At 35.8% G+C, this 288,358-nt stretch overlaps 1 protein-coding gene across 1 annotated transcript; it reads right to left on the reverse strand.

Annotated features, from left to right (window-relative positions):
* Nucleotides 1-39,074: 39,074 nt before the first annotated feature.
* On the reverse strand, nucleotides 39,075-173,603 carry DPH6 (diphthamine biosynthesis 6; the record flags this gene model as incomplete). The annotated part of the gene is made up of 9 exons (XM_084239460.1): nucleotides 39,075-39,128; nucleotides 40,388-40,475; nucleotides 47,683-47,777; nucleotides 61,414-61,475; nucleotides 93,213-93,331; nucleotides 97,276-97,349; nucleotides 165,481-165,674; nucleotides 170,129-170,223; nucleotides 173,581-173,603. 9 exons carry the CDS (start codon nucleotides 173,601-173,603, stop codon nucleotides 39,075-39,077), a joined length of 804 nt encoding a protein of 267 aa, XP_084095586.1.
* Nucleotides 173,604-288,358: the final 114,755 nt, after the last annotated feature.

The raw sequence follows: 288,358 nt of genomic DNA on the forward strand, positions 1-288,358 counted from the left end.
AGATATAAAAGACCTAACGTATCCTTTTAATAAACCTCCCTTAGTGTACACACACGCACACACATGTGTGTATATCCATATATGTATACACATACGTGTATATATTTATACACACATTCATTTATAAATATGTGTATCTTCATGCACATATGCACACATATACATGGGTGTGTATATATATGCATGCATACATGTGCATACAAGTGTGTGTTTGTATACACATGTACATACAAATATGCACACATTTATATGCATATATGTATATATGTGTATGTATACATATACACATACATTTATATACATACACACACATGAATAATGCACCCAGCAATAATAGAATACACATTCTTTACAAGTGTATATGGAATAGTATCAAAATGGATCATGTGTTGGGTCACAAGCAAGTCTCAACAAGTTGCAAGAGACTAAAATCATCTAGAGAAAATTCTTTTCACTTCATTTAATTAAGAGAGAAATCAATAACCAAAAATAATGCATATCTTCACTTTATGTCCTAAACTAAGATTATAGCAAATGATCTAGGAATTGTTTCCACATTTAAAACTGTACTGTAAAGTGAATTTATATTTATCTTCAATTAGTTGCCAAAAATTCTATATAGCATTTATTTTAATTTTTTTACATGAAATAATATAATTGCTTTTCTTAGTTACTTTTGTCTATAAATCAAGTCCCCCGCCCCCCCGCCTTTAAAGATGTCAATACACATAACTGGGATTGCTAAACAATAATGAAAGTTTAAAAGCTTTATGTTGAACAAGGAACCATCTTGTCAACTTATTTCACCTATTTAGTCTGTTGCCATAAAAACAATAAAACTTTAAGCCCGTCTACTAACCTTGATAGATTGACTATATAGTTCAATGCTAGCAAGTGTTCAATGAGAAATACTCTGAACATCTCATTCCTGGGATGAGGAGACTAACACCAATATTATTTCACTTAGACAGACAAGGCAATTTATAGAGAAAAGTACTTCTGGCAACACGATTTCTATACATATTCTGAAAAATAAACCAAATGTAAAGACATACAATAAAATGGAAAACCAATATCCCAAACTAAGGTAATCAAGGTGGAAAAGATCTTATCTCACTGCAGTGGATCAAAGTGATTAAAGGAATGTAAACCTTTATTTCTTGTTTCTCTCTAAACTCTATTGAAGAAGCAATAGAAATATAAATCTAAATATAAACCATTATCAGTGTTGCTAAGCTAGAAGGCTTCTACCAACATAGAAGAATAGTAGAGTATTTCTGGAAGGTATAAAGCAATGATTGAGACCAAATTGCAACTAAGTGAGAATAAATAAACTCAAAGGGGAAAAGAAAGGATATCAAGTGCAACAGATTGTTATACTTTTCACCTCTTTGTCATTTCACATGGGGATATGTGAAAATCAGAACCTTCCAGTTCTTGAAACTGATCTTCAGCATTGTCTTTACTACTCAGTCTGAGTAATTTGTAAAAAATCAATAATCATCTCATTTTCACAGTTGCTTTTTTGAAAAAAAAAAAAGTATTATGTACCTGAACATCATTAAAGATATTAAATAAGTTTGAAGTTTCCATAATTTTCCACATTTATTTTATTTCCCTCAGAGTTACATTGTTTTCCATGTTGAGTTTGAAGCCTCTTTGTGCTTTTGCTGGTTATTATTGAACATTTGGTTTTTGGCTCTCTATTTTTATAAACAAGTGTTCTTGGAGAAAGAAAAGTCTCCTCAATAAGTGGTGTTGGGGAAATTGGACAGTTACATGCAAAAGATGGAACTAGACAACGTTCTCACAAAAAAAAAATTAACTCCAAATCGATTAAAGCCTTAGCTGTAGTACCTGAAACCACAAAATACACAGTAAAAAAAAAGGCAACATTCCAGAACATTGGCCTCAGAGATGTATTTGGGTACTTGACTCCTACAGTGAGGTAAACAACAGCATAAGTAAATCAATGGGACTACATCAAACTAGAAAGTCTCTGCATAGCAAAGAAAGTATCATTAACATGAAAAGACATCTTACTGTATGGAAGAAAATATTTGCATATAATACATCTAACAAAGGACTGATATTCCAGATCTACAAACAAACACAACTCAACCAGAAGATAACAAAAAAACCACAATCTAAACATGGGAAAAGACATACATAGGCATATCTCCAAAGAAGACATACAGTTGCTCAGTAGGCACATGAATAAATAAATGTGCATCATCACTCACCATCAGGGAAATACAAATCAAAAGCACAATGCAAATCAAAAACTCAACCTGTTACAATGGCCCATGTATTAAAAACAAATTAAAAACAACAACAACAAATGTTGGCAAGGATTGGGAGAAAAAGGAACCCTTGTACACTGTTAGTGGGAAAGTAGACTGGTCCAGCCCTTATGAAAAACAGTATGGAGTAAGTAGCTCTCCTGCCCACTTGTGACTATGTAGGTGCCTCTCTTTTTCTTTCTCTTTTTCCTAATAAATCTCTCCTTTTAAAATGTCAAATAAATAAATTCCAAAACAGTATGGAGGTTCCCCAAAATATTAAAAATAGATCTTCCACGTGATCCAGCAATTCACTTCTATGTATCTATTCAAAGAACATAAAAACACTAATACAAAGGGATGTATGCACTCCTGTGTTCATTGCAGCACCATTTACGGTAGCCAAGTCATGGAAGCAACCTAACCGTCTAAGGACAGACGAGTGGATTAAGAAGATGTGATATAGGGCCTCCCCGGTGGCGCAGCAGTTGAGCGCTGGGTTGCGAAGTTGCCCGAAGCCTCCGCTGCTCCGGTTCAATCCCCGGCTGCAACCTGGCCACCGGAGGAGGGTCCCACATGGCGCGCAGACCTCTCCTGCCGCCCGCTGCTCCCCTCAGCAGTGTACTTCGGTCCTTCTGCCTGCTCTGCTCCCCGCTCTGGCTCTGGTGAATTCTCTCACCCTCCCGCGCTTCTGACTGTACCCAGTGCTTGTATAAATAAATAAAAAATAAATAAATCTTTTAAAAAAATTTAAAAAAAGATGTGGTATATATAAAACAATGGAATACTATTAATCTATAAAAAAGATAAAATCTTGTCATTTGTGACAGCATAGAAGGAACAGAAAGTGATTATGTTAAATGAAATAAGCAGAAGGAGAAAGACAAATAACGAATGCTTTTGGAAAATAGAGAAACAAAACGGAGTCAGGCAACAGCAAATAAAAAACAAACCCTAAGAATCTCACTGTAAAACTGAGGCTACCAGAGGGTGAGGACTGTAGAGAAGAGGAGAGAGGGGACACGATGGACTCTGGTGAAGGACTGTTGGTGCTTTGGTGGTAGGTGTGGGGTGGCAGTATATACCTGAGGCGGTGGGAGACTCTAAGTCTGAATCTGTAAACTGAAAGTAGGGAAAGTAGTAATTTTTTTCAGCGAAAAAAATTATAAAACTGACTAACAAACCAAGGGTCTTGTTTACTGATTATTTTTATCTGGAGTGTATTTCAAGTGAATGTTTCCACTTGGCGCTGAGAGTAAAGATGATTACATGATGCTGGCCACACCGTTAGGTTGCATGTCTTTTGTGTGGTGTACTTCCTGCTCTCTGGTGGCCCATAAATCAGGGGAGACCCTAGTCCACCAAAAATCTCCCTTGATCATCTCCATATCATATGTGGATTTCTAAAGTTGTGACTTTATCCTGTATAAAATCATTTCGACTGTTTTGAAAACAGGGCACTGGTGTAATTGTTCTACCACCCTATAATTAACAGGTCAACCAGAAATAGTTGATTTCTCTCAGTTTCCTGCAACCTTTAATCCTGGGCTTATTTATAGATTCCTTTAATTTTTGGAGGCTCTTTTCCCTCTTTTTAGAACCTGGGTTTGCCATCAATCTTATCCTACTGACTTTATATTTTCCAGAAAGTTGGACTTCCGTCGGCATCCCTTCCTGTCTCCTAAAGCTGATATATAGATTTATGATTGTTTTGTATTTCTTTTGTCATTTCAATGGACTTTTGGTGGAGAGAAAAGATAAAAGCTGTCAAAATGTTCAGTTAGTTTTCTTGAATAAGCATGAAAATTTCCTTGTCAATTCATTTGAATTGTCTGATCAATTAAATGAAGGTAATGTTATAGCATTTCCTAATTTACTGAAATGGGAGCTTTCCATTATAATTACAATTATCTGCTCCACTAGTGTTTTAGTAAATTCATCCAGACTCTACTTTTCCAATCTTGCTTTAAAAAAGTGCACCTTTCCTCTTCTTCCACTTCTTCCCTTTTTTTGCATCTTCAGTCATTTTTTCTTTTCATCTTTTTTTAACAAGTATGCAGATACCATTTATTTGGTCCATAAGTTTGGTGAAGCTGTATTTGAGTTTTACAAAATATCAAAAGCAAACAAACAAACAAAAAAAGCAAACAACCTGAAACTATAATAACATACAAAAATTAGCTTCTTCCACAGACACAGCAGGCAAATTTTTCCCTATCCTAAATATTTCCTCACTTTCACCTCCCTCCTATCCTTCATTGCCCTCTCACTAACTCCTTGGTCCAAATACCAATAAACACTGTTATTTTTTTAAAGGAGGAAGTAAAATGATCTCTTATAACTATATACATAATTGCAAACCATTTGCAAATAGAGTAGATTCATTAGAATTATATATAGTTATATATATAATATAACTATATAAATAATATATATAACTATATATATAATTTTAATGAATCTACTGTATTTGCCAATGTTTTGCCATTGGATATATATATGTAATTCTAAAGAGATCCCACATGATTTCTTTGTAGAAAATGGCAAGCTGATCCTAAAATTCACATGGAAACTCAGGGAGCACAGACCAGCCCAAGTAAATCTTTAAACATTTGGAGGACTTTCTTACACCTTGTGATTTTAAAATGTACTATAAAGTAATAGATGTCAAGGCAGTATAGTACTGGCATAAGGATGGACAGATAGGTCAATTGAATAGAAATAATCCAGGAATACTTCTTCACTTTAATGATCAATTGACTTTTGACAGGATGCTACAATCATTCAGTGGGGGAAAGGAAAAATCTTTTCAGCAAATAGTGCTGGGACAACTTGAAATTCGTATGCACTGGAATAAATTTGTACCCATAGTGCATACCATACACCAAAAACTAGCTAAAAATGGATGAAAAACCTTAAATAAAAGAGTGGACACTATAAAATGCTTAGAAGTAATATAGGGAAATATCTAAGTGAATGTAGATTTGACAATGGGTTCTTAGATATGACACCAAAAGCATGAACAACAAAAGAAAAAATAGAAAAACTGAAATTCATCAAAATTAAAAATTTTTTCAATGTCAAAAAATAGTAGAAAATATTTACAAATGCTATATCATATAAAGAACTATCTAGAATATGTAAAAGAACACATAATTTAAAATTAAAATAGGCAAAGGATTTGAATATGCATTTCTTCAAATGAAAAGTTGCTTGACATTATTGGTCATCAGGGAAATGAGATATCATTGCCACATCACACACATTCCAATAACTATTGTTTTTATTTGCTTGTTTCTTTGATTTTGTAAATTGTATTATTTTGTGTGAAGTTACATTGGCTTGCAATACTGTATATGATTTAGGGGGTGTAGATTCACACCTATTCAGATGTATTAAATATTCACTCTTGAGGAAGTCTTCCTTAGAGTTCCATGATCTTACTCTACTGTGGTCCTTATCATGTCCCTTTAACAAAATCTGTCTAAAGGTAGTGGGAGAGTGGGGATTTTCTCACTATGGAATGAAAAGAATACTAATACCAAGGATCGAGAATAGTCATGGAAATTGATCAAAAATGGAAAGAAAGGATTGGAAAACAATGCTGAGATGTTTGTAAGTCAAAGCCTATGTTCTTTCCTTAGTCTTCATTGCAGAAAAGAACAATCCAGGACCTTGACTCCTCCTCTGAAGGTATATGCCCTAGAATCCCATGGTCTTGACCTTCATTCTTTTCCACTCTCTTTGACAATTATTTCTTAGTCAGAGGGGAGTTCATATAGTAGGAGAGATATCTACAATGTGAGAATGTCAATTTTTTTTAAATCTTTGAAATTCAACAGAACTTGGAAGGAAAAAGGAAAGACAGGATGCAACCTGAGAAATCAGAGCTGGAAATAATAAGTGAAAGGTGGAGTTAGGCAAAACAGAAAGAACACTAGGGTTTGAAGAGACTGAAATATGTGTGGGAAATTGTAATCTTAGTGTTAAATACATAGTGGAATGACTGATTTATGTCAGATTCTTGAACAGTAGGTGTGAACACCAGGTGAACACTTCTGATCTCATCTGCCTGAATGGAAAACAGCTTCTCATATCTGAGTCACTGGCAGACAGGGTGGTCGGCTCATGAATGGATGTTACTCACTTTGGCCACTTGGAAAGGGCTTAGGGCAGGGAGAAAATCTGAAGCAAATACCAATTTCCCTAGTTAATGCCACAAACACTGATCATTCCTTATCTCATTTCTGTTAAGTATTGAAATATTCTCTTGCCAGATAATACTTTTCCAAATATTTACTTGCAATGGGACTTGGATTATTTTAAAGGAGAATTGTTTAATTCTTAGAGAATTTTTATCCCCTAGATCATCAAGGACAAAGTCTGTTCGTGTTCTATTTTGAAATGAATTGTATTGTTTTGGAAATCTACCTAAACCATCTTATCATCCAAAAGCTGTATTGTTTTGTCTTTTACATTCTAAATATGGACTATGAACATTTTGTTAAATTACAGTTCATAAAAGTTGACCAAATTTATATGCTTTCTAAAATGTGATGACAGTTACAGCTTCCTCAAATACTTACCTAAACTTGCCCAGAATAATATTATTAATATCTTTTAATTTTACAAATATGACAAATGAGGTATAGCTTTTAAATTGCTATTCAAGTTTATGATACAATGAGGATATGCAAAAATATTATCAAGAATATTATATTTTTAAAAGTTCAAATATCCATAATCCAAATTTTTTTAAAAAGTATTGACAAGTGTAAGTATAGTCTTCTAAACTCAAGAGACCAAGCACTTTGTGAGTCATGGTCAATGATCTGTTGATTATAATGTTAATATCATAACCTATTCTGAGAAATTGGCTGGCAAGGTAAATTCTCACAATTGACTGTCCCAAATCATTTTACATGTGCATAAATAAATAAATGTTTTCTTATGAATTAATTTCTAGGATAAAGATTATATTTATAAGTAGAAATCCCTCAGTTTAAATTTTTTTTAAATGTAGAGACCACTGGTATTTTCAATGAGGTTTTTTTTTAATATTTATTTATTTATGCATACAAGAACTGGGGTTCAGGCCAGAGGTGTGGGGGCGGTGAGAGGATTCACCAGAGACAGAGTGGGGAACAGAAAAGGCGATTGACTGAAATACACCGCTGAGGGGAGTAGCGGGCGAGACAGGAGAGGTCTGCTGCGCCATGTGGGTCACCTCCCTGGCTGGGGATCGAACTCGTGCTGCAGTGGCTGTGGATTGCTTCATAGTGCTGCGTCTTAGCCCCTTGCACCACCAGGGAGGCCCAGCTTAAAATTCTTGGTATTAAAGTGTCATGAACCTAAATAGTTAAGTGGAATAATGGAAAGGATAAACTCCAAAGAATAAAAATGCAGAGAGTATCTTGATGTTTCCACAGTAGCATTTCTTGGTACATTTACCTAGGATAGACTTATTCAGAGAAAGGAGATTGTCTACAGTAACAGATAACCTTCAACTTCTAGGAAGCTGTAGATAACAATGGGCCTTTCAACCCATCTCTTATCCACCACTGTTTGGGGTTGCATGTAAGCAGGACACTTAGTGTTCCCAGCATGGTAGTACATGGACAGTGCTGGGTAGTACGCAGAACATCAGGAGTGGAAGCAACTCAATCCCAAGTATAACTAGTAGACAAGCAAACCAGCCAGATGTTGCTAGCAAATGGAGCAGTATATACCCCTGAGAGTGTAGTTTTGGATTGGGAACCCTAGTTTCTAAAAGTGAAGAGATTTTGCATAATATATGTGCTCCAATTCTCCATCTCTCTTTAGATGTTAGACACTATTTAAATGACAGATTTGATACAAAAAGTTTCTATTACTCTGTACTTCTTGACTAGAAGTTGTGGAGGGTTCTGGCATGGGATCTTCAAATCCTTTACTTTGTTAGTGGCTTCTCTGACTCCTAGGTATGCATGTTGTTGGATGTCATGTATATCAAAAGATTATCAAAAAGGAAGAATACCAAGAGCTCATCTGGGTCAGATCTCTCTTCAGCAGAACTATACTTGAATGTAAAAAAGGAGCAGATTCTTTTTTCCCTGAAATATGCAAATTTGAAAGGCAGAAATCTTTCCAATAGTCAAATGTTTCATAATTTTTGCCTCAAAAAGTTCTTCGTAAATGAGAATTTTTTCTTTTCATTTTAAGACTAAATCTGTAAAATTTGCTTCAGGATTTCCCCTCTAAACTTTTAGACTTTGGTTCATTTTTAATTATTAAGTTGCATGCTAAATTATAACCCTTTAAAATAAATTTAATTCATTTTCTTAGTACTTTAAGAATGTTGACCGCTCAATGAATGTTGAATGGCTGTTTGTTGGCACATGGAGCAAATTGGTTATTATATCTGACTTAATTTTTCATTTTGTAAGAATGAAATAGTGTTAATATAGAAAACAACTTAATCTTCAAATGCAAATTTTTATAAATTAATATTTTACTTTCTAGCTATTTTCTTCCATTCAGAATTTATAAAGTATTCAGTTCCTTTAATCTGCTTTAGTGATGATTAGCTGCTCAGTTGTTTTCTAAGCATTCTGCATCTGTAATTCTCAGTTCTAATGGAAACATCTTTAAAGAGAGATATTTTCCCTTCCTTAGCAATTGAATTTAATGTCAATGATCATTCCAGGATAAAGTTCACCCCAAGAGTTTAACTGACCTTTTCTGTTATATTAGTAATGGTAGGTGTCATTAGATGTAATTCTAGCTTCTTAACTTCTTTATCATATTAAATTCTTTGGTTATCGGTTCCTGGAATATTATTTTATTATTTCTGGAGCTTTGAAAAAATAAGGGGTAACAATATATGAAAACAATCAGCAACATTCAATAAAATGATATTTATCATACTTTTTTAATATTTAAAAATCGGGCCTCCCCTGGTGGTGCAGGCGGTTGAGCGCAGCGCTCTGAAGCTGTCTGCAACCTCTGCAGCGCTGGTTTGATCCCGGCTGGCCAGCGAGGGTCCCACATGGCGCGGCAGACCTCTCCTGTCGTGCCTGCTGCTCCCCTCAGCAGTGTATTTCGTCAGTCTGCCTGTTCTGTTCTCCACTCTGTCTCTGGTGAATCCTCTCACCCTCTGGTAGATCTGGCCTGTACCCTGGTTCTTGTATAAATAAGTAAATAAATCTTTAAAAAATATATTTAAAAATCTGTTATCTAAAGGGACTCTAACTGGAAAGGATCCAAATCTCATCTCTTATGTTAAGAACATTATAAGCAATTTCAGAGGCCAAAAATAAGACCAGGAAGCTAAACTTTTGGTGGTGATCATAATGTAGTATATACAGATATGGAAATATAATGTCCATCTGAAACCTATGTTATAAATCAATGTTACTTTTTTTTTATAATTTGACAAGAGATCTATTTTACATATCTTAAAGTTAAGGTCAATTTGTTTTGACTGACTTGGATAGTAATTTCTTTCCTTTGTCTGGCTATTGTTCACTCAGGAATAAGATCTTAAAATCATTGAGTGTACTCACTGGGAGTGTTAATTCTGAAATAATAACCAGTTATTTGTTTTTTCTATAAGGTAATATCTTAAAATATAATCACATTTAATATTATTTACATGAAGTTTATTTTAAAAAAAGAAAGCCTTGGTGAGTTGCAATTAATTGGTTTCATAAAATTTTTCATGAAGTTTAAAGTCATGCTTCTTTTTTATGAAAGGCCATTAGAGCCCATTAGTACAGAAGTCAGTAAACAAAGCCAACAAATCAATGTCACCTTGCTACCATTTTCATACCACCCACAAGCTAAGAATAATTTTGCAAGTTAACATGTACAACCATAGCTTTGAACCTTCATTAAGTGAAATGTTATGCCAAAAGAAAAAAAGAGAGACAACCTTGTTCTTCTCATTTAGTAGATGTAATTTTTAATGTTCACAATTGCTAGTATTTTATTTTGAATTTTTCTAATATAACTTTTTTATTTTGTTAGATTTTCTATATTTTGTTATATTCTATATAATAACTTCAATTTGCCAGCAAAGTCTAAAATATTTACTATGTGGTCCTTTACAGAAATAATTTTGCCAACCCTTGCACTATTCCATCACCAAATGCTACAATCATACTAATCCATTATTGAGAATATATACAATATTTATGGAATATATTTTGTGTGAAGTCTCATCAAGATATCATTAATAATTTTCTTAGCAGAGTTATCATTTTTCTAAACTTATGCATGTATCTTTTCTCCTGCAGCTACTCTTAAGTCTAAAGGATCAGAATTGAAAGCTATCATTTTGGTCTGTCTCTATCGGAAGAACATGAAAGATTTCTCAGCTATTAACACAGTACATGTGACCACGTTCAAGCTCTGCTTGCCTGCTAGGTATGTAACTAGTACTGTCATGTGAAGGGAAAGTTTGCCTGAATGCCTTATACCAGGCATTTTTTTGGTTATCTCTTTTAATCTTTATTCCAGTTTCATGATCCGATACCTCTGGGTCTGAAACCGCTCTTAATCATGCTCTTTACCATTAGTATAGGGTTGTGTCATTTTTATTGTTTATGTGGTTTTCAGGTTTTCTTATATGGACTATTATCACAGCTTTATTTTATTTCCCTCTTATTTACCGGTTCTTACTATTTCTTAACAACCAGTGTCAGAAATCCATAAATTAGACACACATTTATGGTAAGACTTGAGAAGTAAAGGGATTCTGGGATATAATGATAGGAAAATTAATAGAATGTAGCATTGGCAGTGAGGTGAAAAAGGAATCTTTATGAAATGAGTGCGCTCTTCCTTCTTACTCCCTCAACTCACCTCTATGCCTCCAGACTGTGGTCACTTTCATAGGGTATAATTTGACTTTGTTTTCCTTATGCTCACAATAAATAGTTTCAGACAAAATCTTAAACAAGTGAACACTAGATGTTTTGCTGATGTTTTGCCTACATAAGTCTACGAAAATTCACTAATATTTAATTATCTTTTCCAATAATTAAAAAAAAACCTCAAATAGATAAAAGAAAAATGGTTTTGATTGGATAATAGTATCTTCTATTATATAGCAGTTTGAGCAAAGGAAGTTTTCTTAAAATTGATATTCATTTCATTTTGATGCAGAGCAGAGCACGCAATACGGGCTTCATGACTGAGATAGGAAAAAAAAATGTTTCTTAAAATGAGCCTTAGAAAGCGTTAACCTTAAAAGAGAAGAAACAAATTGTTCATCAAAACACATCATTAAACGTGTGAAAAGAGAAGCTACAGTATAGAAAACAGTTCTGCACTCACATGATCAGAGAACTGCACATAAAATGCAATAAGATACAATTGTGTAGTCACCAGGATGGAAAATACTAAAAAGACTGACAATGTAAAGTATTGGTGAAGCTATGCAGGAAATCTACTTTTTGATGATAGAAGTGAAAGTTGTTATAACCATTTTAGAAAGCTCAGCAAGTCTATTCAATAAAAAGGCACTATGTTTGAATCAAAGATCTGTACAAGATGTCGATAGCAGGATTATTTGTAATAGATATAAAATATCCAAATGTTCATTATGGAATGGATAAATAAGTTGTAGCATATCTACACAATGGGATTTTTTCTTCAGAAAAAAACCAAAAAGTTCCAACTTTCATGTGACATCAATGAATTTCATAACTACAATGTGGAGTGAAATGAAGTGAAAGAAGCCAGACACGACAGAATACATAAAAATAAATACCAAGCATTTGCATCTATATAGAGTTCAAAAACAAGCAGAACAAATTATCTCCAGTATTAATTGTGAGAGCGAGGGTGACCTTCAGGAAGGAAGGAGGGAGTGGTGACTGGGAAAGGCACAAAGTTGAGTGAAAAGACTTCAGCAAGTGCTCCTTGTATTTCTTGATGTGGGTGGCAGTTACTCTGGTGTGATCACTTTGTGAAAATGCAATAGTATGCGTATTTGATTTGTGCTCTTTTCTGTGTGTTTATACTTCAATGAGAAGGTAAGAAAAAAAGAAGCTGTATGGGTTGTTTCCAAAGCTTAGCTATTGTAAATAGTGCTGCTGTAACATAGGGGCGCAGGTGTTCTTTGGAATTGATGTTTCTGTGTCCTTTGGGTAAATACCTAGGAGTGGAATTGCTGGATCATATGGAAGCTCTATGTTTAGTAGGCCCAGAAATCTCTACACAGCTCTCCATAGTGGTTGGACCAGTTTGCACTCCCACCAGCAATGCAGGAGAGTTCCTTTTTCTCCACACCCTCGCCAACATTTGTTGTTGCTAGTTTTTTTAATATGTGCCATTCTCACTGGTGTAAGATGGTATCTCATGGTAGTTTTGATTTGCATTTCCCTGATTACAAGTGATGTTGAACATTTTTTCATATGCCTGTTGGCCATTTGTATTTCCTCTTTGGAGAAGTTTCTTTTTTAGCTCTTCTGCCCGCTTTTGACTGGATTATTTTTTTTTGTTTTTGTTGAGTCTCATAAGCTCTTTGTAGATTGTTGTGATCAGTCCTTTATCATTAGTGTTGTGTGCAAAAATTTTCTCCCAGTCTGTATAGATAACTGGATCAAGAAGATGTGGTACATATACACCATGGAATATTACTCAGCATTCAAAAAAGATAAACACATGCCATTTGCAGCAACACGGATGGAGCTGGAAGGGATCATGCTCAGTGAAATAATCCAGAAAGAAAAAGAAAAATACCAGATGGTCTCACTCATAGCAGGAATCTAGAAAACTTAAATAAGGGACCAGGGAAAAAGAATAACTATAAGAAAGTAAATATCAAAATCAACCAATAACTATGAACCAGAGACACTCTATGGGGGGTGGGGGGCAGGGAAAGGAGGGCTTGGGTTCAAAATAAGGGGGTTGTAATTGTATGGGGAATATAAAAATAAAATTTAAATAAAAAATAAAAAAAAAGCAGCTGTATGGGTTTCCTAGTAGAGGTCCTCCTAATGTCATTTTTATTCATCCAGAGGTGACTGGAGAGACACTTTTCTTCTCACTTTGTGATTTGCACTGACAGCACCATATTCTAGTAAGTTTTGGTCATGTCATACTTGTATTATTTAACATCTCTCTTCCTGCCCTTTCTACATCTCTTCCTGCCTTTACTACATTTTTCTCTTTCCTTGGGGTGGCAGAATATAACCCTGATAGTATCCAAGACCAGTTTGGGTGGAATTTTAATCTGAATAGTTATATATCTTTTTTAAATGAAGGATAATTTTCTTATTATCTTTTAATTTTTCTTTTTTTAGTTTCAAAAGTGATCTCTCTTCTACCACCTATTTCTATTTTATTTCAAAGGAGAACATCCCAGATTTTCCCCATATCACTCCATTTTTCTGTCATATTTTAAAAACTGGAAAATATCCTTGACTGGTAGGAAATTATCTGGTTATCATTTCTTATGTTTTGAACTGTTATATGACTGGACAACATGTTAAGTTTAGGTTATATATACTTGATTGCAGGAATTAAAAAAAATTCTGAATGAGTTTATCAGAGTCTCTGGAAACACCTGGAATTTCCCTGAATTAAAAAAATATAGCTCAAATATTATGATATTTAAACATAGTGAAAGTAAGGAAAAGTAATGAAGACCATGGATGAGTCAGAGATGAATATAAAACTTCTTCTCAAATCTTATATAATGTGGACATAGAGCAATCAGTTAGATTTTTCAAAAGTTAAGGTCAAGATCTGAATATGACATTTATAAACATTCTTCTTAAGGGTGATGCCACTAAGCTCTAACATGCTTTAGATGTGTCATTTTCCTATGAATGCCTTTGAATCATCTTCCTTATAGAGAATTTTGGTAAGTCTAACTCGAAATATTTTTGGGTCTATTTCAATGAACATATTTGTGGAACAATAGCCAAGAAAATGTACCATTTGAGGAGGGAAGGAGAAATATTTTCTTTCCTTTTTTTCCTGGGGATATTTTTGTTTATGGAATGAACATAGGATGTCCTAAAACTTCCGAGTCTGAACAGTAGAGGTGACTCTGCCAGCATCACTTTGTTCCTAGTCAGAAGCTTTCCGAAATCCTGCAGTTGCCAGCTGACCTCCTTAGTACCTGCCACATTTAAACACTTTAACAAAAGCCTATTGTTCATTTTAAATAGTATCATTAAATTTTTGTGTGTTGTTCACCCAAGGTGAATTTATTTATATGTAAGGATTAAAGCTATTCCACCATTTCTGAGCTTTAGCAATGCTGAGAAATTATTTTCAGTCACTAATTAAAAATTACATGCAGCACCAGAATCCATCCAGCATTTGCTTCGTCACTGAGAAGCCATTGCTGTTGTAATTTTTCTGCACATAAAATGTCTTCACTTTTGGGTCTCCCCTGGTGGCACACAGTTCCTCGGCCCCCGGTGAGGGTCCCACAAAAAAAAAAAAATTCTTCACTCTTAAAAATCTCATAGCTAAATAGCTTGGGGAAAGTACTTATATATTATATAATATATAAAAGTACCTACATTATAAATGATCCTTCAGTAACTTGTGGAAACTTAGCCTAGTTAACTTCTAAGGCCCTCAGTTTCATTATCTGTAAAATAGGGATGACAATAGTGTCTAGCTCATAGGGCTGTTGTGAGGCTAAATGGGTTAATACAATGAATGGCACATAGTATATATTAAGTAAAATTTAGCTAATTCTTCACTCTTTTTAGGGAGGAGACAACAGAGAATATCTAAAGATGCAAATATTTTTTAAAGTTATAAACCCTATACCAAAAGACCCATAAAAAGAAATTGCTAACTGTAGGAGTAAGAGGATTGGGAGGGAAAGATAGGCCTCTTGATTTTTCTTAAGCCCAGCAAAAATATGAGGAAGAATACAATAAAAATAAGTGCATAATCTAATTAAACATGAAACTGCTCCTTCCTCTAACTATGTCTAATTTTGTTACTTCTGCTTCCCTGTGCTTTCTAATAATCCCCTTTATGACTTCAAACATTTCATACATCCTATCTCTCAAAAACTGACCATAACGCACACAATCATATGAAACTGAGGGATCTATAAATCCCCCAAAACAGAAACAAAGAGCAGCAAATGCAACACAGTTAGTGTACTTTTTCATCTTTTTGTGATTTTTGCATTGGGTTATGGAAAATTTCCTCTATTTGACTCTCCAACTATTTAAGTTGGTGTTGAAATCATTTCTTTCTACAATTCATCCCAATAATGAGATTTTGCTTTATTTAAGCTTATAATAGACTTACTTTTATAGCAATCCTTTTGGTTGTTAGCTGTTATCTCCCCTAATTTTACAGATACCAATTATAATAATAAGCTTTCTTTTGTGGTTTTTTTTTATATTAACTCAGATTCCCAAAAAAATTAAATTACTTTTGTATGTTTAATACAGTGCTTATCTTCTCTGCCTGTACTGATTTTCTTCAAATTTTTGGTGATTCTTGGTTATCAGTTTATGTTCATGGATAAGCATCTAGATTCCTGATTAATGCTAGCTGTAATACATGGCCTCAGTGCAAGTGACAATTTTTTCCCTTCTGACTCTGGGAATAGGCTCTGATTGCATGTGCTCTGCCCAGCCTCCAGGCTATTCCCTGTATGTCACTGATCTTTTGGATGTGATCTATCACTCTTTCTCTTGTGTTGCTACCCCTCAATCACATCTCTGGCACCAAGTACCTAATGGAGAACGTCTCCATCAGAATTAATTCCAAATTCTTGCAACTTTGGCCTGGGTTTAGATGGCAAGATTTGGCTGTTTTGAGAGCCAGGTTCTGTTGGAATTGTTCTACTATCTGTATAAATAACTGAGCCAGACAGCAGAGACTATCTTTCCCAGTCTACCACTGTCTCTAATTTCCTCTTACAAATGCTATGCTAAATGCCTTTTATACTATTCAACTTCCCAGATAAATTAAATAAGCAGCTACAGAATTCCATAATATGAAGTAAACACTGTGTTCATGAATTAGAAATTTCAGTATTGCAGGAACTTAATTTTCTTCTAATTAGTTTATATATTTAACCTCTTCCTGATATAAATGTTATTATTATTTTTGGTTGCAGTTGATGCACTAACTTTATTTTATTTTTTAAAAACTTGCCATGGCTTTTATTTATTATTATTATTATTATTTTATGTATTTTTTACATCATTCTTTTTTTTTTTACAATGTATGCTTCCTCATCTCAGTTATAGTCCCCGCGAAATTCCCACCGCCAATTCACCTGTGTACCATCACCATAGTCCCTTGTGCTCTTTCCACTCCTGTTTTGATCCTACTCCCTTCTCTACCCCCTGAAGAATGTCTCTAGTTTATAGTTGCTTGTTGATTTTGATTTTCACTTTATTATAATAAATTATCCCCCCCATCCCTTATTTGGATCCTCTACATTCCTCCTGCAAGTGAGACCATCTGGTATTTTTCTCTTTCTTTCTGGTTTATTTCACTGAGCATGATCTCTTCCAGCTCCATCTATTTTGCTGCAAATGCCATGAGTTTATCTTTTTTGTTTGCTGAGTAATACTCCATTGTGTATATGTAATATGTAATACTCCATTGTGTATATTGATCCAGTCATCTATTTTTGGGCATTTGGGTTGTTTCCATAGCTTACTCATTGTAAATAGGATGCACTGCCCTTAAAATTCTCGTATAAATGCAAAGGCCTAAGAACCAAATTACTTTTGAAGAAAGCTGGAAGATTTATTCCATTGGATATCAAGAAACACTTAAAAGCTACTGTAATTCAGATAGTGTGATACTAGAGCAAAGACATATCGGCCAACAGAACAGAACAAAAGAATTTGGAAACAGAGACACAATTCTATAAATAATTAGTTTATGAGAAAGGTAATTCTATTGAGTATTGGAGAAAGAAGTCATTTCAATCAGTTGTGATGGTTCAATTGTACACACTTGTGGAAAACAAAATGTCAACCTTACCTTACTCTATACACAATAATTAATCTGGGGGGTGAGAGGGAGACTGTATATCTAAATAGAAGTTAACATTTCTTCATGGCCCCACTCTTGTAAATATTATCTAAATAGGACATAGAAAGCATTAACCATAAAGGAATAAATGATACATTGCAATCCACGAAATTGACAAACTCCATTTTGGACAGTGAAAAGGCAAGCTTTGGAATGGGAGAGGGTATTTCAAACAGACATATTTGAGATTTGAGATTCTCAAAGAAAGAATAGCCCTCCCCCCAAAAAAAATTAGATAAGAAGAATTTTATAAAAAAGACTATCAAAATAGTCAATACATATGCAAAAAAACCATTCAAGCACATTAGTGATTCGAGATATACAAATTAAGCCCATAATAAGATATCACAACATATCCACTGAAATAGACAAAATTGAAAAGAGCTGTAACACCAAGTGTTGGCAAGGATGTAGAATTAAACAATACCTACTATAGACAAAATATTATTATCTTCTAAGACTTAAAATATATAAACTTACATGTCTCTCATATTTACTATTTTTTGTTTAATTTTTTTATTTTATATAATTTTACAACATTTTTCATTTTTGCACAATGTATACATTTTCATCTTGGTTATATTCCCTATACAATTCCCTCCCCCTTATTTGACCCTAATCCCTCCTTCCCTCCTCCCCCACCATAGTGTGACGCTGGTTTATAGTTGCTTGTTGATTTTGATTTTTACTTTATTATAATTAGTCTTTTTCCTGGTCCCTTGTTTAGGTTTTCTAGACTCCTGCTATGAGTGAGATCATCTGGTATTTTTCTTTTTCTTTCTGGCTTATTTCGCTGATCATGAGCTCTTCCAGCTGCATCCATGTTGTTGCAAATTGCATGTCTTTATCTTTTTTGATTGCTGAGTGATATTCCATTGTATATATGTACCACATCTTCTTGATCCATCTTCTTGTGTAGCCTTCTGCAATATTGAATTTTTTCAGATCTATGGATAAAATATGATTTTGGGGGAGCATTTAATTCAGATACTTATTAGTTTAGACATTTTTTTCCTTATTCTTGAAAACAGGTACTGTGAAAACTGATTCCTATTTGTCAAATGCAAAAAAAAAGAACCACATCCATTAAAGTTAACTGTCCTTTTAAATTATAGATATGGAAATACTAAACTACATACTAAATTACATATATAATTGCTAAGTCATGTTTTACTTTTATTATTTTTAAAATTAGCAAAGTGATTTTATAAGTAAAGAAGTATGTGTTTAATGAGGTATTTCCTAAATATTTATCAAATGGCTTCAGTGTGTCAGAATCTCTACCACTATCTTCCTTTCCTTCCAAAAACCGACATTCTACCTGAGAAAAAGCAAGCTGTAAAATATATATTCCAGGTTAAATAGGGATGAGTTTTAATGAGACATTTATGTCAAGGAAGCAGGTGACAAAGTATTAGAGTAGGTATGTGACATTCATAGTTAGAGTGGCCAAGGAAGACTTCCATGAGAAGGTGACATGCCCCAACGGGCATGGAGATGTTGAGCCATGACAATATGTGGGAGAAGAATGTTTCTGGCAGGTTAAATTGCAAGTGCAAACATCTTATAAAATATCCTATTTCTATGCACATTTCCAATAAAATTTCCTTATAAGGAAGATGCCTTAATCATCCACACCTTATTTTCTGGAATTTAAACTTGCTTTGTACTAAAATTCAAGATGTTGTAAGTTTTTGAAGTTTTAGACCTTGCTTAGCAGTTATAACCTAGTTTCTCTGTAAAAGCTTTATATGATTGAGTTTTTGAAATCACATTTAAATTTATTACCTCCCCACCCAAATCCTCACTAAAATCTCTAGATGAGTTTCTTTAAACAACATTGAGAGTTATTGAACTGAAAGACAAGAGACACACACTCTAATCTCACATTGCAGCTAACTTGCTGTGAGATTTGGCCCTCAAACTTCTTCAGTTTCCTCATTTGTGAAATGAGACAGGTGATTGACCTCGGGCTTTTATGTTCACATTGCTTCAAATGAAGAGAGTATTTTGAAAAACTTTAGAATGAATATACACTGTCTGTTTTGACTCTACTTTGCAAACATCAGGACTTACCACTTTATACCCAGACTCCTTCATTCCTTAGTTATTTCTCTCACCTCTGACCAAGTGAATTTTATTGACCTGTAATGGGGTATAATGGGGTGTAATGGGGTGATGCTGTGACTGTTCCTTATTTATTTTAAACTCGTCTGCCACTTAAAAGACTGCTTCATTAATTTGTTCATCTTCACTGTAACTTGAAACTTCCATACACTGGGGATGAAGTTAGGGAACACATATGTGATAAAAGGTAATGAATTCCTGAGGCTGTCATATCCGTGCACAAACATACTCAGGACAGTTTGCAACTAGCTGCTTTTTATGTAGCTAAGATGTCAGGTGACTGGGAGAATCTTCATGGAATAAAAGTACCATTTTTGCATATTCTACAGAGATTATTTTTTCATGCAAAAAAATTCATCTTACTCCTTTAATGGAAATTCATCACACTGTTGCCAAAAGAGTGCAAGCTCTTTGAGAGCAGGACCTATTCCTTAGATGTCTTTGTATCTTAATGGCACAATAGTACCATACATAATACACATTCAATGAGTGCTTGGGGGTTGATGTGTGTTAATTTTCTGCATTCCTTTTTTGCTGCTGTATTCAAGCCCTCTATGACATCAAACTCAGTCTTATGTCTAGGTCTTAGAAAGCTACTTATTGCCTTTGACAGGAAGCATTTTTCTTATTTCTGCTATCTTTACCTAGTAACTGTAAACATGCAGAATCCAAAAAAAAAAAAACCAAAAACAAAAAACCTAAGTTCAGTGCATTGCTATCTCTTTCTATTTTTTAATCGCTCTCGTATCTATTTTGTATAATTATGGGAATTATCCTTGAGTAAATTGTAAATCCTGTGAGTGCAGAAAATAAGTCTTATTGTTCTCTGTCATAATCCAGCATATGACACAATTCTTGGGACAGAATAAGTACTAAAAAATTGTTGAATAAATATGGAAAGAAGGAACCCTAGGGTATGGTTGGCCAAAAGAAGAGAGGTCAAAAGAAAAAGGTGATTGGAAGAAACAAAGGCTGAGATTTATTTATCAAGAATGAGAAATCAAAGTTGTCTTAAAAATCATCTAAAACTAGTTTTACAAAATGATTGCCAAAAAATTAAATTTAAGACTCCTTAATCACCCAATCCTTAATACTGATATTTTTTCTGTGAATTTTTCCAAATAGGTGGAACAAAATGCCATTAGTCCAAGAAAAGATTACTTCCTTAGGGGTCAGTAAAAGCTTTTCAAAATCTAAATTAATGGTAATTGAGGAACACTTCAGCATGGCTAACTACAATATCAGATGATTACAATGTATGTTAGTTATTATTCATATTCAAAATGTATTGATTTCCAAGATTATAACTTACAAATGCTATCTGGTAATATTTGTTAATCTATAAAATATAGGGAAATAGGATTGTGTAGGATGGGGGAACAGTAATTTTCAAGAATTAATAAAAGACATCTATATTTCCCATAAACTCCATAAACTCTTTATATTCATTAGCAACTGTCTTAATTTTATTATTATTTAAACTCAGTTGTGAAAATTCCTAAATTTAGATTTCTAAATTCTTCTGGCAAAATTTATCTTCTTCAGTTGGTGGGGGGGCGTGAGGGGTTAGTAAATCAACTAACTCAGCAAAGGGAAGGTTAAAAGGACTTCTATAGCTACATTCTCATAGCATGAAAGAGAATGGGCAAAAGCTGGAGTGACCTGCTTGCTGGCATGATCAAGGAAGCTTATACTAGCAGATGATCAGCTCTGTTCTTGCTAAAATTTGGCAAAGAAATACACTATGGTTTCTTCAGATGACAGTGTCATAATTCATTTAGCTCTCCTCTACCTTTTCACAAAAAGGACCAAACCCCACAGGAAATGTGAGCACTGACATTTTCTACCCAGGATCAAAACCTGACTATTTTGCCAGAAATTGAAAACAATATAGCTGAAACAGTAAATACAGTAATGTGTTGAAAGAAATAGGCTGCGGGAATGGCCAGTGACAAAATCCATCATTTATATTTTAACTTCTGATGGATAGAGTGGTAAACACACACACACACACACACACACACACACACACACACACACTCACTCACTTTGGATTGGCAGACTTCCATGCAAATATAATGAAAACCAAGTAAATGCTAATGAATCTCTTTGCATTAATTTACAGATTATACCCTAAGATTTACACTAAACACTACCTTTAATGGCAAGTTTGATTATACATAGCTAGCTGATTTCCAGATAGTTAAAAGCTAGCTTAAGGGACATCTAGAAGGCATGATTTCTTTTCTTTCCCACAAAATGCTAAAGCTTTTTTATCATTCTGTATTCAGTCATGAACTCAGCTGCACAAGCCAAACGTAAAGATTTTATGGGCCAATCTATCACGTGAATTCGTGAACAAGAATACAAGTCTACTCATGCAGACACCAAGGGTGATTTCCATTTTTATGAATGAAAAAGAACCCTGCATAAACATTCTTTATTTAAAGTTTTAAATGAAGAAAAATGCAAAACAAAATGGGAACATTTTGTTTCATATGTCAATATCTTGTAAGAGGGGGGCAAAGTAAAGAATCTGGCTTACAGGATTCCCAGGACAGCAGTATCTCCTTTGCATTAAGTACATAAATGAGATTTATGGCCACTGACCTAATCTTAGATGCCAAAATGTACAGCAGGAACAGCTTTCTGAAAAACTTAATTCAAAATTATGGTGTTAAAAAGCACTTTACGAAGAAGACAACACCCCCAGCATACACATATACACACACGTATACACATGCACCTAAAAGAACTGATGATAGAAAGGAGCCATGGATATTTGCATAAAGCTTTAGAATACATTTAGTCGATAATTCAAATCCACAGGTTTTACTTATTCTCTCTACCACCTTGATGTTTATGAATTTCCACATGCATATCATCAGATAGTCAATTTTCATCACTTAAGGCCATTTAATTCTAGATATTCATAGCTCCAGGCATTGAGCAGGCTTAGGATAAAAAATAAACACATAAATATGATAATTCCTTTACTGAACTTTAATGCGGTTTCCTTACTCACTAAGTACTAACTAAATTAGCACCCTGAAGAGAAGTAAAGCTCTGAACAACTGCATTTACACCACTTATTTCACTGAATGAGAGAAAGAGGGTTGTGATGCCCTTAATTTACTGGTAACCACTTGGAGATTTTCCTAAACACATAGATATTTGATCTTGAAAATAAGACAAAAAAGTAAGTAGTACAGGAAAGCTGTAATTGTTGGGGGAAGAAGATATCCTGAATGAACTCCACAGACTCAGGTTGTATGGACTCTACCCCCACCCCAGGCCAAAGAGACACAAGGCACCAAGAACTACAAATCCCATTAACATCATCACTGAAGGGAGGATTGCTGGCAACTAAGGGTGGAGTTAAGCAGCCAGGTCAAAATGAGAGACATGTGGACTTGAGGGCTGGTTGGATTTTCTCCAGTCTTTAGCGTGCTGCTGGGGTCACAGCTCAGCAGAACTGGTAGGATACATTCACCAATTTATCTCTTTCTCTTTCTCCCTGGTTTATTCCTCTCTTCTTTTCTTCTTTTTTTAAATAAGCTCTTTAATAACCTTTTTTGTGTGTGTGCCTGCAGTTGAGTCTAATTATAAGTCCTTATTAAGCATGTGAGTAAGGGCCCCCACTCAGGCCAATCCATTTCACATTGGGTTGCCCTGTAACATAATGATAGCTGTCAAACCAACACTTTCCTAATATTGTCCCATAAAGCAGAATTCCTGGAAAAAATAACATCCTGCACAATAAAATATCAAGTTAAAGAAACACATTCCTTCCTTTATATAGTTAGAATAGGTAATTATATAAAGAACAAATGTTTCCAACTTATTTCAAATAATTTGCTTTTAAATATAGATTTGAGGGCCTCTCCGGTGGCGCAGCGGTTGAGCGCTGGGTTGCGAAGCTGCCTGCGGCCTCTGCGACGCCGGTTCGATCCCCAGCTGCTCCCTGGCCACAGGAGGAGGGTCCCACATGGCGCCAGACCTCTCCTGCCGCCCGCTGCTCCCCTCAGCAGTGTACCTCGGTCCTTCTGCCTGCTCTGCTCCCCGCTCTGGCTCTGGTGAATTCTCTCACCCTCCCGCGCTTCTGAATGTACCCAGTGCATGTATAAACAAAACAAATAAATAAATAAAGCATGCCTCTATAAAAAAAAAAATATAGATTTGAAGTACTAAAATACACATTCCAAGTTTACCTAAATATATCATCTCCCTGATATAGCTAATAAGAACTTTTAAAGAGTATCATTGAAATTTTGAAGTTACAAAAGTACAACATTCAATTCTAACTTTCTGTCTTAGTTTAGGTTGTTCTGAAAGAGAGTCAAAAATAAAAACATGGAAATTAGCGATTCTTTTGGAGGTGAATCTCAGTAAGCAGGGGAGAGACAGACATGGAGAATGGGCCAGGGAAGGAAAAACCAACAATACTACTGAATTGGCTAATGAGCTGGGCAACCAAGAACCAATTCTACTGGGGATTCTCTGAGAAACTCTGTAGAACATGCCTCAGAATTGCTCATCTGAAGGATGTCAGGCTGATGTGTTTCTCACGATATCCTGCCTCCCATTGGTAGGATTGCAGAAGGGACAGAAACTCCCTCCCTGTTCCACGCTTCTCTGGCACAAGGACTGGGGAAGCTCCCTTGTGTCAGAAAAACCCTGAGGCAGAGAGTGGAGAAATGCACAGGCTGAGCTTCTGGTGGAATATTGTTGGTGTGCCCAAATGGATCTGCACGGCTGTTGCTAGGCTCAGACGCGAGAGAACAGCCTGAGAGGAGGGCACCAAAAACCTGTTCACAGATGCCAGGTCACCTGCAAAAGCCATCACTGCATTACTCTGAATTAGGTCACAGGATGAAATTAAAGCAAAACTTTATGTACCTAAAGCTTTTGCATTCATACATTATTATGCCTAAATTAAAAAATATCTGAGAACTATATATAAAAATAATTTGTGTCCTATAACCAATTTTTCTTTCCAGTTAACATTTTTGGTGTGTGTGTGGGTGTGTGTTCAGAAGAAATTAATGATTAAACTTTAAACTTGAATTTGAAGTTTAAAGAAAAAGTGGAGCCAATGATACTCAAGGAAAGAAAGAAAAAGTATCTAGATAGGTATTTTATTACAGCTAATTGAAAGACCATATATCATGGTGGTTAAAATTATTCAGGGTTTTCATCAGAAGCCCATGTTTGAGTTCCTACTCTACGACTTACCAGCTGTGCAAAATGGTGACAATGACAGTACTTAGTAATATATTCAGTAATTGGTACTTTAGCAATAAATTATATAATACATATGAAGCCCTCAGAAAACATCCACTTTGTAATAACTGCTCATTAATATTAGCAATTACTATTATTTTTAATATTCTGCAACAATTTGGAGATAAAAAGTCAGAACAGCAAGTTTGTAATTATGTGTGAATTCATGTACAATTACACTTCAAAGTAATAACGGAGAAAAAGCAACCATAACTGAGTGAAATATAAACTCACGGTTTCATGGAAGGGGAGTCAATGATTTCCAGATGGGAGGTGGGGTTTTATTTGGTCTTCTTCTGTTAGAGCAAAGATGTTATCCTCATTACAGTTCACCTCACATGAGCAGTTACCCATAAACAGCTTGTCTGAGGATGCCAAATGCTAAGAAAAAAGATTAGTGAGCAGAATCAGAAATGATGAATCAGGAAGCTTAAAAAATAGCTGAAGTTGGAGAGCTAAATCCAATTTACATTTACTTAAGATAAAACAAAAAAGAAAAGCAAGAAGGTATCCATTAAGAGAAAATGCAGTATCTGGAAATGACATGTTGGTATTGGTGACACAGTTTAGTCAATGACCAATGTAGAATAATAGAAGTCCTACTGTAGCCACACAAATGCTGGTGTATGGCAATCACACAAAGGAACAAAAGCATTATACTTCAAAAAGCATGAAGTTAGGTTGTGAATTGTGCAAAGAAAAGCAGACATTTTTATACAGCTATTATAGGTAAAAGAGACAAAGTAAAAACATCAAGTAAAAAAATTTTAAATGTGAAAATTCCAGTAGGAGTAAAGTTGATCATGCAATGGTATATCAGCATTACAAATCATATTAGCAACATTAAGAGTTCATTTAAAAAATTCATTTATACAATAATTTAATTAAATAATTACATTGTCCAAGGTAAGACCTTTCTCTTAACATAACACAGCAAACTTAACATGAGTGAACAAAACGAAAGCTTTGGCTATGTTACAGATAGACTTCTGGAAAAGGAGGGCACCATTTCCTCATCCCCACTTACATGCAGCCACCTTGCATTACAAGTCCAAGTATATCATGATTTAGACTTCCTGAGTTGGGGAGCTACTGGGAACTAGGGGGACTGAGCAGCCCTGTTTGGCATGTAACAAGGAAGGCAGGTGGGCCTATGCTCTTGCTTTTGAGGTGTGGTTTATGTACTGGTACAGCTGGGGAGGAAACTTGGAGGAGATGAGTGGAAGAGACATGTAGAAATACTTGGAAGAGACACATGCGTAAGAGAAAGGTGCGGAGGCTGTGCTTGGCAGAGACAATGGCAGCCATTATTTTGATTTGTACTGTGATTTTGAATATTCTCTCTCTTCTTCGGTCCCAGCAATTTTGGGACCTGCTTGGCCCCTTATCTGTGGTAACTTACACATGTTACTTTGGGTCAACTCTATTTGATTGGGCATTTGCTCACAAGGGGATGGGTAATTTGGGGGGTTTCATTGGGAAACTACTGATAGGAATAGCCTTTCTTCTCTTCTTTATCTTTGCACACCAATTATATTAAAGAACTATTTGTGCTTCCTTTGCTTTTGTGCAGTGGATGGCTAGACTCCTAGTGGAGCATGCACCCCTTAATAGTTGAGGGTCCATGGGTACCCCCGGGTTATGTGCTAATAGTCATAACTGTAAAAAAATTAAATTTACAAGCAATCTGGTTTAAATTTGTTATTGCGTATTGTTATAATGGATTTAAATAATGACCACCAAATAGCAATATATGTCCATTTTTTAACTCTTCAAATATTAGTGGTTTGGTGGTGGACATAATAAAGGTAATATATATCTGAAGGTGTGTGAACCTATATGTCTAAATTATATGCCATGTTGTAAACCAATCTTACCATAAAAAAGTTATAATTAAAAATAAAACCAAAAAGGAGAATGATAATAAACCCAAAGTCCTCTAACATTTGGATTTAAAAGTAGAATTGAAAAGAATACTTATTTGAGTTTTTATGGTTGCAACTTCAAAAGAAATATTTTTAAAAGATTGAAACTATATTAAGTTGACTTAAAGAATACCTTTCATCAATTACTTCCAACAGACTACTGAATGTCTAATAAAGTTTGGATTAAAGTAGGTAGACTCACAATCTATATCTTGATGGTAAATTTGCATAATACAATAGAAAATAAAGTATATTTTCTTCCCAGCTTTTCAAAGTGGTTTCCTACACTGGATTTTCATATCAAAACGTGTTCTTATTATATAGGTTTTCATGATATGAATCTGAGAAAATAAAGTTGAATGTGTTTCTTATAAAACTAACCAACATATTTTAGAGCAGTAAAAGATGATTTATTCATGTTCATCAGTTCTGTTTTTCCCAATAATATTAAAAGAGGTTCAGCAATTCATGGGTTACCTGATTTCCTTCCTTCAGATAGCCAGGAAACCCTGGCTCAGTTTGGTATTTCTGGCACCCAGTTTAACCATTTTTCATTTACACTTTCATGTATTTGTCCTCATCATAATGATGTTGAAGTAAATCCCACATAGCATAGCATTTCATCTGTATAATTTTAGTAAGTGGAGATAGACAGCTCTTTTTTTTCTGTTTAAGTATAACTACCGTACAATCACACCTAAAAAAGAATTCCTTAATATCATCAACTATCCTTTTAAATATTTACATCAAAATACAACTAAATCTGATGAGCATGAATCAATCATCTTTGTTCTAAAATATGTTGCTAAGTTCTGCAAGGAAACTATTTAACTTTATATCCTCAGATTATATTGTGAAAATCCATATAATAAAATGTAAGGTATTTTAGCAGATAATACAATGACCAAAGCAAAATACATTCCTAATCCATATATGGGCCTTACTTTTGAAAACACACTTGGTAATTAATTGTATATTGTTTTCATAGGAGTTATTATCAGGTGAAGTTCTTAAGTATCCAATATTATTTCATTTAAAATTTCCATTAAGCAATACTGACTTTAAGATTGACTTTAAGATTCAGTATTCACCAATGAGTAATCTTCCATTGTATTCACTTTTTTTGGTGAATAATCACCCTGTATTTAAAACTTTTAATATTTATATATGTTCACAAGCTAAAAATAGATGTTATTTCTATATCTATTGCACAAAAGTCCATGATGTCTTTTTGCTTATATTGCCTCCTCATTTTCTATTATATACTGCCCATGTTCCACTATCTACTTTATTTATGGTAGCAATAAATAAGTAGAGCCTTAGACTACTGTAAAAGATGACTTTTAAATCAATCATTCATCCTGTGGCAAATTTAAAGAGTTGGCTAATTTGCTTCAATGTAATTCAACAAATATTTATTGAATGCCTACTAAATGCTAGGCTCTCTGATGTTATATGTACTATGATGTCAGCAGTCAAGAGAAAAATGATCTCCCCTCTCATCAAGCTTATAATTTAGTCTAATAGGAAAACTGTAAAAATAAGCCAAAACAATCCCAAGCAATCTACTTCTAGATTAGGAAACATGACTTCTAAAACAACATCTAACAACATTTGTCTCACATGGAAAATATGATCCTACTAAGACAAAGAATGAGGCAAGGTAGAAGGAGAACACATATAGGAGAACACATAATTAACATTAATGGAATGAATCTCATTAGCCTAGATTTTTTTTCTGTGTAAGGCATTCATTACTTTTCATGTTAAATAAAACTTGCTTGTTTTAAAGACAGGTTAAACAACATGTAATTAAATCTGAAGTTATCAATTAAGATAAGTTTGAAACATCAAGTCTATGTTTTATTATGTCTTTCCTTTTTAGAAGTTTATGATAACCAGTGATGATAAAGAGAAGCCAGACTGGAAAGTAAAGGATTAGAAGGACATATACTAAGTTCAAAGAGGAAATGTAAACAACCAATCCCAAATCCATTTATAAATGTTCTTTATCTTAAAAACAATATTTGTTCCAAACTGAAAGCCCTGTTATATGCAAGAGAACTGAACCTTAGCTCATAATTAGGCATGGGTCAAAAGTCTAAACTGGAAATTTGAAATATACATAAATACCTGACTTCAATAAAGAAAGTCTCTGGTTAAGTGAAAGCTGGTTGTTTGCAAGTTCTCAGGAGACTCAATTACTATGCCCATTTTTTAAGGAAACATAATTCAGGAGAGGCTTACAAGGAAGTTAAGAAAAATTCTAGGTTCCCAGAGGATTTTATATTCTATTATTAAATGTTCATTTATTTAGGCAATAAATGATAGATGTCAAACTGAATCAACAAAAAGAAGCAGTTAAAGAGTCTATAATAGAATACAATGCATACTATTTCCCTACCTGTTAACGATGGTCTAAATTATAAAAATAGGGCCTCCCTGGTGACGACGCAAGGGGTTAAGCACTGCACTATGAAGCAACCCGTAGCCTCTGCAGCACGAGTTCAATCCTTGGTCACCCAGCGAGATACCCACATGGTGTGGCAGACCTCTCCTGTCTAACCTGCTGCTCCCCTGAGCAGTGTTTTAGACATCTGCCTATTCTGCTCCCTGCTCTGTCTCTGGTGAATTCTTTCACTCTCCCACGCCTCTGGCCTGTACCCCAGCTCTTGTATAAATAAATAAATCTTTTTTTAAAAAAGAAATGAACAATGATGTAAAATATATATAAGTAAAAAAAAAATGAAGAATATTATTTTAAAGTGATTTTAATCCTTTGCCATTAGTAAATTTTGAGAAAAAAGATCCATTTTAAGAGGAAAATGTTTTTTGTATTATTGATTTTGGCTAAAATTCACTGTGAAAATATTACTCAAGTAATAATTAAATTTTTTTATCACTGTAGTGGATAATTTTTAATTAATAAATATTGTTAAAGATTAATACTGTCTAATAATAGCAGTATTATTAAATATTGGATAATTTTAGATATTTGATACTGCCTGCTCTTTTTGGTATTGTATTAGTTATTAATTTTTCTTGAGACATTTTTCCTATTTTGTCTGTAACTACTTTACAGTTTTCAAAGACTTAAATTCCTTATTCCACTTTTATATCTTGAAAAGAACAAATATAATAACAAAACCATTACACTGAGAAAAATGAACATTATTCTGTTCTCTGACAAAATTCTATATTTCAACTGATAGAAAAATCCCTCCCCCCATCTTTAACATGTAAATATACATTCTATGCTTATATCATAAACCATTTGCATATTTTGAAAAGATCTTTGCCTAATTTAGCACAAATAAGAGAAAGCTAGAAATCTTAACAAATAATTTTCTATGTTTCTTGTTTTTTTCAGATATATAAATTTTATATGTCTACAATCATACTATAGGCACAGTTGTGCCTTTTATAATTTAAAGACTTGTAATAGGCAATTATATTCTTTCAGTTGATGTATAATATCCCATTTTGTTGATTGCTATTGGAAAGATAAGGGTGTCCATATTTAAAATGCTTAGCAAATGTCTGGTATAAGAGAAGTTCTACATGAGTATTTACTTTCATGATCATATCATTGTTACCATTACTATTATGCCTGTAATAATAATTAGGGGACTGGATAAAATGAAACTTGAAAGTATAAAATGAGATGAAAATATTCAAATTGAATTGATGTATAGAAATTCAACTAAAAAGAAACCAGAAATAATACAAGTTTTGTAAGCTAGTTCTGTATAATGAATTCATTGGGAAAAAAACAGCTTTCTGAGGAACCTCCAGGCAGCTTTCCCTAGTGGTTGGACCAGTTTGCACTCCTACCAGCAGTAGGAGAGTTCCTTTTTCACTGCATCCTCGCCAACATTTGTTGTTGCTTGTTTTTTTTGATATGTGCCATTCTTGCTGGTGTAAGGTGGTATGTCAGTGTGGTTTTGATTTGCATTTCCCTGATGATAAGGAATGTTGAACATTTTTTCTTATGCCTGTTGGTCATTTGCATTTCCTCTTTGGAGAAACATCTTTTAAGTTCTTCTGCCCATTTCTTGACTGGATTGCTTATTTTGTTTTTGTTGAGTCCAGTCCCAATCAGTGGGGTATCTCTCCCTTTTGGTTAATGACTCTTGCTGTACAGAAGCTTTTCAGTTTGATGTAATCCCAGGTGTTTATCTTTGCCTTCACTATCACTGCTTTGGGTGATGAGTCTTTAAAGATGTTTCTGAGATGTATGTCTTATAGTGTTTTACCTATATTTTCTTCCATATATGTTATGGTTTCAGGTCTTATGTCTAGTTCTTGTATCCATTTTGAGTTGATTTTTGTGCATGGTGAGAGGTAGTGGTCTAGTTTCATTTTCTTGCATGTGGAGGTCCAGTTTTCCAGCACCATTTATTGAACTAAAAATAAAGCTACCATATGACCCAGCAATTCCACTCCTGGAGATCTACTCAAAGGACACAAAAACATTGATTCAAAAAAACACCTGTACCCCTATGTTTATTGCAGCACTATTTACAATTGGCAAAACCTGGAAACAACCCAAATGCCCCAAAATAGATGACTGGATCAAGAAGATGTGGGGTGTGTATATATATATATATATATATATATATATATATATATATATATAAAATTCAGCAATCAAAAAAGATAAACTCATGCTATTCACAGCAATGTGGACGGAGCTAGAAGGAAGTATGCTCAGTGAAATAAGCCAGAAGGAAAAAGAAAAATATCGGATGGTTTTACTTATAACAGGAATATTGGGGAACCAAATAAGACATCAGTGTAAAAAAAATAATAACAGTACAAAACACAACCAATCAAAAACAGGCAATTATAAGTCAGAGACATCCTGCAGGGGAGTGGAAGGAGAGGGATCAGAGGGAGGAAGGGAGGAGCACAGGGGACTGAGGTGATGGTGCACGGGTGCACTGGGGAAGGAAACTATGGAGACTACACCTGAGGGGGTGGGGGGAAGCAAATATTGTTTAAGGGATTGGGTTCAGAATGGGGGGATTGCAATTTTATGGGGAATATAAAAATAAAATTTATTAATTAAAAAAAATAAATTAATTAAAAATCAGCTTTCTTTATGCAAGCATTAACTTGTTAGAAAACATATTGGAAGATAACTATGATTAATGCTAATATTTATTGAAAATGTCCTAAGTGGCAGACACTATTGTAAATATCTTAAATTTACTGTATTTAATTTAATTCATTTGATCTATAAAATCACCCTCTGAGGTATATGCTATCATATTACATAAAATCTAGGGAAACATCTACTGTACGACACAATATAATTAAATGCTAAAATATGGAAAGTGTGTATCTTTGAAACAGTAAAATACAGTATTACCATTACTCCTTTATAGAAGAAACTGAGACAAGAGAGGTTAGAAAATTTGCTCAAGAAAACGCAATATGAAGTAGCCTGGTTCACTATCTAACTTTTTAAAATATACATAAAAATATTTTTGTAAATTAACCTTGTATCCAGCAAACTTGCCAAACCCAATATTAATTATAAGAATATGTCTGTAGTTTTATTTTAGTTTTCTACCATACAATCATATTCTTCAACAAATGATAATTTTGTATTTTATTAGCAACATATTCATTTATTTTTCTTGCCCTCCCCACTGGCTAAGTAGAAGTGGAGATTTCTATTTCTTTACCTTGGCATCTTTAGCTTGTCCTTAAAATTACATGGAAAGATTTCATCATTTCACACTGAAGTATAATGCTTGCTACATCTATTGCAGATAATTACGTTTGTGTCTTATTTCTGTTAATGTGGTGAAGTTATTGACTAGTTTTTATTTATTTTTTACTTATTTTTAAAAAATATTTATTTATTTATACAAGCACTGGCTACAGTCAGAAGTGCGGGAGGGTGAGAGAATTCACCAGAGCCGGAGCAGGGAGCAGAACAGGCAGACTGACGAAGTACACTGCTGAGGGGAGCAGCGGGCGGCAGGAGAGGTCTACGGGCCATGTGGGACCCTCGCTGGTGCCCGGGGATCGAACCAGTGCTGCAGAGGCTGCAGGCAGCTTGGCAACCCAGCGCTCAACTGCTGTGCCACTGGGGAGGCCCATCATTGACTAGTTTTTAAGATGTTTAAGCAGCCTTGCATGCTTGGAATAACCCAACTTGATCGTGCTGTATTATTTATTTTATATACCACTGAATTTAGTTTGATAAATTTTGTGAAGGGTTTTTAAATTTTTAATCAAATTTTATTGATTCACAGTTCACAAAACTGTTTAGTTTGGGAATTTCAACTTCACATCTCAACATGTGCACATGCTGTAATTGCTTCTCCAATAAAGCTCACATTGAAAAAAAAAAAAAAAGCTCACATTGTCACTACACTGTTACATTAACCTCTTTGTGTCCTCTTCCCTTCTTATGTCTTCTGATAAGCTCCATAGAGTAATTTTTGCTGTGTTTTGCTGTTTGTTTTCTTTGGTTATTTATATTCCACAATCGAATGAAATCAATCTGGTAATTGTCTTTCATTTTTTGACATATTTAACTTAGCATATCACCTCAAGATCCTTTAAATTGCCATAAGAGGCACTTTTTGTCTTGTTTAATAGCTGACTAGTATTCCATTGAGTGTATATACCATACTTCTTTATCCATTAATCTATTGATATTTAGGTTAATACATATCTTGGCTGTTGTGAATAATGCTGTTATGTCACTGGGGTGCGTAAATCTTTCTGTATTAGTGTTTTTATATTTTATATTGGATAAATACCTAAGAGTGATAATGCTGGAGAATTGGCTGTGCCAATTTACATAGACTTTCAGTTGTCATTTTAATGCAGTATAAGCTCATGTTGATTTTCAATGATACAGGCCTGAAACTTATATAATGTTACAATGCAGTGTTACTTTAACAAAAATAAACACTTTTTTTCAAGTTTACTAGTATAGAGTGGTTGACAATATCTTTTTTTAAACATCTTTTTTTTGCAAATGAAATTGTTTTCTGGATTTCTTACTCTTTGTTTGCATATAGTGACATTTGATTTTTGAAAACTGATTTTATATTCTGACACTTGAATACATTGATTTAATTAGTTTTCCAGTAGACTGCAAATAATGATAGTTTTACTTATACTTTCCAATTTTGATTCCTCTTATATCTTTCTCTTGCCTCATTGCTGTAGCTGGGACATCCAATACTTGTTTTAATACTAGTGGTAAAAGTAGACATCCTTGTTTTTTTTTTTTTTTTTTATAGAGGCATGCTTTATTTATTTGTTTGTTCATTCGTTTTTGTTTATACATGCACTGGGTACAGTCAGAAGCGCGGGAGGGTGAGAGAATTCACCAGAGCCAGAGCGGGGAGCAGAGCAGGCAGAAGGACCGAAGTTCACTGCTGAGGGGAGCAGCGGGTGGCAAGAGAGGTCTGCGCGCCATGTGGGACCCTCCTCTGGTGGCCGGGGAGCAGCCGGGGATCGAACCGGCGCCGCAGAGGCTGCGGGCAGCTTCGCAACCCAGCGCTCAACCGCTGTGCCACCGGGGAGGCCCTAGACATCCTTGTTTTGAACTATATCTTAGAGGAAAAGCTTTCAGTCTTTCAACACTGAGCATGATGTTGATTGTGGGTTTGTCATACATGACCTTCATTATGTTGAGAAATGCACCATCTATCCCCATTTTTTGAGGACTTATCAGAAAATGGGTGTTGCATCTTTTAAATGCTATCTCTCTCCATCTGTTGATATCATCACATGAGCTTTCTCTTTCTCTTTTGTTTGCTTTTTTTTTTTTTTTAAGATTTATTTATTTATACAAGCACTGGGTACAGTCAGAAGCGGGGGAGGGTGAGAGGATTCACCAGACCCAGAGCAGGGAACAGAACAGGCAGACTGACGAAGTACACTGCTGTGGGGAGCATCGTGCGCTGCAGGAGAGGTCTGCGCGCAATGTGGGACCCTCACCCGGCGGCTGAGGATCGAACCGGTGCTGTAGAGGCTGCAGGCAGCTTTGCGGCCCAGCGCTCGACCACTGCACCACCAGGGAGGCCCTCTCCTTCTCTTTGTTGATGTGAATTACAGTAACTGCTTTTCCCATATTGCTCCGTCACTGTGACCTGGTAATAAATCCCACTTGGACGCATAGTTGAATTGACTTGCTAAGATTTTGTTGCAGGTTTTGCATTTAAGTTCACCAGGGAAATTGGTCTGTAGTCTTTTTTCTTTTTGTGATCTCCTTGTCAAGTTTTTGTATCAGTGATGTTAACCTCACAAAATATGTTTATTTGGAAGCTTTCTCTCTGTATATATATATTCCTCAGTTTTGTCTGCTTAGACTTTATTGGAGGATTATATTATAGGGTCAAATAGATTTCAACCCAGATGGAATCAGTTGCATTCTATAGAAAGTTTAAATGGCCCTAATATGCTCTAACTAGAATACAAAAATGTTGTAGAGTAACTTGAAATATTTATTTACCACCACAACCCCACTTCAGTTAATTTTCTTAGTAAATATTTTTCTTAGTAAAATATTTTTATTTTTTAATTTTTTTTGAAGATTTATTTATTTATGCATACAAGCTGGGGTACAGGCCAGAGAGGCAGGGGTGAGAAGATCCACCAGAGACAGAGTGGGATGCAGAACAGACAGACTGACTGAAATACACTGCTGAGGGGAGCAGCGGGCGAGACAGGAGAGGTCTGCTGCACCATGTGGATTTCTCCCTGGCCAGCCAGGGATTGAACTCGCGCTGCAGAGGCTGCAGATTACTTCATAGCGTGGTGCTTAACCCCTTGCACCACTAGGTAGGCCCATTAGTAAAATATTTTTTAATTTAAAAATATGCACTCACTGTTAGAAATTACTTATTAGAGTTAATTTCTATATAATATAAGGAATTATGCTTCTTTGTGTTCTCACCTTCATTCCTAGTCTGGTTATTATATAGCCACCTCTTACAACTCTAATTCAAATATAAATACATAAACTCCCTGCCTCTACCACAATTTTTAGAAAAGGCGGATCATATCTTACATATCACTTTTCACCTTGAAGTCAACAATATTTTTATTGTTTAATATATTATTGAAATCAACAATATATTGTAGCCATAAATTCAGTTCAGGTTAGCCAAACTGAACTGTCACTATAATCATGATGGGAATAATGATTACCTGTTGTAACATCAATTTAAAGTTTAAATTACAATTGCACTGTAATTTTCTATATAGTGAAGTCCATGTAGGTCTAACAGTTTTTTAAATAGAATAGGTGTTGATAAAATATTCAACTGGATTAAAGAGAAAAATAAAAACAAAGAGATGATAATTGTTATAAAATTTATCAATATATTTGATATTTCTAAAATACAGAAAATAAAACAGCCAAGAAAGCATTATGAGAATATGGTGTCTTTGAGAGTTACAACTTTTAAGAATGTGAGCTATTTATTATATTTATAGTATATAAAATATATAATTGTCCCATGAGATTATTTTGACAATAAACAAAATTAAGTACTAAGTGATATAGGAGGGTACATTAGTTAAATTGTGGCTAAATTTCCATGAACCTTGATTCTTTGTAAATGCAATGGGCTTTGCCCAAAATTCATATGAAATATTATTTCCTGTAAAGCTGTTTGAAGAATCTAAAACAACAACATAAGGAAGAAGAGCTTCTGAATAGTTAAAAGAAAAAGTCTTGATTCTTCTGTTAAAAGTTATGCATTTTAATATCATCTTTTGGCTGATTTATGTAAAGCTTTGTGTTATTCATTTTCTCAAGCGTGTCACTGTAGTGATATATGGTACATTTTAGCATCAAGTTTGCCATAAGCAATAAAGTCAGGGCCCCAAAGAAATTTTAATATATTTTCCCCATTTTTAACTGGGAGCTTTCCACTATTCAGTTATTTTGTTTGGGATACCATATTTGTTGATATAATTTTTATATCCACATTAATAATTTAAGTTTGAAATGTAAAATTTAAATAGAGTAATTATTCAATAGAAAAGTTTAAGGGTCATTATATATAAATTGAAAGTCTTAATGCTGACTTAAAATTTACACTAACATCCTCTTTAAGGTTTTATTTTACATTCTAGTTTGCTTGGAGCATTTTTCTCCAACAACAAGGTAAGAGAAAAATAAACAAGCAGGTGCCTTTCATTAAATGGTATGCAACTTGAAATGGAAGCATATGTCTATAAAATTCTGCAAGAAGAAAAAATAAAGTATGAAAATAACACATTCAGTTAAATTAAAAGTTCTTATTGCTCAAATAATAGCTGTTACAGATGGTATAAAAATAAAAAAGGAACACTCCTCAAGAAATTTATATTCCTAGTAAAAATAAAGTTTTTAAACATTTATAACATAAAGCCAATTATTTGTTACAACAAAAGACACAAATTGTTAAAGCCATCATTTGATGTGGTATAGGTATGAGTATTTGAGTTTAATACTATATCATGGGCAGGATGTAAACAGTTAAAGAAAGAGAAGAAGAAACAAAGAAAGATAAGAGAGTAAGCAAAGGCCAGAGAGGAAAGAAGCAGAAATCATAGCAATTAGTCACACTTCTCAGAAGCTCTTCCTCCTTATGTTGTTGTTTTAGATTCTTCAAACAGCTTTACAGGAAATAATATTTCATATTAATTTTGGGCAAAGCCCATTGCATTTACAAGCAGAAGTCACAGCAGGGACTAGCCAATAGCTCTATATTAGTGGAGCAAAAGATATACGGATGGGAGTCCTGGTAACATGAACATAAAAGGATGTAACAGCAACCTGTAAAATGACCTTGCATTCATCGCTACACATTTTGTTTATTTAGAAAATAATTAGCACTATTATGAGTTTTTCTGCAGAGAAATAAAAACTACAAAGGAAAATCAAAATGGCAGTGGACTAGAAAATGGAACAATGAAAACAAGGCATCTACTTAAAGTTTTATCTTGCCCAAGAGGTTGGGAAAGACACACTTTAACTAGAAAGATGGGAATGGAGATGGAATGGCTTAAGGGACATAGGAAAACTAGCATATAGAGGATTAGATAACCAATTCCATGTTCATGGTAAATGTAAGAGAAAATGGGGCTATTCTGTGCCTGTTACCAGGGGCAAACAGTTGTGTTTGATTACAAAATGAGATGGAAAGTACAATTGGAGAGAAAAATAAGTTTACAGTGTTTACATAATGAGTTTTATACATATTAGTAGTCAGATCTATAAGCTAGTCAGAAGTAACTTTCTAGACTTAAGGAGAATGAGTAAATATTAATGGAAATTCCAGAAAGGGAGTGAATTGAGAAGCACCTGCATAATGAAAAGTAAATTTGTGGAAAAAGACAAAATTTCAATAAAATGAAAATATTGAAATATGAAGGAGCCATAAAAAGAACTTGAGACAAATGTTTAAGGTAAGACAGAATAGCTACTTAGGTGATAGAAGAAATCTTGAAATTGAGTAGAAGAAAAAAAGTAGAATAGCACAGTGACATAAATGACTGTAAGGGAAATTTTCAGGGAGATGGTGGCCAATATTATCAAGGAAAGGGATTAAGGATTGTGAAGACTGGGAAAAGACCGATAGCAGTTCAACAAAGTAATTTCGTATGTATGAGACATGGATTGAATAGAAACTGTAGGGAGTTAGGGTACAGTTACAGATTTTCAGAGTGGTATGCAAGGTTCTACATTCTAGATCCCACTATTATTTGGGATGAAGTGTAATTGTGATAAAACGTGAAACAATGTCTAAAATCTGCCCTCTAGCATTTATTTGTCTTTCGTTTGGCAATCACACTTTGTTTTCCCTCTAGAGAATCTCCTTCTCTACCAACTAGGTGGACTCAGAAGTAAAGCTGGTGACTTGGGCAAAGCTTTACCCCATCACTGAGATGTACTGGGATTTCTGGGAGAGGATCTTTCACCATTTCCTTTTGAATTCATAATAGATTGTCACCTCAAAGCATGTAATTTCAAAGAAAGTCATAAGGGAGGAAAGATTTAACATGTTAATTATGGCTATAAAGATAAAAATATGTCTAGCAAAACTGGCTAAATAAAATGAATGCTTTTTTAGCCTTATTTTCAAATGTCTTTGCATCATAATGTTGGCAAAGATAATAGGAGAGGCAGAGGAGGGAAAGAAACATTACAGAAATGAGGGCAAGAGATGAAGTAAGAGAGTATATACACTTAAAGTTCATGGATATGATGTGTCAGCCAAAGTCAAAGAAAGAATAGTCTTGAGAAAATTGGCAATATGAATGAACATGGAATTCACACTTCCCCAATTAATCAATTTACTTCTTATGAAGTAAGGTACATATTTCTAAGAAATAAATAAATGTATTAGAAAAACAGTGGATGGATATAGAGATTGAGAAATCTCTATGTTCAAAATTCTTTTCAAGAATTATGAATATAATTGGATGGTCTGTAGTTGTCAGGTACTGAGGACACCTAAAAAAAAAAAATTAGGAAAATTAACATATTTATTCAGTTTCATTGAATATCCCACCCTACAAAAATAACACTCCTTTCCACAACAGGGCACTAGACTCTGAAGACCAGTGAAATATCAAAACAACAAGTGAATGATGAGATATTTAGGGACACTGTACATGTAACAGTCTACAAGTCTCAGCAAGAATTCAAGGGTTTTGATTTTTTTATATCTGCATATGGTAGTAAAAATAGGAGAGACCTAAAATTTAAGGGGTTCCTTTCAGTGTGTCTCCAGGGTGTTTGGATAGTATAACATCTTTTTTTATGGGTTATCAGCTTTTTAATAAAAGGTCACCAATAGTTATTTTCCTAATCATTTCAATGACCTATTCTCAATCTTCTCTATCCTATTTTTTTCTGGAAAAATGACACCATTTATTCTGTACTATTGGGAACTCTTTTCCTGAGATTTCTGGGGCTACCATTCTTTCCCTACATATAAAGCAAACATACCAAGGACCATATTTTTTTAATAAAAAGGTCTTTAAACAATTCCAAAAAAAATCATTAAACTGTTTGTTGTATCTTGATGATAGATATATTTAAAATAACTACCACATTTTTGCCTCTTTTTCATCCTTCCCTTGTACTTCTTGTCCCCCAGTTATTTTTGAAAAAGTCTTTATTTCTCCTTTTCTTCTCTTAAACTTTGTGTAATGAAGATCCAATTCATCCTCAAATATTTATGCACAAAAATCTAATTCTTATTTTCCTAGATGATTTAATTGTTGGTTATATACTTTCTTATTGTCCCATTATTTAATGTATTAAATACAGTTCAATGTAACCATTGAACTATAACCTCTTCAGAAATGTAACATCTTTCATGTATAATATAGAGCTCTTTTTAAAAACATTTATTTTTATTAATTTATGCATACAAGAACTGGGGTGTAATCTAGAGGTGTGGGTGTGTGTGTGTGAGAGGATTCACCAAAGACAGAGTGGGGAGCAGAACAGGCAGACTGACTGAAATACACTGCTGAGGGGAGCAGCGGGTGAGACAGGAGAGGTCTGCTCCACCGTGTGGGTCATCTGCCTGGCTGGGAATCGAACTCATGCAGCAGTGGCTGGAGACAGCTTGATAGTGCTGAGATTTAACTCCTGTACCAGGGAGGCTGCCTATAGAACTCTTAAAACTACAAACATTTACAAAATTCTTAGCTATTAACTTAACTATTAATTCTTAGCTATTAACCTTGAAATTTACTTGCCTTGTCTTCCAAATGCAAATCTAAAAAGCGTAGGTAAGCCACAGGTGCAAATGCATCAGGTGAATGTATGACAACTTCTGATGAATCCCTGAAATACAAAAATGCATAATATTTATCTATTACAAAGTTGTGGAAAATCACTTCTGCTAGAGAAGTGACTGAAAATTCTCATTTTTTACTTATTTCCACTGGTACACAATATTTGGTGATTAACATCTAATTTTAATAATCCAAAATTTAACTGGGAAAAGGATCAAGAATACTAAACCTTCAAGAAAAAGCAAAGAAGTTTTTCATCTTTTGAGCATTTGCTCAAAGCTCTGATATTCTGAGATTTAAAATTCCTATTCAATTCCATTTTCACAAACTTGCTTGGCATGGGCTAACCATTAAACAATAGTGCTTTATCTGCATTATTCTTTTAATTTTCAAGAGGTAATTCATTCAGTGTTTCATGCAAAAATCTCAATTATCCTTCACAAAAGCAGTACTGGTGATAGTTTTAAGCTCTAGATGAACTCTTCACACTGCAATATCATTGCTATTAAAATTGATTGTCTGACATAGTAATTACCACGTTCAGGTAAAATGGTATGAACTGCTTGCTGGCACCATATGGATACATGTAAATTAACTCAATTTTTATCAAAGATACCCTGTAAAGCACATATGAATAACTAAGATTATGTGTGAAGTTCCAATAACTAATTATTTTTTATTGTTATTTATTAAGAAAGCAACAGTATTTCACATTTCAACTGAAAATTTAAAAATAGAAATTCCATATATTGCCTTAGTGCCTTGAGAGCAATTTCCATTGCTTATATTAATACATTATTAGCATTTTAACCATTGTAGCATAAAAAAAATAAACACTTCATTTGATTCTTTGCCACTAATCTAAAATATTTTTTGAATCAATGTTTCTAATGCAAAGTTATTTAGTGGCAATAGAAGAAAATTCAAAGTACTTTGCTTCAAAATGTTTTTATGGGTAAAATCTGTTTATTTTTCCACTTGAAATATCAAAGACACAGAAAATATATTTAATGATAAAAAAAAAATCTACTACCATTCATGAACCTTTAGTATCTGACATGTGTCTTGTTAGTGCTTAGGAAAAATAACATTAAAAAGGGCTTCCATGCCACTAAAATGAAAGCCATTTGTAGGAGAAATAGAATCATTAAAGAGCCAGGATCCTGTTAGAAAAATATAACCCGCCCTCACAGGCTACATCAACCCAAAGATACCTAAAGCTACATTGAGGAGCAGGAGAAAGAGAACAGGAAGAGGAGGACTTCTTGCTTTCTACTCTCTACCCTTTTGGCTTGATCGCCTCATGGTTTATTTGCCCTATTTACTATGGGGGTTCCCTTTCTGGCCATATCTGACTAATCAATTAGATTTAAAATCTAATTCCTGGGCCTCCCCAGTGGCGCAGGTGATTGAGTGCAGCACTGTGAAGCTGTCCGCAGCCTCTGCGGTGCAGGTTCGATCCCGGCCAGCCGGGAGATACCCACATGGACCCACAGACCTCTCCTGTCTCTCCCGCTGCTCCCCTCAGCAATGTATTTGGTCCTTCTGCCTGTTCTGCTCCCTGCTCTGTCTCTGGTGAATTCTCTTGCCCTCCCACTCCTGCCCTGTACCCCAGTTCTTTTATGCATAAATAAATTAAAAAACTTAAAAAAAATCTAATTCTTGTGTATGAATTCACTCTTACATGATATTTCAATCTCTCTGTTCTTGATCCCAGTCTTGCAAAGCGACTGTCTACCTTAGTTAAGCCTATTCTATGCTGCCTGGTTTTGATATCCTTGACAGTAAAGTATATCAAAACTATAATTAACCCAAACCAATTCTATGTCAGTAGAAAGAGTTTTAGGTCCTTCATTCTCATGCTGGTAATCCCCACAGAAACAGAAGGTTGACAGCAAATAGCTCACTTAATTGATGTAATTACTGCATTTTGAATCAAGATTGTTACCTAGATAAAATACATAACAATATAAGCAATAAATGAAAAAGAGTATGATTTTGATGGATTCTATTAAATCCATAACCTCTCATTGACTAACATCATTTCAACCACTTATACAAAGCCAGAGTCAATTGGGAGAGACTAGATCTTAAATGAACAGTTTTAAATTTCAAACAGAATAATGCTACTATTGCTCTTCATTTCTCTTTCATAAACTGTCATCTAAAACTTGACTTTCAAGGATCTCTGGTTTCCATAGGCTTTATACATAGTAATTTTGTATAGGAATGCTGATAATAAAAATGGGAATATGGGATTGTAGCAAATACTGACATTAAAAAAAGCATGTTCATTCACAGAGAGCAGATAATTTATCCCTTTCATGAACACAACATTAGGATTTTACGTCCTCTCATATACACACATATACGTATTTTAAAGTAAGAATTACTAAGATAGTTGTTTCTTTTTTTTTTTTTTTTAAAGATTTATTTATTTATTTATACAAGCACTGGGTATAGTCAGAAGCGCGGGAGGGTGAGAGAATTCACCAGAGCCAGAGCAGGGAGCAGAGCAGGCAGAAGGACCGAAGTACACTGCTGAGGGGAGCAGCGGGCGGCAGGAGAGGTCTGAGCGCCATGTGGGACCCTCCTCCGGTGGCCGGGGAGCAGCCGGGGATCGAACCGGCTCTGCAGAGGCTGCGGGCAGCTTCACAACCCAGCGCTCAACCGCTGCGCCACCGGGGAGGCCCCAAGATAGTTGTTTCTTTACTTGAGTAGTTCCAATTGTCCTTTACTCTTTTTTTTTCTTCCCTATTGAAATGCCTTTGGCTTACATTCTTGTTAGTGTTTCAGGAGTTCGCATGTCCCCTCAGGTCTAAGTCCTTGTCGCCAACACATCATGGAAGCACCCTCAGTCCTCACCATAGTCCATTGTCCTTTACTATTAAAGACGATGCTGCAGTTCCTCAATTATCTTCACAAAGGAACCACCTTTTCTGATCTAAGATTTGTATCTAGAAGTAAGTAGTGAGTATTATACTAAATGACATAAAAAGTGAATTATAAGATGTTTTGGCTAAAAGCTTTTAAAATTACTTCTAGGCAAAGAGTGTTAGACCAGTTTTGTTTTTTGTTTTTTTTTCTTTTCCTAGAGGATTTAAAAAATGTGATTTGGGATTTGGGGCCAAAAAAAAAAAAAAAATACTAACCCTTGATAGCAGACTACAGAACTGAAAAACCAAGGCTGGGAGGATGGAGGTGGAATAAGAATAAAAAGGGAAGGAAGCACAATGGACTAGCATGGTGGACTGTGGATGATTTGGTGGTAGTTGTACTACAGTGGTAATACCTGAAAGGGTTATCCAGATATTACCACAATTTAAGATAAAAATAAAATAAAAAAGAGACATATCTTATTAATGAATGCCTTCCTTAACACAAAAATCCCTCTCTTCTTAGGCAACCATTTAGATACATTCAAGGAAAATGGGTGATTTCTTTAATGTTATTAATTTGAAAAGTTGACCAAAGCAACCTTGATATCTTTGGCCAGAGGCCTCACTGCTTTGTGGATTTGGACCTGTTCTGAGATGTATACAAAGAATCTACAGCAAGAGGATCATTCTTTATTTTCCAGTGGGTTAATCTACCAACAGTCTCTTCAGTGTGGTTCTGCATAAGGAGTGATATAGTGTTTATGCTCATATCAAATATACAAAGAATATATTTTGGGGATTCTAAAGTGTTCATAGTTAAATATCAAGGTACAGGAAGGCCTCCTAGCTCATATTTTTTTCACATCAGCTATAGCTAATATTGTAAAGAATATAAATCACAATTTTAAAGATTAAAAATTCTAAGGGTAATTGATTTAGACTTTGTAACTGCTTTGATTGTACAGTTTGTGCTTTGCTTCTTTTTAATAATAGTTTAGGATTTAAATGTCTCAGTATGTCTATAATCCAAAAGAATACATATACTGAAATAATGTCAAACATTTGAAATAAGCAAATGAAAACTAAAAAAAAAGTATCTCTTAAGAACTTCTAGAATCACTCTAATTTCTCTAAATTATTTCATTGTACAAAAAGGATTCAATATGTGTTTTTTTTAAATTCCTTATTATAAAGTCAGAAGGAAAACGAAAAATACTGGATGGTTTCACTTATAGGAGGAATATAGGGGATCAAGGGAACAAACATAATGACAACAACAAAAACACAACAAAACAAAAACAGACAACTATAAATCAGACATTTTGCAGGGGAGGGGAAAGAAGATGAATCAAAGCCAGGGCAGGAAGAACATAAGGGACTGTGGTGCATGGGTGAATTGGTGGTGGAAAGTTGTGGGGACTACACCTGAGAAAAGAAAGTAAACACTGTAAGAAAAAAAAAAATAAAACAAATGGATTAATAAAAAAATTTTAAAAATTCCTTATAATCAAATAATATTGCAAATAAAAGTGTATTTTGTCTTCTTTTAGAGGTGGTCTTCCCTTTTTTTTAAAAAAAAATGTTTATATCAGTCATTTGAAATGGGATTCCTAAGTTGTAAGCTCAGTAGTGGCAGACCACAATTACAGTAACTATAAAAGGAGAAATTGAGAAATCTGCCCACAATATAAATTCTAAATGATAGAATCCTGCATTTTTAATGGTTAATTGTCAATCAACAGTTGCAGGACCAAAATTTATTTTTTAATTGTATCATATGGAAAATATATTTAAATAAAATAACTTTTATATACATCGTTTTAGAATATGCAATCCTTTAGAATGTGCAATTCACTCACATCATCACCTTTAGTACTTATCAGGTTAGTGACATTTTCCATTTTAAATTGGGAGAAATATTTTTATATTTATATAAAATATATAGTTATATAATATATATGTAATATGTATTTAGTGTATAATATCATTATATAATGTATTTATAATTTATATACTATATTTACAAATTATATAGTAAGTGACATTCTTTTTCCACTAAACCAGCATATCCCAACACATAATCTCTAGTTATTAAACTTTTAAAAGGAACAAACAGAAGTGAAACATGATTCATAGAAAAACCAATAAATGTCACAATTTAAATAAACAGTTATTAGTGCCTGTTGAGTATTCTGAGAGTTCAGATATGAGAACAAGCACTGGAGGCAATGGCTGCTAAAGCCTTAAAAAGGAACGATTTAGCAAAGTGGGGAGAAAGGGGAAGTCAATTTAGAATAAAGGGATCACGTCAGAAAATACAAAGCTAAGGAAGGCATAGCGTATGAAGAATAAAGCAAAGAAAATGTCTGCGCATCAGAAGATTAGTGATTAACAGACAAATGAATAAGAATGAAAAGACAGTGCTTTCTCAGTGTTTCAATGTACACGCCTACATGTTAGTGCTTATGTGTATTTTTGATTTGCCTGTCTGTCTCTCCTGTTAAGGAGGCACTTCTACAGAGCAGGGTAGCAGCTTGAAGTGTTCCACCCACATAATTTGCCTCATTAAATGATTATTCAGTTGAACTGAACAGCTCATTTAGGTACTAGAGACAACTCATACACCTCCCCTGACACCCCTGTCTTTCATAGCATGACTAATTCCCCTCATGCCACTGTCTCAGGTTTAGGTTTCCATATTTACAAAATTATGAAGTGAAAGAGATTCACTTTTCAGGTATAAAATACAATAGACAGACCTTCTGGTTATGCAGTGTGACGTAACACATACCTTATAATTTCAGGTTGTCCCTAAGACATCTGAATGCTCTAGCACCTCAAGATGTCAAGTGAATGATAAAAGTATTAGCCCATGGCATTTTTTCTCTTAGTGTGCTTTTTTCCTTTGAATTTGATTAGTCCCATATTAATAAATAAATATATTGTAAGCCCCCCATTATAATTTTGATATTATTATGCAAATGGTTTTCTTCAATAATAGAACAGTTTTATTTCATAGAAGTAGCACCTCATGCACACTTCATTCATGAATCACTTTGTGATTCTCATAGATAGAAAAAAATATCTCTCATATATAAACTCACTTTTATGACACTTATCTTTACCATCTTGTATCATAATTATGTACAGACATAGCTTCCTTCCACCCTTTGAAGGCATGTTTGCTGGACAACAGTGATGCCCAGCAGAATGCTTTGGACATAATAGGTACTGATAAATATATTTCTTTAAGAGTATTATTTTTTTTTTTACATCTTATTTCCCAATGATTTTATTTTCATTAATTAATTTTAATTCAGGTAATATTTGAATACTGACATCAGGTATTAACACCGTAATGCAACCACCAAATCACCCATAATCCACTATTATAGTCTATTGTGCTTCCTTCCCATTTTATGCCAAATAAATTATTATTATGTTGATGATTATTAACATAATTGAAAAAAGTGCATGAAGAAGAATCAGTATATCATATAAGGTAGTGAAAATATCTTGGCTTTATTTCAGTACATAAATGTACTTTTACAATAGTGTTTCAGTTTTCTTAGAGCACTCCTTCCTTCATTATTATGTACAAAGATGTCATCTCTTAGTGTCGGAAATATTGGAGTTGTCCATTCAATACTGGATCCTAATCTTTCATCAGATGTGGCTTCTGAAATCAAGCATAATTCTGACAATCTTTTCCAAGAAGCATAAGAGCTCAGGGAAAGCAGATAAAGTGCTTTCTCAGCATATGCAAAAAGCAACATAAATTAGAGTATGGATAATAATGTAACAAACTGAAGAAATTTTCTATTTTTCACTACACTAATTTTAACAATTTATGGCAAAGAAATCACACTACTCACCATAAACTGAATTCATTTAAAAACAAAGTTTATATGTAAAAACAACTCCAAATACTTGAAGAGAAATGTTTAGCATTACCATTCTAAGTTGTTAAAGCAAAGAAAAAGGAAAAAGAAGATGGAGTTAATGGAACCCGCAGGCTACTGATGTGGCAGTTTATCAAATGTAGCTGTAATGAAAGATAAATAATACAGGCAATTCACACTTCATGAAAGGATAAAAGTGTCAGTGTGTAGGTACCAGTTTTACTGCAGGCCATAATCAGCAAGTAAACGAAAGTGCAATGTCTAAAAAGTTTATAGCCTTCTATGAAGGCCTCGTCTTGTCAGGTATTGATTTAGGTATTCAGACGACTTCACTGGTATTAAACAAATTGAGTGTTTGTGAACTTAGAGGACATGTTCTATTTCTCCCAACAAAAGTTGCCTCAAGCTTAATGCTAAGTTGTTTCCATCACTTAAATTTAAGGAAAAGGAAGAAAATGCTGAAATGATAACTCACACAATTATTTTCTTCTTAAATAGAGGGCAATCCAAAGTGAATGTCTCATATTCTCCACCTTCTCCACAAACATGGACTCCATATTTCTTGGAAAGCTGAAAATAAGAACAGAAAGAAAAAAAAAGCAAACTTGCTCAGTTAATTTGTCTTATTTTGTCTTAAACATTCATGCAAAAAACTAATTCCAAAAGAGATTGCAAAAGAGATGCTACAGCATCATAATTTTATATTTCTACTTAAAATGTGTAAAAGCCATTTGAAAAAAATGTTGTCATAACATTTTTAATAATCCCAAAACTCTTACAAGAAGTGTAAGTCAAAAACATTTTTGTGTACAAAGAGAAAACTTAAAGATGATTATAAATTTTAGAAATGATAATAGCTTTAGATTCAAAGGGGGGTTAAGGAGGAAAGGTGCTAAATCATTATGCAGTAAATGTGAATATATATACAGCCAAGTTGTACTTCCGCTACTTGTTGACCTACACATGGAAAGGACAAAAAAAAAAAAAAAAAGTTGTGTTCAGAGCATTTCTCAGAGATACAGAAAAAGAAAAAAAAAAAAATCCAAGACCTTTCCTTAGGTTTGTGAACAAGAAGTTACAGACATGGTTATTTGTTTGAGGTTATTATCATTAGTAAAGTTCCAAAGATACTGAGAACCAGTATAATTCCAAAGCTACAGACCAGTCTCAGGAGGGACTAAGTCTAAAAAAGGTTGGATAAATGTAATGTCCAATTAAACTAGAAACTAAAAAACTTCCCCAACCCCCTGTAATTAGATATAAGCCATATTATTTAAATGATCCTAATCCAGGGAGTAAAATAATCTCCTATGTGATTGGTACATGACTAGAACAAGTGCAGGGCAGCACTCTCACTGGCTGCGTCATAAAATCTTCCCGCTTCTGTGTTGAGATTTTATCACTATAATTCCATCTGCTTTATTCTGAATTTCATAGTTTTTCTGCTAATAGTTTCTCCTCGCCCAAAGTCCTCACAACTTAAAGGAAAGTGATTCCATTGATGTTCTCTGTTACTGCCAGTCCAGGGACTGTGGCCTAACTCTTCAGTTTTACCTGCATAGTTAAATATTTATCTGTTTATTTTTGTGGTTGTGTTGGCATTCTGAATCCATTACATTTCCACTCTTGACTATGTACCCTTAGGGAATTAAAATTTGGGTCTGATAGAATTCTATGCTGCCTCCAAGGATCAGCAGTAATGCGAAAGACATTGTAAAGCCAAATAGCAAGAAAAAGTGAGAGAAAGAAAACTAGGTGGTATTTTCTGTAACAGTTCACAAGAACAAAGCAGATAAATCTCCACCACTTTGGGTCATGAAGTAGAGAATCAGCAAGGCATAATAATTATAGTTGGTCCTTACAGAAGCAGATAACAGGAACAGATAACTATATTAAACAAACTGAATTAATACCTGCTTTGTAATAATAATGAGTAAGAATTTCTCCTTTAGAAACATCTCTGGCTGCACAATGGAGAGTGGGCTGTAAAGGTTTAGGTCAAAAAGCAGAGAGCACCTAGGAACTGTTGGAGGAATCTGGGCAGGAGGTAAAGGAGCATTGAGGAAGGAGAGGACATATGTTTTGAAAGACTTCTAGGACATTAAAATAGTTGACTAGTTAGATGAAAGAGTAAGGGAGGTTAAAAAATTTTAAGGAAAATTTCCAGGTTTCTGCTTTGGGAAACTGGATGATTGATGGTTCTGTTTATTACTATCTCAGCATAAGGAGCAGTTTGCTGGCAGTTAGGCATCCAAGTTACTGAATTTTCCTGTGCTTCTTTCCCCCCTTCTGACCCTAAATTATAAATATCCTTCATGGTTTCCTCTATAATATGTTCTTCTCTATCAATTATTCCCCTCATATACACCATGATTTCAACTCTCACCTTTACTGTTATTCTCCTGCTGCTAATACTAATACTTCAGTACCAGTTAAAGAATATTTTTGTGTACAAAATAAAGAATATTTGCTTTATACCATAAGATTAAGAGATAATATGATTATCTTATTTAATTCTTAAAATAATGATTTAAAAAATCATACGTTCTGAAACAGACTTAAGCATAAATTTAAGATCTCCTATTTTCCAAGTGAGTTATTTTTGTAAAAGTAACTTACACTCTGAGTGAATCATTACCTGTAAAATGTAAATCTTAATAGTAGCAACCTTATAGGTATCTTAGATGATTTTAAACACAGTGCATGAGAAGCAATTATTACATAGGCACTTAGTAAGCGCTTAATAAATGCACAGTTAACTACATGGTAGGGTAGAGCACAGATGCTGGTGAGATACAATGAAAGCAGCAGTGAGAATGGCCTCTATCAAAAAGACCAGAAACAACAATTGAAAAGGAATGCTTGTATACTGTCGACAGGAATGTAGACTGCCCAGGTCTATGGAAAGTAGTGTAGAGGTTTCTCAAAGGACTTAAAATGAATGTGCCAATAGACCCAGCAAACCCACGCCTATTCAAAAAATACAAAAACACCATTTCAAAAGGAAACCTGCATTCCCATGTTTACTGCAGCACTATTTACAATAGCCAAGATATGGAAACAACCCAAATGCCCAAAAATAGATGACTGGATCAAGAAGATGTGGTACGTATATACCATGGATATCACTCAGCAATCAAAAAAGATAAACACATGCAGTTTGCAGCAACATGGATGGTGCTAGAAGGGATCATGCTCAGTGAAATAAGTCAGAAAGAAAAAGAAAAATACCAGATGGTCTCACTGATAGCAGGAACCTAGAAAATCTAAATAAGGGACCAGGAAAAAGACTAATTATAAAAATCAAAATCAACAAGCAACTATAAACCAGTGACACACTACAGTGGGGGTGGGGGGGAAGGGAATAGGATCAAAACAAGGGGGGCGGGAATTGTATGGGGACTATAACCAAGATGAAAATGCATACATTGTGCAAAAATGAAAAATGATGTTAATATATATAAAATAAAATTTAAAAAAGCACATCTTTAGGAAACATATAGTCTTCCTCTAAAATCTCCAGTAACTCCTAAATCATCACCTTAACATTCAAAATCTCTCACTACGTGGTTTTGACCTTTTTCAGTTTGATCTCCTACTCAAAATACAGTCTAGATATTCAGTCAGTCAGAAATCTTTTCTAACGTTAAAACCTAGTAGGGTATCTCTGAAATAACTGAGAATTCTCTTAACAACATTTACTCTTTTTCCTGGTAATTTGTTTTTTTCTTGGAACTCCTATGGTACAAAGTTTTTCCTTTCTTAGAGTACATTTTAATACATCTTGTAATTTATAGCAGTCATAATGTCAAGTCAACTGTGATGAAATTCTCTTTCTCTTTTGCTTTTGTTTAAGTGGTAGGTAGTTGGGATTACAAATTATCTTTTTATCAAACTGAAAAGGAAGACAAAGTGACTAATAAAAAAACAGAGGTATGAAAATATGTTAACTATTAATATCTGGACCTAATTTCTCATTAAGACTTTCCAATTCTATATGAATAGTCCTGGAAAATGCAACCAGATCTTCCTACTCACAATCTTTATATAATATGGTTTCTCTCTTCCATCTAGCAGACAACCTTTACTTAAATGATCTTAAGAAATCAAAGAGAAACTATTGCTGGTAAAGATGGTGGATTGAATCCACGTATTTACACTCATCTCTTCTAAAACCTGTTGGAAGGTATTTCATAAAAAGGCATACATCACAAAGGTGGAGAGCATACAAGAGAAAGTGACAAAATCAACAAGTTTAGCAGAACTAAGAATACTGATTACTAAGCTAACAGTGGAGAATACTGAGGATATTCTCACAGTAGAATAATTCCCTTTTTTACACAGTAGAATAATTCCCTTCCTCTAAAACAACAGGCTAAGGAAGTGACTCCTGGTGGCTCTTGGTGCCACTGGAAGTGAAGGGGGAATGAAAAGAAGGATTGATAGGCAGTATGTTTAACAAACAATTTGATCCTTTGATCCATCCTGCTAGGCTGGCAGCTGCCTCTCCTCTACCCTAGCAGAATACGACATTTATTCTCTGTAGAGGGTGATACAGAAGAACTGTCCTGGGAGAAATGAGACAAACCTGAGGGCAGAGGCAGTATAATAAAAACAGAAGGATTCAGTTCATGTGTGCAGGCAAAAATTTTGAAACTTCTAGCTATTTTCCCTGCTCAGCAACCAGAAAACCAAAACCAGAATAAATTACAGCATGCCTTCACTTAAGACAGAAGACTGGTGTGTAGTTTTCTTTGGAAACTGACCAGCTCAGATTAAATGACTACCTATACTTCTCTATAGCAACTTGAGGTCACAAAGCACCACACATTTAGTGCTTACAATAAAAATTTTAGGCCCCTACTTTTAAATATGAGTAGAATACCAAAGATTACCAGAGACATCTCTAAAATGAAAGAAAACAAGGCAAACTATGGAGAAAACAGACTATGGGAGGACAGAAGGCAACAAACAAAGTACAAAACAAAGATTATGTAATAAGGATACAGTGTTATAACTTAAATTCTCACAGCATGGCAACAGTGAATGAAGAGAGGAAAGTTAGAAATTAAGGGAACATATAAATAATTGGAATTCCATAAAACAAAAACAGAGTGGTAAAAACACTAGTGAAAAAATGCAAGGAAATTTCCCCAAACCAAATTTTCCAACTGAAAATTCTACTTATCCTAGCACAATGGATTAAAAAAAAATACCTAAGACACAACATTTAAACTTGTACAATTCCAGGGACAAAAGAAATACACACTTTCAGAGAGCAGATGAGAAATAAATAAATAAGGTGATATAATAACTGTCAAGATTCAGAATGACTTTGGACTTCCTAACAGCATACCAAGTTACAAAGAAATGAAACACTATCAATATTCAGAAGGATAATTATTCCAAATATAGAATTCTACGATCTGCTGAAGAACCAATCAAATGTGAGTTATTAAGACATCTTGGAGATGCACAATCTCAAAAAATTTATCTCCCATGGGCCCTTTCTTAAGAATATTCTGGCAAATGCGCTTCACAAAAATGAGAATAAAGAAAGAAAAAGAAAGGCACTGGATCCAGAAAACAAGAGCTCCAACACAGAACAAAAGTAAAGGGAACTCTAGGATTATGAGGAGATACTAGAATCACAGGCTCCGAAGGAGGGTTCCATGGTCAGAAGGGAAAGACTTCTTCAGGGTGAGGAAATTGACCAAATAGTTAATATATCTAAATATCTGGATAAAAGATTAGAAAACTAGCAGTAAGCATAAAGGTAAATTAGTGTTAAGTATATTTTGTACTTAAAAAAAAAATTAAGAAAATAATATAATTATTCAATCTAGGGGGAAAAAGCTGTATAGACAAAGGAAGACTTATTCCCAGAGTTTATTACCTAATGCAATTATGCACTGGATTTGCATAGTTATCATAATGTAAATATTGAATACTGATACAACTACAATTGTAATATAGTATGTAATATAGTATGGATATACATATGGAAGGAAGCAAAGGGAAGAGATATAGCAAAATTTGCTTATTTTAGAGTGGGGAGTCAATAAATAGTGCTAAAATGGGGGTAGGGGGATCATTAATTAGTAAGGCAAACATGTCATTTAAAGACATGAACATAAATGTCAAGGTGAGAAATGAGAGGAGGGAGACTCAGAAGGTTGTTTCTGTGCCAAAATCTGAAGAACCGTTTGAGAATATTAACTTTGACAAGTCAATGTTTATCTGAAAATATCTCAAATGTCTGCCTAAAATATTTCAAAAATAGAAATACTCTTAATAAATACATAAAAAGCAGAATTAAAATTCATCTATTTTGAACAATGATAAAATATATCTAAGGGGAAAACATAAAAGCTAAAATAATTTTAGAATTCATTGTTTACTTATCAGATGATAATTATAGGAACCTGAAGAAGTTTAAGAAGCAATGGCTAATATATAACAATAAATTACAAGCCTTAAAGATTTTTTTTTCATCTAGAAACTACATTCCTAAGAATTTATCTAAAGAAAATAATCAGAGATGTACATGGTGATTTATTCGGAAAGATGATCATAACAGTAATAATTTAAAAAAAAAATTGAAAACAATTAAAAACTAACAAATATTTCCAACTTGAGATAACTTGTTAAATTTGTCATGATAGATTTATATGTATAATATGTAGAACATGCTGGTATCTATACACACATTATTTTATATATTTTCAAAATATATTTAGTTATATGGAAAATAAATTGACACAAAGTTAGGTGAAAATAGGACACAAGGTATGTATAGTTGAGTCCAATTTTGTAAATAAATTATGTAAAGGTATTTATCTATAGGAACTGGTATGCACAACAAACCAGGAAATGAACCATTATGGAAAATACCAACATGTGTGTTAGGAGCATGATGGGACTGAGACTATGCTTTTTATTTGTCCCCTATACTTTATTACATTTCAAGATTTTGGCAATAGGCATGGTTTCTTTTTTTTTTTTTATTTGTATTTATATATATTTCTTATACCTCTGTTTTTGATCACAGATATTTATAATTTTTAATGTGTATTTTTTTTTCATTCAACATTTTGCTGTTATATACACAATGAGTGTATTTTCTAACTGCAGAATTGTACTTCATAATATGCACCCGCCACATTTTGACTATCACTTTTTCCAAGAATCAACATCCATATTTCCTCAATAGCCCCAATATCATAAAAATAACCCTACAAAGACTATTCTCATTAATGTTCCCTTAAGGATGGATAGGAGAATTGCTATGTCTAGAAAGATAGAGATTTTAACTTGCATATACTGCAATATAAACCTCCAGAATGGTAGTACCAGTCTATATTCTTAGAAGGTGTCTAAAAACCCCTATTTGTCAACAATTGGCATTATCCAACTTTTTCACTTTGCTAATCTGGTACAAAGTAACATCATTCTGTTGCTTAAGGTGTATTTCTTTCATTACTAAATCAATCCGAGCATCCCTTCACAGGACTGGAGACATTCTCTTCTATATAATGGGTCTTCATAGTCTTTGCCTTTTTTTTTTAGGATTGTTGTCTTATATGTTGATGTAAGCCAGCTATCAAAACGTTGAGAATTTTAAAAATTACTTCAATTATAGTGTACACAGTTTTCTGTGAATTTTGCAAAGCAGGGAAAATTTCAGAAATTTTTTAGGAATGATGAATTTTAGTCATAATGGAAAATATTGCTAACATTAATCGATCACTTAGAAAGTACCAGCTACTGAATTAAGCATCTTATATACCATTCCATTGCTATTATTTCTATTTCATACTTGAAAAAGTCATTAGATTAACATTTCAGATAGGCAATAGTTAGGATTCACACCTAGGCACCTGACTAGTGGTACTTTGCTAATTGTTGTCACAGAATGCTTCTTACTCCAGGCAATCAGAATGAAATATGGAAAGGACTCTTGCCCAAAGGTATTATCTTTTCTCTACCACCATGTCATCAACCTCTCTGGAATTCTCCTAATTAAATATTAATTTTTGCAAGGGAAACCATTATAATATGCAAAAATTCCTTTCATTAAAAAATATTAACTCTTGGATTTAATAATATATTAAAGCATTAAAGTGTTGGCTAAATTGACTTATTACAGTTAACAAATCATATCCACCTGCATTACACAAGGGGTATGCAAGAGGTGGCTCAGGGACTTTGAGGCAGGTGAACAAGGATTGGCTCCTTTACCTAACTCCTTTCCCACACACCACTACAAACTTGAAGATTTTTGCTTTCTCTCCTCTTGGATTTTTAACTATTCATGAGAGTTATGTCAACGAATTGAAAAATGAATATACGGTTGATCTTTTATCTTGCTTAATGAGATTAATAATATTATTCATAAAGATAAGGAGATCTAGGCATTCCTTAAAATCTGATTTGTCTTAGGCAATGATGCAGAAGATAGAGTCTTAGATAATAAGTTAAAAAAAAATACCCCCTAATGCTGAAGGAAGATAGAGTTTGACAGATAACTCATTTCACCTTTATATTAGAATCATTGTGTTTTGGGTTCTTTAGGCAATTAGTGAGTCTCCTTTATGAGGATATGCAAAAATGATAGGAAAAAAGGGGGGCAAAAACCTTGGGCAGTATGAATTAAAATCTGAATCTTTCAGATAAGTGTTATGAATGAGGGGAGAAACAAATTGCTAAATATGTACGCAATTATTAAACACTCACTTTATGGAGAGCTCATATAACCGATTAGACAATGCACAAGTCAGAGAAAAAGACAGACTGCATTGCATAATTTACTCTAACTATCAGGAAAAAGAATTCCTGTTCAAAATGTACAACTATTTGTTAATATTCCCCTTTCCTTTCAATTCATACCACCCTGAGAAACTACTTTGTCAAAACCTGCAAAACTAACTCTTAGGTTCTGTTTTACTATAGATATTTATACTCTTCAAACATTGCTTCTGTCCTTTTACTTTTCTCCTCTTTTCCTGTATATCCTTTCCTTGATGTCTGTTATATTCTTTTTTGTTTTCCAACCTGTTTTCTCTGTGCTTCACTATGGGTATGTAATTCCCCCATTTTCCAGTTTCTTAATTGTCTATACAACTGGGTCAAATCTACTTATAGGAACCACTTGTTACAGTCTTAATGCCAACTACTGTAATTTTAGGTACTAGAATTTTATTTATATTGAATTCAGTATCAGAGTTCTATTTACATAGAATCTATTTTATATAGATTCCAAATCTTCCCTAACATAGTTCATCTTGTTACCCAATGCTATAGTCATTTTAAAATCTAAAAATTTTATTTTATTGATGTCTACTTGGATTGCTTCTATTGTGTCCTTTTCTCTCAGTTTCATTATCAGGCTTCCTAATAGGCTTGGTAGTTTTGATGAACTTCTGAAAATTGTATGTGGAATGTTTTAGAGATAAGCTGTGTGTCTGTTATCTTACTCTAGAGAGAAATAGACATTACGAATAGGATCAGATCACTTTAATTCAGAAGATGGAGAATTATGTGCATAGTGTGTTCCAATTTAGTTAAAAATGGATAAACACATGCATATATATTTACATATGCAAAAATGTTTTTTGAAGAGATACATTAGAACAGAAGAGAGGGCTTACTCTGGGAAAGGAAAAAAAGGAAACCGGATACTTAAGAGTCAGTGGAACATTTTACATTATTTTATAGTGCTTTTTTATGTATTATATATCTGAACTTTATGAAAGCATTATTTAAGACAAAAATAAAATAAAGCATGAGACGTATTATATGTTAGGAGGCAAAGAAGAAAATGGCAGCTCCAGGAGGCAAGAAAACCTCATTGTGTTAAACTCTGAGTTTAGATTTTAAGGATAGACTGGATTTAGGCAAGTGACGGGGATATAAATCATGCAGAGAAGGGGAGCAGAACATGGATGAGGGGAGTTTCGCTCTCGGAAAACAATAAGTACTTGGGAATTGATGAAGAGGATGGATGGAGGAGACTGCTTACCATACCAGCCTCATTTTCCCCAAAGACAGATTGGGTCATGCTAAAGGAGCTTAAGTATTTCTTTTAGGCAATGAGGGAGCGACTTTAAAATTTATAAGGCAAATGTGATATGATTCAATTTACATGTCATATCATGGTGGCAGTACTATGGACAAGGGACTGACAAGGGACAAGGCAGAAGGTAGATTTGAGCTGGAAGATTGCTGCAGTAATCTAGGGGAGGTGCTACTGTGGTGACAATGAGGATAAAAAGGGGCAGGTAATGTGATATCAAGAGGGTATAATTAAAGGAGGTAGGGCCTCATTTATGAACAAAAGAACATATGAAATCATGTATTACAATGCACTATACTAATTGCAATGAGAAACCATTTGAGTACACAGTGTAGCTCTTCCCTGTCAGGAGACATAAATATGGAATAGACATGTCATGAAGGCATTGTTCACTTCTGCATAGTTGAGACTGAGGTGCTGAGGACACCTAAGAGAGGAAGGTGTCTATTTGGCAGTTGAATTTACATGTCTAGGGCGTAGAAAGATGTGGGGAAACAGATTTAAATGGTATAAAAATAAAAGCAGTCATTGAAATCACAGGGTTTCATATCACCAAAGGAGGAAGGTTATGGGTGGAACAACAACATATAAAGGGTGTCCCAAATGTTGGACATCTCAAAAGGAAGTTAAGAAATACTCAGCAAGATGACTGGATCAAGAAGATGTGGTACATATATACCATGGAATATTACTCAGCATTCAAAAAAGATAAACACATGCAATTTGCTGCAACATGGATGGCGCTGGAAGGGATCATGCTCAGCGAAATAAGCCAAAAAGAAAAAGAAAAATACCGGATGGTCTCACTCATAGCAGGAATCTAGAAAACTTAAATAAGGGACCAGGAAAATGAATAACTATAAGAAAGTGAAAATCAAAATCAACAAAAAACTATGAACCAGAGACACTTTTAGGGGGGCGGGGGCGGGAGGGGAGGGATTGGGGTCAGAATGGGGGGCTGCAATTGTATGGGGAATATAACAATAAAATTTATAAAAAAAAAAAAAAAAGAAATACTCAGCAAGGGTTCAGGTGTGAGTGGCATCAAGAAGCCAATGGGTGACAATTTCAAAAAGGCATACACTCTTTCAGAGAGATCTGGAATGGCAGGGTATGAAGGATGTTGCTGGTATTGTGAACTAGAAGATGATATGTTGATCACTATGTTAGAATTATCTAGTGCCTTTTTAATGGTCAGATTCCTGTTCCTTCTGAGCTGAAATTTCTTGGAGTGGGAAAAAGGTATAGGCATTTTAAACAAGGTCCCCAAGTCTGAAAATGACTATAGCAGATTGTAAACTGCTCAAGAATGAGGGTCTTGTTTAATTCATCGTGCATACTTAGTGATCACCATAATATCTGTGAAAGAACAGGTCCTCAATAAATGTCAAATAATTTAAAGATTATAGCAATGAATGCATAGAGAGATGAACAAGCAACTGAAATGAAAGAACCTTGTATCTTTGACAAATTTTGGCAAGATTACTGACACTCACATTCCAGTAGGGTGAAAGGAGGGATGACAGACAATATTCATATAAGGAGGTAAGCAAATAAGGTAATTTGGACTGATCTGCTTTAGTCATGGTAGTCAGGGAGAGCTTCTCTGAGGAGGTAGCATTTGAGCTGTCACTTACATTATGAGAAACCATTAGCCATGTTACATTTTGAAGACAGAACATATCAGGCAGAGGAATGTCATAAGGAAAAACAAGGGTGAATACCGTGGGTTTAGGTATTAAAGAGGCTTATGTGTTTATGGCTCAGTGAGTGACATGACATACAGATTGGTAGAGAACGAGCCTGAAAAGATTGATAGGATGCTGATCATATAGACTTATAGGTTATGCTCTCTAGGAGTCTGGATGTTATTCTAATTGCAATGAGAAACCATTTAAATTTTAAAGAAAGTAGTGATAAGATTTGATTTACACTTTAAAACAAATCACACTGTCATATGTATGAATAATGGATCATAGCAGGGCAATGGTGGAAATAAGCAGACCAGTTAGGGTTGATGTAGTATTCCAGACAAGTGATGATTATGGCCTGGTGGCAAGCAGCAGAGACCACAGCAGAAGTAGTGAGAGGTGTTTGGATTTAGAATATATTCTAGAGATAGAGCAGAGATCACGTTAATGGGCTAGATACAGTAGGTGAGGGGAAGAGGAGTATAAAGAGTTGGGATTTTAGCCTGTAGGCAGTGGGGACTCATTTAAAGTTTAGAAGTGAGTGAGTGACACAATTACAGTAGAATATATTAGAACAATTATCTTGAGGCAGTAATAAGCAAAATGAAATCTTTGGGAAATAAAATGGAAGGTAGAGGCAAATTTGGAGGTGTCAGTAATACTCTAGGCCTGAAGTGACAGGCACCCAAATTAAGGTGATGACAAAGGGAATGGTAAAAAGTGATGGTTATAAAAGCCATAGTCAAGTTTGTAGAGATTTAATTTGTGGTGCCTTTGGGCACCGGAGCTTAGCAGAGAAATCTGGGCTAGAAAGATTTAATAGTCATCAGGATACAGCTAGTAATTAAAGCCCTGTGAGTGATTGAGATCACCCAGAAAAAGTTGGTAGAGTAAAAATGGAGCCTGGACGAGGAACTAGCAAGAAATAAGAGTGACCAGACCAAAAGGAGAAAACTAGGAAAATACAAAGTCATGAATACTAATAGAAACATTTAAAAAAAAATGTTTATCACTGTTAAATAAGGTAAAATGTGTCATTGGGTTTGGAGAAATGAAGTTCAGAGGTGATGGTGGTCAGATTCATTTAGAGACAGAAGAAGCAGCCAGATTTTGGTAAACGAGGCATCTAAGACATGGAGTACTGATAGTAACACTTCTGAATTTTTTGGTTTTGAAGCAAGAAGAGAGAGAAGTGGCTTAAGAAACAACTAGAGTGGAAGGAAGGAACCCTTAGGATGGGAGGGGTGGTGGCATGTTTCAATACTGATGTGAAGGAGGCCATGAAGAGAGAGAGGATAAGGACAATGGAAGGGTTGACTGTGAGGTTTCTAAGATGTGGAAACACTGGTAGATGAGCTATATACAGAGGAGCAAGGATAGGTATGGGCACAGGTAAATTAGTAGAGGTGGTGCTCAACGGTAGAGGGTTTTCAAGCATGATGACTTCTATTTTCTCTGTGAAGGAAGAAACAACTTGTGTACTCAATGTGAGGGGAAAAAAGTGAAGTAATATCAAATTTGAGAAGAAAAGCAACAAAAAGCCCATTATGGAGAATAGGTAGATAATTTCTCTGGAGAAACATAAGACTACCAGACCATATTGAGGAACCTGCTAAATGAAATGATTTCTGCATTTTTGTGCTTAACACCCTATGATAATACCCAGGGTAGTTCATAATCAACATTCTGGCAATCCCAAAGCCTTTCTTGTCTTTTCTGTAAAGAATCTCTACATGGTTGAAACCTGAATTCATAAGTTCAATTTTTTTTAAAGATTTATTTATTTATTTATTTATTTATTTATTTATTTATTTATTTATTTATTTATTTGTTTATTTGTTTATACAAGCACTGGGTACAGTCAGAAGCATGGGAGGGTGAGAGAATTCACCAGAGCCAGAGCTGGGAGCAGAGCAGGCAGAAGGACCGAAGTACACTGCTGAGGGGAGCAGCGGGCGTGGCAGGAGAGATCTGTCACACCATGTGGGACCCTCGTCCGGCAGCCGGGGATCGAACCAGTGCTGCAGACGTTGCGGGCAGCTTCGCAGCCCAGTGCTCAACCGCTGCGCCACCAGGGGAGGCCCACATATGTTCAAATTTTAAAAAGCTTACAAAAAGTTCTTTGCCAAAATCACAATCTCTCTCAATTCTGAAATTCTCCTTCTTTGGCCCCCATGCATTCAATTTCATTATTTATCTACACTGTTTTGGCAGAAGAGAGATTTAGTCTGATGGAAGGAAATAGATATAATGGGCCAAAGAACAAACTGCTGTGAGATGAGACTTACCAGAAGAGCCTGGGCACAAGCACGCCTCCTATATTGACTTAAATACTGTATCTGTCTTTCTATATTAAAATTGACTTCATAATCATATCATAACACTGTTCCCCCCCCCTCCTTTAAATACCTATAATTTGAGAAATAGTATAAATTCTTACCTCTAAGAGATAAGGCTCCATTTGATCCAGGGTTTTTCCAAGGTGCTTATCCGGATCTAAACCTGCCAAGAAAGGTTAAATTTTATAGAGAACTATCAAACTGGAAGTTTAGACACAGTCACCCCCTGCCCCTCACCTAGGAAACCAATACATGTATATTTTAAATTGCTTTGATCTTAAAGTAAAATGTACTATGCTACTATTTATTTTCCTATTTCCCTTGGGTTCTTGAAATACATGTTTCATTCCAGTTCATCTCAATTGCACTGTATCAGGTACCAGATGTATTGTTTCCATTTCTTTTTCCTTTTTGGGAAATTGTAATTAGGATAGAATACAAATATCATTTCAAAGATATGAAATTTAAATCCCTGGTATTTTAATTATTATGAATTTTTTTTACCCAAGGACAACACTGAATTTTTTCTCATTTATTATTTATCTAAACTTCAAGTTTCCTACTTATAGTACAAAAGTAGAAAATAGAAGAGTGGTAGATTGTCAGGCCTACATATTAATAGTAGCATAAGGGCACAAATAATTATATTATCAAATATTAAATATTTCATTTTGATGATCACTTTTGTGACGTTTTCCAAGTAAAGTTAGAGACAACTTTGAATATTCATTATTGTACCAATAGCATGTCATAATCTTTGATACAGATGTTGAACTGATATAACTGAAGTTTTATATAGATGATGGGATATAGGTAGACAAGTTTTGTGGAGTTAAAACAATTAAATCAAAACTTTAAGGAAGATTTTCAAATATTTTCCTGAAACATATCATAGATCATTTCAAAACAGCAAAGACTACTACAAATCTATAAAATATTTAAAATGATGTAACTACATTCTTTTCTGTCAGAGTTAATAATGAAATATTGACATGGGTGACCCTTCATAGTTTGGTAATGGGATCTCAGTCATATTTAGTCAGGGTGGTAGAAGCCGCCATAATTCATGATCTGATGTTTAGACATTTCATACAGGGCAGGCCAATCAGTAACAACATTTCACAAACACAAAACAACGGATGATTTCATTAGACTAAAGGAATAGCAGAAGCTGGGAAGCAAACAAATTTGATGTTATAAATTAATTAGAGGTTATGCTGGTGATTTTGGTGAGTTTCTTCAACATGGGTAATGATTGAGGAGTTCGTATGGTGCTAGTTAAATAGTAGATACAATTTTTTATCCCAAAATGTCTGTTTTAGTAATGAAAATGCTTTTATAGGTTCAATAGTCTAGCTATTCTTCTGAATAGACCTTTTTACTTTATTTTTTTTTTTAAAGATTTATTTATTTATTTATTTATACAAGCACTGGGTACAATGAGAAGCGTGGGAGGGTGAGAGAATTCACCAGAGCCAGAGCAGGGAGCAGAGCAGGCAGATTGACGAAGTACACTGCTGAGGGGAGCAGCGGGCTGCAGGAGAAGTCTGCACACCATGTGGGACCTTCACCCGAGGGCCGGGAATCGAACTGGTGCTGCAGAGGCTGTGGGCAGCTTCGCAACCCAGCGCTCAACTGCTTCGCCACCGGGGAGGCCCTAGACCTTTTTACTTTAAATGAACACTACAGGATACATACTTGTGTCAGGCTAACATGTTCCATTGCACATGATAGTAATAATAACTTGAGTCCTTTCCCTGATGGCTTGCTGGTTACTCTAGCTTTGCTTTTATTTTTCTGTTCATTAGAAACGGATAGTCACTGGGAACCTTGTGATTAGCATCCAGATGACATGCATTTCAGATTGCTTTTGTATTTTCTTGAATAAGGTCCAGAGATCCCTAGCAATTCAACTACTGTCCTTGAGAAATCAATGGCTTGAAACCATCCCGATTTCTGAGATTTCTTCTAAATTGGTTGAGACCATTATACATAAAATGAAATTTGTCAGGAATGTAATGCAGTAGGAAGATTATTCATCTTATTCCAGAATATATTCAGATATGGAACTAGTCTCAAGAAATTCTTTACTGTTTAGAACACTGATGATTCCATAAATATTAAACTCCATGCAAATGAAAACTTTGTAACTTATTTTTATAAATATGATTGAATATTTAATTTTCTTACACTTCCACATATTTTTCACAGGTTTCCTCATTTAGAAACATCTTAGCATTGTATATTATTTATAATGCTATACTTATAATATTTACTAATTTCTTTAAATGGAATAAGACAATTAAAATAATTTTAAAACAACGATCTGGAGAAACAGATCCCATTAACATGAAAAAGTGTTAACTTATCTATAATTATAAAGCTCAAAGATGTTAGTATTTTATTTCATGTATTTTTGTTTTGGTATTTTCTAAGTAGATGGTATGTGTGGAGTCTCTGATATTCAAAAATCCTTCATAATTGAGAACGAAGGTCAGGGTAATATTAGTATCAGTAAAAATATATTTATCTTTGGACTTATATTTACGCTCTAAATGGTTTCTCTAAACCATTTAAATGATGAAGGCAGTGTCTAAGTTAAAATTGAACACAAAGCTGAGACAACAAAAATTACTTCTCAGTTTAATTTACTTGTTTTATCAACAAGCATCCACTTATATTTCTAACCACAACTAAAGAATGATGTGACTATACCAATATATTTGCTCTTAAATAATTCTATTATATAGAATCATTTCAAAGTTTAAGAATATGTATATAACAATACCTCAGTAATTTTTAAATTCCTCTTATACGTTCATTCTAATTTCAATTTTTAAGCAGTAGCCACTTAACTGGTAAATGCAGCAAGTTCAAAAGGCATAATCTTTTTCTTAAATGAAACCAGTATCTAGACCCAATACAATTTCACTATAATTTGAAAATCTTTCTCCTGATCTTTGTAATGTCATGATTCCCATTTTATTTTATATAAACTACATTACTTTTCAATGCTTTGAGGGACTGTGAAAAGCCTATGAGAAAGTCACAATGGCTCATAGGTTTTTTTCTATGCAATCCAACTTTATCTAAAAGCTTCAAATTATCCTAGTCCCTGAGAAAAGACTCTTTTTTTGGATTCATTCAATTTTGGTGTCTCTTTTGTAGAGAAGCTGGGTCACAAATGGACATAAACTGTTTCACTAAAACCCTCACAGTCTGCTCAATTTATCTCTGAGTCAGTCAGCTGTGGAATATGAACTCAGTGTGTCTATTTTCCCCATGGAAACCTTTATAATCATTGAGATGGTTACATGTATTAATGGTGATACAAATATCAAGATCAAGAAATATCAACTTTAATAAAAGATGATTACAATCCATAGGCCCCAGAATGATGTTACATTTACAATACATTTTAACTTAGTTACATAAATAAGTTACCTTAAATTACTAACAAACATTTTCTTCAAAGTGCATGAAAAATCTGCTGTAAATTTTGACATCTAGCCATTCAATCACATCTTATGGACATTCCTTAATGGAAACTGGGTGGATGAATAAACCCACAACAAGACCTAGGCACTGGATAACGCCATGCAGAATTAAGAAATTAATTAGGAGGAAGAACCATAATTTGTAGAGCTGACATCTATTTTACTTTACTTGCATGTATCAATGGGAAGCAATTACAATTCAATTAAAATATTCAATTTTATTACTTTTCTGACTGACCTTGAAGTTAATGCCTGTTTTATTTAATTGCATCATCTATGAATAAATGTTAACCCTACAATGTTATGCCCCATTATTTTCAATGCATTTTTCAACTTCTCAAGTGAATTATATCAGTCAATTTATTATCTACTGCCATGAAAGCAAGTGGAGGTTTATTTCTTCATGACAGGCCAATATATGATATGAGCAAAACATCACAAATTGTTTGATAATGCTATTTTTAACAGAGAGAAATAAAATGAATTGTGTCCTTATCTCAACTTTTGTGGCCTAAACTTTTACTGTAAAATCAGTAAGTGATATTAGAAAAGGTATAATCACTCTGAGAAGCAATTTCTAGTCTGCCTATAATTCTTGATAAATTCAGTGAATACAGGAATGGTGCATCCCATGTATTTTCAAAAGTTAAATCACGTACTTGCAAACACACATACAGCCCTAATCATTTCATTCTGTTTCTACCAGTTCATTGGTCATGAGAACAATTAGGTTTATCTAAAAATAAGTAGGTTTATTTAAAAAGCCTAATGGTTTTGTTAGTACATATGACTTTTTTTTTTGGTGGTTGTTTCCAGACAACCGTTGAACACACTGGCATTTCAGAAATAAAACGATTAAATTTGTGTTAAAAAAAAAATCAGATAGGAGAGACTGATCATGTGATCTCTAAAGTAAAATGGAGTTCACATATCTTGAAAGCTATTTGGGGAAGGATCTTATTTCAACTTCCACATTTCCATTTCTACACAGACCACTAAATGCTCACTTATCTTAGAGGTTGTGTTTAGAACTCATCTCAATATGTAACTTCTTCTGAAATCTCTGAGCTAGTATTTTACTTCAGTGTAAGGAAGATAAAAGAGAATCAGATGCTTTATAGATTCACTTTTAAGATCCTTGGCATGCATGAAATGAATGGACAATAAATTATATTAAGTATAATTATACAGTTAATGATAATCAATACTTGCTGTGATAACCCAAGTGATCCCTTTTTCTATGTTTAAAAGTACTCTACTGTTTTAACACATAAAAATGACTAAAAAGTGAAAAATATGCATATCAAAGAGATTTTTTTTTAAATGAGGGACCTGAAATATTTATTTTAGACATATCTTGTAATCTTTCACATTAGTTTTCAATATGATGAGTTCTGGAAACTAAAAAAATCTTGATATGAGTAAAGAGTATTTGAAGGGGTGAAAGTTGAGGTTAGAAAAGCAGACAAGACTGATCCTATAGGGTTCTGTGTTTCATTTTGAAGATCTTATACTTGAATATACGGTCAAGAGAAGACAGAGAAATACTAAGCAGAGAAATGACATGAAACAATTGGACTATTAGAAATATCACTCTAGCTTCAGTCCCAAACAAAAGTGTAGATAAGAAGGCAAATAAAGAGACTCCTGTTGAGTTGGTGAGAGATGAGGCAACAGACGAGGCAAGATGTATGGAAGGAAGAGGAGAGATTTGAGGGCAACATATAGTAGTAGGTAACATATACAATACTTCCTGATGAACTGGATAAGAGGAATACAGCCAAGAGAAAAAGGTAAGGGTGATTATCAGGATCCTAGCTTTGCTCAAATGAAAAGATGATGGTACTAAACACCATTTATTTAAATATGAAGCAATACAGTTTGAGAAGGAAAATAAAGAATAAATTCAATTTTAGACATGTGCTTGAGGTTCCTGTGAGTCACCGAAGAAGAGATAATTATTTGGCAGCTAGGCTTGGGGTTAATGTCCAGAAGAAACCCTAACATAGAAGTAGAAACCATGAGATAAAATCACTGAAGAAGAATATATAAAGTGAGAAGAGAAAATATAGTAAAGAGTTTTTAGGAATATCAAACTTTAATGGGCACATAGAATCAGAGAGCTGTTCAAAATGAAAATTTCATCTGGTCAATTTTACTTGAAAATCCTTCAATCATAGATGTTTATGTTATCTATGCAAGATGGGCTAGATGGTTATGTTACTGGGCAAAGAGTCCAAAAACAGTAACCAATTTAGAAGTTCTCTCACAAGTTCTGGGTCTGGCCACTACCTGCCACAAATGTAAACAAAAGGATTCTGGTGCATCAAAAGAGAAAACAATTTCTTTTAACTAGCAGGGGAGAGGGAGAGAGGGAGGGTCCACTAACCAGTGGTGGTGTGAGTTGGACTGTGGCTAACTGTGCATGAGTATGCAGAGTATAGCAAGGCCTGCAGCTGTGGAGCTGGGGACTGTGGTGCCCTGGGTAAAGTCTTACCAAGTCTTGCCCCTATTACTGCCACCACAGGGGTGCAAGGTGTGGCAGAGGCCTGCTGCTGCTGAGGAGGCCCTCAACCCCCAGCCTTGGGGACAAAGGTCTATAGCATGCCCAGCCAGAGGAGCAGCTGGACTCTTAGCAATCCCTTTGTAAAAAGCAGTGCTCCCTTATAAAAGCTTTCAAAATGGCCATTCTACTCTGCCTATTTTCTATCAGCCCTGCCACTCAGGACATAGGGGCAGAGTTCAGACCATGGCACTATGCCTAAAAGATTTCACCTTTTTTAAGAGCTGAGTAGTAGTCCATTGAGTGTGTGTGTGTATATATATAACAAGTTGTTTATCCAGTCATTTGGCAAAGGGCATTTAGGTTGATTTCATGTCTTGGCTGTGGTGAATAAAGTTACTAAGAACATAGGAGTGCATGTATCTTTTAGTATTAGTGTTTTCATGTTTTGTGGATAAATACCTAGGAATGGTATTGCTGGATAATATGGTATTTCTATTTTCAGTTTTTAAAGGAATCACCATTCTGTGTTCCACAGAGACATCACCAGTTTACATTGCCAACACATGTTTTTTCCAATCTTTTTTTTTTAAAGATTTATTTATTTATTTTATATAAGACTCAGGGTACAGGCCAGGTGTGCGGGAGGGTGAGAGGATTCGCCAGAGACAAAGCGGGGAACAGAACAGGCAGACTGATGAAATACACTGCTGAGAGGAGCAGAGGGAGAGACAGGAGAGGTCTGCCATGCCATATGGGACCCTTGCCGGCCAGCAGGGATCGAACTGGCATTGCAGAGGCTGCGGGCAGCTTCCCAGCGCGGTGTTCAACCACCTGCGCCACCATTGGAGCCCTTTTTCCAATCTTTTTGATATAGGCTATTATCATGGCTATAACATGATTTTAATTTCCCTAATAATAAGCCGCAAAATTTTTCATGTGCTTACCGGCCAGATCTATATATACTATATAAATGAACCAATACAATAAATAGTATGCATCTGAAGAGAATTCATTTAAAGACAAGCCCCACAAACTTTATAACATATCCTTACTCCAGGCAGTTTAAATATATGCGTTGATTCCTCAGTTAAGATAGGATAGTTTCATTTTCCAATTATAACAAATATGGGACAATGTTGATATTAAGACAGTAAACACAAATATCTGCTTGGGCAGTAGAGTTTTAAAATAGTCTTAATTAAATAGAAAAAGATTCATGGTTATGTTTTCCCAGAAGGAGTTTTTACCTGTTTCATGCTGTCATGAAAATTTCTTCCATTAGTGCAAATTATCTGCCCCTAACCATAAATGTTACTACAGAGGGTTAACTTTTATAACAGCGCAAGCCTTATTTTCTTGTGAATACTGCATCTTTGATTTTTAGAGGAAATTGGAGTTACTGGTTGAGATAATCATAAAAAGATAGGTTTTAGAATGATAATATAGTACATAGTTTTGGGAAGGATATAGATAATAGCTTTCCAAGAACATATATTACATGGACACATATAATAGTTTTAGTATAAACAGAATCTTAATCTATTAAAGATTTCAAAGGATATATACATACCAGAACCAAATAGTAATAGTCCTAATTCATTTTTAGAAAAGACTGTTCAATCTAGATGTGCCAGCAATAAACTGAACAAAATCAGCATTTACTTCCTTTGCTATTGTAATCTGTTCCTCCCCTTTACAGACTGAGCCAAAGGTACTCTATTCAGAGATGGGTGGCTGTGGGATTGGTAGTATTTGCATTTGAATCTTAAAAAAGATATCACATTAATTCAGAAATTGATTTCTAGTTGACATTATTGCCTTGTGTTATGTTTTTACTCCTCCATATGTAGTATGGTAATAATTATAGTTTTTACAAAGTCTAAGTAAAAATTGTTTTGTTGAGCTTTTCCAGTATATATATTTAGTTATTAATATAGCCAAAGTGAAACCACCCAATACCTGTCTTTTATTTCTTTTATTATTATATGTGTGCATGTAATATATATTTCTTGGAAAGGTCCATCCATTTTATTTCCCAAAAGGCACAATCTCCTCTTTTTTAAATAGCTGTGTGGTATTCCATTGTGTATCTAGTCCACAATTTCCTTATCCAGTTGTCTTTGTTGGGTACTTAGGTTGGTGTCAAGACTTGGCAATTGTGGACAGTGTTGCTATGAACATAGGAGTACATAAGTTTACATATTAGTAATTTCAATTCTTTGAGTAAATACCTAGCAGAGGTATTTACAAGCACGATAAGGAATTTCCATTTTTATTTTTTAAAGGTGTCTCCATATTGTTTTCCATGGAGGCTGGAACAGATTGCATTCTCACCAACAGTGGATAGGGTTCCTTTTTTCTCCACATCCCTGCCAACATTTGTTGTTTCTATTCTTTTTGCTGTGGGCCATTCTCACAAGTGTGAGGTGGTATCTCTTTGTGGCTTTTTTTTTTCAAAGCTTTATTTATTTATGCATACAAGAACTGGGGTATAGGCCGGAGGTGTGTGGGGGGTGAAAGGAGTCACCAGAGAGAGAATGGGGAACAGAACAGGCAGACTAACTGAAGTACACTGCTAAGGAGAGCAGTGGGCAAGACTGGAGAGGTCTGCTGCGCCATGTGTGGGTTTGCTCCCTGGCCCGTGATCAAACCCAGGTTGTAGAGGTGATAGCAGTGAGACTTATCCTCTAGGCCACAAGGCCACTTGTATGTCTTCTTTAGCAAAGTATCTATTTAGGTCTTCTGCTCATTTTTAATTTGGTTGTCTGTTTTTATTGTTGTTCGGTTGTATAAATACTTTATATATTTTGGAACTTAGTCCCTTGTCAAATGTATGATGCGCAAATATCTTCTACCATTCTGTTGTTGCATTTTTGTTTTTGTGATGGTTTCATTTGAGGTTTAAAAGCTTTCTAATGTGATATAGGCCCACTCAGAATTTTATATTTAAACCTTGATTTTTTTCACTTATTTAAAATGTTAGGTAATTTATAACACATTTGGAAAATGTTAAAAGTCTCAACTTTTGATATTTTAATACCTGAGTTAAAAGTTTAAAAATTATGTGCTAAAAAAGTACTTTGCATAAAGATAAAACTATGTTTCCAATAGCAATTAACTATACTTGAATGCACATTAAGTAACCTTTTTAAACAAAATAATTATTTGAACAAAGTTCATGTGTAAAAAAATGTTATGCTAACCATAGAATATGAAAGAATAATGCAAATTGCTTTTAACCTTTACTGTTCAGCATTCTTTTCTAGGAAGGCTATGAATGATTTTAATTATGTCCATTATTACCCAAATGAATGACAGAAGAATACAATGTGTAGAAGCAATAATTAATATGCCTTATCTAGTCTTATTTGGGCAGTTATAAAAGAGGAAGCAGATTAGTGTAACATACAGGAATTACCACAGGTGAGCCTGCGTAGGAGTGGAACTCAGCAATTGGGAAGACTTCACAATTAAAGCTCTATTTTAATCAGTATGGGCATCCTATGTTAACCCAAAGGGTGAGACTTTTAAAAGTATATGTGAATAATCTGAAGAAAAAAAAAAATAGCAGCCCTCCAAGAGGCAAGTAAAGAGTTTAAGATCCAGGCTGCTCAGAGACAGATAAGGACACTGGCTATGAGAGATATATGCACTGGGCCATTATTTGAAAGGTCAAAAGAGAAATCTATGAATAGTTTATAGGAAAAAAAAAAGGAAACAATTCCATATAGACATTTATTAACATGTTGAAAGGATGTAGAACTCATGTTAACACTTGAGATTATTTTCTGAATTAAATAACACAAATATGTTGTCAGGGAAAGTAAGAATCTGAAAAATAAAAAGACAAAGTAACAGTAAGGCTAAAGAGCCACCATGAGTGGTTGGACTAACTGCGTAGTTTCTACCATCATTAGGACTTGTAATAAGGACAGCAAGTAAGAGGATGAGTAGCAGCAGAGAAGTTTAATTCAGTTTTATTTGGTATTGACCTTAGCTGTACAGAGTAGTGAGGAAACGACTATTCCAAGGGCACTTTCTGAGAAAATCAGTGGGGTGGTAGCAGAGAGCAGTCTCCTAGGAGGAAATAAAAGAGCAACCTGAGAAATTCCACAGCAATAAATCACCGTGACCAGATGGTATTCAACTGAGAGTTTCTGAAGGAAATAAAGTGTGAAATGACTGAGCTACAGATGAGGACATGCAATGTATCTGGAAAACCAGCAACTGTTTTCAAATACTGCAGTTTTGCTAATATGGTAGCTTTTCTGTAGGAAAGAAAAACAATCAAATTAAGATTAATAGAATCGCAGACCAGTGGTTCACTAGGTGATAATGGAGAAACTGATAGAGTCTAATTAAGAATAGCTTCCTTCAACCACAGGATAAGGTTAACCTGTTAAGGTCAAATCACCCACTGAGTCTATAAAGAGAACACTGTTTCTCTCCATCCTATTAAACTTATCTGGAAATGTCAATAAAATACTAGATAGAAGTAAACCAGTAAATGTAATTTATTTGGGAATTACATGAAGCTTTTAACAAGGTCACATGAGACTATTGGGGAAAATAAATAAGCACAGTCTTTGGGAGGAGAGGCCACAAGAGAAACTTCTGTCATTAATTGTAAAACTTGCTAAGTAATGAAAACAAAGTTTCAGGGACAATTTCTCCTTTCTTCCCTAGCACTGAGTTACCTCTTCCATGAGTAGAAATCACCTTAAAATTTAAAAAGGCAAAGGAATTTACCATAGACAAGATGCAGGGAAGAAAGATGTGCTCCCAAATGGGAGCAATCACAAGATAAGTCCGTAGCAAAGTTTTTTACTCATGAAGTGGAATCTGAAAACCATAATCAGTTTAAGTTTCTCATCACTGTGCTCCATGTAAGCAACAGATTTTAATGACAAGTAATGAAGTGATGATACTGATTTTTATGTATTTAAATGAGGGCTGTCACTTTCAAATTGGTCACCTTTGTATATTATATGCTTATTCTAGTAGCACACATCTACCCTTAAACTATTTCTGAAGTTCTCTCTATAGCATTTATTCAGAGCTAGTGGCATATCCTTCTGAATCCATCCAATGGTGGCAAACCTTCATTCTTCAAAAGTGGAGCCATAGGAAAGAATGGAATTTCCTCTCCAAAGCCACTCAGCCTTTTCTACAAATTCTGATTACTACTTCTGTCTCAGCAAGATGGGGCAGTATTATATGGGAAAGAGCAAGGGCCATGCAGTAGAGCCTTTAAGAAATCCACACAAGGGCCTTGGGCAAACTCTTCTGCTACTATTTGAGAAGTCCAAATGTTAGAAAGTTCTGATTCCAAACCAAGACCTGTCTCTATGTAACTTCATCCTCTGAAGCCACAGAAAGTACCAGTAGTCTTTCAAATATTACTGCTATAAAAATTCCAGTTCACCTTGGCCTAGTAACCTGCCGCCTTTACTTTCAAGACATATATATATATATTTCTGTTCACTGCAGGAAATTGAATTTTTCATGTTAACTCTTTCAATTTTTTATATTAACCCTTTCTGGAGAAATGTTTTATTGTTATTTTTATTGTCAGTGTTTTATCTATGAATACCTTTTGAAATATAATTGTTTATAATTGTTTATCTTGCTTTTGTATTAAATTACTATAGTTGTGAACTTCTTAAATGAAGGTCCATACTGACTCTATTTATGTAATTTCTCAAGTCTCCTTAGCTGCTTCAGTAGCCACAATTAACTAACACACTTAAGTGTAATGTCTAAAACCTAAGATTTTTCTCTCAAGTGCTAGCATTAAACCATATCACCCCCATTGTATATAGTGATGTAGGTTCTAGGGATTAATATTCAGAATTCCTTATATTTACCTTTATTACATTTTACCTGGTCAGATTTAGTCCATAAGGCCAGTCAACATCTTTTGATTGTATAATTCAAAGTATTAGCATTCCAAGCAATGCTTTGTCATTGGCAAATTTAAACAGCATTCCATTCAAGGACTCATTCAAATAATTATTTAAAAGAATAAAAAGAAGGGCCTCCCCTGGTTGCGCAGCGGTTGAGCGCTGAGCTGCGAAGCTGCCTGCAGCCTCTGCAGTGCCGGTTCGATCCCCGGCTGCCGTGAGGGTCCCACATGGCACGCAGACCTCTCTTGCCACTTCCGCTGCCCCCCTCAGCAGTGTACTTCGTCAGTCTGCCTGTTCTGCTCCCTGCTCTGGCTCTGGTGAATTCTCTCACCCTCCCATGCTTCTGACTGTACCCAGTGCTTGTATAAATAAATAAACAAATAAATCTTAAAAAAAAAAAGAATAAAAAGGATAGGATAAAGAAACAAAGATACGATACATCAATGCAGGCCTCCCTACCTGTTGATACTGCCCTATTATCGATTTCACACTAGGTTTATTTAACTATATATAAAGTTTTTAAAAATCTTACATACTTACATACATACTTCCATATGCACAAAATCTGGTGCCTTTACAGAAGACATGTGTCTTTAAAAAGTTGTAAGTAACTTAAATCACACTGCAAATACCAACAGAATTCAATATTGAAAGGATTTCTGTAATGAAAAAGTCACCTCTAATATGAATAATAGCTTGGCAGTACTATTTTATCTTAACTGCATATTGGGATGTAGCATTTATGAGTCAGAAGTGGCAGAATCAGAAAAGTAACTGACAGGGAGTTAGATTCTAGGAGATTATGAATGAAGAGAAAGCTAGTCTGAAAGAAAAAAAAGAAAAAAAGATGAATTTGTTAATGTCAATCTAGGACATGGAACAAAATTAATCGTGTTAATCTGAACTTTTCCAGTGAGAGTAAATAGAATAAAGGGAAGCAAAAAATGGAAGCAGTCTGAAGTCATGCTAATATTGATAAATTAGAGACAGAGATATAATAACTGCAGGCCAGCAGTATTCACTACTCTGGGCTGGAATCTAGTATTTGGGAATACAATCATTAGTGCTTAGTTTATAAAATGCTTATAATCATTTACCTCAAAGATATTTAACTTTTTTTTTTGTGACTTAGTATGTTAAACAACCTTCATACTGAAAAAAAAAAAAATGCAATTATTGAAGCACAGTTGAATGGCCCCAGAGCGCACAGGCTCCATTAAATTTGCCTACAAGTAATTACTCCTGCCTGAGGCAGGTGAGAAATTTTTTATAAAATCTTTCTTATCCAGTAGCCAAAAAATAAAATGAAATAAAATCAGTGATTTTTCCATCTAATTACTATTTAAAACTATTTGTAGTATTTGCTCTCTAAGAACCTATTTAGCTGGGCTTTGTACAATAACAGTTATATTTTTAACTGCTTAATACAATTATTTTCTCCTAGAAATATTTGTGTAAGTCATCATCAATGCCAACTTCTGTACCTATCAAAAAAAAACATTTTAGGGTCATTTAAAAAGTTGTTTAGAAACTGTGTTGCTATGCCAGTTTTCTAAAATGTATTAACTATATCTGATGTGAAGTATCTTTCACAAAGCAAATAAAAATTTAAAGGTATCAAGTACGGCATAGGAAACCAAAAAAAAAATCCCAAAATTTAGATGCTGACTTTTCTGAACCTGTCAAAAAAAGAAAAACACATATTTTAATTCCACTTCCATTGAGAACCACACACTTCAATTGTCTTGCCTATATTTCCATCTGCTGCATGGGAAACTTCCAACAATTTTTAAAAGTGGAGACAAGAAAGGGAAGCATATTAGATTTATGTTGCAGCACAGTTATACAACAAAATCCAAGTTTCTTTTTTGCTAAACAGGAAAATGAAACAACCAATGAAATAAGAGAGAAGATAAGAAGATAAATTGGAAATATAGGTGTAACATAAATTACAGTGTATAAAAAGTTGCTTACAATTACCCCATATCTTTCTAGCAGTAATAATTATGCATGTAACATGGTAAACTTTTTTAAAAAAAACTTTCACACATGCTGTCCTATTTTTGGAGAAAATATTTAGTAGGACAAATGCTAAAAACATTTGTTTTACTGATTAAAAAAAAAGGGGTGTGTGGAAATGGAGGTTTGGGGCTGAGTGAATACTCTAGGTTGCAAGACTAAGAGGTAAAATCAGGCAGTAAAATGACATTTTGACTTTGAATTAAGCACTATTTTTTAAAAAATTGTATTGATTTAACAAGTTCATAAAACTATATATTTTAAGGAGTACAGCCTCACACTTTAATACATGTATGTGTCACTTGTGCACCACCAGCGTTCTAGTGCCAACACACTATCCAATTGCTCCCCTCTACCCTTTCCCTCTGGTTACCACCATACTTTTCAGAGACTGAGTTATTTTTGTTGTGCATTGCCTTTGTTGTCATTGCTGCCACAAGCAAATGAAACCATTCAGCAATTGTCTTTCATTTTTTGAATTATTTTCCTTGCATAATCACCTCAAGTTCCATCCATATTGTCCCAAAAGGCAAGATTTCATCTTTTTTAATAGCGGAGTATTATTCCACTGAGTATATATAGCATAATTTGTTTATCCAGTTATTAGGTGATGGGCATTTAAGTGGATTAACTGTGAATAATGCTGCTATGAACATAGGGGTGCATATATCTTTTAGCGTTAGTGTTTCCATGTTCTTTTGATAAATACCTAGGAGTGATATTTCTAGATAATACAGTATTTCCATTTTTATTTTTTTTTTTATTTTATTTTTTTTATAGAGGCATGCTTTATTTATTTGTTTGCTGGTTTTGTTTTGTTTTTGTTTTTTTTGTTTATACATGCACTGGGTACAGTCAGAAGCGCGGGAGGGTGAGAGAATTCACCAGAGCCAGAGCGGGGAGCAGAGCAGGCAGAAGGACCGAAGTACACTGCTGAGGGGAGCAGCGGGCGGCAGGAGAGGTCTGCACGCCATGTGGGACCCTCCTCTGGTGGCCGGGGAGCAGCCGGGGATCGAACCGGCGCCGCAGAGGCCGCGCGCAGTTTCGCAACCCAGCGCTCAACCGCTGCGCCACCGGGGAGGCCATCCATTTTTATTTTTTAAAGGAATCTCTGAACTGTTTTCCAGAGGTGTCACCAATTTATATCCCCACCAACAGTATATGATGGTTCCTTTTCTCTACTTCTTACCAACAAATGTTTCAAATCTCTTTGATATAGGCCATTCTTACAGATAAAGGTGATATCTCATGGTTTTGATTTGTATTTTCTTTTTTTTTTTAATTTTTAAAAAATATTTATTTATTTATTTATACAAGCACTGGCTACAGTCAGAAGCGCGGGAGGGTGAGAGATTTCAAGAGCCAGAGCAGGGAACAGAACAGGCAGACTGACAAAGAACACTGCTGAGGGGAGCAGTGGGCACGGCAGGAGAGGTCTGCACACCATGTGGGACCCTTGCCAGTGGCCTGGGATCGAATCGGCGCTGCAGAGGCTGCGGGCAGCTTTGCAGCCCAGCGCTCAACTGCTGAGTCACCAGGGAGGCCCTGTATTTTCTTTATATTAAGTGATCTTGAGTATTTTTAAAATGTGCCTATCCTATGGACTATCTGTCTTCTTTGGAGAAGTGTCTATTTGGTCTGTTGTTGTTGTTGTTTTTGTTTTTAAAGATTTATTTATTTATGCATACAAGAGCTGGGGTACAGGCCAGAGATGTGGGGTGGGGGGGCGGTGAGAGGATTCACCAGAGACAGTGGGGAACAGAACAGGCAGATCGACTGAAATACACTGCTGAGGCAAGCAGCGGGCGGGCGAGTCAGGAGAGGTGTGCTGTGCCATGAGGGTAGCTCCCTGGCTGGCCAGGGATCAAATTTGTGCTGCAGAGTCTGAGGATAGCTTCATAGTGCGGTGCTTAACCCATTGTGCCACCAGGGAGGCCCAGTTGTTGTTCGTGAGTTGTAGGAGTTCTTTACATATTTTGGAAATTAACTCCTTATCAGATGTGTGACTTAAAATATCTTCCTTCAGTCAGTAAACTGCCTTTTTGGTTTTTTTTTTCAGTGGTTTCTTTCACTGTACGAAAGTATTTTAGTTTGATGTAGACCCATTTACTTTTGCATTTTTTTTCTTGCTGTTGGAGTTTAGTCCCCTATTTTTTCTTCTATGTATTTTATGTCTTTAGATCTTAAATATATAATTTGTAATTCTTTTCCCCCTAATTGCTAAGACTTAACTATCCTGAACTTCGTAGGGAGAGTGAACATCCTTGTCTTGCTACTATCTGACTTTCAAGTTTTCCCTGTAGAGTATGTTACCTGTTGGTTTGTCATATGTGCTCTTTATTACATTGAAGTATGTCCTTTTATTCCAATTGAGCTTTTATCTTGTATTTCTGTTGTTGTGAATTACATTGATTTTCATATATTGAACCATATATGCAACCTTGGAATGAATCCCACTTGCCCATGATGTATATAATTCTCTTTATGTATTACTGCTAGATTTGATTTGCCAAGATTTTGTCAAGGAATGTTTCATTTATGTTCAACAGAGATACCTACAAATAGTTTTGTTCTGTGCTGTCCCTATATGGTTTTGGAATCTGAGTGATGCTGATCTCACGAAATGTGGTTGGGAATGTTTTCCCTTCTTGGAGTTTGAGGGCAGCTAGTAGATTTCATTTCAAAATTTGGAAGAATTCATTAATGAAAATAACTGGTTTTGGGTTTTTTCCTTAGGAAAAGTTTTTTGTTTTTTTTTTTTTAAAGATTTATTTATTTATTTATACAAGCACTGGGTACAGTCAAAAGCGCGGGAGGGTGAGAGAATTCACTAGAGCCAGAGCGGGGCACAGAACAGGCGGATTGACAAAATACACTGCTGACGGGAGCAGCAGGCGGCAGGAGAAGTCTATGTGCCATGTGGGACCCTCGCTGGTGGCCAGGAATAGAACCGGTGCTGCAGAGGCTGTGGGCAGCTTCGCAGCCCAGCGCTCAACTGCTATGCCACCAGGGGAGGTCCTCCTTAGGAAAAGTTTTCATTACTGTTTTGATTTCTATAATTGTGATTTACCTGTTAAAGCTATCTACTTCATCCCAATATAGTTTTTATCTTTTCAAAAGATCAGCCCTTGGTTTTACTGATCTCATATCATCTTTTTGGTTTCTATTTCATTTATTTGTTTTAATTTTTATTATTTTCTTCCTTCTACTCACTTCTGGTTTTGTTTGTTCTTCTTTTTCTAGTTCTTTCAGATGTAAGGTGAGATTGTTTATTCATTTTTTTTTTTTTTTGTAATTTTTGTGGGCCTATATTGCTGAGAACTCCCCTCTTAATACCACTTTCCTTGTATTTCATCAGCTCTGGTAGCTTGTCTCTTCATTTCGTTGGTCTCCAGATAGTTTAAAATTTTTATTTACAGTGTCCTCTATCTCTTATTACCTCTCTCAATTGACTATTTTATCATATATAAATGTAGCTGTTCCTGATTAGTTTTGATTGCCATGTGCAATCAAACTGCAAGTCAATGCTTGTCTTTTTTGGTGAGTTTCTTATAAACAAGAGGGTTGGACTTTGTTTTGAAATTCATTCAGCCCAGGGCCTCCCCTGGTGGCGCAGACGGTTGAGTGCCATGCTGTGAAGCTGTCTGCAGTCTCTGCAGTGCTGGTTCAATCCCTGTCGGCCTACGAGGGTCCCACATGGCACAACAGACCTCTCCTGTCTCACCCGCTGCTCCCCTCAGCAGTGTATTTCATCAGTCTGCCTGTTCTGTTTCCTGCTCTGTCTCTGGTGAATCCTCTCACCCTCCCGGGAATATGGCCTGTACCCCATTCTTGTATAAATAAATAAACAAATCTTAAAAAAAAAAGAAATTCATTCAGCCCATTTACGTTTATGGTGACCATTGAGAAATAAGTGCTCAGTGCCACTTTGTTATGTTTTTGCTTTGTTTTACTTTTTTTATATTTTTGAGGACTTCCTGTTATGTTTATTTAAGTTCAATTTCCATTGTCTTATGTGTTACTTTTATTATTCTTTGTTTGAGAGTTTTACTGAGATTAGTATGTGATAGACTATTTGTGGGACATTCTGGTCTTTGAGGAGTTTTTGGTGGGGTTATATTGTTACTTTCCTCCACCTCCTCCTCCACAGTAAGTGATTTCATTGTCTGTTGCCTAGATATATATTGTTTTGTCGCTTTACAATAACCTCTTTAGAATTTCTTCCATGTGTCACTTAGTGTTGATAAATTCTTTCAGTTTTTGCTTTTCAGTGAAGCTCCTTACTCTTCCTTCTATCTTGACTGTTAATCTTGCTGGGTAAAGGTTTCTGTGTTTGAAATTTCCACAGAAAGCTATTATAAACAATAAATGAATATAGCAAAGTGTCAGGGTACAAAATCAACATACAGAAATCTGTAGACTTTTTATATACAATGAACAAGAAGCAAAAGAAATTAAAAAAACAACTCCAAGTATAATTGCTCCAAAAAAATAACTACATACCTCAGAATCAATCTAACAAAGGAGGTAAAAGATCTATATAATGAGAACTCAAGGGCCTCCCTGGAGGCACAAGGGGTTAAGCACTGCACTATGAAGCAATCGCAGCCTCTGCAACATGAGTTCGATCCCCGGCCAGCCAGGGAGCAATCCACATGACGCAGTAGACCTCTTCTGTCTCACCCGCTGTTCCCCTCAGCAGTGTATTTCAGTCAGTCTGCCTGTTCTGTTCCCCACTCTGTCTCTGGTGAGTCCTTTCACCCGCTGCATCTCTGGCCTGTACCCCAACTCTGGTATGCATACATAAATAATCTTAAATAAATATGAGAACTCAAGATGTTAGTAAAGCACTTAGCAACAAAGGAGATGAAGATGCTCATGGATGAGATATAATCATAATGATTATAATATAATCAAATTATAATCAGAATGACTATTCTGCCTAAAATAACATACAAACCTAACATAATCCCCATCAAAATGCCAAGAAATATTTTTCAAAGAAGCTTAACACAAATTATTGAAATTTATATGGAACCACGAAAGACCCTGAATTCTAAAAGCAATCCTAAGAAAAAAAGAAGAAAAATGAAGGCATCCTCTTACCTGACTGTAAACTTTACTTTATAGCAACAGTATTAAAAATAATATGGTATCGGTACAAAAACAGGTAGATGGTTCAATGAAACAGAATCAAAAGCCCAGAAATAAATCTGTATACATACCAGTACTGAATCTATGATAAAGCATCCATGACCATAAAATTGGGAAAAGATAGTATCTTTAATAAGTAGGGCTGGGAAAATTGGGAAACCACACATAAAAGAATTACGCTGGATTACTCATTAACACCATACACATACACACATACTATACACACACATGCTCTTCATGGTGTGTGTATGTGTAGATATATATATATAAAATACTTTATGCTATATATATAGCACATATATGTATATATACAATCAATATATTTGCATATATTGAAACATATTTACAACCTTGGAATGAATCCTATTTGGTCATGATATATAATTCTCTCTATGTATTACTGTTGTATTTGATCTGCCAAAATTTTGTCAAAGAATTTTGCATCTGTGTTCAACAGAGATAGCCAATCCAAAAAGTATATATACCATGAATTATTATATGGGCACAAGAAAGGCTGAAATACAGCCATTTTCAACAAAATAGAGGGAAGGTCAAAGTCAGAATAATAAAAACAACTATTGGACATTGACATTGCAGACCATTTGATAATGTAAAATACTTTCAAAAGTTGTGGGCATTAATAAACATCCTGATGGCTCTGAGATTAAGGGGGGTAGGAAAAAGGACAAGGGAACATAGGGAGGGTAACAGTAGAAAAAGACAATAACCATATATGTAATAAAGGCAAAAACTTTAGGAACCTGATAGCACAACTGACAAAGAAAATAAAGGCTATGTAAAATATGTGAATCAAAGAAGGGATTTAGATTTCCCAGCCCCCAATGTTGCTTGGAGGAAAACATCACAGGCTTTTAAATCTTTGTTCAGTGAATTTATTATTTAAATAATAATTTTTTAAAAAGATAGTAAGCATTTATTGATGTTCAGCAAAACCAGTCAGAGAGTGAAATAGCATTGGCCCTGCACCAGTTAGGAGGGGAAATAGTAATAAAATAATTGAATATATTCAGTCCAGGAGTGATAACTCACAGGCAAAGAATGCAGCAATCAAAAAAAAATGAGTTATGAGCAGAAAGGGAAGCAATGGCTATAATTAATCTTATAATTATTACTGGAAAGCAAATTAAGTATATTCAATAATTTATGTCATAAAGAGAACAAAGGTGTCAATAAAACACTAAATTTTTAATGGTTACTGATGAATAACTATAATTCTAAAACCTTTACAAAAAAATTCCATCTTTATTATTAGGAGGGATTGAAAAGACATTATTACATTTTTATTATTAATATTGAAATAATGATATACTAAAGAATGCTCTTCAAAAGATTATAGCAAATTACTAGTAATATATATCCAGCTCCAAATAACAGAAAACAATAAATATTTTATGTAATGAAAAAAAATAAAGTGAAAAGTAAATTATTATGAAAAACTGGCAACATAAAATAGATAAAATAAGAAAGTCAAGAAGTAACATTGATTAACAAGTAAAAATAGTGAGCTAAGATTTTTTTAGATAAAGAGTATATAATAATAAAATCCAATGTTTTGCTAATTATAAAACAAAGAATTGAAATAATCCTGAGTATGTTACCTGACTAAACTATGATTGATATAGAAATCAATTACATAAAAATACATAGAAAATACTGATGTTTGGAAACTAAGCAATGCATGAAATTAAGGAATGCTTTTCTAAGTAATCTATGGGTTAAAGAAAAATATAATGTGAAAACTAGAAAGTATTTTGAATTAACTGGTAATATATATATAATATATTACTATATAGCTATATAATATATATAGCTATAACTGCAATTAGGTGGAAAATTACACCATAAATATATATGCTAGAAAGGAAGGGTGAAATTTAACACATATTTGTACATCAAAAACTTAGAAAAGATGAACACCAAAGTATAAGCAAAGAAGGAAGTATAACCAAAATAAGGAATAATAAAATAGCAGAGATATTAATGAAAAATTTTGATGTAGCAGAAGAGAAAATCAAAAGACTAATAAAATCAATAAACTACAACACGAGTGATAAATGCAAGGAAAAAAGCAAATTATCAGCAAGAAAGAAAAAAGATGACATCACTACCAATCCTACAGATGATGAAAAGATAATAAGAAGACATTAGGAATTACTTTATACCTATAATTTTCAAAACTTGGAAGAAATAGAAATTTAGACGAAACTAAAATGTACTAAGATGACATAAGAAATATGTAATAGTATCTGAGTAGTCGTATTGTAACAAAACAATTACCCAGAAAAGAAATCTCCATGTCCAGATGCTTTAAGCATAAATATTTTGAAACACTGAAGAATCAATACCAATCTACAGAAAAATTTTCAGATATAGAAAAAAAAAGCACTTTAAAGATTATAAGATTTAAACCTAATTATCCACAACTATCATAACTAGGAAAAAAAATTATAGGTCAATCCCTCTTATTAGTCATTTGCAAAATTCCTAGCAAACTGAATGAAGCTCTATAAAGATATAAAGGTGTAATATAGGTTTGTGGGGCTTTGGACTGGAGTAGGAGGGGAAGGTTCGGGGGAAATGCAGAAAGACTGTAAATGATTACACATTTCCTTAGGGGAAGCAAAAGTGTTTTAAAATTCTACTGTGGTGATGATTACAATGAGACTACACTAAAAACATTGAGGTACACACTTTAATTGGGTGAATTACATGGTATGTTCATTGTATCGCCATACAATTGCTAAAAAATAGTGCAGTAAAATGCTCAGAAAAAACAGATACAGAATTCTTAAGAATGGAAGGGGAGATTGGGGAAGCACATGTAAAAACCTCACTGTCTTCCACAGTCATATCAGTGGTCATCATGTTAGCATTGCTTCTCTGAGGCTGTTTCATTTACTATTAATTTAATTATCTGCATTTATTAATATCCTGAATGGTAACCCAAGCTTCCTAGAGCAGAACAGATTATTATTACTTACATACAGTAAGTAGATAATACCATTTCATTCTTCTCTATCCCACATTTTTTTCCAGAAGCACGGTAATGAGAATGAGATGTAATGTTTGAAGTAATTATGTCTATCATAGGTAAGCTGTACCCACCAAAATAAATATACATGTATTAGGGAAAACAGAGATTTGTTTCCCTTCCCCGTTTGAAAGTTTCCTGGAAAAAGGAAAGAAAAGATCTTCATACTTAGGAATGAACAAAAAAGCCTTTCTGGGTATGGATGATAAATCCAGTGTCTATAGCTTTATAACCCAGGAGATTATTTCCAAGATCCCTCCAAGGTTCATTCTTTTGAAACATAAACATACCTCCAGAGAAATAAATCCCCTTAGAGTTGTATCTAGTTAGTTGTATATTAAATTCTAATGTTTGTCTTTTAGCCTAGCGCCAAGTTTCTGTAAAATCTGCTTAGAAAGCTCCACTGTGCATTAACATAAATATGTGTTTTTTTCTACATTCCCAGTGGATATGTAACAAGGTATACAATAAATGAAAAATTGAAGTAAACCAAAAGATTAGATTGTCAAATTAGACAGACTCAAATAGATCTGAGCCCTTATCCATTATCAGTCTTCGCTGATAATTTAAAGAATGGAAGTAATCAGTCAGCACAGTATATCAGGGGGAGGTCCAGGACCATCAGAATATTTCTCCAGGTCCTTCCTTGTCACACTGGATATACTCTACCCCGGTTAGAATGGGAAATCAGAGTTACAGTACCATTCTCCATTGCTTTCCAATAAGAACAACTTTTCTCATGCACATCTACATTCATTGTGATTGAGATAGTGACCTGAGACTAATGTTCAATAAATTCTGAATTCCCTCTGGTTTGAGGACATACCTACATCCCAGATATCCCAGTTTAAGTTTTTACAATCATTAGCTTACAGCTGTCATTATGCACCATACTTTCTTCAAGGCAACACAGTGCTGTTCCTTTATCTGTCCAATCCCAATAATTATACAATTATACCAAAGATAAAGACCCTTCTTTCTGTAGTACCTTGGCCATTAGAAAACAAATATAAAGGCCACACTGTTCAATAATATCCTATCATACTTTGTGTAAGTGTTCCCATAAGTGGGTGTCCTCAGCTTGGCCTCTGGCACTCTTGGTCACTGGGGTAAGAACAGAAAACCTCTCCCTGCACTGTTGACTGATATGACGTTCCATTAAAGTAAATACTCTATTAGTTCAGTCATTTAAAGCTTTGTTGTCCCTCCAGGGCCATTTTCTAGATTCAGTCAGTCTCCTGGAAGAGAGCTCCCTCTAGTGTCTCCATTTGGACTAGCAAGTTCTTTTTATCGTGCTTTCTTGAACATTATTTTGGCCTAATGTAGCACAAGACCAGAAAGAAAATCCCTATACAATATCTACACAGCAGTAGTAACTGTCACAACATGGGATATTATCATGGCACATAAGTGATATTTGCACATTTAGGAAAATGATTTGCACACAAAAATAATGTATTTCCCCATGAGATTGTCAATTAGTGTATCAAATAGTTTTGCCTGGGTATCATAGATTTTCCATAAACACACTTTGCATAACTTCAGAAAGGAGTTATCAGTAATACTGACTCATTAGAGCTCTCCCAAATCCATCTCCCTCAAGGGTGATGTTCTAATTTCCTTAAGTGAATTCCATTTACATTCAAATATCCTGTATGAATGTAACTACGACAGGCAGTGGAAATATGCTTAGGTATATGTCTTAGCAACATATTGTTTTGATCAGTGCTCAGAAAGGGTGCAAAAGTTCTACCATTCAGAATCATCTACTTATATAAATTAATTTGTAATAGTCAAGCCATCAGAAAAAATGATCAGATAGATAACTATAACCTATAAACCAATGATTAAATGGTAACTGTAGTAAACTACTCCTACAATGAGTCATCAAGAGGCATGCTGTCATTTGGTTGCTCCAAATTATCCACATGAAACCTTTAAGCAGAGCTCATACACAGACCCAGAGTTTTATTTTAACACTTGTTAAATCACCATCATATCTGAGGGGGGCCCTTAAGAGTATTATTTTTTAACTCAGAAGTACTGGCATGGAGGTCGTATGATTGCCCCTCCATAGAATTGTAATCTACTTGTAAGTGCCTTTCCGTGTCCTATGATTCCTTCCATTCCCATTTATTACCTATCTTGACCCAAACCTTCCCCTCTATGATTGGTGCTTCTGGCTCAGTGGTATTATAAACCCACAGAGCCAGCAAATCCAGCAGCCTTGTTAACACTTCTCCTTGAACTCATTCCCAGGTATATAATACAGAGTTTAACAGATGAAGAGTCAGGACATATGGCGCTGTGTTTTTACACAGGCCATAAATTGCCTACATGGGTGAAGCTAAGACATATTCCTAAGAGTCTTTAAGAATATGTATGCACTGTCACATTTAGCACTATTAATAATGTATTTTGTGTATTGATAACATTTTCCTTTGGTATAAGTAACTTTAAATTCAGGCCTGGCAAAACAAAAAAATAATTTTGTAAAATGTAAAGATACACAGTTGTATACTTTTATTCTCTCCCATTACCTGATTCCTACATTCAGATCCTAGAATCTTACCGGTCTCATCTTGACATTAGCTCCTTTCATAGTCAGTGTTTGTACAAAATCATTTAATTGCTTAAGCTAACCTTTATACCTTTCTTTGTACCAGTCACTAAATTAACTAGTATAGCAATTGCCCAGTCCAATTTTCAAAGATACCACTGCTCTGAGAGCGTTAACAAAGGTATCATGTCCATGAAATATATTTCTTGTCCATGTGTGTGTTTGTAACAGTGAGATGTATACGTGGTCAGAATATATTGAAGTGCACCATGGGAGAAGGGATTGACTATTTTCAGTCTTTAATTGTACTTTCTAATTTTGCTTCCTTAACCAGTTAAAGAGAGCTTAGAATAGGCCCAGTGCTAGTGAACACTGATTTGTTGTCCTTTGTGACTTCTGGTAGTGGTCCAATATAATTCACTGGTTGACTAACTACCAATTATTGTCTTTGGGGAATTTTATCTACTGCCATATTTGTTTTCATTTAAAAAATTAACTTTATAATACAATAAAATTTACAATACAGTACAATACATGTTGTATGTATAATCTTTTAAGTTCCAATAAATGCACAGAGGCATGGAACCACTATCACAATGATCTAAAACATTTTCACTACCCCAAAAGTTCATGAGAAAAGTTGCTGCCTTGTATTCAGTCCTTCTCCCAATACCCAGTAGTTGGCAACCAGTGATCTAACTTCTTTCTCTATAATTTTCTATTAAAAATGTCATATAAATGGAAACATAATATGGGATTTTACTTGTATCCCATAAACTCTTATATGTTACAGTTCTATCCTCACTCAAATATTTTCTTCTTTGTGTATTGAGTTATTTTGAAGTGTGTGATTTATTTTAAAAATATGGGGGCTTTTCCAGATATATGTTATTGATTTCCAATTTCAGACCTTGATGATCTGAGAACATACTCTGATTGACTTCACTATGATTACATATACTGAGATTTTTCTTATGATCTATCATATGGTTGATCTTGGCGAATGGTCTATGTGCCCTTAGAAAGACTATGTGGTTTTGATAATGAGTGAAGTGTTTCATAAGTGGTTGCTAGTGTTGTTCAAATTTCTATATACCTAATGAATTTTTGTGCACTTGGTTTAGCTTTAGCGAAAAGAAATTTGAAAGCTCCATGTGTAATTGTGGATTTCTCTACTTCTCTGATCAGTTTCATGTTCTGTATCTTTTTTCTACCACCACCATCCATTATACCCTTTAAACCCTGACCTTTGTCCTCTTCTCTTTTAACATCAAAAGCCCCACTTCATTTATTAGTGTCCAATAGTTTTTATAAGTATTTTGCTTTGTCAAATGTAAACATCCAGTATATGTCTCTGTCATTCTTACTTGCTTTACACACATAATTCCCTTGAACACCTTACATTTTGATGTAGATGACAGCATTTCATTTTTCCTTATGGCTGAACAACATTTCATCTTGTGGATAAAGTACATCTTAATCCAGTCTTCTATCAATGGGCATTTAGGTTGTTTTCATGCCCTAGCTATTGTAAACAATGCTACAGTAAACACTATAGAACATATAATATTTTTAGTTGATGGTTTCATGTTCTTCAGATAGATGCCCCCAAATGGGATTGCTGGGCCATATGATAATTCTATTTTTAATGATTTCAGATAAATTCAGATAACTTTCCAAAATGGCTACACCAGATTATATTCTCAGCAACATAATAAGGGTTCCATGTTCTCTGCACTTTTTTTTTTATTATTATCATTTTTTTAAAAAGATTTATTTATTTATTTATACAAGCACTGGGTACAGTCAGAAGTGCAGGAGGGTGAGAGAATTCACCAGAGCCAGAGCAGGGAGCAGAACAGGCAGAAGGACCGAAGTACACTGCTGAGGGGAGCAGCGGGCGGCAGGAGAGGTCTGCGCACCGTGTGGGACCCTCCTCCGGTGGCCAGAGAGCAGCTGGGGATTGAACCAGCACTGCAGAGGCTGCGGGCAGCTTCGCAGCCCAGCGCTCAACCACTGCGCCACCGGGGAGGTCCTCTCTGCACTTCTGGAGCACATGTTGGAGGTCTTTTTAAAATAGGTGCCGTTCTTATACCTGAAATGAGGCTCGGACACTGGTGTCAGTAAGGAGAGACAGGTAGGAACTAGGGCAGTAGGGCACCAAGTCCACCTCGAGTGGGTATCAAGATATAAAGCTTCCTGAGTCATGTGATGAGGGATCCACAATGATCTTCTCCCTTAGGCCAACTCTTAGTCAAAATGTCTCCAGCAGTCTCAAGCCAGCCTCAAACTCTAGGCTGAGATTGAGCAACACCTGTAGCACTAGGTGCAAACTAGTTGATACTAAATCAGGTTCCAACTGTTCTGGATTGGCCACGAATCACCAGAAATCACCACTGCCAGAAATCACCACTCTGAACCCTTCCACAGTGCTCCAGTGGTGTGCCCTCTCTTCTGCACACTGACACTGTATACTTCCTTCTGCAGTATTTTTGCTTTTGTTTTCTAAGGGTACTGCTAACAATAGCTAAGTCCTTTTTATCATTTTCTATCCTGTCTTTATTCTTGCCAAAAAGTGGGCTTGAAAAAGCTTTCATTGATGATGTCAATTTGCAGTAACAAAAAATGATTGTCCAGACTCCTACAAACCAGAGACCTTACATAGCATCACACTTCATTAATAATTACAAGGATACAGTCAAAGGATCAGGTGAAGCAGGGAGAGGATCAGGGCCATCAGTGCAGCATGTCTGGTGCTTTCTGGCCACTTTGATGTGCTCGGCTGTAAGATCTCTGACACATGTAGTTTGATTCACTTACATAGAAGAAAGCTACCTCAGTCAAAAATATCTCTACTTCATATTCAGATAGTTACATACCTTACAAGATGTGTTCCATAGAGCCATGCCCTCAAATTCAAATATTCCAGATTTGTTTATGAAACTAAGCATAGGAGTCAAGAACATCCTGCTAAAAGCAGTTTTTTTTTTTTTTTTAAGATTTATTAGTTTTTTTTTTTTTTATGCAAGAACTGGGGTGTAGTCAGAGGTGCGGGAGGGTGAGAGAATTCACCAGAGACAGAGCGGGGAGCAGAACAGGCAGACGGACTGAAGACACTGCTGAGGGGAGCAGCGGGCGAGGCAGGAGAGGTCTGCTGTGCCATGTGGGTTCTCCCTGGCTGGCTGGGAATTGAACCCGTGCTGCAGAGGCTGCAGACAGCTTTACAGCACGGTGCTCAACTTGCTGCACCATTGGGGGGAGGCCCTAAAAGCCATTTTTAAAGATAAGGTTTCTTCCCCACTAGAAAATACCAATGGATTTTTGTTTCATTTGTTTATTTTTGACAACAAGTTTGGAATATGTTTATAAGGAGAGTATACAGATTCTTCTTTCTTTCCGAGATGTTTATCCCAGTTATTGCAAAGAATGGGTTAGAGACCTGTACTTGGTCTTTTTATTCTCATTAATTATGGGATTTTCTATTAAATAATATCTATATCTTTGAGAATCAAGATTTTTCATTGTGGAAGAAAGGAAGCACAGATGGAACACAGAATTATTATACTTCTTCTGTAGTTCTGAATTTGATTTAAATATCATGAACTCATAAGACATTAGATATATTCACACACACACACAAGTACATATCATTTTCTACCAAAAGAAAACTGGGTTTCTTGAAGAATTGGGAACCTCTAGATAGAAGGCAGAAAACAAACAAGTGGACCCAAATATTTATAATCATGTTAATTTAGAAAATATCTACATGTCATCAATGATAGAATGGATAATTCAGTTGGTATATTCCTATAATAGGACACTACACTATAAATGAGAAATAAATAAACTGCTTCATTCAATAATGTGGATGAATCTCATAAACATTATGTTGAGCCAAGAAAACAGACATAATAGTAAAATACTGTATGAGTCATAATTACAAAATTCAAAACCAGGAAAAAACTATCTATAGTTTTAAGTGTCAGAGAGCTATTATCTTTGGGAGGACAAGTGTTGATTAGGAGGACTATTAACAATGCTCTATATCTAAACTTGGGTGTAGATTACATTAAGTACGCTCACTTTGTGGAAATCCATCAAGTTGTACACTAAGAATTTGTGCACTTTTGTATGTTTATGTTATACTTCTATAAAAGGTTACTGAAAAACAAATCAAACAAGTCAATCTTGAATAAAAAATGCCAGTCACAATCAATTAATACACAAATACTATTCATGTAATATTTACAATACCACAAAACAAGCAGAATTTCTACACACACAAACATACTCAAACAAAGATGATCAACAAAGATGATTAGTTAACACTCCCATCAGTATCTTTGGGAAAGAGCTGGTTGGCAGTAAAGGACAGGATAGAAAAGCATGGAATCTTTTTTTTTAACCTATGAAAACAATACTGTATGGCAAGGATATCATCATGTAATAATTATATAATCAAAAAATAAATATTTCTAAAAGGCAGGACTGTCCTTAAAACTAATGTGCAAATGGTTCTTTTTGTAAGTCTAATAACCAGAAACTTCTTTAGACACTAAGCTGCTAATGTGAAAGTCGCATGCATTCACAGATGCCTGTAAGACATCAAGGTCACTAACACAATTATTAGAAATATATTTCTAAATAAACAATTTTGCCATCAAGTTTGTAACATGTTTATAAGGAGACTATAATGGTCAGAAGATCTGAATAGACATTTTCCAAAGAGGTCAACAGTTACATGAAAAAATGCTCAACATACTAATCATCAGGGAAATATAAATAAAAACCACAATGAGATATCACTTCATACCTGTTATAATAGCTATTCTCAAAAAGACAAGAAATAACAAGCATTGGTGATGAGGTAAAGAAAAAGGATCCCTGGTTCAATGTGCTGGGAGGTAAACTGGTGCAGTCACTATGCAAAACAAAATATTAAAAACCAGCAAATGAACCAGCAAATCCACTTCTGGGTATTTATCCAAAGAAAACCTAAACACTAATTTGAAGATACATGCAGCCCCTGTGTCCATTGCAGCATTATTTATAATAGCCAAAACTTAGGAAACAATCTAAGTGTGGATGAAAGGATAAAGGAAATGGATACACTATACACACAGATATGCATATATATGAAACACAATACTATTCAGTCATAAAAAGAATAAAATCTTGCCGCTAGTGACAATATGGATAGATCTTGAGGGCTTTATACTATGTGAAATAAGTCAGAGAGAGAGAGAGAAAGACAAATACTGTATAATCACCATTATACATGGAATCTAAAACACAAGCAAACTCATAGTTACACAGAACAGATTAGTGGGTGCCACATGCAGGGGTGGGGGATTGGTGAAAGAGGTTGAGAAAGTCAAAAGAAATAAACTTCAAGTTATAAAATAACATGATGTACAGCACAGCGATTACAATTAATAATATTGTGGTGTATATTTGAAAGTTGCTGAGAGAGCAGTCTTAAAAGTGCTCACCATAAGAAAAACCTATTTTATGTGTATAGCTGTAAACTAGACTTATTTTGGTGATCATTTCACAATATATTTATCAAATTATTGTGTTGTAGACCTAAAACTATTATGTTATATGTTAATTATACCTCAATAAAAACAAAGTTATTTCCATGTAGAACCAGCTCTTTCCTAAGGTCATCCCATAATCTAATTGGCCATTAAGCTTTGCTGACTCCCTCTCCCCAAAGAAATATCCTCTTGTACCATTTTTTGCTTGAAACCTTTTCTGAAAATTTTAAATGTGGGGGAGGGAGAGAACTTGGAAACCTCTATCATAACATTTATGCTTCTGTGTCTTTGGAAGCAATGTGCCACTCAACAAACCTTTCTTTAATACTGCTCTTGAGAATAAATTCCATCTTCTTACACTTACAGGTAATCAACAGAAACTGTATTGTAAATGTTAAAATCAGACATATATTTTGTCACTGAGGACTACTTAGCTCAGTTTTCTATGGCTCTAACTTCCTAATGAGGCTGGGTTCTAATTCATTTTGTTCTCTAATAGTAAAGGAGATAGAATATGTACTACTGTTCAGTGAGATGTCATATGAGCTTCATTATAGAATTAAGCAATCTTAGAAAATCAACAGCTCTCTCTTGGAAAAAGTGACAGTATATTCTGTATCTAGATTCATATAGACCACATACAACAAATATATCTATAGTGAGTACTTCAATCATAACAGTTGCTGAGCAATCTTTTCTCAACAAAACAAAACAAACAAACAAAACATCATCCCAAGCTGTAAGGTCAAATGCAAGTTTTCTAAATAAGTCTTTCTACAAAAGAAAATACCTTGACTTATATAAGAAGAGAGCTTAGTGTTTACCAAGGAGAAATATTATAGGATCTTTCTTTTAGTGCTGTTTAAAAATGTGAATTTGTCTGCAAATCCTCCACAGCTTGAGACCTCGTTATTTCAGAGATCAGCAAGGTAAACACTCTCAAATGAGGTACATGATTTAGGCTTTGAGAACCCTGAGGCTCCAGGGCATTTACTGTAATAGGTTCATGAAATAAATATATTGGGCTCAACCCTGTGGTTTCTCAGAAAATGAATATAATTATAAAAATTCAAAATAACAAATTAAATGTGTTCATATGTAATATCCATATTTGAATCAGATTACCACCTGCCTGTTGTGTCTGTGCTAACTGATCAAATGACATTCTCTCAAACACGGTTTTCTTATCATCCCCAACAAAACCCACTACCCTGCTTATTCCTGATACCACAACAAAGCCATCATTCTATTTTAGCATTAGTCAAAATGTTAATAAAATACAAGGAACATGTCACTGGTTATGTAAAGTATAGATTTTAAGAAGCTTCAATAAAAATCAGCCTACATTTCCTGTGTAGTGTGAACCTGAATTGCAAATCCTATAGAGAGAACTTGAATTAAAGGACTACGATACAATACTAACTTTAGAGATATTATACATACTTTTTTTAAAATAAGAGGCTTACTATTAATTACTTTGTTAAATAACCAAAATTCCATTTTAAATTTTTTTCTTCTTCATATACAGTGTTTACTCAATTTATTTCGTCTGACTCCACATTTTTATATTATAAATCATTCTTCCTTTTCTTTTATAATTCCTTCTTAGTGAACTCAGATTATCTGTGTGGTAACACAGAGAACCCTTCAAAGTCTGGCTACATACCCAAAGCTGCTACTTTGATGATGATTGCTTGAATGTTGGATGATATCATTTCATGGAGCAAATCTTCCTGGTTTCTCTGCCAAAGGTAAGCTAAAGGCTGGAGATTAAGCCTTTTACACCTATAAAAGAAAAAGAAAAAAAATCAAATATCTTAATGTTCTAAACTTGGATCCTTAGCAATTACTTTGACTTTGAACATAATGCTTCGCTCAAGGATTTTAGCATTTAAAATACTTCAAAAAACATGTTTTGCATAATGAAATTTATATATACAACATAAACATATTTAATTTCCATGGGCTATGCATAAACAGATAAAAATGAAATTTCCAAGCAGATTACAAATATTAATTTTAGTAAGACTCTAAGTTTAGAAATTGATGCAAAAAGCTTCCAAATGTTAATGGATGATTATTCTTAGTTTTAGAACTTCTTTAGGTATCAAAATTGTGAAGCACATGCAAAATAGGCAAACAAATTTATCTTGACAAAATAATCATGTTTTGAGTAAATTTATAATATCTATGGTTTTATGAACTATCTTATCAACTACCTTCAAAATATTTTTTAAGAATTTGAGTGAAAATAAGAAGAACAAAAAATATAATATATTGAGCATCTAATATGTGTGGGCCCTGTATAACATATTTTACGCTATCGTGCAGGATAAAGAATATAAGGGACCAGGAAAATGAATAACTATAAGAAAGTGAAAATCAAAATCAACAAAAAACTATGAACCAGAGACACTTTTAGGGGGGCGGGGGCGGGAGGGGAGGGATTGGGGTCAGAATGGGGGGGCTGCAATTGTATGGGGAATATAACAATAAAATTTATAAAAAAAAATAAAAAAAAAAAGAATATGGGTTTGCAAAGTGTCAGACAAACCTTTTAGCTGACTATATATCTGTGATGTGGTCGGGGGGAGATGTGGTGGGAGAGCACAAACAACTATGGTGATAGAGTATGGGTGCTTGGAAGAACTACAGTGACCATACCCAATGGGGGAAATCATATGCTCTCCCAAAATTACTAATGATATAAGAAAAAGGTACTTCATTTAAAAATAAATTTAGGGGGGCCTCCTCAGTGGCGCAGCGGCTGAGCGCTGGGTTGCGAAGCTGCCCGCAGCCTCTGCAGCACCAGTGCAATCCCTGGGCGCCGGGTGAGGGTCCCACATGGTGCGCAGACCTCTCTTGCCACCCGCTGCTCCCCTCAGCAATGTACTTCATCAGTCTGCCTGCTCTACTCTCCCCTCTGGCTCTGGTGAATTCTCTCACCCTCCCACGCTTCTGACTGTACCCAGTGCTTGTATAAATAAATAAATGAATCTTAAAAAATAAATAAATAAATTTAGGGCCTCTCTGGTTGCGCAAGGGATTAAGACGCAGCCTATGAAACTATCCGCAGACTCTGCAGCATGAGTTCCATTCCCGGCCAGGGAGATTACCCACATGGTGCTCCCCTCAGCAGTGTATTTCAATCAATCTGCATGTTCTGTTCTCTACTCTGTCTCTGGTGAATCCTCTCCCCCTGCCCCACCCAAACCTCTGGCCTATACCGCAGTTCTTGTATGCATAAATAAAAAAATAAAATTAAAATAAGTTTATTTAGAAAAAAGAATATGGGTTTGGAAGTCAAGACAAATCTGAGTTTCAAACCTACTTCTGTACTCACTACTTAGTGGACTTCAAGGTTTTTAGTTTCCTAAGGATAAAAACATTCTTTCAATATTTCTTTCACATGATTAAAAGTGTAGAAAGTAAAGTTATTCATTATTTTCTTTTTACTTTACATTCTAGATCCAATCTTTGCACAATAATGAATCATTTCTTACTAATAACATCTCAGTCTGAGTCTCCATTATCTTGCATGTCAATGTCCTCCTCACTTCTTCCCCCGCTTCCATTCTTACCTTTTAAAATGAGTTCTCAGTACGCTTGTTAGTGTGCTTCCTTCAAAGCATAAAACAGGCCATGGGATTCCTCTGCTCAAAACCCTCCCCATCACTCTTGGTAAAAGTCCTTGCAGTAGACCTACTCGGATCTGGTCCTGGTTAGTTTCAAACCTCAACTCTATTTTCTTCTCACTCCAACCTGCCCCTCTCTCCCCAGCTATACCGCTGACATTCTTCACTTGCTCATGCCTTTGCTTAGTGGCACTTTCTCAGGGAAGACTATAATGGATTTATTAATTAAGAGTAAAGTATATAAAGAATGTAGAATAATGCTTGGAGAAAACAGGTGTTTGAAATAAAAATATAGTTCCAAAATGCATCATTCCTAGTGCATGTGGTTTGTGCAGTTGACTACTCCAATCCACACTGATCTCTTCTCTCAGAAAATTCCAGTATTTATTAAATGTATCATATGCTTAGTCATTTGCTTATACACAGTTTTAAAATATCACTGTTTTCTTCATTACATATACCCTGACTTTCAAAGACATCAAACTGGGCCTTCCTGGGGGTGCAGGCGGTTGAGTGCAGCATTGTGAAGCTGTCTGCAGCCTCTGCAGTGCCAGTTCAATCCCGGCCGGCCAGGGAGCTACCCACATGCACGGCCGACCTGTCCTGTCTCGCCCACTGCTTCCCTCAGCGGTGTAGTTCAGTCAGTCTGCCTGTTCTGCTCCCCACTCTGTCTCTGGCGAATCCTCTCACCCTCCCGCACATCTGGCCTGTACCCCAATTCTTGTATGCATAAATAAAATAAATATTTTAAAAAAACAAAGACATCAAACCTTCCTTTCATATACTTTTCCTTTGTAAAATGTCCCAGAGCATCTAAAGCAAAGATGAGGAAGTTAGTAAGAACAAAAATAATAAAACTGAAACAACCCATGTAATACAAGCAATACAGTTCTTGCTGTCATCTCATCAATATTTAATATTTAATAATCCACCTTTTCTACTCATTTTTAGTTAAAGCTTTTTTTTTTTTTTTAACTGATAAAAAGCATGACTCCTTCCTGTCCTTACTACAAAATTCTTAGCTATGAGGAGGCCTCCTTATCAGGAGCACATTTCTATTTGGTTTTCAAACTTTCATAAATATGTCAGATCTACAATATCACTATCATGTGGGTTTAAACTTATTCAAAAATACAAATTTGTAAACTAAATAATTATCAGAGAATATTATCTAAAACTTGATAAGCATAATATTATTTTTAACACATGGTTGAAGTGGTAAGCAATCTCACTCCGCCTGCTGATCAGTTCATCTCAAATGCAGGCAGACAGAATGTAAGGAAAATTTTTTCAAAATACACACATTTGACCTCCTCCACTTCCATGTCTACATTCCATACTCTAGAGATTCCCACAGACCCTCAAATATGAGATTAAAAGGATGGAAAGTAACTGAAAATATTTTTGATTTAAAAAAAAAATTTGTCGGGCCTCCCCGGTGGCGCAGCGGTTGAGTGCTGGGTTGCGAAGCTGCCCGCAGCCTATGCAGTGCCGGTTCGATCCCTGGGCACGGGGTGAGCATCCCACATGGTGCGCAGACCTCTCCTGCCGCCCGCTGCTCCCCTCAGCAGTACTTCGTCGGTCTACCTGCTCTGCTCTCCCCTCTGGCTCTGGTGAATTCTTTCACCCTCCTGCGCTTCTGATTATTCCCAGTGCCTGTATATTTAAATAAATAAATCTTTGAAAAAAAAATTGTCAACCTAATGTTACTACAATTAGAAGAATAAAAAAATAAAAACTTGTTTCAATTTTTGATCATAATTTTTCCTAATGGTAGGTAGTGTTTTTTATACGTGAAGTTAGGACAGGAAAAAAGCAAAAGAGTGATTTTTGTTACTTGGCAAATGCATATATTTTAGTTTCACTGAACATATAGAGTGACATATCTATCCTTTAGATAAAATTTTATATTTTTTTCTTTATTCACAGTCTTAAAATGTGTATATTTTTTAATTACTATTGAGGTGACATTGGTTTGCAACCCTGTAAGGATTTACAGGTATAAGGCCACACTCATCAGGTGTATGTCACCACACCCACCCACCACCAGATACACACACTTTAAAAATATAGGACACATTAATGTTCTCTTACACATTTTCTACTCGAACACGCTGATAGTCAGAAAGTATAGCTCCTACTGATACCCCCTCAATGTCTTCTTTTTCCTGAAAATAAAAAAAAAATACAAGTTTAAAAATAACATGTGGCTCTGTATAATGCTTAGAAAGTTATAAATGACCTATGTCTTATCTGAAAGCTACCTTGCAGCAACTTATTGAGATGCAATCCATATTCAGAAAAAAAAAAACATACATTTAAGTAATCTCCTCAGTTATGGGGAAATAATTATTCTTTTTACTGAAAATCCACATAACTAGAGACCATTTTACATGGAGAAGGCAAAACTTAGGAAAGACTTCCAAAATGATTTATCACAACATATTTTTAAAGACTCACTGGTGTTTAATGGAAATTTTTGAGACATTTCTATTTAAGGGTATTTCCCCAGATTGACTTTGAAAAAAATTAAGAAATGGCATAAGTAGACAAGGGAACACAATGCCTTTTATCTATTTGTATTTTAGAAAAAAAGATGATTGACATAGGAGAATCCAGGAAGTAGAGATGGTAGAGACGTTGCCTGGATAATAGTTTGTAGCACAATGGATAAAAAATTCTATGATGGGGAGAAAGAAATGAATTATGATCAACAGAACTACAACTGAGAAACTCGGCAGTATACTCAGCAGAGTCCCACAGGGATGAGGACTAGTCTATCCAGCATATTCACTAATGAGCAGGAGGAGAATGTAAATTCAAGTATGATCAAGTTCACACATGATACAAAGCTAGGATAGATTAAAAAGAAAAGAAATAAAGACCAATCAAATACATGGATGGATAATGACAACTTAGGGATTTGGGAGGACAGATCTAAGATGAGATTTAATATAAAGAAGTATAAGGTAATATACTTAGGGATGAAAAATACACAATACGGGTATAAACTAGGAAACTTTTATCTAGAAACTAGATATGAAAAAAGTGACTGGGGGGTAATTACTGATAACAAACTGAATAGGAAGTCTCTGAATAAACATAAAAGAAAATCCATCCTAGCATACGGAGTACAGAAGAAACTATTTCAGAGAGATGACTTCATTATTAATACTCTGGTCTTTCCAAACTTGGAAACCTACAAAGAAAAACAAGTGTCACATAATAACAAATGCAATATTTTGAGACATAATGCAATAACCCAGTATGCCCTAAAAGGATGTCATAATAAATAAACAATAATACGTAACAGGAATCTCTCATGTCTTTGGAGATAATGCCGATTTAAAATTTCCCCTGCAAAATGACAGACAAATATCTACCCAAATCTCCCCAAAATAAAATAATTTTATTGGATAAGGTTTCCAGGAAAAGAGCTATTTCCTTTTTCAGCAACTTTGTGAGAGCATTTGCTTATATCCTTTCTTTAACCTTCCTAGCCATTTTCTTTTCATGAAAGATACTGTAATCATTAGAAAAAGTCAAGGCATAATGTTCCTCATTAAATGCAAATATGGTATAGATCACAGCATAGTGAAGTGTTATTAGAAGATCAAAATTTCAGGTATATTCCTAGACCACATAGTTGTTTATCTGAATTTCTGCCATAAGAAAATAAAGAGCACTGAATATTGTGTGTAGATGAAGGAAATAAAGACAAGAGCCTTGATGTTTTTCTTTCTAAACTAAGTCCAACCAGTATTAAAATAATAATTGGCGTTTACTACCAGTTTAAAATGTGCTAATGTTATATATTATTATTTGCTCAGGACCACCCTAAAATAATGCTTATTTAATTCTTCCTAGTTTACATGCATTCTCTGAAAGTCCCTTCTACTTCCATTCCTGTTATTATTTCCTTGATAATACCGAACTAATCAGCTCTGGAATTACATAGCTTATCTGAATTCTGACTACTTGTCAGCACTACGCCTAAGTATAAATCATTAGTTGTATTGATTAGCAATGATGGTTAGTGCTCCATTGAAAATCTAGCATCGCTCCTAGCTTTGTGATTTTAAAGAAGTTATGTAATTTCTCTGTGTCTAGTCTTCTTATCTACAAAGTGAGGATAACATTACTTTCTGTTTTCAAAAGGGTTAATGTGAAGATTGAGTAAAATGATCCAGATAAACAACAGTATTCCAGCACCTAGTAAACACTTAAAAAATGTTTTCTTCTGTCATAATCCCCTCTATTACTACTACTACTACTACTTCTGTAAGTACTTGTCTTACTATTAATAATATTACTAGTGATTACCACCACCACTATCCTAGATAAAGGCCTAATTCTTTCATTTGACAGATAACAGCCTTTCATTTCTGGCATCTAACCTTTTATTCATTATCACTTTCAACAATAGCCTGTTAACTAACCTGTGACTGTTAATTTTATGCACCTCCTTGACTGGGCTAAGGGATGCCAAGAGAATTGGTAAAATATAATGTCTATGATGATGTTTCTGGAAGGACACTTACACTGATGACAGCTCTCATCAGTGCAGGTGGCCATCATCCAATCTGCTGAGGGCTTTCTCAGATACCAGAATGACCTCTATCATTAATTAGTGAATTGACATTCTGGCTTATATGTTAGGCTTAAGTCAATTTGGTTGGTATTAGTCTATGCTAGAAAGGCTGATAACTTCTTGTTATTTTGTCAAAATCAAGCATCCAGCCTGTGTGTTATACTCAGTGCTCACCAAAGGAAATTTTTTTTAAAGATTTATTTATTTATTTATGTATTCATTCATTCATTCATTCATTTATTTATTTATACAAGCACTGGGTACAGTCAGAGCCGGAGCGGGGAACAGAACGGGCAGACTTAGGGGAGCAGCGGGCGAAGCAGGAGAGGTCTGCGCACCATGTGGGACCTTCACAGGTGGCCGGGGATTGAACCAGCACTGCAGAGCTGCAGGCAGCTTTGCAGCCCAGTGCTCAACCGCTGCGCCACCGGGGAGGCCCTCACCAAAGGAATATTAACAAGCTTCACCAAAGGAATATTAACAAGCTTTACTCTTCCAGTGACAATGCTAAAGCTCATGCCACTGTTATTTTATTATTTAATATTAAAACATACAACCAAATATATTTTATATGTACATGCTATGTACTGGTTTAATACATGAGATTATCTTTACCATTGGAAGGTTCAGACACCAAAACTAAGTAATAAAGAAAGTGACATAAAAGTGAAAACCTGGGTAAAGTTTTACAGAGGAGATAACTTTAGGGCCTGTGCATCAAGGACATACTTGATTTTGTTTGAAAGAAAAGAAAGGTAGGGGGGAACAATTCAGACAAGAGTGAATATGAGACAAGGCAACAAAATAAAGAAAACAAAATAAATGCTTAGCATAGGAGGAAACGGTCAGCAGAAAATTATCCACCACTTAATCCAAGATTCAAATGTAATATCTTTATTCAAGTATTTCATAATATTATCGAAGGCCATGCAACCCTAAACAAACAAATAAACAAATAAGATCTGTTGACTCAATATTCCCTTGTCTCCATATAGAGAGAAGCTGGCTCACAAAGTCAACAAAATAAATTGAAAACAAACTATCCTTTTTTACAAATGAAAACGAGGTTTACTTATTCTAAAGATGAGAAGATATGCAGCTTGCATTTATCGGGGATATTATTTTCTTTGAAAAATACCTCAGTTACCAGTATTATTCTGTTAATGAGTTCCTGCCTGTTGAGAAAAAAATGATGTGTTGAATTTAAAGTGTTTTTCATCTGAAAGGCATTCTAACATTTTTAATATGAACCATTCATTAAAGAAGCACACTTGCATTATAGCTCTGAGTGGCGATATTTGGACTTCTGGCAACATGACATTATTAAATAAGAAACATTTGTGAATGCCAATGATGTTCTAGAGCCTGGATAACTAAACAAGAAATTTATATGGCTAGTATAGCACTACATGCTTTTTCTTGAAACTTTTAATCCTTCACTTTAGTGAATTATACAAGGCCAGGTTAATAAAAACCACCAGAATAATGAACACTATTTTATTGAAATAATTCTGAAAGTTGACAGAATTTCCAAGTGATATATTCAGGCATTTGACTAAAAATTTTGTTAGACTTGTTATAAAGGCTTTTCTCCCCCTTAACATCATCAGTATAAAACATTTCTAAAATGCAGAACAATCACCATCTGGAGTTCCTCCATTAAACAGTGAGCTCATGACAGAGTATTCGGTCACTAATTTGCAGCATTATTATCTCCCTTTGTGAGCTTTCTCAATTAAATAGAGAAAAAGTTGTTAAAGCAGAAAATTAAATGACAACAAAATTGCAAAAAATCATAATCGTTTGTCATTTATTTTCCATTTGAAACTAACAATGCTTTAATTTACTTTTGAGTCTCCATCTTAGTTACAACAGTGCAAAAGTCATCCTAGACCAAATTCAACTTACATATGAAACTGAACAGAAATCTAGCACTAGTTTGCTTTTATCCTTCAGTTTCCCAAGAAAGTTCTTCTTGCTAAAAAGATAAGGGAACATTACGAGGCCTGTGAAACTGTCATAACAACAACATTAACAAAATAATAATCCTTGTTAGGAGAATAAAGCAATAATCAACAAGTATTCACTTCTAAGCAAACTGGGAGCAAGGGTTTAGTCTGTTCAGAGACTACTTTTGGAAGTCATTTTCTAGCTTTAGGGAAACTTCCTTTGATTAGAGATAACTTTCTTAAATGCAACTTTTATAAATGAGGTACTTGTTATTTTTAAAATTACTTTTTGAAAGTAATTTTTAAATTATTTCAGCTTTATTGATATGTTATTGCCAAAACTGTAAAAGTGTAAGATTTAAAATGTACAAAACAATGATTTGATATATGTATACATTATGAAAGGATTCTTACTATCAAGTTAATTAACACATTCATCACCACACAAAATTACCTTGCTTTTTGGTTTTGGGTGAGAGCATTGAAATCTTTCAAATCAAATTTCTAGAACTAATGCAGTATTAACAACTATATTCAACCATGTTATACATTAGGCTCTAAGACCTAATATATTTTATAACTGAAAGTCCATATCTGCCCAACCTCTCCCTATTTCTCACATTCCCTGACCTTTGGCAAACACCTCCATACTATTTTCCATAATGATTTTATCAGTTTACATTCTGATTAATGGTGTATAAGTATTCCTTTTTATTCTTTGCGCATGTGGGTAACTAGTTTTTCCAACACCATTTATTGAAGAGACTTTCTATCCCCATTGTATATTCTTGCTTTATGTCAGAAATTAATTTACCATGTGTATATGGGCTTATTTCTAGATTCTCTATTGTGTCCGACTAATCTATGTGTATGTTTTTATGCCAATACCATACCAATTTGATTTTGATTACGAGTGCTTTATAATATAGTTGGAAATCAGGAAGTATGATGTCTTCAACTTTGTTCTTGCTCAAGATTGTTTTGGTTCTCCATGGTCTTTTGTGGGTCCATGCAAATTACAGAATTGGTTTTCAAATTTCTATGAAAAATGTCATGGAAATTTTGAGAAGATTGCATTGAATCTGTAAACTGCTTTGGGTGGCATGGACATTTTAACAATATTAATTCTCCTAATTGATGAGCACAAAATATTAAGTGCATTAATGTTATTGTGCAGCTGCATTTATATTTGGGAAAGATTATGTAGGAGTAATCTTGTGAAAAATATAAAGTTAGAAGAAGGATGACTATTTTGAAAACCCTAGACAAATTTAGTAAGCAATGATGAAGGCCTGAAGCTAAGGCAGAGGTTATGATAATGATAAGATTTATGATATAAAGAAGGAGTGGCATGTATCTGAGAAAGGAGTCCAGAATGCTCTCAGGTGTTGGCTTGGTCATTTGTGAAGAAAAATGGCATTTATTTTATAAGGAATACACAGATTTTGAAGGAATGTCCAAGTCCTGAAGAAATATGATGGTATTTTGGATAGTGGCTATTCAGTGAGAGTTGCCCTTAAGTGATAGCTGGGTCTGGAGTTCAAAAAGGCAGATATAATAGGGTCATATAAATGTGTACATTGGTGGTAGCTGAAGCCATGAGAAGAGCTGAAATCAAATAAAAGGAAGTATAAATTGAAAGATGAGGGTAAATAATAAATCCATGAGGAATTGTAACATTCATAAAGTGGGCAGAGAAATACTCTTGAAAGAAGAGTAATGACAGAGAGACAAACAAAATTTGGAGAGATGGAGATTACAGAAGTCAAGGTAAAAAAGATTTTAAAAAGAAGCCTAAAGTGTCAGGTACCTCAAAGGGGGGCTCTCATCTGCATTTATTTTCATAACTCCTTTACACAACTGTACAACATTTAGGCTGAACACGTTAATTTTCTATTTGTGTCTTTTTTCTTACTTTTTTTTGTTTGTTTGTTTTACTATTTGCAATTTTCTGTCAATCCCCTGGCTCCAACTTCCAGCAGGTCTCCAACCTCCTACTCATTTCCCATTTTTAACAACCCATGAAGCCACTACCAATCTCTCCCTTTTTTAAAACCTTTATACCTCTTACTCTCTATACTTGTTGAGGCATCTTAAATATGTTGATATGTTAAATATATATGTGTGTGTGTATATATATATGTGTATATATATTATTTGTATATATATATTATATATATGTGTAATATATATATGTGTGTATATATATTATTTTTTCTAAGTCAATTAGAGTATGTTAGCATCCACACAGCACCCAATAGTGTCTTATAGTCAATCAAAAGGTATGTAAGAATTCCATCATTGCATCATGGCTTTGGATCCTACAATAATAAATGCAAAGGCATGGCTAGCTAATTTTTATTTAGCAAAATTAAAGTTATACTTTGTAAAATTGGGACTTTGATGACTATCTCAATCAAAATCCAACTAGAAAAACAAACCACTGTGAGAATTTAAGGTAATTGATAATAAAGGTGACTGAATTAAGAAATCAAATAGGGAGAGTAAGGTAACTTGGGGACCAGCAGTATTAGAGAGCAATTACTTCATATGCTGAAAGGATAAAGGAGGAGTTTTCCAGATCCCAGGAGCCAAGTACCCTGGTGTAAGATGGAACCTTAGTGAGTTTGTCCAATTGGAGCTTATTGATAGGTGAGCAGTCACAGCAGAGGCTACCCAGGAATAGAAAAAAGGAAAGTAAGAGTCTCTTCTAACCTTCCGTCATTCCTGTGGTTCCCACTGTTCAAATCCAAGGGAAAGCCAGCATGGGGGCATGGGAATCTAAGCATGCTAATCCCCTTGGGATGCCTTTGATGGAAGCAGCAAAGAACAGATATTAAAGCAGAGAGGCCCTGAACCTGTATATTGACCTTAAAAGTATGTAATCATGTCATAAAAAAAAAAAAACCAAAAAACCCTACTTTCCAAAGTAAAATCTCTAAAAATCAGCAAGAGACTAAATCCCAATGTACTTTTTTTCATTCATTAAATTATTCAACAGATATGTGAGTTCCCATATGTTCTGCACTCCAGATAGAGCAATACATAGGTAGACATTGTTCTTATCTTCATGGAGTTTACTGTCTAGCAACGGCCTTCTAGAATACGTCAATCTTAATAAATAAGAATAGCAATGTAGCTTAAAATACAATGGGTTCCAACATCTTCACTTAAGGATTAAGAATTGAGGGTTATGAGCACTATTTGAAAATTTCTTTCCCTTTGTTTCTCTCTCTCTTTTTTTTTTTTATAGAGGCATGTTTTATTTATTTATTTATTTGTTTGTTTTGTTTATACATGCACTGGGTACAGTCAGAAGCGCGGGAGGGTGAGAGAATTCACCAGAGCCAGAGCGGGGAGCAGAACAGGCAGAAGGACCTAAGTACACTGCTGAGGGGAGCAGCGGGCGGCAGGAGAGGTCTGCGCACCATGTGGGACCCTCCTCTGGTGGCCGGGGAGCAGCCGGGGATCGAACCGGCGCCGCAGAGGCCGCGGGCAGCTTCGCAACCCAGCGCTCAACCGCTGCGCCACCGGGGAGGCCCTCCCTTTGTTTCTCTTAAGTACTAATCTGGAAATTGATAGAAGCAACTTCACTGACAATACCCAAAAGGAAACATAAGTAGAGCAGTCTTTAAGATGCTCAGTTTCAATGATAGAATATTTAATTAGAGGTCAGATGTAGCATGAGAATCCATGTTTATAAATGCTAATTTAAAACAGTATGTAGATTATGCAACAACTAGGAGCTATCTCATGTTTTACATGAAGTTTAGTTATAATCCTTGAAAAGTCATGGAGTAGCCTTTAAAGATGAAGCACATACTATGATTATCATAAGTTCAACCAAAAAATTAGAGACATAATTATAAGACAAAGGGACTCAGGTCTTCCAACATTCAATTATATATTCCTTTCATTAGGGAAATGAAAATAAAAAGTCTCAATCAGAAATAACATAATCACTGTGTTAGGAAAAACCCAGTTCCTCCTGTGTTTCTCCTTTGCTCTCATAGTAATACCACATTTATAACACTTTGACTACAGACATATGGATGTTTTACCCATACCAAGCAATTCTGTAACACCAGTTAAGTGCTTATAATTTAACTCAATTATGACACTATCTACAGGGAGATAGAATCAGATACCCTAGGCTAAGGGCTCAGTTCCACAAGACTGCCCTGAACTTCAGATGCCAGTTGCAAGTAGTAGGTTCCCTGGTTACCCACAACTACACCCAACTTGGCTACAAATAGGAGGTATCCTTGAACATTCTGAATTTTGAACCAGGTGACTGTATTGCCTACTCAAAAGATAAGTAAAAGTAATAGCAATACCAACAACAAAATCCTCTAAATCTTTGCCCTTAGCAAATTTGGCAGGAAACTGATTTCTAAACCAAGTTATTTTCCTCCCTCTCTCTACGAGAAAGAAAAATTCAAGGGAAAAATTCCAATTAGCCCTGATCTACATATTATTGCCTGGAGTGCTGTTACAACAACCATAGAGTCACTAGCTTTAAAACTCAAGCAGAATGTTGCCACATAAACATACGGAATTGCACAAAAGAGAAGCAAATACTGAGGACCAGTTACATTCTTAAATCTTCTTTGCCCTTGATAAACAAAACAAAACAAAACAAAACAAAAACAACACAACCATAACATCAAAGTTTCAGAGACTGTACTTTTCAGAATTTTTTTAAGGTTAACCTGCCAATGGCCTGCATGTTAGGCTAATTAAGTGAAAACACAGATCTATTTGCCAGTGTTTCCTGGTAAGCCATCTTTTAGTTAATTCATTTCAGCATCCCTGAGGAAAAATAATGCTGACCATCATTCATACAGAATGTTCCATACAATCCATATTGAACTCTGTGAAGAGTTAAAATAATTACAATTTTTAAAATATATGTAGTGCTTTTCAATAAGCCAAACACACCTAATTAATGGATATCAGCTCCATGACTGTGCTGAAAAGCAGTAAATGCAGGAAATGTCTTCTTTTAGATCTCTGGTAACAAGAACTGGGGCAGAAACGCCCAGGCCTGTAAAGGGAGCTGTTAGAAGGCTGTCCCACGTGCGCATGCTCTCTGCAGACTCTCACTCTTAGGAGAAGGGAAAAAAACCTGAAACTGCTACCACCCTCCCTAACTTGATCTCTTCTTCAGGCACCACCTCTACATCTGGATAATGAAACATTAGTCTGGCAAACATAGTAAAGCATGTCTAATCTAAACATAGCTATCCCACTTTAGCTGTCAAACAATAAATATCACACAGAATAGAGGTAGTATGGAGAGTAAAGTCAAACAAAACATGGAGATGGTTCAACTGCACGAGACCAACTGCTGTGATTTTCCAGGTTTAGGACCACGTAGCCAAAGGGCAGATCTAGAAATAATCTCAAATATCAGAAATGGTTTCAGAAATTATAGACATCAATGTTTATTTAGTTTCTCTAACTTGTCTCTGCAGTGGAAGTATCTTCAGAAATCATGAAAATGGAGAACCTGATTGGAGTCAGTATTCTAGACTTGCTAGGTCTTTCCAGAACAAGCACCGACTAAGATGACATCCGTTTACAATTAATGACAATGCAGTACTCTTATGGGCACCTTAAGTTGAATTATACATTTTTTTTTTTTTTGCATTTTTGCAAGCCTTTGGTCAATTACAGAAACCAAACTTTTGTGAATGCAGTTGCTAAAGAAACAGGAAATTTTAAGCTTGCTTTAAAGCATGTTATACTTTGCCAGAGCTGTATTATGCTAACCTTTTAATATCACTAATTTCTGGATATAAAACACCAAAAAACCCTGAAATTAAAGTAAAAAAAAGATTAAAAAGATATTCAAGGATAGTCATAAACCCCCCCCTCAAAAAAGGAGGGGGAGGATATTAAAAATACATAAACCACAATTTCTGTCCTTAAGAAACTTACATGTAAATGGAAAAAAGATATATGAATAGAAAATTAATACTACAAAACAATAAATGAAAAGAACAAAGTACATTGCTAGTGAAGAAAATATGCAAAATGGCTGTAAGTGGCTACAAATAGTACAGAAGAAATGATATGGGGCAAGCGAAGGCTTACTTAATTTTTAATTAAAAACTTTAAAAATATAGAGGCATTTTAAATGATAAAAAACAGTAAGTGCTCCATAAAAGTAAGAAATATTACTAATTGATTAAGTTCTTAGAGTAGAAATAGCATATTGGCAGCTATATATTTTTGATAATCACTGTGGATCTTTAGCCAAGGTGCTTAACTTCTGTGGACCTCAGTTCCTTCACTGGTAAATAAGAGGTTTAGATTCTTCGCTTGTCTACTATTCTGATACTGAGCTTTGAGACTAATAAATATGTTGCGTATAAAGTTAGAGTAATGGCATAACAGATGACTCAGTCTCACTGTTTTAAGTCAAATAAATGAAACACAGCCTTACTTTTTCTAAAACAGGTCATCCAAGAAATTAGTATAAATAAACACCAAGGATGATCTTTAATTCTGAAATACTAGAAAACTAGAACATTATTATTTAAACAATTAAAAATTCTTAATTTTTAAAAAAGCCCACACAGAAGCATCAAGATTCTCGTTTTTTCATTTGATGGTTTCATTGTATTGCTACTATACTATATTCAATATATAGAAGAAAAAAAGTAAATTATACCAAAACTCTGTAATTAACAAGTTTTCAAGAGTTAAACCATGGGATTACTTAGAGGTGAAACTTCTTTAAAACAAGGGTATATGACTAATTAGGTACAGAAGAGACTAATATTAGAATGAGTTCTACTTTCCAGTAATAATATGTGTTTGAGAGAAATCCCAGTGCATTTATTTATTTAGAACATTCATTAAATATGAAGTTGTTGAACACTAAGGGTTAAGAAAAATGATCTATGTGCAGATTTCCAGTAATAATTTTTTTCATTTTATAACATTTTATTTCCATGGACATCACTAAACTTTTCTGTTCTAAAAAAGTACATAATGTGAGATTTCAAAAGCTACACCAAACAAAAGCATATATATTGTGAATTGTTGCAAAAGAGACACTTAGAGGTGGCACAATACTTTATTATATCTACAAAGATAAGACTTCTTAATTATAGGTTTTATTTTTCATACAAGCTAAAATGATTATATTATTTTGCTTTTTATTATACCCTATGCATGTCATTAATGAAAGTGAGAAAAAACCCTAGGGATTTTCTGCTAGATTAAAATGTACAATTATACAATAACTGTATATCAGACTATAACATTTATTTTCTGCATTACATAAAAGTTTAAATAAATCCTTTTTCTGATTTTTTTGTTTTGTTAAGGGATCTTAGGGGGCAGGTTTTCTCTTAAATATTAACAAGGAGATACGTGCATTGTTATGCAGCATGAAATATTTTTCCAAGTAAAGAATGAATCATATTATGAAGTGTTAAGGACTTTACAACAAACAAAGGTACTGCAAAAGCCCCATAGCATCAGCTTCCTCCATCAGCTCGGCACATTCATTCATTAGTGTGGTGCCATCACACACATGGCTAGGAGTGATGCATTGGCTCCTGGTAGACATATTACTTTTACAGGTCAGACCGGTGTAATATTTTATAAACTTAATTTCATTCATTTAAAAATTTCATATCCTTGTCACAGACTAAAATGAGTTTTTCTGAACATTCACAGTAGTTTCATTTTCTGTCTCCAAACTGTTTTTCTGGCCAACTAACCAAATGTTTAAATGGGTGTGACTACATGGGTTTTCTTCACTTTCACATTTTCACTTCTTATCTAGCCATCTTAGGGTTCAGCAAAAAGAAAATTAGTGATAATGCTTTCGATTTAATTAGTATATTACATGCCCTGTAATTATTAGCGGGAAATGTTATATTAATGAATGTAAAAGTTAGCAGTAAATTACCTTGTAGCTATTATCAATTTCCCAAGCTACTGCTCCTTAAGATAACCCTCTCCCTATGGTCCTTCCGGTAATTTTTCTTTGCCTGATAAACATGATGATTAAATAGCACACAGAGCAAACCTTTGATACTTTTTAAATTAAATCCATGCCCAGCCTAAGGGCTGTGTCTGATTTCAACTAAATGTGTCAGTTAATCAGATAAAAAAATTATCAGTAACTCAAAGAAACAGCAGCCTTAGGCTTCATCAGTGCCAGGGAAGGCTGAACAAAATAAGACATTCAGACAATATCACATTATGTGTAAAGGTTGCTGATAAGCCTATAACTAAACAGAACTGCTCACCACTGTAACAACTTCTGTCTGGAAAGAAATGTTATATTCAACATTCAAACTACATAAAAATTTAAAGAATGAAATACAATTTAAAGACAAGATTAGAAGATTTTTTTCCTCCATAAAAACACATGTATATAAAAGAAACTCTCATAAAGGTAGTAATGCTGTAGATTAGGGAAAAGGAATTCTGAAAACTAGATTCTCCAAGAAATTCTATCGAAAAAGAGCTTATTATCACCAATGCTACTTCCAGGATACTGCAAGTGAAGTATATACCATACTAAGTAAACCAAATATTTAATGATTTTTTTAGGGGAATGGTTTATATAATCCAAGACTATTTTTAACAATTTTACCTAGTGTTTAACATATTCAATTTCATCCTTTTTTTTGTAATCTGTAGTAGTTTAAAACCATAGCAACATCCTACATTAATTAAGGAAGAAAATAATTTTTAACCTATAACAATGGACACCACAGTCAATGAAATAATACCAATTATTACCAGGAGCCTGATTATTTTAATAAGAGGATTTAAAAGTTCCTACAATTATTAAATAGAGCAAACCCTTAAACTTTCAGAGCATATTATGATTTTTCAAAGCATTTTCAGATTACTAATTAAGATTGCTTTAACTATAGAAAAAAGGCTATCTCATAAACTGATATATCAGTAACAACCGCAAAAAAGGAAACTAAATCTGAAAAGAATAGAAAATTATCTTTGAAATACATAATGGACACTAGCTATGAAAAATCCATTATAAAGCAGAACAGAAGTCCCAAAGCCTCTGACAATGAAAATTTCAAATTAATACCCTATCATCTTTATTCTTCTTTTCTACTGTGATCAGATAATGTATTCAACTGTGACAAGATTCTCATTCCTCTTTATCAACTGCAACTTTTCAGTAAGTAGACCTATGACAGGAAGAGAATCAGGCCAATATAAGCCACTAAGTAGCAGAGACTCATGTAAATTAAAGTTATGGAACAGAATTTCAAAATTACTACCCACATAAGGAGATAGGATCATCATATCTTAAAGTTCTGATTTTCAATACACTGGAAAGCTTTTTAATACAGACCCTCTGAAATCTATTTTAGCCAAGAACTATCTGCAATGGGAAGGAAGTGGTTCTGCTTTCTTTACTGCTACAAGCGCAATGTATACCTTGAGGAAATGTACTGACCTTAAGTGTCCATCAAGGACTAACACTGCTTAAAACTAGGGTAACACTTTTCCAAGACTTCTACACTTTTCAGAGTTCACCAAAGAGCAGCTGAAAAATTATCTTAGGGTTACAAGATGAAATTCAAGCTGGTTACTAAGATGTGACTTAATTTAGCTGCTTCTAGCAATCCCCAAGGTTTTCTGGTCTCCTTTCATACTACAGGATTTCTTCATGCATCCTCCCTATGACCTCTGCATGTCTAACATTGATGGCCACAAATCTGTCCCTCTGAACAGCAAAACTTCAAATTTTGCAAGAGTGTTAACAGCTTGTTTAAATAAAAAGCATAATGATACATAAGCATCAAAAATTATACAGCCTAAGGAGGGCAAACAAAAAAATTCTAATTTAAAAAACTTCGAAAGCTTTAGTTGGGACTCTATAAGATTAATCTATCCTGTAGAGGGCTTCCCCAGTGGCGCAGCGGTTGAGCGCTGGGTTGTGAAGCTGCCCGCAGCCTCTGCGGAGCCGGTTCGATCCCTGGCTGCTCCCTGGCCACCGGAGGAGGGTCCCACATGGCTCACAGACCTCTCCTGCTGCTCTGCTCCCTGCTCTGGCTCTGGTGAATTCTCTCACCCTCCCGTGCTTCTGACTGTACCCAGTGCTTGTATAAATAAATAAAAATAAATCTTAAAAAAAAAGTCTTAAAAAAAATCTATCCTGTAGAATTAGCTGAAAGGAAAAGAATAATAATAAGATACTTATTAAAATATATATTAATAGAATCCATTCAAATTGTTATATTTTCAAATGTATTTTCGTGAAGCATGAAAAAGTTACTGAAATTTTAGTATGTTATGACTAGTCTAATTATACTAAACATTGAAAAAAGGGTTAAAGTAAATCTTGAATAATTTTCTGATTTTGTAGTAGTAATTCAATTTTGTCCCTGGGTTCAATTCAGGTCACAAGAAATATATGCATTCCTGTATTCACTGCAGCACTATTTACAATAGTCAAGCTATGGAAATAACCTAAATACCCAAGTATAGATAAGTATGTTAGGAAGATGTGACATTTATCGATATATACACAATAGATATTAGTCAGTTATAAAAAAAAAAAAGATGAACTTTTGCCATTTGTGACAGCATGGACTGAACTGGAGGGGATTATCGAAGTGAAATAAGTCAGAAGGAGAAAGACAAATACCAGATGGATGGTTTCACTTACATATGAAATACAGACAAACAAAACAAAGGGGTCAGACAAAACTAAACCAGTAACAAGCCCTAGAAATATGACTAGATTTGAGGTTACCAAAAGGGGAGAGGAAGTGGGAGAATGCAAAAAGGGGAGGGAGCACATGGATTATGGTGGAGGGCCATGGGTACCCCAATGGTGGCTGTAGTGTGGTAATGTACACATGCAGGGGCAGATTTCATACCTCTAAAATATACAGTGTTGTAAACCAAAGCGACCTCAATAAAAAAATACAATAAAATAATTTCATTTTATTTTTCATTTTATTTTTATTTTGAAGGGTTTTATTGACTTCATAGATTAATTTGAATAACATAAGCATATTAACATAGCAATTTTTGCAATCCATGAACATGAATTATCTTTCCATTTGTGTCTTTGTCTTTTTTTAAATTTATTTATATATTTTTTACATCATTGTTCATTTTTTAAAAAAGATTTATTTATTTATTTATACAAGCACTGGGTACAGTCAGAAGCGTAGGAGGGTGAGAGGATTCACCAGAGCCAGAGCGGGGAACAGAACAGGCAGACTGACGAAATACACTGCTGAGGGGAGCAGCGGGTGGCAGGAGAGGTCTGCGCGCCACGTGGGACCCTTGCCGGTGGCCGGGGATGGAACCAGCGCTGCAGAGGCTGTGGGCAGCTTTGCAGCCCAACGCCCAACCACTGTGCCACCGGGGAGGCCCTCATTGTTCATTTTTAAACAATGTTTGCTTCCCCCGCCCCAAATTTCTGTAATGGAACATGATTGGTAGTTACCATACTGGACAGCACGGTTTTAGAATCAAGCATCAACTTACAGGAAATTGGAGAGAACAAAGGAACACACTTTTTTTCAGTCTGTGGGAAACGCTACTGGACAAGTTACCTAGTTTATTCAACAAAAAAATTAAAGGAGAGAGAAATATATCTATATCTTAATATATATGCCTGTATATATCTACACATATGTATATACTAAAAGCTACTAAAAGACATATCAATCCATTATAATGCATAACTTAATTGGATTCTGATTTAAACTGAACAATTGTAAAAAAATAAAGCAAGACATGAAACAACTGCCAATATGAACATTGGATATATAATGAATTAAGAAATTACTATGAATTGTTTTAATGTGTTATAATAGTATTTCCATTATATTTACATATATCTTAAAGACATGCTGAAATATATACAAATGGTATTTTGATGTTTGGTATTTTTCTCAAAATAATGGAGGGAGGGAAGTAAGTGGGCACATAAATGAAACAAGATGGATTATGGGTTAACTGTTGAAGCTCTCTAAGAGGCACATGGGGGTCATTATATTATTTTATCTTCTTTATAAACCTTTAAAATTTTTTAAAAGGGAAATTATATGATATGTTTTTTTAAAAAGAAAATAAGGTAGAACTTTCAGTAAGTAGAATAGATTTACTGTTAGAAAGTCCTATGTCCCCAAAAGCAGTGATAAATCTGGATTAAAAAAAGTATCATGGGGATGTGTGAAATAATCATTGGTATATACCAAATTATGAAGTGGTTATATATGAAAAACTAGTGAACTTTGGAGTCATTTTTGTGGCATTTTTACCTAAGGTGGCTCCAATACCAAGGCAGAGCAAACTGTTAAAAGTAGCATTTTAATGCCTGAGAAAGGAACTGTATTTGGAGAGGGAAAAGGAAAATCCCCACAACTAGAGGCATTGTCAGTAACAACTGTGATTGCCCTGGCAATGAGGTGAGAAGTCTGCAGTTCTGGTTCGGTTAAGCAGCGAACTTCCAGTCTAGCCAGGTGTTTAACAGGGAGACCCAGAAAATGAAACATGGAACAAAATGATAAGCCCTGCACACATACATGCAGGAGATACCAGAGGCTCCCAGGCTGGGTATACTTTCTCAGCTGATGTTAAGACTGAGCAGAGAGGACACAAGATGAAACTCTTACCTGATTACTCAACATTAAATTTATTAGAAAAACTAAATAATCAGGGCAATGATACTGGAGTAGTATAGGCATAAAAATTAAAAAAAAAAAAGAATTGTGGGTCTAGAAAGAAGCCATTACATTTATGCCACAACTGATTTTTTTTTAAAGATTTATTTATTTATTTATACAAGCACTGGGTACAGCCAGAAGCGCGGGGGCGTGAGAGAATTCACCAGAGCCAGAGCGGGGAACAGAACAGTATGCCCAATTGATTTTTGACAAACTCAAGGCAATTCAGTGGAGGAAAGGACAGTTTTCAACAAATGGTACAGAGACAACTGGATGCCATATGCAAAATGATTAATCTGAGCCCTTGCCTCACACTATACTAAAAAGAAAAAGAAAAAGAAAAAAATACATTACATCACAAATTAAAGGCTATACTATAAAATAGAAACAAAGGCAAAAATCTGAATGGTTTTAGTTTAAAATCAACACCAAAAGCAGAAATTCATAAAGGAAAAAAATAGACAAATTGTACTTCCTTCAATTTAAATTTTCATGTTTCAGAAAAGATCATTAAGAAGATGGGAAGATAAACCAAGGCCTGAGAAAAACAAGTTTGCAAATCATATAAAATCATATAACATATCTGATAAAAGACTTGTATACGGAATATATGCAGAATATTACCAATAAATAATAAGAATACCAGCAGCTTAACTAAAAAGTGAGCAAAGGATTTCAACAAATATTCTACCACAGAAGATATATATGAATAGCTAATAAGCACATGAAAAGATGTTTAACATATTTAGTCATTAGGGGAATGCAAATCAAAACCACAATGGAATTCCAATACACACTCATTTCAATGTGTACAATGAAAAAAATCAAATACCTTTTATTGAAGTAACACTCGTTTACATCACTGTATGATTTAGATATAGGATCACACCTCTTCAGATGTATATTACCTCATCACACCCTCACCAAGGCTAAACTTAATCCTTCATATAGTCTGTTGTGCCTGCTTTGCTCTACGCCTTCCCCATCCCCAATAACCTCTATTTTATAGTCAGTTCTCTTGGGGGTTGACAGATAATATGTCTTGTGAGCATGCAGATGGAAATTTGAAATGGTGCAGGTTTGAAAACAAGCTTGACAGTTTCTTATAAAGTTAAATATAAATTGACCATATGACTGACAATTCCATTCTTGGTGTCTACACAGGAGAAACAGAAACATGTTCACACCACTTACATGTGAGAATTCATAAAAGCATTACATAAACTAGTTAACAATTGGAAACAATTAAAATTTCCATTAATTGGTAAAAGGATAAGCAAATGTGATACATCAATATAATGGAATACTACTCAACAAGAAAAAAGAATGAAAGACCAATACATGTACACCATGGATGAACTTAAAAAACATTATGCTAAAGAAAGAAACCATATTCAAAAGACTACATATGTATGATTTCACTGATGTGAAATGTTCACAAGAGGCAGATCTGTATTTACAGAAGGTAGCTATAAGGTCACCTGCATTGAGGTATAGGAACAAAATCTGACAGTAAATGACACAGGGGAAGAACTATTGACTGGGGTAGAACTACTGAATTGTGGTGATGACTGCACAATTCTATAAATTTACTGAAATCATTGACTTGTATACTTACAATGGTGAATTATATAGCACAATAGATAAAAGCTTTAAAAACAAACTATAAACTGCATGTGTTTATCTTTTTGATTGCTGCGTAATATTCCATTCTGTATATGTACTACATCTTCTTGATCTAGTCATCTATTTTTGGGCATTTGGGTTGTTTCCATAGCTTAGCTATTGTAAATAGTGCTGCTATAAACATAGGGATGCAGGTGCCCTTTGGAATTAATGTTTCTGTGTCATTTGGGTAAATACCTAGGAGTGGAATTGCTGGATCAACACATGCAGTTTGCAGCAACATGGATGGAGCTAGAAGGGATCTTGCTCAGCAAAATAAGTCAGAAAGAAAAAAGAAAAAATATCAGATGGTCTCACTCATAGCAGGAATTTAGAAAACCTAAATAAGGGACCAGGAAAAAGACTAATTAATACAAAGTAAAAATCAAAATCAACAAGCAACTATAAACAAGAGACACACTATGGGGGGTCGAGGGGAGGGAAGGAGAGAGGAAGGACTAGGGTCAAAATAAGGTGGGGGGGTGCAATTGTATGGGGAATATAACCAAAATGAAAATGCATACATTGTGCAAAAATGAAAAATGATGTAAGAATTATATAAAATAAAATATTAATTAAAAACTATAAAAAACAAAAAGAAATAAAGGGCAGGGAAATAAAGATGAATAAAATTGGGTCATATCTTGATAATTTTTAAAGCTGATTATATTAGTTATCTAATGTTATATAAGAAATTACCCTAAAACATGTTGACTTATAACAACACATATTTGTCATTTTATAGATTTTGTGCTTTGGGAATCTACATACAACTTGGTTGGATACCTCTGGAAGAAGATTACAAAAGGATTGCGAACAATAGGAAGCAGAGATCACTGAGGGCCATTTTAGACGCTGCCAACTTCAACAGGTAATGGGTAACTGGGCTAATTCCACTGTCCCTTCTACTTTGTGCATGTTTAGAATTTTTCATAATAAAATGTTAGAAAGAGAAAGAAAATACTATTTACAGAAACTAAATGCAAACAAGCATTTCTTATGTTTAACAGAACTTAGGCGGTCTCTATAAAGTAGCAAAATAATGAACATCTCATTAAATTTTAAAAAAGACAACTTTTTTATAGATGAAGAAGTTAAGCAAGGGTGTAATTGGTATGTCCTTTTATAAGATTTCAATCATAGAATGTCATTCAAATTCTTAAAAATCCAAAAATGAAATAAACAAATAAAAAAAGAAAATTTTAACATTTGTTGATCAGTTACCACATACCATTGTTCTAAACACTTAACATGTACTAATGTAATTTAATTTTTATAACAATAATTTGTGGTAGGTATCATCAGTTTATGTAAATTTAAAGATGAGAAAGCTGAGACACAGGCTAAATAACTTGCTTGAGGTCAAATAACTAGTAAATAGTAGTCAGAAATTCCCATGGAAGGTAAGGAAGGGTATAGAAATTAAATGGCCACAGGGAACACATCAAAGGGTTAAAATTCTCCTAATTCTAATTCAATGCAAATTTTTGATGAAGGAGATTATATTTTTTATGTTACCATGTGTGGTCCTATTAATGTTTAAATCATTACTACAGAAACTGTACGTCAGGGTATGTTGCTATATCAAAATATAAGTGGTCTTACTCTCCTGTGTCAATATCATCACAAGATTGGGTCATTACAAAAGCAAATACATTCTATGGTTCACCCTCTCCTCAAAATATCAGCATGGATTATCTTCAGGTATGAGCAATTTTTAACAGCTAATCTAATTTCTTATGCATAATTATCATAAATATGGTAGCCAGTTGTTCTTTTCAAATATCCAGTGTTCTGCCAAGTCACGTGTCTTCATCAATTTCTGAGCAGTAAGACTTCCTTTTCCCATGCTTCACTTTTTTGTCAAGGTCATGTCTAATAATAACTTTTTTGGGGGTAGAATACTTCTGACTTTATGAGGTAGTTTCCTATGCCTTATTTAACCCTTCTACAATGAGTCTATGATGAATTTGATAGTGTATCACAGTGTTGCTATATTAGAGTGTAAGTGATAAGTGGTAAATTCAAAACTTGATGCCAGGCTCCTTCTTACCAATACTATCATTGTGCAAATGGGTTCTGGAGTTTAGAAAACTACAAATCACTAACTAACTCACATAATTAAGTACCAGTTTTGAAGAGGAAAAAAACTAATAAATTGTCCATTACATATAATAGAGTTCTATGAGGCTGTAATGATGAAAGGAAAGTATAACCAGGAAAACAGAATTAAAAAAAATCTGGTTGAAGGTCATAGACACTGTAATTTTGTATTAATGAGATAAATTTTACTGAATTCCCAAAAATATAAGATCTATACTGCTACTTGAATGCAGAAAATATATACGTGATTGTATTTATGGCATCCTTACCCACCTACTGTCTATGTGGTAACCACACATATTTTTTAAAAGATGGCACCTATTTTTAAAAAGATTAGGCCCTATGGCAATAACTGGTTGAAGAGTGGGTATTCCAAGCTGGGCAACAGTATATTTCTCAGAAATTTGAAATTAGAACTAAAAGATTTCAGTGTCACTTTAAGACAGACTCTTGAAATGAGAATTATAACTTTGGAGACTTATGAGCAATTATGTTTTCTACCATATGATCTGGGGATCTGAGAAAACTAGTTTACTCAGAGAAAATAGAGTGGATGAGCAAAGACAAGCAGAAATGAGAAATATGTTTTGAAAATGCTCCAATCCCAGGCCTTAGTTTCATGAGATTCTCTTCTGTCAGTAAAACATTTTTTTGAGCTTAAGCTAACTTAACTTCTGTAACTTGTAACCAGAGATCCCATTAAAACATTAAAATATGTATATTAATAAATATTAATGAGAATTACAACTAAAACATATTCAATAAACTCTTGCAGGAAAAAAAGCCATCCTGAATTTAAATTTCTCTAAATAGTCATCAGAAAAAATCTACTCAAAGAAAATATCTGGAAAGATATCCTCAACATATTAAATGTGAGAAATAAAACATAATCCTGAAGGATACAATAGTGTACATAAGATTCCTTTTTCTACATTATAAAAGATTATAAAAGATTAAATATGAAACATTACATTTTCTACATTATAAAAGATTAAATATGAAAACCATTTTTTTTTCTGGTGCAATATATGAAAACAGTTAAATGTTTTGCTTTGGGAGGATGAAAAACAAATTCTGTATCTTCATGTACAGATCTGTTTGTCTAATACACATTTTTTATAGAACATCAATATGATTTATTTGGCATAAGGGATTGTAAGAGGTAAATATTTTTTGGAATTAAAATATCTAATAATGATTACTTTAAAAATAGCAAAAATAAGTAAATTACTTTTGGCAAACAATTAGATAAAACTATTGAAAATGCATAAGCCCAGAAGAAATGCCCTTCATGCAGGAGGGGCACCCAAATTTAAAGAAACTACACATGGCTAACAGAAGATTGCATAGTGATCTTTATTTGAAATAAGTCTATTCTAGACTCTCTAGTCCTTTATCATTGTACTCTAATTTAACTTAGGTAACATGCAGTTCACTTAATAGTAAACTCAGAAAATCTGTGTAGCTCTACCTTAGTCCTCTTCGAAACAAAAACCAAACCAAAAAAAAAAAAAAGACAAAAAAGAAGACAACCTGAATTGTCAGTTATTGAGAGAAGTTTATAGAAACAAATAAATGTGGGAAATAGTTAACAAATTAACCATGTTCCATCAATGTAAAGAGAATACTTTCAGCCTACTTGAACAAAAAGGAAAAGTTATGAATTATTGTATGCGTGTGACCAGATAGAAGCACATCACGATAGCAATCTGTTGTGTCAACATTTCATTTTCTTTAGGTACAGTATTATATAAAAGACTATTTCCTCATAATAATTCTTATGTATCTCTTCATTTATGCTATTTTATTTAGAATTTCTCTTTTCTGAGATAGCCTCCTGGGACATGCATCTCATTTTCATGAGGGTCCCCGAGAGACGTGAGCATACAGTATTTACTTCAGTACAATGTCAACAACATATTGCAGAACATTTCATCTAAAATAATAATAGAAAATGTTGAGCCATCTTTCCATTTGGAAAAATATATCTGGAAGAATGTGATGCCTGACGAAATCCACATTGCTTAAACACACTGTGCCATCTCAGCTTGCTTTGGGAATTTAAAGATATAGATCTGTCTTCATTCTTCTATGCAGATAAAGGCTGTGCAACACTAAGGGAGAGGGAGTTAAAGGATATCTACATACAGTGTGCCTGGCAGAGAGTAAACAGAGCACCATAATGACCAAAACTGAAATTACTGAATTCAGATTTATTGATAAAGAAAAAAGTTTTAACAATGTAAAAATTTCTAGGGCCTCTCTGGAGGCGCAGGGGTAAAAGTCTCAGTGCTATCAAGCTATTGGCAGCCACTGTGACCTGACTTCAATCCCCAGCCAGGGAGCTGACCCTCATGGCGTAGCAGACCTCTCCTGTCTCTGCTCCCCACTCTGTCTCTGGTGAATCCTATCACCCCCTGCACCTCTGGCCTACACCCCAGTTCTTATATGTATAAATAAATAAAATAAATCTTTAAAAAAAGTAAAAATTTCTACAAAGTAGACTGCTACTAAAACTAATGTTTAAACCAAGTTCTTTCAACTTCTTCCATAACTGCTTTCTCTGTGGCATTGTAAATTTATCACCAGGTTAGCTATAGTCAACACCAAACATGAGTTCCAAGAGAAAGCTAATTAATGTAACTATTATACAATTTTGGCTTTTCATTTACAAATGAGAATCTCTGCCAGCTAATAAATGAAAGCTATTCATCACATGGATGCTAGGAGGTAATCTATAAATTTTTTCTTCTTTATCTGAAATAATAATCTTACAGGAATGAGATTTCCTAAGGTCCAGAAACATTTTTCTCTCATGAAGGATTATTACCACTCTCCAGCAGTAACTGAGATTTTCAACTTTGAGAGCAATGCTTACAATTAGAGTTGTTATGTAAGTATATGTGCTCTACAAAGGATTTTTACATGTATTATTTTAATCTGCACTGTAACTTTATGAGGTATGTCCTTTATTTTATTTTACAAATAAGAAAACTGAGTACAGAATATACAATTACTTGGTGCCATATGGCATGAGGACCTGAGCCTTGGCAGGGTGGCCCCCGAGTCTGAATTTATAACAACTATGCTAAAACATCTATTGTTTTGATTTATTACTCACAAGACAGAGCTTACAAACATAAATCCAAATCTGTAAACCACTTTGATCTGATTTTTAGTGTTCTCTTTAACATTAGAAAAATATATATTGTTCTATTTGCTGCCAGAAGACAACCACTAACTTTAAGCTCTTGAACTGAAAGTAGTGGATTCATGCTAATCCAGCAACATGCTCTCATCTACAATCAAAAGGAAACATATTTGATATGCTCTCCTTGATTAGAAATTGTATCTATAGTCACAAACAAAACTAAAAAGCTTCCTGATAGCCACAAATATCGAGTGTGTGTGTGCTGTGTGAACTATATATCCAAATGTCAATGCACAAAGAAAATATCTTTCACAAATCTTTTTCAGATGATGGTTAGATTCCCATGTAAACCTACTGAATAAATTATATACCCGCAAATATGCTCATAATGAAGAGTAGATAAATTTAAATGGAATAAAATAACAAAAAGAATTGAATTTAAAACAATAGAGTTTTTATCTGATAAACATAATGCTTAAAGAAAAACAGGTTTAATGGGAGAATGAAGATGAAGTAGAATGGGGCATTCTGGGATAGCTGACGGTTCATTACAACATTTTCATGGATCTAAAAGGTTAGCTTCAGCCATTCTAGAATTTTAGCGATTAAATAATTCAACATGGTATTATTCATATGGCAATTGAGGACATGAGTCTTCATTATATCTAATTTCACTTCAGGACAGCTTTCTTGATATCAAGAACATGTGCAGTCACTTGGTGAAGGAAGGGGTGTGTTGACACAATGGTTAGACTAAATGGTTTATAAATGATAGGAGGATGAGGAACTATGAGAGCATAAGAACAGGGGCAAAATATGAAGTCATAATGTGGAAAAATCCTGTATTTTGTGGAGGAGTATTTTAATGACATTATTGTTGCTCTTGTAGTATCTTTTGGGTGTGGGATTAAATTGTATTATGAGTCATCTATTTTAAGGTTCTACTTTAAAATTAGAGATTTCTATCCCAGCATAACATAATGTAGCTTTCCAGTGAAAGCTCTGAAACTATCTATCTGGGTTCAAATCATTATTTTCATTAGTTGTGTGGCCTGTGGCAAGCTGCTTATTCTACCATTATGACTATTCCTTGTCATCCACCTATTTCTGAATGACCCAAAGTTTGACATAATTTTTAAGAAATTTCCAGATTGCTCCAAATGATAATTGAGTCAATGCAGTTTAATCTTTTGTATATAGTCATTATCTTGAGTATCAAACTCCAAAATACTGGAATATCAAACTCTAAAATACCAATGCTAATAAACTAGATTTCCATTATTAATATTCCCATTCAACTGAAAATAAACTGGATAACAACTCTGGAAACTTATTTGGCAAAAACTAAAGTAATAAAAATTGTATTTAATACTCAAAAGTTGAATATTATAAATACCCAGATCTTTAGAAGTACTAGGTGGCTGAAGTTTACCTTTTCAATTAAACTTCATACTTCAAACTCATTTTCTCAGTTTCTTCTAAATTGTTCCTTTCAAATTTCAAAGAAACTAAGAGACACCACAAAGCTTCAACTGCTAATGAATAAGAAATTTCTCTTTCCATTATTTTCCACATCAAACTTATCCATCAATAAATTCTAACCATTTTTCTTCATTATGGCAATAATTAAGAAATTAAATGAAATTAATTTCTTAATTAATGAAATTCTATAAATTAAAATTCTATAAATTAAAATTAAATATAAATATAAAATTAAATTCTATAAATTCTAAATTAATGAAATTCTATAAACTGTCACCTTTAGATCAGGAATAAAACTGTTATTCACAAATGACACACTATTGTGTATAAGGAAAATCCAAAACAATTAACAGAAACACTATCAGAGTTATTAATAAGCTAATTTAGTTAAGACACTATATATGAAATCAATAGTTAAATTTAAAATAGACTTTCTATATCAGCAACAGATTACCTGAAACCATACTACGAATCTGACTATGAAGCCCTAAATTCTAATACATCTGAATGTGACTTAATTTGGAGATAGGGTCTTTAAGAGTATAGTTAAGGGAAGATGTAGTTACAAGTGTGGCTGTAAGTTAGTATGACTGGTGTCTGATAAAAAGAGATTAGGATACATACATGAGTATAAACACAGAGGAAAGACCATGCAAAGACAGGGAGAAAAGATCATCTACAAGCCAAGAAGTTAGGCTTCAGAATGAAACCAACTCTACTGACACCTTGATACTGGATTTCTAGCCTCCAGAACTGTGAGGAAATAAATTTCTACTGTTTAAGACACTAATTCTGTGGTACTTTGTTATGGCAACCTAGCAAAATAATACACATTGACACTAGAATCAAAAAAACATTTAAACATAAGTCTAATGAAATATGTGCATGACTTCTACACACATTATTGAGAGGAACTGAAGACGAATAAATAGATGGAGGAATGTACTACATGCATACATTAAATTTAGACTCAATATTGTATGATGTTAGTTTTCCTCAAATTATAGATTTAGGATAATTACAATCAATATCCCAGTCAATATTATTTTTGTAGAAATTGGCACCTTGATTGTACAATACCTGCAAACTGCCATGGCTCTCTTAGAGAATAAATTTGGGGAAATTATACTACAAGACTTATTATAAAGTGGAAATAATTTAAAAAAAAAGTGTTTCAATGCCACAAGAAACAAATGAACTAGTGGAAAAATATAGACTTCAAGAAAAAGATTCACACATATATGGTCACTTGATTTATGACATAGATGACACTGAGATAGCAAGGTCTTTTCAATATATAATACTGGGACAAATGGATATTAACTTTGGGGAAAAATTAATCTTTATCTCTAGTTCACGCCTTACACAAATCAACTTCAAGTGAATTATCAACTTCAAGTGAATATCTTGAAGTGAATATGCAAGGAAACAACACCTTTTAAAGGATAGTGTAGAGAAATAGCTTCATGATTTTGTGGTAGGGAAAAGTTCCTCAAGGCATAAAACTGCCATATCAAATCATAAAGGGAAAAGGTATAAGTTGAACTATTCTTTCAATCAAAAAAAAAAACCAGAAGATATTTATCCACAACAGAATAAAAGATATTTGCAATACATCTGACAAAGAACTTATATCAAAAATATAAAGAACTCCTCAATCAACATGAGAATCAAACAGAAAACTGGGCAACAGACTTAATTAGGTATTGGATTGAAATCCCAAAAGTAAATCCACAATACTTTTAATTCATGATACAGGAGCAAAGACCACACAATGGAAAAAGGGGAGTCTTTAACAAAAGGTCCTGAGAACACTGGACAAACTATATTAAAAAATGAAGTTGGGTCGCTCCCTAACTCCATGCACAAAAACAAATTCAAGATGAATTAAAGACTTAGATAAAACCTGCAATAATAAAATATATAGAAGAAAGCATTGGCAATCTATTTCATATCTATTTTTTTGAGACAAGACCCCTAAATAAAAGCTATATATATATATATATATATATATATATATATATATAAACAATTTGGATTACTTCAACTCTAAAAACATTTACACAGCAAAAGAAAATAATAAGATGATAAAAGAGACATCCTACTGAATAGCAGAAAATATTCACACATTATACAACTGACAGGGGAAGGGATCAAGATACACACACAAAATTATTTCAAGGCAGCAGTAATGAACAGACAATCCACCACACAGAATACACAGAAGAACAATAAATAAATGGAAAAAATGTTCATCATTATTTTTAGTAAAGAAGATGCAGGTCAAAATCACAGTGAGGTATCATCTCACACCTGTGAGAATGGCACATATTAAAGGCACTGCTAATAACAAGTGCTGGAGAGGTTGTAGTGAAAGAGGAACCCTATTACATTGTTAGAAGGCAATCTGGTATAGTCATTTGGGAGAGTAATCTTGATTTACCTTAGAAAACTGAAAAGGGAAATACCATATGAATGAGCAAGCTCACTTTTGGAAATCTACTTAAAAAATTATATGCTCTACAATGTTTATTGCAGTATTATTTAGACAACTATGACAAACAACCTAAGTACCCACTGATAGAGGACTGGATTAAAAGGATGTTGTATGCCTACATGATGGAATGTTAATCAGCTAAAAGGAGAGATGAACAGTTTCCATTTAGAATAAAATGAGACTGAAGGAATTATATGTGGTAAAGCAAGTCAGAATGACAAAAACAAATATTAGATGTTTACATAGTAGATGTTCCAACAAAGCAAAATACTTCTAAAAACTGGCAGACACTAAGAAACAAAGTGGGGTTTCTAGGTTGGGGGTGGGAAGAAGTTATTACCATAATAAAATTACATGACTTTGAGGACAGAGGAATTGAGGGCATAGGAGGGCAATGCAACAACCTGGAATACCTACGTGAACTTAATCACACAAAAAAACAACAAAAAACAATCAAAACCAAAAATCTTTGGAGCTTTAAACTATTCATTCAGTGCACCTCCAAAATTTTACGTAAACTTTTAAAAGCTGAAGTGCATATACATCTAGAAAGTCTATCAAAGCGCACAGCTTAATAAATACTTACAAATGAGACATCCTTTTGTAACTGCCCTCCAGGTCTATCTGCTTTTCCAGCCTATTCACACATCACTCAACTTTCATTCTGGGTACTGGAGTCTCTCTCATAATATTTTCTCAACAGGCTGATGTCCTACCTATTTAGGGCCTTTGCCCACACCCACCTCTGGGAGAAAAGCATTCTTCCTTCGCAGCGTTTACTTAGATACTGTCCTAGTAGGGAAAACTTACACTCAAGTCTCACTTAAAGAAAGCCTTTCTGGTCATTGACCAGTTTAAATTCCTTCCCATAGCACTTATATAGCTATAATTTTATGGTTTGCATATTTCATTATTGTCCATGGATTCTAAAATAACTAATTATGTGATTAAATAGTAATTAACACAGACATTAATTACTAGATTCTAAGCATATTCTCACATTATACTCTTAGCAATGAACACAGGGCCTATCATACAATAAGCACTCAATTAATATTTGTTAAATAAATAAATGAAAGAGATATGAAATATAATAAAATAATATCATGGAATCAAATCATAATTATTAGTGATCTTCCCTTTATAATGCAATTTTATTTTTGCTGTTGTTCAAGAATGAATTTCCAATTATTTATACATTTGGAAAACATAACTAATACCCACACACAAAGTTACCTAGAAGGGTTAACTGACTCCATTCTCTAAAATGTTTTACTTTTTTTCATACAGTAAGTTTCCTTGACCGGATGGAACTCCTGAGTTTTTTATAATCATATCCATTGTGAGAAGTTGAGAGAGTACAGCATTAAAACATGGCCAATTAATTCATTACTAATAAAGATATAATAAAAAAATATTTTAAAACCCTTTTAAAATCAGTCCATAGTGAGAGGGTAGGAGGGAATTGATAGACAGGAGAATACTAATCCTATCATTGTATATAAATTTCAGTCAACCCTCAATAAAATGGAGGACCATGAATGACAAAAATCACAGTTAAGAGTTGTAAAAACCAAGGCACAAAACTGATTGAATTCAAACTTATTTAGTTAGCATTATTCAGTATCATTCCAAAACCATATGCTAAAGGTACAAGGTATTTTTCAAAAGCAATTACTATCCCACTTACTTTAGCAAATAGTGTAAAAATAAAGAGAACAATGGATACCACATGGATTGAAGATAACAATCAAAAGATCAAAAAGATTGTCATTTGCTATAACGGTTTATTTTTCTTGAGTGTTATGTAACTGTTTTTTGTTTCGCTATTAGAAAGAAGTCTATTAACATAACTTCATCATTCTGCAAAACAACCTCTTCACTTCCTATGGGCTGAGCAGACACAAGTCTATTAAGCCCAGCATCATGCACAATCACATTTAATTGTTAGCATCTTCTGTCACTGAATTTAGAGATGTTCCTCAGTTTAGACATTAAAAAACAAAACAAAAAACATGCCTTTGCCACTACCTCAAACATCTTTCTAACCATGCTCTTGAATTTTGCAAGCTTTCAAAGAGGCTTGTCCAAAATAAATCTAGAGTGGGTAAAGTATTCAAAAACAAAAACAAAAATTCTCAGTCTTAGGTCCCTCATTTTTTAACAGCAAAGTCATGAGTTTCCGTAGGTACTAATTTTTCTCTCTCCTTTCATTTACCCCTTCCTCCCTACGCTCTCAAAAATGAAGTCACAGCTTGGGAGAGAATTAAAGAATCGTCTTATTCCTTAGCTCCCAACAGATTTTTGCACATGTTGTCAAAGCATAAGGTTAATGCTATCCAGGAATCTTCTACTCATTCCATTTACTTCATCTCATATCTCCCCACTGCCCAGAAAGTACAGTTGAGAAATGGCTCCCAGCAGGAAGTACATGCTTTGCTGTCAATGGGAATGGGCCATTCCACTGCGGGAGTAGACATAATATGGTCCTTAATGATTCCCATATAATTCCAAGCAATAGACACTTTCTGGCACGTTGTAATTTTTTTCACAATGCCAAGTCTAGCATTACAATTTACCACTGACTAATGCAGTCTAAGTTATTCCATGTTTGTTATATTCCTTTTTAGTCTCTATTCATAGTTGTTTTTACATACATGTTGTCAAATTATATGCGTAATTTTGTAACTTATTATAAAATATGAACTTCATGTATTAATATATAGGCTTTAGCACTTACTTTAAGGTTGCTCCAAATATCCTATTTAATGAAATAATTTAGCCATTTCCAAAACATTGCACCTCTTAGAGGAACAAGTTACAGTAGTTTTGTTGTTTTCCCAAAGAGCCACTCTGTATTTTCCTAAATTCATCTCTTCTCAATTTTAGAATACCAAATATAGAATGAGCCTGTTAATCCTTCCTTTCCAATTCTGTTTGTTCTTGACAAAGTTTCACTTGAGACACCATGACTAGAACCAAATGAAATAGTCTCAGGACAGGAGTTTCAGAGCCTATAAAAATGCAAGCTCCTGCTTTCCTCTCCTTCCCTTCTCTCCTCCTCACACCCCTGCCAAGTTCTTTTTCTGATGATTATGAGGCTTAATTTAACTTTTTTGGTTACAAATTCATATTAGGCTGATGTTTGTAGCTCTTCTGATCCAACCCACCAAATTTTGAGCCAAGTGCAAATTGTACGAATGGCACAGAATACAGAAATATTTCTGTCTCCTATCTCACCCTTCTGAAAATCTAGTAAAAGGCCTATGTGTGCAACAGGAATTTTTCCACTTTGTGTTTATTGGGGGAGAGGGAAGATACAGAGGTAACTGTTGAGAGAAACAGTCCTTGGGCCTCCCTGGTGGCACAGGCGGTTGAGTGCAGTGCTGTGAAGCTGTCCGCAGCCTCTGCAGTGCCGGTTCGATCCTGGCCCACCATGGAGATAGCCACGTGGCGTGGCAGACCTCTCCCATCTTGCCTGCTGCTCCCCTCAGCAGTGTATTTCATCAGTCTGCCTGTTCTGTTCCCCACTCTGTCTCTGGTGAACCCTCTCACCCTCCCATGAGTCTGGCCTGTACCCCGGTTCTTGTATAAATAAATAAATGACTCTTTAAGAAAAATAAAATAAAAATAAAAAAAAATAAAGAGAGAGAGATAGTCCTTGGTTATTACCACAGGAATAGAGTCCCCGTGCCCCTAAAGTCAACAGCACAGTTGTCATAGCCAAGATACCTGGCATTCCAATAAGCAAACTTGTTTAAGTAATAAGAGGAATACGAGTTACAGCAACAAAGGGCACAGGTTCATTAGTCCATCACTTTCTGGCCACTGTATTTGGCAGGTTTGCCTCTTGGGCACAAAAGCAGATCTAGCATGGTGGTGAGCTTCCCACTGAACTCAGGAAATACTTTGCGAATAGCTGCGGCAGTGTCAACAGAAGCAGGAATGAGATTCCTGGCAATAACATACCTGTGACAATCAGCTTGCTACAGTGACTGTTCAGTCTTCTGAATCTGAAGATTGGGATTCTGAAAGTTCACAAACTGTAATGATGTGACTTGTTTTCCATAGTGCAAACAGGCTAAGAAGTTGACGGGAAAAGATGAAGCCAATAATTTTAAGAAAGGTGTCATATGTCTCGAGGTTCATTCTGATCAAAGCTATGAGGGACATTTTGGTCCTATCCTTTATGTAAGTCCTCCATTTTTCCAGAACAGTGAATATATCAGTATCATAATCACTCTACATGATGCTGATGGATCTTACCAGGGGAGACAGGGATGGGTTCTATTGATCAGAAGCTTGCTACCTAGGGGGCCTCCCTGGTGGCGCAAGGGATTAAGATACAACCTGTGAAGCTGTCTGCAGCCACTGCAGCACGAGTTCACGATCCCTGGCCTGGGAAACAACCACATGGCACAGCAGACCTCTCCTGTCTCGCCTCTGCTCCCCTCGCAGTGTATTTCAGTCGATCTGCCTGTTCTGTTCCCCACTGTGTCTCTGGTGAATCCTCTCACCCCCCGCACCTCTGGCCTGTACCCTAGCTCTTTTATGCATGAATCAATAAATCTTTAAAAAAAAAAAAAACGCTTCCTACCCTCACTTTTGAACCTTGTATTTTCCCTGAGTCAAACCATATTGCTACAGTCAATGAACTTGTTATTGGTGGTTATTGTCTCCACCATGCAAACTGATTTCATCATCTTAAAAGAACTGTATATGACTGACATCAGTTTAATTTCATATTCACTACCTTTTCTCAGAACTGCATCTATTATCAATGCAGTCTGGTATCTAGGAGAATGACAGTATTAGGGCTAATTTTAGGAACAAGCCTGTATTGACTCAGGGGTCCCCATCATGATTTAAATACTAACTGTATATATGATTCTACAAGTGGTTTTGGTTATTTTACTACAAAGATTATTCCCACTCCTTTACTCACTATCATGTATTTATTCATTGAACAAATAACTAGGTGCAAGGCACCATGCGCCTCAAACTTGGTAACTTCCTACATTTTGTTCCTATTAAGAACAAACTATATATCAGCAGATTTTAAGAAGTACTTTTCTCATTTTTAACATTAAATAAAAAGGGCTTAGTTGACTAAATACTATATGAATTTCTCCAATCAGAAGACTTTTCACTTATTTTTTCCCTCTTTTTCCTGTCTTACTGCCGATTCTCTTTTAAACATTCAATTAGTTCTTCAAATTCCTGACAGGGGTCAATTTATAGACAAGTGTAACTTTTCCTAATACTTTTCATCATGATTCACATAAAAGATGAAAAGCATAGAAAAAGTAGTTATATATTACAACTTTTCTTGAATTTTCTGGTGAAAAGTAAAGTCGTGCATTTGGCTACATATGAAGAAAAAATTTTAGGAATCACTGAGTTGATTTGAGTACTAGAAAGTTAAGTCAAATTGTTTATTTCCTGTGTTTTTTCAATAAATAAATAGAATAAATATGTTCCTTAAAAGCTAACAGTCTAATAATTCTGATTTTTTTCTCTTAAGAAACTTCAGAAATCCTGTCATTTGTGACAACATGGGTGGACCTTGAGGGGCTATGCTAAGTGAAATAAACTAAATACTGCAGGGTTTCCCTCTATTTGTGGAATATATAGAAAAGAGCAAACAAGCAAAATAAAAACAAATCCTCAGACTTTGACAATCGAATGGTCTTTATAGAAGGGAAAGATGTTTGGGTGTGCGGGAGGGAGAGGTAGCTGAATGGTTGGTGGTAGATGATGACAGGACATTTGGTGATGGGTGGGGTGTAATATATACAAGTGTGAGGTGAGAAACTGTACACCTGAAACTTACACAGTTTTTTAAACTGTTATTTTAATAAAAAAAGAAAAAAATCAGAAATTCAAATTATTACATTTATTTATTAGAGAAAAAGTAGAAAGACATTCAGGTTTTAAATCTGTTTGCATAATTTTAAGGTTAACTGTATTTTAAAACAATCTCAGAATTTTTCTATTCAGAGTAAAAAGGACTATTCATTGGGTCAGAGAAGCTCTCAAGCTAGCCCTTAACAATCCAATTTTAGTTTAGCAAGAGAAGTTCAATCCTTATCACTTAGGTGGTAGATGTTCTTGACTTTAATCTCCCATTTGTTAAGTAGTAGCCTAGAATTATGATGCTTTAATTTTCTGAACTGGAAACCAATAAAAACAATGGTATCAAAATGTTCATTTAGAGTATGGGGGTAAGGAACTTCCTTCAAAGTCTATTATGCAAATTGATGCTTAAACAATTACAAACACTAGATTGACAGGACTTTTTGTTTGACTTTATGGACTATTTTCTGGCATGTAATCCTTTCATTACCAATATAGTTAAGTGACCTCATAGAAAATGACTGCATCATCTGGTGTTTGTTGCCCAGAAAATATACTCTTTGATTAGCTGCATTCATCTAAATTCATATTAATGTTGCATTCTCCCCCTGAAATATGGAACATTGTCTTATTGAAATTTTATTTTGTAATTGTCTGCTGTGACTTCTGGAAAACATTACTTATATATTTTGGAAAAAAATATATCTATTACTTAGCTTCCATATAAGTAAATAAGTAATCTGCTTCCTAAAAAGTAGTTTTACTCACCAAACATCACTAATTTTCTTTTCAATTTAACAGGAGTTAAATTTTCAAGACTGTCTCCTCTTCAAATTTCTGATTTCCAACCACACATGGGTTCTGAGCAATTTGGCAATCCTAAGTCCCCTTGTCCTTCCTCCCAAGGGAACATTCCAAATACTTAAAATTCCCCTCAATCCCTTAATTGCTTCCATCATCTCCACCTATTTGAGGTAAGTGGTCTTGCCTCCAAGATCACAGGGAAAAATAGCAGCTGTTGGTTGGATAGTTCTTTATCATCCTGTTTCTCAATTCTAAATATAGCTAATTTCTTCTGTCCAGAGCTAACCCCCCCCCAGCCTCTGTACTTCATTCTATCACCTCCACATCTTCCTGGAACTTATTCAATCATTTATACCTTCAATAACTTCTCTATTGACTGCTTTTTCTTAATGTGTAAACATACTCCAATCTCTCTTCTCTTAAAAACCTTTTTTCTATTTATTAGCCATTTCTTACTCCTAATCAAAAGACTTAATGGGCGGGGTACCCTCAATTCTAATGAATAGCATAATAATAGTGAGCAACAATATATTTAACTCTTTCAACCTTCACAGCAACTCTATGAGATAAACAGTTGTTAGCTCCATTTTTTGAAAGAGGAAACTGAGGCACAGAGAGGTAAAGTTCACCAAGAGTCACATCTCTAAGAAATGACAGGTGGAAAACCAGGTACCAGACCCTGAGTTCTTTCTCACTGCCACACACTACATACTTTGGATGAATGCATTTACTCACATGACTTTGACTGTTAGTTATATGCTGATGATCCCGACCATCAATTGATCTAGTCTTGATTTCTGCCTATTTAGTGTCACACTCTACTATTTTGAGGTATCTTAAATTCAAGATATTTGGAAGACCTAGCCTCTGTCTCTCCTTTCCTTACGCCTCCTCTGTGATTCTACAAAATACCAATCTACTCATCTTGCCTCTTCACTCTGACCTTCAGTGATGCTCTGTCATGGACAGAATGGGATCTCCAAACTCCTCAGCAGGGCACACGAGGCTCCTCACAACCTGCTCCCAAATTACCTTCTCACTCCCTGCCATTACACACACATATCCTCTAATCACACCACACTTTGAGAAGTATGTGCCACACTCTGCCCCATCCCACACTCCACTTAGATTATTCTCTAAATTTAAGGAAGTCATTTTTCATCTTCTCCTCTTGATGGATTATCTGTACCTATCAGTATTTCCCCAACTGCTCATCATGCTCCTACCCCCGGTAAAAACTAATTTCTCTCGATTACTTCTATATTCCCACAACATTTGCTTAAAAAAAAAAAAATCACAATATATATTGTACTGTCATTAGTAATCTAGACTATGAGCTCTTGGAGAGCTGGGACATTCTCTTATTGATATTTGTCTCAGTACCCAGAACAGAGCAATCACTCAGAACACATTTGATGAATGAATAGATGAAGCTCTTCTTTAATATTCAAAATCAATTCCCTGGACATAGGAAGATAAATTAATACATCATAGAATACATCATAATCTTAATTAATCACTGTTTATCTTATAAATGCCTAAAAACTTATTAACATGCTGAGGATATTTTTGTTTAAATAGTAATATAGATAATAAAATACATGAAGACAAAAATAAGAAACATTAGGCCTGTCTCCAAGCCATAAGATTCGATGGTGAAGAGCCATCAATTTATAAATATTACAAAGTATCCCCATGAACCAAACACTGAGGTGTTCATCTCAACATTTTTCCCTGCTGCACTAATTTGTATAAAATATTTTGGCACTGGCATGACAGAGCCATGGCATTTACCAAATGATTTATTAAATTACATTTATAAATCACAAAGGCTCAGCTTATGAACTCAAATAAATATGAGTGTGAAGTGGATTGAAACTGTCTGAGACTTAAGTGTAGGAAACACATTGCTTAGCTTTGTCTGTGAGAGTAAAGGTAAACTACATTAATTAAATCTTTAAGAAAAATTCAAATAGAAAGCAGTGTGATTTCCACTGTTATTTATGGTTGTTTCCTTTGCAGGAATTTCTTCTTAATTCTATTGAGAAAAAAAATGTAAACATTACAAAATAAGGTGATGAGAAGAATGCAAAGCAGCACAGAACAGAGAAATGATAAAATACCCAAGCAGTTTGGTTACTTGAGCTCCAATGTAGTTGATTATATGTGTCTCCTTTTCTTAAAAACCATGAGTACCTCACTGAAATTTCTTTCCTAACTTATATTGAATCCTAATATCAACATTCCTTGAATGCACTTAATAATGTGAGCGATCTTGAGTGAGTCTGATCCTGAAGTTTCTGCCTTGCTTATACACTAAGCTTGGGCTGGTCTGAAGTTCAGAGTTCAAAATAATTCAACTTTTAATACATGTAATGAAAAATTACACCTCACTCAGTCATCAGAAGGTAAAAGCAACATTAATATTGCAGTTGTAGACTAAACAAAAGCAGTCGTCAGTCATTAAAACTATTACTGTTTTTCTAAGCTCAAACAGGAAAAGCATTTTGAAAATAAAGAACTTGTTAAAGAAGCCCTTTAAACTACTGCTGGAACTCAGCATTTTTGTCTTCTATGTGGAACTCTGGCCAAAAATTTAATAGCAATTTTTTCTTAATTTTGTTAGTGTTTTAAAATTATAAATTCTACAGAGAATAACTGATGTTTAGCATCTCAAAGTTCATTATTGAAACCCTAGTATGACAAGCTCAAGACACAAAAGGAAAAATAAAACTTTGGTTAAGGACAACTTATCATGTGCGCTTTACTTTTCTTCCTTTATCACCAAGTTTATATTTTATTTAGGACCCAAGACCTAAAAATAAAATAAATTAATAATGACAAATTAACAATAATTTAATAGTAAGTCACCAAAATACTGGGATAACAACAAATCTCTAGGAATGCTTAAACAAATTCTGGAGCTTGAAAAAGAGTTATACATGCTTTCCTGCATTAACAAAAGGGCAGGTAATAATGATGGCTTGTGTGACAATATTGTCTTTGTTAGTTTAGCCCAACAGAACTAAAGATTTCCTGATTACAACTCTGTAATCTAAGTCAACTGAAAAGATTTCTGGGGAAGGGAACAAAGAGGAGTCTGCTAGCATTAAGTGGAATATATTACTTAAGTTTACTCTTCAGTGTGGGGCGCTGTAAATAAGAGGCTCCAGCTTCTACAGTCCATGCTAGGTCACGACCTGAACTCATGGTACTGCTGTAAAAGAGAAAGTTGTGGTGGAGTCTCAGATCTGCATGCTTCTCTGCTTCACCTTCAGGATCCTGTAATCACATAGGGCCTTACAATGAAGTGTTCACTCTCTACTGTATCTCATTGTCAAGATTTTTAAACAGTTGCTTTTTTATTGTAATGAGCCAATTATGAGCCAGTCACTCAAGCAGTCATTAACAATAGATTTTTTTAATTGCATTTTTAATGAATTTTATTTTGGATAAAAGCCCTTAAAAGTACCTATGGCAAAGGGTAATCATACATTGAATTAACAGCAAAATCTGTTTAATAATGACTTGTCTTTTATTTACTACAACAAAATAAATTCCAGTGAGAACGCTAAAAAATTGACAGTGTGGGGAAAAAAAGATGGGGGGGGCCAGAGAGTTATATTCTATGCTGCTAAAAATATTAAAATGAAAACAAGCTTTTTTGCACTTACTTATCCCCTATTCTTTCCTAATTTTAACAGACAAATTAGCATTATATTATGAACATAGACCTAGCGCTACATTTAGAAAATAATCTTTCATATTTTATCCATAAGTGATTAATAATGCTTAATTATAAAGCAAGCAAAACTGAAAAGAGAAAAAGTGAATTTAGTGTACTCATTTCTAAAGATGAATATACAAGATGTCATTTTTAAAAAAACGTTGTTTACACAAAACACTACAGTGTAAGAATCTTCATTCGCCTCAAAATACTTTCTATGTATGTATGAATGGAAATGTCATTACTGAAGATAAAAAATAATCTTAATGAAAACTTGTATGAGCATAGTTTGTGATCAGCCAGATACAGAAACAATTCTTTTTAAGTTGACCTTGCTGAGGCCTCATAAATCTTAATCATAATTACGAGTGTAGTGTGATTTAATAAATCATTAATTAGAAACTACAACGGATGCACACTGACACAAGAAAAATTCTTTTTGAGAGCTATCCATGTTGTGCTCTGTTGGGTTTTAAAGTTTTTAATCCACTAAAAATCGCTCACTTGTGCAAAGAGAGAAAATATACATGCACATATATATTATATTTGCATATATTATGTATGTATATGTGTGTTTCTGTGTGTGCGTGCCTATAAGCAAAACTATCCTCAGGAAAAGTGTCACTACACACTCTAATTTTGTTAAGGAGAAAAACTTTTTGAATGTTCAAGGTTTTTTAAAAACCTTGTATTTTCTCAAGAACGGGTTGACTGAAAGCACAAGGCGCTGCAGTCTCTGGTTAATTAATCTGCCGGCTGAATGACAACGCGCCTAGGGGCATGGCGCTGGCATCCCACACAGGGTCCCAACGTGCTTTAAGCCTTGGATAGCTACATTCTGCACGCCAAGACTTTGCCCAACAAATAGCAGAGGGGCCTTCAGAGCTTTCCTTCTGTCTGAGACATTCCATTTAATTAATCCCTCTTTATTTTAAAGTTTTAATAAATTTCAAAGGTGAGGCAAAATCACATCCCTCCATTGAAGGCAGTAACTAGTTGCTTTAACACTTCTCACGTACCCAAAAGGTTTCTTTACCGGCGTAAAGAAAATGAAAGCAAAAAAAAAAAAAAAAAAAAAATGTAACACATTCAGAATTTTTCAAACATGCTACTTGAGCTATTACAAAAAAACATATTTGCACTATCCAATGTTTAAGAATTCAATTAAATAAAGCTGGCAATTTCCATTTCACTGGGCTTAAAGATTTTTATGTTAAAAAATATAAATCCTACACCCACCTCAAAACACTTTGAAAATTACTAATACCTAATCTTGAGCATGGTAAGGCTTTTTTTTTTTTAAGCAACAGGATACAAAGGACATTCTCCTAATCCCTTTTACTGCCAGAACAAAACATCTTTCAAATCAAGATAAAATCGCTACATCATGAATGTTAATATCATTCTGAGAAAAATAATACCTTATGACTAGAAAAGACCATCCCTTTAGGGAGAAATGTTGTGTTAAAGTGGATTATTCTTTTAGTAGTGTAATAGAATGGTTTCTACCTAGTCCCAGATGGAAAATCAAAATCTGCATTTAAATGGAAATATTTTAAAACAGATAGGACAAAAGGCTAAAACCATAAGGAATACCTCCTTCCTTACATTTTAAAAATCCAAAATGCTTCATGAAAACTTTTCTGGAAGATTGGACTTTAAGATTTTGTTTCTATCTTTGCTTCATTTTTATGAGGAGCTTGCAATGCAACATAAAATCACAGTTTTGTGATTAACACATATACTGTATGTGCCCGTTATATCAAATTCATAAATAGGATCAAGAAGTTGGGTTGCAAAATTTTTACTACTACAAGAAATTGATTTATGGTTTGGGCTTATATAGAGTTAAGAATGAGTCCTCTCTTATTTTTAACCAGGCTGTTTTATATGTAATTCTTAGAAGGCAATAGCAGTTTGTTGAAATCAAATAAAATCTGAGTTTCCTCCGCATTAACTCCAATCACCACCATGGTTAGAGTAAAAAGAAAACAAAATGTTAGGCAATATTATAACAACTGCTCTTGGCGACCTGAAAGATTATTTTCAGTTCTTCCACACTTGGGGCAATTTTCTTAAGTCCTGAAGGAGCCTGACAGCACTGCACATTTCTTAATGCTTGCATTTACTTTTACATTATAAAACAATAAAACAGCAGGATAATGTTCATGCAGTTTAGCAACTTATAACATTATCACAAATAATTCTACTGTATGATGGCAAAACATAAGCTTTTTAAATGTAGAATGACTAAAAAAAGGGCAATTGATATTCACTGAAAATACACAGACAAATCAGACTGGAAATATAACTTAAATGTTGTAGCCTATTCTAAATAATGTCTGAAAATGCAAAATCTTACTGGATGATATTTTTTGGGTCATAAATTAAAATACAATTAACTTTCAAAAACTGTTGACTGGCCTTCTCACCTGTCTTTACAGTATGTGACTCCTGCCCCCTCAGGAACCAACCACATTAGGTAATTTGAATATTTTCCCTCAACAACGTTGTAAAGCCTAAAGATACAGGAGTTTTGACAATGGTCACATTTGATTACTGGACTACAAATAATGTGCCAACCTGCAGAAATTGACTATATTATCTCCTTTCAAAAGGTAGTCCATCTCTTGATCCCTCTGCTGCAGATTCTAATATGATGCTGTTGCTAGAAGCTGCCTATTTCTGTACAGAAAAATGTGTGGCTCTCTTTATTTAAAAGACATAAAATACATCTTGTTTGTAAACAAAAAGCACATCTTATTTAAAAACTTATTATTAAAGCATCTTATTTAAAGCATAAAAGTTCACTCATGTATACGTATTGGGTGATTTTCTCATTTTCAACAGGTAGTTCATACTAATCCAGTTGTCCATGATTCTCTTAGTGCTAGTCATAGAGATGAGAAAGAATAAACGCAATACTTTCCTTAATCTCATTCACATTTATACCAGAGGCTCCATACCTGCTCCCAATTCATGACCCCTTCGACTCACTTCCAAAACTCTTCAGCAGAAAGTTTTTCAACTATGAATGAGAGATGATATACCATAAAATCCAATCACCAAAAATTAAACCCTGATATATGTCAGCATTAGTCTATACCAAGTATCAAATTAAATTAGGAAATCAATACGTGGGCCCATCACAGAAGATCCAAAGCTCACGTATCTTTTTAATCACCATGCTTTACAAGTGCCTAAATTAGAGAATGACAGAAACATGACAAATTCTGTTTTAAGAGAAAATGTACTTTGTCATCCTTGTCGGTATTAGACACTTATAACTAATGCTAACTTTTAAACTCAAATACTCCTGTTCTAAATAAATGGTGATCTCAGCAGAGAACCGTAGAGTAAAAAATACTTCACTATTAGAGTGTGGCTTCAGACCAGCAGCACTGGCATCACCAACACCTGGGTACATGCTGTCAAATCTCAGGCTCCACCCAGACCAACTGAACAAGAACCAGAATCTTTAATAAGGTCTCCATCTGCATGTTAAAGTTTGAGAAGCTCAGGTCTAAGAACTTTTAAGATTTTCAAATTTCGCCATTTATTCTTCATTAAGAGACAAAACAGTGAAGAACAGAACAGCTTGTACTCATAAAAGCACATAAATATTACAGATGATCATAATTAAAATAATGAAAGAGAAAATGTAAAAAAGACTGAGGCAATTAAATTGTATCTAGAGCCTGCATCTTGGCTTTTAACATTTGAAAATTCACTTCTATGTGTATATGTACATGCAGATTCATTTGAGAGATGAAGAAGGGGAAAAAGCTAAAATGAGAGAGGAAAAAGAATAAAGAATAGAACTGAGAGAGGAAAAAAACAGAAGAGAACTGTGAAAAGTATATATAGTGTGTATATAGAGTTGTGTTTAGAGCTGAAAAGTATAACAAAGTGAGACTCCAACAAGCCTGGGGAAGAGCAGCGATGCCCTTTCGATTAACACTCCCTCTCACACACAAGATCAAGCCAGGATGGTGGGAACCTTTTTAATATCCCTAACAAGAAACTACCAAGAAATAAGCACTTAAAAGCAAAAACATCACAGGAGCCAGTACTTCCCAGTTCATTAAACAATACAAATAAACACAGAATTAGTTCTGACAAAGCAGAGACCAGCAGCAAAGCACAAACTTAGTTGTAATAATCGATGATGTAATATTCTTTTTCCAAATTCTAAATCATTTAATAATAATTATCATAAAACTGTTTTATTCTTACAAATGAACTTATTATTCTAAGTTCATTAACTAAATTCAAAATAGTAGTACAATAGTTTTGTTTTTAGTGACATAATAAAAATAGCTAACATTAATAGTGCAAGTTTGTTATTAAAAAAAGATGTTTTCTGTTTTCTATGGGGTCTTGGTGGACATGAAGTAATGGCTTAAACTTGCAGTAATAATCTGTAGAGCATGAAATGTACCCAAAATATTACATTTGGCATTAAAAAAATATACCCAAGAGATCAATCTACTATGATTAATCCAACATTCTCTCATTTATTTAAAGAGATGAAATTAAAAATTATTTCTAAATAATGCCAAACTTAATAATATCAATGGAAAAATAAACCAGTTGATATCCACGAGAAAAACACAGGGAAGCTAGCTGGAAAACAGAATCTACTAGAAAAACTGAGTTTAATTAACATTACATCTCTAAGTATTTTAAAAAATAACTTATATGTGTCCATTCATATGATACATTGTTAGTATGCACATACTACAATTCAGCCTATTTTGTATGGTCATCTATTGAATGTAAATCAATGGAAACTGACTTCTCACAATAATGGAGGGGAAAAAATTACCCTATGCCTTATATTACATGACTGAGTTGCCCTAACACATATCTCTTTGGTTTTGTTCCAAGAATAAAATGTAGTCAAAGATGGGCAGAATGCTACTCCCAGCTTGTATTCACCAAATGCCAGGAACTGTAAAAATAGAATTCCAAGTTGAGGTTTCAGATACATTAAACAAAGACTTGGAATTTCAAAATATAAATAATGCATGCATAAACAGGTATATTATTTATGGAAATCAACTATGCAATATGTAGCAATGGCCTTAGAAATAATCATATACTTTAATCCATTAATTCTATGTCTTAATAGCTATTATAAGGAATTATTTTTTAAAATGAAGACAATAACTGACGTACCCACAGCAAAGTGCAATTATTTATAGAAAAAATAGATTCAACTTAATTTACGTTATTAGGGAATCACTAAGAAAATTATTACATAGACATATGATGGAATATTAAGTAGGCATTAAATTATGTTCGTAAAGAGGTTTCAATGGAATGGAAAAATGCTCTTGATACTTTCAAGTTAAAAAAAAGCAATGTACAAAGTTAAATACACATATAATTATGCACAAACACAGACATACGTGTGTGTGTATCTATGTCCATGTATTAAATAAATGTAGACAAATGAAAATTATTAAAATATTGAAGCTTGAGTAAGACCTTCATGTTTCTATATTGTGAATTTTCTTTAATTTTAAAACATAATTGAATTAAGTACTTAAGAAAATTAAGTCATAATTTAGATTAAAAAGCTAGGCATTGAGAACAAGGGTGAGGACCCTGTAAGATTACAGGAAACTATTTTACATATATAAAAAGAAAAAATTGACATGTGTCTGCAAGAGGAGAGCTAAAAAGCTAATCTAGAAGAAAGACAGTCTTTTTGTAGACTAATTGAGAGGTAGAAGACAGATACTTAAGAATAAAAACAATAAACATAAAAGAATGCAGAAGAGTGGCCTACTAGAATTTGATTACTAGATAAAAAAAAGCAAAGAGACTATCATCAATGCCAATGTTATTTTTGCTATGCAAAACTATCAACTAGTTGCAATAAATTAAGAAAATAAATAGTAATACTTAATTTTAACATTTATTCCATATGGTTTGAATATAAGGAAACCAGTTAATACCAAAAACTGTAGCAAAACAACATTCACAGATTCTCATTTTTTTCCCCCCACAAAGTTGACAGTTACAAAACTGCTGTTTTCTTTTCTCTTGTCAAAACTGGTAAAAGACATCTTTTTACTGTCCAGATAACAAAAAGTATATGCAACTATGTTTTAATCCACAAATTATGTCTTTTATAAAACAATTATTTTAACTTCTGTGTTGAATGGTAACAGTAAGTTGTAATTTACTATGTTTTTCCTTAATTTTCCTTGATTGTAAATGCTTCATAATTATTTCCATTCAGATTGCTTGGCTGATCAATTGATTACAAGTCAATAAAAACATGGAGTACAGAGTAGGGAACTTTATAGTCACACCATACCCATTTTATGAAAAAGGGAATTGAGTGAATGCAATGATTTTACACACACTGGGAATCAATAATTATCAATTAATCAGAAAGCATCAACGTAAGTTTGGCATTTTATACCTATGTAAAATCTTCACAAACTAGATTACTTTTACCTAATATAAAGCATGAGTAACAATCCCAAAAGAAATTATATGCTCAATAGCATGAAAGAAAAATAAAGCCACCACTCAAAGCTGAAGACAAATTTTCTACACAAGTATAAATTCTCAAGAACTCCATCTGAAGACAAGACCCCTTAATAGTAACCTAAAATTAGTTTATTATATACCTAATCTAGCAGAATTTAGTCTGTAACAGCCCTAAAGAATTTCTGAAATAAATGTGATTATGTTTCCACAAATAAAGAGAAGTTCCTAATTTTCTAACTAATTTAAAATAGGAAGATAAATAGTGTCTCCTAAATGACCTCACAATAGATTGAATTGGAAGTTTGGTTTAATTTTAGTACTAAATCATATTTCACTCGGGCAGACACCTTATAGTAGCATGTGATGAAAGCACTGAAAACCTGTGTTAGTATGTAAGTATCTGCTCTCTCTGGGTTAGGACCAGGAGATGGAAAGTATCACTTCCAAGCACGCACTGAGTAATACTGAGTCTTAAAAGACCACAGGATACTTAGAAGAAACTCAGTAACACTGACCAAATAAGAAAGGTTGATGCCAACTTATGAAACAAACAGGGATGATAAAAGGAATATGGAATGTACTTTAAAGAGCAAAAGATTCATCACAAATATTAATTTGGATAAATACATAGAAGTTAACTTTCTCCTTAAAAACTCAAAGAGCTAAGTCCTTAGGGAGGCACTGCCTTAATCATCTACCTCTCCAGCAATTATACAAAGACCTAGAACAAACTAAGAAGAAAAATAAATGTATGTTAACATTCTAAACCTCAGAGTATGTGTAAACATAATGAGTAAAAGTTATGTAGACTATGACTTCTTATCTTTGCAACTCTTGCATTATTTTATTGAAGTTCAAAGAGAAAAGCATGTAGAATAAAATCTTCTTAAGTTCTTCCTCATGTAGTTTTCTCACATAAACTTTTCAAATTCTTAGTGATGTGTCCATTTCCTGCCTATAAAGCTTTTCTAGTTGTTTTCAGTAGCTATTCACCTGAAAGACCTTTTAGGAAAACTAGGTCTTAGAAAATATTTAATTAGTTACAGCCTATATCCAGCTAAAGCAAACTCCAAAACAGACTAATTGAAATACATAAGCTTTGGCATCATAGTCACCAATTCCAAACTGATAAATGACAAGCTAAGAGGAAAGACAAAGATAAAATAAGAAGTCCCAGAACTTCTAACATACTATACCTGAAGACAGAGAAGGGAATTCTTAACTTCTGTAAGAATGAAATCAACAGGTAAACCATGACAGATAACAATGATCTAGTTAGATAAGTTTGAGCAATGCTCTACTGTTCTAGTGAAAGATAAATGTTATACTTAGTGACTTATAATGTAACAGTTAACATTTATTAAGGCCTCCTTCATTACTATTTTACATGGGTTTTCCCATTAAATGCTCAGGACAACTCTTTGATGTAGGTACAATCATTAGGCCAACTTTATAATCGTGTACAGACCTTAATCAAACCAAGGTCGCATAGCTAGCACGTAGTAAAGCCTAGAACACATACAATTCTGACTCCAGTGTCCCCACTAGCCCTCAGAAGCAGAAAAATCACCAACATTTCTTGTTACATACCATACTGATTTTCCTTAAACATATATGATAATAAAGATAAGAGATTAGTGGACATCATTAAAGTAAAAGATGAAAACATGCAATGTAAGAGGGGTTCTTTAACCCCTTTTAGGTCTCTGGGCACAGACACAAGCAAGCTATTACCCCATGGATATACCCAGAGCTGTCTGCCTCACCTTGAGAATTCCACAGTATATGCACCTCCATCTGCATCTGTACAGCAAAAGCTACTTCATGATCCCACCCAAATCTTGCTTCTAGCTCCAAAGCAGTTTTTAAATAAAGAGTATATTCAAAGATTTTGCCACATTTCTCTCATATAAGACTCATGTAAAAATAAATATGTAATATCTTCACATACTTCACTATCAAGTCATATTAAATAAATCTGAATTAATAAAAAAATAAATTACTAGTTCTTCCCCAAGTTTAATCTGTTTCATTCAGCAGCAGTAATGATCACACTTCATATTCTACCACCTTGAAGAAAGAAGGAATTTTTTTTTTTGGAGACTGCTATAAAATGATCATTGACATTTTAATTAAAAAAAGAAATGTATGTAGAATAAACAGGACATTTCCTTAACAGTCTGCAGTGGCTGCTCCATTGCTTCTTTGTACAGTCTTAGTAAATTATGCAGGCTCTCACTAGACAGAGCAGCTGTATTTCACTGTCTTCAGTAATGTAATCTACATTTATCATTATTTTAATTAAGTGGATTCTTAATTTGGTACTCTCACTGCAAAGAAAAAATACCTTATTCATTTTTTTCTGGTAGACAGCATCTTGTCAGTCTTGTAACCTGGAATTTAATTTTAAACATGTTTCTTACTCCAACTGGCCATTATTTTAAAAAGAACTACCATATTTGGTTTATTAAGAGCTTGTTCACTTTCAATCTATTCATTTAAAACACTGGTGCCTTCTTTATAAGGATAAAAAAGACACTTTTGCAGTTCTCAATTTTAACTCAAGTGATAGACTGAAAACAATATGTGGTTTATTATAATATTAAAATTCAGGATTATTCAAAATCAATATGAAGCACAAATAAGAACTTCACCAAAAACACAATACTGGAAAAATTCAATTTGAAAGTTCTTTGTGTGCTATTATTTTCATCACTGGGTCATTTAAAATGTCTGAATCTTTAGCTAAATCCATCACTGTGGAATACAACAGCTTTTAATAATCTTGAGGACAAGTTCTGAATATTTTTATGTTCCCTTACCATTATTATTTGTAGCTACAATAATTTCGTGACTTTCAAAGAATAAATTGATGAATTACACTCAAAGTGTGCTTGTTTCAGATGATTCCTAGAGAAGCAATTACTGCAGTTATACACTGCACGTTAGATGCGCATATTAATACGTGTGGTATCTCAAATTGTATATCAGTAAAGGAAGGCCTGATGTTCAGAAATTTTCTGTTCAGTACACTTGACTTGAGCATCACAGATATAGAATTAGGAGCTCTGAATGCAAACAAAAGGAGAAATAAGTCTGCACAAAACAAAAGGACTCTTTGTGTGTGTATGTGGTGTGCTTACATGTGTACACATATATACATACATGGCACAGTACCAAGTGGTTTTTAAACTTTGTCCTTTGAAAGGGGGCAGTGGTTATTTAGGCCCCCATCTCCACTTCAAGCAGAAAATCTTCATTTTCACCTATTTCACACATCAGTCTTTATAACTAGGTAGAGAAAGCAAAAGCTATTTACTTAAAAAATATGAGTAAAATCTCCAGACAACTACTAAGATCACAGGTAAATGAAAAAGTATCCTACATGCTCCCAAATACTTAAAAAATTAAAAGACATCCCTTTTTTGAATTTCACCTGTTATAATTTTTCACGTTGCCAAATATTGGTGTATGGATAAATGTTTACTACAGTTGACAAATGTGACCTATCTAAGAAGTGTGGGGATGCACTGTGTAGGGAACTGAAAGTTAATGTTCAGTTCATTTTGTCAGTCCCTACTATCAAGGAAGGTCATGTCAGTTTTCACATTCACATAAATCATCAGAAATAATGAGACAGAATTTTTAAAAAATCTAAAGTACATTATATATGGTATAGATTTATATTCAAATTTCCCCATGTAAAATAAAGTCACTTGTCTTCACAATATGATTTCTGGACTAAAGTTACCACTTGAGCATCTATAATGACTTGACCAATTAATATGCATTATCTGGAATCACTCAGAAAAACCCAAAAAGATAAAACATTTTTATTCCCATTTTGCAGATGAGAAAGCAGCCTCAGAGGCTAAAAAATGTGCTCAGCAGTACATAGTAAATACTTGGAGAAGCAAGGGTTCACACTCTTACAATTAAAACCGTTTCAGAAATAAATGTAGCTCATGGGATTTTCCTCGTCCAATCACAGCGAAATATGATGCCTAATTTTATGTCATCAAATAACTTCACTTAAAATTGTGTCTTGCCATGAAAAATTTAGCTATCAACATATATATTCAAACTGGTAACTAAAAAAAGAAGAGAGATAATCTAAAGTTTAAATCATTGCTACTGCTAACAAATGACAAATAGTTTAGTCATTGTGTAAACTCCCTTGGTTTGAATTTAAATAAAGCTGCATATAAAGCCTGATTTTCCAAACTCAGTAACAGGTTAACAAGGAAAAGTTAAGTTCTAGGCAGGCCACTTAGGCTCTAATTAAATCGAAGAAATGAGTACAAAGGAAGTAAATTATTTAAAAAAAAATACTCCTATTGGAATGCAACTTCAAAAAGATATTTCATGAAGAGACATTACAGCCTGTAAGATTCTTTCTATCTCAAATTACTCTGATGAATGTCTGATAAAACTGGAGATTTACCACTGGGTAACAAGAGGTAGCCAATAATTCTAAATGAAAACTCAGAATGGTCTTTTGTATCCTTTGTTTAAAGTAAAGCCGCTAATGAAAAACAAGAATGTCTACTTAGGAAAAAGAAGTCTCTTGTCTGAGCAAAAATTAAATTTAAATATCCTGCTTCTTACCTGAATATTCCAAATTATCCACACTTAACTATTGTTCACTAAAAGACTATAGAGGGCACTGTTGCATCAGCTTTGAAGCTTTACAATAGACACCTAGAAAAACTGTCTATACTGTGTAATTTCTTTAAAGGGTCACATGCATGCAAATCTACTAAGCCTAATATAAGGGAAAATACCAAAATGTATGTTTTTCTAAAATAGCCTGGACTTCAATGGGGCAAAAAACTTAACAAAAACAACTGTCAAATTGAAAACACTGCCCTGCACACATTTTGCATTTCCCTTTGTAGTGCTTTCACAAGAAAGGTAACTAATCATAGCACCTCCTTATCCCTTGGAAACAGCACCCCATTGCAGAATCCTCTTCACAATCAATGGGAAAATGAATGTGGCACCTCATGCAATCCTTCCATAATTCTATCAACAGAAAGAATGCAGTCTGTTTGCATACTTTTGTCTAAAAGGCCAATTCCATTTGTCCCCTCTTTGGGTAAAATGACAGCTACAGATCAATCACTTTCACATGAAAGTAAACACATTGCAAAAAGAAAAGGGGGGGGGGGTCAAAACTGAAATCCTAACCTTTTTAAAATGTAATTTTATTACATATAAAAACTCAAACTCAAAGCAAAATAGAAATAGCAAGTTTTTCCTTATAGACACACATTTTATGCTATTGTGCAATAATGCTAGGATATAAAATAAGTTACATATAACAATATTCACGAATCTTATAATTACATATGGATAGCATCAATTAAGCTTCCATATATTTTCTCTTCTCTCACATCATTCCTGTTACAATTGTTTGAAATTAAATTTAATTAAGTACAGCAACAAAGGTTTTTTATACATATGTTTGCAATGTATTACAATAAAACTAGTATATAAAATATAAAGCTTCTTGTTACCCTACCACTTAATTTTTTCCACTAGTTTATTAACTAAAAATTTAAAATTTTTGACAATACAAATAAATACAAAAGTAAAAGAGAAATTAAACTATTTCATTTCAGCAATTTAAAGGTAATGTCCTGAATTACAGAAATTCTTAGAAACACTAAAATTAGCTGTAAGAATTATAACATATGATCCAGATAACTAGATATAATATATAAAATGAGAATGGAGAATACTCCATTAGTGGACATCAATGCACACCACCACATCACATGTCAGATTAATCAACATTAATACAGGTACCATCATAGAGCTAAGGCCTCTAATAAAGACTCCCAAATTCCCTAGAAAAACAGTATAAACTCATTTTGTCACTATCAAACTTCCAGATAGATTAGCACCTTCTCTGAAATCAAAGTGCAGAACTGTGAAAGTGTTAAAAATTCTTCAATAATATGTCAACCTACTCATAAATCAAAAAGAGGGGACGGGCATCAGATGGTATGTAGATTTCCTTTTACTACAAAAGCCCCAGTTTAACAAGTTATTTCCAGCCAATAAAAGTCAAAAGTAAAGCATTGTCAAAGTGGCCAGCGCTGATTTTAAGGCTATAACTTATTAACTTAACCAAAATGCTACGTGAGTATCACTCCTTTAAATTATTAATTTATGAGTTTTCTTTAGTTTCCTCCTGAGGCAAGGCAGTTTTGTAGGTATGTTGAATGCATGTAAATAAACAGAAAGCTTTTATAACTGTCTAATAATACACCAAACATAATAAAACAACCCATTTTAATGAACACGGAATGTACAATCCTAAGAACCTAGGAAGTTTACATAAATGAGTTATATAATTTAAAGAAACTGCAACATCCTCCAGGAAGTAAATGTACAAATTCAGAAAAATTAAACACTAGCCTATTGCTTTTCATTGATCTGATAACATGCTTAAGCAGACTCAAAGTGCTGTGTGACTATGAAGAAAATATCACATGCGATTCCAAAGAAACCTAAGAAAAAATGTCATGAACTGTGAGAAAATTTATTCGCAATATTGTTTTTCATCTACATTAGGATCGTTGCCGGAAAAAAAAGGGTAATGTCTTTTTAATATTCAGGATATTTAACTAAATATTTTAGTTTACTATTGTAGAAAGAAACATAGCATATTAAAATCAATTTTAGTTAACTCTAATTTATGCAAAGCTTGATTGTGAGCAATAGCTGCTAAAAGGATGCAGCATTGTTGATTCATATACACGCATTTTACTTAACTACATTGGATAATAGCAGTGCTCCTAAAGGAGTATAAAAAGCAAAGTGATTAGCAGTCATTACTGTTAATTAGTGCTCACATTACATTCCTCGGGATGAATCTCCTCTAAGTTGAATACATGGAAAGTTTATTTTTGAAGGATTGCCAAACCTTGCCTAGGTAAGTATTAGGATAAGCCGTCAACTACCAGTAAGCAGAATAAAAAACAGGGACAGATCAGCAACCAATTAGTATGTCTAAGTTTTTAAACAGGAAAAGGGTTGAGGGGAACGAGTAAAACTGGAAACTCATACTTCACATTCTACAATCTCACTGATAAAAGGAGGAAATGTGTGTTTATCAAACTTGCTGTGAGTGCACAGTTCATTTGGAGTCCTGTAAACAATCGCCTGACTGCCCACTTCCAAATGCATGTGAAAATCTTGGAGATTGAGAGCATCATATTCAGCAAGCAAGGTCACTTCAGTGATGCCCTGGAAATGGGAAATTAGGAAAACGTGGCAATCAGAGGTTGAGGGCTGACCAGAAAAAGCCCTGAGGCTGGCTTACCATCTTTCACCACCAGTCAGGCTGTCTCTGCTTATTCAGTATTAACACAACAGGGCTGCAAGTGAATGAAAAGAACTCCACACACCTAACTGGGACATTGGCTTTCTTGTTTAGAAATGATAGGCATTTGTCACAGAAAAAAAAAAAAAAAAAAAAAAAAGGAAAGAAAGAAAGAAAAAAACCAACTCAAACACAGCTTTCAAGAATCAGCTCTGAAAGAAAAACAGGCTCCTCATGAACCTTCAGAAAAGGACCTAGGGACTGGCGACATCCTGTTGATTATCAGGTTTCCTTTCTTCCTCTACCATTCTGTGCATTTTAAAATGGAGGCCATTCTTCAACAAAGAAGTTTCAACAGTAACACATCCTCGTTAGTGGAAAAATATCAAAAAATTCAAATGCGCAAAAATTATATACTCTTAATACTTTCCATATAGATTTAAAATACAACTTTCAGATATTTTTCTAATACAGAAACATAATTCTATAGATACATTTTACAAAATTGTAATTACACAGAGTATCAGGTAAGAAAATTCCTTCTCTTAATAACATACACACATGTATTTCTGTAACTTCATTTTTGATGCCCTTTAGTATGCCATTATATGGATACACTAATTTGCCAGTCATTTCTAAATATTCCTGTATATCTTAATCATTTTCTTAAATTCTCCAAAATAGAACTGCTCACTTAAATTCTCCAAAGTAGAAGTGGGAGTGATTTTTTATTTGTGCCAAATGACTCCCAGAAAGGCAGAACCAATTTATAAGGCAGCTCGCAGCACATAAGAGTACCTATTCTCCAAACCCAGTACCATTTCTTAATCCATCCAAAGTGATAGGCACATTTCTTGAGTTAATGAAGCTGAATATATTTCACCATTGGAATTTTTTTTATGAAATGCCTGTTCATATCTTTAGCCCATTTCTCAATTTGGAGGTCAACTTTTATACGTCTAAGAAATAGCAATGAAATTTTCATCAAATGCCACATTAGGGCATCATCAAAAATAGATTATTTTAAAGAGGAGATGGCGTTTATACGGACATTCAGTAGGTAACTCTGCATGAGGTTATTTTTACAACATATTGTATTACTGAAGGGAACTTCTCAACCTGCCCAAAAAGAATTTAAAAAACACAACTGGTGTTGCAAACATTATCTCACCAAAGTTACCTTTGCTTTCCATAAATGAAAAATTCCATTATACTTAGTATCATCAACAATGTTTTGGTGGTGTTGTCTTTTTTACTTTTCTTATTCCAGGGAACAATTTGAAAACACAAAAAATTCTGAATTATCTTATAAGTCAAGGAACGAGAATATAATTAGGAATGATAGACAAGTTCCTCATACATTTATCTTGGATCAAGGACTTAATTAAAATGTGTCATTCTTGAGAGAAGTACTAGAGCATAAGGGAAAAAATGAAATCTGTCCCCCTTCCCAAAAACTCAATTCAATTTAGGGACACTCTTACAGAATGGAGAAACCGAAAAAGTAGCCAATATACTAGTTACTAATTCATCTTCAGAAACAATGTTAGAATAGAATAGAATTTCAAGCTGTAGATCATACCTTTTCTCTTTCATATTAACAGTAACTTAAAATTTGCAAAGCTGTTACCTAGAATAGGGCTTCTCAAGCTGTGTGTTAAAGATCACTTTAAAAAAAAAATCTGTAAACCCTTAAAGACTGAAAATTCTGTAAAATAGAATTAAAGTGATTTATCAAAAAATGAAATTTTGAAAATACATGAAATACAAGAGCAGATATTTATTATTATATTCAATTGACCTATAAAAGTATTATAAATCCTTATGTCCAATTTCTATAAATTGCTGACCTTGGACAGATAACAAGTACTTCCTGCACAAGCACCAATCCCTAGATCACAGTTTGGGAAGCAATGATCTAACATTACTCTGAGAGCTCTGAAATGAGATGAGATCAAACACAGACTAATCATTTTGATCCTTGGCTTACTAATCCCATCTCCCTTTATCAAACCAACCACAAGCCTGTCCCTCTGTCTCACTGCTAATTCACACAAGCCTTACTGGTTTATGTATGCACTACATTGTCCTGTTTTATGGGTATATTTACATGAATGAACCCAAATGAAATACTGGGAGGTAGCAGAGCAAAGTGATTAAAAGGTATGCATTCTACCACTTTCTAGCAGAATAACCTTGGGAAAGTTTCTTAACGTTTCTGTGTCTCAGCTTACGTATGTGCAAAATGGGATAATAAGCCAAAGTTGATGTAAGGATAAAGTAGATACATAATATATCTAACTTATAACAGAGGCTAACAGATAGTGCTACATAAACAATATCAATTATAATTACAATAAGACAAAAACTATTGAAAAATATGATAGACTCTAAAATCAATATAAAAAGAAACCAAAATGAATTATGTGATTTACAGTACTCTCCAATAAGTTACAGTAAGACAAAACTATAAAGACTAAGTCCTGAGAGAAAATCTACCTTTGGATCATCATAAAGTTGAACGTATGATATGGTAAAAATCCTCAACACCATACCTAGGGCAAATAGACAATAAAAAATTCTGAGCGCTTCTAAAGAACAAGCACCATTGTGAATACCATAGAGTATCCAAAGTAGAAAAACCCATAGTCCCAGAATTCAACAGATTATACACTAACAAGGAAGAGATACTACATAGGCATATGATTATGTAAAACAAGGCATAATGTAACTACCCAAAAGAGTAATTAAATTCAATAGAACTTCAAAAACAGAAGACTACACTTGAGAAAAATCAGTAACAATGTCTTTTGGATCCTTTCGCTCCTTCTACATAAAATCCAAAGGCCAATAAGGAACCAGGAGGAATACATACAGGTCCCCATGCCTATGGCTTCTTCTCTGGTCCCTATCAATTTTCACCTGGAATTTTAAGACGCTACTTTTGCATTCTCTTTGAGATCTTAATGTTTTTCTTGAGAGATGCATGGCATTCTCATCTCCTTTTAGGTGCTCCAACTAATATGCCTCCTCATTCTTTGAAGCTCCAGAAGACCCTTCTCACCTCACAGGACATAGAACAGTGTTTCAGGTGCAGAGGAAAAGCAATTCCTGACCTGAGTAATTATGAATACCCCCAGGCTAGAAAACTTTGTGAAACTGAGATTAAAACAGTTGTTCTTAAACTTTTGAAGAGCACAGACCACTGTGAGACTATAATAAAAATTTGAACCTCTTCCCAGAAAAATCTACATATCCAAGAAATTTGCACAAAATTTCAGAGTTCAAAATACCCCTCTCCTCTTGATTAAGAAATCTTGTCTTAAAAGTATCACACTCTATTGTGTTAAAGTCCATTAGTCTGATTTTTATTAGCTTTTTAGAATCAAGTTCTGATTATATGACCACACAACCACTACAACTTGGGTGAGGGTTAAGGAATTCACAAAAAATGACTGTGAAATAAGTTAGTAAAGGAGCTCAATCTCGAAAGACTCAAAAGAAGATCTTTGGATTATTTACCCAGTGATGATTCACCCCTACCCACCACTGCTTACCCCCCCAAACATACTTACCACTGTGCAAAATTACTACTTGGAAAGAATCTATAGGAAACTGGCCTTAAATTGACCATAGGCCATTTCAATGGTTCTAGAACTAATTCTATAATAGGTAGCAAAGAATTTGCATAAGGAAGGGAAATACATGTCTGATGAGCAGTTTTTAGTTTTGGCTCTCTGGTTTGACAATGTATTTTTATAGAAATCCTCAGAGATCACCATTAGCTGAATCCTGTCAAGTTAGATAGGCTTAACGTTCTTCATTAAGTTTAATTAACAGCTGCTCATTGAGCACCCACTGTGTGCAAGTAGACAACATAACCACCATGACGCTGTAGATGCTAAGAATAGAGTGGTATAATTCTGCCAGTGCTGAGAGGTAATTGCTCTTATATACAGGAGCTGCCTCTGGACATTCAAAGAGCCATTTTTTAAATCTCTTAATTCTTCATATAGTCTTTCAAGTCTAAATTCTCTAAACTCAGTTCATGTAACTTTCAAATAGAAGTCCTTGCTTGAGGCTTTTTACAAATGAGTTAATAGAAAAGACACTGCTTAGATGTTAAAGATAAGCATAGTTAAATCCTAAAAGAACCTGTCAAAATAATTTTTATGGAAAGAAAGCATTTATTAATAAAGACCTTTATTATATTTGGGCTTACCCCTTTATCTTCTTTTGGAATGACCCATTGTACAGTTTACTATAGGAAATTAGAGAGAAAACATTAATTCCATATGTCTCTTGTAAGGCTGAATTATCTGACTTAGGGAGTCTAAAAGAGACCCAGAAGGACCAAAAATTATAGGCAACAAATGTAGAGGGATAAATCCAATCTAATATATAATATAAATTTGTCCCCATTAAAACCTCCTTCACAGTTTGAACGATTACCATTCTTTTTCTTCTCTGCATTAACTTACTAATAAAGTTAAGAGGAATTACACTCATCTCAATGCCAACTTGCAGCTACAACTTAATATGTTAATGAAGCTTTGTATGCAAGGAAGAAAATTCATTTTATACAGCTTTATTGGATTATTTTGGAAACTAGGGAATGACAGAGAAAGAAGACCTGATAATGACATGAATACAGGGTACAGGGGAAAAAAAAAAAACCTAATTGATATAGCATCTTTCTTTCTAGAAACCTGTAGAGATTTTCATATAAATTCTTATTTATTCCAAAACAGATATGACAATAGGAGAGACATATCCACATTTTACTGATAGAATAACTGAATTTCAAGAGGTACAGTTGAACACAATAGTCTTATAGTCCAAGAGTTGCATGGAGTCCATAAGGGAAAAAAAGAACCAAATATAATTCTTGTCTCTCAGATATTTATAATCTTAAAACAAAATTCACAAGATAAACAAATAAGACAGGAGCTCTGAATATCAAGACAAATTAAGTACTATAAGAGAAATACAATGTAATATGAAGATGCCAGAGAGGAAGCTATTTCGTTCAGTGAGGCCATATCTTGATAGGTCAGGAACTGAAGAGAGGTATTTCTTTTATTTTTTTTAAAGATTTATTTACGCATACGAGAACTTGGGTGTAGGTCAAAGGTGTAGAGGGATGAGAGGATTCACTAGAAACAGAGTAGGGAGCAGAACAGGGGGATCTACTGAAATACCCTGCTGAGGGGAGCAGCAGGTGAGCAAGGAGATGTCTGCTGCACCATGTGGGTAGTTCCCTGGCTAAGGATTGAACTCATGCAGTGGCTGCGGACAGCTTCATAGGTTGCAACTTAACCCCTTGCGCCACCAGGGAGGCCCCAGAGCGAGTTCTCTTGTATACAATTTTTTTTTGTGACAAATCTTTATTTTCCCAATGTTAGCATCTTAAATTACCACATTGCATTTGTCAAAACTAAAATACCAACATTATTAGTAAATACACTCGACTTTATTCAGTCATATCAGTCTTTCCACTCTGGTCTGCCGTTGGTTACAAGGCCTCATGTGGGAGGTACAGTAATTTTATAGCAAAAGGGATAGGAAAAAAAACAGGTTTTCTTTCAATAAGTAACTGGTAGAGAAGTGGATAACCATTTAGAGAATTTTCTCACATATGAAAATTTTAGATGGATTAAATATCTTTTATCCAAAATTTTATTTTTCTATGTAACACAAGTGTTGATCACTTTTACTCCAGCCTTCTAAGATCACCTTTTCCTTAATAGTTTAGGTCTTTATCACATATGATGTATTAACACAGTCATCCTTAGTGTCTTCTAGTTTGTGACAGTTTCTCAGTCTTTTCTTGTTTTCCATAATCTTGACAATTTTGAGGGGCACTGGTCAGACATTTTGCACAATGCCTTTAATTTTTTTTTAATTTTTTAAAAAAGTTTATTTCCCTGGCTGGGGATCGAACTCACACCCAGTGGCAGGTGATAGCTTGATAGAGCCGCATCTTTAACCCCTGCGCCATCAGGGAGGCCCTGACGAGAGGTATTTCTGACTAAAATATAGCACTATGCAGGGAAGTCATGGCCTATGGGGAAGGGGTGGGGAAAGAGTTCTGATAATAATCTAGTTTAAGTGGAGTATAAGTTCCATAAAGGGAAATACTGGGAAAAGACAAAACATAATAGGTCAATAGTAAGCAATGCAAATTTGATGAAGAGACAAATATGACTGGATATATACACTTTAGAAAGATTAATCTGGCAGGAGTTTGCAGGGTAAGTAATAGAGAGTGAGAGACTGAAGAAAAATCTTAAGTGAAATATAAGAGATGAATTAATTATAAACCTAAAGCCAGGTTCAATCCAAAAACCAAAAAGGTAACCATTAAGAGTAGAAACAACCAAAAAATGGAAAAGACAACCTAGAGACTGAGAGAAAATGTTTGTTAACCATAAATCTGATAAATGATTAATATCCAAAAATATAAAGAACTCATACAACATAACAACAACAACAAAAACATAAACAACCAAATTAAAAAATGGACAAAGGAACTAAATAGACATTTTTCCAAAGACATACAAACAGCAACTGATACAGGAAAAGGTGAGCAACAACACTAATCATTGGGGAAATGCAAGTCAAAACCACAGTGAGATAGTACCTCACATACATTAGAATCACTCAACAAAAAGAAAACAGATTAGTGTTGTCAGGGGAGTGGAAAAAAGGGAACCCTTGTGCACTGTTGGTGGGAGTCACTCTGGAAAGCAAAATGGAAATTAAAAAAACAGGATATGCCATAAGATCTAGCAATTCTACTTCTGGATCTATTTCTGAAGAACTAAAATAGCTATCTCAAAGAGATACCTGCACTCCCATGTTCAATGCAGCATTATATACAGTAGTCAAGAGAGGGAAACAATCTAATCCATCAATGATGAATGAATAAAGATTTGGTATAAGTTGTATGTATGCATATAGATGGAATATTTTATACACAATGGAATATTATTCAGTCATGGGAAAGGAAATTCTGCCATTTGTGACAAACTTTGATGAACCTTGAAGGAATTATACTGAATGAAATAAGATAGACAGAGAAAGACTAATACTGCATGATATCACTTACATGTGAAATCCCAAGTCAAACTCAGAGAAACAGAGGTTACCAGGGGCTGGGGAGGGGGAAATGGAGAGATTTTGGTGAAAGGGTAAAAGTTAGTTATAAAATTAACAAAATTACATGATTAACAATTCTGGAACTCTAATGTTCAACATGGTGATTGTAACTAATAATATTGTATTATATGATTGAAAGTTGCTAAAAGAGTTAATCTTAAATGTTTCCACAGCAAAAAGAAATACCCCTAAAAATCAACAAGTAACTATAAACCAGAAACACACTAAGGGGGTGGGGGGGTAGGGGGGTAAAGGGGTGGGGGAGTGGAAGGGGTGGGAATTGTATGGGGAATATAACCAAGATGAAAATGCATACATTGTGCAAAAATGAAAAATGATGTAAAAATATATATAAAATAAAATTTAAAAATAATAAAGAATAAAAAAAGTGAAATAAAGTCTTAAAGGTAAAGCAAAAAAGGCAAAAAAAGAAATACTCATAATTAAGTGAAGAGATGAAAATGTTAGCTAATGCTATGGTGGCAATCATTCTGAAATATATAAATGTATCAAGTCAATGTGTATATAAACTTAGACTATATGTCAATTACATTGAATAAAACTGGAGAAAAGATTTTATATTTTTCCGATTATTGGTAAATAACTTTTCAATGTATTTGCTATGATAATTTGGGATTCAAATTATCCCAACTTGAATGTCAAATGTAATATCATATATTTTGCTTCTTTCTGTGAATCCGTACTAGATGCTTTTAAAGTCAAGAAACAAGAATACTTTAGTTGATGTATACTACATGTAACTCCATGAAGAAAATGTCAAATGTTCAATTAAAAGGACCATCAACACTAACACTTGAGTTAATTCTGACTAAATGAAACCAGATTGATATGAAACATCTTCTGCACCATCTTATACCAGATTAAAGACATGACAAAAATAGAATACTATAAAATCTAGGGTGATGATATTTGTAATGGATAGCAGCTATAATTCATGTAATCAATACTGCCGAGAGAACACCAAACAAATTAGCCTTGGCTAAGGCTAATTTACAAGGTGCCTTTCATAGAGTCCTGGTCAGTTTTTACTTAAATACCAAAATCAAGACTTTTCAAGCCACCTCTTCAATGTTCATACTTCATCTCTTCTACTGTTCTTCCTCCATTCCAGTCCTCAAAACTTTTTAGCTAGTTTAGTAACGCAGTTTTCAATCTGAACTCCTGTCTCCCAAATTCCAGTTCTCTAACCCATTGTTTGCATTTACAATGGTTCATACTGAGTCCCTTGAAGTTCCCCCTCAGTCTTACAATTCTGTTATTTGTCCTGCAAAGTCCCTCAAGGTTGTAGCTTTCAAATTTGTTTAACCACAACCATTTGTTTAACAATAAAAAATTATATATAAAATGCAATAGTCTAGGATACACATGTGTACATATTCACACGCACACTTCACACAGAATAGTAATCACAGTATCCACACACTTTGATGTTTTCTATTTTCTTCTAGTCTATTTCATCTAAAGAAAAAAAATGGTTGAGACCCACTTAAATGAGTTTGGAAAATACCACCTCATGGTACATTTGCCCACAATTTAAAATGCTCAATCTTTCCAGATTTCTTTCCTACTCATACTTAAGCTATGAGCTGTAGCCAAACTGAACCACATAGGATTTCCCTTATGTATTCATGATTTCCTACTTCTGTGACTTTGGCTAAGCTCTACCCTTAGTTTGCAACATTCTCTTGGCCATTCTGTCATCTCCGTTTCTCAAAATCCAAACAACTTTCAAGGAAATCAAATGCAATTTCCCCCACAAGGGTTGTCCTGACTCTTCAATCCAGGGAGCACTGCTCTACCCTGAATCCCTTCACCCCTTTAATGATGCACTCTAATGGCAAATCTACTGTGCATTATTTTCTTGTGTATATGTCTTATTTCCTCAGATTCATGAAGGCAGAGACTTAATGTGTCACACTGCTTTTACTTCACAGCACGGTACAGTACTGGAACATCAGAAGTACTCAATAAATGTTCACCAAATGAAAGGTAAGAAAAGTCTATTAATGATAGGATATAGGTTAAAGTTGATAGGAAAACTCAAGACATCTTTTTAATTTATTCAGTTTTTTTTTTCTCAAATCAGCATGTCACAAAATAAGTCACTGTTAAGTCATCTCTTATCAATAAAATCTCTGGGTACTTATATTTCTTCTTATATTACTTTTTATGTATTTACAATGTAGGCACTATGAGTTTGGTGAATAATAATGTTCCCAATTTAAAAGGGAAAAAAGATATAAAAGATCAGTTTCACATATTGGTGTGTGACCACCAGTAAAGAGTTGCCCCCCCCCCCCCAAATAAGGACAACAACAAAGGAATTGACAAGTAAATCATACTTGTCAATCTTGGCAGTATATCTCATTCATTATTAGAGACTATAATAAAGTCTCTAAATTAATAGACTATAATAAAGATAAGGTAGACTATAGGCATAGAAATGAAAGAGTAGGATAGAAACATATAAACATATAGTGTCTGACACAACACAACTCCAGAAGCAGACATCTACAGAAGGTTTCTTAGAAAAATAAATGGTAACATAGTCAGGGGGGGAAAAAAAAAAAAAGAGCAAAAGTCAACAGCACACAGATACCACAGGTTGAAAAGCACAAAGAAAGATATTTTGAATGACTAGTCAACATACCCAACACAATTTAAAATATATAGCGAAAATGATAAGATAGGAAGAAATCTATAGTTCATAGAAGAAAGGAAGAGAAGAACATAAAAGTAAGTCAATTGGTGACTTTACGACTTTACGGGGAGGCAGAATATATATAGGAGTATGTGCAATATATACACACCATCATTGAAACCCAGTGGAGAAAGTTCAAGGTTGGAGACAGGATGATAGTTATGCCAGAAAGAGAGAATCACGTTTCCTAGGCTTTAGGGGACATCTATAAAAACTCTACATCTGTGATAAGTTTATAAACTGTAAAAACTGGTATGAGCCAACATTTTATTTCCAGACAGACCATCCATCATGTGCTTTCACATGCATACTTGACTTTATCATCTGAACAGACCAGAGAATGCATAGCCTCTAAGCCACACCTGGTAATGCAACTGACACTGGTCTGTTTTAATTCCAACTCTTCCTGTTTGGAGTCCAGAATCAGCATGAGAAAGCTGTTTCTTGTGCCAGGGGACCAGGTTTAATGTCCAAAATCTTGGGAATTAAGAGGGCTTAAGGCAAGCTGTGCAGTGCTGAACAGCCAGGAGCAATCTGTACAAGGCAACATGCCTGTTTAATTAGCACTATGTCTGGGTCTTCCCTGTAAAGCCTAAGGCCATTTTATATGTTCCTCCCATTTCCAGTCCTTTAGATTTGCTTCAGAGCCACCCAGTGATCTAGGATTTCTCCCCAAGATCCAAAGTGAAAGAGAGACACAAAGTAAATTTCTACTAAAATAAACGAAGATTACAGACACCAGAAATAACTTGAAAAAGTGTCCACTCAGCATTTTTATAAAATATTCTGTAGGTGGATATTATTCTTGATCAATTTAATGGATACACTGCCAAATCTCATAGGATACCTTACTCTGAGATGTTTCATGATGATACGCATTTCACTTAAAATTCTAATAGAAAAAAGATAATAAAGTGAAGTTATCAATGGTTCTATTATCATATTTTGTAACAATGCTGTGACTCGCCTGTATTAGATCAGTGATTAAATAAAAAAATTAATTTGCTTAAATTTTGAACTAAATTAATTTGTTCGACAATCCTTTAATAGCCATCCACTTGCAGGGGCTCACAACATAGCAAGAGAGACAGCACATAAGCAATCCTAATGTCCTGAGAACCATTATGTAGGTATAGACAAGCTGACATGGAAGAAAAAAGAAGATAAACTGGAGCTGATTTCATAGAAGGGTATGGCATGAGAAGGGGTTTTTCAAGAGGACAAAGAGAGAAGGGTAGAGAAAGGCACAAGCTAAGATGCAGACATACAAAGCAACCTCCTAGAAACGTAATCAGTTCCTTATAACTTGAACTCAGAAGTTTGTGTGGGAATAACAGGATCTGACTGGTAGGAATGCAAGGACCTCTTCTAAAAGATACTGTGTCGGGCTGATCTGTTCCAACTATGTGTTAATAGTGGGTTATTTAAATATTTATGCGAGTCAGCTGATGACAATTTGGTTGAAAGGCGGGATAAAGCACAGGGCAAGACTGAAGTCAAGTTGGCCGGTTAGGAGACCCTGTCAGTACAGGTGAAAAACGGGCAATGGTGGTAATGAAGCCAAAGGGTTAGATTTCAGAAATCACAGAGGTAATAGCAATAGGTCCTAGAAATCAAATGGCGGTGGTTGTGGTAGAATGGACTGAGAAAAAAGTGGAAATCTAATTAGTAGTGAGACAAACGTTAGACTTTAGTGATGGGGTGAGTGATGATGTTTCTAACTACAAGGGAAATACAAGAAAAGGAGAAATGTGTGCAGAAAGAGAACAAATTTTGAACTTAATAAGTTCGAACTCACACGTTACTGAGTTTACCGTACCTAGAGATCTACTGTGGAGAAATCATGAGCAACTAGAGACACTGGTCCTAAAGAATAAGCTCACTGTGTGGCTTCAGTGCTCAACTATTTTAAAAAGAAAACAAGAAAGGGAAGGGAGGAGGGAAGCGGAAGGGAGAAGGATGGGCAGGGGGAAGACTGGGAGGGACACAAGAGGAGAACCATTTATTTATTTTTTAAAGATTTATTTTTATTTAATTATACAAGCACTGGGTACAGTCTGAAGCGCGGGAGGGTGAGAAAATTCACCAGAGCCAGAGCAGGGAGCAGAGCAGGCAGAAGGACCAAAGTACACTGCTGAGGGGAGCAGCGGGCGGCAGGAGAGGTCTGCACGCCATGTGGGACCCTCCTCCGGTGGCCGGGGAGCAGCCGGGGATCGAACCAGCGCTGCAGAGGCTGTGCCACCAGGGAGGCCCAAGAGGAGAACCATTAGAACGGCTCCCAAGTTTGTGAGCAGTCGTACCTGTTTTTTCTCAGGAGACTTGCTGCTTCTTGCTCCCCTGCCACAGTTCACCCTGCTACCAGTAGCCATCTGGTTTATATGTGGGGGTTCACCCTCCCCACAGTGGGTTGTGCTAGTCCCACAGAATTACAGTATGTGTGAGTCCAGCAATCATGCCTCCATCCCTTGCACTCAGGAGTGGCACTTGATCTCAGTCTGCCCAATCAAAGAAATCTTCTCCCAACAAGGACTGGCTCAAGGATGAGACACATCGGGCCAGCGAATGATGATGAAACATAATTAAATTTTTCTTTGAGCTATTTAAAGCTTCTAGTTAGAAGGTGCTTCTCTGACTGTATTTGCATCAGGAACATCTTCTAAAAACACGGGTCCTCGCTGAGACCAGAATCAACAGAAAGTGGAGACAAGAGATAGAAGTAGGGGAAAAGGACTTTGATTAGATGATTTGTATTCTGTATTAGTTTACCTGAAGCCAAACTTATATTTAGATTATAGTTAATAATTATTCTCCATAGAGACAGACTGTTTATGTTTTCTGTAGTAACTATTACACTGCTTACTTGACTTAAAGAGAAAACACACAGAATTTTTAAATTACCTTATTTTCAGGAAATAATATAGGTTATCTCAGAATGGTGGTTTCCAGAAGTGGGGAGGGGAGGAGGGGGACACTCGGTGGCTGGTAGAGAGTGACTGAACCGTTTATGGTTGTGGGCTAGGAGGGGTGATGTATACAGCTGCTAAAGCGAGAAAACTACACAGTGTTGTAAATGGTTACGACAATAAGAAGGTAACATATTCAGGTCATCTATATGGCAAATTAATCCAGCTGAGAATCAGAAAGTGGCATTATAATATTAAAGACACTGTAAAGGATAAATGAAAGACTAGTGATATGAAAACCAGGTAATTTGCAAATAACTATGGGTGGATGGATGGATGGGTGATAGAGATAAAGACAGAAATACATATCTATCATAACTGAACTTAGGGAATTCAGATCTCACACACACACACACACACACACACACACACAAACACCTACCTGTCATAATTACCTGGTAATCAATGAGCTATAAAGGATAATAATTGCATCTATTGTCATTACTTTTGCAAAAGTTAGGAAACTTATAACTCTGTAAACTCTTTCAATTCCTTCCTGATTATTTTCTACAGTTAGTTAACTCTTTGCAAAAAAGAACATCTCCTACTTAAAAATTAGTTCTCATATTTGGGGGTAGAAAGAGCTTCAAAAACAAAAGATTGAATGTGAAAGTCACACAACTGCAATCTATTATAAATAAAATGTTTAAAATGAAAATGAATCTAAATGCTTTCAATGCTCTATAAATATTCAAAGGATTAAAAAAATGCAGTTTCATCTTTTTTTTTAGAAAGAGTGAAGTCAAACTTAAAGAAGTATAGCCCTTCAAGATTTGTTTGTTCTATAATTACTCAATTATTCATTAGAATCTGTAAGACCTCTATTAGAATCTTTGCATAAATGGATTTAACTATAAAAGCCTCACTATACAATCTCTTCCATAAAGGTAATATATTTCTGATATTTATGTCCTTACAATATCCAATATTAGAATTAGTATTTCCACACAGAAAAAGACAGAACTATTTAGTCCCAGACAACTTCATAACATCTCTTTCAACTATAGTAATTATCATGTATGAACTTCCAAAGCAAAGTTGTCAAGAGTTAACATTAGCAATAATTTATGTCATAACTGACTGTCACTATAAAGATAATGGCAAACCATCCATTTCTATAAAGACAGCATGGATCGAAAGGGAAATTTCTTCTTAATTACTACTAATCTACCCATTTTTAATTAAATTGATTTGTAATTTATTACTTTCCCTTTCCTGGAAGGTTGTTATTATGATAAAGCCTCTCTAAAGTTATCTGTTATCAGTAACTTTCAAGCAACCCAGTTAACTTCTAGTGTGAATTCCACCATTTTGTAATAATGGTTAATGCTAAAAACTCACTCGGTTTCCTTGTACCCTGACGATAGAATTTTAAAAATGAAGGCTTTTCACTCAAAGTAAACTATCAAAATCATACAGTTGTCTGCATGAAGAGAAGACCATTAAAAGTGGGACTCTTTTATGCCTTCCCCTTTTCTTTGATTATCAAACTAGTTGTTCTTAGTAGGTGTCTTCCCCAAGGGAGGAAACTGATTTTCTGTGACGAGTATCTATTTCTTATGCTATCCACAACTAAACAGTAAATTGGAACAAGTCAAAATGTTTCCCTGTAAGTTTCTTTTTTAATAGGTAAATAAATATGAAAACATTCTCACATACCAAGAAATATTTTAATCAAGGACACTGTAGAAAATTTATATATATATGCTTCATACATTTTTGAATCAAAATCCTTCATTGACATCAAGCTATGATCAGCATCAAATTTAAAGTATAGCATTGAAGTAGCTATGACTAGCAAATTTTACCACATAGGCTCAGGATATAAGTTAAGAAAGGCCGAACTTCTCTGAAATAAGATACTGAAATGCAGTATTTCTTGGGAGAGGAAGAGACAAAAATTTTTGTTTCCTTTGTGAAGAAACGTTAACACAACCAGGAAATATTGGCTTCAATTCTCTGTTTCATCAGATACACCTTATATGAATTGACTGTAGCTGAGTAGATAAAATTCATATTTAAGAAAAAAAAATACTGAACTGTATTCAAATAATTGGCTATAATGAGAATGAAAAGGTAATTGCGTAATATAAAGTAATCTACTAATTAACATTTACTGGGATATAGTACTTACTAGATATATAAGCCCCACACTTTCTGTCCTAAATTTTGTCTAGAGAAATTAACAATGAATGCACAATGGCTGTCAAACTCTTATATCCAGTGATGTTAACATTTAATTCATACCTCTTGTAATAGATTTAAGCAAGGCGAAGTCTCTCACTTTCTTTGAATCTATTCAAATTTTATGGTATCAGAAAGGCCCTGGTACCTCCCTGGTGGCGCAGTGGTTGAGCGCTGGGCTGCGAAGCTGCCCGCAAGCCTCTGCAGCACCTGTTCGATCCCCGGCCACCAGCGAGGGTCCCACATGGTGCGCAGACCTCTCCTGCTGCCTGCTGCTCCCCTCAGCAGTGTACTTTGTCAGTCTACCTGCTCTGCTCTCCGCTCTGATTCTGGTGAATTCTCTCATCCTCCCGTGCTTCTGACTGTACCCAGTGCTTGCATAAATAAATAAATAAATCTTTAAAAAAAAAAAAAAAAAAAGGCCTTGGTAGAGCTCCATGTCTACAGTCAGCCCTCACCATCAATCACTATTACCTTGACTCTGCTTTATTCTTCTTCAAATTATCCTCTACCACCAAGTATATTATTATTTATTTACTTGATTACTGTCTCTCTCCTTCCACTAGAAAGTAGTGCCAATAGAACAGGATTTTGTCAGATCTGTTCATTTCCCTATCTACATTGTCTAGAACCATATGCCAAGCCCACTAATGGACATTCAAAATGTATTTGTTAAAAAAAAAAAAAAGATTGAATGTTATTTAGTTCCAATACCCTAAGGAAAAGAAAGCTTTGTTAAATATTATTTGACAATCCTGGGTCCCAAACTATACCCAAATTTAACATAAAGGTACAGTAATAGTAAAATATCCTTTCAAAAAACAGTTGGGCTATTACAAAATAAGCCAGTAATATAACTTACTAAGCTATACACTAAATTCAGTCAATGTAATTGGTCATTCTGCATACCTTAACAAGTTTCAAAAGCTCATAGAGATCTTCCACCTCATCACCTTCACATTTGGTGTACACTTGTCCTGTATCCACGCTGCTTCCTCTTATGGTCCGGCGATAGAGGGGAAGAGCCATTGCTTCTGCATACAGATCAATGGCATGATGACCCACAGTCTGATACATGTAGCTATCCAGTTCATCGGACCCCACTGCAACAATTAAAATGGAAATAATCAGCAAAATAAAGTGAAAAAGGCACTGGACTTGAAAATTCATCTAGTTTTTACGGGTTGCAGAGCAGTCAACACCCAACTTAAAATTTACTATACCTTGCTGCATTTATGAAGTGCAATATAATCTAAGAGTTGTACATTTGTCCATTTGCCATTCAGTTCATATTAGCTCAGTCAACTCTATTGCAAATTACAAATATAATTATATATAAATTTTAAAAACTACGTGCAACAAGCATTTAAAGGGAGCATAATATATCCAATAAATTGTGAAGTTTATTCAATTAAATATTTTATTGCATTAATCTTTTTTCAAATCATTCAAGGTTATTCACAAATTTTCAAAACTACATGCAACAAGCATTAAAAGGGAGCGTAATATATCCAATAAATTGTGAAGAGTTTATTCAGTTAAATATTTTATTGCATTAATCTTTTTTCAAATCATTCAAGGTTATTCACAAAGTCAAGTGGACCCCCATAGAAGAAACCCTTAATTAAATATTGATTTAGTTAATGTGACAAGTATTTGTAAGAAAAAAATTTAGAAGCTCTTGATTTTTATATGTGGTACTTCAATATAACATAGGACATGTGAATTCAATATTGTTAGAGCAGTTACAATCACATAGTGAAACACGGTAAGTTAATTAGTAACACAATCACTTGTCACAAGATTTTGCAAATGTTAAATGGGTAAAATATTCAAAACCTGCCCTGTATCCATGCTGCTTTCTCTTATGGTCTAGCTATAGATTTGTCCGTGATACAAATGAACTTAGAAATACTCTGAAGTGGCTTTTTGAGCTTGTAACTTTACTTTTTGAAAAAAGAGTCACTACACTCACCACAACATTTATTTATAACAGATTTTTAGAAAGGTTACAAAACAATTTGACTTATAGATACCCTAACTATGTATGTATGCACATATGCCAAGTCAGCCCAAGCTTTCCAGTGAATGTGAAAATATCCCATCAAAAGGCATTAAGGAAGATATTGTAAGGACCCCATTAAAAATCAAAACCATCACCATACACCATTACATATTGGCTCACAGATTTCTCAACTCACACATTAGACTGGCTGCCATGTATTCACATTATTGTTATAAACGTGTCTACTCATGGTCCCAAGAGAAAGCAGAGATACCATCAGTCACCTGAAAGCCTTTCAGTCTACCCTTATCTCAAAGTCAAGACTTTAGATCTTTAAATGTATTAGTTTTAAAGGCTATTGATAAACTGAATGCATATGTTTAAGGAACTTGGAACTTCTTAGCAAGAAACATCCTGATATTAACATAATAGTTAAAACATTTTACTGATTTCAAAAACCTAGAAGACAATTTTCCTTTAAGGCTCCATTTAGTCCCAACCACAATATAACATTTATTAATGGAAGTTAGAGAGCAACAATGGTATGAGATCAAATAAAACCAAAAGGCTCCACAGTTGCCTGAAGCACTTCAATTAGCATGCCACAAAAGCTCCTACTACAAATATAAAAAGATGGTTTTGTGAATTTTATGACAAATTCATGATGTCCTAACTAACCACTGACTGAAAACCCTAACCTACTTTGCTGTATACTTCAGTCCTCTCTACAAGTCATTCCGTTTACATGTTGGGGGAGAAGTCAATCAATGAATCATTCAATAATCACCAACTTCCTGCTGACTTTAATCAAGATTAGCTAAACCCTCTCCATCCCCCAACCTGCAGCCATCTCTTCTCTTCTACAGTTACCACAGATTCAGATATTTTCCAGCATTTACTTCACAATGTTCCAATTCCATTTACTATTAAATTTTTTCTCACTAATATTCTAAATAAAGATCTTTATTCCACTGTGAGATATAATTTAAAGACAGACTTGCTTGGCATCTTACCCACCTTGTGAACTATGCCCATATGGAAGATCACACATGAGCAATTCAGTACCAGGGAACTATAATATTTAACACAAAAAAGGTAAAGATAATATAGAAAGTCGAGGGAGGGAAAATATATCACATGTATATTATGTGTTGTAAAACATTTGCTTTTTAAATATCAAGACCTCTCAAAACAGCTTAAAAAACCCATTTGCGTGACTGACCACAGTGAGGAGGGAATTTTTTTTTTCCTTTGATAGGGAACAAAACCGTACAAGGAGATCCTGCTTCTTCTTTGTTCCTATTCACTTTTACTCAGAATTTTCTCTTTATTACTTAAAGTCAGAACAGATCATTTCCCAAACACTTCTCTCCTATGTAAACAATTATTATTCATCACTAGAAACCTGTGTAAATCCTAAAGTGGTGGGTTTACCCCTGACCCTTTACAGGGACTGTACCATGTCTTGTTATAAAATATTTATAATGTCTAACCACCTCACACCTATGACAGCGGCCCAATCCCAAAGACCAGAAACAACAAGTGGTGACGAGGGTGTGGAGAAAAAGGAACCCTCATACACTACTGGTGACTGATCCATTTGTTATGGAAATCAGTATGGAGGTTCCTCAAAATATTAAAAATAAATATACAATGTGATCTAGCAATGTCACTCAGAGGTATTACCTGAAAACAGAAACACTAATTCAAGGATATATGCATGCCTATTTCATTGTAACACTATTTACAATGGTCAAGTTATGGAAACAACCTAAATGCCCATCAACAGAGCAGTGAATTAAGAAGATGTGGTACATATAGACAATGGAATAAAAATATAAACACTTACCATTTGAGACAACTGGAAGGAATAATGCTAAGTGAAATAGGAGAAAGACAAATACTGGATGATTTCATTCATATGTGGAGTATAGAGGGGAGGAACTGACAAACCTAAACCAAAACAAAACTTAGAAATCTGATTATCCAATTGAGGGTATTAGAAGAAGCGGAAGGGAGCTAGAGGAACATGTGAGGGAAGAGGCCCAATGGTCTAGTGTAAATCACTATGGGTGCTTTGATGGTGGTGGTGGGGTGGGGTAGTAACATACACCTGAAGAGATGTGAACCTATTCTAAAGCACATTCAGTATTGTTAACCAATATTACTTCAATAAAGAAAAAAACTTCTAGTATTTTCCACTTCACTTCCATCATAACTTGGGTCTTAACTATAGAAGGATAGCAATTTCAAGTATGTAACTGAAATAACTGCTTGCTATTTCAGGGCTCATTCTAGTTAGTTCACTACATATCTGCCCACCAATAACTTTGAATGATTAATGTTTTCACGTATGTAACACATTTAATTCATCCAAAATAACAGTAGAGCAAAAGCATGGAGGCTAAAAAGATGGGGATGGCAAAGTGATCTTACTGGAAGAGCCATATGGAGAAGCATTGAAGAAGTTTCAAAATTTGACAAGGGTTAAACTCTGCCCATCACATTTTAGCAATTAATATCTAAGGTTATACAGGTATAACTAAGTGTATAAAAATAAAGCTGGTCAATACATTTCTTTTTTTCAAAGTTATAATTGGGAAAAGTTGTAGCTAAGTGTGGTGATAGCATGACACTGATTGTGGTAATCATTTTACAGTATATCCATACATCAAATCACTATGTGTACACCTAAAACTAATAGTGTTAAATATCAACTACATCTCAATTTTTAGAAAAAGGTATTATTGTAGGTTGAATTATGTCCCTCCTAAATTCTTATGTTCAAAAACTTGCATCCAGTACCTCAGGAATGTGACCTTATTTGGAATCAGAGTCAACATAAGTGTAATTGTTAGCATGCGGTCAAATCATCCAATAGGACTAGTGTCATAAAAGGGGGAAATTTGGATATAAACATGGACAATGGGGGGAGATTTCCCAACTGAGGAAACTGTATTTGGGAGAAAACTGAAAAAAGTACCTAAAATGAGGTCTGTGCATTGTTTGAAGATGTTCTTGTTACCACAAATAAAAAGTAAAAATGCATTGTGTTAGGCCTCTAGAGTCTCACACATTTAGCCTATATGTTAAGATGGCTAAACTGGATCCTTCTAATAATAAAATTCATATATATCACTTACCAATATTTGTCTTAATTCCTAAGCTTCTTGAGGCAGGAGACTGTATCTTATTTACCTAGAGATGGCCTGTATATATAGGGAATATGCTGTGTTCTGCTGCCATGGCAGTGCCCTCTGAAGTAGTACGGTTCAAGTCTCAGCTCTCCAAGTTTGTTTTAGCTCTTTTACATTGGACAAACTTATAAAACTCAGAGCTTCAGTATCTCTGTCTAATAAAACTCTTATCTAAGTGTTTTTATGAGGATTAAAGGATATGTAAGTGAAAACACTTAGTATAAAACCTTACAACTAATAGGTGCTAAATAAATATTGGCGCCTTTGTCTTTGCCTACCACGTACAATAGAACATAATTATAAAATTGTAGTTTCAGTTGTTTAGAGAAATTTCCCAATAAAGGTATACACATACCTTGGTTTTCAGCTGGTCTTAAATTTGCTAAAGCAACAATCTGATGCCCGGCAGCAATGCACTGCATCATGTTATAACAGCTGTCTTTTCCACCACTAAAAAATAAAGAGATAAATATTAGAGAAATGACCACTAGTCAACACAGAATCATTAGATATCAAAATACAACTAATGATGTATTCAGAATTTCCGAATATTTGAAGGACTGGTTTATAACTAGAATGCAAAAAAGGAGCCACATATAATTTCCACAGCAAACGCAAACTGAACAAATGAACTAAATGTCTAAGCTTGCTTAATCACAAGGTCTTATGAAATTATAATGGAGACGATTCTAAACAAAATATATTTTTGGTTTGTGATATTGACTCTATTTCATATGCAAAGTGCTTTTTAAAAAATATTAATTTTGGGCCTCCCCGGTGGCGCAGCAGTTGAACACTGGGTTGCGAAAGTGCCCACAGCCTCTGCAGCACCGGTTCAATCCCTGGCTGCCTGGTGAAGGGTCCCACATGGCGCACAGACCTCTCCTGGCACGCAGACCTCTCCTGCCACCCGCTACTTCCCTCAGCAGTGTACTTCGGTCCTTCTGCGTGTTCTCTTCCCTGCTCTGGCTCTGGTGAATCCTCTCACCCTCCCACGCTTCTGACTGTACCCAGTGCTTGTATAAATAAATAAATAAATAAATAAATAAATAAATAAATAAATAAATAAATAAATCTTTAAAAAAAATAAAGAAATAAAAAATATTAATTTTATAGTCCAGCTAAATACTTATTTTATATGCTCCTTAGGTGAAATTCTATGTGAAAAATAGAAAATCTGTTTCATGATAAGAAATCTAACAATTGGTCACCATCACCAATTAAAGGATCAAATTAAAGATTTGAGATCCAATCTAATGATAAAGTTTGATACACTTGTTGGGTTCAAATTCTGTAGATAGAAAGCAAAATAAATTACACTGATAAGTTAAATTTCAGTATTATCAGTACCCCAGCTCTATATGTGATGGCAGGATAAGGCTGAAGCCATGAATGTAATAAACAAATTGAAAGGAAACTAAATTGTTACCAAATATATGTAAGGTACAGGCAAGTACTAAATCAAGGCAGGGGTAGTTCATCTGTAACAAGTTTGAATGGCAACCTCTGCTATTTTAGTTTAATGTTCTATGCCTCCTCACTATACAGTCTCTTCCTTTTATCATTGCCTCTCTTTCTTTTACTTTTTCCTCCTGTTCCCCGCCTTTTCTATCTTCGCTTGAGATCTACAAATGTACTCCCAGGAATGTTTAGATTTATTTGTAGCCCATGAAACAAAAAGATTGATTATTCTAAGAATCAGTCTTTTTTATATTAGTTTCCAATGTTTGTCTGCCTCCACCATGCTGTGATCAAAAACAACTATCATTCCATAACTTCTCAAAAGAGAGACAGCAAAAGGCAAACGGAAGTTACACATCACACTCTCTTTCCGTAGAATGTGATATTCTGCTAAATAAATCTTCAGACTTTCCTTATTAAACCTCACTACCTTATTTCCCCAGGAAAAAAGATCTGACTAATCTTTAGCTATTTAGAGTATTACAGATTATAATATATATATATTTTAAAATATGCTAAGGTTTTAAGTGTTTTAAAATAGTATTTCCCAAATTATTTTGTGTTTCCTACGGGGGTCTAAAAACTATTCTAAGAACAAAAGATTTTCAAGGTCAAATCAGTTTGTAATATACCAAGTACCTTACCACTTAGATTGTCACAAAATACATTACCATGTGTTAAGATGAGAAGTTTTACAGATCAGAAATTCAGTTCCCAGGTCTGTGATACGACATTACTCAAAGTGCTTGGGATTATATGCTTCATTATAAAATTAAAGAATGGCCTACTTAGTCCTCAAGGTATCATTCAACTGTAAAATTCAATGGTTCAGTCTGTGTGTACTAGGAAAATAATTTTCTTTACAGTGTAAAGAGATATAAGGGAGATATATAAGGGCCTTGGTTTCACTAATTTCCAAAAATATGCATATCCCAACTCATTTCAGTCCACACATACAAATAAAAGCTATATTGCAAATAGACTGCATTGAAGCTTAAATTCACATATATGCTAATGTAAATGTATGCAAATGTCTATGATGTGTGTAATACTCACAGTATGTCTAACGTTTACACAGACCTTACAGTGAAGAATTTTCCAACATGGCCTTTTTAAAACATGCCTTTATTGTGTAAGTAATAGATACACATTGCAGAATATTTAGAGTAATGGGGTATACCATTCTCTTTCCCGTCAAGAGAGCTGAACCTTCAGTTGGTGACTAATGGTTAAACTTTTGGCAAACTATGGATGTGAATTCCTCATTTCCTGGACTATTTTTTTAGTCTTTATCTATCTAGATCAAGTGAAGGCCACGGTGTTCAACGCTTAATCACTCTCTTTACAGAAGAAACTCACTGACTAACAACTATTTTCACATCATAGACTAGTCTCTTATAAAACGCATTGAAGTTAAATAAATTGGAGTATTGTAGTCACTGCAGAAGGGATTAGACTGTTACATCCAAAGTCTTTAACATCGCCGGTCACCACGAACTCTCCAGGACACCCAACGATGATTATGAAATCTTCAGCAGGTTCACCAAAGAGAAGTGGTTGTGAAGCGTCAGACACCACAGGGTCAAATTCATCAACTCCTCAAGCAGTCTAAGCGCCCCACTTAGAGTTACTGCGTTCCCTTGTTTCCTTGCCTCAGTTTAGACTGACTTTGCAAAAATTTAAGTTGGCCTGTCGGGGTTTTCATACACCTAAACATGAAGTGCTGCAGCTGTCCAGCTCTTCCGAGCACAAGAGGGGGACGTCCTAAGGTCCCCCTAAAAGCGACCATGCGTGTCCGCGGCAGCAGCGAATGGGTCTGGAACGACACCGGGAAAAGGGCATCCACCCTGCGGGCAGCAGGGCCTCCCCGGAGTGTACGGTTCTCGCCCCGGGGGCAACCCCGAGCCCCCGGGGGATGGGGGGCAGGGCTCTGGGAGCCGGACCCCGAGCTGCCGGCGGGACCCCGAGGAGCACGAGAGCGAGAGGAAGGGGCGGGCGGCGAGGGCGGCGCGCCCGAGCGGCGGCTCCGACTGTTCACAGCTTTCAAGCGCCCGGGCGGGCCGCGCCCGAGAAACCTGTCGGCGCCGGGAGGCGCGTCAGGGTCGCCGCGGGGCCGCGGGCCGAGCCCGGAGCCGGGGGCCGGAGGCGCCGAGCCCGACCCGCCGCGCCGCCGCCTGAGGCTCCGCCTCTTCCTGCGATCGGGAGGAGCCGCCGCGCCCCCGAACCCGGCCGGGCCGCGGCGCCCTCTCCCCCGCGCGGACGGCGGCGGCCGCGGCAGCTCAGGCCCGTCCGCGGGCGGAGACGCGCGGCCGCCGGGAGGGAGCGGACGGCCCGGCGCCGCGTTACCTGATCAGAGCCGCGACCCTCATGTCGGCGCGTGCGCGTGCGCTGGGCGGGGCGGGGCCGCTGTCGCCGCCGCTGTGACGCGCCCGCGCCCGCGCCCGCGTGTCGCCCGCTGCCGGCGCGCACCCTGCGCGCCACCTGAAGCCGCGCCTGCGCCATGTCGGCGCCCGGCCCCCGCGCCCGGCCCTGCCCCGCAAGGCAGGTTGGGGCGCGGCCCGCCCACCTGAGTGAGGCGCTGCAGCCGCCAGAAGACGGGAAGGGCGCGTTTTCAGGTGGCCTCGAGCTTGTTTGCGCAGGAAAGTGTTCAAAGTCACCTCAGAAGAGAGGAAGTTTGCCCCGACTTCCTTAGCCCGCGCTAAGAGACTAACTGCACCGATTAGTGGTGGTTTTTTTTTTAGCTCCATTTTCCTGTGTCCTCGAAACCCAAATGTGACGCGCGCCCCCTGACCTTTGATTTCCCCGTAGCTTCGACCCTGTGTAATACAGGAGCGGCGGGGTCGGGGAAGGCCCATCCCGAAGAGCGCAGCCCGGGAGAGAACAGCCGACCCCGCAGGTCACTCGCCAGGGCGAGCCGGGGCTCCTGTCTGTACCTGGAGCCCCGCTTCCAGGCCCCGGGGTGCAGCCTTGAGCAAAACAGGGGTCAGGAGCTGTTTGTGAGGTTGGGGAGGCAGGCAGTATGAAGCGCTGCAATTATATAATTTGCTAAAAAGTAATCCCTGCTATAAAAAAAAAAAAGAGATTGCGAGGATCGGGAAGGAGTTGGAAGGGAAGGGGTAGAATTAAACAGACGTTAAGGTGGCAGGTGCTGGAGAAGCGAACTGTGCCCACTTAAAGGAGTGGAGTTACCTGTGCATTTGGTCGGGGGTGTATATGAGGCAGAGGGGAAAACGACAGCTGGGGTTCTAGGTGCATCATGTGTTCGTGGAAGAACAGTATTGGACAGTGTGACTAGAGCAAGACAAGCAACACAGTGGGAAATAAAGTGTTAGCGATGGAGGAAGAAGGATCATATATATCGGACCTTGTGGCACGTGAAGAACTTTGTCTTGTACTTGAAATGATTAGCTGTTGCAGAGTTTTGAACAGAAATATGACTTACATTGTGTTCTCTTGAGAATACGCTTCTAGGAGTAATTTGCCGGAGTCCAGGAGAGAAATGATGGGGCCAGGAACCAAGATAATGCTAGTGAATTTAGCGAGAAATGGGAGGATTCCACCTCTATTGTGAAGGTAAGGCCAATAGAATTGCATGATTAGGGCCTCCCCGGTGGCCCAGCGGTTGAGTGCTGGGCTGAGAAGCTGCCCGCAGCCTCTGCAGCTCAGGGCTCGCTTCCTGGCCTCCCGCGAGGGTCCCACATGGCACTCAGACCTCTCCTGACACCCGCTGCTCCCCTCAGCAGTGTACTTTGTTAGTCTGCCTGTTCTGTTCCCTGCTCTGTCTCTGGTGAATCCTCTCATCCTCCCGCGCTTCTGACTGTACCTAGTGCTTGTATAAATAAATAAATAAATAAATAAATAAATTAAATAAATAAATAAATCTTTAAAAAAAATATGATTAGATGTGGGATGTGAGAGAAAGAAAACATCATCCTTTGTGAGTTAGATAATATATGTAAGGAGTTTAGAATTGTAAGCATTCAGTTTTTTAATACTGCAATGTTCTTATTAACCCCACTCTTGTTGGTATAGGTGTGTGGACAGTGCTAGTACATCCAAGTGTCAGCATCTAACATGATGCAATTTTAAAGTTCTGCATTTGTGTGCATTTATCAAATGAATCAAGGTGTTTACAGTCTAGTTGGAAATACATAAAACAAATATTCACAATACTAGAGGGCATATTTTTAAAGTAATGGGTTATGAAATGCATATGGCAAGAGTTCCATGAGTTGAATCTGTATGGTAAATGCTATAATAAACTCAGGGCTTGAAAATGAGTGGAATTGAACAGCAGCAATATGTGGACCTTACAAACAAAGGCAACAAGGCAGGTGAAGGAGTTCAGTATGTGTCACTGCAAAATACACTACTTTGGCATATAGATGATTTTAAGTTAAGGGAACTCTAGAAACAATAGATGCAAGAAGGACACTCTGATCATCCTTTTTATTTCTGACAGCAGGAGATAAAATCTCCATATGAAACATGCCCTCCTTCTACCTGGAGATAAGAAGACAGTCTGATCACCAAAAATAGGAAAGCAGGGAATCAAGGTGAGGAAATTTGTACAAAAAGACCTTACTACAATAATTCTTGTCTTTAGCCTCTCCGTAGTTTAGTGTAGTTTAGTTACTTTTCATAATTGCCTCTCTTTGCAAAAATCTATAAAATTGTGTAGGTTTCACCATTTTTTTTTTTTTAGGTTTCCTCTTTTGAAGGCTTCTGTGTACATGCAAGAAATTTTAATAAAATGTGTATGCTTTTTCCTGTTCATCTGTATTATGTCAGTTTAATTCTCAGGCGTAGCTGAAAACTCTAAGAGTAGAAAAGAATTTTTTCTTCCCTACATGGGAATGTGTGTGTTTAGTAGCAGTGTGGAGGCCAGACTGATGTGTTATAAGGGTGTATTCAAGAAAGGGTAAATTGTGTGGATTGGATGATATCAGATTATCCAGGTCATGGAAAGTCAAAATGAAGAAAATCAGTACCAGATGGGTTACTGTGGCTCTGTTTGCCATCATTTTTCATGAGATACTAGGAAATAACATACTAAATAATTTTGATGAAATACGTTTAAACACCTCTTCAAATCCTCCTCTTCTGGGGAGAGAAATACTGAGATTATCTTCCTAAAACTGTGTCCTTAGGATTTTGATGTTTTTGTTTCTCTTTGTAACTGGTCCCTATGATAAGCTTTACTTTAAGATATCAACAAACAAGTATAGTATGTATATTCACAAGATAATAGGGAAAACTTACTTTTAACTAGTAATAGTCATTTGCTTATAAATGATTTGCCCACGTTTCAAGAAAAGTTGGTTTAGCAAGACCCCTGTAAGCATAGTTTCCTACATAGATAAAGGTAATTGCAGTCCCATCAATGTCAACAAGTTAATAGATTTTATATCAATATAATCTAAAGCAATTCTTGTTATAATATGTTGAAACGACTTGCCATAGATTCACTTTTCAAAGGTATTTTTAACTCACTTCCTGCAGTCTCAAACTGTTACATATAAGTGGCAATGGATTATTTGTGGAGTCAACAAAACAGGTGAACAGAAAATTAGCCTCAAAAAAACCTCTATCCCTTGCCAGTTTACTTAAGGCAAACTATCCCTAGCCAAACACTGTTGCTGGTAATAAAAAGTTGCAAGCTGTCACTGAATTCTGCTTTCCTGGCAGCAAATGTAAATGATGTACTAATTGATTAAGACTTAGATAATCAAATAAAAAAATGCTACAGGTAGTTACTCCTTGGAGACCCTGAGAGGATTTATATCTCAAACCAGTGAGATATAAAGTCATATAAAGTCATGTCATACAGGGAGGATACCTGATGAGAATTTAGGAAAAATGGAATTAAGTAATTATTTGCAGAATAAATTTAAGGGCATCCTGGTGTGAGTGTCTGATCCTATATAATAACAAAGACAGTGTAGGTGGGAGAGGAGGTCTTCTAGAGTTTTATATATAGTAACTAAATATCTCAGCACACCTATGAAGTAGGATACATTGTTATTGCCATTTGCCAATGAGGAAACTGAACACAAACAAGTTTAATGACCTGCCTGTCTTAGTTTGGGCTGCTTTAAAAAATACCATAGACTGGGTAACTTAAACTACAGTCATTTATTTCTTACAGTTCTTTAGTTTCATATAGTTCCAACATCAGAATAATTTTAGTGTGGTCAGATTCTGGTGAGAGCTCTTTTCCTGACTTGCAGACAGACCCCTGGCTGTATCTACTCATGGTGGAGAACTTCTCTTATAAGAGCACTAATCCCATTCATGAAGGTCCAACCTCCTAACCTAATTACTTCCTTAAAGTCCCTCCACCAAATGCCACCACATTTGGGGTATAGGGCTTCAAAACATGATTTTTGAGATGACACAAACCCTCAGGCCGTAGCGCTTCACAAAGTCTTGGTGTTAACAAGTGGAAGAACCAGATTCAACCCAAGTAGTCTAGCTCTAAAGCTTTGTGTGTAAGTATTATAGTCTACCTGCCTCTCACGTAATTAGCTGCTTATTTTAGCTAATGTCATTGGCGGGAAAGATACTGTTACCATTTACTTCCTGAATCTCCGTTTTTTGTGCTTCCAACCTAACAAATCTTTTCTGAAAGACATGAATTTTTATATTACATGAAGTAATATGTTGTTTGAAATCATTGTTAAATAACATAAGACTAAGAGTCATTCTGTTCCTTTTAGGTATGTTTTTTCTTTATTCCATAATGGAGAATAACACATTCAAAAGCTATGAAAGTCAGGCAGGTGACATAAATGAGTGAAATGACCTGATATAAGACTATTTGGAATGGTGAGGACCATGGCAGACTGTTATATTCTTATTACTTGACTCTAGCTGTCCCATGAAAATATATAACTAACATTACCAGATTTTCCAGTCTTTATGAGATGACAGAAGTCTTCATTTTAGTTAACGCCTTGATTTGATGTTGGAAACTAATTTTAAAAATTGCAATTACTGTGCACACTAAATGAAGCATATCTGCTTATCAGAGATGATCTTTACTCAAATAATATCTATTAATTGTTACATATTTGTTTATCAAAATTTTAAATGCTATACCCTTTCCTACAGAAATATTTTGCACTTAAAATGTATAAGAGTATGTACTGCAGTTACTTACATAATGGAAATCACATCAGGACAAGGGCTATGTTTTATCAGTTCTAGAACATACAGTGAGTATTTAATAGATACTGACCAAAAAATTATGTGTAATAAACCTAATTTTTTAAATATTTATTTGTATTTATGCATACAAGAACTGGGGTATAGGCCAGAGGTTCGGGAGGTGGTGAGAGGATTCACCAGAGACAGAATGGGAGCAGATCAGGCAGATCTACTGATATACACTAATGAGGGGAGCAGCAAGCCAGACAGGAGAGGTCTGCTGTGCCATGTGGGTTAGCTCCCTGGCCAAGGATTGAACTCATGCAGCAGTGGCTGGCAATAGCTTCATAGTGCTAAGACTTTAACAACTGCATCACCAGGGAGGCCAATAAGCCTAAATTTTTTCAACAGAACTAGTTGAATTGTGGTGCCTCCACACAGAAAAATACTGTTATATACTTAAAGAAAAACCAAAAGGTCTTTAAGACATATTTTCAAGGAGAAAAAAGAGGCTGCAGAAAATATTTCCATTGTACCAAATGAAATTTTAATATGCATAAAAATGTAAGTAGATATTAAAAGCTCTGGAAAGTTATATGCTAAACCATTACAACGATGCTTCTGACAAGAAAAATACAAGACAGGACTTCTATTTTCAGTATATAAATACCTGTAGTTTTTGACTATTATAGATAAATATGTGTACATTTCTTATATATTTAAAAAAATAAATATTTAGCGCTGTTAATAAATAAATGAAATAACAATGTGATATTATTTCTTTCAGGTTAGCAAAGATTTAAAAAAAACAAAAACTCATTGGCAAGAATATGGGGGAAGGAACAGTTTTATTCTCAGTTACTGCAGAGTAAGTACAACTGTTTCTGAAGGGACTACACATTAAATCCTTAATGTGCATCTATGTAAAATAAGCATTCTCATTCCTAGAATTTACCTTAAGGAAATAGTTAATTGGACAATAATACAAAGACACATACACTAGAATATTCCTTGAGTGTTGTTTACAATACTGAAAAACAGACAACAAGCTAATTATCAATAATTAAGTGATTGGTTAAATGCAGTACCATGGTACATCTTGACAATAAGTGCGCCACTGCACAGCTATACAGTAAAAAGATGCAATTATTTCATAAGGTGATGCAAACCTATATTCACTAGCATATAAATATAGACATGGGATATATTATGATTGCATTAATATACAAAGAATACACCCACATGTGTGAGACAGGGCAGGATTTTGCTTAAGTACTTGCACTCTGGAGTTAGACACTTTCAGCTTGAATATTAGCAAGCTTTGTAATTTTTAAGCTTTGTAATTTGAGACAAATTATTGAAGCATTCTTTTCTTTAGTTTTATTATATATTGTGAGATTAAAAAATGATCTATCACACTTGGTTGTTGTAAGAATCAACTTGTCCACTATAGTGACCTAGTCTATTACTATTTTACATAAAGAGTGGTCTGAAAAAAAATTCATCAACATGTTGATGGTGATATGCTCTGTGTGGTAAAATTGAATATTTTTCTTCTATATACCTTTCTATAGTATGTTAATTTCCAAAATTAACACATATTTTTGTAAAGGGAGTAGATAGTTGGAAGAGCAGACAATTGGTAGAGTGAAAGAAAGGAGATAAGAGAGGTAGGATACCTTACTGATTCTGGCTAGGTCTTCTGGGTAGGCATCAGGCTTTAGGTTGAAGCAATGTGAAAAATCATGGAGAAATTATTAAGAAGAAGAAATTATGCAATTCAACTCATTCTTTTACCAATAGAAAAACACACATTGGAAATGTAACTCCTTCATCAAAACTTTGCTTGATACATCAACACCATAAAGACATACAAGTGCATGCCCACTAGAATAGCTGATGTGATAAAGACTGATAATACTAAGTCATCAAGGGTATGGAGCAGCTAAAACACTCTAGTACATTGTTAATAGGAGTGCAAAAATGGTACAGCCTCTTTGTAAAACAGCTTTACAGTACTTTACAAAGTTAAACATACTTTAATTTATGACCTAGTGATTCCACTGCTAGATATTTACTCCAGAGAAAAAACAAACACATGTCCATGCAAAAGCGTGTATGTAAATGTTCATAACAGCATGATTCACAATAGCTGAGCACAGAAAGCAACCTAAATCTTCATCAGCTGGTAACTGGATAAACAATCCTGGGGCAGATTGACAATACAGACAGCAACATGGGTGAATTTCTGAAACAGCCCAAGTGAAAGACGTCAAAGACAAAAGATGATATTTTGAATTATTTCATTTATATGAAAATCTAGAAATGGCAAAATTACAGATACTAAAAAGGGTAGCATTGTTTCCTGGAGTCAGGGTGAGGTGAGGTCATCAAGGGCAAAAGGACTTGCAGAGACGTTTTAGGGTGAGGCAGCTGTTATACATCTTGATAGTAGTGCTAGCATCACAATGATAAAAGCAGTTACTAAAATTTATCAAATTACACTAAAAATTGGTCAAATTTATTATATGCTATTAATAAATTAACAAAATAACTATTGGTAAGGCTGGCTTGATGGTATCATTCCATTAATTCCCTTCCTCAAAGTGAGTATGTGAGTATATGATATAGATGAGTATAATAAGTACTATAGGAATTAAACTTTGAAGGGGACTAGAATTTCTACCTCATTTGGTAGGGCATCTTTTTTCTTTTCATTCTTTTCCCCAAATAATGAACGTTCTAGAATTTTTTTTTTTTTTAAGATTTATTTATTTATTTATACAAGCACTGGGTACAATCAGAAGCGCGGGAGGGTGAGAGAATTCACCAGAGCTAGAGCGGAGAACAGAACAGGCAGACTGATGAAATACACTGCTGAGGGGAGCAGTGGGCGGCAGGAGAGGTCTGCGCGCCATGTGGAACCTACCTCCAGTGGCCGGGGAGCAGCCGGGGATCGAACCGGCGCTGCAGAACTGGCACTGCAGAGGCTGCGGGCAGCTTCGCAACCCAGCGCTCAACCGCTGCGCCACGGGGGAGGCCCGAAAGTTCTAGAATTTTGATGTCAAAGTTGTTTTACAGTTAAAAGTGGAGGATGGGGAATTGTCTTAAAACTGCACTGTTTTATTAAGCCCATTCTTATTTAAGTTGTGAGTTTATTTCAAGGGCATATTAGCAATTGCAAGGGGGGTGAAAGTCTCCCAAACCCTCTTAAGTGGCACATGTATTTTCAAATCCTGTCTGTTTCAATCAGGCACAGGTCAGTTATAATACCAGAAAGGAAGTTTGCATTACTCACTTATATTATCAACAGAATATTTTGAAGCTTTGCCTTAATGGTATACGTATCTAATTTCTATAGGTAGCTAATTTCTTCATTATTCTGTTTCAGAGAGTGTGATTCTTGAATTTATTCCCAGATTCTGGCTATTATGATTTGACCCTTTTGACAATCTTCATGTATATGGTCAATAATTTAAAATGTAACAGCAATTCAGTTTTTAACCTAAATGTCTTTTTATGGATTTTTTACTATATCAAAGTTGAAAAGTTACTCCATAATTTTCTTAATATTACTGTGTTTGCTTTGGAGTCTGGTACATCTGTACTTGAAATATTAATTTGTAATTTAGAGTCAGGCAAATATGGGTTCTAAAATATTTGTTCTTTCAGTAAGATGTTTTTCCTTCATTGGTAAAATACCAATACCCATAATTACCTCATTATCTCTTCACATGTAAACCCTAAAAAAATTATAGAACAAAGATTTATAGTTAATAAGCCAAAAACAAGATATAATCATTTTTAAATGCTCAGCTACTTTAAAAGAAGGCAGGAGAACAGAGGAGAAAATAAGAAAAAAAATAAGTCAGGATGGTAGATTGCAATCCAACAATATAAATGTTGATTGAATGATTAGTGAGAAAGCAAGCTGCAGTTATTCCCCTGCCTCCAACAAATTCTCTTTAAAATGAAGTTACAGGTTAAAAGTAAAAGGATGAGAAAAAGACATATACTGTGCAAACATTATTCAAAAGAAAGCTGAAATGGCTATATACATATCAGAAAATGTAGATTTTAGAGTAAGGAGTAAAATTAGTCTCTCTCCCTCTTGTAACCTCCAGATCCCTTCCTGTGAGGCAACACATTACCCATTTTTCTGTATCTTTCCAGAATGAGTTTAGGAATATATAAACATATATCACTTTTATTTTTCACCAAGGGGAGCATACTATATTCATGTTGGGTACTTTGTTTTTCCAAATATATCTAGGACATTATTCTGTTTCACTACATATAGATGTATCTCATTCTTTTTAACTACCATATAGTAAAGAATAAAGTTTATTTTAAGGTCTCCTCAAAGATAGCAAGGTCTCAATTTCTAGCTAATGTGGTTAGGTAAAGCCCCTCCAAAATATAATTGGAATGTAACAAATTTAAAGAACATTTCTAGCATGTTCAAAACTAAGGTCAAAGCTTGTAGCTTGACATACACATTCCTATCCCCATTCACCCAAGTTACACTACTACTAATTTACTGTTTCTTGAGGACATCCGCCTCCATCAATTTGGTCTCCAAGGTAATTCTTAACTTTCCCTTCTCTCTTATCCTACCCTAATCAGTGATCAGGTTTCATAGAGTCTAGTCTTGGGTTGTCTCAGTAATTGGAAATGGATGATAAACTTATTTTTGATGTTTGTTGTTATCCATTTAATGTAACAATGTTGGAAATAAGACTAATATTTTTTTTCAATTCCAATTTCTATGCCAGATGTTTTCTCATTAAATTGTAAGATCTTTATAGTTTAAAAGTGAAAATTGATATTCAAAGATACTCAGATTTATCTTTCTAAGTCTGTTCCTATTAATTATGTTCATTGTTCTTATTTAGGAAAATGTTTCTGGTCTGGAGGGATATATAGTGTTGTAAAATTATAGCATTGATTTATGACTCATCTTTCTTTTTTCAAGCTCCAATTATTTTAACAAGTTCTGTTTCATATAATATAATAATAGCCCTATGAAACAAGTTGAAGAAAATGTTTTTTTTTTCAATTTACAAATGAAGAAATAGAAACACTGATGTATCAGGTAATTAGTGTTTGACTGTGACAGAACTGGGACTAGAACTCATAATCTGACTGGAGTCAGGAAACCTAAGTTTCAGATTCATGAAATTGTCTGCTCTACAGTTTTGAAAAAGAAATGACATTCTCATACATTCTGAATTTCTGGAACTGTAATAATAATCCATTAAAAATTTTTCTTTTGATAAGATCATTGGAAAAGAACATTTTGCAAGAAATGTAGAGAACGTATATTCAACCACTGATTCTCTGCCTCAAGAACTTCTCTGTAAAATGTGATGACATCAGGCTCAATGTTAGACCTATTTTTAGTCCTGAAAAATATTATCCAAACATTTAAATGCCCCGGACTCTAAATCACTCATTTGAAACTAGTCAGCTACAGCTTTCAAAATATTGGGAGCATCATAAATATCATGTTCATCTGTCATTTCTTTTTCATCATGGAACATATATAACCTACAGACATTCATAGCAATATTTCATGGCTCTGGTAACAGCTTATGAATAGCCTTCTCTGTCTAGCTATGTATTTTTGAGTAATTAGATTAATTGAAAAGTCCAACAAACTAAATCCTAAATGGTGACTTGAGCAACAGGCAGCATTGAATAAACTAGTTTATTTAAATGGAAAAACCTGTATTTCTCTCAAGTCAAGCAATTTGAAATGACTGGAAAAATTAGCTTATTGAAAGAAAGAGAATTTCAATTTGGAAATTTTTCATTACAATTAGAGTAATAGATTAGCATTTGATAAGAACAACATTTTAATTGTAGTTACTTTGTCTTTGAAGTTGTAGTTCATCAGTAAGACTTCTGTGGTTTTGCTCTTTTTGTAGAACCCAATAGGTTAAAATCTTTATTAGGTTTAGTAATGTGTAATTTGACTTATGTAAATATATAATTATAATGTTGTTTGTTATTTCTCACCTAGGTATCTGAGCATGTGCTCATACATGAAGAATAAGTGATATTTAATAACAAGGTGTGAGGAAGGAGAACATATAGTTTATGTGATTTAATTTATCTAATATAAAAAATTGTAGACATGAACTAGGTAGCATTCCTAGGCAAGCAAAGTTTACTATATAAATATCCATGGAATCAAAATAATGGTAGATATTTGGTGATAAATAATAAGTGATAAATATTTAAAATGATTCATTACATAGTCAGTATTACAATTCTAGAAATATAAAAAAGAGTTCTGTATTTCCTTGCAAGCATTAATTTTAATCCCTTTAATTTTTGTTTATACCTGTATACACATAATGTTAACAGAATTGTTATAGCAAGGGGATGTAATTTCGTGTTTTGACCTGGAAAAGTGCACCTTTTTTACAGATTAAGAAATTCTTTGAAAGATTTTAATGTGTATTAATTTAATTTGATATTTTAAAATAGTAAAAATAATTAGGAAGAATCATTCTTTAAAATGCCCTCAAATATTTTTAAAAATAAAAAATGGAGATATAAAATAATAAAGAATAAATAAATTAGCCTACATGATTTGCTTATAGGATTTTCTTTCTTTGTCTTAATCACTGGCTCTTTCCCTCTGAGGCAAAAGGAAATTTTTATGTCCTTAATTCTGCTATCTTTTGAAATGAGCAATAGTTGTTGTCAAGCAATTGAAATATTTAATGCTATCATTGCAGAATACTAATGTTTGAATAAATGAAAAATTTTGCCTCTATCAGTTAGACCTTGTTAAAAACCCAACACTAATTTTCTATATCATGGAAAAGACTTTTGTTTCCTAACACTCATCAAGGCTTCAAGACTAGTTGATTTCCATCAATTGGCAAGATCCTTTCTGATTGATATGGCCACTTTTTTTCAACTGTTAATCAGATTTTCTATTTTCCCTCTCTTTGATGTTCCCTCTGAGAGACCATCAGTCTCTACTTAATGATCATGTGGTTTGTTTTGGTTAATGAAGTGACAGAAATTACTTCCCAAAAGAACCTCTAAGAACCCCAGGTTCGTTGGTTGTCTTTTCTTCATTGGTTCTCTTGTCCCTCTGACGAGATGGACAGTCATTCAGCCATTATTCTACCACACCCCAGGTTCTGAAACAGAGTGCCCAGCTATTTGGGATACGCTTAACATGACTGAGAAATATACCTTTGTTGTTGCAAACCATTGAGATTTTAAAGGCCACTGAAATTTAGAGGCCATGGGGTTGTTTTAAATACCCAAATCACTTTCTGCATCTGCTTACCATCTCCAATTGTAACAGGGTGGTTCCCAGGAAAAGGGGAGGTTTTGGGGTACCCCTCTCGCTGCCCTGTAACACTGTCAGTGCCTCCCACTGAATCTCACAGGTCAGAAGGTGAGGAAAACTGTTGATATGGTTTAGAGATCAGCCCCTTGGGGTACAGAGCAAGGCATAGAAGGATGGTTGATGGAACAAACAAAGGGACCAACAGATCTCCTAATTTCAGTAGTTCCAGTTCTGGTTTGTTTGATGCATAGGAAGTGCTTAAAAATGTTTGATGAGTAAAAGAATGAATGACATAGAGATTTAAAGAAAGGTAATCTGGATTCTAAATTAACACTGCATTTCTGATTTTTCTCTAGGAAATTATTTTACTTCAAGTTGTCTAGTCACTGACTATTGTTATTAGAGCCTTTAAGCCATTTATATTAAACACAGTAGACCCACCTGCTTTACAATGCTAATCCATTCTATGATGTGAACCCAATAAGACATTGATATTGTGTAATTCATTCTAAGATGCTTTAATTTGAAAATTTTGGCATGTAATTAAGCTTATCTAAGATGAAGACTTATACACTCAAACAAAAATACTGAATTTCATTTTTATTAACATTAAAATGATGAAATTAAAAATAAGTATCTTAAATTGGAAAAGGTTATTTCAGAATAACAGCGTTCTCTAATAAAGTAGGTAGGCAAAAACAAATTTTCATACTGGTTAACTTTTTATAACTATCATTGTACTTTTCTATTATTTCTTGTTTCCATTTAATTGAAATTTTCTTTTTAATATGCTCTTTAGACCCCATGGTTACAATTTAGCACATATTTTTATGTAATTCACTTATAGGAAAGGATAAAGATTAAAAATCAAAAAAAATCATTCTTTACTAAAAATATCCATGGGCCTGTATGACAAAAGGTCACCAAATTGACAAATACACAGTGATTGGCTCATGTACTAACTTTTATTCAAATGCCCCACCCACATGGTCTAGTTGGCATCAGTCATAATATATTAAATCATAAAGTAATTTATATTTTGATAGAAAGGACTCATTGTAAAGAGATTTGATCCTATGAAGAACCCATCCTAAAGCAGGGGTCTACCATACTGCTAAACCACATTTTGAACGCCTGTGATGAACATTGAGATGTAAAGTAGTTGGGGACACAACTGAGAGATCAAGTTGGTATGCAAAAAAATGAGGTGACTCAATTTGAACAAGTTTACTGAGTAGATCATTAAGAGTCATAAACTGTAATTCATAGCTTGTGGTTACAATACAATTACTCAGATTATCACTGGTATTGATATTGAATGGAGTGTCCCCTTGGGCAAGGCATTAGGAGATCATATGATAGTAGTATTTGATCATGATGACAACAATGGTGATTTTTTTGAACAATAGTGATTAAAAGATTGCATGATGAACTATCTCTGTGTTGTAAAGCTTACCAAAACAAAAAGATAAGTTTAGTGCTTAAACTCTTAAGTCAAAGCATAAAAAAGATTATCAGAAAATTTCTATGAAAGTTTTAAGCAAGATTGCCTAGTGTTGGCTCCACAAAAGAATTCACATTTCTTTTGTTCAGGTACCTGTTGGGAAAAAGTCAAACCTAAGATTTGGCATGAGGGCATTGAGGCAGGCATAGATGATATTGAAAACTTAGAACTTCCAAATCTTCTTGAACCTCCTTTAAGAGAGGAAGCAGCTCTCTCTCTCTCTCTCTCTTTGGAAAGCCAATGTTTCATTTCAGAGAAACTTTTCAATTACTTTATTTGTAGCAGTTAATTCTGGAGGGGATATCTTTTCTCTGCAAGATAACCACGCCCCATACTTTACCACCATCTTTACATCTTTATTGCCTCCAGGCCATACTGAGAATTAAATTCTAACATAACCTGAGAGAAAATTGCAAGAACTGATCAGGGATTCAATCATCTCACCAGTTTGTATAATTAAGAATTGGACATTGAATTCTAAAGAAATTTAGTTGCAGTGAGTGAACTGTTAAGATTGAATTAGGCCAGTGGTTCTCAAAGTGCAGTCATTCTATCAGCTAGTGTCAGTATCACTTGAGAACTTGTTAGAAGTACAAATTTCCAAACTCGATCAGAGACCTAATGAATCAGAAATTCTAGGGCATGGGGGCTGGAACAAATCCTCAAGTGGTTCTGGTGTGTGATAAACTTTGAGAAGTATTGGAATATGCGAAAGGGGTGTATGTGACCTCTAATAGCATTTGAGATTTATTATTTTATATAAAACAGTTGGGAGTGGGGCTATCAGTTGACCACTTAATGGAAGCCTGTGCTCCAGAATTGCTTGTGGCCCAATGAGGTTGATATTATAGGACTTCCCTGTCATAATGTAGAAAAGGAAACTTGATGGCTTAGAGAAGTGAGAATATTAGGCCAGATTTCTCTGCTACTGAATATGTAAAGTCCTGATGGGAGGTTAACTGCAACTTAAGTTTTAGGAAAGGACGTGAAGGAAGTGAAATCACTCAATTATAGGATAGAAAATGGGACTTAGTGTTACTTTTGGGTATGGAAAAAAGTTTCATCATATGATGGATGGAAAAAATTAAGTGATGTGAGGCAAACATGGTGAACTGTGCTGGTCATTCTCTATTCCCCCCTCCACGTGTATTAGTTATCTATTACTGTATAACAAATTGCTGCCCAAATCTAGTGGCTGAAAATGACAACCCCTTATTATTTTACAATTTTGGGAGTCAGAAATCAAGACATGGCTTAGCTAGAGTCCCTGGCTCAGGTTCTCTCACTGGACTGAAACCTCATCCAAAGACTTGACCGGTGAAGGATCCATCTCTAGACTAACTCACACGCAATCAACATGATTCAGTTTCTTATGGGTTATTGGGCTGAGTTCCTCAGTTCCCAGCTAGGCTGGAGTATCCTCTCATGCCCTTACCGCAGGAGACCCTGCATAGGGCCGCTCATACATGGCAGCTCATTAGATTGAAGAAGTGAGAACAAGAGGAAACTGCAGATGGAAGTCAGGATGGAACCTTATGGAATTCTAACGCTTTTGTCATATTCTGTTCATCAGAAGGGTACTGTATAAGGGAATGAATACCAGGAGGCAGGGATCATTGGGAATCACCTTAAGACTGCTTCTCCTACCCCCAATTCATTCTCTGTCTTTTTCTGCTCTTGTGTGAGTCTCCACTAGACCACATCATTCAGACTCTTGCCCTTTGGCTTTCTATTGGGTTTTGCCAGTTGGAGACCAGGCAGGGAAATAAACAGGGAAAGAGAAGTAGGGATGCTTCTCCTCTTGCTCCCTCATGGTTCAGCCATGGCTGCACTTTTCTGCCTTATGGCTCAGCTACCCTAGCCCCATTATTGGTATTATGTATGGTAATACCATTTTCTTCACTTCCTTCTTTAGGTCTAGAAGTGGTTTAGGATTCTGACCGTTGTCTGTCCCTGCATACCTCAATGTTCCTTGTCATTCTTCAGTTCCACCCGCACCTCTACACATGGTCTGTTCATAAGATTCTCTGTTTCTCAGCTAGCACCTTGAATGATACACGTCTTATAAGGGAAGAAATTAAATATTATTTTTTGTCTTAGTCCTAGTGCCTAACATAGTGGGCAAGTGATGAAAGTAGATGATTAAGTTAATGGTGATTGGGTGGACCTTGTTTGAATAATATGAAAGAAAACAAAATATTTTTTGAAAGATTTATTTTTATTTATTTATGCATAGAAAAACTGGGGTGTAGGCCAGAGGTACAGGTAAGTGAGAGGATTCACCAGAGACAGAGTAGGGAGCAGAACAGGCAGATCTACTGAAATACACTGCTGAGGGGAGCAGTGGGTGAGACAGGAGAGGTCTGCTGCACCATCCTTAGCTGGGGATTGAGCTCATGCAGCATTGGCTGGTGATAGCTTGATAGTGTTGAGACTTTAACCCCTACACCACCAGGGAGGCCCAAAATATTTTAAACCGTATGAAAATTCTTGGTTGGCACATAAACATTGGGTCTCTTAGGTTTTGCCTGAGACTATAAGGGAGAAATGAATAAATGCTCTCTAAAGAAAAATGAGAATTTTAAAGTAGTTTTTTTTTTTCCCTTTTGCTGGGAAAGGAAGTAAAGAAACTTAACTGAGATGAAGACACCAAGGCTACAGTAGTGTACGTTTTTCACAGTACTACCAAGTTTATGAAGGCAAAATGCATACTGATTTGGCTTACTCTTATATAACCATAATCAAAGGGTGTGGTTCTTTTTATACCATTCCAAAACAATTAAGTTGATTTCAACCATATGTATCATGAAAAGACTTTTACCAATCATTTTTAAATTTATGTTAATAATCAAGGGCAATGAAGTTGGTGTTTGCAAGTATTTAAGAATTAGGGGAAAAAAACACTTCATAACAAACTATACTGTGTTCTGAATATTAATGTACAATAAGTAAAGAACTTTGACCCACAGAAGAAAGACAACTGAAAGGATTTACTGCATTAGATGACTTCATTACAAGATGTAATACTGTGGAAATCTGGCATTTTCACAATTTACTTTGTCAGGGCAGAGTACCACATTCTCTGCGATGCTGGCTTCTGTCCCTTTGCCACTGTAGTAAAAAAAATACTCTACTGTTCTGGGTTATGATTTCCCTGTCAATATAATGCAAATCCTAAAGACCATCTGTTTTCATTTTGTAAAGTGTGTTATAGCAGCCTTGCAAGTAATTTTCAAAAATTGACTTGCTCAGTCTTTTCTCTACCTGCCCTCACCTCAGGAGACATACACTTGAATAGTAAATTCATAGTCTTTATTACTCCCATGGCCCACATGGTTACTTATAGTAGGTAAGTGAATAAGGGAATTTTTGCAAAAACTAGTGTGGAGACTATGAAGAAGAGTAAAATTTACTGCTAGAATTCAGTCTATTTAAAAAAAAATTGTTAGTGGGGAATTTATTTTTTAATGTATTTTTATATAGCCCAATTAGCTAGCTAATTTATGTTTAAAAAAATCTCCAGGAATACCTTTTCTTGTCTTAATTGGCAGTTTTATTGGCACAGCGTTGACAACAGCCCTCATTAATACAACATTCATTGCACTTAAAGAAACCTAAGATGGTGTGTTGCTGGGTGTAAAAATATCTCAAACAACTCTGCACCTTCTTCCCAACCTTTGCAATCAGTAAAATCAAAAAGCTGAGAGAAATTAATAAGGTGACAGAAACCAATAATGTTCAAGAAGAAACTCTGACACTAAAAACTTCAATTCTTAATTAGGTTCTCTCTTCCATTTTAAACACACACATGTGCAGTCCCACATATATCTTAATATCAGCATATTCAATAATATTCACTTGCCCTACCTTACTGATCCCAGAAGAGGCAAAAGGTCTAGGAAACTATTCAGTTAATAGGGAATCAAGAATTCTTTTTAGTTAAAGGTATTTGTAATCAACCTCCCAAGTGGGTAATAAAATATATGACTGAGTGTGGAGTAGGAAAAAGGAAAAGTATCACAAATCCATTTATTTCTCAAAAATCAAAACATAATATTGAGAAATCTGTTACTCACTCACCTGCCAAGTTCTAAGATTAGAAATCTTTGTTTTCACTGCAACAGTTGATGCTACTGAAAACTGCTAAGTCATTTGAGGAACGTACTCCCTGTTCTATTTGAGATATTGCTTCTTCAATAACTTTTTAATTAAAAAGCTTTAAAAATCACCTTAAAGTTAAGTCATAAGGGCTATGCTTTCAGATTTTTGTTCCCATCTCCTGCCTATGTGTGTGTCTTTAAGTCTCAAGATCTATATTGTCCTGCAAGCTGAAGGACAGCTACAATGTCTTAGTTCTTTAATTATATCATGGATTTCTACCACTGTATTAACTTCTAAATTTCATAAGGTTAGACTGTGTATTGACTTCCCTTCGTACTATCAGCTCTCAGTCTTGTTCATAGTTATAAAAGTTAAATCAACCTCCTCCTGTAGTTCCACTTGAATGTGACTTGACCAACTATCAGTTCGCTCGCCACAACCAATTTGCACCATGTCGTTAAGATGTTCTTTCTTGATAATCTTCTTTATGCATAAAATTACCTTGATATATTTATTTCTTTGTTTGGGATAGAGAGAAATCAAACCATTAATAGTATTATAGGCTGAGGTGCTAAAAGGCCAGAGTCTGCTGAAAAGCATTCTCCCTCCTACATGGTATAGTATATGAAACTGTCACCGTTAGGGTCATTCCACTTGGATAAGCTGAAGTGTCCAGGACAATGATATCTGAAAATGTTACAAGGGAAATCATCCAACAACATAATAAATCTTATGTGCTTGGACTAATTCAAAATCTATCTAAACAAAATAAAGCCTTATACTCCTTGCCAGTGGATTTGAGATCATTTTAACATTCCATTTAGTCTTCAAGATCAACTTTCTATTAATTAAGGTGTGCTCTTTAAAACTCCAGAAAAGAAACTAGAGGGAAAAAAGGAGAATCTTCTTTTTCTCCATACAACATCATATATTGCTAAGTTTTAGAGAACATTCCAAACATGAGGGAATGTGTGTAAAAGATCTTAAATGACAGAGCTGTTTTTGTTCACCTTCCCTCCCTTGCTACAAAGAAAAACAAGAACATGGGTGACCTATAAGAACAAGGGAAACAGATTTCCCTCTGTAAGCCTATAAGGGGCCATTGAAAACAGAGTATGAAAAGAAGTTTTAAAAGTTATGAGGAACACATTCAGGGAAGACTTAAATGAAAACAAGCAATTCATGAGTTGGCTAACAACAGATATGGTGTGACTAGGTCTGCTGTCTATCTCGTGCCTCCTTGGAGAGAATGTAAATTGGTGTAGTCATTATGGAAAGTAGTGTGGCGGTTCTGCTAAAGTCAGAAATTACACACTGGTGGGCCTCCCTGGTGGCACAGCAGGTTGGACGCAGCCTCTGCAGCACTGGTTCGATTCCTGGCCAGCCAAGGAGCTACCCACATGGCACGGCAGACTCTCCTGACTTGCCCACTGCTCCCCTCAGCAGTGCTTTCAGTCCGTCTGCCTGTTCTTCTCCCCACTCTGTCTCTCGTGAATTCTCTCACCCTTCTGCACCTCTGGCCTGTACCCCAGCTCTTGTATGCATAAATAAATAAATCTTTAATAAAAAAAAGAAATTACACACTGGTGGCCTTGAGGTTGAGTCCCAGCACTATCACTGCTATGAACTGAGTTCGATCCCTGGCCAGGGAGCTAACCCACACATGGCACAGCAGACCTATCCTCCCTTAAAAATGGGGAAAAATAGAAATTACAAAGATCCTATCTCATAATTTGTTTTTTTGGGGGCTTTGTTGTTGCTATTAGCCTATATAGTCTGTGTAAATATTTAAAGCTGTGGCTGGCCCAAAACAGACACACAATAAATATTTGCCTTGCTCTTAATAGTATATAGATTTTTGCCTACAATACTGGAATTGCCTACAATACCAGAATTAGTGTTTCATTTTCCATTATGCCTTAATAAAGAAAGGTTTTGTATGATTGCTACAATAGTATCCCCCCAGATATCTGGTAGGCCCTAATATCTCAAACTTGTGAACATTACTTTTTATGACAAAAAGATCTCTGCAGATGTGATTAAGTCTCTTGCAATGGTGAGATTTTCCTAAATTACTCAGACTTTAGATGTAATTACAAGTGTCTTTATAAGAAGAAGATAGAGGAAGATTTGCAAACAGAAGGCCATGTGAAGACGAAAGGAAGATGGTCCTTTCCTGACAACTGAAGATGAAGGAAGGAGCCACCAGCCAAAGAACACAAGGATTGCAGCTCTTGAAGCTGAGAAAACTAAGGAAACAGATTCCTCTTTAAAGCCTCTGGAGGGAGATGGGCCTCCCCTGGTGGCTCAGTGGTTGAGCTCTGGGCTGCGAAGCTGCCCGCAGCCTCTGCCGCATCAGTTTGATCCCTGACCACCAGCGATGGTACCACATGGCATGCAGACCTCTCCTGTTTCGACCGCTGCTCTCCTCAGCAGTGTATTTCGTTCAGTCTGCCTGTTCTGTTCCCCGCTCTGGCTCTGGTGAATTCTCTTACACTCCCGTGCTTCTGACTGTACCCAGTGCTTGTATAAATAAATAAATCTTATATATATATAAAAGCCTCTGGAGGGAGCATGGTCCTGTTGACACTTTGATTTTCGTTCAGCAAAACTGATTTTGTACATCTGTCCTCTAGAACTCGAAAAGAATACATTTGTGTTGATGTAAGCCACTAAGTTTGAGGTTAATAGGAAATTAGTATAATGCCTACCATCTTTTCCTTACTTTATTATTGAGCATGTACTGTGCAATGAAATAGGTATGGGAGAGTATGATTATCTGTTTTACACAGTCAGACTGTGGATCTATTTGCTAGTATTTTTTAAACTGAGAGTTTTTCCACCTCCCCACACACTGTATATCCACAATTGTTTGATTTTAACTGTATAGACAGAGCTAAGGGCATTTAAGCAGAGATCCTTTTAGTTTTCTTTCTATTCTTAATTTACCACCTCAAACATTCACTCTTTGATTTACTTACCTTAGGTATGATGGTATTTCTTAGGTGTCCATATTGAATATAGAGATAAAGACCTGCCAAGATAAAGACCTGCCAAGAAGTAGAGGTGTCAGGTAGCAAACACTTGGTGTTGTAGAAAAGTACTGACATTCGAGCCAGGCAAATCCAGGTTTGATTCCTGGGTATATTATGAGCTTTGAGATTTTTAATCATCTTTGGGCTGGTTTCCTCCATGTAGAATTGAATTTATAAAAAGCCCCATAGGTGCTAAAAATTGTCTTATATTTAAAAATAGATAGTAAAGCTCTGAATTTCACATTACTTTCAGTAGTAAGAATTTCAATCCTTACTCCATAGGTTTCTTTATCAAATGCTTCTGAGAATTTAAGTCTCCACTCGCTGCCTGAAAAGGGAACAGCACATGATTCCTCCATGCTGGACTTCAAAATTATCGGCCTCTCCCTTAAAAGACTTCGGCAATTGCTGGTACGAGAAGCCGAGGGCCATCTCTTTTGCCTGCTTCATATCTGAGGGATACTGATTTTGTATGGTGCTTCTTTTTGATATGCCTGGATAGTAGAGTTGACCAAAATAAATATTGTATTTTGTTAGGCCTTTCTGATGCCCACCTTGCAGATCTACACTAAATCTCCACAGAAAGATGGCAAGAATGGGTCATTGAGATGAATGGGCAGGCAGAGAGTGAAAGATGTACCTCCTTCTGTTATGTCTAGTCAGTGCATGTTCCTTAGGAGAGAGCTCGACTTAAAAACAGCATCATGGAGACTTTATGGATGAACTCTTTTGAGTCTTCCACACAAGATTTCTTTTCCCCGAGTGTAATGCCTTAAGGTAAATCCAGAAGGATAGTGGCAAGAAGATTTTAGATAACCCCATAGTTGCATATCCATCAAGCAATAGTAGGGAGATGTCAGCTCTATATAGGAGTGATTCTTTACATCTTATGGATGATATCAAGGATGAACTGTGATCTTCTAGGAACTGTTAATATTTTACAGTGTCACTAAGACACAACATTTGGCCCAAATTAGAAATTTAATCTCAGTCCTTCTCTGCATAGAGTGGACTTAGCCACATTTGTAAATGTTTTCCTTTGAACTACCATATTACAGATACTTTAGAATTTACGTGGTCCTTATAGGCGTGAATACTACAAATTAGTAAACTGTCTTAGAAAACATTTGGTGACCAGGAAAAAAATGGTGTATCCCTCACAAAATTTTCATGAATTTCTCCATTGAATCAAACATCTTGCTTTGGACCAGCCAGATCATTCATTTGGTGATAATATCTCATTTTCCAGCTGCACTTATTAAACTACAGGGCATTAGATTTTATTTCCGTCAGGGAATAATCTCTGTTGCCTACTAATTGATCAGATAGAAACAGTGCCCCTAAAATTTAAGTACTTCTTAACTTTTATGGATGACTCTCTTCCCCTCATTACAATGACTATATGCTGAGTTCCCAAAATGTAATATATAATACAGACAAAGAGGCTTTTGTGGACCTATGAATCCCAGATTAAGAATTTAAGAGAGACGAGAACTTTCAAATATGAAGGAAAATTTTCAGACTACATCTGTGTGACAAAGCAGATTTAGGGGCTAGGCAGGATTTTTGTTCTGCCATGAGATTGCATTGTTCACAGTGAGTTGGATTGTGTGTCTTTGGTATGCCTGGATAGTAGGCAAAATAAATATTCTATAAATAAATATTCTATTTTATTCAGTCTTAGAAAAAGATTTTTAAAAATTCCTACTTACATAGTATATTAGTGTGGTAGGGCTGCCATAAGAAAATAACCATAGACCAGGTGGCTTAAAGAACAGAAAATTTATTTTCTTACAGCTCTGGGAACTGAAAATCTATAGTCAAGGGGCCAGGAGCGTTGGTTTCCTCCAAGGCCTCTATTTTTGGTTTGCAGATGTTTTCTCTCTGTGAGTGTGCACCTCTGTTGTCTCTTCATGGGTCCAAATCTCTCTCCTTAGAAGGATAATGGCAGCTTGGGATAGCACCCACTCAAGGCCTCACTTAGCCTTGGTGACTTCTTTAAAGTTCCTGTGTCCAAGTATGGTTACATTCGCAGGTACTAAGGAGCTGAGCTTTGATATATGAAGTGAGGTAGCAGACACAAGTCAGGTCAGAACACATACTACATGCATTTAATGCCTTTATTTCCCTCTAAAAGTATTATTTCACATGTCCAAATTGTCACAGTTGAATTAGTACTAAGGATCATTACATGGTATAGAAATTGTACCTCATTTTCTTAGGCTAACCTGATGTCAGTAAAGCTGGTGATGACTAATTTGTGGTCCAAAGCAAACAATCATAGACAAAAGACTTTATAAAGTAAGAAATAGTGATAACTGGAGTTTGAAGAGCTTTTATTGATTTTAAAAGTGTAAGTACGTAATATATGGTTTTAAAAATATTTGTATTGGCTTCATTGTCATGCTTGTTTTTTTTTTTAATAACTTGTATGTAGGTTGTTTTTGGCAACCTATGTACAAGGTTGTTAGGACTGCACTAATGATATTTAAATCCTCACTGTGTTACTGATTTTGCTATATTCCAAACATACCAATAATATATTTGCAAATCTGTCAGCTCCGGATAGAAATTGCAAGGAAAAAAGAATTGGTGGATTTTGTTACAACAAACTAAAAGATCAAACGGATATTTGCTTAAAAATAGTACATGTATTGTTAACTTTCACTGTTAAACTAACCTTCTCAAATAAAACATCTTCTAGTTGTATGCATACAGACATTCAAAAGGTAAATACATGGAAGGAAAAATTAAACAGCTGAAGTATGGACACAAATCCAAAACAAATAAAATTAAAATTGGATATTAAAATGGTAAAAACTTAGGCAATAAATCTTAGAATATCAAGGTTATCAGAGGGTCAACTTCCACATTTGTGCAAAAGGTATCAACGAGAGACCAATCTAGTTCTTTCCCTTCACCAAAAAATCTTTTTGTTTTTACAAAGAGGTCATCGGTATTTTGTGAGAATTAGATCTTGGCCCCCTCCTCCATTTTCGAATGTGCAACCAGTTTGGAGCAATATTATAGACATTTAAATTCAGAAAATATTCAAAATATTAACAAAATTTTAACCAAATTTTAACCCTGTGGCACTATGCATCGGATGAACAACAGAAATAATTGCTGTCAGTTTGTGCTTTTTTGACCAATAATTCTCTGTATTTCCTGCGAGTAACTTGAGTGATGCAAATGACCTTATTTTTACAGCATGCTTTTATTAAATAGTTTATTATTTTGGCAGACTAATAAAGATTTTGGTATTTGCTTTTATTTGCAATAATATTACCACCACATAAAAAAGGATTTTATGTTCTTTTTGAGGAACAAGGAGGATAAAAGTGGTGATGGATAGCGCAACTGAGGCATCAGCAATGAGCTGGAAATGAGACACATAAATATGAAAGCAGAGCTAAGAAAATAGAACTGCACCCTTGGCCTTTCTTAAAAGAACATGCACACTTCATGGTTCATTCACACTGTTACAGAAACTCCTTTTGTTTCCAATGAATCAGGGAGAATGCAAGTAAAGCCTGAAATACTATTCTTACTCATAGCTGACTGACTCCTATTTAATTAGACTCATTCCAGGAAAATATTTTCAAGCTTTCTGAGGGTGTTTTGATTTGAGGAAAAAAATAATCAATTGACTGAAAAGTTCGTGGATGGGAGGCTGTAGGGGAATCAAAACAGATTTACTATTTCACCATTATTTAACACACAACACAGAAATGAAAGCTTTCCACGTTGTAGCATCTTTAGAGTCGATTGAGCAATTGTGTAGTATAAGGGTATTTGAGGTAGATTGCTAGGCAATTGAGTATGTCTTTAAGGACAATGATAACATATAGAGCATATATAAACATTGGTCACAGTAGGTGGAGGGTTGGAGGATTACGTTTTATCTCGCCATAATGGTCCATATTTATTCAAAATTTATAATTGTTTCCACACTGTGTGTTTTCTGATTTAATGTCAGCATGCAAATTCTACACGTCAAATATTACATATTTATTACCAGCAGAGTACATTTAGCATTAAGTTTATCTACTTCCAGTAATCACTTATTTCCTCATAGCAGCCTTTAATTGTTAATATGAATGAAAGCAGATTGTGATGAAGAAACCAAAGGGAAGGTAAATCTCTTATGCGGGGCCAGAACCTGAATTGGCATGCAGCAGCTCTTAGCTCAGTAATATTCAAATGTGGAACTATTTTTCTTTGCACATGAAAGTGCAGCCAATAGATGAAAGTAGGAAGAAGTAATATGTTGTGAGCTGAGAAATCCACTACTTCATTATCGACATGATTCAGATCTTACAGAGGGAGAGAGCTCTACCATTTGGACTCTCGTCGCAAAGACTTACAATAGACATGATTCTGACAAGAGGTTGGTGGTAGCAGAACAGACTTAACAATTAATGGTATGCCAAGGCTGAGTTCAGAGAATTGCTTTACCCAATGCCAATCATTCATTCCTGGCAGTAGCACTTCACATCTTTCCTGGGATGCCATCCAACCACAGTGGCATCTAAAATATATCGAGCAGTGTTGTTACAGTTGGAGGTGAAATTGAAATTTGCGCCAAACAGAAGTGACAAATTCACATGGCTGAGTGTTGCCTAGCAATCAGGTCCAAGGGGGACGTGGCAATTCTGCCTTTACCCAGGAGGGTGGGTAAAGGGGGAGAGAAACGTATGCATTAGAGCTTGGGTGGTCTCACAAGGAGAGTCAGGTGTGTGAGAGACTTCATTTCGCTTCCAGGGTGCAAGGAAGAAAGACAGTAGGGCGGTGTAAGGAGAGGAGGGCGGCAGCTGAAGTTGGTAGGATAAGCAGCTTTTAAGACGGAGGGTCTCAGCCACTAACCTGGGGGAGGGGAGAGAAGAAAGATGCCAAGATGCCAGACTTGCTGCAGAAATTGATGGCAATTGGCCATCCTGCTGCCTTTTGACTGCAGGCCTCTGATGCACCTCTGTTCAGCTGACACTTGGCAGCTGGGTGGCCCCAGGGTAAAGTGAGCAAATGGTGGCTTTCTAGTCCCAGAAATCCACCTGGAAACAAAGCTCCCGATGGGCAACCAGACTCGAGATTTGTAGAAGGAATGGAATACTCAAGCTGAAATTCTGCTCTTGCGCCCTCCTTTGCTGTGTCTTTTTGGGGTTTCCCGTGCTGCCTATTTTGTATTGTTCTTCTCACCGTCTTGGGGAATACCTCCAAACTCCCCCGACCCTGTCCTCTGAAGTATGAAATGACTGTCAAATCAATGAGCAACACACAAAGCAGTAAGTGAACATGGATCAAAATATCAAGTCTGGGAAAAGAGACACAGTGCTTGCCCTGTAACATTTGTTCGGGTCACAGCCTGAGGAATTTTACACGAATAGTTTTGTTTCGGGGTTGTCTACCACTTCTTATTTGGAAGAAGTATAAACAGGGACATTCGTAGAGTGGTTTTAACTCTTTGGTGGAGTCTGGCGTGTCTTCACGTGTAATGCTTGGGAAGGTACTGTAGCCTCCACATCACGTGTTCCTTCCTGCTTCGCTTACCTCTGTTGCTGTCGTCCTTTTCCTCTTGAACTGTTGGAGCCTCATTAACCTGCTCAGTCTGGACGTCATGGCCCTGTATGAGGCCCCATGTAGGCTGAGATGGTGTACGTGGGTCACTCCCTGGTGATTTTCCCCATTCCACGTGCCTGGTCTGACTGAATCTCAGGAACTGATGAAGCATCCATCCTCCGCACTTCTCAGCTTCAATTGCATGTCTGTGCTGGTTAGCTGATTTTTATGTAACCTGTTGTTTTCTCAAGGAGTCTTTATGTTCCTAAGGGCAGGACTGTTCCGTTCTGCAATCATCCCAGGCTGGGTAGGCTCACTCTCAGTTCAGGCAGCTTAAAAGAGAACCTTGGAGCCCTTTGGCATTATCCCCACAGGTTTTTAAATAATACACAGGGGAAACAGGCCAGCAGGGAGACAGCACCCCCTGCAAATAAATCTCTATGCGCTTTTCCTCTGGGCTTTCTCTGGAGATGTCTTGTGGTCTCTCCCTCTCATTCTCTATCCTCTTGTAGCCATTCCCTGCCCGCAGCTGTTCAACCAAGTGACACTGTCCTGATAGCCTCAGCCTCCAGGGTCAGGTGGGCCCACCTAAGCATGCTCATGCCATACTCGATGCATCCACCATCAGGCATGCCTGCCCAGGGCCCACGCTCCCAAGCGCCTCCTGCATTCAAGGCCACATGTGATAGCCAGAGGCCAGCAGCATAAAAGCCTGATGAATTCACTTACCCTCCAACTTCTAATTAGGGTCAGATAAGATAAAGGCATGAAAATGCAAAGTGCCACACAACTGGAAGGCATTTTGTTATTTATGTGTTAACATGTAATTTTCTTCCCAATGCATGTTCAGTAAATGTTATTAAATCAATGAATGAATTAGATAAATGGATGAATTTGATAATGACTGATGAATATGTGAAACTACCTATAAACTTAAGAGGTTATATAGATCACAAAATTGGCTAATCATAAGAACTAAATCTATGATGTGCTTGTTTTTTATCATCCTAAGTTCTTTACATAATCATTTAATTCTCACAATATGAAGTAGATGTGATTCTCATTTCAAATGAGATTATCATTTCAGTTGCATAGAAGTTAATCATTTTCTCTAGATTGTTACTAAGAACTGCTTTCTAACTGGACTTCAGAAGTGATCTCCACTAATAGTATTAATTAATTCCACAACTATAAGGACATGCAAAATTTGACTCTGTTCTGTATGAGTTCCGCAAACTGGACAAGCTGAAGCAGAGTGCAGTCAGTACACTCTTTGGTAATCAGAATAATGGTCTTCCCCAAATTACTACACTCCGGTCCCTAGAACCCCTGAACAAGTCAGATTATGTGGCAAAGGGGAATTAAGGTTCTAGGTGGAATAGTGCTTGTTCATCAGCTGACCTTGATCGGAGCAGATTGCTTGGATTATCCAGGTGTAGCCAATGTAATCACAAGGAAAGGGGAAGCAGAAACGCCAGTGTCAGAGGTGGAGTGCGAGAGACTTGACTAGCTGTGAAGGTGGAAGGAGTCTCTAGAAGCTGGAAAAGGTAAGAAAATGAATTCTTCCCTATACCCTGTTATTATCTTGATTTTAACCAAGGGAAACCCATTTCACACGTCTCACTTCCAAAATGTTAGTTTGTGTTGTTGAAGTCATTAAGTTCATGGTAACTTCTTGTAGAAGAAGAAGGAAACTAATACAGCATTCAAATTCCATGATTATAACTTTCAAGTCCTTGCTAACCCAATAAGGGAGTTTAGTGACTTGACTACCAACGGGTGAAAGTTGGAAGTCTTGGCCTGTCTTAGAGTCATAACTAATTTTACCTTCATTTGAATTATGTGCAAGGAAAAGTCTCTTCACATACCATTCAGTGATTCCTGAACACTTTCTTCTTTCTAAAACAAGTGATGTCTATTTTTATTCCATTTAAAACACATTAAGATATTTAAAATGATAAATATAGTCATCAAAAATCATCCATAAAAGAGATACACCAAAGTCCGAGGGTCTGTATTTTAAACTTCCCTGCCTTGTGGCTTTATCCTCCTTAATCTTTTTTTTTTTTTTTAATTTTTCCACCTATCTGTTGTTTAACTCTCAAACAATGATAACTTCAAACCTGATACTTCTCTGACTACAGAACTATAAGAATTCATCCATTATTAAAAGTTTCAATACTTAATATTTTCATTTCCCCAATAATAATAATAGATGAAATCCGCTAGCACTCACTGTGGGCCAGTATTGATAAATACTTTCATACACCATGGCATTTAATTCTCATAAATCTTTGGGAGGTAAGTAACTGTTATTGTTGCTGCTTTTCACGTAAGTAAAATATAGAGAGAGTTAAAACTTGCCCTAAGTCGTTTAGCTCAAAAGTGAACAGCTGGACCAAATGCAGAGACCGGTTCAACTTTAGGTGAGTGATCTTTCTCTTACATTTTTCTGCCTTGTTAATTTTCACCTTGGGAGCAACTGCTGGAGCCCCTGATAGGCAGGAAGTACCTGATATGCACAGTGCTTAAAATATGGAAGGATACATGTTTCATTTTTTTAAGATTTATTTATTTATGCATATGTAGGTGCAGAAATGACACGGAGCAGGTTTTCTGATCCAGCAGACGGACTGGGTAATGGAGGAGAGAGTCCTGGAGCCCTCAGTGGCTTTTCGGGTTTTTATTGGGATTTACCCGGTACACAGCAGGCAGGGGTGCTGGGGGGCCGGGAGGCTGGCAGGCCTCCCAGCCCCCAGCAAGTCTTCACTCTTTCTGGGCTCTCAGGCGTTCTCTCTGCTTCTCTCTCGGCTTCTTCTTGTTCTACTTCTGTCTCGGCTTTCTCTGCTTCTACTGGTGTCCCCGTGATGTCGCCCTTAAAAGCCCAGTCTCAGCCCAGGTGAATCCCATGTACCTATGCCCACACCCCACTCCAGGTGCCCGCCATCAGGCATGCATTCAGGACCGCAGGGTTCCTCATCTATCCTAATGGTGGGAGGGCAGAAAAGCCTGATACTTTTTACCTTACCTGACAGCATACTAGAACTGGGGTACAGGCCAGCGGAGCTGGGGGTTTCACCAGAGACAGAGTGGGGAGCAGAATAGGCAGACTGACTGAGATACACTGCTGAGGGGAGCAGGGGGTGAGACAGGAGAGGTCTGCAGCGCCATGTGGGTAGCTCCCTGGCCGGCCAGGATCGAACTCATGCTGCAGAGGCTGTGGACAGCTTCATAGTGCTGTGCTTAACCCCTTGCGCCACCAGGGAGGCCCAGATAACAGTGTTTTAGACTCTTCTGAGGAGAGTCCTAGGTGGTTGACTGGTTTATGTATGTCCATGGACTAGCCATATTGACAATATGTGTTGAAGAAAACATAAAAAAAAAATAGAAAAAATTGGTTCTACCCACTCCCACTGCCCCTTTTAATACTTCCTCTTAAACTCATCATGATTTGATCAGAGCAGGCCTCAGAGTCAGAGGTAAGGTTGACTAAGGATGAGAAGAGGGAACAGTTGGTGGCAGTTGACTCATGGCTGACAATAATGCAGTGGTGATACTGTGATTTCTCTCCTAGTGGTTAACCAAGCATTGAGGAGAGGGAGTGGCAGCCTAACAACATGAAGTTGAGGGGAGAACTGGTTTGCCTTTGCTAGTAGTCCTTACGGCTTGCCCTGGGACCCAAAGCCAAGCCCACTCCAAGCATGGCAAGGATAGGGATGCTTAGCTGAGTCTGCTAATCGGCAAGAGGGAAGGTGAAGGTAACTGTCTCACTCCATCCACTACTGTGTGTCAGACTGAGGGACGCAGGATCATGTGGCTAATATCAACAAAGGAATAATGAGGAAACAATAGAAAGGAGAATGGAAAGAATAAATATGGGGGAGAAGATAAATCCATGCAGGTATTGTGTCCGCAAAATCCAAGGTTTTCCATGTCAGAAAGAAGACCCTGAGCATGTCAAGGAAGTTTTGTTTTATTTAGTTTATATTTTGAGTACCTTGCACAAGGCTCAGTGTATAGTGAGTGTTCAGTGGTTGTATACCTCAGCTCCTCAGCTTGATCTAGGGATGATAATATTGGGGAATTCATGCATTTACAAGTCAATATTCCTAAGAAGTCAAAGGAAATGATCCATATACAGTAATAAGGCTGCACAGGCTACTTAAAAATATGTGTTTCTTTGCCTTTTACTTGAATTCTACCAGTTCAGTAAGATTAAATAATGGTTACTTCATGATGACATGAAGCTTTGATTAACAGATGTGTAAATGTAATAAAGGGGGAAACCAAATACTGCTTTAAATGAATTTTGTGGATCATTGAGTTTATTGAATTATAAAAACTTAATAGTAAAAAGTGGAAAATCACAATGTGTACTCAAGTGTTTACTGAAACTTAAGTGAATATATTCAAGTCTTGTGTCTGCAAATATCCTCAGTTATAACCTAATGATTCTGTTAAGAAATGAATGAATTATCTATTCTAATTGCTAATTAGTTTATCAGGTCAACTTCTGTGACAGGTGACATGTAGCTGAGAGCAGAGCACAGAAGGGAAGTAACGTTTAATCAAAGGGAAGACTGATATTCCAGTAAGTGCTTTCAAAGATTTTCTAGCAGGAAGTATTAAGGGGTGAGTTTGTTTTGGGCTGGCTGCATGTGTAGGGATAAAAGAGGGTAAGAAAAAGAGGAGAAAAGAAATCAAAGGAAAACGTTACAATAAGCTTTGAGACAAACTCCGCCTAGTCCATAAGTTGTCTATTCCTGGCTCTTTGAGCCAAAACAAAAGTCATCAATTTCTGAGTTTCTTCTGCTTTAAAGGACAGCACTGAACACAATGTGGTCTTGCTCTTTGTCCTTCAGAGGAAATGGGACTTAAGCAGAGGCTGGCACTGGGGTGAGGAGAGTGAGGTGCGTTGTCTGAGGATTTGAAAATATAAGTAGTGATATAAAATAAATCATAATTTTGTCCATAAATAGATTGGCTATCATGCAGTAGTACTGAAAAATTAACCAGAGACAGGAAATAAAGCCAAATTGTAGGAAGGAGCTATCATTATGGCCGGGAATCAAGAGGCCGAGAGCCTGTGTGCCAGGGTCTGCAGGGGCCACCCACCTGACTCACCCTGTATTCCTGGACAGGTTCCAAATTGGATTGATCCTACTAAAGTAGATTTTTTTCCCACTTTCCTCCTAATAACAAATAGAAGAGAGTAATTAAAGCTTTTCTTCTCATGATAGCCCTGAGAGCTCAGCCTAGCTGGCAAATACTGTAGCGCTAGTCAGTGCTGGGTTCATAGAGCCACTTAACAAATGCTGGTTCATTGTATGGTAACGCATAAAAATATTTACCTTGGAGATCTCACTGAATGGTCACTCTATCACTTCCTATCAGTAAGACCTTGAGTTAGGTGCATATTGATTTTATTTTTCTTATCTGTATAATGAGACTGCTAATTTCCACCCTAAAAGGTGAACTGAGCCTTAAACATAATCAAAATAACACAAATGTATCTGATACCTACTAGATACTCAAATGTTGAATACAAATTGGAGAGACAACCATCTGACTGTAGACAGGTGGAGGCCGACACCTGTAGTTAAGGGAAATTGTGTGCTATTTAGAAATTGGGCCCTTCTGGCCTTTGATTTTGTTATCTACAAAACAAAAGCACTGAACAAGTATATTCCGAAGTAAAGGTCTCTATTTTTGAGAAACAAGATGTTGCTGAACCACTGTAATCAAAATGTTTAGGCTCCAAAGCACTGATACAATATTTAAATACAAAAAGAATGATGGAAAATATAGCCAAAATTGAAAACACACCTTTCTGCTTATTGGCTAGATGCTTACATTTTGGATATGTATCAGTTGTTGCCAGTTGGTGACATTATTGGACTGGCAAAAACAAAAAGAAAAGTAGTGAACATTTATTAAGTCAAATTTATTCAGTTTACTAGGAGACTGCATCTTCAGAGATTATTCTTACTACTTCAGTATGGCATTGTCTCTTCATGTTACAAAGGTAGTAAAGGATAGTAAATTGTTTATTCAAAACACCTCACATGAGAATGTGAAAGTTGGCAACTCTCAATTTCCCCATTATTTTATTATTGATGTTCAGGTTCATGAAATTTGAATGTCTAGAAATCATGGACTTAGAGCTCCAAATAATAACTAGTTTTCATTTTTACCATTACCATTGGTGTTATTACTAGCAATTTTGAAAATAAACTTTCAGCTAGCAATATCTGATTGTTGAATAGTACCCAGTTTTTAAAGCCTCACTCACTTTGCTCAGTAGCAAGTACTCCATCCCTCAGGAGGAAAATTTTTAAGAGAAGGGACAAAAGTCTTATTTTTTTCCTGTCCCTGTGGCATGTGCTGAGAGAAGTATTTCCAAGTGTGGAAATGGTACAAGAAGCCACTGATTGCCGGGGAAGGATGGCCCAAATGGGGCTTACAGCAACCTTGGTGAGCAGACTCAGAAAGCTTAGCTGCCCTGACCTAGCTCCAGGCAAGTAGCTCTCAGGCCTGTGTGTGGTGAGGGATACAAAGAAGATAAAACATCAACAGTTTTAATGTCAGAGCAGCTGCTTGAGGTGCCACACTCCCAGCAGAATAGTCACATTTTGAAGGATTTTCATGAGATGAAATGATAGTAGGCATATTAGAAAAGTAGGCATATTAGAAAACTGTAAAAGTTTAAAGTCTATGGTTAGTGATAGATTTTCAGTCTATAGTAAAAGTTGGTTTTTGACCACATTCTGACTAACTTTTGAAGACCTTTCTACTGTGAAGTGGTTAAAAAAAAAACTTACAATGACTGGAGACATTTTTTGACTTGATCATAGAAGTGTTGATTTGCCAAGTGTGAAAAAAATGCCATTAATGCTACTTTTTGATTTCTCAGCTATATATATATATATTTCATATATATGTTTCTTATTTTTATGGTTGCTATGGAATTTGAATTGAAAAAATGTTTATTTGTATATGTCATCCTTTAGTGTTAAGGTAAATTATCTCAGACCTTTTGTTCAGACCTAATGACATGAAGAGAACCTAGGAACTGACTCTTAAAATTTATCATATTAATCTGTTGTTAGAAACAAGGACATGTTTAGAGTTTGGTTTATTCAGACTGTATTAGGCTGCACTGATAGTCCTTGATACTTATCTGAGCGCACATTCATATGTGAAGGCAGTTCCCAAACCACTTCATGCCAATCAGGGAGAGAAATGATTGTAAAAATATGAACTGATTCAACAAGAACAATGATAATGACAGAAATGTATAATCCTAGAGAAAAAAATACTCTCTAACATGATGGTGTGCTCTGTCCTTACTTAGGATTTGATATTTTGCTGCTCGAAAAAGCAACCTACCCTTTGACCTCTTCTTCTGAGTTGCAAATTATTAATTGCTCATGTGAAGATTCTGTTTACATGTTAGATATGACAAAGGAGTTTTACCTCTTTCTAAATTTTATGTGTCATTTGTGACTGGATAACCTATATTGAAGTGACTAAGATTTACATCAGAATACCATGAACTCTGTGGGCAGGGGGAAGAGGAAGGGAAAAAGGTAGTGTCCCCAGGGAAGATAATGAGACAAAATACTTAAATGCCATAAAGCAAAATTTAGTGTTTTTCTCTTTTAAATATATATTTTTAAAGATTTTTTTTTATACTAGAACTAGGGTACAGGCCAGATACGTGGGAGGGTGAGAGAATTCACTGGAGACAAAGCGGGGAACAGAACAGGCAGACTGATGAAATACACTGCTGAGGGGAGCAGCGGGAGAGACAGGAGAGGTCCGCTGCACCATGTGGGATTCTCACTGGCTGGCCAAGATCAAACCTGCGCTGCAGAGGCTGCAGACAGCTTCACAGTGTGGCGCTCAACCGCCTGCGCCACCAGGGAGGCCATGTTTTTCTCTTTTAAACCAAGAAAAACAAACAAACAAACATATATACCTGTAGTTTTTAAAGACACTCTCCCAAGAAAGATGGATCTTCAGTTATATGAATATGAAGAGGGGGGAAAGGTAGCATGTACACCCTAATTTCTCTCCTGCTTTTAGACTTGCTATAAAATTCTTTACAGAAAATATTATGTCTTAATCACACCATCAACAAAATTCACAGTTGGAATTTTTTCCATAATTTTTTAAAAATTAGAACATTGTGATCTAAAGAATATTCATGACTTCATGCTCCTTTAAGCCCACAGGACAGGCATGATTATTTAAGTATGGCTCCCTTGCAAAACCATGCAGGGTAGGGTTTTTACATTGCAACTTTCAGATTGGAAGGTTAAGAGAATGAACAGTTAATTTACCTCTAAATCAATTTATTTTGGAATCAATATGTTGTCTTCTGGGAAAATAGAGGCATATATACTACTCTAACATGCAGGATATGAATGGACCACTCAAAGAACAAGCTATATATTTGTATGTAGGTGTGTGTGTACACACGTTTAATAGTATAATAAAAAATGCATAGGTCTATATTCAAACATAAATGCACATACTGATATTTTGTGCTCGGGCACAATTCTGACACCATTGACACTCTGCATTGGAATAGGACAAGCTAGTGTCACCACACAGCAGAATTAATTAATTCAATGCTTAGTATGCTCATGGAAGCCATACAATTCATTATAAGCATATTGCCAATACAAAGACAAACAAACAGCATGTGTGTCCTATTAGATCTAAATCATAGCAGGGAGCCGAGCTGGTGGAAAATATAGTGCATCCAGCCTTGAGTATTCTGAGTTGTATTCATGAATGACTTACTATATGCCTAGGTTCCATTCTAGTTCCTTATAATTTACACAGCGTTATTAAAAATTGTGCTTCTTCCAAAATCAGCTGTCTCCATAAGAGACTCATGCATTATGGTGCCAGGGGAGCACTCAGGATCAGTCCAAGCACACTGTGTCCATGGGGGAAAAGGCAAAGGAAAAAATCAGTCTTTGCATAAATGAACAAAGAATGATGGTCCCTAAACCTCAGACACCCCTGAAACTCTGCCTACCTATGCCAGAGTCTCATGGCACATCTCAAGAAGTAGGAGACTGACAGCTCAGAATAGATAATTTAAGCTGTCATAAAGTTGGGGAGCCTGATTGGTTAAATCCTTCACAAGTTCCCTCTTCAATACTACCTATAGTGGTACACACATGTATACACGTGCACACACACAAGCGATTCTTGTGCACTCACCCCCCCTTGCCTCCATACTCACTTTTTATTTAGTGTATGAATGGGCAGTCTTCCTCCCACCCCACTATATTATTCAGATAAATGTGAGAGTTAAGGCCAGTGAAAGGGAGAAAAGTAAAAACCGTGAATATCTGAAACCTCTTTGCTAAGAAGACTTTTTAAAAACTTGGTATTGTAGTGTTCATTCAAAGATCCCCTGCTTTTAAACTTCATTATGCCTTTAGTGATATTTTCCACTTAAAAACTATATTTGTGAACCTATATAGGGAGATGATTTGATTTCTATATGATATTAGGCTAACCAACGGGCATTCAGGCAATGCCTCTCCTATTAATGAGTTTATTTCTAAGAAATCAGAATTTTTTTTGACTGAAAACTCGTTAGAAGCTCTAATAATATTTGGATTTTATGTATTTTGTTCACTATTGTATCACTACTGATTAGCCCATAGTAGGCATTCAATATGTATTTGTTGAATGGAGAAATAAATAAAAACTTTGTGACATATCAGAGAACACAGTTCTGAACAGGTCATCTGTTTACCACAGCGGAGGAGATGACTTTAGGTGTGTTTGCTCAGAAATCTGGAGGATAAACTTAAACTTAAGTAAGTTTTGGTGATGGATAAACTGATAACTATCCCGATGTGGTATTTGTGGATGGTCAGAACTCAGTCAAAGGGAGCCTCTTAGGGATGAATGTGACTGTAAAAACAACTGCCTCTGTTATCCTAAAAGATGGGGTGTTGTTTTCAGCAATAGGATATTTGGGAGTAGGTAACACTCGGTGGTTCAGTAATTCCACTGGGAACCTACATTCCTTCCATATTTCTGTTCTGTGAGACAAAAAGGAGTGAAGAGGCAATCTAGAGCGATGGTGACCGTATCAGAAAAGGCAGCTATTCTGTCACTCCCAGCAGAGGTCTGCTTATGTTTCAGAGCTAGACTAGGCCACGTAATCAGAGTGTCATGGAGCTGGGCAAAGTATATTTTTAGCTGGAAAGTTTCTTGCCTCTCCAAAGAAAATACAAAAGACTATCCTAAAGGCAACTAGCTGTATATACCCTGAAGTGAGGAAATTAGTTTAATTTTCAGAACATAGAATCTGAGCAGAGCTCCTTTAGTTTTACCCAGTTAATAAACAAATAGAGTAGTTCTATGGGGCAACAATTTTAATGGATATTTTTTGTTACAATTGAGTTAATTGATACAGTGTAGTTTTCATAAACACCTTAATATGTGACGATTTCTTAGTGGATTTTCATCCTGCATTTCTGGCTTAGAAAAGAGTAAAGCTGTTGCCTTCCTCGTGCCCTGAATTAGGGTCTTCTGTTCAGTGAATCAGTGCCCTTATTTTCCCTTTCAATAATATTTTCCCTAAGATGGAGTATTATAAAGAAATTAGTACCAAAGCTGTGAATGATTTGACCATGTTTTTCTTGGTAATCTTTTTAGGGAGTTTTTTGAAGTTTATGGGATTATTGCAAGAAGTCAATCTCTAATTTCAGAAATTGCTGAAAGAATAGCCATGATGGGTATTTTTGAATAAGGATCATAACTTTAGCTTTGTTATCACCCATGTGTGCAGTTGTCTTTTTAGATATCTTTTTTTTTACTTAAATATTTTGCTCTGGGCCTCCCTGGTGGTGCACGGGTTAAGTTTCAGCACTATCAAGCTCTTCCCAGCCATTGTGGCCTGAGTTCTATATCCAGCCAGGGAGCTATCCCACATGGCACAGCAGACCTCTCCTGTCTAGCCTGCTGCTCCCCTCAGCAGTGTATTTCAGTAGATCCACCTCTTCTGCTCCCCACTCTGTCTCTGGTGAATCCTCTCACCCCTGCACCTCTGGCCTACACCCGTTTTTTTTTTCTTTTTTAAATATTTTTATATAATTCTTATATCATTTTTCATTTTTGCACAATGTATACATTTTCATTTTGGTTATATTCCCCACACGATTGCACCCCCCCCTTATTTTGACCCTAGTCCTTCCTCTCCCCACCCCTTCCCCCTGTAGTGTGTCTCTGATTTATAGTTGCCTGTTGATTTTGATTTTTACTTTGTATTAATTTGTTTTTTTTCCTAGTCCCTTATTTAGGTTTTCTAAATTCCTGCTATGAGTGAGACCATCCGGTATTTTTCTTTTTCTTTCTGACTTATTTTGCTGAGCATGATCCCTTTTAGCTCCATCCATGTTGCTGCAAACTGCATGTGTTTATCTTTTTTGATTGCTGAGTAATATTCCATTGTGTATATGTACCACATCTTCTTGATCCAGTCATCTATTTTTGGGCATTTGGGTTGTTTCCAAAGCTTAGCTATTGTAAACAGTGCTGCTATAAACATAGGTATGCAAGTGCCCTTTTGAATTAATGTTTCTGTGTCCTTTGGGTAAATACCTAGGAGTGGAATTGGTGGATCATATGGAAGCTCTATGTTTAGCAGGTCAAGAAATCTCCACACAGCTCTCCATAGCCGCTGGACCAGTTTGCACTCCCACCAGCAATGCAGGAGAGTTCCTTTATCTCCACACCCTCGCCAACATTTGTTGTGCTAGTTTTTTTAATATGTGCCATTGTCAGTGGTGTAAGATGGTATCTCATGGTAGTTTTGATTTGCATTTCCCTGATGACAAGTGATGTTGAACATTTTTTCATATGCCTGTTGGCCATTTGCATTTCCTCTTCAGAGAAGTTTCTTTTTAGCTCTTCTGCCCATTTTTTGACAGGATTATTTTCTTTGTTGTTGAGTCTCATCAGCTCTTTGTAGATTTTTGTGATCAGTCCTTTATCATTAGTGTTGTGTGCAAAAATGTTCTCCCAGTGGGTGGGGTTTCTCTTTGTTTTGGTTATTGTCTCTTTTGCTGTGCAGAAGCTCTTTAATTTGATGTAGTCCCAGCTGTTTATCTCTGCCTTTACTATCACTGCTTTGGGTGATGTGTCTGTAAAGATGTCTTTGAGGTGCATGTCATGTAGTGTTTCGCCTATATTTCCTTCTATGTATTTTATGGTTTCAGGTCTTATGTCTAGTTCTTTAATCCATTTTGAGTTGGTTTTTGTGCACGGTATGAGGTCACCCCAGTTCTTATATGCATAAATCATCAAAAATTAAATATTTGCATAAATCTTTAAAAATATTTTGCTCATATGGAGGAGTAAAAATGTAATGCTAAGATTATATAGACAAGTAAACAAATAACAAATTATTCAAAAATAGATACATATAGAATCTTGTTTTGATATAAGAAGTGTTGCATAAAAGTAACAGTAATCTTCCTTTTAATACTTGAAATGTGCCACAGGACTTATGATTTCTTTAGCAGACGACCTGTGTAAACAGATGACTTATATGAACATGCAATTCCATGGATTTTTGTTCACAAGAATATAAATAATTTCATAGTAGTCAGGAATTGGGGATGCTCTGTTTTTTAATAAGGTGATGGTTCTTTTCTTAGATTCATTATTTTTTCATTAGAACAAACTTTTTATTAATATTACATAGGGAGGTGTTTGGGAGAAAGGTTTTATGTAAAGTGATAGTTTGTAAATTTAAGAAAACTAGAAAGAGAGGATGAACTATGTCGTTCATGAATAAAACAATATTTTTGCAGGTGTTCATGAATGTTGTATGTGCAACCAAACAGTCTCTATAGGCTTCAAAAAAATTTGTCTTCACCTACAAACCACACAGCCTTATCATGTATTTACTGCTCACTATACTACTTTCTCCTATAATTTTCCTTTTCTGCCTGCAGGCTTAGTACTCTTGGCAAAGCCGAAGCTTATGGGAACTCTTCATTGGCTTCTCATTGAAACAGTATTATTTCTTCATGGGAGCCTGCTTCAAGTAGTATAGTTGACAGATCCCTGAACAACATCCTTGATTTTACAAGAAGGGCTCCGGGGGACCCTTATCCTTAGTAATCTGAGCCAAAACTTTCTTTCTAAAGTTTCAAAGAAATGCACACAGCACTCCCCTTATTCACGATGCTAGAAGACCTTGCCCTTAGAGAGTCAGACCTGTACTCTAGAAAAGTCTACCCAAGAGATATCAGTAGAGGCAGTCTATACAGTTATTTGCTCTAGCACGCTCACTCAGCCTCCTCCTATTGTTGCTATGCAGGTCTCCATCTAAGGCTGTGTGAGCCAGCCTCTCTTCTACACCACGTGACCCCACATTTTCTGACCAAGGCTGGCAGTGGGAAATGAGGATGTGGGATAAATGTAATAGATCTTTTTTACTCATTGTGAAGGGTCAAGGAATATCAGACAGGGATTTTTGGCCCACACATGGAGCACATTGCCCCCAATTGTCCTCAATAAGCCTCTCAGCCTTAGAGAATCTTGTCCCTCAGGAATACCACAAGAACAGCCCCAATTAGCAGAATGTAATTACTTGAGCAGGAATCATGTACTTAATGATGAACCTCTCCTCCCAAATGGCATGAGCTATTGAATAATTTAGAAGGCAAGAAGAATTAATATAAGAGGATCCTCCTTAGAGTTGGGGATACTTGTGCCAGTGCTCATGCATATGCATGCTGTGAGGGAGGGTTAGAACTAGAGAAGTTTAGCTTGCATTAAAGTGGAACAGTTCATACTTTCAACTTATAAAAGATCACTTAAATACATAGAATGGCATCAAGATCTCAGATGGATAAAGGACAAAGGTTATGAAGATGTACCTTATTCTGGAGAAAACCAAACCAGTAAGCAAGGAAAATGTCACCTTCATGAAGATTCTGGTAAATGTAACTTAAAACAACATAAGCCCATTTTATATCAAAATAAGCAAAATTTTAAAAAAATTATGTAATGCTGGTGAGATTTGTGGGGAAGCCAGTATATGTATTTACTACTGGCTGCATTGTATAACTATTGGTAACAAATTTGATGATTTTATTATATCAACAGCCTTGAAAAATGTTTATGACTAGTAATTCTCAGAAATAACAATAAAAATCACAAAAGCTACATGAACTGAGAAGTGTTATATCTCTATAACAGCAAAAATTAGAAACAAATATTTAAAAATAGGGCTATAGTTATAAATTATAAAATAGCAAGTCAATGGAATGTAATTTGTCTTTTACAATGAATATACTAACATATACTACATATACATATACTTATATACAGTTATATACTAACATGTAATACAGAAAACAAAATTATAACATTTAAATTGTGCTATGTATATTACTATAAAATACATAACAATATGTGGACAAACACTAAAAAGAAATTTATGAAAATAATATCAATCTGTTAGGGTGGTGTGTGATTTTTAGGGATTTCTTTTTTATTTCAAAATTTATTTCAATATGATAAAAATAAAAAAATCTATAATGAGTTTGAACATTATCTTGTGAGGGATTGGCACGAGATCGTTATTTGATAACTCTGTATTGTGCTAATCTCCCTGAGATACTACCTCCAGGGCAGTCACTTTAATTACCAGATCATCTTTTAATGCATTCCCAAGTCTTCAGTTTCACATTCAATTCAAAATTCTCCCATTCTCTTTCCTGCTCCAGTTAGATCTATGACTTGCCGTGGACTGCATGCTTGTGCCCCACAATAATCATATATCAAAACCCAACCCCATACTGTAATGGTATTTGGAGGTAGGACCTTTGGGAGGTAATTGGGCATTGATGAGGTTATGAGGGTAGAGTCCTCGTAGTGGAATTAGTGCCCCTATAAGAGGCCAGAGACCTCACCCCACTGTCTTGTTTTACCATGGAAGGACACAATGAGAAGGTGGTCATTGTACCCCAGTAAAAGTGTTCTCACCAGTGCCCAATAATCCTTGTATCATTAATTTGGACTTCCCAGCCTCTAGCATTATGGAAACTATATTTTTTTTAACTTATTGTTTGTTGTTCAAACCACCCAATGGTGTTCTATTATAGCAGCATGAACTGAGATATGACTAACTTCCCTTCTTTCTTTCCTACACTTCTACTGTACTTTTTCGGACATGACTTATCTTCTTATGTAATCCTTCAACAAGATAATTCTCCACTTAATGCTATCTGGCCAACATTGTCCTTTGGTTTGTTGGAGGACCCTAGGAATGCCTCATTCTAAATCTCCTGGAATTGCTAATTCAAGTTGCCTCTGATATTTTCCTTTCAGCTTCAAACCTCACAAATCATCCTCCCTACAGCTCCTTACTGCTGGGGCTCCTTAGGAGGAAATCTTTTGGGGAATGGCTTGACAGCTCAATCCCAGCCAGCCCACTGGGATCTACATAGGAAATCATAGATCATGGTCCACATCTCACAGGGAAATACAAGATGTTTTATAGTCTCTTACATATCATTATCTTCTAGCCCTTTATCCATACTCAGCATCAGACATTCTGTTGCTGTATTAGCCTGGAAATATCCTAATAAATCAGCAATTGTCAACTAGTGGGGGACAGGACTGTTAGAGAATCATGGAGAGTAATTCTGCTGGAGTCTTCCCCTCTACTTTGGCAAGAAATTCATCATCTCTCTTCCTCCATGGAAAAACAATAGCCTTAATTTTCATTTTTATAAACATTGCAATATCCAAGAAAACCATACTTCATTCCCATATCCAGTATTTCTCCTATATTGATTAAGGTGGTGGCCTGAATGGTTATGTTGGAAGAGTATCTTTCTTTAAACCTTATAGGAAAGATGCTGGCTCTAATAACTGACATTTTTTTGGTGTCTGGATAATAGTTCTGACACTCAGCATGTGACATTGTTCAAAAGGAGAATTATCCTGAAATGATAGTTTTTATATAACTAACTTATAGAATCAGGGATAAACAAGACGCTATCTTATATAAAAACAATATCAATACTTGTCCAATAAATAAACAAAATGGTATTTGCAAAAAGATCAGGCCAATAATTCAAAATATTTTAGAAAGCATCCCAAAGCATTCTAACCCCATCAATGAAGATTTTATTTTCAGTTACTGACCTTAGCTTTGTTTGTTGAAAATCTTTTCTCTCTCCAAAATTCTTCTACCTGTGTAAAAATTGTTACTATTAATGGTTGGAGAGGAAAGTTAGAGTGAAGAGAATTGGAGTGTTAGAGCTAAAGGGGAGGTGGTATTTCACAAGCAAACTTACTTACCTTTCATTTTCCCAGAGTTCAGTACCACCTAATGTGTTTGAGTTGTTATTAACTCATAGACAGTTAAAGCCAGATGGCAAAAATCCCGCCTCATCAACAAAAGGCCAGGTACTTTCTAAGACTAGATAATGTGGATATTACTACTTTTTTTTTTTTAAAGATTTATTTATTCATTTATACAAGCACTGGGTACAGTCAGAAACGCGGGAGGGTGAGAGAATTCACCAGAGCCATAGCGGGGAACAGAACAGGCAGACTGATTAAATACACTGCTGAAGGGAGCAGCAGGCACGGCAGGAGAGGTCTGTGTGCCATGGGGGACCCTCGCCAGAGGCCAGGGATCGAACCGGTGCTGCAGAGGCTGTGGGCAGCCTTGTAGCCCAGCACTCAACCACTGGGCCACCAGGGGAGGCCCGATATTACAATTTTGAATAGTAATCACTTTACCATGAATTAGATAGAAAGCAATGGTACAACTTCAAAGAAATAAATTTCCATAGCCAGAATTGGAGATAATAGAGTTGACATGACAGAGAGAGATTTTTTTGTTGTTGCTGTTATGAACTTTCAAAAGTTAGAAAAATTTCAAATGAAACGTTGAGATGCTTTTGAATTTAACTCAATGTTATTCTAATGGGGTATTTATCTAGATTCTAACAAATACTGTCCATTTTTTTCCTTATGGATTTTGCTTGAGATGTGCATTGTAGGTATATTTTTGAATTGATCAATTTGACATAGTAGTTTAAAATACAACATGTCCCTTAAGGCCCAATGCCTTTGAAAAGGGGAAGCTTGAGTTTGAAATAGCTTAAGGCAGAGTTAGAAAGATGGCCTATATTAATATCAGTAAGTTTGTTTTGCTTTTGATCATACACAGACAGAAACTCATGTCTCAGAGGTGAAATTGTTGTGTATTATCAGTATGCCTGTTCATTGTTCTTATATTCTGTGGTGAAAAGCTGCCAATGATTATTTATTTAGAACTATGCATTCAGTTTTACTAGACTATCTTAAAAATAACATATAATTGGATATAATAGACTCAGTAAAATGTAAAAATTACATGCTAGACAACTCTATAGTAGCTGCTGTGGTAAATTGACTCTGAAGAGACAAAAGCTCAAGGGTCTATTGACTATCATTTTGATCTACACAATTCTGATCGATACCTCCCAAGAAACAATAACCAAACAGCATAACTAAACATAAGCTTCAATTGTGCCAAGTGAACAACATTTGACCTATTTTGAAAACTGTATGGGTGTTTTGGTGGTGGTTGGGTATAATAATATATGTCTGAAATAGTGTGAACCTGTCTTACACTATACTGTAAACTAATGTTACCACAATAAAAATAAAAACAGTAAAAAAAATTATGTAGTCTCAGATATATGTCATCACTATTCATTTAAAATTTAACTTTTTTTCTGCTTTGTATGAATGTGAAGCTTCACTGTTTCTTCCATGTGATCGCTTTGCATCATAACAGTAAGTTAAAGAATATGAAGACACCCCCACCAAACTGTAGGAATTATCTTTCTTGTGTTGTACCTTGTACTTGATACAATAATTGGATGCCCAAATTTCCCTTCCTGTAAACTTGTGAGGTCTTGTTACAAAGCTGCTGAAATTCTGGTGCTCAGACATGGCTCCCCTCCTAGGTTCAGTAACACTTGTGTTCTCTTGCTTATCCCATTATCTTGGAGTAAAAAGTAATAAATCAGTAGCTTATTGATTTGGGATAAATACTAATAATCTAACTCATACTCCTTTTTTTGGGAGTCAGTAGGTGGAAGGTTAGAAGGTAGCTCAATTGGGGGGCCTCCCCGGTGGCGCAGCAGTTGAGTGCTGGGCTGTGAAGCTGCCCGCAGCCTCTGCAGCACTGGTTAGATCCCTGGCCAGCAGCAAGGGTCCCACATGGTGCATAGACCTCTCCTGCCGCACCTGCCGCTCCCCTTAGCAGTGTATTTTGTCAGTCTGCCTGTTCTGTTTCCCACTCTGGCTCTGGGGAATTCTCTCACCCTCCCGCGCTTCTGACTGTACCCAGTGCTTGTATAAATAATAAATAAATAAATCTAAAAAAAAAAAAAGAAAAGTAACTCAATTTCCTCAGATGATTTGAGTTGATTAATGGTAAATGAATTCTGATATTTTTTTACATCCTACATGGTTCGGAATTTGGGTTCTAGGGTGTTGGATTTGAATAGTAAGAATGAATGGAAACCTTATCTATGGATCTGGAAATAAAGATTAATAATGTAGGCTTTTGAAAATCCAGTTCAAATCTATAGAGTAAAGAAATGTGCTGAAATTAGGTTTTTTGTTTTCTGCTTCAAGGAATCAGTACAGAAATTCCAAACTCTGGTGAGTCATGGTCTTTGAAACCACATTTCCCATATGTTTTACATTGTCACTGCATGAAATTTCTGTTCCTTTGATGTACCCAATAATTTAATACTTTTTTCATTTTTTTGCGACACAGAACACAAAACTGTAAGAAACTGACCACTTATTTTATAGGATTTGTTTAAAATATGATAAACAAGAGTAATTTTTTTACTGTATCAAATTACATTGCAAAAGGTGTTCTAATAACAGAGCTTACTCCATTCAATGAAATTTTCTATGAAAGAATGATTGTTATAACAAATTTTATGTCATGATTTTTTTTTTGCAGTAGAATTCTTCTGCCTGTTTCTGTCTTATTATCACTATCACTGAGAAAAGACTTATTTGCTGCTGATAATACATTGCTTCATCTTGCATGAAACACCAATTACACATCAACTCTTCTTTTTTTTTATAATAAATTTTATATTCCCCATACAGTTGCAACCCCCCCATTCTGACCCCAGTCTCTCCCCTCCTATCCCCCACCCCCCAAAAAGTCTCTGGTTCATAGTTTTTTGTTGATTTTGATTTTCACTTTCTTATAGTTATTCATTTTCCTGGCCCCTTATTTAAGTTCTCTAGGTTCCTGCTATGAGTGAGACCATCTGGTATTTTTCTTTTTCTTTCTGGCTTATTTCGCTGAGCATGATCCCTTCCAGCGCCATCCATATTGCTGCAAATTGCATGTGTTTATCTTTTTTGAATGCTGAGTAATATTCCATGGTATATATGGAACACATCTTCTTGGTCCAGTCATCTATTTTTGGGCATTTGGGCTGTTTCCAAAGCTTAGCTATTGCAAATAGAGCTGCTATAAACATAGGGGTGCAGGTGTTCTTTGGAATTGATGTTTCTGTGTCCTTTGGGTAAATACCTCGGAGTGGAATTGCTGGATCCTATGGAAGCTCTATGTTTAGTAGGTCCAGAAATCTCCACACAGCTCTCCATAGTGGTTGGACCAGTCTGCACTCCCACCAACAGTGCAGAAGAGTTCCTTTTTCTCCACACCCTCGCCAACATTTGTTGTTGCTAGTTTTTTTAATATGTGCCATTCTCACTGGTGTAAGATGGTATCTCATGGTAGTTTTGATTTGCATTTCCCTGATGACAAGTGATGTTGAACATTTTTTCATATGCCTGTTGGCCATTTGCATTTCCTCTTCAGAGAAGTTTCTTTTTAGCTCTTCTGCCCATTTTTTGACTGGATTATTTTCTTTGTTGTTGTTGAGTCTCATCAGCTCTTTGCAGATTTTTGTGATCAGTCCTTTATCATTAGTGTTGTGTGCAAAAATGTTCTCCCAGTTGGTGGGGTGTCTCTTTGTTTTTGTTATTGTCTCTTTTGCTGTGCAGAAGCTCTTTAATTTGATGTAGTCCCAGCTGTTGATCTTTGCCTTCACTATCACTGCTTTGGGTGATGTGTCTGTAAAGATGTCTTTGATGTGCATATCACGTAGTATTTCGCCTATATTTCCTTTTATATATTTTATGGTTTCAGGTCTTATGTCTAGTTCTTTAATCCATTTTGAGTTACATCAACTCTTCTTAAGCTCTCTTTTATTAACAAAACCAGTTCAGTCTGAGAAAGAGACTCATCTATGAAGTTTGATATCACCCTCCCTGACCCTGAGCAATTACAGTAACTAAAACTCAAAGTAACAGATAAGCATTACATCTTCCACTTTTCCTGATCACAGAATATTTTTTTCTTGCATGCTAATTCAGGTTAGGAAACCTATCAGATTTTTTTCCCCCATCTTTAGACCACCTGCAGACAACAAATTTAATTTCAATAAGATGCCATTCTTGGGCCTCTTGGTGGTGCAAGGGGTTAAGTCGCAACCTATGAAGCTGTCCACAGCCACTGCAGCACAAGTTCGATCCCCAGCCAGGGAAATGACCCACATGGTGCAGCAGACCTCTCCTGTCTTGCCCGCTGCTCCTCTCAGCAGTGTACTTCAGTCGATCTGCCTGTTCTGCTCCCCACTCTGTCTCTGGTGAATCCTCTCACCACTCGCACCTCTGGCCTGTACCAAAATTCTTGTATGCATAAATAAATAAATCTTTTCAAAATAGATGCCATTCTGTAGCAACTGGAATGGCTCATGCAGTTTATTATGATGCTTCAGAGCTATGGCAATCTCTAGCATAGGAAACCTCCATTTTAATTCACCCTCTTTCCTTCCCTCCCACTTTCTCCTCCTCTCTCTGTTTGTGTGTGGATACTTATGTGTTCTGTGAACATAACTGGGCAAAGATATTGTTTCTTCTTCCCACTAGAAGCCAGAATTGTAACATCTCTTAACAATCTCAAAAACAGTCATATTTTCTATGAATAGCCAAAATATAATCACTCTCATGGACTAATAGAAAACATTTTAAAAGACTCCATAATTAGAAACCAAATCAGACCACATTCTTTTTCAACACTTGGAAAATAAATGGGATGCAGGGAATATACCAAGACATGAAAAATTGTATTTTGTCAAAACCAACCACAGCTGTCCACTAAGAGACATTAATCTATCTCTTATCTTACAATTAAGGCATTTAAAATTTTTATTGTTGGTTTTTAAACTATTATTGTTTTTAAAGTAAATAGTTATTTTCTTTACTGCAACTTTATTAGTTTTCAATATTTTCCTCATACATTTTGTAGCACATACGCTCCTTTGGGATGCACTTTCATTTTTGCTAAAATACACCCCTTAGTAATATTTATTATTTGGGTTATGTGTGGCAAACCAAGTCCTTGAAGACTGTTTACTTTGCACTCATTATGAAGTAGTAATTTAAACAAATATCAAATTCTAAATTGACATTTTTCTGCAACATTTTGAACATACTGTTGCATTGGTTTGGGGTATCTGTTGTTTTAGAATAGAAATTTTATTTTCATACCTTTATATACTTTTTCCATATTACATGTTAAGATGGTTTTAAAATTTTTGATATTTTACAGTTTAACATTGGGTTTGGTGTGAGCTCATTTGTATTTTCTTGTTATTGGAATATATTCTCTAGTTCATGTTTTTCTTCAATTCTGGAAAATTCTCAGCTTTCAAATAATGCTTCTTTTCCATTCCCTCTATTTTATTCTTCTAGGAATTTTAATAAATGAATATGAGAGTCTCTCAATTGCTCTTATATTTTCAAAACTATTCTTCCTATTTAAAAAAATCTCAATTTCTGGCATGCTGGTGCATCTTTTCCCTACTCATTCTTTCTTCAGTTATATCTAATTTAGTTTAATCCACCTACTGCATTTTTTCCCCAGTGGCTGTATCTAACATTTCTGTTGGTCCTCTCCCCTAGATTTATTGAGATTTAATTAACTCATATTGTATAAGTTTAACATATTCAATGTGATGATTTAATTTATATGTATAGTAGAATATATATTTTATACATATTAGCCATTAAAAGTTAGTCACACATTCTTTATCTCCTATAATTATCTTTTTGTTCTTTTTGTTGTTATGCTCTAGTGAGAACATTAAAACACTCTCCTCATAGGAAATATAAAATTAATTGTTAACTATAGTTGCCATGTTGTATATTACGTCCCCAGAACTAGTTCATCTTATACCTGAGAGTATGTATCTTTTGACCAGTAACTGCCCATTTCTCCCACCCCGCAGACCCCAAAAAATCATCATTATATGTTCTGTTTCTATGAGTTTTGTAAGCAAACTTTTTAAAATTTATTATCTTTAATTGAATTAATAGTAGGATACCTCCATGACGTATTGCCACAGTAGTGTACTCACCACCAGATCCCCCACTCAGTGGATTGTTCTTCCTTTCCTCTTTGTACTTACCCCTCCACCAACCCCTCTTTTCATTGAATGCTTCAATGCTATAATCAGCTCCCAAGGGTTGGATTTTAAGCTTGTCTTTATCTGACCCTTAGTTTGGCTTCCCTATATTCCACATACTATTGGCATCACCTTTCAACTCCATCCACGTTGCTACAAGAGGTATGAGTTTATCTTTTTTGGTCACTGAGTAATATTTCACTGCATTTATATATATCACATCTTCTTGATCTGCTCCTCTGTTTTGGGCATTTAGATTGTAAATAGCACTACTATTGTAGTGCAACACAGTTGTAAATAGCACTATTGTAAATAGCACTACAAAAAACGTAGGAGTTCAGGTTTCCTTTTGAATTAGTGTTTTTGAATTTTTCAGGTAGATACCTAGAACTGGAACTACTGGGTCATATGGCAGATTCATTTTTAATTTTTTTTTGTCCTGCAATTTTATTTTATTTATATTTTACATCGTTCTTGTACAATGTATGCTTTCTCCTCTCAGGTGTAGTCCCCGTGGAATTCCCACCACCAATTCACCCATGTCCCATCATGTTTTGAGACCCTGCCATACTACTTTCCATAGGGATGGACCAGTCATCATTCCCACCAGCAGTGTAGGAAGGTTTCTTTTCTCAACACCCTCGCTAGCACTTCCCATTTGTGGTCTTTTCCATATGGGCCACTCTCACAGATGTAAGATGGTGTCTTACTGTGATCTTGAAGCAAACACTTCCTCACAGTTCTGGAAAACTAATGATAGAAGAGTACTATCTTATTATGATAATAATCTTTCTCTCAAATCAATAACAACATCATACTTACTGTTAATTGCTAAAGGCATTTTATCAAGACTACAAAAAGGACAGGAATTCTAACTTTCATTATTTCCTGAAGGCTGGAGACTTCAAGATCCAAGTCCAAGTTCTGGAAGTTAACAAATCCAAGATCTGGGCATTGCCAGATTTGGTGTCTGGTGGGACTTGGTTTCCTGGTTCATAGATGGCTGTCTTCTATCTATGTCGTGGTAGAAGAGGCAGGGACCTCTCTGATGGTTTCTTTTATAGGGGCACTATCTAATTCATGAAATCTCCACCTTCAATACCTACTCACCCACAATGACCCTCCCCTGCCTACTATTATAACATCACATGTTAGGATTTTAATGGTTTGGAGGGGACCCATAACATTCATTCCATAATGTTAGCTGATGAATAATGATGGTAAGAATCTTTTTTACATACTTTCTATTCAAATAATTTGCTTTGTGAAATGACAATTCTTTTGTTCTTTTCAATTCGATTTTCTTTCTCTAAGTTATTTGGAGGCATTTTAAAAATGGGTTTGAATTCTATTGCCAGGTATATGTATTGCAATAACTTTGCCCCAGTCTGTGACTTGCCTTTTTTGATTTATGAATAATGGCTTTTGATGAGAAGTATCAATTTCAATTCAGTTCATTTTTGTCAGTACTTATTCTCATATAGTTAGTCCTTTTTCATATTGCCGTGATCATAAATCGTCACTCATCCCCAAATACAAAAATACTCCCATATATTTTTTTGGTAAGATTTCCACATTTAGGTCTATATTACCATCTTGAATTTTTTGTTTACAGTGTTATGACTAGAAAAAGATTAATTGGAGAGGGCTGGTCATTTCTGATATAAAATTTTGCTAATTTTTCATAATTAACTTTTTTTTTTAAGATTTATTTATTTATTTATACAAGCACTGGGTACAGTCAGAAGTGCTGGAGGGTGAGAGGATTCACCAGAGTGGGGAGCAGAGCATGCAGGAGGACCGAAGCACACTGCTGAGGGGAGCAGCGGGCAGCAGGAGAGGTCTGCGCACCATGTGGGACTCTCCTCCGGTGGCCGGGGAGGATCCGGGGATCGAACCAGCGCCGCAGAGGCTGCAGGCAGCTTCGCAACCCAGCGCTCAACTGCTGCACCACTGGGGAGGCCCCATAATTAACTTCTAAATAGAAGTTATAACTCATGTTTCTCTGAGTGTAGAAAATATACTTACTCCAAAATCTGTCAATATTATCTACAAAATCAATTTTATACAAAACAATTCTATACTGATTGTTTTATTACTCCTTTCTGATTGGTAGATTTCTTTACCTACCAGTTTATTTGCAACACACTATTATGTGTGAGCAGTTGTTTCTCTTATTCTGGGATTCCTCCCTTCTCTCAAAAATGTGAGAGTTCACCTGGATCCTACTCAGCAAATATTCATGTATATACTTTCCTACATTTTCTAGCTTTCCTTATATTTATTTTGGGGTTAATATTACCAGTTTCTGCAAATGGGTTGTGAGTGTAAGTAACGTATATCAACTCTAGTCCAAAAGACAGTTAGAGGCATACATGACGTAGCCATTTCTTTTCCATGTTATTGATGGGTGTAAAGAATACTGAATTGGCAAGGATGCTAAATTGAATTGTCCCAGATTCCCAAATTACTTTTGGAGGACAGCTGTCAAGGAGAATCACCTGACCGGCACTGTACTTTTTTGTTAACATGGAATAAAACTTTGTTGTATAAATTTGCTGGTATTTTGGGTTCATTTGTTACTGCAACATAACTTAGCCCTAACTAATATGCCACATGCCTCTCCACCTCACGCCCCAACCTGTAATCCAAAATCAGGTGATAAAATGATTTGAAGTTCTTATACTATTATGATATTTGATATGTTGAAGATCTATTCATCAAGCCAGTAGTTTTCAGTTCTTCTTATGAAGCTGATCTCTATAGTACCAATTCCCTACGCTGGAGATCTTTATTTGTAGACAGCAATCAACAGAAGTTCCCCTGACCTCTGGCTACAAGCTGGAAAGTTAACTCTGGTTCTTCATCTGGTGTTTCTTAGGCTTCCAGAGCTGAACTTCCCACTGCCAATCTGCTTCTGGACTTGATGTGTGGGTGTTCCAGCCCCACTTACCACTATGAATTCTGATGCACAGAGTATTTTTTTTAAGTATAGCTATGGGTTTTTTTCCTGTTCATATTGCTATATTGTTGGAGTATAGTATGTCAAGTCCTGATTCACTAGCTCAACTAAGACTTTCAGGGTACATCTCTCTAGTATGCAGTTTGGTATTCATGAAAAGCCCTGGTGTTTCATGCAGGCCTTCTCAGAGCCCTGTAGGGGTGAGGGAATGTGTAATTGTTTTCAGGCATGACTTCTGGAGTCATAATGGACTTTATGAAGTTCTTGGCTTTTGGTATGCATTCACTATCAATTGTCCATTTCACACTCTGACAACTTTTATGATGCTTTTTAGAGATGTTTTGGAAGCAGTGTCGGAAGCAATAAGCCAGGCTAGTGACTTTCAAATTTGAATGATAGATGGCCTTCTTTTGCAGGAGAAAAAACAATTTCAAGTTCCTCCTTAATGTTGATGGACATGCTTGTAATTATTATTAATTACCTTAATTATATACAAACAAAATTAGCTATACAGTTCTTAGGACTAGAGCTCAGATACAATGATAACCAAAAACAAATTTGTAAATCAAATACAAATGAAACTATCAAACCAAAAAGATTTAGAGTAACACATTTATTTTAATGTGACAGATGATGTTGCTTTGCTGGAACCAAATTGATGTTTGTAATATGAACATAATAATGGTTATTGAGATTCATTTTATCAAACTGATCATGAGAGAAAATGAAGTGCATTATCAGGAATACTTGAAGAGAGTTTGATAAATGTATACAAAGGTATGGACAGGCTTAAAAGAAGCTAAAGAGACTTGAGTATAGCGGTCATGATGAGTCACTGGCACCCATGAGGCAGCAGAGGCAAATGAGAGCAATAACAACAGCCCAAAGGGTATGGTGGGAGTTATAGGAAAACAGCATAGAGAAGGTGTGTTCTTTGCTAGAGGGACACAATCAATGTGTAGTGACCAAGCAGATAGGAAGCCATGAAAATGAATACCCTAATCTTAATTTCTTCTGTCTTCCGCCTCCTACCAACTTCCATTTGCAGCATCCAACCCTTCGTGACAAGGCAAGGACATCTGTGAATGAAGGTTATGGGCAAAAAGCAAGCATAGAGAAAACTAGAGAAAGCAGTCTCAAATGCAAATGAAAAGATTTGAATTCTTTGGAGTTTCGATTAGCACTCCCGGGTACTTTGTGATAGCATACTTCTTCCATAATTAAAAAAAAATCAAATGAGTAAAGTAAATTTGCCTTTCCCCTTAGCATGAGTAAAGATTTATATTTCAAGTCTCCTTGATTTTTTTTTCCATTGTACTACATGACAATTTAAATTAAAATTAGTGCCAACACCATGATAAATATGTTGAGGGCATAAATGCTGAAATTTGTGGCAATAGTGAGTTGTAATTTGATCACTCAGCTGATCCTGAATTACATTTAAACATTATCAGATGAATATAAAATATTTTTAAATGGTATACAAATAAAATCCTTAAGGAGAAATTCAAATTGTGTCTGTAGATCCTCCTGTGTTCATGGGCCTCATTTGAGAATCCGTGGCTAAGCCATTTCATGCTTCAGTCTGGAAGATTTTTCCCTGCACTGAAGCAAATTGTACATATCTATTAGAAAAATCTACCTGAAGCTTTGCCATGGTTCTGCTGTTCTCTTCTTAAAAAAAGCCTTCAGTGGCTCCTCATTTCCTACAGATTAAGCTTTAAATTTGGAATTCAAAGCCTTCAACTTAATTTTCAGGCTCTATCATCCAAGGTAGTTCCCTTATATCATACACTAGACACAGTAGGATGTGTGTTATGGTCTGAACATACCCTGCTTCTCTACTTTCTTACCTGTTCTTTCTCTGCTTTGAAAGCTGACTGCCTCATTTCTGCTTTTAAAAAATCCTAGAGAGCTCTCAAATCTCATTTCAAATCCCATCTTCTCCACGAAGACCAAGGAGATTGTCAAATCAGAGTCACATGAATCAACTCTTACCCAATATCAGGCTTCCAACTGATTTCAAGAATACAAACACTCAAAAGATACAGGGAGGGCAGTGAGAAGTGGGGGTATAAGGCTTCTCACATCCTTGCTTTTGTAGACATGTGCTCCCTAGTCCAGAATAATAGATGAGGTTGCTAACAAGGATTGCAAGTCACCTCACATAGTGAGGAACATTTAAGTTAAGAAGCATCTACTTCAGGGCCTCCCTGGTGGCGCAGGTGGGTGAGAACAGCTGTCCTCAGCCTCTGCCGTGCTCGTTCGATCCCCACAGGCCATGGAGATGCCCACATGGAGAAGCAGACCTCTCCTGTCTTGCCCGCTGTTCCCCTCAGCAGTGTATTTCATCAGTCTCCCTGTTCTGTTCCCCACTCTGTCTCTGGTGAATCCTCTCACCCTCCCGCACATCTGGCCTGTACCCCGGGTCTTGTATAAATAAATAAATCTTTAAAAAAAAGCATCTACTTCATTCTCAATAGCTCTTTTTGTTTGGAATCCCAGTTATATTTGTAGGGAGAGGAGATTGAATCACTGTCTTTTTTTTTTTTTTTCCTGGAAGCATCCCCATGGTAAATGAAAACGGAATGGATCACTGATCAATTATTTTAACTCTTTCCTTTCCAGACCCTTTCCTGAATAATAGAATGTTTCCCTTCCACCACTTCATTTTTGTTTTTAGTTTTTCATCGGCACATGGCAAGTTTATTAAAGAAAAGAGAAGAAGGAAAGAGAGATGCTGCATAGACACCGGTGGCAGAGAGCTGCCTTTTTTCTTTTTTTAAAATCCCTTCCATCACCTTTTCCCTCCTCATAGAACTATTTTTCTGCCTTGTATTACATTTATTTCAATTATTTTCTCCCTTCCTGCCACCCAGGAGGGATATGATTGATTCATTTTGGGTTCACCATCAGTGCTTTGCAGTGCGCCTTGCATATAGCAGCTGTTTAATAAATGTTAAATTATGGGGAAAGGGAGAATATTCTATTCTCATTATTTCCCTCAGATACCACCATGAGCCCTGGACGGTGGAGGAGAATCAGACCAAGTCCCAGTGAATCTAAATAGCTTGTGCAGGTAACAGCAACATCCCACACAATGATGCAAAACTCTCCTTTAGGTAAAGTTGTTTCCCTGGTCTTTTCTTCTTGGTCAGGAGCACCATTCCCCTCTCCTCAGATGCTTAGATCTGACTCTTCCTTGTAGGAATGGACTTTGCCTGTGTGGCGGCCTGACTGAAAGAGCCAGTGTTAACGAATGTTATCTAGGAACTTATTCTTGGAGTATCAGAATCAGTGGTAGGAATGATAAGACTAATATGGAGCCCTGGGCCTCCCTGGTGGCTCAAGGGGTTAAGCACCACACTATGAAGCAATTCGCAGCTTCTGCAGCACGAGTTCGATCCCCAGCCAGCCAGACCTCTCCTGACTCGCCTGCTGCTCCCCTCAGCAGTGTATTTCAGTCAGTCTGCCTGTTCTGTTCCCCACTCTGTCTCTGGTGAGTCCTCTCACCCCTTGCATCTCTGGCCTGTACCCCAGTTCTTGTGTGCATAAATAAATAAATCTTTAAAAAAAACATAGAATAACATGGAACACTACTTGGAAGCAGGGAACTTGGAAAGTAATCAGTTGGTGCATCAACTGGAACATTAAGGCAGAGACATAACCAGTGAAACACAACGAGGAAGAAAGAGGACAGGTCAGTGAGTTTGCTGTTGAAGTGAGTGTTTCTTTCTTTTTTTTTTTTTTTGGAGATGATAGTTTTTATTATTTATTTATTTTAAATAATAAATTTTATTTTTATATTCCCCCATACAATTGCAAACGCCCCATTCTGACCCCAATCCTTCCCCTCCCGCCCCCCACCCCCCAAAAAGTGTCTCTGGTTCATAGTTTTTTGTTGATTTTGATTTTCACTTTCTTATGAAGTGAGTGTTTCAATACACAGTTCTGAAAATCAGGAATATCTTTGAAGTATTGGTTTTGTGTAAGTTTTGGAAAACTTTCACTGCATTAAAGGCAGAGATTTAAGACAATAGAAATCCCTGAGAGGTTCTCATGCTTTTCCCCATTCATAGCAACTTCATTCTTAACAGGATAATTGTTGATAATAGTCTAAAATGCCTTCCTTCTGAGGATTACATAATGTTCCCAGAACCCAAAGTCTTAGGCTAAAATAGTAAAAGTGTTTCTATGATGGGGGTGAGAATTTGGGTCATAGGAACTTTCCTAATGTTACTTAAATTGTGTGCTTGGATATCGTGATATGATGTTCCTCGTATTTGGCTCCCTAACAGAGAACTTACAGACATTTCCAAACTTAACCTGTCTAATATATTTCCATGCTATTTCCTTTTCCCTGCAGAGAATAACAAAAGTCCTCAATTATACTTATTCATGTTTTAGTTGTTTGTAAAATTATGTATGTCTTTCCTTAGCTTTTTAAACTGTAATTTTTCGAGTTATTTTTCTACTACTGTATAATGAACTACCACAAACTTAATGGTGTAAAATGAGGTCCGTTTATTGCACAATTTGTAAAATTGACATAACATGAAATTGTTGTACCATAAAACTAAGTTGTACAATTCAGTAACTTTTTTAGTACATTCACAACGTACAATTATTATTATCAAATTCCAAAACACTTTCAGTTAGCATAGTTTTTCAAGTTTCATCCATTTTGTAGCATGCTGAATAATATTCTATTGTATGGATATACCACATTTTTTTCTATCCATTCATCATTTGATAGACATTTGTGTTGTTTCCACTTTTTTGACTGTTGGGAATAATGCTTCTATGAATATTCATACACAAACTTTGTCCCAAAATCTATTTTCAATTCTCTTGGGTATATACTTAGGCATTTTACTACTAGGTTATAGGATAACTCTATGATTAACATTTTTTTTAATTGTAAAACTCCCACAGCACCATATCATGTTCCCACCAGCAGTATTTAAGAGCTCCAATCTTACTTTCTATACATTCTCACCAGTACTTTCTCTCTCTCTCTCGTTTTAATTCTAGTCTTCCTAGTGGATGTGAAGTGGTGTCTCTCTGTGGTTTCAATTTGCATTTCCTGACAGACTAATGATGTCCAACATCTTTTCATGTACTTGTTGGCTTTTGTATATCTTCTTTGGTGGTAATCCATAGATCTTTGTGTTCATTTCTTATCTCTCCTCTGAGACTACAAGTTTCTTGAAGATGGGAGTGTTATTAATCTTTTAATCTCTGAGGGGATCTATTAAATCGATTTTGGCACACTAAGGGCTTACTGAGCTGAAGTTAAGAGTCATGACAAAACATTGGATTGCCTGAGTCAGCCCTGAGGTAAAGTCCTCATGTTATTTCAGTATAAAACTATTCTTACTCAGGACATCAGTAAACTTTTTGTTAATAAGTCCATGGTTCCTTCATTGGCATCTGAACTATTGACCACATAGTCCCTCTTGAAATTTTTTTCCCCATGTTTTAGGAAAACATGCTTCCATAGCTTTACTTTCTGCTTCTCTGTTAGAAATCTCCTTTGTGGGCTCTGTTCTCTGATGAACACACAAAGATGAGCATCCCTGGGCATCTGCTCTTGGTATTTTCTTTTGACTTGTACCAGTGTTTCCCAAATGTTGCACCCAAAATGGGTGTCATTTCATAATCAGGTCATTTTGTGATGAAGGACAGTGTAGGAAGTGTATTACAAATGTTAGTTAGTTGGAAGAATTGTCCTTCATTTTAAGATTATGTCATCCATGCATTTAAAAGTTGAAATGTCTACTTCTACTTCTTTTATGGAATGATAGTGATAGTATGTCACTGCTTATATATAAATATAATGTCCTTGAAAAAGTAAAAATATAGCATATATATTGGTTCCCCTCTACCTCAGCCATTTAAAAACTCTGGAAATTGATATACTGTTTTATATTTATTTCCAGGGTAATTTCATTGATGACTATAACTTCAGTTATCACTTATATAACAGTGATCTCCAAATCAAGAATGTCTCTATTAAGATCAAATTGTATAACTAGTTTCTTATGGAATAGATCGCTCTTGAGGTCCGCATGATCTTTTGATTGATCTCATCTACTTTTTTTATTATAAATTTTATTTTTATATTCCCCATATAATTGTGACCCCCTTATTTGACCCCAATCCCTCCCCTCCCCGCCCCCTACCCCCCATAGAGTGTCTCTGGTTCATAGTTGTTTGTTGATTTTGATTTTTACTTTCTTATAGTTATTCTTTTTCCTGGTCCCTTATTTAAGTTTTCTAGATTCCTGCTGGGACTACATCAAATTAAAGAGCTTCTGCACAGCAAAAGAGACAATAACCAAAACAAAGAGAAACCCCACCGACTGGGAGAAAATTTTTGCACACAACACTAATGATAAAGGACTGATGACAAAAATGTACAAAGAGCTGATGAGACTCAACAAAAACAAAGAAAATAATCCAGTCAAAAAATGGGCAGAAGAGCTAAAAAGAAACTTCTCTGAAGAGGAAATGCAAATGGCCAACAGGCATATGAAAAAATGTTCAACATCACTTGTCATCAGGGAAATGCAAATCAAAACTACCATGCGATACCATCTTACACCACTGAGAATGGCACATATTAAAAAAAAACAACCAGCAACAACCAATGTTGGCAAGGTTGTGGAGAAAAAGGAACTCTCCTGCACTGTCGGTGGGAGTGCAAACTGGTCCAACCACTATGGAGAGCTGTGTGGAGATTTCTTGACCTACTAAAGATCTCATCTACTTTTGAACTCATTACCCACTTGCTTTGCTCCTTCTGCTTCCCTCTTTTTCTAATGTGTTGAGTGGTGTCATCGAGTTGCCCAAATCAGAAATAAGGAAAACATTCTGCGTTCCTAATCTTCAACTCATTTTCCACACACAATCACCAATTTCTTTCATTTTCACCTTTCATTTTACCATAAATACCTTTGTGGTAGAGCATCAGCTTTATTCAATTCTTCATCTTGCTGCTGCCTTAAGACTGTTGCCAACCATCCACTATCCATTCAGCTGACATTTATCAAATCTATACTGTGCTCCAAGCACTGGGATTTCAACATGAAGCTTTATGAGAATCTCTTTTGAGGGAAAAGTCTTTGGGACATTACAGTCTAATCTAGATTATGGCTGATTTTCAAATCATGAACATTTGGGAATTTTTCTGATGTTTAGTAGGTGCTGGATATATGTTAGAGGTTCACATTAGAAATCTTCTGGTTTGGAGAGATATAAAGTGAATTACTAATATTGAGCAGAGAAGTTGTTCCATGAATCTGAACTGTAGCTGAAGAACATTCTCTTACTCTCTATGTCAGTTTTCCACTTGGAAAATGGAATGTGTAGGAATTTAAGGGAAGTTAGTTGTTTCTTATGAGCCTAGAGCTCTATGGATAAAATATGTTCTGTGTCCTGAATTTAATAGGTTACAATCACTAATGCATATTTAAATGCATCCAAATATTACCAATTATTCTTTAAAAAAAAAACAAAGCTTGAGATGAAGAAGGCTTGATTAAAATGATTTGATCCGGGTAGATATCAGGACTGTAAAGAAATTGGAAGCAGAATCTCTGTTTTCTTCTAACTGTGGTTTAAAGCAATGGCTTATAGGAATAAACTGCTTATCCTAGGTTATGCTTGCAAAAAATGGGGATCCTGAACTAGGGAGAGGCCAATGTTCTGAGGAAAAAGGAAAAGCAGAAAAGAAGCAGAAGAATTAATAGTCTGGATTGGATGATGATACCATCTGCTTTTTCAATGTCCATAGTTGATGTTTCTGGAGAAAAATATCTCACTACTTCTTATATTGTTCACTTGGTAAATCATTAAAATGTGGAAACTGTCTTTCCTACACTTTTATTTAGACATCCCCCCCTTTGGTTCTTTCAAATTTTTTGACCGACATAGAGTTTGAAAAATACTAATGATACTATTTCTTCTGCTAAAAGTCTGGGATGCTTGAGTATTGCATGCTTGCAGGTAATATGGTGGCTTTGTCAAATATAATATTATAGCCTGGAGGATCTAGAAAGGTTTGCAGCAAGAGAGTAAGAGACCATGTTGCCTAATGATCCAGAGATTATGGATCAGCAGGACTTGTATTTTTACTATATTGGTTTTTGTTAGCTATTTCATCTTTATATATTCTGGGTAAAGAAGTGGATAGGAGCAATCAAGAAGTGGAATAAAATAAATACAGAAAACAACTTCCTTTAGAATCCTCAACTCTGGGGCTGGAGACAAGGGAGATTGCCATCATGATAATTAACATGTTACGGAGTCAGAGGGTTAGACTTAATTGCAGCATTTGTTTAGGATCCCCAGGGGAATGCTTTACTTCAGAGTTGATAGTTTGGGACAGTGTGCTTCTGAATATTCTCCCACCAGGAGCAAAGGAACAGAGTTCATTGTCAATAATGTTAGAACATTTCCAGATTTCCTCCTCCTTGACTTTTGGGTCATTTTATAGAATTAGACAATTTTTGTGCTGAAAGGGAACAAGAGATAATAAAATCAATTTTGAGTCTAGCCTTTAGCCTTAGAAATTTCAATTCCATGACTGTTCACTGTACCTTAGTTGCTGGAGACCCAACTGTGACTGGAACCAGGTCTCCACTCCTTGTTCCCTGTTCTTTCCTTTGACTTGATACCCAATGTTCTCCCCTTTTTGTTGTTGAGAATTTTCTTTATAGTCTCCTTTGGGGAAACTGCACAAACATGGTTTAGAGTGTCTGCTTGCCAAGGATTCTCACATGAACTCCATTTTTATTCTTTCACAAAAGTGAGTTCCTCTGACAAAGAGAATCATAGAATATTAGAGCTGGAAAGGGTGTTTGTGGATTTTGATATGCTCACTTTACAAATAAAAAAACCAAGACCCAGGGAGTCAACTTATCCAGGCTACATAGACAGGGGGAACCCTGGTCAGTCTGCGATAGCAACTCAAGATTCCTGTGAGTTTGGTGACCTCTGCAGAGAGCTCTGCCTCCCTGGGAGAGTGTTCTCTTTTTCTAAGTCATGTACTTAACTGGTTGAAACATTATCACTTGTGAATTAAACATTAAAATGTAGGAAGATGTAGAATTCTGAATTCCATGTGACACAGTTGTTCTAGTACATCACATGTCTGAGACAATTAGTGAGAAAATAGCAAAAATTTAAAGACACAAAGTTGTAAATAGTCAACACTTAAAATGAAATCCCAGAGATAATAAGGAATGATTTGTGTTTTTAATAACTAGGGGTTAATTAATTAGTGGCTTTCCTGATGTTGAAGATCACTGTTCAATATTTTCTTTCTTTAGAAAATACAAAGGTATACGCTTGTTCTAAGGCCCCAAGCCATTCTCCACGGAGTGTTCTTGACCTCTGCCATCACAGACTATAACTGGAAAAAACAAATTGACAGACAGAAGGAAAAGCCGTTTATAGCTGGTGCTTAATTTACCTATATGGGAAAAATATTTTCAGTTTCTAAGATTATTCCTGGATTGCCTGATTTGGAGGTAGAAAGCAAAGCCAGAGGAAAAATTACCCACAAAGCTTTTAAAAGAAACACTATCAAAAGAGCAAATCCTGAGAATTGTGTTTAATAACAGCAATGATGAATTTCCTGGCAGTCTGTACTGAGCAGTTAAAGACCAACCAGCATGTGAAAGAGGCTGAATTAGTTAGAATGGTCTAGAGCAGCCTAATAAAGAGTGCCAGAAGATTTATTCTCTCAGATGTATAATTTTGAGCAATGAATGATTCTATATTTAAGAAATGTGTTACAACCATCACATTAATTTTACTAAGAGTGTCTAGTTTGACTCAAAGCAGGGTCTGAAAAATGGAAGAACAATGCTTTGAGCCACCAAGTTAGTGCCCTACAGAATATTTTAAAATTATTTAACACACATCATCTCAGTGTCAACAACTCATCACAGATAAACTATCTAATTAACAGAACCCTTCATAGTATTTGATAACTGAGTCTTGGCTCAGGTTTTATACCAGAAGGGCAATCCTTGATAAGCAGAAATTATAAAAGCAGATTTTAAAAGCATTAATTAAGAAATAAAATCAAATTGGTCTCAAATTAACCCCCTATTGGTATTTAAACTTATTTAAAGCCACTTGGCTTTAAAACAACACTTGGAGAGGCTACTTTTGACCAGAGGAAGGCTGTGTCTGGACTGTCAGCCTCTGTATTTTGATTCCCTTTGTTGTGTGCCGGCCTCCCTGTGCCCAGAGTAATTGATATGGGTCCTGTGCTAGAGACAGATGAGTTTATCCTGTCATTGAAGCCCCCTTCACAAGATGCCTTAATTATTAGAGCTAATTCGAGGATTTGCACTCTGTGTTCTACTTAGGAAGCTCAGTTGTTTTTTCTTTCCAATTCCACTTTGGCAGCATTTCCAATGACAAAGCCAATAAAGAATTAGTAATTTGGCTCCCTGTGGTCATGGAAAAAGGACAGTGAGAATGAGCAACAATGATTCCATTTATGTAGTATATTTTTTTAATATAAGATATTATTGCTACAGTTTTGGGGATAAAGTCTCATGAAACAGTAGAAAGGAAATGCAAATAACTTATGAAAGGGTTGTAAATTTTGATTCTTTGATCTCTGCTGATAAACAATATCCATTTTTGAGCAAGTGGGAAATTATAGTTTCCAATAGAGAAACTTTCCACCTGGAAAGACAAAGTAAGATATTTCCATTAAAAATGGTGTTCCCCAAGAACAGACATACAGACCAATGGAACCAAATAGAAAACCCAGAAATAAACCCACAGATTTACAGTCAACTAATCTTTGACAAAGGAGAAAAGAATATGCAATGGAACAAAGAAAGTTTGTTCAATAAATGGTACTGGGAAAACTGGGCTGCTACATGCAAAAGAATGAAGCTTGACTACTACCTCACACCATGCACAAAACCAAACTCAAAATGGATTAAAGAACTAGACGTAAGACCTGAAACCATAAAATATACAGAAGGAATACAGATGAAACACTACATGACATACACCTCAGTAACATCTTTAGACACATCACCCAAAGCAGTGATAGGGAAGGAAAGGATAAACAGCTGGGACTACATCAAATTAAGGAGCTTCTGTACAGCAAAAGAGACAGTAACCAAAACAAACAGACATCCCACTGACTGGGAGAAAATTTTTGCACACAACACTAATGATAAGGGACTGATAACAAAAATGTACAAGGAGCTGTACAAGACTCAACAAAAACAAAGTAAATAACCCAGTCATAAAATGGGCAGAAGAACTAAACAGAAACTTTTCCAAAGAGGAAATGCAAATGGCCAACAGGCATATGAAAAAGTGTTCAACATCACTTGTAATCAGGGAAATGCAAATCAAAACTACAATGAGATACCATCTCACACCGGTGAGAATGGAACATATTAAAGAAACTAGCAACAACAAATGTTGGCAAATCAAAACTACAATGAGATACCATCTCACACCGGTGAGAATGGAACATATTAAAGAAACTAGCAACAACAAATGTGGACAAAAAAGAACTCTCCTGCACTGCTTGGGGGAGCACAAACTGGTCCACCCACTATGGAAAGCTGTGTGGAGTTTCCTCAATCTGCTAAAAAAGGAGCTTCCATATGATCCAGCAATTCCATTCCTAGGTGTCTACCCAAAGGACACAAAAACATTAATTCAAAAGGAAACCTGCACCCCTATGTTTATGGCAGCACTATTTACAGTAGGTAAGCTTTGGAAAAACCCAAAAATAGATGACTGGATCAAGAAGATGTGGTACATATACACAATGGAATATTATTTAGCAATCAAAAATGAAAAAAAACTCATGCCATTTGCAGCAACATAGATAGAGCTGGAAGGGATCATGCTCAGTGAAATAAGCCAGAAAGAAAAAGAAAAATACTGGATGGTCTTACTTATAGCAGAAATTTAGAAGATCCAAATAAGGGACTAGCAAAAAGACTAATTGTAATTAAGTAAAAATCAAAATCAACAGGCAACTATAAACCAGAGGTACAGTTCAGGGGAGAGGGGTGAAAGGGAGTAGGATCAAAACAAGGATGGTGTAATTTTATGGGGACTATAGCCAAGATGAAAATGCATACATTGTATAAAAATGAAAAATGATGTAAAAAATATACAAAAATATAAAAATGGTGTTCCCATGTTGAGAATACAAGATAAAACATAAGCATTAGGAGATACAAACTGGTTGTTGGAATTATCAATAGATAAAATATGTTACCAAGTCCTGAGCAGAGAAATTTAGTGGCAGTGAACACTTTTTGGCTAGGCATTTCCCTTATATATTTTGGAGATCACATGTTTAATTAAGGCTTGCTGAATCTCATCCTGCATATCTTGACCAGTAGAGACCTCCACAGGAGAAGGTACTTATTAAGATCCCAAGCAACCTGTACTGTTGGCTTCCATTTCAGTCTTATGGATGTGTTGGTACAATGTTAGATGCTTGACATCCAAGTTATAATTGAAATGATCTCTCTCTGGGTGAACCATTTTTCTTTTTTATAGTCACCTTTATTTTATAAATTGAGCCTGTATTATATTGCTATAATTAAAAAATTATATTTAAAGAGCTCACTTTGTGGTATCCCTTCAAATGCCTATATCTGATTTCCAAATTGCAGTTGAGAAAAGTCAGGGTGTTAAATATAAACAAACACTCAGCAGTTTTATTCTTGACATTATACTGTTTTCTGGGGTTGATAATTAAGTTGATTTCATCCTATAGCTGAAAACCGTTATTCAGCCATAGGAAAGACATGAAGCATGTTCTTGGGACCTGGAGGGTTCTTGTTTCTGATACACATAGGTTTAAACAGTTTACGACATCAACATAATCCAACTTAGCAAAGGAACAGAAGAATATAGATTGGTTTTATGTAGGGATTTTCTTGAAACTCAAATTGTAAACAGGCACGTTTTAGGCAAAGGAACTTTGATGTCACTATTGTCAGCTTTACAGAGTGTTGGGGTCTACAGGTCCTTTGAAATATCTTTTTGTGGTTAGGATCATTCAACCTACTTGGTGATAACCTACTTGGTCCGTTATCTTAACGGACATTTAAGAGGATTCCAGGACTTTATTTGGATGTCAAAGACTAGTTTTTGTTTAATTTCTCACAACTTGGTTTTTCCATTCTTTGAGTTTCCTGCATCTGTGTCCACATCTGTTCATACAGCTCATTTACATACTTGTAGGCCAATGTTCATTCATCACCTACCCATTTCTTCTCTAGGGCTTATTTTCTATAGAAAATGTCTACTTTTTTTTTTTCCAAATAGCTCTTCCTAGGTTCTATATGAAGACTACCAGTATCATATGAAATTTTCAAGGATTTTATTTTAGAGAACTTAAGGCAATAATTCATTAGTTTTAGTTCAAGTTGACAAGTGAAACTTCATTCCTAGGTTATTGTTGGTCTGGAGTCGGACATAAACTTGTCCTTATATTTTGTTTTAACAGTGTCTTGAATAAAAAAAATTTATTTTTATAAAGTATGATTATCATTTTTTGTAGGCTATAATTTGGGGTCTTAAGAAATCTTGCTTGACCAAAATTGACTAAATTTTCTTCTAGAAGTTTTATAGTTTAATTTTTAAATTGAGTCTATGATCCATTTTAAATTAATATTGGTATGTAGAATTAAGGTTTTAGAGTTGTCTTTTCTCACATGAATAGTCAATCTTCAATTAACCTAGCAATATTCCATGCTGAGTTGCCCTGACAACTTTATCAAATATCTATAGATCATATCTAAATAATCTATTTGTGTCTTTATTTCTGAGTCTTCTTTTTGTGGACAATATTCTGTATGTGTGGATCTTTATGTTAATTTTTATATCAATATCTTGATTATTTTAGTTTATTGCAATGCAATCTTAAAATCAGGTAGTATAAGTCTCTGACCTTTTCATTGCATAGTTATTTTGGACATATGGGATCCTTTCATTTCCATACTCATTGGAATGAATTTATCCATGTTCTGAATTTTGGATGGGAGTACATTGAATCTATAGATTTATTTGAGGAGAATTACTGTTTTAGCAATATTAATGTTTTCAATCCATAAGCACAGTATAGAAGTATTTATTTAAGGCATCTTTAATGTCTCTTGATAATGTTTTATAGTTTTCAATAGATAAGGTCTCACACATATTTTAAATTTATAACTGATTATTTCATATTTTAGATTGATTTGTTTTTCTCAATTATCTTCACACATTTATTGATGTGTATATAATTGAAGTACAACAAATTACACATATGTAATATATGCAATTTGTTCCATTTTGATTTATTTATATACTCGTGAAATCAACACCATGATCAGGACATAGAACCTTCCCTTCAAAATTTCATCATGCTCTTTGCAGTTGATATTCATTCATCCACTCCTAGCCCCAACCACTAACCTGCCTTCTGACATTCTTAAGTTATACAGAACTAGATTATGTAACTCTACCACAATATAGAATAAACATGCTAAGATTATACATTCTTATAATTTTCTGTGTTTTTGCATCAAGATAATATGGTTTCATTGTGTGAATTGGAAAGAACTCTCTCCTCTTTTATCTTTGGGAGGAGTTTTGTAAGAATTGCTTTTACTTCCTTATTAAATGTTTAGCAGAAACCACCAATAAAACCATTTGGACCTGAAGTTTTCTTTGTAGGAAATTTTAATGTTCATAAATTCAATTTGTCTAATATTGAAATATTCAGCTTATCTATTCTACTCGAGTGTGTATTGGTAAATCAGGTCATTCAAGGAATCTGCCAATTTTATCTTAATTATTACATTTTTGGCTTATAGTTGGTGATAAAATTTACTCAAGTCTTTTAATGCACATAGAATCAGCAGTAATATCCTGTTTCTCATTCATGATATCAGTCATTTGTGGCTTTTCTTCCCCCACCCCAATTAGTATGACTAGAGGTTTATTCCTTTTTTGTTCTTTTCAAAGAAGAACAAGATTTCCTTTATTTTTCTCCAGCATTTTTCTTTTTTGTATTTTATTGCCTCTGCTCTGATCATCATTATATTCTTTCTTATTACTTTAGCTTAACTTTTTCTTCTAATAATTTCTTAAGGTGGGGGGTTTGATAATTTATTGGATATCTTGTTTTTCCTTAACATAACTATTAAATGCTATAAACTTCTCTAACCACTGTTTTATCTGTATTTTACAGGTACTGATTTATTTGTTTTCATACAGTGAAAAATATTTTCTAATTAACTATGTGATCACTTCTGTGACCTAGGAATTAGATAACTGTCATTTAACTTGAAATTATTTGATAATTCCAGATATCATTTAAAAAATATTTAAGTCCAGTGTGATCACACTATACATTTCTCAATCTTAAATTTTATGTGTCTCATAAGGCAAAAAATGTTCTATCTTCTTAAATGACTCATGTTCAATAAAAAAGAATGTACATTTTAGAATTGCTAGAGAATATTCTATAAATACATATTTGGTCAAGTTGGTTGATAGTTTTGCTCAAGTCTCCTATAACCATCCAGATATTCTTTCTAATTTATTAATTCTTGAGAGTAGAATATTGAACTATCTAAAGATACATACGGATTTATCTAATTCTGCCTTTGTTTTTATTGGGGTTTTCTTATCCTTTAAGTCTCTAATATTAAGTGTAAATCAATTTAGGATAATTAATGCCTCTTGAAAAAATTGACCCATTCATTGTGGCTTTACCCTCTCTATCCATGGTAATATTCATTGCTCTGATGTCTACTTTGTCTAACGTTAATATAGCCATTTCTGTTTTCATGGTATATCTTTTTGGCATCCTTTTACTTTTAACATGTCACTATCTGTATGTCAGTGGGTTTTTTGCTATACTGTAGAGTTTGAATTTTCTTATATTCATGTAATTTAGCAATATATGCCTTTTAATTGCAATATTTGGAATTTAAAGTATTTATATTTTGAAGCTATTTCATATTACTTTTCCCCTTTATCTTTGGTTATTTAACAGATTTATTGAGGTATAATTAAAGCACAATAAACTGTACAAATTTAAGTATGCATTTTGGTCACTTTTAAACTTACATTTGTGCTCATCATCACATTCAAATAATGAACATTTCAATAACTGGATTGTTGAATGAGTATTAGCAATTGTATGAGCATTGGTATTGTCAGATTTACTTCTGTCATTTTGCTATTTAGGCTTTATTTGTCCTGTATGTTCTTTGTTTCTTTATTCCTACATTGTTTCTTCTTGTCAGACTATAATTTTGCTTCATCTCTGTTATAACCTTGTGAGCTGTAATTCCTTGTTTAACTTTCTATATGGCTGGTGTAGAGTTTATATTATATACTTTTAATTATCACAGTCTATATTCAAATAACATAATACAATTTTGCTTGTGATATAACTTAGAGTCAAGTGTTTCTATTTTGACCCTCCACGGCTTTGTGCTGTTTTTGTAATAAACTATACTTCCAAATTTATAAGTGTTAATATATGGTTATCACTTTTAATAAGAAGACGAAAAATGAAGCCTTTTATACCTTATCACATATTTGTCTTTCCTGTGATCTTCATTTCTTTGAGCAGATCCACATTTCCATGTGGGTTTATTTTCCTTCTGGCTAACAGAAATTCTTTAGTCCTTTATATGCATTATGTAATTCTCTCAGTTTTTGTAAGCCTGAACATTCTTTATTTCAGTGTCATTTTTTAAAAAGATTTATTTATTTATACAAGAGCTGGCATGCAGGCCAGAGGTGCAGGAGGGTGAGAGGATTCACTAGAGAAAGATTGGGGAGCAGAACAGGCAGGGGGACTGAAAGCACTGCTGAGGGGAGCAGGAGGTGAGACAGGAGAGGTCTGCCTCACCATGTGGGTATCTCTCTGGCCAGCTGGGAATCAAACCCGTGCTGCAGAGGCTGCGGACAGCTTCATAGTGCAGTGCTCAACTAGCTGTGCCACCGGGGAGGCCCTCACTGTCATTTTCAAGAAACATTTTTATTGGGTATAAAATCTCAAGGATGACAATTCTTTTTGTTCTTAAAAGATATTTTATTGTTTCTAGCTTGCATTGTTTCTTATGGGAAGTCTGTTTTCCCCCTTTGTATGTAATGTTCCCTGCCCTTCTGCTGCTTTTAAAATTACCCTCACCTAGTTTACATTAATTCTTACTATGTTATAATGTAGATTTCTTTTTATTCTGCTTGAGTTGAGGTAGCTTTTTGGATTTGTGGATATATAATTTTTATCAAATCCTCAACTTTTCTGGTACTTCTAGTTATTTTCCCAGAATTCATTAATGTCATTATAATTTATATTTCAGTTTTTTCTGTTTCATTTATGTATTTTATACCACTATGTTCATAGGCTTTCTAACTTTTTAAAATAAAGTTACTATGTTCTCAGTCCCATTTAGTGTAATTTTTATTCCATTAATTTTATCTTCCATCCTTAGAAATCCTGGTGTTTCTTTATTTTCCACTTTATCCCCAACATGTTCATATTTTCCTCGACACCTTTTTAGCACATGGACTATATTTTAACTACTTAATATCCTTTTTTGCTTTCTGACTAATTCTATACCCTGTGTCACTTTTGAGTATGCTTCTACTAACTGATTTTTCTTTTGGTTTTGGGTTATAGTTTCTTGCTTTTTTGCTTGATGGCTTAGTTTTGATTGGATGATTAGCACATGTGAATTTTTAATTGTTGTTTTCTGAATTGGGGAGGGAAAGTAAATCCTTTGAATATTTGGTAGCTTGGTTCTGGGATAAAATTAAGTTACTAGGATCCAATTTATTGTTTTGTGTTTCCTTCCCCAAGATTTGTTAGCAAGGATTTAGGTATCATTTAGTCTAGGCTAATTTGCTGTCATTGAAGAAGTAATACACTTTTGAGGACTCTACCCCATGCTTCATGTATTAGGAGGTCTTTCTACTCTGGCTGGTGTGGGGGTTGAGCCTATTTATGAATCACTGCAAACTTTGAGGATTGATCTGTCTTCCTCTACTGTGTTTCCTTTCCTGGTTTCACACTCATATGAGTATCTGTGACTCAAAGGGAATCTTTCTGTAGCTCTTTTGCATCCTTTATCTTACTAGCATCCTAGTAAGATGCTATCTCCTCTTTGGTATTTTGTTTTCAAAGCTACAGCCATTTGGCCTTCCCAGACTTTGAATTCTGTCTCTTAAATGCAGAAAGACAGCAATATCTTTTTGGATTCCTCCTCTTGTGTTGTGGCCTGGGAAATCCTCAAGCACTGAACTTAGGCATTTTTAGGGAACAATTTGTTTCTAATTTCTCAGAGCTCTGCTGTCAAGTGCTTCCTATTATGCAGTGTTTGTTTTATTCCATCTCTATTGTCTGATTTTCTAATTGTTTAAGGAAATAGGGTAGATCTAGTATCTACTACTTTATCCTGGCAGGGCATATTGATTTTTAAAAGCAAAAGGAAAGAGATTATTTATTATAAAGATAGAAGGGAATATTGAAAACTCATGAGCAAGAATACAACTAAAACTTCAAAATTTATAATCTTTAACCCAGGCAATACTTTCCTTATCTCTCATATCTGGATTTCTCAGTCAGTCTCTGCAGACTTTGTCTGTTTCTCCAGAATGTGTGGTTAAATATGTCCACTCCACAGTTGAGAGATTTGCCTTCCTTGTAGTATTTTCCTTAAAATAATGAGTTTTATATGTAACACAGCTTGACATTAGTAGAAAACATATTGTAAAATAAACATTATTTAAACTGTTTTCAATAATGTTTAATGCATTTTAATCTTAAACTTAGGCAGTATTTGGTAAGAATACTAATATGAATTCAATATTTAATAAGATGATATAGTTAATTGCAAAATAACATCCACCATTTTTAATTTATGTATAATTTAAAGTCTCACTCTGAAAAATTGTTATTATAGACAATCTATTGTTGTTGTGTCAATCTGCTCATAATGATGTCTCTATTTTTTCTTTGGTGATTATAACTGATACAGAACCCATGTAACTGATACAGAGCCCCAGTCATAATGAAAAATGATTCCCCAGTCTTGGCATCAAAAACATAATCCGTAAAATGAAAACTGAATACATTTATAATTTTGCTTTGCCAAAGACTCTGCAAAGAGAATGAAAAGACAGAGTCTTGCAGAAAATATATTTGCAAACCATGTATTTGACAAAGAAGTTGCATCTAGCATCTATAAAGAACTTTCAAAATACAACTGTAAAACACAAATAATCCCTTTCAAAAATGGGTGAAAGACATAAGCAGTTTCACTGAAGATAATATAAAGATGAGTAAATAAGCATATGAAAAAAATGTTCATTAGCTATTAGGGAAGGGGAAGTTAAAACTACAATTAGATAAATACACTCTTATGACGATGGCTTTCACTAAAAATTGCAATAATTCCAAATCCTGGTAATAATGTCGAGAAACTGGTTTTAAATTCATTGTTGGCATGAATTTAAAATGTATAGCCATTCAGTTAAGAGTGTGGCAATGTCTTACAGAGCTAAGCATACATTTTCCATATGATTCAACAAATGCATTTCTCTCAGAAAAATGAAAATGTACTTCTACCCACAAACCTGTACATGAATATTCAGAGAAGTTTTATCTTAATAGCTGAAACTAATCTGAATGCCCTTCAAGGTATGTATGGCAAAACAAACCATGGTATATTCTTACTATGCAACATTGTTCAACAATAATGTAGAGAGAACTCTTGATATATCCTTTGGGTACATCTCAAGTATTTTATACTGAGTGGGAAATACTCTCAAAAGATCAATACTGGTGATTTATTTGTTATATAATCTTGAAATGACAAAATTATAGAAATGGAGAACAGATTAATGGTTACCCAAAGGGAGATGGGAAGAATATTGCTATGGTTGTAAAGGGTGGTACCAGGAATCCTTCTGATGGAACTCTTTGGTATCTTGACTGTTGTAGTGGTCACACCATATTTTATCACATATGTGATAAAATTATATAAAATAACATGCATACAAAACCACATATGAGTATGCATAAAATAAATCTGAAAAAAATCATTGAATTGTATTGATGTTAATGTCCTCACTGTGATATTGTGTGACAGTTATGTAGGATGTTACCATTGGGGGAAACTGAGTAAAGGTTATTTGGGGTCTTTCTGTGTTATTTCTTGAAACTGTATATGAAAATTATCCCAAAAAAGACCTGGAAAATGATTGTTCACTGTCATTATGAATCATTCTTCAATTTCTGCAGACAATAATCTGAAGAATGATATCAAGTAATAATTAGATCAGGTCAAAAAAAGTTGGAGACTCTCCTGACCAGGAGTCTGTTATGAATCCTTAAGAGGATGACAAGATGAGAGTGTGGAGTGTCTGTTCCAATGAGAGGACATGATCAAGTGTTATCAGTCATGTCATAGTGCAGGCTGAGCGGAAGATCATTGATAGAAGATTGGCTGTAGGCTAAATTTTCTAGAAGCAGATGATGAAATAAAATTTTTGTTTGAGAAATAACACATAAAAGAAAGGTGGAATATTTCCAGAAAAGAGCTTTTAGAAGGAATATAGCTTTCAAAGTCATCTTGAGCTGTACTCAATGGTGTTGTGCAGTCATCAGATGTAGCCACACCCAATGGGCATGACCTCAGATGCAGTAACTGCAGCTAAAGTCAACAGTCAAAAATAGAATTTGGAGAGAGACTCCATGAGGTCTCCGTAACATCATGATTGCATGTGATTTTTCACCTAAGAATAGGAGTGATGTAAAAATAGTCCTCTCTGCAATTGATAAGGCTTTACAGTGAATATGGCCTATGTTTTGATCTTTTAAGTCTTTCTTATCCATTCTAGGAAATGTTTATAGTTGTTGGATTACTCAGAAATACCAGATGCTCTGATGCAAGGGATTTTGTTATTAATGGCTTTGGAGAGTAAGTTTCTACCCACCCACTTCCTATCTAAAGGATAGTCTGCTACCTATCAGTCAGTTGCAGAAAATGTTGACAGAATCTCACTCACTGAACTGATTTCACTCTTCATTTGAGCAATGTGCTGTTTTACAGATATGAAAAGCTGATGTTTATCCTCTTCCACTTAGGGCTCTCCCAATGCATTCATTAAGGCAATGGCTAGAACTGGCATGTAACCTAGGAAAGCTCTTCAAAGGAGTCTGTTAGTATTTCCTTATTCCTCATGAATTGAACCTGAAAAAAACCTATTGTTACATTTCTTCTGGAGTTCCCCAACGCCTCTTATAAATGAGCCATATTAAGTTTTAAACAAATTTCCTGAAGTAAACAATATATATTTCCCTGATTTTCATCTCTCTTGGTAAGCTTCCAAAAAACTTGGAAGTGAATTAGTGTGCAATTTGCATCCAAATCTTAGCCAAGGGGATGTGGTTTATTATAATACATGGTCCTCCTAATTATTGAACAGCCCAAGAAACTCGGCCCAGTGTGCATCTGTTCTTGCTTGACCACACTGCCAAACATAATTTGGCAAGCACAGAAATGTACATTGAGCAGACCTACAGTCTAATTTGCATTAGAGTTTGTGGTAATTATATGAAAGCTATAACTGAATGAGCTTGTCCTTTCTTTTTAGATCACTTCAGTTCTAAAAAATAAACAAGAAGCAAACCTCCAAAGAATTTCCCTTTTTAAGTATCTTTAAGGTTTCTAGTATGATTTAATCATTACCCAAGTGTTAGTTCTGCCTTATATGTGATGAGGAAACCTCTTTCCCTGATTTCATGCTAATTTTCTTCTATTACTCTTGATATCTGTGGGTTGATTGTACATCTTCCAATATATATTTTATATCGTCGCTCAAGAGAGTGAATTGGGCTACGGCTGACCAAATGTCTGCATGGTTTGGGAATTAGCATCCAAGAATCAATAAATAGGTTTATCCTCTAATTCTTTTAAGGAGTATTTAGGAATTATAGAGTTATAAGCTAGAAATCACAATGTTTCCAAAGTACCACTGAATCACTCACCACCCTTGTCCAGTAACCTCAAGTAAATCATTGTTTCTCTTTCTCTTTACACTTTCCCCTCTTTATAAAATGGGGCTGCTCTATCTACCTTACCTAGTTGATGTGGTGTAGGGTAAATGCTTTTCAGGCTTTTCTGCCCTCCTGCCATTATCATTGCATGCCTGATGAAGGCACCTGCATTTCTTACATTGTTATAAGTTATGTTGTTTATCTCTGTGGGCTGTGGCGACAGTATTGAGATAGTCGCCAAGAGAGGCAGAAGCAGGAGAAGAGGCAGGAGAGAGAAGGGGAGAAAGCAAGCCAGGAAGCCCAAAGGGAAGACTTGCGGGGGGCTTGGAGCACCCTCCCCCTCACCTCTGCTACTTACCTAGTTGCTGCACTACACTTAAAAGCTTAATAAAAGTCTGAGAAAGCCGCTGAGAGCTCCAGGGCTCTCCTTTATCCAATCATATCTCCTTTATCCTGCTCTAATCATAGATATCCTGCTCTGTGCCCATCCTGCCCCTACATGTGGGCACCAAGTGAAGGAAAAATGTTTGAAAAATGTTTTGGTGTCAAACATGGGAATGACAGTTTTTTTTTTAAATGACATTATTATTATTATTAGATACATCCCCATGTGTATTACAGAGCCTCTAGTGAACTACCCTCAAAGACCATCAGGAAATAAGTGGCTCCAGCCAGGGTGGAGGCTCTGAGAGTTGGAGGTAACAATGGCCCAAGTGTGTAGCATCGCCCGATATGGAAGCTGCTAGTAGCCACTGAGCAATGGAAATGTTAGCAGTCCAAAATGAGATATGCCGTAACTATAAAACACATACAAGATTTCAGACTTAGTACTTAAAAAGTAGTAAACAAAACACCCTCATTTTAATATTTTCATGATGATTATTTTAAGTAGACTTGCTTCAATACAATGTATTATAACATTCTTTCCATTTCTCTCTCCTTTTTAATTGTAACCACTACAATGTGGCTCATATTATATTTAGTGCTACTCTAGGGCATGGGACTGTGGGATGATCTGACTGAAGCCAGAGTTGGGGAACGAAATGGGTAGTTGAAACGCAAATCAGGTACAAAGCAACAGGATAGTGACTAGGGACGCTCAATGAGAGCTGGCGGGTTTGGAAGGGTGAGTAGGAAATGGAGCTTAGAAAAAAATTTTGGAACATGTATTGGAATTGCTCTTCTAGGAAACCTTTAGCTTTGTTTGTGGATGGAGAGGGAGCTGTTAAGCGTACCAACCAGTTTAGACCTACCAGTATTATTCTTCAAAAACAATTATATTTAATAAAACCACAATAGTCTGGAGCCCTCAGGAAATACGTAACATTTTAGGTTAGGGCATTCTGGTTATTTTAATGTTTATTCTTTGAATATCAAAGCTGAGACAAAATTTGAAGCATTTTATATAGAAATATTTCTTAAAATATCAGACACTTTTGCCTTCTTATTCAGAACAAACTGAATACAATTTTTGTGACATCCTGTTTACAGAAGGAGATTATCATAGATGTAAATTACAGTTTTCTATAATAGATTAGCGATCCATGTACTATTGAGGGGTTTGATTCATGAGTGGTTACTTACTCTAACACTAAATGGCCCCAGGGAATATGGCTCAAGTTATGTTTGCTTTTATATTTCTCCACATTTTTCCTTGCTAGCAGAATACCAACCAGTACCTTTTTATACTCTCACTGTATCTACAAAAAGCATTCAGCTTCACCCATTCAGCTTGTTGCAATTAATCTGCAATGGGACTGGAAATTGGGGGGAAAAAAAAAAAAAGACAAACCCAAAACAGGCTCCTTTGAACTGTAGAAAAAACAAGTGTAAATATGTTCTGAGTGAGGACCTGAGGCTTCTCCCTCAATGCATAAGTTATGATGATGGATTTTGTGACATTTTGCTTAATCACAGGCATTTTTTTTTTGTCTCAGTGTTATGAGCTGTGATTTAAGCTTGTTTGTCTGAGAACTAATGTTTCAAATATTTGAGATTTAAATATGATAAATTTCACTGTTTTTCTTGTTCTGACTTGTCAAGAATGTATTTCTTTGTATTGGGAGGGGGTATAGTGCTTTCAACTTGTTAAGATCCAATACGAAACTCTTTCTGTTACTAAACTCGTGTCAATTTGGAGCTCTGGTATCCTTTATTATTTCAAATGTTATTTTTTGACATGGCATTATGTGCAAAATAATCCAGAAGGATATGGAGGAAGAAATAATGGCAAAATAGCTTTGCCAAATGTTTAGAAATGTTAATTATTTAGATTTTAGCACTCAAACATCATCATGCGAACTTATCTAAAATGCTCATAAATATGTATTGGTAGTTTAAAAATAGAAAATTAGATTTCTCATTAGATCAGAGGTCTTCGATATCATTATAGCTAATAATAAGTTTAGTGGGGATAAAGATATTTCATCTAAATTGTATGGTAACAAGAAAATGGGTTCAACATACTGTAGATTATCTGACATGTGACAAAAAAATTATTCTAATGGCCTACTTTTTCTCTGTGAAACCTGAACTTGTTGGAGATGCACATACCATAAATTAATTAATTGCACCAGATCCTTCTTTTATGTTATCTTAGTCTTTTTAGGCTGCTGTCACAAACCACCATTGACTGGGTGGCTTATGAAGGAAGAAACTTATTTCTCATTGTTCTGGAGGTTGGGTGTCCACTATCAGTGTGCCAGTACTTTTGAGTTCTTATAAGAACTCTTCTAGGTTTTAGACTGCTGACTTCTCGATGTCTCTACACATGGCAGAGGACAGAGTGGGAAAAGAAACTGGTGACTCTTAAAAAGGCCCTAGTCCCATTCATGAGGGGTCCACCCTCATAACCTCATCTTTCCTAATTTCCTTCCCCAAATATCACATCCTAATACCTTGTGTGAGAGGGGAAGGGCAGGGGGGGAGATGCATTCAACAGCATAGAATTTTAGAAGGACATAGACATCTAATTCCTAACAGTTGAATGTAACTAATTCATCAGATCATATTTCTATGACCAAATTCTTTGACATTATCAGAGTGAATTACTTATGTGAAACATTTTGAAAACAACCACTGTACAATTTTAATTTATTTTGAAGCCCTATTTTCTTTGGCCTCATATTCCATAGGTAAAGGTGACTGGGTTTTAATTAAGAGGTTCTACCCCTGCCCACTTAGATTATCTGAGACCCCAGATTTTCAGATCCCTACTAGGAAATGTTTGTCTCTGTTCAGTGAGGTATATATTGCAGTATGCCTAGAAATACAGTATCTGTAAATTATGGCAAGATTCTTCAGGGTAAGGATTAGTAAATATGTATCTATAACATATATCTCCCCCCCACCCCCCATGTAACTTTGCATCCCCAGCATCTAGCCATAGTGGCCACAATCAGAGTTTATGGAATTGAATTCCTTATGGTGATTCCACTAGTAGGGCAGTCACAGGGAGGAAGAGAAACTATCCTAGCGTTCACTTTTGTATCATGCACAGCCCACAGGCTAAGTGATTCTATTTTGATTCAAAGTCAGATGTTTATTCTCCATAGGGTGCTATAAAAAGCTTGTAACCCACCCTCTGAATGCTAGTAAGTAGGGGACAGGTAGCCGAGTAGACTCTTCCAGCTGTCCTTTACAGGTAATTCTTCAGATTCTCCCATCCCTAATCCTCAGGAGTATGGTAAAATACGCATCAGGGCCTATCAAGCCTCAAGGAATATTAAGTATGTATCTCATGCTGTACAAGATAAATGTGAATAATAAAATTCCAATTTGCTATTATTACTTCTATCAACAATTATACTTTCCATTTCTCTTTTTGAATTTGTATTAAAGATGTGTATGTTTAAATTAATAGGAGTTCTAGTTCTGCATGATGTATTGAAATGCTCCCTGTGACACCACTTTGATATTTATTCTTTGTCTCATATCCATGGTATTTTATGGTGCCATAAAATCTATACTGGAGAGACACAGCGAAGTCTAGATTACTTAAGATCAAATCTATTCTTAGCTCCATAAATGTCTAGAAAATTGAGGCAAAGAAGGCTGAAATTTTGGGTCTGATATCATGCAGCAATACCTTGCCTTGAAATCAGCTTTTTCCTTTGTGAAGTTCAGAAGGAAACAGTGATATTTGAATCTTATGCTAAATCTGATATCAAAGTAATACTTCGGCTATGCTTGCTGGTGGAGGCAAGGGAAGAAAAGTTCTTTATACACAGACTGGAACATTCATACATTTCACACGTTTCTAGGAAGACTTATTTAATCCACCTTGTCATGTGCTGACATTTAATAAACACCTCATTCCTCTCCAGATATTTTGAACAGTGAACTGCAGAATAGTAAATCCCTGGCCACTTAGCAGTATGGAAATGACCAAACATTTATACAGCTTCTCTCTTGAAAAAGTAAGCTTAATGAAAAGAATTTCTATTTTAGAATGATTTTCTTCATTCTGTCACCTGTACACCTGTGTGTACCTGCGACACCCATCGCAGGTACATGCTTTTCGAAACAATGCTTCTTTAACTTTAGCCACAAGATTCTATTGGAATGACACATACCTCATCATTCTCTTTTAATGACTAATATTTTTCTATGAGGAATTCCCCCCAGGCCAATGCAAAATGTGCCTCCCAGGACTGAGGCCACATCCTTAGAGAATGCTAACACTTTACAAATTTGCTGGCTAATGTGTAAACTGCAGAGGATCTGCCTCATCTGACAAACACCATCTCAGCTCAGGAAGCTGCATTCAATCTGTCTATCAGATCTGACATTGGTGGTACCATGCAGCCATTCCCAGTACTCTCCCTGCCTTTAAAGGCCTTCCTATCCCTGTTATTGGTCTCACAGATGATAGAGTATGACACTCCATAAACAATGAGCTAGGCCTTTTGTAGGCTGCTTTGCTTTTCTTGGCTTCGAACTGCCACTGAATGTCAAATCAATTTGGCTCTCATTAGAACAGCTTTATATGTGCAAATGTATTTGGGTCTGGTTGCCACTTTTTTTCTTGCTCTCCATTCCTTCTCTTCTCTTCGAGATGATGTAATTTTTCTCTAATCCATGCCAACACCTGTTTCTTTAAAAAAGAGAGAGAGGAGAGAAAAAAGACGGAGAAGAGAAAGAAGAATGCGAGGAAACGCTCTGTGCTGTTCTTTATCACAATCAGCACGAACACCAGGCTGGCACGTTATGGCTCAAGTTTCCCAGAACAAAGAGAAAAGGCCTGTTGCCGTGATATTATACATCACAGGGCTCCGATAAAGTCAGTTGTCTGTGGAAACCTTGGTTCCTGATGTCCAGAGAGACAGCTGGAGAGATAGAGCAAGGTGTGGCAGACGGTTTTATTGATAAGTGATGCAGCCAGCGATAAATCCGATGCAGCGCTTAGGGAAGTGTAAGCCAGAGCACCAGAGTTGAAAAACTATTGTCCTCTTGAGTTGGGAGAATTAGAGGGCCAGCTAGCCCTTAGAGAAGAGCAAAGGTTTAAAGAAGTGGCAAGGAACTGAACGATGAGCAGACAGCTGGAGAGAGACAGATGAAAAGTCCAACTTGAGTCTGGCCAGAGTGTGGATGATGACCTGTGCGCCCTTTTCTGTTTATGGAGAGTGTTTTCCCTGATTATGTGGGCTTTGAGGTCTGATTCAAATAAGTCATTTGAGTACTAAAAATATGCATATGGCACCTGAATTCAACTGAAACTTGACTTCATGGCTACATAATCTTATTGGATTTATTGATGCAAAAGAATACAAAGCAGGGTGGGTTGATGCTAAGTTCATCAAGCAGGTAATAATTACAATGCTTGTGTCATGCTGCTCCTTTGAGAAACTTAGGTGTTTGAAAGTTCACAAATGTGTGTGTGTGTTTATAGGCATACTTATTTGTTTATTGAGCACCTAATATATTTCCTGCCTCTGGGTGCTAGGGGCACATCTATGTAAAAATTTTAAAATAATCCCTGTCCTCGTGGAGTTTATGTTCCACTGGGTGGGGGGCGGTGGCAGACAGCAAACAGCCTACAAAATAATTGAAATATAAAGTCTGTTAGAAAATGACAATGTAAGAAAATTTTTAAAGTGAAAATGATAAACATTACCATAGAAATAAAAGAGTCTGAGTAAGGTAAAAATTAAGACTTGTTGGTCATGGTCATGTTTGGTTATAATTTTTAATGAAGGGATTAGGGTAAATATCATTGAGAAGGTGACTTTTTAAAGATTTTTTTAAATTTATGCGTACAAGAACTGGGGTACGGGCCAGAGGTGTGGGGGTGTGTGAGAGGATTCACCAGAGACAGAGTGGGGAACAGAACAGGCGGACTGACTGAAATACACTGCTGAGGGGAGCAGCGGGCGTGTCAGAAGAGGTCTGCTGCGCCATGTGGGCAGCTCCCTGGCTGGCCTGGGATCGAACTCGCGATGCATACAGCTTCACAGCGCTGCGCTTCACCCCTTGCACCACCAGGGAGGCCCAAGAAGGTGACTTTTGAACAAAGACTCAAAGGAGGTAAGGGAGTGAGCTATCGGTAAATCTGAGGACAAAGGCACTAAGCAGAGGGAACAGCAGTGTGAAGGCTCTGGCATGGTGCAGGACTAGAATGCACAAAGCGGGTGTCACAGGGAACATGAACCAGGGAGAGAACAGTAGTGGCAGCAACCATCAGAGAGGTAATGGACAGGAGTCAGGTAAGGCAGTGTTCTGTAGCTTTGGAAAGTCAGATTTTCTGCATTGAGCAAAATGGGAATTTTTTAATGGTTTTGAGCAGAGAAGTTATTGAAAGTGTACTCCTTGCATTAGTTTCTGTGAAAGCATGCTTGCTCAGACTGTAGTTAGTTTAGACTTTACAGAATTTCTGAAGAAGGCTGGTATATGAAGAAGAGTTAGATCAGTGCACTTTAGGTCCTTTGCGAACTTCTAGAAAGGACTGCTCGTAAGGATGAAAACCAAATGCATATTAGAACTTCTTGGAAGTCAGAGCCAAAATTTTGCTGGGTAAGTTACTAGAGACATAACTGAGAAATTGGAAGTAATGACCCATTTATGATCTGAGACGTAGGAACACAAGATTTGTGTAGACTTAAGGAAATCAAATTAAAAATCTTCCTGTGCGACAGACGTTGCAACTAGACAGACTTAGGTTTATACCCCAACTCTGTCACAAGCTGTGTGGTGTTAGGCTATTTAATTAATAGCCTTGAACTTTTGTTTTCTCAGCTCCCTTGCACAATTATTTTGAGAGTTAAATGATATATCCTATATGTGCTTGGCATTAAGTATATGCTCAACACATTGTAGCTTTCTTCCTCTGTACCCTTCATAGAATTTAGTCTCAACACATATTTTCAAATCATTCTAGAGACGTTAGTGACCGATTTGAACAGTGGGGGAGAAAAGCACGATGAAAGAGAAGACAGGTGATTAGATCAAGTTTCCAGACTTGCCCAGGCAAGTGGTCAAGATTCACTCACATTTCCAGGCATCCAAATGATAAAATTCACAATGCAAGTTATGTTTACTAGGGGTGCATAAACAAAGGGAACTTCTTTTGGTGAGAGCATCTATGTCTAATTCAGTAACTGCTGCAGATTCAAGTCAAGAGATATTTGTTTAATATGACTATCTGGCATGGAGGCAGAATAAAGCCTATCCTTGCCCTTCAGAAGCTTCTGGTGTGGTGGCAGAATTTCCAGTCCAAAATGATTGTCTGATTCTTTCTCCTGAAATGTAGAGTTTCAACTAATTTTTGCATTCTGAGTAAGAGCGTTATCATCTACTTCTTCTAGAAATAGTCCTTTTGTTTGCTTGGTTGACAAGGAGTCACTATTATGTAAATGAGTAGGTATTAAAAGATGTGGAGAAATATTTCGGTTACATCAATGCACGATTGCAGAATCCACCCTTTTCTGGAAGATTATTTTTCAAGGTTAGGGAAGCTATACTCAAGGGTGGTGTCTGGGTGGGGGCAAGAGTTAAGAGACTTTTCTGTCACCGTTAATAAAGACCAAAATACTCTAATTCGCTCTTTTTCTGGCAGTAATGATGCAACCCTCCCCACCCTGAATTGCTTTAATAAACTTAAAAGGCAAAATGAAGTCAAACTTTTAAGCCCTGAAGATTCTTAAAAATAGTCTTTGAAGGAGAGAAAAAAGAACAGAAAAATTCCTTTAAATTCCTGGGTCCTACAAATGAGATTTTTAGTAGTGGCAAGTAAAACATATTGATTGGCACCAAAGTATAAGATCTTTGTCACCATCTGTTTCCTGATTGTGTCAGCAAGTATTTTTTCCCCATGAGAGTGTGAGAATACACCATAGCCTAAAAGTATCAAAGTGTCAATTATGCACCACATTTAAAAGTTGGAAGCCCAGTTCATGAAAGTCAGTGACAAAAGTCCTGATTCCTGTTTCTTCCTAAAGTGAAATCCTTGCACTTCATTCATTTTGTGACCTACAAAGAGACCGATGGTGTCATGGCTTGGCTGTGGCAAAATGGGGTGGCGGGGGGCGGTTATATTAAATGAATATTGAAAGCATTCCCCCCACCCCACGCAAGTCACTTTGCTAGGGTATGAAGCTGTTATGAATGTTCTATGCAAGCAATTCTGTTTATAATTATGGGGTGACAGGGAGGAATAAAGAAATGAAAGAGGATATATAAAGAGAAGAAGAGAGGGAAGATGGGCATGCAGGCAAATGTGAGAGAGTCTGCACTAGAAAAATAAAAACAAAAGGTGCCAATGGAACACGTGGAAAAATAGCTCACCAGCAGTGGTGATTTGAAAGGATTGGATCTTTCAGGAAGATTCAGTTCCGCGTTTCCAGACTGTCATTATAATTATCACCATCTCTCTTCTTTTATCTTGTAATCTTCCTCTGGTTTAAATTTGACTTGTGCTATCCTCTTCCGATTTCACTCTGTTTTGTGATCACTGCTATTGTTAGTCACAGTCAAAAGGTTAACTAGGCTGCTTTTCTCTCAGTTCCTGCACACGTCACCCTAGTTTAGCAGTAGAACTCTGCCCCCTCCCTCTCTCTTATTATTGATCTTCTTTTAATTAAGATAATATTGGGTAAAACAGCGTATTAGTTTCAGGTGTACAGTTTTTCACCTTGACAACTGTATATATTGCAACACACCAACCTCCAAATGTCTCATTAGCATCCGCCACCAACTGATTGACTCCCTCTATGTGTTTTACCTCATCCACCATCCTTTTCCCTCTAGTAAACACTTGTATAGCCAGGAGTTGGTGGGGCTATCACTTTCTATACAGTCTCTTACCCAAAAGGGTTGCAGTATCTGTCAAGGTCATTTTTGCACAAATGGAGAAATGATCCATAGATAGGGCAGGTGCTCACAGATAAAATCTGTGCACATTTCCTCCATTTGTGGTAAAAACTGGGCAGTTATTTGTCTGGGTTGGCACATGTCTTTACTTTGGAGCTGGGAGATTTGGGTTCCTATAGCACACTCAGCACTTAAAATCAAAACTTACATGAAAACCCAAAGATTAGTGTTCTAAGCTCTGTCTGGATCAATCAAAAATTTGAGCCAAACAGAACAAAAGCAGACCTCTTGGCTTTCTTCCACTCAACTTGTTCAAACTCTGATGTGACAGAAGCACCTTACCTGGTGGAAGAAACAACTCTTCACTGTAACCAGTCACACCTCAAAGTCTGGGGCTTCAGATGTGCCAGGAGAGTCAGCGGCAAGGTTCTCTGTTCAGGTTTGATTAAATGGAGTAGTAGAGCCTACCAGATGGGTCTTTTGGCATACTCTCAAGTCATGTATACCCATAATTTAAGTTAGATTTGTGAGAGTCTGGAAACCATAGGATACCTTAGGAATTGGGAGTTTGATTTGTGTTTGTATGAGGAGAGTAAAGAATGAAGACCTTTCTATCAGCCAAGTAAATAAAATATCCAAGTCATCAGAAAACATGATCACTCATTTATTTAGTAAGAGTTAAATCAAGTACCTACTCTTTTGCAAGATTCCACAAGAAGCATTAGATATATAGTAAATATTACATAGGTCACCTAGGAACTTACATTTAACTGAGAAAAATAAGTACAGAAATTAATTATAATAGCATACATTGGAATGAAGCTATGAAAAAAAAAAAAAAAACCAGAGAGCCTAATTAGGGAGAGATAGGAACAGTGGTATAGGAGAAAAAGGTAGGTTTACCTAAGCTAATGACAAACTGAGACATGAATGACAAAACATTACTGTTTTTTTCAAATATTTTCACTGACATGCCATTGTGCTCGCGATGAACTACTGAGAATCAATGATTCGACCTTTGCCTGTTGTTTGACCTTTATCTTTATAACATGTTGTACTTAGAACAAATGAAACTACTCTTTGTTTCTCATGTACACCTTGGGCTTTCCTTACTCATTGTCTACACTGATCACTGTCTCTTGACAACATGAACTTCTTCAGGGCTATAGGATGTCCAAAGCCTGTGGTACTTCAAGGTCCAGCTCCAACGTTACCTCCTTCAGTTCTTCTGACCTGGTCCTCTGAGCTCCTTCTTTCTGTCTCTCACATTTGTGACTTGTTCATTACTCCTACTTTATTCCTTCTAGTGCAAATTGTGTTTTTATTGGCAACTCATTTCTCCTTGTGACCTAAGAATTCCTTGAGTGTAGTGTTCTCTTTGATACTATAAAATTGCCTGTTGTCTAGTAGGTATTCATTAAATATTCTTCAAATAATAATGAAACAAATCCAGTAGGATTACAACTCATTTAAATCTAAGTCTGTTTGGTTGAAGTCACAGAAATTTTGTGTGTGAGTTAAAGACACTGTCTTATATTGGACTACCCCCCAAACAAATTCTATATTGGGTATAAAGTGTATAACTGTTGTGTATAAGGACTTTTCTGAAAGGTTATCTTGGGAAGCAAATGAGAAATTGAAGGAAAGGTAGCTAATCAAGACTATATTAATAACTGGGCTTCTTTTGTAGGCACTGAGAGTCTTACTAAGGAACTCAAGAAGACGGTATGAAATAGGATGTATAATTTTCCTTCTGGGAGGTGAAAAGTACAAGAAACTATCTTTTGTTGGCTAGAGATTGGTCCTTGGATGTTTAGCATGAAGTTTACCTTAACTTAGTCTATTTCTATTTGATAGTCTTTCTTTTCTATGACCACCACGTTCATTCTCCAACATTTACACTGGGGAGTTGCGACCTGGCAACTTCAGGATCCATTTAACTATGAGTGGTGGGGCACTAAGAATAAGCCCAAAGTTATGCAAGAGCCTTGTGCTTTTTGAATTATTTTTTTGCATTATGTTTCCAAAAGCAAGTCTCTAAGTGGGCCATACAGCTTACCAATGGAAACAGCCCATTCAACTCCCTAAAGGATGTGCCTCATGGTAGTTGAGTAAACCTTTCTCAGAGGCAAAGAGTTCTTTAAGAAAATGATTTTGAAATTGTACCCATAGTGTGGCAATGGCAGTTGAAGTAGAGAGGAGAGGTAATATTGACACAATGACGTAATGGGGGTCCAGGTCAAAAGCCCTGGGAAAGAGCATTCTACAGGTGCTAGAGCTCTTCCCTATTGAACTGTGTCTATAAGAGAGTTTTGCTCAAATCCTGTTTTTGTTTGCAGAAAGGCAGCATTTGAACCTTGAATAACCTACTTGGATGAGATGATTCAGGGGGCGCACCTGTCCATCACATAATATCTGAGATGTCCCACAGCGATCCAGGGGCCATTGTAGTAGAGGTTACACAAGCTGTTGTAATTAAACCAGTCTTCCTGAAGAGGAAGTGCTGCAAGGGGTCTGACGAGATCATTGGGAGTCTTGAGGGTATTAAGACTATTATGGTGTGGATATATTTCAATAAGAAAGTCTCCAGCTGTGTAAAGCAATAAAATAAATGGTTGTAGATAACCTTAGCAAAGGGGACTGCCTCTAGCTTTAAGATATATTGATCATGCCTTGGTTCAAAAGAGTTCTGCTTAACAAAGGTTCAAAGGAAGTTCTATAAAGAAGGCGTGGTGCTGAGATGGTAACTTTTTATTGATGAATACAAGAGACAAGGAAAACCCTTCCAAAGAGTAAATTTGGGTAAAGCTCAGTCAGATTCAGGTACTTAGCCATGGAAGGAGCATAAGAAGGGAATCCCAGATGATATATTTCCCCTTGCCCCTACTGCATCCCAAGTTACAGGAGAAAAATACATAATTCATAGACACAATTTTGTCAAAAATATAAAGTCAGCTGCATAAGTTGTGAAGGAAGTCATTGTTATATTTGTTCTTTCGTGGTGTAAAAATATGATCAGTTTTTTTCCCATTAAGATAGGATAGAAAATAAAAAGAGAGAGAAAGAATCTGGATGAAATTGAACTCTATTCTAGACTTTAATGACCTAGGTTTAAGAGAAAGAGCTGTGACCTGGATACCTTCTAAATCCGCTCACCTGCAGAGTTAACATTTTGTGCCCGTATCTTAACCCTGAGCTTTTTTTTTTTTTACTATGTCATTCACTCCTAGCAACAATCTGTGAGAAGATATTCAGGGAGGACTCACTTTTGCCTTTTTGTTACACTGGCTGAGTAATATTTGCTCTGAAGCCCTCATTTACTTCATTGCACCTCTTTATGTTTACAACCAATTCACATTTGCCCATGCTCTCATTATGGAGGCATTCATAACCAAGAAAATATATCTAACTTTTTAAGTATTTTTAAACATTTTATGTAGAAATAGTAACATTATTTGTGCCAAAAGACAGCTGTCTTGAGTCACCCATTTCAAGGAAGTTCACTCGGTCCAATTTAACGAAGCCTACATCCTTCATATACTGTCAAAATCAGCAGCAGCACTTACTGAAACTATATTTCCAGACCAGACTGTGCTGGTCTGAACAGGATTGGCAGGGGCGAGGACCCTGGTCACATTTTCTTGAATGTGTCTGGTAGAGCTACGGTTGACATATCTCGCTTTCTCAGATGCAACTAGGCAAAGGCTAAATCTGATTTTTTTTATTTAAAGATTTATTTATTTATACAAGCACTGGGTACAGTCAGAAGCATGGGAGGGTGAGAGAATTCACCAGAGCCAGAGCAAGGAGCAGAGCAGGCAGACTCCACAAAGTACACTGCTGAGGGGAGCAGCGGGAGGCAGGAGAGGTCTGTGTGCCATGTGGGACCCTCACCAGCTGACCCTGACCGGGGATCGAACTGGCGCTGCAGAGGCTGTGGGCAGCTTTGCAGCCCAGCACTCAACTGCTGCGCCACCGGGGAGGGCCCTAAATCTGACTTTTAAAAGCTTAATCCCCAGACCAACACTACTCTGTACATAGCATCTACAGTTTTCAAATCAAAAAAGAGATAAAACTTTACTCACGTCCCTGTGTTTTTTATATTTTATTTTTCAAATAATCATACAGTGAAACTGACTGACAGATTGATTTTACAACCACTGGAATCAGGGTATGTCACGGTGACCTCATTCCCCAAACCCTCTGTGCAACCCCCCTTTATAGTCTCATGCTCCCCCTCCCTTGGCACTCACTGACCTGTTCTCTAAAACTATGTCATCTTTTTGAAAATTTCATATAGTGGAATCATAAGGTCCATTATCTTTTGCGACTGATCTAGATCGACTAGATAATAAAAGTGAAAAGTTCTAGATTGTGTGACAGAAAAGTGGTAGACAAGCTTGATTTAGGCAGTGCTGTTGGACAATGCTTGCTTCATGGAACTAGTAAGTGTGGAACGTCGGTCTCAGAAGTATAAATTTTAACTGTCGGCAAAAATAGGAGATAGCATTGCAGAGACCAGAAAATGGTAATAATGTGTAGCTAAGGTCATGAGGGACCAGTGTGATTAGAAGGGAAGAATCCAGGCATCTCTGTTGACTTGTAGAGTGATGATAAATATAAACAAAAACAGTAGTTTTTGAAGATTAGGCGGAGGTGTATGAAATATGTTACCTGGCATATAATATTTGGAAAAATAATGTAATGGAAGTCTCAATATCTTCATGAAGGAGGGAAAGCAAATTGGGGTTTTAAAAGGGTCAAAGACTAAAATTTGAGTGACAGTTGGGCTGTGGTGGGGGGAGTAGAACTCTAAATATTTAAATGAGAAGTAGATACAAAGCATTTACAGAGGTTAGATGAGAATCATTTTTTTTTTAAAGATTTATTTATTTATTTATACAAGCACTGGGTACAGTCAGAAGTGCGTGAGGGTGAGAGGATTCACCAGGGCCAGAGCAGGGAGCAGAACAGGCAGACTGACCAAGTACACTGCTGAGGGGAGCAGCGGGCACAGCAGGAGAGGTCTGTGTGCCATGTGGGACCGTTGCTGGCGGCCAGGGATCCAGAGGCTGCTGGCAACTTTGAAGCCCAGCGCGCAACTGCTGCGCCACCACGGGAGGCCCTTAGAATCAGTTCTTAACAGGGAGACAGGTGATCAAATTTAATGTCATATGTAGTGTGTAGGCGTGGTGTAGAAGAAACCATTGGTGGGCTTGGAGAAATTTGGTTGCAGTGGAATTGTGGGGATAAAGGCCAGGGTTTAGTGATTTACTGAAGATGAAAATGAAGAAAACAAGGCAGACATGGTAATGAATTGATTAGATTCATCTCAATGATGAAAAGGAATAGCGGGATCAAATTTAGAGCTTACAAGTTGAGAGATAAGCCTTGCATTGAGAGGAAGTGCTATGAGTTAAAAATAACAAAGCCTACTCCCTGGTGGAACAGGAGTTAAAGTCTCAGCATTCCCAAGCTATTGCCAACCACTGTGACTTGAGTTAGATCCCTGGCCAGGGAGCTGACCATATGGGGCAGCAGACCTCTCCTTTTTCACCCGTTGCTCCCCTCAACAGTGTATTTCAATAGATGTACCTGTTCTGTTCCCCACTCTGTCTCTGGTGAATCCTCTCACCGCTCCCCCAACCCCGACACACACACACATCTCTGGCCTAGCCCCTGTTCTTGTATGCATAAATAAATAAAAATACATATAAAAACAAAAAACAAAAAAGCCCAGAAATTATCATCAGGTCAGGAACTTATGGGAACTACTTTAATCAAATCACCCTCGTGTGCATTTTATCTGATCACGTGCATGGTTCAAATGCCCTTCCAAAGGACTCTATCTTTGTGTCTCATCCCCACCAAAGGCAATTTATAACTGATACCTGTTACTTAAGTTTTTCTTTTTTTTTTTTTTTAAAGATTTACTATTTATGCATACAAGAGCTGGGACACAGGCCAGAGATGCAGGGGGTGAGAGGATTCACCAGAGACAGAGTGGGGAACAGAACAGGCAGACTGACTGAAATACACTGCTGAGGGGAGCAGCGGGGGAGGCAGGAGAGGTCTGCTGTGCCATGTGGATAGCTCCCTGGCCGGCCGGGCATGGAACTCATGCTGCAGAGGCTGTGGATTGCTTCATAGTGCGGTGCTTAACCCCTTATGCCACCAGGGAGGCCCTGTTACTTAAGTTTTTCAATTGCACAGAATTTACTCTCATCTACCACACACTTTGACTGACTAAGAAGACTCTATTAATTCTGAGAATGTGAATTCATATTGAAGCAAATTGTAGCAACTATTACAAATCTGTTACAACTCTAAAAGATTTAATGTATAGACTCTCATGACTATTTTTTCCTATTAGTAATATTGAGTGATAATAGAAATGACTATAACATAGCAGTATGAGATGTTTTTCCATCCTATAAAGACACCACAATTCTCTCTTGTAATTCTATCATGTCAATCACACTGTAGTAATCCACAGCATTTGCCTCTAATTTTCTTGAATAGAAGAACCTCTCATAGTTGTTAGTGTCTAGCAAACTGAAATTTTAAACAAAGCTTTTCTTGCAAGCAAAATTGATTTCTTTAATTCTCTCTAGCATGGTTTTTCTGACAGGGCTATTTCTAGATTACCCAGTGTTTGGGCTTAGTTCATGTTGCTTATGCAACTTTAATTCTTGCCTCTAAGCTGCAACCTGGTCCCTCTGCCAATCATGGCTGGAAGCATTCTCCCATGTTATGGACCTTTTCATCAACTGGGCTCTACCAATCACTACTATCGACCCTCCATTCCTCATAAAATAAAAACAGAGATTTCGAGGGCTTCTTGACATTTTGCTGTGGTTCCCTGAAGACCCATCCCAGACACCTCCATGGATCTGCTTTACTCTGTAAGGATGATCTATTTCACAAAGACTTTACCATAACTCAAAGTAATCTTTAAAATAAACCTTACAGGACAGACTGGGGCATATTGATTACCTCTCCTCTACACTCTTGTCCTGGATACTAGCCAAGCAGACTCCTGTGAATTCTGGAAACCTATAACTTTCTATTAAAGGATGGCAGTATGGAACAGATAGTAGTGCCTGGGGTCCAACCAGAACTTAAAACTCTTAATCCCGGAAGCCCTTCAAATACCATTCTCTCTTAGGCTGAAGGCCATGTAAATTCAGCACTTAATATTTGTAAGAGGCAGAAGTTTCACAAAACCCTAGAAATGTTTATTGTATTCTCCCTGGATTCATATTCTTTCCACTTTCGTATATCTTCCTAAATTTATTGAATAATCAAAATGTGACAGAGTTAAAAATTAAGAACATTGTTAGTTTGTTTTCTATAATTGATTGTTGTCCATATTCCAAAAAGCCCAAGATATATGGCGAGTGTCACGGGACTCTGCTTTTATTTTTGTCGAGAGGTAATGAGCTATGGGTTGCCTTTGCCTGACAGGAGATGTGAACTCAGTAGAAGATGAATGTCTTTGTAGAGACAAAGTGAAACAAAGCCTTTTTCCAAATTGGGCTCTGGGTCAGACCTATGTAAGGAGGCAAAAATCTGGTACCTACTGGTATACAGTTTTACAGTCACCTCTGTGTCCAATTTCTCTCCTGAAACATACATCACCGTCTTATTTTCCCAAGGAAAGTAATATTTTTGAATTAAATATTACCATCTTGGAGCATGTTCTCTTGCAAAAGGGAACACTAAATCATTAAGAATTTGTGCAGATTAGGTTATCAGATTTATTTGTAAAGGGTGATCTTAGGTATGTGAGAACATTGGGTTTGAGGGAATGAAACACAGGCAAAGAGGGGAAGGGTTCATTAAAAAAGTAGGAGTCAAAATCAATAGTTTGGATAAATCTGCTTTGAGTTGCTTTTGTGTAGCTGGCGGTGATTCTGTGTGGAAATGTTATTGACCCCCTTTGCAGAGCAGACCAAGGCCATGTTATTTGGCCTGTCCTAGAGAAAAATGGAAAAGGTGATGTGCTCCACTGTGAGGGCAGGAAAGGCAGAACAGACCTTCAAAATCATTAGCATCGTTTGCCTAGCTAAAGGAGAAAACCATAGAATTCCAAAATTCATCCAATTAGTGAACTGTTGTGAAATTTATTATTATAGTGAGACAGGCCATGTTTATTACACAGTGACTTCCTTGCTCATTACTTTGTAAGAAGGGAAATAACTACAGGGAAAGTATCTAATATTTCAGGAAGTGAAGAAAATTGTCTTCACATAAGGCCTACTTAAAGTAGGTCACCATTTTGGGGAAGTAAAGAGGTTGGTAGAGAATAATGTCAAGAATAAAACTATGCAGACTATATTGAAATCTGAAGGCACTCTTATGCAGGGAACAGCTACAGGGCTTTAGTGCTTAAAATCGAACTGAAGAATAAAGAATGATGCTCTGAATCCAAAGAGGGAGGTCAAGTAAGGCAGGAGAAAATGAAGGATTTACCAAAAGGCTACTTTAAAAAATGAAATAGACCAGATATCAACAGGGAATAATAGTCATGTTGTAGATAGAGATTTGTTTTAGTAACATGGGTAGGATAGAACCAAGGAAGGTGAAATGCTAGGAAAGATGGATTCTATGCTACTCACCAAAGGACCCCCAGATAGATAATGATAAACAAAACCATCTGCTGGTCTGAAATTGTAAATGACAGAGAGAGAAAGGAAAATAGCTAGATAATTTACTGTTGCTGCATAGAAGTTCTCAACTGAATCCTTTTTTCAAGCCATCATTAACAAAATTGGAAGACTACATGACTCAGAATCAATATAGTGCCAGGCACAAGTCATTTAGAATGGGGTCAAAAGACTGAAGAACAGGGTGTTGAATCAGATGAGAATGTGGGTGACCATAAAGAGCCAGGCTTCGGGAAAAACAAAGAAGGCATTGGTTTTCATTAGCAAATGGAGTACTGATAGCAGATAAAGCAAAACCATGGAATACTAATTTTGTTTGTTCTTTGTCAAGAGAGCGTAGACCTAACACAATTAAGAGAGACATTTTTCTGTGAAAGTGGATAAAAATACTCAGTCTCAAAATCTACCTAGCATTCTTAGGAGGAAAAGTACTTTTGCGGATGTGATTCTGTGCTCTAATCGTAGTGAATACTAATACCCATTTTCTTATTTTGACATGACTATAAAAGTTAATGCTCTTTATAAAACCTGGTTTTTAAGCCTCTTGACTCCAACATACAATAAGAAATAATTTTATATTGCATCCCAGTATACACACACAACATAACTAGAGCAAATTTTTCACGAGTGTCTGTACTATGTTTGGAATCTATTCTACGCTGAGCTGGGCCACGCTATTCTATACCTTTACATTTCTTTTCCTGACAGTGTAATGTGTGATACACTCAATGGATGTTGCCCTACCATTTGAAAACCACTCCTGGAGATTATGGACAAGATTGTCTAGCTGCATTTAGTACAGTCATTTGTTTGTTTTTTACTCAAATATATTCAGCCATATTGTCATTGAAAATAATTGTTGACTTTTTCTTGGGAAAATTAAATAGCTTCATGAGACACAATATTACCTGGCATGATTGCAAATTTCTGAACCATCCCCTCTAGTTCCAGCAAACTACTGACCTGTTTCAGGGTTAAAAAAAAAAAAAAAAGTGAAGTTGAAAAATGTTGTCAGGGATAAACTTTATAAGAAGTTTCTTTGCAAACTACTTTGGGTCTTAAGAGGAAATATTTAAACATTGAACCATACTTAAATGCATAAGGAAAAGGACATTTGAGGGAAATAGTTACTGGATGTGCCTATGAATTAAATAGACACCATCATAAGTTTTTTCTTCTTTTTTTTACAATTCGATTTTTTAAACCCTTGACAAAACCTGTCAAGAGACAATTACAAAAACACCTATGTGAGCTCAATTGCCTCTCTTTTTTCCAATTGTGTTTATTGAGGTAACACTGGTTTGCATCAGTGTGTGTGTTTTTTTTAAAGGTTATAGATTCAAACCTCTCCAAATGTATGTTTTCACACCATGCCCACCACTGAAACCCCAATAACCCTCCACCTTGTAGCCCAACTACCCCTATTAACTCCCTCTCATAAAGAAATGTTGGTAATGTAATCATAAGCTATAAGTAGTTGTTTTGTATTTTGAACTACTTTAGTAATACCCAGTAGAAAATTGCTTCTGCGATTTATTGGGGCCAGGAGATAAATGTGGACTGTTGAGAAAATTCTGTCAGACCTTAAAACACATCAATCTTTAATCCCTAAGTTACCAGGGTCCTCCCATTGGAGAATGCTATGAATTTCAGCCTCTCAGTTAGCTCTTTGTGGGTCTCCTTGTTAGCTAACTTCCGGACTCAAGGGGCATCTTCTCATAGAGTTAGATCATAATAAACAAAGTACAAAGAAAGGGAACACTTCCATATTGAAAAGTAGAAATTATTTTTCCAGGCATTATTGTTCCATTGTCTGTGATGTAACCTAGGCCAATTCTTTCTATTAGCTCTAGGGCAAACCAGCATTCCAGATCTTTAATAGCTAGGAATTGTGGCAAGTGGACATTTAGTGATGGTGTCAGACTAGGGAAAATACACATATATCAATTAATTGGTTATCTTTTAAGGTTGTAAAATGACAGGAGAATTTGCCTGTCTTTACATGGATACCTTTATCTAGAGAGAGAATCGCTCCTATCACATTATTTCAGTACTCTTTCTTTTAAAGTAGATCTCAGTACTCTTAATTAATCTTGAAATCATAGGCAGAGTCAAAAACAGTAGACTGAAATGACAACAAATATATGTTCCTGTTGTATAAATTGCCCTCCCAGATACAGATAATTCTTGAGTAAATATTAACTACAGGAAGAAGTCATTATTGAATAATATGTTTCTTGTATAAATATGAATAAGTCAGACACAAAAATATAAGTGTTCAGAAAGGAAATCCTTCAAGATAATTTCAACCCCTGCTTTTTGAATAGTCGATGTATTATAAGGTATATCTCTTTAAATCTTTTTAGCGCGCTTAGAGAGGTAGAGAGAGAGGTTTTACTGTCTGCAGATTGGAGATGAGGAAACATCAACATAAGGACTGAATACTGTTTGCTCAGGGCCACTGGCTCCTGCATGTAGGGCTTCCCTAACTCAGTTCTGCTGACTCCTAGTCTGGGACTCTACACTCCATCACATTTGAAGATCTATGGAGATCTTCAAGTTCAGTCATGGATATGACAGCTTGGTGTGGGGGAAGGGGACATGCAGACTCTACCACTGTAGCTGACCGGGGCCCAAGATGCCCTAATAACTCAGGCACACTTGAGACACAAAGGAGCACAGTTCAGCTCCCTTCTTTTGATGTCTCCAGGCATGGCACTCCTAAACAATCAGGTGCAGCACCCTCCCTTGCCTAGTTGATGGCCTTTCCTGAAGGCTATCAAACATATCTGCTGAGATTGCACTCAATAAAATGGCTGTCACCAAGCCATCTGGTACATTTGAGCTCTTTTTTCCCCTCTAAGATGCAAGTTTTCAGTTTGCGCAGCACTTCAAATTCGTAATACACTTGACTAAGTCATTAATATTTCACTTTCATTACCATGTATTAATAACACAAGAATTTAGAATGATCTTGTTCCTCTAACTCCTAGAAAACAAATAATTACATTCGTGCATATTGATTGTCAGATAACTAAAGATGTTTAGCCTGGAGCTATGAGAAATCCACCAGCAGGCCCAGTTTTGGTTCTTAGCCATGTTCAAAGTATATCAAATTGATATCTATGAAACACTGGAGAAGGCAGGAAATACGTTCGGGGAGTTAGAAAGGGGAGTCCTTAAATGGACCCCAGAGTGAAAGACAATCCTTGGGAGGCACTTTCACCAGCAAGGGGGTGGAAATCCTAAAGAATGCTCCAAGGAAAGGTTAAGAACTTTGTCTTATGAGTTCAGTCTTATTTTATATATTTGTGTGTGTGTGTGGGGGGGGGGGTTCAATATCTTTCATTTCCTCCTCTTTGTCTTGATAATAGGGGTGGGTTCCAATTTTAGGCATTGTTCAGTAGCTCAACATCCACTCAGAGTATGTATCTACCAAGAGTTGCATAATGGACGAGACCATTGGCAGTTGGACAAAACAGCATTGTTTCCCCATTACCAGTGGGAGAGATTAGTACTGGAGACTAGTGAGAGAGAGCCCATTTGTGATGCAAATGAACTAACTTAAAAAAGTTCTTTTCCAGCTTTATTGAGGAATATTTGTATATAACTGTGCAAAATTAAGGTGTGCAATGATGATTTATATCACAAAATAATTACCACCGTCAGTTTAACACCGTGTCCGTTGCTCACATATTATTGTGTGTGCGTGGTGAGAGCATGTAAGACTTTTAGTAACTTTCAAATATACTATATCATTAACTCCAATCATCATGTACATTAGACCCCCAGAGTGTATTCATCTTAAAACTGGAAGAATGTGCACTTTAACCACTATTTCTCATTTTTCCCGTTCCCCTCTAGTCCCTGGCAACTATCAATCTACTTTTTGTTTCTATGAGTATGTTTGCTTATTTTAGATTCCACATAAAAGTGATATTTTTTGGTATTTGTCTTGCTCTGTGTGACTTATTGAAATTTGTATAATGCCCTCAAGGCTCATCCATGTTCTCCAAAATGGCAGAATTTGCTCATTTTTAATTGCAGAATAATACTCCATTACATATATGTGTATATATTTGTATATATGTAAATATGCATCTCTCTCTCATGCATTTTCATTTTCTTTGCCTACTTATCCATCCATTGATACTTAGATTGTTTCCATGTCTTGGCTATTATAAATAATTCTGCAATAATAATTGCCCAGATATCTCTTCAAGATAGTGCTTCCATCTCCATATACACAGCAATGGGAATCCTTGATCATAAATTTGTTCTATATGTAATTTTTAAAAGAAAGTCCATACTGTTTCCCATAGTGATTTTGCCAGTTCCATTCCCTCCAATAGTGCACAAGCATTCCCTTTTCTTTATATCTTCACCAGCATATATTGTTATTTTTTTTTTATCTTTTTGATAATAGCCATTCTAACGATGCAAAGTAATGTCTCTTTGTGGTGTTTATTTACATTTCCCTGATGATAAGTGATGTTGAGCTCCTTTTCATATACCTGTTACCTATCTACATTTTCTTTGGGAAAATGTCTATTCAGTTCCTCTGCCCATTTTTTAATGAGATGATGATGATAATGATGATCTGCTATTGAGATATATGAGTTCCTCAAATATTTTGGATATTGTATGTATATATTTTCTCCCATTCCATACGTTGACTTTCATTGTGTTGAATCCTTTTGTTATGCAGAAACTTTTAGTTTGTTGTAGTCCTGCTTGTGGATTTTCACTCTCATTGTTTATGGTTTTGGTACCATATACAGAAAATTGTTGTGAAGACCAACTCAAGGAACTTTTCCCCTATTTTCTTGTAGGAGTTTTATGATTTCAGATCTTACCTGGAATTCTTTAATCCATTTTAATTTAATTTTAGTGAGTGGTGTAAGATAGGAGCCCGATTTCATTCTCTTGCATGCTGTTACCCAGTTTTCTCCAATTCTATTTATTGAAGAGACTAATACACTAACCATTGAATGCCCCCGTCAAGTCTTAGTTGACTGTATAAAGATGGGTTTATTCCTGGGCTCTTGATTCTGTTCCACTTGTCTATGAGTCTTTTTTATTCAAGTGTGCTAACTTGATAAACAAGATAATATCTGACTATGATAAGCTCTGTGAAGAAAATAAAACAAGTACCTTTAATTAGTGTGTGTAGGGAAAGAGACTCTCTTTACACATGGCTCGAGAAAGGCCTGTTTAGGGCCTCTCTAGCAGTTGAGTGCTGGGCTGCAAAGCTGCCTGCAGTCTCTGCTGCACCAGTTCGATTCCCGGCCACTGGCAAGGGTACCGCATGGTGCAGCAGACCTCTCCTGCCATGCCTGCTGCTCCTCTCAGCAGTGTACTTCATCAGTCTGCCTGTTCTGCTCCCCGCTCTGGCTCTGGTGAATTCTCACCCTCCAGTGCTTCTGACTGTACCCAGTGCTTGTATAAATAATAAATAAATAAATCTTTAAAAAAATTATAAAAGAAAGGCCTGTTTAGGAGAGGATGACTGGTTAAGATGAAAGTTATGACCTAGGTATATAAAGAACCAGGAGGACAGAGGGACATAGGGGATAGCACTGGAAAGGCCACAAAGCACAAAAGTTCCTAGCTTATTCTAGAACACAAAGAAGCTCAGAGAAATAGAGAAAATGGAACCATGTGAGACTCAAAAGAATTCTCTGATGTTACTACCTCGCTTAAGGTGCCAGGTCATGCAAGATCTCACAGACCAAGATAAGGAGTGTGATTTTTCTTCTTAAGTGCAGCGGACATGCATTGAAACCTAAAGGGTGTGAAGCAAGAGATTAATATGGGGAAGAGAAATCTGGGAATCAAGTTTTCTCCTTTATCCACCTTGGGGATGGCGATACTAACCACTAGATTAGGGAGGACTGGTGGAGAAAACAAGGAAACACAGAGCCCAGTGAAGAGTTCAGATAGGCAATTAAACCTTTTAAGTCCTAGTGTCTTTTAAGTAACATGATTATCTGTCCTGTTGTGCCCAGGAGAGTTTAATTATAGCTGTCATCTCATAATTATTCATCTCCATATCCCCAGCAATGGGAATCCTTGATCATAAATTTGTTCTATATGTAATTTTTAAAAGAAAGCCCATACTGTTTCCCATAGTGATTTTGCCAGTTTCCATCCCCTCCAGTAGTGCACAAGTAGTGCACAACTGGTGCACAATGACTTTTTTATTCTCAAAAATGTCAGTTTAGACAATTAAGCTGCTGGACATGTTAACCACCAGCAATTCTCCATATTTCCTCCTGGCTTTCTAATGTCCTCAAGGCAAAGAGGAAAGCTCTTGCATTCCAGAAGTTTGTTTTTCCTGCCATTTTGGGGCCACTACTCTCCTTCCAGAGTGGGGAACTCATAGTTCAGTCCGGAGAAGGTGTTTCTCTTTCTCGTCTTCCTAGGTTGCTTAGCACTGCCTGCTCCCATTGTTAAGTCCCTATTAAGTTAAGACATTTGTTTCAAACATCAGTGACACTTCTCTGGGGAAAAGTTCACTACACCATGCTAGGAAACTTTCTTTCTCAACTCATCCTCTTCTAGACAGAACAGAGTTAAGTTGTAGACAGCAGCTGTGGTTGAGGTGAAGAGGATTCAACGAGGCTGATGACAGCTGAGGTCTTTCAGGACTCCTGTGCTATTGTATGCACAACCCCAAATAAGTAGTTTGTGCCAAGACTTTCCTCTTCTTTGAGTCTCCAAATCAAGTCAGCTTTAGTAAACTATTGTTGCTCCTTCTTATTCTTTGAAATCAAACTAGGGGTGTCAAAATTCAATTTCAGGACTTTCAAGCCAAATCAACCTTAAATAACTGTGAGGTTTCTCATGCTTGATATTTTGTATCCTCCAGTTCTTATTCATTTGTTTCTTGCTTCTCCTTTATACATACTTTAAGCGTCTAAAAAATGCCAAGAAAAGTGTCCTACTACAGAATATATGCACTTATGCTATGCCTCTGCACCTGGAACTTTTTCTGCCTGTAATTGTCGTCTGCTTATTAATTCTTAACTTTTAAGGCTAAATGTATTGGTTTATGGAAGCTTTCATCTTACCGCCAAAATATTTGTATTTCTGAGCTTGGGCATATATGCAAAGATGGATTATAAATTACCCAAATCCAGAGGGCTAGGTGGTAGTGATATGGGGAGAGGAGCCATCAAACTTTATCCACCAGCTACGAGGGTAGAAAAAATATAGCTTCAGACCCTCTGGCATTGTGATAGCTCTCAGAATTCACATGAGCATTTTTCACTCACTCCAAAGGCCACCCGAGCCCCCCAAAACCTTTGCATTTGGAGCTGGAGACCACAGACTTTCCTCCTTCCCTTGAATATGTGGAACTAGCCGAAAGGAGTCTCCATGTAAAATAGCTAGCTTACAAGGGAGGAGAAAACTCTTTTTTTTTTTTTTTTTTTTTTTTTTTTTTTTTTTTTTTTTTTTTTTTTATAGAGGCATGCTTTATTTATTTGTTTGCTGGTTTGTTTGTTTGTTTTTTGTTTATACATGCACTGGGTACAGTCAGAAGCGCGGGAGGGTGAGAGAATTCACCAGAGCCAGAGCGGGGAGCAGAGCAGGCAGAAGGACCGAAGTACACTGCTGAGGGGAGCAGCGGGCGGCAGGAGAGGTCTGCGCGCCATGTGGGACCCTCCTCTGGTGGCCGGGGAGCAGCCGGGGATCGAACCGGCGCCGCAGAGGCTGCGCGCAGTTTCGCAACCCAGCGCTCAACCGCTGCGCCACCGGGGAGGCCCAGGAGAAAACTCTTTTTAATAAGCAGATGGTCTCTATAGATGAGGGAGTGTTAACATTAAAAACATATGCTCGGTACTAGGGAGGGAGAAACACAAAAGAGGATCACAAGGCACATGGTCTCTGTAAACAAGTAGTCTTTGTGGAAGTTTCCCATGTGAGGGAAACAGCTTTACAGGGTGGGATGAAGGAACTTGCTTGAATAATTCTGACTTCATCTGCAAGACTGTTTACCTGACATGAATTATAATAGCACATTACCCGAGAAACGACATCTGCAGAGATGATAGCTAGATGAGCTTGTGTTTGTTTGTTTGGTTTTGTTTTCCAACCTATTTGATGATAAAAGCATTAGGAAATAGTCTTGATGATCTTGCACTCAATTTTTGTGTTCATAGCAGAGAAACATAACTAACTTTTTGTCAACGTTTCACATTGACTGTGTAGTCATGTAACATACGCAGAAGAATGCGAAAACAGGTTAAGGATAGACCATACTTGCAGTTACTCTACTGATGTAATTTCTAATTAATGTCCTCTTTTGATTTGGGAGCTGGACTATGCTTCAAAGATGGAGAGAACTGAGGAAACAATGAAACACCCCCATGTCAAAAAATATTTAATTGCTTATGAAGAGTTAAGAGGAAATTGATATAGAGCCATAACTTATCCAAGTTAGTGTATTTTTTTTTTTACTTTTTACATTTAAAGAAAATACATAGAGGTGATAAGAAAGTTGATTTGAGTGAAAACTATAAAGTAATGAAATGAGCCCTTGATCAGGATTGAAAATATCTTGATTCTGCCATTAACTACCTAGTGACCTTGATTAAGGTCATGTTATACGTCTGGCTTTATTTCCTCGTCTCTATAACAAAGAGGCTAATCTGCGTCAAGAATCACAAACTCCAATTTCTAATGGTCTAGACTGGTACCTTACGTGAATAAATCTTTCAGGTATAATTCTTTAGAGGGTAATGGGCTTGCAATAAACTGGAGAGAACATGTTTCCTTTAAATAGGTAACTGCTACTAATTTCCAATTAATTTGGGGATGGAAAGATATGTTTTCAGAGCTTTTAATTTTTCACTTTTTTAAATTAGAAATCCAGAGTTTATATAAACCAGCTTAGTCTTTCAAGGTGGATAGTTTATTTAAAAAGGGGATAGAAAAAAAAAGTGTGGATCAAATGGGTCAAATAATCAAGTCACCAGGCTGCACAATGTTCTATAAGCTAAAAGTGAACTCTACTGTCTATAGCACTCTGCTCAAAAGATCGAATTCCTTATTTTTAAAAAATGACATGAAAAAGAAAAAGGGCTGCCAGAGGTGTGGCATGTTAATTCAAGGAGGGACGTGCTAAAGGAGAGGATGGAATGCCATTGTTGGGAATGAACTAGAGGGTTTCTGCATCTGAAGAGTATATGTGAGACAGAGAGTGTGTGTGTGTGTGTGTGTGTGTGTGTGTGTGTGTGAAAGTGTGTGTCTGTTCATATATGTGTATTGTGACAAGAGAGGAAGCCAGATTATTCCATTCAGTTCTTATTTTACTCTGTAAATCTATGTTTCTAGTTTTGTACTCATTCTGACTTCTTTCGTTTTCTCTTTTATTCTTTTCTTGCCCTATTTTATTGTGATTTTCAAGTAAAGGGTCTGGACATTTAAAAGACTGGGTAGGAATGGAAGAGGGGCAGTGAGTTTGAAAAAAGATATAAAGAAGGAAGGGAGGGGAGCAAAGGGAGTTGAATTACCTGCAGATATTGTAGTTGGGAAAGTCTGTTATTTCAAGCTTGACTTATCTTTACTGTGGACATAAAATATGATCAGGGAGTATGATGTCAGTGCATCCACTCTCAATAATTGATATGATGAATAATCTCAACCTTCCAACACCTTCTGTATCTCCCCACATCTCAAGAAACTTCATTCATCAGCCACGTTTGAAATGTTTAAGTAATCTCAGTGATGTATGGAACCCTGACACTCCCTTGTTAGAAATTCGTGCTACTAACATTCTATCAAATTAAAAAGCCACTGAGCTCTTGTGCATAAAATTATCATAAATTACCTTCTGAAGGTTCATTGCTGTTTGGAATGTTTAATTGCTCACTCAGCTGAACTTTAACAGCTCAGTATTATTAATCAACTTGTCAAAAGGTTTTTCATTATGTGGTCTTTAGACAGAATTGGGAAAAGTACAAACTTGTGCTTAAGTTGGTGTGATTGTCGCAAATCACCTACACATCTTGATGGGGTTTGGCATCTTTTGTACATTTAATTATGATATTTTTATAAAGTATTTTTAGGGATAGTGAATTCTCCTACAGTTATCAATAAAGAAAATGAATTCTAGAGAATTGTGCTGACCATTTAAGAGCAAAAGAACGCAGATGAAGGATGATTCTCTACTTATCAATGCTCTTACAAATGCCTATTGGATTATTATAAGCATGATTGATAAACTTCAGAATGCTATCCACATCCACTGTGAAATATGATTTCACAGTGATCTTTTGATTAAAAACTGTTTGAAGCAATAGGTTATTTTAGATAATTGAATTGTGTTCCTTATACCACTATAATGAGGCCTGGGGTGTCTCATTTTCAAAGGAGTGGTTTTTTTTCTTTATCTAAGTTAGCATGGACACATTTAAGATTAAGAATTCTTACTGAGTTCTAGTTCCCTCAGCTTTCAACCCCTTGCTTAGGGGTTAGCTCTGTGGACACATTTTCACTTTCATAAGCTCACGAATATGAAGATACTTCAAAAAACACAAAAATAAGGCAGCATTTTGCACTGTGCATAGTTATTCCCTGTTTTTTCTCTTTCTGAATCTCTATGTAATTTTTTAAAGTTGTGCAAAGATCTAACAAATTAGCATGGGAATGTTGTTTTTGCATTAACTGTGTATTTTCACAGTTCTGAAAAAAATATTCTAAAAACCCAAGAAATAAGTAACATCCACCAAGGGAAGGTGTCATAGCAATTGGTAGTGGTTGTGTCTATGCAGGGTGGCATTAGAAGGATAACACCTTGAGACTACTGGTAGCACTGCCCTAATAAGGTCTTTGCAGCTGCCTACTTCCTATGACCAGAGACACAAAATCTAGAATCTCATTATGATGCTGTCACCACAATTGAAGCTGTAGGACCACTCAGTGGATGACTAACCTTATTAAAATTATCTTTGGTACTGAAAACTTATCCTTCTTGGTTGGGAAAGAAACCGCCTTTGCCAAAAATTCTTTAAAGAAAAAAATTTGAATGAGGTTTCACTCTATTTCCCTTATTACTTTTCACATGGCAAAGGATAGAAACAAGATACCCACTGAAAAAACAATTCAGTTGCCACAGGATCCTGATCCTGAGATGACTGAGGATTCTTCTCCCTGCCCACATAGCTCTCCAGCCACCTACCCAAAGCCAGTATGATATACTTTCAATCAAAATCCCCATGGGTAGATGTGATATTAAAACTGAGGACTCTATAATTAAATGTACACCTTTGGTCTTGCCATAGTGTTCTAATCATTTTCTGTCCCCTCCTGGACTGAGCACAGTGGTGGAGCTAGGGATGGAAAAAAACTACTAGAGATTGAGAAATATTTTGCATTCGTGAAAATGATCTAAATAGATAACAGAGGAGCAGTGATAGAACATTTGTACTAAGTAGAGAAAACTGGTGCTGGGATGTACATCGATTGTAGAAATGACACAGGAAATACCTCATCATCATGATCATGCTATCAAAGAGGATTGTACTAGGCTGCAAGTCACACAACACTTGATGAGTAATGCCTGAGATAAGGCTTTATTATTCTCATGAAACAAGAAGTCAGGAGACAGGCAATTGCTGCTGTTGATTCGGTTGCTCAAAGATGGCATTGAAGACCCATGCTCTTATTTATTTTTTATAGTTTTGGTTCACTGTCCTTACTGCGTTGGCTTTTTATTCACTTGATTACCCCCCACTCCTGGTTAGAAATGGGGATCTTAGTATTGTAATCAATAGTCAGTTGCAAGTTAACACTGTTTAGTGTTCATAAGATTATTTTTTTTTTTTTTATAAATTTTATTGTTATATTCCCCATACAATTGCAGCCCCCCATTCTGACCCCAATCCCTCCCCTTCCGCCCCCGCCCCCCTAAAAGTGTCTCTGGTTCATAGTTTTTGTTGATTTTGATTTTCACTTTCTTATAGTTATTCATTTTCCTGGTCCCTTATTTAAGTTTTCTAGATTCCTGCTATGAGTGAGACCATCCGGTATTTTTCTTTTTCTTTTTGGCTTATTTCGCTGAGCATGATCCCTTCCAGCGCCATCCATGTTGCAGCAAATTGCATGTGTTTATCTTTTTTGAATGCTGAGTAATATTCCATGGTATATATGTACCACATCTTCTTGATCCAGTCATCTATTTTTGGGCATTTGGGTTGTTTCCAAAGCTTAGCTATTGTAAACAGTGCTGCTATAAACATAGGGGTGCAGGTGTTCTTTGGAATTGATGTTTCTGTGTCCTTTGGGTAAATACCTAGGAGTGGAATTGCTGGGTCATATGGAAGCTCTATGTTTAGTAGGTCCAGAAATCTCCACACAGCTTTCCACAGTGGTTGGACCAGTTTGCACTCCCACCAACAGTGCAGAAGAGTTCCTTTTTCTCCACACCCTCGCCAACATTTGTTGTTGCTAGTTTTTTTAATATGTGCCATTCTCACTGGTGTAAGATGGTATCTCATGGTAGTTTTGATTTGCATTTCCCTGATGACAAGTGATGTTGAACATTTTTTCATATGCCTGTTGGCCATTTGCATTTCCTCTTCAGAGAAGTTTCTTTTAAGCTCTTCTGCCCATTTTTTGACTGGATTATTTTCTTTGTTGTTGTTGAGACTCATCAGCTCTTCGCAGATTTTTGTGATCAGTCCTTTATCATTCAACTCATCAATCAGTTCAGTAAAGTGGCAGGATACAAAATCAACACGCAAAAGTCAGTAGCCTTCCTATACACAAACAATAAATCTGAAGAAGAAGAAATCAAAAAGACCATCCCTTTTGTTATTGAAACAAAAAAAAATCAAATATTTGGGAATAAATCTAACAAAAGAGGTAAAGGACCTATACAAAGAAAACTATAAAACACTGTTAAAAGAAATAGAAGAAGACACAAAGAAATGGAGAGACATCCCCTGCTCATGGATTGGAAGAATAAACATTATTAAAATGGCCATCCTTCCAAAAGCAATATACAGATTCAATGCTATTCCAATCAAAATTTCAATGTCATTCTTCAAAGAAATAGAACAATTATTGATGAAATTCATATGGAATCACAAAAAACCCCGAATAGCCAAAGCTCTCCTGAAAAAAAAAGAAGGGAATGGAGGCATCAGACTCCCAGACTTCAAACTATACTACAAAGCCATAATCATCAAAACCGCATGGTATTGGAACAAGAACAGACATACAGACCAATGGAATCGAATAGAAAATCCAGAAATAAACCCACAGGTTTATGGTCAACTAATCTTTGACAAAGGAGCAAAGACTATGCATTGGAGCAAAGAAAGTTTGTTCAATAAATGGTGCTGGGAAAACTGGGTCGCTACATGCAAAAGAATGAAGCTTGACCACCACCTCACACCATACACAAAAATCAACTCAAAATGGATTAAAGAACTAGACATAAGACCTGAAACCATAAAATATATAGAAGGAAATATAGGCGAAACACTACGTGATTTGCACATCAAAGACATCTTTACAGACACATCACCCAAAGCTGTGATAGTGAAGGCAAAGATAAACAGCTGGGACTATATCAAATTAAAGAGCTTTTGCACAGCAAAAGAGACAATAACAAAAACAAAGAGAAACCCCACCAACTGGGAGAACATTTTTGCACCCAACACTAGTGTTCATAAGATTAAATGTCACTGGAGAGAATTCCTAACTAATTTTCATTTGGTTAGTCAAATTTTTACTCTAGCTCATCTGTATTTAACAAGAAACGTAAAACTTAGATAAAAGTCTGGAATATAAGCTCTAATAAAAGAAAAGAAAAGAAAAGAAAAGAAAGAAAAAGAAAAGTCGAAATAATCCTTTCTCTTTTCCAAGTATAGGACAGATGATTAGGAATATGTTGACCAGGTGAGTTACTGTCAAATACAGAGGAAACAAAAGTATATTATATGCCAAAGAATTAACCATCAATGAGAATTTTGGAGTCCTGGCATGAGGAACTTCTTTGAAAGTTGTAAGAACATTTTCCAAAAAATGTATGTGAGATAATTTTGACAAACCTTGCTTCAAGAGAGGCTATTTGAAATGACCTCTTCAAGTTCCATGTCTTTTCGGTTCTGAGATACTAAATTTTGGCATGATTGACTAGAATGCCTCAGGACTAAATTCCACTGAGTGACTCTAGTATCACAAAAGAAATAAAACTTAGAAATTACCTCTTTATGCACCAGTTACAGCAGCTGGCTTCCCCCCAACACCAAGCTTTGTCGTGATGCATATTGGAGAATAGAGTGGAACTCATAGTGTAAATTTTCTTTAGTGCATGGATTATTGATTTAATAGATCATGACAATCTATTTTGTCAGGCCTGCTACCACAGGGGTTCTGAGTCAGCCAGCAGACAAACCTTATAAAATATTTGCGGCAAAAAAAAAAAAAAAGTCTCTGCATCAGATGAATTTAAAGCTCATCAGTGTTTTTTTTTTTTTAGATAATAAATTTTATTGTTATATTCCCCATACAATTGCAGCCCCCCCATTCTGACCCCAATCCCTCCCCTCCCGCCCCCGCCCCCCTAAAAGTGTCTCTGGTTCATAGTTTTTTGTTGATTTTGATTTTCACTTTCTTATAGTTATTCATTTTCCTGGTCCCTTATTTAAGTTTTCTAGATTCCTGCTATGAGTGAGACCATCCGGTATTTTTCTTTTTCTTTTTGGCTTATTTCACTGAGCATGATCCCTTCCAGCGCCATCCATGTTGCTGCAAATTGCATGTGTTTATCTTTTTTGAATGCTGAGTAATATTCCATGGTATATATGTACCACATCTTCTTGATCCAGTCATCTATTTTTGGGCATTTGGGTTGTTTCCAAAGCTTAGCTATTGTAAACAGTGCTGCTATAAATATAGGGGTGCAGGTGTTCTTTGGAATTGATGTTTCTGTGTCCTTTGGGTAAATTCCTAGGAGTGGAATTGCTGGATCATATGGAAGCTCTATGTTTAGTAGGTCCAGAAATCTCCATACAGCTTTCCACAGTGGTTGGACCAGTTTGCACTCCCACCAACAGTGCAGAAGAGTTCCTTTTTCTCCACACCCTCGCCAACATTTGTTGTTGCTAGTTTTTTTAATATGTGCCATTCTCACTGGTGTAAGATGGTATCTCATGGTAGTTTTGATTTGCATTTCCCTGATAACAAGTGATGTTGAACATTTTTTCATATGCCTGTTGGCCATTTGCATTTCCTCTTCAGAGAAGTTTCTTTTTAGCTCTTCTGCCCATTTTTTGACTGGATTATTTTCTTTGTTGTTGTTGAGTCTCATCAGCTCTTTGCAGATTTTTGTGATCAGTCCTTTATCATTAGTGTTGGGTGCAAAAATGTTCTCCCAGTTGGTGGGGTTTCTCTTTGTTTTTGTTATTGTCTCTTTTGCTGTGCAGAAGCTCTTTAATTTGATGTAGTCCCAGCTGTTTATCTTTGCCTTCACTATCACTGCTTTGGGTGATGTGTCTGTAAAGATGTCTTTGATGTGCAAATCACGTAGTGTTTCGCCTATATTTCCTTCTATATATTTTATGGTCTAGTTCTTTAATCCATTTTGAGTTGATTTTTGTGTATGGTGTGAGGTAGTGGTCAAGCTTCATTCTTTTGCATGTAGTGACCCAGTTTTCCCAGCACCATTTATTGAACAAACTTTCTTTGCTCCAATGCATAGTCTTTGCTCCTTTGTCAAAGATTAGTTGACCATAAATCTGTGGGTTTATTTCTGGATTTTCTATTTGATTACATTGGTCTGTATGTCTGTTCTTGTTCCAATACCATGCAGTTTTAATGATTATGGCTTTGTAGTATAGTTTGAAATCTGGGAGTGTGATGCCTCCATTCCCTTCTTTTTTTTTCAGGAGAGCTTTGGCTATTCGGGGTTTTTTGTGATTCCATATGAATTTCATCAATAATTGTTCTATTTCTTTGAAGAATGACATTGAAATTTTGATTGGAATAGCATTGAATTTGTATATTGCTTTTGGAAGGATGGCCATTTTAATAATGTTTATTCTTCCAATCCATGAGCAGGGGATGTTTTTCCATTTCTTTGTGTCTTCTTCTATTTCTTTTAACAGTGTTTTATAGTTTTCTTTGTATAGGTCCTTTACCTCTTTTGTTAGATTTATTACCAAATATTTGATTTTTTTTGTTTCAATAACAAAAGGGATGGTTTTTTTGATTTCTTCTTCTTCAGATTTATTGTTTGTGTATAGGAAGGCTACTGACTTTTGCGTGTTGATTTTGTATCCTGCCACTTTACTGAACTGATTGATGAGTTGAATTAGTTTTTCTGTGGAGTTTTTGGGGTTCTCTATGTATAATATCATATCGTCTGCAAATAGTGATAGTTTTTGGGGTTATCTATGTATAATATCATATCGTCTGCAAATAGTGATAGTTTGACTTCTTTTCCTATTTGGATTCCTTGGATGTCTTTCTCTTGTCTTATTGCCCTGGCTAGGACTTCCAGTATTATATTGAAAAGCAGTGGTGAGAGTGGACATCCTTGTCTTGTTCCAGATCTTAATGGAATTGCTTTCAGCTTTTCACCATTGAGAATGATACTGGCTATTGGCTTGTCATAGATGGCCTTTATGATGTTGAGGTATGTTCCTTGTATCCCAAGAATTTCAAGGGCTTTTATCATGAATGGGTGTTGCACTTTGTCGAAAGCTTTCTCAGCATCTATTGATATTATCATATGGTTTTTATATTTCTTTTTGTTGATGTGTTGGATAACATTGATTGATTTTTCAGATGTTGAACCATCCTTGTGTCCCTGGAATGAATCCTACTTGGTCGTGGTGAATTATCTTATGGATACATTGTTGGATTCTGATGGCTAAAATTTTATTGAGGATTTTTGCATCAGTGTTCATTAGGGAGATTGGCCTGTAGTTTTCCTTTTTTGTGTTGTCCTTGTTCGGTTTTGGTATTAGTGTAATGTTGGCTTCATAGAACATGTTTGGTATTGTCCCTTCCTTCTCAATTTTTTGGAAGAGTTTGTGAAGGATAGGCACTAATTCGTCTCTGAATGTTTGCTAGAATTCATTTGTAAATCCATCAGGTCCTGGGCTTTTGTTTTTGGGGAGGTTTTTGATTACCAATTCAATTTCGCTGCTTGTAATTGGTCTGTTTAGGTGTTCTATTTCTTCTTTATCTAGCTTTGGGTGATTGTAGAGTTGTAGGAATTTGTCCATCTCCTCTAGATTGTTAAACTTGTTTCCATATAACTGTTCATAGTAGTTACTGATTATTCTTTTGATTTCTGCTGTGTCCGTTGTGATTTCTCCTCTTTCATTGATGATCCTGTTTATTTTTGCTTTCTCCCTTTTTTCCTTTGTGAGCCTGGCTAGGGGTTTGTCTATTTTATTGATTTTTTCAAAGAACCAGCTCTTGGTTTCATTGATCTTTTGGATTGTTTTTTTAGTTTCAATTTCATTTATTTCTGCTTTGGTTTTTATTATTTCTTTTCTTCTACTGGTTTTGGGTTTTTTTTGTTGTTCTTTTTCTAGATCTTTGAGCTTCAAGATTAGGTTGTTTCTTTGAGTTCTTTCTTGTTTCTTGATGTGAGCTTCTATTGCTATATATTTTCCTCTTATTACTGCTTTTGCTGCATCCCATACATTTAGGATATTGGTATCCTCCTTGTCGTTCAATTCAAAAAATTTTTTAATTTCTTCTTTGATCTCCTCATTAGTCCAGTGGTCTTCCAGTAGTGTGGTTTTTAATCTCCACGAGGTAGGAAAGTTCCTTGCCTGTTTTCTAATTTGCCGTATGCATTGGGACACTGTGTTGTTGGGACTGGCCGGCATCTTGGGTGGGCTTCTCTGCTCCCCTCTGGTTCCTCCAGGAGTCATCTGTCAGTTTCAAGCAGTCTTTACTGGAGAAAGGTCCCTGTTCTAAAATGCCGCTGTGGGGACACACTCCCCTGTGCGCCTGGTCTGCCCCGGCGGTGGGTTCCTGCTCCCCCTCTGGGCTCGGACTGCAGGCCAGAGGGGGTCTGGCGTGGGCGAACTTCCCCCGCTCACCTCTGGCTCCTGAGGAAGCCTTCTGTAGGTAGTCTTTACTGAAGAAATGTCCCTGTTCTAAAATGGTGATGTGGGACACACTCCCTGCGCGTCCGGTCTCAGGCACACTCTTCTGCGCGCCTGTTCTGCCCCGACTGTGGGTGCTCGCTCTCCCTGTGGGCTCAGACTACTGGTCGGAAGGGGCCAGGTGTGGGCTAACTCCCCAGCTGGCCACTGGCTCCTTCAGGAGTCTCTGCTGGCTTCAAGTCGCTAGGTGGCGCCAGAGATCTCTCCTAGAGCCCTTGGGGAGCTGATTTTCCACCCCGTGGGACAGGGAGCAGAGCGGGGATGGTAGGGTACACCTCAACGGCTTTGGGGTGCTGTGTCTGCCTTGTGCCCCACTGTCGTGGGGAACCCACGCCCCTAATTTCGTGCCCCGGATCTCAGTTCCAAAGCCCTCAGTTCCAGGACGCGGGCTGTAGCCCAGATCAGTGGCGCGGGAATGGCGCCTTTTGAATCCCGCTCCACTGCCTGGGCGCCTTGTTCCTGCTCACTCAGGGAGGGCCTCCACGTGTCTCCCCGCAAGCCTAGGTCGCAGGCGCGGGGACCTGGGCAGCTGTGATCCGATCCGGATCCACGTTTGCTTTTCAACCGCACTGCTTTTCAGCGCGATCCGCGCTGCTTTTCCGCGCAATCCCGATCTGTGTAATCCCGATCCGTGTCTGCTTTTCCAGCGCGCCGCTTTTCCGCGCAAGCTTACCGGGTGGCCAGGGCTGTGTGCTGGTGCTGGTCTCCTCCTGGGGGGCGGGGCTCTCTTTAATGGCGCCTGGAGCTCACCTCCGCGGCAGATCCTGCAGGGTTCTCCACAGCTCCCGTTCACGGGGTGTGGTGGCTGAAATAGTTCCTTTCCACTCACAGTCCCGCTTGCTGCGTCCTTTGTTCTTGTTGGCCGTTTTAGTTTGTTTTTTCCCTCCTCTCTGCCGGTCAGAGAGTGCCGCCTCTGTGGGCGGGGGAGGGGAGCAGGGTTCTGCACTTCCCTCCCTTCTGGTCCTCTTTTATGGCCACTTTCTTCTTCGGGTAGTTTGCTGGAGTCACCCGTTTATCTTCCGTGTCCCAGTTCTCACTGGGACCTGCCGCTTTTCCTCCCTATTAACTTTTTTTAATGGGAGATCTTACTCGCAGCGTCTCCTCGCCGCCATGTTGCTCCGCCCCCCTCCCTAAAGCTCATCAGTGTTATGTCAGTTTGCGGTAAGGTGATCATACCCAAGAGCCAGGATCAAAGAGGAAAAGAAGTCATTATTTTGCTTTTTTTGTTGTTACTTCTGTCACCTGAATGACAAATTTTTACCCAGAAAAGAAGAAAAACAAATTTTGGTTTGTTTAAGGTTATATAATACAAAGGGTGAAAAGATATCTTTTTGGTTTCCTGGTTGTCAAAATTGAGTTTCCCTAGGAAACAAATGAATTTGGTATTTGGTTGCAGATGTTTTATTGAATAGCAAATGGAAGCAGGTCTGGGCAGAATAAGAAACCAAACTGAAACAGTTGTAGGAGCAGCCTCAGCCAACTTAGAGAGACTTCTGAAGCTTAACATCCCTTCGGAGTTGTTCCAAATGGACATGAAGGGATCCAGTCATTGTATCCTCGTGATAATTATTCATTGACTGTGGTCCCCCTGGGACAGAGACATAAACTTAGTCAAATGGTTCCTTTTGGCTAAAGGCAGTTCTTAGGGAGAGGCACAGATGAAGAAATGGATGACTCAGTTGGTCTTCAGGGAGGCCTCAGAGACACATCTCAGAATCCAGTACAGTCACTCATTCTGTCACTCAAATCCACATGCTTCATAGAGTAAGTGCATTTCACATGGAAGGGTTTATTCCATTCTGGTTGGTTTCTCTTCCTGGAGAAACTTTCAAGAGCAAGTTTGGAGGCAATTGCCCCAGTCAGGACATCAGGTCTTAGTGCTGTACCTCATGCTCAGTATCCAACTTCTCAATGATGCATTCTGGATTTCTCCTCAGCCTTAGTAAACAACTCTGCCTGTGTCCAGTGACTTACTTGGAAGAGTGACTAGAGTCTTAACTATGAACCTCTGATAACCATGGCCATGCTGGACTACTGGCCATTTACCAAAAGATTGGCCATTGGAGTGTGTGACAAGAGATCCTAGTGGCTCACCTGAGCACCAGATAGATTCTTTCTTGTCCTCTGTGTAAACATTCATCTACGTCTTCCTGAATATCAGGGTCAGTGGTCACAGTTAGCATGGTGACTTCTTTATTTACTTGTTTATCTCTTGATCAGAAGAGTCCGAAGTGCCAAGAACCTGAAACTTAAAGTTGAATGGAACTCTGGATGTACCTAAGAGTCAAAATTCCATTTTAGTTTCTGCCCCATAGGACTCTGGTACCAACCATCACAATTAAGGATCCTGGAGAAACAGTCATTGAATAAAGGCTGTTCCTGGGAAGAAACACAAACTTGGGCAAATGTTTCTTTTTACTAAGGATAGTTTATGCAGGGGAATACAGCTATGATTTAGGAAAAAGAACTCAGTCCTGAAGGGGAATCTGTATGCTTCACTAAAGTATTTTCCACCTGATTCTGAATTTACTCTCTGTGTATTTAGGGTACAACTTTGTTCTTAGAGTCAGATGACTTTTATTTCTTCCTTCTTTATGAATAGTCAGTAAATCACTTTCAAATAAATGGATGATTGAAATGATTGAGTGTTTATGATGTGCCAACGCTCTATGTATGTTCTGGTGAAATGGATATAGGAGGCAGGCATAGTCTGCCTTGGAATTTGATGAGTGTCATTCCTCTCTCAGCTCTTACTGAAGGAAGATGTAGTTGGGCAAGTTATTTAAAATTTTGTGCCTCCATTTTCTTACCTGTGGACTGTTTGCCTCAAGATGATCATAATCAAAGCAGTATGTAGAAGTTGTTAGAAGATGTAAAAAGTGTTCGTGACTTGTTTATAGAATCATTATAAAAGTTGCTAATACTTAACACAAAACTGAGAAATCAGTTCACCCCTCTGATTCCCCTTCTTCCATGATTTCCCCTCCCCTTCTTATATAATTCTTTACTGTTTTTTTAATTGGTGTTGCCCTAAAGTAGACCTTAAAGGATCATTAAATGTCCCCACTGGGAATGAAAGCTGCAGTTTAATTCCCTTTACTGGCTGTTTTCTGGATTTCACTTCAATGTTATTCCTCTATCAAAATAACATATTGCAATAGATATTTGAGCAATTTAAAAACTTGGTAACATATGTAATTGGGTAAATTGGACTCCATTGCTTTTTGGGGTCATTTTAACAGTTAAATGTATTGTTTCAAGCCTCCCTGGTGGCACAAGGGGTTAAGTCTCAGCACTATGAAGCTATCTGCAGCCACTGCAGCACTGGTTTGATCCTCGGCCAGGGAGGTGACCCACAAGGCACAGCAGACCTCTCCTGTCTTGCCTGCTGCTCCCCTCAGCAGTGTATTTTAGTCAATCCACCTAATCTGCTCCCCGCTCTGTCTCTGGTGAATCCTCTCACCCCACACATCTCTGGCCTGTATCCCAGTTCTTGTATGCATAAATAAATCTTAAAAATATAATCAGTTTCGGGCCTCCCCTGGTGGCACAGTGGTTGAGCGCTGGGTTGTGAAGCTGCCTGTAGCCTCTGCAGTGTCGATTCAATCCCCGGCCGCCGGCGAGGGTCCCACATGATGCGACAGACTTCTCCTGCCGCGCCTGCTGCTCCCCTCAGTAGTGTATTTCGTTGGTCTGCCTGTTCTGGTGTATTTCGTTGATCTGCTCTGGCTCTGGTGAATTCTCTCACCCTCCAGTGCTTCTGACTGTACCTAGTGCTTGTATAAATAAATAAATAAATCTTTAAAAAATATATATTCAGTTTCTTCTTATTAATAATTTTCTTTTTCCCTACATTTTTCTTTGTAAATAATAGTTTTGATTTTTTCAAATTCTATGAAATAAAAATGGTTTTATTATATCAGTATGATAAAAAATTATCTGAGAATTTCATCTGAAACCTCAAGTATCAATACTAATCAATATGCAGAGAGAATGTGTAATTGAAAGTGTTTGGTGAAGCGATTTCACACCACAGCAGTCTCCACACCATAAGGCAGACCAAATTTAATGTCAGTAGCAATTACTAGGCACTTAAAATATGCAAAATCCTGGATCAGGTAATGGAAAGACAAACAAAGATGACTAAGATATGAGCCATGGTCTATAGGGCTTCAAACTGTAGCAAATATGTTTGTACTGGGTCAGTCATAAATAAGAAAAATGCATAGCCCATGTTAGCCCAGGCAAAGGATGGAAGTTAATGACTTTTAATTCTGACTAGAATAGCTATTTCAGGAAAATAAAAGTATATTCTGACTATTTATCTTTCAGATTTTAATCTCAGGAAAAACTGGCCTTTGAAGTTTTGATTATCTGTGTCCATCCGTCCATTTGTCTGTCTGTCTACCCAACCTTCAGAGTATTGACACTACTTATCGACCAAGACAGAACCATGAGATCAGAGTTCACCCTTTAACCTTTGTAGCCCCAAATGCTGAGGGGAGCAGCATTTAGGGAGTAGCCCTAAACTCAACTGCCGTGAAGGTGGGATTTTTTGAGAGAAAGGGTATGAGCCATAATGATTTGATGTGTGCACAAAGCCATTCTGGTTCAGATGAGTCACAAAGACCTGCTTTGGGAAAAGTATACTTAACCAAAAGTATACTTTGATGATTTTACCATCAATGTATGACAGAGCAAGCTCTTAAAGCTTGGAAGGAGCTTT

The sequence above is a fragment of the Talpa europaea genome (genome assembly GCF_964194135.1).
Source record: "Talpa europaea genome assembly, chromosome: 8".
In the NCBI taxonomy this organism is placed as follows: Eukaryota; Metazoa; Chordata; class Mammalia; order Eulipotyphla; family Talpidae; genus Talpa; species Talpa europaea.